Below are 288358 nucleotides of genomic sequence, written 5' to 3'. Positions count from 1 at the left end.
GTGTGACACGACTGTCATAATCCTAGACCTACCCTAGGACAGAAGAAAAATAAATGTGAACTCTTTTTACTGGTAGAGTTGAAATTTGATCAGAATGAATTAAGTCCTGTGTTTTTTTATTTATTTTTGAAGTTTATTTTTTATATTCACATCATTATTTTTAATTGCTGGTATTCACTCTTATAATTGTCATGATCACTTACTTTAAAGGTGGTGGTTCTGTCCTGTTAAGGTACATCAGTGATTCAGAATCTGTAAAAGTATAGGAAGATATTTAGGAGGTAAGACATAATAAGTGATAGAAGGCTCTATTAGTTTATGACTTTTTTGAGCTAATTTTCCCATGGAGAACAACTTCTCATTCTAATTAGTGTTTGTGAGAGAACGAGAGAGAAGACAGATTGGCAAGTGTGGATAAATCAATGTGAAAAACCAAGTTTTGTCGGCATTTTATGTAATCTGTTAACTCATAAATCTACCCAGGAACACAGGTATGGTTGCTTTGTTTTGTGTCAACACAGCACTCATGCATTTTTTTTTTAAATTTTGCTCAATATTCAAATAAAGACAACATAAAATATCCTTCTACCTAATTGGATATGACTATTCTATGTATAACCTAAGACATTGTCAACTTTTCCCAAGAAGAGCATATAAAATATACAATCCTTTCCTTATTAAGGAAAAAAAATCCTTTTTTTGTATTTTGTGTGAAATTTATTCTGTTTCTACTGATTCATACTCCTTCATTTATATCCAGTTATTTAAATACTTAGATGTGATTTTAGGTATTATTCACACCTCATGTTTGATGAGACGATGACAATGAAATAAACAATTTGTGTAATATAAATATACAAATTCTTATCATCATTAAGAATAAATGCACAAAGTATGGCAGTTTGTGTTCCTTGGGGTTGTCCACATGGTCATTACTGGTCTTTATAACTATCCTATTTTACTCCACAGTCCATACTTCCTTGGTTCACAGGTGGTCATTATTGCTGGTCAGGTGGGTGACACAAACCTTCATCTCTGAATGATCTGAGCCCTTATCAGTGTGACCTGACTTGGGATTTAGTATCTAATTGCCCTCCATCACAGGACCTGGGAGTTCCAAGAGGCACCGAGAAAATGTCCTATGTCACACTTGCTCTTCCTCTTTGTATTGTGTAGTAGCAACTGAGTTTCCCCTTCCTAGTAGGAATCAATCACTCCATGCCACAGAGTGACCCTATTTTTCACCTGTTGATTCAGCTATAGTGAGCATCCTAAAGTGGCAGCAGGGAAATCTCAACTCTCAGAAAATTGAATCATTTTGTGTCTGGGTAGAAGAATCTTTCTCTTTGTCGCTAAGAATTTTCTAAAGCAGCAGAACTGAAAAATACAGGAACAAATAATGTTGGTGGGTCATAGACACCAATCTTATAGGGACAGAACACACTATAATTTATATCCATCGAATGCTTGGGGTCTTATCTTATGAATCCTTGCTGTGAGCAAAGCAGTAGCATAAATTAGATGCAAACATGGAGCATGTACCACAACCTGGAGGACATTGCCCCAGCAATGAGAGATGTTTCCAACTAGGTGTTGCTTGAAGCAGAGTCTGAACAGGGTATTTCACAATTCTATGAGGTTCTGTGTTTCAGGAAGATGGAGGACTTATGTTAAGTATAACAAATCCCATGAACACAGGCCATATTGCAAAATTGTTTGCTGTGAATCAAGCTCCTTGATCAGGAGCAATGCTGCATGGAATACTCTTATGGTAAATAAAGCATTCTGTGAGTCCAGAGATGTTAGTTGTGGCAGCAGCACTTCAGGTGAGGAAGCAAAATTCATACCCAGAGTGAGTGTCCAGTCCAGGAAAAAAAAAGGAGGGTCCCTTTTATGTTGAATTTGGTCCAATGTCATCAATGTGCTATGGAGGGGCTGGCTGATCACTCCAGGGAATGGTGCCATGTTAGGAACTCAGGTTGGTCTTTGATATTAGCAGTAAGTATTCAGCAGTGCTTCAGACAAATTGGCCTTGGTGAGTGTAAGTCCATTTTGCTGAATCCAGGAATAATCTTTACCCCTGATGCCAATTTGTTCATGGATCTATTGGGCAGATGCCACAACTGAGTGAGGAAACAGGAGTTGATGTCCAAAGTAAAGATTAACCTTTCTTTGGATAAGAAAATTTATCCTATGGGGGTAGTAATAATGTTGTTTCTGAAAGAATTATTGGACAAGGCTCATCATCAGAGAAGTACCTGTTTATTGAGAAACAGCTTTCCACATTTATAGAGCCGGGGGCCATTCAACAGAATAGGATATTGGCACGGGGCACTTTCTGATTAGTGGGTAAGGATCATGAGGGTCAGCATGGCTCACCATTGGGCAGCTCTTCCCGCTGCTATCTTGGGGCATGAGGAAGTTAGTACCGGAAGAGAAGCATGGGTGGCGCCATATTTGGAGCCTGGGCAACTCCCAACAGTTTCCATAAGAATCTTTTTTATATATATCATCCAAAAAAGTTTGAAGTTCCAGGATATAAAAGGGGACACATGTATCAGAGGAATGAATATCTCCCCTAAGCGAAATAAAGAACTTTGGATTTTCTCCTGGAGAAAATGTTAATGTGTTGCCTTCATGATAGATGTATTGTATTTAGTTGCACATGTATCATTTTTGTATTTGGAGATTAACCTGACTGAATGAGATGAATATGTGTGTTAAAATGGCAGAAGATGGACTGTAGTGACTTTTTGATGTGTGAGGTTGGCTAGGATAAACTACATCTCACCAAATTCCCTCTAATCTATCATTTCTAGTTAAGGTGGGTATTAGAGGAGCTTCCTGGGAGATTAGAGGGCAGAAGGGAAGCAGTTATCCTATAATATTAATACGATGTTGCTGGTCTGCTGGCTCACACCTCACCTGTATGGAGCAATGGCTGGGCCTGCAGTTGCTCTACCTTCCCCAGGCTACTCCTTTAGGCTCTTGGAATTCTGGGCTAGGGGTGTGCATTTAGCTTCATTAGAAATCCGACCTAAATTTCCCATGTGCCTATATGAACATACCATATGGATTTCATCTGGATGTACATCTACAAGTAACTAATAAAAAATGCTAAATAAATAGCAGATCAGCAGAGTAGAAGGAACTAATCAGAGGAAGGGAGAAGGGGAGGAAAAAGGGAAGTATGGGGACTGAATTGAAGCCTATTTTATGCTTTTTAATCATGTTAAAAGAAATCCAAATATTGTGTAGAATTCAAAGGAGCCAATACAATAAAAAAAAAAAGAACCGCAGTGCCTAATTCCGTAGGCAAGCAGAACTGACTCTTTTTTGTTTGTTTGTGTTCTCTTGTGGGGTCACAGCTTATGCTTTTGTATTTTATCTGTCTCTTGTCTGCCTTGCTTTGTACTATCTTCCCTTTCCACTGCTTGTCCTGTAGACTTAAAGTTTCCACATCAGACTTAAACATGAATGCAGTACACCAACTCCTTAACCAGCTTCCACAAAGAAATAAGGCCAAAGTTCTGTATCGCCACCCTTAACAATTACATGTAGTAATAGAAATGTCTTAGTGGTTCAGATGCTCTTGATAGCACCTGCCTGGTCAAATAAGAAACATAATCCACCAACCATACAAACACAGACACACACTAACACAAATCACACATATGATTACACACACATATGCCTATATTTAGTAATAAGAGTCATAAATTTTGGCCATTAATAGAGTCTTGGAATTTCAAATGACCATGACTGTGATAACAAATTTTAGATTTCTCTTGCTTTGAAAAAACCAAATTTCAATAATTTCAGCTGCTGGATAATTACAAATAGAGAAAAAACTCTTCAAAAATGTTTTATTGAATCAAATTGTTATCGTCTTGTACACAGGATCCCATATTTCTGGCATCACACTTTGTCTCCACTCTTTGTTTCCCTAGAGACTGAGAAGGGAGCATGTGGCTGAGGAATCAGACGTCTCTGCCAGACTTAATCCTTGAATGGCTCTTTGATACTCTCTGACCCACCTTTTTTTTTTTCTGCCTGACCATGGTGGTCTTCCTTGTTGCACTGAGTGGCAACACCCTCACCATCCTCCTCATATGTGTGGATCACACACCCATGTACTTCCTGCTCAGCCAGCTCTCCCTCATGGACATGATGCAAGTCTGCACAACCATTCCCAAGATTGCCACCAACTACCTATCTGGCAAGAAGTTCATCTCCTTCCTTGGATATGCCACCCAGCACTTCTTCTATTTGTTTCTCAGTGGCGCTGAGTGTCTTCTGCTAGCTCTCATGTCCTATGACAGGTATGTTGCCATCTGTCATCCTCTGCATTACACTGTGCTCATGAGCAGGAAGATGGCACTGATGATGGCCCTCACGTCATGGTTGGGGCATCTCTGAATTTTCTAATTCACACTTTTATCTTGATGTACTTTCCTTTCTGTGAGATTCGGAAAATACACCACTTGTACTGTGAGTATCAAGCTGATTTGAAGTTGGTATTTGTTGACATCAGTGTCTATGAGTCCACAGTGTACATAAGCACCATCATGCTTCTTCTCCTCTCCATCATTCTCGTTTATACATCCTATGGTTTCATCCTGCACAGTGTCATTGAGATGTGTTCAGCTGGGAGTAAGAGAAATGCCTTTGCCACTTGCAGCTCCCAACTCACTGTGGTCTCTCTCTGGTTTGGCTCCTGCTTTTTCTCATACATGAGAACCAGATCTCAGTGCACTCCACTGCAAGAAAAAGTTGGTTCTGTGTTCTATAACATCATTACTCCCACACTGATTCCTCTGATTTAAACTCTCCAGAATAAAAATGCAGCTAAGGCTCTGAGGAGAGTGTTGAGAAGAGATTTTATCTCCCAATGACTATACCTGTGTTTGTCCCAAATGTAGATGTTATTCTGGGTAAATCTCTAAAAATCTTCAAGAATCCAGATACCTGATGTTCTCTGACTCCTCCAAGAATAAAGTAGTTTACATATAACTTTACTATTTTAACTTCCTTGCAGGAATTCAAGCAGCATTCTATATATGTCTACAGTCATTCAGAATATTAGAGAAATATCTTTAGAAACCCCATTAAAAGACGACATATAATGGTCAGTGACACTCTAAACATATTAAAATAAATATATAAGGAACATTTTTTATTATTTATCAACAAGATATATGTAAATCATGCCACTAGAGGGTATTTATGGAGTGTAAAATTAGATTTTTTTGCTTAACATCAGAGTCATGGGAAGTAAAGGGTATTTTGAAAGAAAGAGTAGATGATACAAAATTTATACTCATAGACCTTTATAGTTCTTGATTCAGTGTTTATGAATTTGTAAGGGAAGGAATAAAGAGGTGAGGGTATGGAGAGGGGTGGAGAGAGTCCCAAGAGAACTAGAGAGGGTGAGTCTTTATGTTTGGCAATGAGGTGGTCACCTCATTTCCATTACACAACACAGAGTACTGTGTAGAGACACTGACCAAGCCCAGAGAAGGTCTAGCATCACTAGTAACTCAAGAGCAGCATAAATTTTTCTTAAATTCAATTTTTTTATTCACAGAGCAAATAATTTTACACTCCAGAGATATCCTTTTGTTCTGTCATACATCCTTCTTTAAGAACAGAGCATAAATCTTTAGGGAGATTCAGATTCTACTTTACAGACTTTTCTCTTTTTTAAAAAGAGAGAGAGAGGGGGAGAGAGAGAGAAAGAGGGAGAGAGAGAGAGAGAGAGAGAGAGAGAGAGAGAGAGAGAGAGAGAGAATTTATAATTGTTTTTTAGTTTTCAGCAGACACAACATCTTTGTTAGTATGTGGTGCTGAGGATCGAACCCAGGCCGCACACATGCCAGGCGAGTGCACTACCACTTGAGCCATATCCCCAGCCCACAGACTTTTCTCTTGACACAATCTTTAGAACATTGGTTTTTATGGCTGAATTAATAATTCACTGCTGAATTTAAGAGGAATCTGAAAACTAGCATACTTAAAAGTAGTAAATGAATCACCAAAACAAAAAGAATAAGAAAAGATAAATTTAAGATAATGAAGCTGTATCAACACATGAAAACTACTTTTAGCCTTGTATGTCCTGAATTTCTTCCATTTATTTTATAAGCTGTGTCAAGATTGGATAGTGAAATTATATATACATCTGTCCATTCAAGAAAATCTTTCATGAGCATCTATTCACTGTCAAGCCTGGGATAAAATCATGTTGGCTTGTGTGTGTGTGTGTGTGTGTGTGTGTGTGTGTGTGTGTGTTTTAATTTGAGTTTGTAGAAAGGGAGCTGGGGATGAGGCTCAGTGGTTGAGCACTTGCCTAGCAACTGTGAGGCCCTGAGTTCCCTGGTACCACACAAAAAAAATTTAAGTAAGATGGGTGAATTTAAAAAATTTACACCAGAGTCAAACTCTCTGTAAAGCTAAATAAAGTGAATTTCATGGATGTTATTTCATGCATGGGTTACACAGGAAACCCTGAGTAGGTTTATAATTTGAAGTATATGAGTAGTCCTTCCCTTCTAAAAGAGTCCAGTCATGCCTCTTGATTGAACTAATGCAGTGTAAAGATGGAAAAGAACTTCAGGGAATATTATGCTTACCCGCTTCCAAGACTCCTCTTTGTCTTTACTTCTAAAATAAGTGCAAATGGGTAACATTTGAGTCCTACAGAGTTTTAAAGAGCACTTTTGCCCTATTCTCACCAAGGCATTTCTTTACTGTCAGGGTACCTCCATCAGAGTAATCTTCTGATTTAAGGAGAAGAAAGAGAAGAAAACTGTCAGTAGAGACTGAGAAATTCCAGCTGAGAAAGACTAGGAGCTTGCATAAAGTACCTACCCCATCCTAGTGTATTAGAGACTTATTTCTATCAGATGTAAGTTTCTTATATGTACATACATGAAGCATAGCTACATGGCTGCCCTGAATCCTCAAAGAAAATGATAACCATATCTCTCCTCTCATTTCCTATATGGAAAACTAACAGATGGGGGAGATTTTGCATATTAAATTAACAATTTCTAGAAATAAGCCATATAAGACCTTGCTTTTTATGACTCAATGACAACTTTTCATTTTTCACAGAAGAAATTCCACATTGTTCCATAAATGTAACAAATTACTATTTTTAAATTTCAAATAGTTTGCAAATATTTTCTGCATACTGAGAAACACGTGTGTGAACAAACACACACACACACACAAACACACACACACACACACACACATAAAGAGGGAGAAAAATGTTATATGTAAAATTTTAAAATTAAAAAGAGCAAAAAAATGACAGCCATGAAATATAATTTAATGACAAGTCTCTACTTAAATGTTTACTGAGAGCTTGCCATGGATGAGGTTCCGTACAAGTCACCACTGAAATTTTATGAAAGGCATAAATAAGGTGATGTAGTTAAGTGGGATGATGTACTAAGATACATAAAAAATAGGTCTCCAGGGACTGTGGTTGTGGCTCAATAGTAGAGGGCTTGCATAGCCTGTTTGAGGCTCTGGGTTCAAGTGTCAGGACCACATTTAGAAAACTAAGATTAAAAAAAAGATAAAATATAGGCCTACAAATGGGAAGCTTTAATAACAAAATATTAACTTAGATGATGAAAACAGTTTGCAGTAAACAATAACAAAATGAGTCTTACATTAGATGGGGTGGACTCCTTGGAAGACTTTGTATATTGAACTAGAATTTGAAGGATGAGAAGAAGGGGGAAAATAAGAGTCAGAAAGAGTTATTATTGAAATGTAAAAGAAGTAGTTTTTCTGTAACAGGATTCCTGGGGGTGAGTCAGGATTACCCTGGACTGTATAAATCCTTCATAATGTTAAGAAATTATTGACATCAATGATTCTCAATTTTGTCTGAGAATGATAACTGAAAAATACATGATAGGTATACAAAAACAAACTGTGTTTCTATACACTATAATAAACAGTCTAAAAGGGAAATTAAGAAATAAAGAAAATAGTTCAAATTATGATATAATTGAAAAGAACAAGTACTTAGGAATCAAATTGACAAAAGTACAAAACAGGTCTGGGGCTGTAGCTCAGTTAGTAGAGTGCTTAGGAATCAAATTGACAAAAGTGCAAAACAGGTCTGGGGCTGTAGCTCAGTTAGTAGAGTGCTAGCCTAGCATGTGTGAAATACTGGGTTTGATCCTCAGCACTACATAAAAATAAAATATATTGTTTCCATCTATTATAAAAATATTTTAAAGAACCAAAAAGTGAAAAACAGGTACAATAATAACTATAAAACACTGTTGAAATAAATTAAAGAGGATCTACATGACTATCACAAAACACGCTAGGTTCATGGATCAGAAAACTTAATATCAGCAAAATGGCAATACTCTTGAAATCAATTTGCAGGTTAGAATGACCTTTGTAAGAGAATCTTAGCTGACTTCTTTGTAGAAATTGACAAAATGATTTAAAATTTAAATTGAATTTAAAGGAACCCCAAATAGCCAAAATTTTTTGAAAAACAAGAATAAAGTGTAGTATTCACATTTCTTGATTTCAAAACTTAACACAAAGCAAAAATACATTTTTGGTGATAAAAAAATGGTAGATCTATTATAGAAAATAGTTTTGGTGGTTCTTTATTAAGTTAAACACAGAATTATTGGTCCTGGCAAATGGGTAACATATAGATAAGTGAAATATGATTTGAAGTTCAGAAAGAAACCCACCTGTCTATGACCTGTGGAATTTTGAGAAAGGTGCCATCGCCATTGAATGGGGTAGACACTCTTCAAAAAAACTGGAACAACTGAATAACTACATACAAAACAACAAAGTGTTGTCTTTATCTGACCCTGTATGTAGAACTTAACGCAAAATGGTTGAAACACCTAAGCATAAGAGTTAAATCTATGCAATTCTTGACAGAAAATTTGTACTGTGTAAGTCCATATGGCCTCAATGGACTCTGATATTTAATACTTAAAGCACAAACAATAAAAGGAAAACACATAAATCACACATCATTCAAATGTAAGTTTCCGTGACATGTTAAGTTTTTAACATTTTTATAAATAGCATCATATTACATTAATTTTCTGTCAATTGCTTTTCTTTTATGAACTTTGCAGCTTTGAGATTAATACATTTAAGATTTTGAAATCTAGTTCATTCATTTGAATGATTGAGGTATATAGTAGCTTCCATGAAAGGAATAAATTGTAAAAAAAAAAAAAACTAAAAACTTTATGCTTCAAAGGAAAATATCAAGAAAGTGAAAAGACATCTATAGAATAGGACAAACCTGTTGTAAATCATAATCTAACAAGGATTTCTGTGAAGACTATACAAAGATTCTTAAGCCTCAAAATGAAAAGACAAATGCTTTGGGTATACAATGGCAAAAGAGGTGGATAGATATTTTTTAAAAATATTTTTATTAGTTATGGATGGACCTTTATTTATTTGCTTATATGTGGTGCTAAGAATTGAAAACAGTGCCTCACACATGCCAGGCAAGTGCTCTACCACTGAGCCACAATCCCAGCCCATGGATAGATATTTCTTTAAAGTAGTGGATCTGTCTTAACTTTCCTATTTACACAGATAAATACACCACAGTGAATTTCCACATCCTGTTCATCCTCAAGACTGGGATTCTTATTAGAATAAGATGTTCTCTATTTTTTTATAAATATGTCAAAATATACTCTCCTGTCATGTACACCTAAACAGAACAAATAAAAAAGTAACTAACATTGCTCAGTACTAGTAACCAATAGGATGATACAAATGAAAACCACAGGAGATGCCATCTTACATTCACTACAATGTCTAAAATTAGAGGTGGAAACATAAAGTCTTAGAAAAGACATGAAGTAATTGGAACTCTCATACATTTTTGGTGAGAAAGTAAAATGGTACAACTATTATAGAAAATATTTTTGGTGGTTCTTTATTAAGTGAAACACAGATTTATTACATAAGCCATAAATTTCACTCCTGAGTATACACTAGAAGAAATTGAAAACTAAAGTTCACAAACAAGTTTCACAATGTTATTCATAATAGCACTATTCACAATGACCAAAAGGTGGAAATCACTCAAATGATGAATGGATAACCAAATTTAGATATATAAATACAATAAAATATTATTTGGTCATAAAATCTGATATATATGTATAATTTGAAAACAAAATGCTGAATGAAAGCCATTTACATTACAAAAGACTACATATTATATAACTCTATTTTTATAATGTTAATGATATCTTAACAAATATTTATTTAAAAGAGGAAAAGAAATGCTAGTTCACATAGAAATTATAAGAAAAGGTGGATGAAAGATATCTAAATCTCTGATGCTCTTCACTTTATTTTCACAAAGAAATCTTGTGAATTTTTGAGGGAGTCAACATTAACTGTCTCTGGCTGTAGCTGGCCCTGTTGTCATGCCCCTGCCAGCCCCTCTTTCACTCAGTGTGAATGAAGATAGTGTGACATCCTTCCTCTGTGTAACAGAATGTGCTAGTGATTATGCTTGTGCTGTAGGCCTCAAAATTTCTGAGTAGAGAAAACACAGAATATTTAAATCTTTGCCATTTTACCCTCTTTCTGCTACACAGGCAGCAAGAATAAGACCAGCACAGATCCACACACTGTCAGAACTATCTGTTGAACAATGGCTAGTTCTTGCTCCCATCACATGCCATGAGGCAGTTGTCCTTGTGCCAGGGGAGTCACAGACACTAAGGTGAATGAGACTCATCTCTCAGATCAAAGAGAGAGAGAGAGAGAGAGAGAGAGAGAGAGAGAGAGAGAGAGAGAGAGAGAGAGAGAGAGAGAGCCATAAGCGAACAAATTACAGCAGCGAGTGAAGTGTGGATTATTAAGGGGGGTTCCAAGATGGCGGGCCAGAGGGAGGCAGAATTCTGCATTGCTCAGTGACCTGGGGTTCAAGTTGTGAGAATATGGCTTCTCTGCCTGCAATATTCGCACCCCATGCAGGAAACACCTTGCCTGTCCAGGGCTTCAGGCTTCAGCATTAGAGTAGGTTTCCCAAATACTAGCCCACGAAAGACTACTGGATACCTGAGTGAGACCATCCATGGCAGTGGCAGCAGCACGCATAAAGAACTTTTGGCCACCAACTCAAGCAGAAATCACGGATGCTGCTTCCATGGAAGATACCTGGATCTTCCCATGAGTAAAAACTCAGTCTGCCACCCCTGTGTGGACCCTCATCTACCAATGTGGAAAATCCCCTGGTCACTGCTATCTTGGGACTCTGCAGCAGCTGACATAATCACCTATGCACAGTGCCTGCCAGCACCTAGGAAATTTACACAGGCTCCGAAATCAGCTGACACTGCCATCCACAGAGCTTGATGCTGAACTCATCATCCAAAACCATCGCCAGGCTTCCTCCACCACAACAACAGACACACCACTGAAAGCAGGAGCCTCTATCTTGTGTCACCTTTATCACCATCTTCCTGGTACTCAGTTTCTAACTCCCCACTCTCCACAGCAGCTGATAACTCTGCACAATGACACCTTGGTTACTTTCACCATCCTGAGGGCAGAGATACCAGCTAACAACAGAGGACCCCACCTATTGGATGAGAACTGAAGCAGGAAAGATACTGATAAACAACCAAAACAAGCCCTGTGTCTCTCTTCAATATTTCTCTCTCTCTCTCTCTCTCTCTCTCTCTCTCTCTCTCTCTCTCTCTCCCTCTCTCTCTTTCTCGCTCCTTCTCCTTTCTCCTGCAGTCACATCCCCAACATATGTGAAAACAAATACTTTGCATGAATTAGGATTTTGAGGTCTTGGACGTCTGAATAATACATTATGTTGTATATTCTTTTAATACTATTTTATTTTAAAAATTTTAAATCTATTTTCTTATTTTCCACCAGGTTCAGCTATTTTAACATTTTTTACTTTTCTTGATATATCTGTGTGGTTTTTTTATGTACTCTACTGTTTTCCCACTTAATTGTCTACCCAAAGGTACTTCCTATCATTCTCATGGTAAGAAACCATGAGTAGAACATATAAGAAATATGAGATAGCATAAAAAGACCAAATTTAAGAGATATTGGGATAGAGGAAGGAGTGGAGTTCCAAACCAAAGGTATGAGCTATCTGTTCAATGAAATAATATCAGAAAAATTTCCAAACATGAAGAATGAATTGAAAAACCAAATTCAAGAGGTTCACAGGGTTCCAAATGTACAAAATTATAACAGATCCACATGAAGACACATTATAATGAAAATGCCTAATATACAGAATAAGGAGAGAATATTAAAAGTCATGAGAGAAAGGAATCAGATTACCTATAGGTGGAAACCGATTAGAATATGTGCAGAGTTTTGAACCCAGACCCTGAAAGTTATAAGGTCCTGTAACAACATATATCAAGCTCTGAAAGGAAATGGATGCCAACCAAGAATCTTATATCCAGAAAAACTAATCTTTAGATTTGATGATGAAAGTAAAATCTCCCATGATAAACGCAAGTTAAAAGATTTTACAACTCAAAAGTCTTTACTACAGAACATCCTTGGTAAAATATTCCATGAAGATAAATTGAAAAACAACATTAAAAATCAGAAAATGGAAGTATTATACTAAAGGAAAAACTAATCAAAGGAGAAACCAAGACAAGTTAAATTCCAAAAATAAACAAAAATGGCTATTAATACAAATTATGTCTCAATAATTACCCTGAATGTTAATGGCCTAAACTCACCAATCAAAAGACATAGACTGGCAGATAGGATTTTAAAAAAAGACTCAATAATATGCTGCCTCTAAGAGATTCATCTCATTGGAAAAGCCATTCATAGACTAAAGGGGGAAAGTTGGGGAAAATCATACCACTCACATGGTCTGTGGGAGCAAGCAGAGGTTTCCATCCTCATACAAATAAAGTACACTTCAAGCCAAAGTTAATCAAAAGGGATAAAGATGGACATTACATACTTCTCAAGGGAACCATACACCAAAAACATAACAATCATAAATATACATGCCCCAAACAATTGTGCAGCTATATTCATCAAATTCTTCTCAAGTTCAAGAGTCAAATAGGCCACAACGTAATAATTTTGGCTGACTTTAACACACCTCTTTTATCACTAGATAGATTTCCAAACAAAAGATGAACAAACTCTAGAACTCAATAATACAATCAATTATTTAGACTTAACTGAGATATATAGAATATTTTAATCTTTAACAAGAGATTATACTTTCTTCTCAACAGCACATGGATCCTTCTCTAAAATAGACCATATAATATGCCACAAAGCAACTCTTAGAAAACATAAAAAGTGAAGATACTACCCTGAATTTATCAGATTATACTGGAATGAAATTAGAAATCAATGATAAAATAAGAAATAAAAATCCACTCCAACACCTGGAAACTAAACAATATGCTATTGAATGAACAATGTGATACAGAAAACATCAGGAGGAGATTTAAAAGTTTTTAGAGGTGAATGAGAACACAGATACAACATATCAAAATCTCTGGGACACTATGAAAGCAGTTCTAAGATGAAAGCTCATTGCATGGAGTTTATTCCTTAAGAAAAGAAAAAGTAAACAAATAAGTGAATTAACACAACATCTCAAAGCCCTAGAACAAGAAGAACAAATCAACACCAAAAGCACCAGAAGACAGGATATAATTAAAATCAGAGCAGAAATAAATGAAATTTAATCAAAAGAAATAATTGAAAAAATTGACAGAACAAAAAGTTTGTTCTTTGATAAAACAAATAAAATTGACAGAAAGTTAGACATTATAATGAAGACAAGGAGAGAAAAAACTCAAATCACTAACATACATTATGAAAAGGGAAATATCACAACAGACACTGCATAAATACAGAAGAAAATTAGAAATTATTTTTAAAATATATACCCTAATAAAATAGAAAATATCAAAGGCACCGATAAATTTCTAGAGTCATATAATTTGTCCAAATTGAATCAGGATGATATACAGAATTTAAACCAATTTCAAGTGATAAAATAGCAGACACCACAAAAGTCCACCAACCAAGAAAAGCCCAGGAATGGATGGATACACATCCAAGTTCTACAAGACCTTTAAAGAATATCTAATATCAATACTCTACAACTCATTTCAGGAAATAAAAAAGAAGGATCACTTCTAAACCCATTCTATGAAGCCAATATCACTCTGATTCCAAAACCAGGCAAAGACACATCAAAAAAAGAACACTTCAGACCAATATCTCTAATAAATATAGATGTAAAAATTCTCAATAAAATTCTGGCATCAAATACAAAAACATATCAAAAAGATACTGTACCACGATCAAGTGGGGTTTCTCCCAGGGATGCAAGGTTGGTTCATCATACAGAAATCAATAAATGTATTTCATCACATCAAAAGACTTAAAGATAAGAACCATATTATCATATCAACAGATGAAGAGAAAACATTTGATAAAATACTGCTCTGTGTCATGTTCAAAATTCTAGAAACAATAGGGATAACAGGAACATATCTCAATGTTGTAAAAGCTATCTATGCTAAGCCCCAGGCCAACAAGATTCTAAATAGAGAAAAATTGAAAGCATTCCCTCTAAAAACTGGAACAAGACAGGGATGCCCGATTTCACCACTTCTATTTAACATAGTTCTTGAAACACTGGCCAGAGCAATTAGACAGATGAAATAGATTACAGGATTTAATTTCATTTTGTTGCATATGAATTTACAGTTTTCCCAGCAACATCTTTTGAAGAGGCTATTTTTTCTTCAATGCATGTTTTTGGCACCTTTGTCTAATGTAAGATAATTGTAATTTTGTGGGTTAGTCTCTGTGTCATCTATTCTGTACCATTGGTCTACCAGTCTGTTTTGGTGCCAATACTGTGCTGTTTTTGTTACTATTGATCTGTAGTATAGTTTAAGGTCTGGTATAGTGATGCCACCTGCTTTACTCTTCCTGCTAAGAATTGCTTTAGCTATTCTGGGTCTCTTTCTACCATGCGGCCTGCGCAATGGTTTCATTAATGATGTTCTAGGCATAAAGTCAGTTAGAAGAGATCAAAATAAAACACATAGACTCAGTCACCTTATTTCTATTGCTAGGTCCGAGACGGCTCCCCTCTCTGGTTCCCTCCTCTAACCGCCCAGCAGGGCAGCAAGTATTACTCAGGGCTAGCAGGAGAGAGAGAGTGAACATGCCTGGGAGTAGCCTCTTATTGTTGAACAAGAGATTCAGGGGAGAATTCCATCTAATGAAGATTGGGGAGGCTGCACTCCAAGGTCAGGGTCAGTGATTGGGTCCCCGGGGTCAGTGGTCAGGCACACCCCCACATGGATGGGCTCTGTCATCAGGAAAGGGACGGGAAAGCTTTGACACAGCCAAAGCGCCTCAGACCCTTAACAGGAGCCACCCAATCACATGTCAGAAATGGCTTCCCACATCTCTTATTTTTCCAGATGAATTCCATGGTTGCCTTTTTTATTTATATGTGGAATGCCATTGGAATTTTGATTGGAATTGCAGGAAATCTGTATAGTGATTTTGGTGGTATGGTCATTTTGATAATATTAATTCTGCCTACCCAAGAGCAAGGTAGATATTTCTATCTTCTAAGGTCTTCTGTGATTTTCTTTGTTTAGGGTTCTGTAGTTTTTATTTGTGTAGATCTTTTACTTCTTTCTTTAAGTTGATTCCCAAGTATCTTATTTTTTTTAATTATTGTAAATGGGTAGTTTTCTTTCTCAGAGGATTTGTCACTGACTATAGAAATGCCTCTGATCTATGGGTGTTAATTTTATATCCTGCTAGTTTCCTGAATTCATTTACTAGTTCTAGAAGCTTTCTGGTGGAGATTTTTGGGTCTCCTAGGTATAGAATCATATCATCATCAGATACTGTTAATTAAGTCTTCTTTTCCTATATGTATCCCTTTAATTTCTTTGTCTGTCTAATTGCTCTGGCCAGTGTTTGAAGAACTATGTTGAATAGAAGTGGTGAAAGAGGACATCCCTGTCTTGTTCTAGTTTTTAGAGGGAATACCTTTAATTTTTCTTTATTTGGGATGATGTTGGCCTGAGGCTTAGCATAGATAGTCTTTATGATATTGAAATATGTTCTTGTTACCCCTAGTTTTTCTAGTGTTTTGAACATGAAGTGATGCTATATTTTGTCAAATGCTTTTTCTGCACATATTGAGATGATCATATGATTTTAATCCTTGAGTCTATTGATGTGATGATTACATTTATTTATTCCCATATGTTGAATGAAACTTGCATCCCTGGGATGAACCCCACTTTATCATGGTGCACGATCTTTTTGACATGTTTTTGTATTCAATTTGCCAGTATTTTATTGAGAAGTTTTGCATCTATGTTCATTAGAGATATTGGTGTCTTTGTCTGGTTTTGGGATCAGGGTGATATTGGCTTCAGAGAATGAGCTTGGAAGTGCTGCAAAGACAGTCTTTCTAAAGATGGCACTGGAGAAACTGGACAGACACAGGTCAACAAAATGAGACAACAAAAACAAACCTCATCTTGTTTAACAATGAATGTGACATAGATCATAGATTCAAATGCAAAACATAAAAGTACAACTTTTAGAAGAGAAACAAGAAAAACAGAAGTCAGAAGCAAAGAATTTTCAGATATTATGCCTAAATGACAAAGAAATATTAATATATTAGTCTCCTCCAAATAAAACCATATTTGCTTTTATGAAGACCCTGTTAAGAGGAAAAGACAAGATACACATAAGGACTCTAAAAGACTAGTAAGACAGAGCCTTGGGAAACACTTTGTCTGGACTAAGATGATAGTTACATGAATATATCCACAGTAGCAAATTTGCAGACATACATAGGCACACATGCATGAGGCACACACACACACAAAAAAATCTGGTGAAATCTAAATACGTTCTGTGAATTGTATCAATGACATTTTTTCATTACTATAATAAGAGGACTAGACTATATTCATAGATAAGCAATGTGCTCATAAAATGTAACTGCTACAATTCAGGAGAATAGTATATGAAACCTCCCTGTATATTTTTTAGCAATTCTCTATGAAAGTGTAATCATTTTAAGACAGAAATTTAATAAAAAATCTCATTTTAAAAAATGAATGCTTACAGCTGATTTGTGAAAACAAACCATCACTGTTTTGAACATCTCTGGATCTGCAATAACCAACACAGACTGTGGATCATCACACAACCTGTAATGGGAAAAAAGGGCTGATTAAAACTAAAAAGCCAGATTCTGCAGTTAGAGCAACCACCAGCAATCCAGAATGATGTTCCATAACCCATATCCCTAACTGTGTAATGCACAGTGACACTAGATACAAAGTCAAATTAGGGTATGATACACAGCGAGATTCTGGCCATAGAAACCACTCTGATTTTCATAAAATGAAGGTCATATAGCTGAAGTAGGAAAGAGATATTTAAAGACAAAAAATTCTTCATAAGGAGAGGCTGGTCAGATAAGTCTAAATGGTGCATATGTATTTTCTATTCCATTCGTAACAATTTTTGTATTTTAAAATATTTCATTATCAGTGGAGTTTTAAGTTTGAATTTCTCTGATTGCTAGAGATGTTGAACATTTTTTCATACATTCATTGATCATTTGTATTTGTTCTTTTGAGAAAATCTGTTGAGTTCCTTTGCCAAGTTTGGATTGAGATATTTGTGGGGTTTTTGCTGTTGTTGTTGTTTGTTTGTTTGTTTGTTTTGATGTTAAGCTTATTGAGTTCTTTGTATATCCTGGAAATTAACACCATAAATGATGCAGGTGGCAAAGATTTCTCCTCTTCTCTACATTCTTGGTTCATGTTCTTGATTGGCCTTTTGCTGTGAAAGAGTATTGGATTAGTGAAAAATTGAAGGCAAGTAATTATTAAGTCCTTACAAGGGATTCAAATACTGGGGTTGTATCAGTGGAGATTCAGCCCTGAGTGCTCTTTACCTTTGACCATATGCCCTTTATGGTCCCTGCCAGTTAGGCAGGATGCTGTGGCCCATCCTGCAGTTCCTGAGGACATGATGAGAGAATATGTAGAGGTAGGAAGAGGCAAAGCCTTTTCCCAGTTGCTTATAGCACACAAGAACTACAATTATACCTCTGGAGCTGCTTTCACCAAACAGCATTAAGGAAACAGCTGCTAAAATTAGCTGTATTCACTCTACCAGATCCTGAAATACATAAGCTCATGGGGAACACAGTGATTTAAATGTACTGGACATCCATTTTTCATAGTCATTAGAATGATGTTGGCAAAGAAATCCCTGTATATACTTCTGCTGAAAACACTTGATAATTAAAAACAAATTAACAACCCCAAGATTTTACACTTGTAGATAAAGTTAAAATAGAGGACAATTCGTTTCCCAATCTGTTTATCTCTGCCTCTCATCTTTTCTTTCAAATGCACATGATAAACCCAAAATTGATATAAAGGTGTTTGACTTTCAATCAAAGTGACTATTTTGAAAGGAGATAAAGCCATGCATAATGCATATATTATAAGGGTTTGAAGTAAGGTCTCCCGAGCATTATTAAATGTTTTGTAAGGAAGTAAATTTGGAAAAGGGAGGATTGACTGGGCACTAGATAAAAGGTGCGACCAGGAGTTTCTGGGTCTTCATAGACTGAGAAAAGTCAGGAGTGTGGCGTTCTTGGCTTTGAGTCCTGACACCAGGTGACATATGTGACCCTGGGCAGGAGTAGGAGCCTCCAAAAGCTTTATGATATTTAGTCACCAGTAATACATCTGGACTTGAATTGTCCTCATGCAGTGGGGTGCCTCATGTCAACAAGTCTATGTAAGGAAACTTTCCAGAATACTCACTCCCACATTTTCCCATATTTTCATGACTTTGGGTTCATATTTCCAAAAATCCTGGAAAGAGGTAAAAAAATTATATTGTTATTTTTAACATATTGAATTCTGATTCTAGTTCCAATCCTTTGGCATCAGACTTATTGTCTGTCCAATGCTAGCAGCTGGAGAGAAGCTCCTATTCTAAAACATCTGAAGGCAAAGGAGAGAAAATAGAGGGGATATTTAAAAAGGTAATTTAGAGTGTATCTTGAATTTTCTTGAAGTATTGCACATATTGAAAGAATATATATATATATATATATATATATATATATATAGAGAGAGAGAGAGAGAGAGAGAGAGAGAGAGGTCTTGTCATATTTCCTATGTCGCTCAGGCTGTCCATGAATTTGTTATTCTCCTGCCTCATCCTTGAGAGTAGTTGGGACTGCAGGTGTTTGCCACTGTTTGGACAGTTGTCTTTGAGTATGAATATGAAGCAACTCTGGGTTTCTGTAGCGTTATTGTGTGAGTTTTTCCTTCTGGAATCCTGCCAACATTTGAAGTTTTTCCTCCACATGAATGTGAGAAAACTAAAACTGAGGAAAAGTGAGTGAGTTTCCCAGGGATATTCACAATGACACTTCACTTTTTTTTCCATATTTTTGTCATTTATTTTATGAATCTCCTAGAATGCTGGTAAAATTAGGAAGTTAAGCACCAGTGAATTTAATTTTACAAAGTTTATGTGATTGATTTAGTTCATCTTTTCATGCTATGACCAAAAGACCTGAAAAGAACAATGTAGAGAAGGAAAAATTTATTTGGCTCACTGTTTCAGAGGTCTCATTTTGAAGATGTTTGATTCTTTTCTTCTGGTATAACTTGTGGCAGATCAACATGGCAGAAGAGTATGGTGGAAGAAAGCAGCTCAGGGCACAGCACCAGGAAGTAGACTGAGAACCCCACTTACCAAGGACAAAATATAAGCTCCAAAGGCAGAGCCTAGTGACCCACCTCCTCCAGCCACACCCTACCTGTTTACAGTTATAACAGTTAATGCACTGATCACATTAAGGCTCTCATAAGCCAATCACTTCATTTCTGAGTTTTCTTGCATTGTCTCATATATGAGCTTTTGGGGACACCCCATATTTAAAACATAACAGTTGTCCTCAAACATGTTGTCAAGTGAGAAAAATGAGTGATGAATGACAAAATGGAGTCACCTTCAAGTTTCCTATCTCAGTGTAGAAAAGAAGGGGAAATGAAACCAATAAACACAGTAGTCATCAAATTAAATACTTGCTCTAAGTTTTTGTTTTCACATTTAAAAATAAATCTTCCTATTGCTAAGTTTCAGAGGTGATATTTTCATGCTGCAAAGGGAGCCTCCAATAATGTGGATCTTAGCTCCTGTCTAGTAAGTAGTTGACTGGGGAAGTATGAAAAGGAAATGATTGCTTTTACAGAGGGAACAGCAGTATAGAATTCTCAGGTGGACATTAGGTCTAGGATTATAGAATTAGAATCTAATTTTAAAAAGTCTCAGATTTTGGGGAGAGGAAATCTGAGCATAGAGAAGTTTTTCTTCTGATCTTCTGAAATATATAGTAGATCAACAAATATATAAAAAAATGTTCAACATCTTTCATAATCAGAGAACTGCAAATCAAAACTACTCAAGATTTCATCACATGACAGTCAATATGGCAGTCATCAACAACACAGACAAAAATAAATGTTGGCAAGATTGTAGGGGAAAATGCACAGTCATACATTGCTGGTGGGACTGCAAATTGGTGCAACCAATAAAGAAAGTAGTATGGAGATTCCTTAGAAAACTTGGAATGGAACCACCACTGGACTCAGATATCCTACTCCTCAACCTCTACCCAAAACACTTAAAATTTGCATACTATAGTAATGCAGCCACATCATTGTTCATAGTAGCTCAATTCACAATAGCTAAATTTTGGAAGCAACCTAGATGCCTTTAAATAGATGAATGGATACAAACACTGTGGTATATATACAAATGAAAAATTACTTAGCCTTAAAAGAATAAAATCATGGCATTTGCAAGCAATTGAATGGAGTTAGAGAATATCATGCTAAGTAAAGTAAGCCAATGCCCCAAATCCAAAGGTTGAATGTTCTCTCTAATAAGTGGATTCTGATCCAAGACAGGGAGGGGGAGACATGGGAAAAATTGAAGAACTTTGATTGGGCAAAAGATAGGCAGGGTGGGCAGGATGTGGGAGGGCAGGAAAGATGGTAGAAAGAGATGGACATCAATACCCTAGATACCCTAGATATAACAATCACCTTGTAGTAGTTCAGAAAGTTCCAAAGGGAGGCAGAGGTGCCTGCCCAGAAATTCTCATCTTCTTAAATAGCCCATGTGAAGATGTTCTGTATCTATAAAGTGAAATAGAAACCCAGATAACCATGACTGTCATTCTATAGATAAGGGACTGGCCAATCTTTGACTCAGAAACTGGACCAGGCAGAGAGGGAGGTAACATATACATGACACAAAATAATGAAAACCCCATCAGCACATTCTCTTCTTTCCAATTCCAGTTAGACAACGCCCCCTCCCGACCCCAAAAGCACAATAATTAGCTAAAAATATTTAGTCTTCATGGCCCAAATTCTTGGGTTCGTACTTGCTAAACATTCCCATAAGTGAGGTCTCCTGAGAAATCCAGGCTGGTGTTCTGCCAGGGCATTTTATTTGCTATGTCTTTTTGGTATGTTGACCCTTCCTTAATGTAGATATTTCTAGACTAGGTAAAAAAAGGTGGGGGTTTGATGTTTTGACACTATTTTGATGGTGATATTTTGGGTAACCAAGTCCATTCAATTTTAGGTAATCCACTGAGAGAATATGGTGACATTTTTTTCCTTGCAATTTGTTCACAAATCTCTTATGCTTTTTCTTCTCTCTGCCATGTCCCTGGTTCAGCATCCAGCACTACTTTAAATCTGACTTCACATGGGCACTTGGAAGCAGTCAAAGTATTCTTATTTCTGTTGAATGAAAAATATGTCATTTAAAAAAAAATGAGACTTCCATTGGCCTAAAACGAATATGAGATCTATTGAGTGACATCCAAGTCTGTTGTCAGACAATCAGGTTGACATGAGCCATAAAGAAGGCTGATTTCCCTTACATCCTTTAAGTGCTACTTTGAGGAATGAATGACTGAAAAAATCATCTCCAGACTATTCCTCTTCTTGTTGATTGTGTTCCTTCAACTTGTGATGGCCAAATGGCAGCACAGAGCCAGACATGCTCATGTTTACCAAAGTGGTCAATCACAAAGAAATTTGTTTATTGTCTCGATACATAAACTCTTTTTGTAAGAAAATCCACAAAGGCTGGTGCCCCCTTGGGCTGAATAGTCAGCAACTCAGATGTATCATGTTCACCAGTCCCCATTCCTGAGTATTCTGGATCCTAAAACTCCTACCCTACCCCAGCATTACTCAAAGATGAGAGATCACGGGAAGAAGAAAAGGTGAAGAAGAAATTTCTGCCAGATGTTTTAATCATGAAACATCTAATTCTGTATAGATGGCCCCATAGTGGCAGAGAAGGAAAGCGTGGCAAGTATAAATGGCTCAATAGCCCTGCAATTCAATTCAGCTACATGGAAGTACCTTCCAAAGTTCAGGTACAGTCCTGTTGACACGGCAGAAAATACGCAACATAAAATAAGAATCCATGATGAGTTCCATACAGCTGCAATAAGCACTTGATGCTACTTATTTAGAGGAGAATGTTGAAGGTAATGTAGGTTTCATACACTTTTGTACAAATCATGTAACTAAATACAAGAAAATTAAGCTACATCAATTTATTAGAAAATGTCATTAGAAAGAGGATTATGTCACTATAACACCCCGAATTAATACTTTTACTTTCAGAGAATTGAAACTAGATCTACATTTTCCTTTTTCATGCTATTGTGATTCCCTACTTTTAAGAATGAATATAACCTGCATGGAATCTTTCCAACACACACATCAAAGTAACCTCTCTCCCTCAACTTCAAGATATCATGATCTCATTATTAAGCACAATTTTCTACTAGATGATATTTATTTATGTTTTCATGCTGAAGTATAGAGAAAAAACTGTAAAATCAAATTAGCTTTGGGGTGTTATTCAGGTTGCTTGCAGATTTCATATTGGAAGAAATATATCTCTTTACTTATGCTAACAATACAAAGCAAAAGAATAAGACTTCTTAAAATTTCTGTCAGGTATCCTCTGCTCTACATACTCATCATATAGAAAGAAACAGTATTTTGTATTGTAGGGTGGAAGAATTGAGTTTTAGGAGGGAGGGGAGTGCCAGGAGTGGTTCACAGAAAACAGGAAATTGTGCAGTTAGCCCCCTGGGGGAGTCTCAGGTGTAATTGGTTCATTGTATAAATAGTGCTGTGTCACGACCCCCTTGCCCACAAGGAAGACACGACTCAGGAATCTTCTTTCAGCAGTTTATTCAGGCCCTTGACATTCTTCTAATAATTCTTCTAATTCCCGGAATAATAATTGGATGCCCCTCCCAGCCTTAATAAAGCACCTCGAACCCCAATGCGAAGCTGCCACGTGGACCCTTCTCACAGGGTGCTAGAGAACGACACGCCAACTTTCTCTGATAAGGAGTTGACAATACGCCAACTCTCTCTGATATGGAGTTGTCCTTCACAGACCACAGCGGAGCCAGCGCCATCATGTAATGGCGACCACAGTCCGCAGGAACGGTTCACCACAGCTCCCCCTTTTTGTTTCACTAAGACAATACAGGCGAGAGTAGAGGTCCTATCCCACTGTGCAGAAGTGGCTGCATAGTATGGTCCAGCCCTAGGGAGCGCCTTCCCCAAATCTGACACCATATCAGCCGACGCCTTTTTTTGTGGGGCGGGGCGGAGACACGTCAAACCCGCATGCAATAGGACATGCTCCCCTTGAGGTCCCTCTTCTCAATGGATCACTCAAGTGCAGTGCCTTGCCTCGCATCCTGTATCGTGACGATGGTGAGTAAGAGGGAATAGCTGAGGTTGAACTGTGGCTGTCTAGAAGTACAACTACAAACAAGTTGGCAGCACCCTGAAAGAAAGGCACGGACTTTAAAGTGATAGATAAAGACCAGTGTGGAAACCCTTCTGCATGCAATGGCAACAAGACCTGCAGAGTGCAAGGGCGTTCCAGCACTAAAAGAAAGACAAAAGAAGGACGTGTCGTACCCAGTGCAATGTTAGAATAACTTGGGGTGCAACGACCATGTCAAAGGCACTAGTGTAGAAACCCATCTGTGTGCAATGGTAGCAAGACCGGCAGAGTGCAAGGCATTCTGACACTAAGAGAATAATGAGGAAAGACATGTCAATCCCAGTGCAATGTTATAATAACTTGGGGTGCAATGACCGTGTCAAAGATTTACTGTTTAAGATGCGCAAGCCAGACTTGAGGTGAGTTGCCAGTTTCTAAAGCAGCAAGAGCTTGTATGATCATAGCCTTATCGTGAGCACTATGAGCTTTAAGGCGACAGAGAAACCACAAACAAAGGAACATACCAAAACAACACAATGCACCAAAAATGCCTACTCCCACCCACTCCTTAAAAAAAGAAAAGGCAGAAGATATCCAATTGGTGAATTGACCCAGAGTCACGGGATCGACACGGGTACTATTCAAGACAGCTATCTGGGTTAGTTGAGACTGGATCATGTCTTCCGCTTTCATGGACCAATTCCCGGCCAGATATCCACCAATGATGTGGGAAGCATTCCTGGAATCATTAAATCTGACAGAGGTTATACATAAATGTGCACGTTGGTCAATGCAGCCTAAAAGTACTAGGTCAGCCAATTCCTCTACCTGAGCTTGAAGAAAATCTATTCTTTGGTTGGCAGCTAAAATCCCTGACAAAATATGTTGATTAATCGCATTTTGCAATTCAAGCATAGTGGACGTTTGTTGAACAACTTGATTAATAGTGGCAGCAGTTTGTACTTGACTGGCCATGGCTACTCCGGCCGTAACTGCTGCAGCAGCAGATGCCGCCACGGCTGTCACTATAGCTGCTGTGATTCCAAAATCTTTGCAGACTCTAAGTAGCTCTACAATAGGAAATTTATCTGGATCCGCAGTGACTGGGATTGGGACAAAAGTTGGAAATTTCATAATCACTGCTACAGTTCAAGAACCATTTCAACACTCAGATAAGAAACAGGTAATATTAGAACAATCCAGCATCCCCGATGAGTTGTCATTAGCTAAAAGGAACAGGAACGGGGATTGGATACAGACCATTGTTGGAGGCAATGTGGCATAATGTAACAGAGAGTTGAACAAAACAGATGTAAGCCTATTACCTCGTTCACTCTCCTTAGTAGTGCCAGAAACATTAGCCAGCCAACTTTTAGCTCCTAGTAATTGAGCCAATGTAGAAATATCGGCTGAAGCCCCCTTCTCATTGGAAATGAGCCATTGAAACCAGGACCAACCTGTTCCTGTAGAGGAGTTGGCATTGTTGTTAAAGTTGTAAACATATCTCTTCAGAGGGGGGGAAAAGGAGAAACCTTTAGCAACTTAATGTTTCTCCCAAGAATGATCCTGACAAGGCGTAAATTTTGAGGGAAAACCAAAATTAGGGGTACAGTAAGGAGAGGCCTTGAAATGAGTGGCATTGTAAGTACTATTAGAAGAAGGAGGCATTGGGATTAGTACCTCGGAGATAATAGCTAAAGTAGTTATGTTTAAAACAGAGCTAGTTGCGGGGGTCCCTGAGCCTGATTGCTTCCCTGAAACTACTTGGCTCAATACAGCACTGAGAATGCTCCCTGAGACTCGACTGGACCGCAATGGGTCCTCCCAGTTAGTCAAATTTTTGGTCTTAAAGCTAATACAATTAGTGTTCCCAAGGCTGAAACAAAAAACTCCTGTGAGATTAACTTGAGACTGATTAAAAATATTTTCCATGTCCCCTCTAGGAGAGGTACAAGGAGCAGACATCTCACATGAGGTAGAAAAAAGAGTGGGGAGGACACTAGAATTACTATGAACTGGCATTGGCATTGGCCATGCCCGTGCCACTGCCCACCACTGCATTGGTGTCATCTGTACCGTTGGCACCAGCATCAGAGCCAGAGCACTCATCAGAATGAAGCTCCTCATCATGGGACTGTTGTGGCACCTCCTGCTGCTGGTTAGTAGATCTCGAGACTCTTTTTGTCAGGCGTTCAGGGATCCACAGCGGCTACGTGCAATCCTGGGGAAAAACACATACAGATCCTCGTGCCCATGTGAGCATGGGGTCAGGGCCGTTCCATTGGCCCGTAAGAACATCCTTTCACTTAACATAGCCAGTCACAGAGGCCTGAGGGGACACATGTCTATCAGCCGCAGAGCGGCCATGAATATCCAAATTCAAAAAATTAATGGTAAAAAGAGCTAAGGACAGGCGTTCTTTAGGAGTGTGGTCAACTCCTATTCCCCCTTTTTGTTTTTCTAAGGTTTCTTTTAAGGTGCGGTGGGCACGTTCGACAATGCCTTTCCCTTGAGGATTGTAAGGCAACCCATGAGCAAGTTGTACTCCCATATTAGAACAAAAAGATGTAAACTGTCTGCCAGTATAAGCAGGTCCATTATCAGTCTTAAGGGATGCAGGTGCACCCCATGCTGCCCATGCCTCTAAGCAATGAGTAATGACATTACATGCCCTTTCTCCCGATAAAGCAGAAGCATGAATAATTCCAGAGTATGTGTCAATAGAAACATGTACATATTTGAGGTTACCAAAGTTAGGCACGTGAGTTACGTCCATTTGCCAGACAACCAATGGCTTCAATCCCCATGGGTTTACACCATAAGTAGGAGGATGAAGAAATGTGACACAATGGGGACATTGTAATACTATCTGACGAGCATCCGATTTTGAGATGGAAAAACGTCTGTGCAGTGTCATAGCATTGACATGAAAGTTGTGATGAAACAATTTAGCTTCTTCTAAAAAGGAGGCCAAGCATACCAACTGGCTTCTAGTTGCCGAGTCAGCACAGGCATTACCCTGTGATAACTGGCCAGGAAGAGAGGTGTGAGCCCGAATGTGCATTGGATAGAAAGGGGCAGTACGGCTACAGATAAGCTGTTGAAGCTGATTAAAGTAAGTAGATACATTATGGGTGTCACTAATAGCTCCTACAGCCTCCAGAATTTTGAGTGCCTGCACCACATAGATGGAGTCCGAAATGAGATTGAAAGGAAAAGAACACTGTTTAAAAACTGCAATGACAATTTGTAGTTCTACCCATTGTGGATTTCCAGGAGCAAATTGATGCTGGACAGGGGGAGAGTCATTAATCACATAAGCTCCCATTCCAGACTTAGAGCCATCAGTAAAAATGTTAACAGCCCCCGGAATTGGAGTGGGCGAAGTTACTCTAGGGAAAATGATAGGATGTTCTTTAACAAAATGGAGTAATGGATGAGAAGGGTAATGATTATCAATATCCCCTTGAAACGAGCAACATAGAATGGCCCAGTTGTCCAGAGTAGCACACAAAACATTAATTTGAGCTTTAGAATAGGGTATGATAAGAGAAGAAGGTGTTTGTCCGAAAAATTGAATGCTCTGTTGAATCCCTCTAAGTGCTAATGCTGCAACAGCATCAGGATAGTATTCTAAAGATTTTCCTGGGGATACATGTGGGTGGATCCATAGTAAAGGCCCATCTTGCCACAGTACTCCAGTAGGCTGCCACATAGTGTCAAGCACACATAACTGGAAAGGTTTATCACTCTGGAGCCTGCATAGAGTAGCATGTTGTATAGCTTCTTCTACTTTTATAAGGGCCGCTCTGGCCTCTTTAGTGAGGGTATGAGGGGAAGTAAGATCTGGATCACCCTTAAGAATAGCATACAAAGGCTGGAGCACGATATTAGGAATATGTAAATAACCTCTTATCCAATTAATATCACCCAACAGTTTTTTAAAATCATTTAGAGTTTGGAGATCTTGAGTTTTTATAGTAACCTTTTGTGGTTTTAACATGTCATATCCAATCATCGCTCCCAAATACTTAATAGAATCCCCTGTTTGAACCTTTTCAGGTGCAATATGTAATCCATATTGAGCTAACAACTTCACCAAGTCTTTATAGGCCTCATTAACTGACTGTTCTAATTTGGCTGCCAATAATACATCATCCATATAATGAATAATCTTGATGGAAGGATATTTTTGTCTGAGAGGTGCGAGTGCCTTCCCTACATACATCTGACAAATCGTAGGACTGTTAGACATTCCCTGTGGTAAAACAACCCACTCAAACCTTTGATCTGGTTCCTCATGATTACACGAGGGAAGGGTGAAGGCAAAACGCTGTGAGTCTTTAGGATGCAAAGGAATAGAAAAGAAACAGTCTTTAATGTCAATAGCAATGATATGCCAGCCCTGAGGAACAGAGGAAAGCAGTGGCATCCACCATCCTTGCTACAAAATCTGAAAAGGGTTCTGTAAGGCCTTGTGTAATTTTAGTCAGGTTACCAGACACCTCTCCTCTATTTGGAAGTGATTTCCATGCCCGAATGCGAATATTATTAATCTGGTCATATACTTTAAGAGGAAATCCTGTCTGTTGATTAGCAAATCTCCCTTGCCCCAAAAGCATGTCTTTGTCCCAATGGGGGTGTCCTGCTGCATGATTTTGGGCGGCCTGCTCTGCTGCGCCCTCTAGCACAAATGCTCTCCAGTCCAAATATTTGTCTGGGGAGACGCAAGCCCGAACGAGGCTAGCCCAATCAGAGGGAGTCATGCAGTATCTAGACAGATTCTCTACCTGAGTTAGTGTAAAAGCGGCATCGACCCCATAAGTGCGCACAGACTCCGCCAGGGTCTTTACAATTTTGAAATCCAAAAGCTCATGAAATCTTCCCCTATTATCATCCTGAAAAACTGGATAAGCAAGACCCATCTTAGCGTTAACAACCCTCCATGTTTGGGCGTGGAAACTTCGTCCCGAAACACCCCCGCCATACGGAGGCGGATCGGGAGGCTGTCCTTTTTTGAGCCCTTGCTTATCTCTGTTCCCTGTACCTAAACTCCCTAGCTGCCGAGACAGCGTCTCCAGCTCCTCCTCTTCATTATCTTCTACCTCTGACCCACTTTCGCATGGGGGCGTGCGCAGCACACTGAGATCTGGATAAAGTCTCCTCCCGTTCTCCACGCCCCGCACACTCCCCCCTTCCTGAGACACTTCACTCTCTGTTGTTTTTGATTTTTCCTCATGCAATTGTTCTAAAACTTCTTGCCCTTTAACAAGCGCTTCTTGGCATCTGCCATCTGTAAGGCAACTACGGACCATCTTCCAGAGGGGTATCACCCTGCCCTCTAACATGCCCTGCTCACAAGCAAAATCAAGGTCTTTGCCTAATTTATCCCAGTTGGGTGTAGTGAGGCTGCCCGAAAATGCAAACCATGGTGCAGCTGTATCTACCCTCTGTAAAAATCTCTCTAAGGTACTGCGTTTCACCTCCAGTCCCTTGGAACGTAAAAGGCCATCTAGGGCCAGAAGAAGTGGACTTGAAGTCACGGCACCCATGACGCAACACAAGAAAACAAAGAAATCGAAAGTGAAAGTACACAAAAACAAAACGAAAATACACAGAAAACAAAACGAAAATACAGAGTGCAATTGCTATGAGATGTAACGCCCTCTCTTTATTTACAGAGGAGTAGGTACCTTTTAACGCTCCCTCTTTATTTATAGAGGAGCCTCCGCTTTTTAACAGCAGGTCCCACCTTACTTGGGACTTACCGGTGCGCCTCCCTGACTGCTGAAAGTTCTGGTTCCTGGGTTTTTCTTTTTTTTTTTTTTCTTTTTTCTTTTCTCCCGGGTTTCAGCACCACTTGTCACGACCCCCTTGCCCGCAAGGAAGACGCGACTCAGGAATCTTATTTCAGCAGTTTATTCAGGCCCTTGACATTCTTCTAATAATTCTTCTAATTCCCGGAATAATAATTGGATGCCCCTCCCAGCCTTAATAAAGCACCTCGAACCCCAATGCGAAGCTGCCACGTGGATCCTTCTCACAGGGTGCTAGAGAACGACACACCAACTTTCTCTGATAAGGAGTTGACAATACGCCAACTCTCTCTGATATGGAGTTGTCCTTCACAGACCACAGCGGAGCCAGCGCCATCATGTAATGGCGACCACAGTCCGCAGGAACGGCTCACCACAGTGCTGGGGGCAGGAGGAGTCAGGAATCCCCACATGCATGAGAGATATTCCTTTTACATTTGTTTTGCAGAAGACAAAAAACCCAGAGGATAAAGGCAAAACCCAAGCAAACTGGTTGTCCCCGAAATTCTCAAAGCTCGAAAGGGTGAAGTTTACACTGTACATAGTAATAACTTATTCATTAGCTGTATATGTTTATTTCTGGTTCATTACACTAGGTGCAAACTCAGAGCTAATCAGATCATCCCCAGGAACAAACCTCACCACCAAGCCATCTACCCAAAAGAATATGGATTTAGAGGTGGGGAGGAGCTCAAGAAGTCTGTCCAAGATGAAGAGGAACTTCTTAAGTGTTCATAGCAATTTCAATTGCATCATTTCTTTGATCTTCCAAATATAAGGGAAACAGAAACCTGATTAGGCCTCCAACTCCAAGGTTCCAGAGGAGAAAAGGCTAGACAGCAATTAAGAGTGAAATGCAGACAGAAGTCCGATATAACCTGTGTGGACTTCTGTCTCAATTTCAGTCTTAAGTGCTGCTAGCCTCCTCTTCTCTGGAGTTGGGGGCCTAATCAGGTTGGCGCTCCTAATGGTGCTCCTTATAGATAGAGGAGCACCAGGCTGATAGATAGGAGGACTCAGGTCTCTATGGAAGAATTTGGGATCAGATCCATCACCACTTTTTTTCAACACTTCTGTCTTCTGAATTTTCCTTTTGACTCTGGGGGATGCTGTTTGGAGAAATGTGCCTGCAGAGCATCCCTTCTGTGCCAAGTGGTGCAAGGCCAGTTTATGTGCTGGAAAATGAGGTGAGACAAGAGCTACAGCCAGAAGAAAGGTCACTGTCTCCATTTCCTGAAATTGGAGGGTGAGGTGTCCTTTTTGGAGTTGGTAAAGAATCATGCACTGTCTTACATTGTCTTTTTATAATAAGAACTTCAAGAAGCTACCTTTGGTAAATGCAGTGACTCTGAGGTCCACTGTTCAGTGGGTAACTAAAAGCAGGATAAAGCTTGGTGTTCTGCCTGTATTTGGTATCATTTACTAACTTAATATTTTTGACTGCTCAGCTATGCACATAGACATGTTAATCATTTAAGTAGTGCTCATCTAAAAACTAAAAATACCACATTTATTAACCCAAATTTACCTAATATATTTGATACCCCCTTGAAAACTGAGGCAAAATTGAGGAAACATTAAATCATCAGCTTTTACAGTACCTTGTTTCAGAGACCTGGTGTGGTGCCTAGAAGTTTTCAGTCATTGCTCAATCCCTTCTAAAAATGACACAGCATTATAGACACATCACCATGAGGAGATTCTTCCCTCAACAGGAGCAATCATTTAATGGGACCTACACTGCCCCTTCTAGCATCCCAGGTCTGGTAAATGAACATACTATGCAATACGTTAAATTTACCCACTTCAAGTGATAAGGACTTCTCAGAGTGCTAGAACTGAGATAATGATCCATCAGACTACAGTTTGGCCAAGACTACTTAAAAATGCATACTTCTTCTTCTCCACTTCTCCAATTATTCTTCTATTTAAACCTTCAGGTCATGTCAGCATGCTGAATATATGCCTAAAGCATGTATCGCATTGTGGCTGGTATTAAAGTTCTTTTCTTGCTTTTCACAATTAGCATTTGGGTTTGTTTATTCAGGTGAGTGGCCAGATCTGGCTTTTGTACCTGGCCTGGAACTCCTGTAATACTTTTAGTTTATATATTGTGGGAAATCAATAAATCATTGTGTAATTGGTAATGTCATAGGTTATTTGATATCGTGAGAAACCAAAGCAAAGCCACTAGCTTAAATCTCCTTATGTGTCTCTACAACACAGCTGCTGTTGTTAAAAACAGACTTTCATCAAAACATTCTGAAATCTTTGCCCACACAGTATTGTCTGCCTAGTATGATTTTGTGCCTCATAAAACATTCCTGCTCAGCCTCCAAAACACATCTCCTACAACGCTTATTTGGTACAGTCTTTCCTTATTTATCTCAAACAGTAGGACAATTTATATTTTGCCTATAATACCCAAGACTCTGGAGGCTGAGGCAGGAGGATTGCAAGTTAAAAACCAGCCTCAGAAACTCAGGGAGGTCCTAAGAAACTTAGATCGACCTTTCCTCAAAATAAAACAAAAAGAGAAGAATAATAGAATGAATCACACATTATTACTCTATGCAAATGATTACTCAACCCTCGTATCTCTACATAGTGTACAACCAATAGATTCATTCTAATATCTTTCTTATCTCCTATCCCCTCTCCTCCCTTCACTTCCTTCTGTGTAATCCAAAGTAATTCTATTCTTCCCCAACCCCCAACCTTTATTGTGAATTAGCATCTGCATATCAGAGAAAACATTCGGCCTTTGGTTTTTCTGGGATTGGCTTAGCACAATATTTTCCAGCTCCCTTCATATACTAAAACATTTCATAATTTCATTCCTTTAGGCTGAGTAATATTCTGTTGTGTATATAGAACACATTTTATTTATCCATTCACCTGTTGAAGGGCACCAACTTTGGTTCACTGTTCATCTATAAATTTCTGCTCTAAGTACTTGGTTACACAGAAACTCAGCCCCAGATATTTTGATGATTTGAGAGAGGCACACATAAACAGGCAATTTCAGGATGCCAAATAAAGTAATCATAGTGGAATGAGAAACAGCATCCTATCAATCCTGAATGGTGGAGTTTCTTTCTTGCCATGGGATGGTCCGTCCCCTTGTTCTTCGTCAGCACATGTGACATCTCTTTGAGAAGCCTGTTCTGACATTCAGGGGCAAGTAAATTGCTCAAGGTGGAATAGTCCCCACATTTCTCCAGTTCATGCAGGAACCAAGAGATCCTATGATCAGGATGCATAAAAGGTGGAATAAACTGGTTTATGCTTTACATTCAAAACACAAAAGTCATAATATTAAATATGCAAAAAGTAAAAAGAAAGAAATGAATAAAAGAACATAGAAATATTATCTGTGTACCTCAGTTATCAAATGCCCTTTTTTAAAAGTAGGGACTACCTTCATCTTGCAAGTTTTGAGGGGCAGGTATCTAAGCTTTGTAGCTGAGAGAGGGAATGGCCAAATTGTCTGGCCTTTTTGTTTGTGTTGGTGAGGAGAGGTTCAGATCTAGGGACATTCCCTCTTGGCACTGGAAGAAGTATATACCTCACCCCAGTATCACTGAAGGGTGACTGGTCTGGCATGCCTGCTGTATTTAGGATCTGAGCCATGCATTACACATAAGCCAGGCAGAACCTTGGCCTTCACGAAGTTTAAATTTTCCTGGGGGAAAGAAACACTAAACAGCAAAAACAAAAATTCCACTCATACAGATTTTGAATTACAGATTGGGATAAATTCTGTGAAGTAAAAGAATTCTTTACTGAAATCTTTGCAGCAGGATTTGACACATTCATCCTTTTTTTTTCCTTCAAATCACTCGTTCTTTAAAAAATATAAAAACAACAGGATCAATGGGACTGGAGGCGTGGAAAGTGTGAGGCATTAAGTCTGCCTGGACCTCTTTCGTTATGTGGGAGAAGTTGACCAAAAAGGTCCAAAAGCCTTGTTATCTCAATCAGAAGACCCACTCAGCACTGCCTGCCTATCTCAGGTTTGGCATGAAACACACCCCTTCCACATTATTCTAATTATCTTGTATATTATAGTCCCCAAATTTCTCCAATTCATGCAGAAACCAAGAGATCCTATGATCAGGATGCATAAAAGATGGAATTAACTGGAACTAAAAGATGACACACCTGCCACAGATTTCCTGAGCTGTAAAATCTACAGAGGTCTGTCAATTGGGAGTGCAAAAAAAAAAAAAAAAAAAAGGAACCGCACACAGAAATCAATAACTCAGGAAAGAATAGCTAGAATTAATTTACTTATCCATATTTTTTATTTAGTCATTTAGTCATTTTAGATTTACATGACAGTAGAGTGTGTTTTGACATTACACATACATGGAGTATAACTTATTTTAATAAGAATAACATTTTTGTGGTTGTACATGATGTGGAGTTTCATTGGTCTTGTATTCATATATGAACATAGGAAGGTGACATTCAATTAATAACACTGTCTTTCCTAGTGTATGTTTTTTTTTCTGTTTGTTTGTTTTAAGAACTTCTTCTTCATTATCTGGCACAATCTATCCAACAACTTTATGAGATTTGTGTGGTTATAGTCATTATTTTATGAATGAGTAAACTAAGTCCCACAAGTTTTACTCATCCACCCATGGTTACCTAGATATTACTACTAGAGCCACTGTTCTAATTTAAATCATCTAACTCTAGAGCCCAGGGTCTTAATCTTGCAACATGGGATTATCCTCACCTACTGCAACATATGTTGAGATAAGGGACTGAAATGTGGCCCAGATCTTCTGAAAGTGTTGTACCCAGAGCTCTGTCTTCTGCAAAGGCAAAAGTTGAAGATGCCATTTTAGCTCTGTGTGGAACATCCTATCTCCCCTCCTAACTCTGGAAGAGGAAACCTTCTGAAAATTTTGAGGTTAAGAGTAAGAAGATTTCATCATGGCTGCTCACATCCTGCTCCATCCCTGAGCCTTTCTTCTTTTGAAAATAACCAATAAGGGAACAGAGTACCTCATAGTTTAGAAAGCTCATTTACATCTCTCTTAATGATAGATCCTATTTCTACTCTGTGAGACAACTAGAGTTGGTTGTTTTAATTCCCTTGTTATAGCCATGAAACCAACACTGATTAAGAAAATTGCTGAGGCAATTTAATCCTGAAGTGGGGCCCTGGAGCCAGAACTTCTCATTCCAAATTTTGCTGAAGGGGCAAGAGATTCTCTCAAAAACCTGGCTGATGTTTCAGCCTCACATGGGTTAAAATTTCTTTTCACACCTCCCAGAATTCTTTCATAATTGTTATGAAATGGTGCAGAACTGCTTGTAAAGACAAATCCACAGACAACCTTTAGTTTATTACTAAATGTGAATTCACTGAATTTCTGGAGTCAGCAGACAGTCAGAGGTAGAAAGAGTTCAGTCATTTTATAATCTGAATCATTTTGATAGTCAGGAAAGCAGGAAGTAAATGAGGACAAAGCCAATAAATCAAAGAAAAATCAGAATTCATGAAAGAGAAAATGAGTAAGGAGAAGATGAGCATCATGGGGTCATGTTGAAAAGCACTGCAAAACCTGCACACTCTCCCCTCCACATGGGACAGTGAATTTATAACTTGCTTGATGGGACTGCAGGCTGGTATTATCAGGAAATGCCCTGCTCAGCACTAGGCAGAGCCTTGTAAAATGGGCCTTTTAATATTTATTTATTGATTTTGGTACTCAGACTTTTTACTTTTTTCTTTGAATCTTGGGTCTTGCTAAGTAGGCTATGACCTCACTAAGTTGCTAAGCCTGCCGTTAGACTTGTGATCCTCCTGCCTCAGCCTCCCATGTCACTTGGTTTACAGGAGTGTACCACGATGCCCAGCTGACATTTCTTTTGTACTAAAATCCCTCCAAATGCTACTAACACCCAAAGGATAAAACCAAATTGCCTTCAGCAACACCTGATTCTTCTTTACTAAGACATGCTGGCCTCTTCAGTCTTGTCTCACTCTATACCTCCATAAGATGTTTTAAGGGATTGTTATCATTTATCACATCTCAAGCTCCCTAAATGTGACATGTTCTTGTTTTCTTTTCTCTATACAGGATAGTCTTCTCCTGGAGAGTCCCAACCTGTTTTTCATTAAGTGAATTTCTAACCAACTTTCAGAAGTCACACAGGGCATCATGTATCCCCACTAACCCCTTCCCCTGACTCACCAGAGAGGTGGTGAAGAGCTCCACTTCTGCTCTCTCATAATTCCTACAAAGAATCACCCAGTGGCTGTAAACACAGGATTCCCATTAAAATGGATGTGCATAATCATACAACATGGAATATAATTTGCTCCACTCCAGACCATAGTAATTTCTCTGTCCCTCCTATTCTCATTCCTTTTGTTACCCTTTCTCTATTCTACTAGTCTTATTTTTACTTTTGAAAATTAGTGCTTTATTTTTATAATGAGATTACAATAAATCACTGAGTCAAACTCAATATAGGAATTGGAACTTTTATTCACCACTGTCTGCACTACTTGGCCCACTCCAAGGGTTTGAACACATCATTTATAGTTAAAAACCACAAGTAAAGCATGTCCTACATTAAACATAAATGGCTGTTACTATGACACAAAACAATACACATAAATCATAAGCTCTAAAATCATAAGCAGAGGGGGAAATGAATCAAAACAAACCTAAATGAGTATAACTGAAAGAATAGTTACTAATATCTAGACAATCATTCTATGTAGTTAGGGTACATTGCCAAAAAAAATGGGAACCAAAAAGAGAATAACTTTACATTGTACAAGAAGAAAAGAAACATTTGCATTTATAAGCAGGGTGTGCTAAGCAGGATCAGGATGGCAGTGGCAGGGTTTTTTTCTGGCAAAAGAATTTCTTATATGAAATGGAGTCTCAGAGTAAAATGGTTTGTCTGGTTAAGGGACTTATATCCTGGCCCATAACTTTTCCCCCTTTTGAATGAGGTAGGGGGTTGTAATGGCATATATATATATATATATATATATATATATATATATATATATATATATATATGAATATATATCAATGAATATATATTGTGAATCATATATATATAACAATGAATATATAGTATTTTATATGCAAATGAATATATATTGTGAGTCATATATATAATTGATTCACAAAATATGTTTTTTTATTAATTCTGGACTTAGAACACAGTCTGAGTAAGAGAAAAAATATAATTAGCTTTTCTTTTTTTTTTTAGTTTTATCTTTAGAGGGTGGTTGAGGTCTCTTAGTCTGTCCAATCTTTTGCAGGAGATATTTTTTTGTCTTGACTCAGGTGAGATAAATCCACCCTGTGAGTTCATTTACCTTCATGGCCATTGGGGTAGTCAGGATGAGTGAATAAGTTCCCATCCAACTAGATGTTAATACTTTGTAAAACAATTTGACATAGACAAAGTCATAGTCTTTGTTTTACTTAATAATGAAATTAACAAGACTAAAAATATGCTTAGTTTGTGTAATAGCTATCTTGAAGTTTGGCTATCTTATACATTATATTCCTCTTTGAGATCAAAGTAATCTTTAAAAAATGTATCACTCTTCCAAACATAACTTTATTTGAACTGAAATCCAGCTCATTTTGGAGCCATTTTAACACATAGTAGGTGGAAGGCAGAGTTTTGTCTCAGGTAAGGTGGGACTTGACAAATTTTAGGTAATGAGTTTTACGTTTGAGATTGATTTTGCCTTTTTAAATGTCATTTTATAAAGTTGGCATATATTATTTCCTGAGTCTATATGAATATTAGTTAACACAATATAACATTACATTTAAAACCTGGATCAGAGAAAGGCTAAGGGGGCTGTTAACTTTCCTTTTGTGTGGGTAAGTGGCAAAATGTTTTCATGTTTTACAAGTTTACCTTAAACAGATAAGGCTCTCATTATTTTTAAAAGTGCATTGATATTTCAATTGTAATGTGAAGAGTAACACAAAATTTTATATATAACTTATTGACAACAGATTACTTTATCTGGTTGTAAAACATTTAATGACATTAATAAATATCAACCCAATTTGTTATTCCTATACATATCTGAGACTTTTGTTACAGATAATTTTAGTTTGTAGAACATCAACATGGCAAAGTGCTCTATTAAGCTTTACATTTTACTGTTTTTAACTTTTACAGTACAGTTTAGTATCCAGAGTACAGTACAAAAATCATACATCTGCATGGGTTTACAAAAATCAAAAGATATCCTTAAATTTATTATACATTTTGTAAACAGTTTAACAATCAGAAACTGCCTTGGTGAAATTAAAGAGATATAGGAGAGATCTCCTGGGACAACATGTGGAAGAAGTAGAACAGACCAACATGGCCCCACACATGAAGGAGGTGGATCAGAGAGATCTAAGCCCCAGAGCAGAGGAAGAGCAGACTGACCACAGCCAGACACACAGAGGAGGAGGAACCTGACCTCATCCCAATGTGGGTAGGAGGAGGAGACTGACCTCAGCCAGACACATGGAGGAGGAAAAGGAGATTGACCACAGCTGCGTGTATGGAAGAGGAGATCAACTATGCACATGTGGAGGAAAAGTCCAAACCACATCTACCAATGCATGGCTCTTCTGGCTTAATTCCATCTAGAGACAACATCCAGGACATGCAAGACCATCACCAAGGTTCTATCCTGGTTACACCAGGGGTATCCTTGCTAGCCTACTTTGCTTCATACCCCTTTCACTCTCCCTAGGACCTAATATCTCTATATTCTCACCTTCTACCTCACAAATCCCATATCCTAAAGCCTCCGTTTTGTTCATCATTCAAAACTGTATACCCTTATGCAACCCTACTATTTTTAATGTGGACACTAATTGAATAAATTATTTCTGTTTATTGTGACAAGACTATAATTGTCTAAGTAGGAATTACGTAGTTTAAGGCTGCATATTGTTTGCTTTTGATGCTGTAAATATTAATATACCCCTTAACGTTGAGGTATTGGTAACCTGCAGGGACATTACAAGATTATAGAGTAGAAACTGTAATACCTCAGATCTATACTGCTATAGAGGAAGACCCATAAACAACATTAAAAAAAAAACAAGGGAAGAAAGTGACCCCAAACAAACCAAGATGGTACAATAATAGAATACATTGACAGCTAAGTAGAAGAAATGTCAGAGAAGGACATCAAAACATACACAATTAAAATAATTTTCAAGGCACAGAATAATGTAACACAGAAAATACAGGAGACAATATATCACTCCAATAATGAGATAAGAGATAAAATAAAGGTAGCAAAAGATTACTTCAAGAAACACATAGAGATTCTGGGGAAAAAAACCCACAATCCTCAAAAATGAAGGAATAAATAAACCAAATTATAAGTTCATTACAAAGCATCACCAACAGAGTATACCACTTAGAAAACAGAACCTCAGGTGATGAAGACAAAATATATAATCTTGAAGATAGAGTTGACTCTGCAGAGAAGATAGTCAGAAACCATAATAGAACATCCAAGATTTATGAGATAACATGAAAAGAAAAAATTTAAGAATTATAAGAATAGATGAAGAAGCAGAGATACAAACCAAAGGAATGCAGCAATAATTTAATGATATAATATCAGAAAATTTACCAAACCTAAAGAATGGAATGGAAGATTAAATATGAGAGGCTTACATTACCCCTGATGTACAAAATTACACCAAGATACATTAGAATGAGAATGAATTACAGAGAATAAAGGTAAAATCCTAAAGGCTGTGAGAAAAAAATCAAATCACATATGGGGGAAACCAATTTTCATCTCAACTGTTTTCTCAACCTAGACCCTCAAAGGTAGGAGTTCCTGGAATAAAATATTTCAAGATGTAAAAGAAAATAGATGCCAAGCAAGAATTTTACATCTAGCAGAATTAAGTTTTAGATTTAAAGATGAAATTAAAACCTTCTATGATCACAAACAATGAAAGGATTCACAACTAGAAAGCCTGAGCTACAGAGCTTTCTCAACAAAATATTTCATGAGAATGAAGTTAAAAAAGTGGAAACCAGCAAAGGGAGAAACTACACTAAAGTAATATTCAACCAAAGGAGAAACTAAATCAAATTAAAAACCAGAAGCAAAATGACAAGGAATACAAATCATATCTCAATAATAACCTTGAATGTTAATGGCCTAAACTTATCAATCAAAAGACCTAGACTGGCAGATTGAATTAAAAAGCAAGACCCAACAATATGCTCACCTCCTCCAGGGGCATGCTTTCCTCTTACCTCATGAGCTCTCTCCTCGAGTTCTCATAGAGTTAGGAATCTTAAGACACTAGTGGTCTGCTTTGACCAACAGACTTATGTATATCCCAGGCATAGTGTGGAGTAGAAAGTGAGTAAGTGAGCAAATATCAGAAAACTTGCCTCCTGAGTTCCCACTCAGCATGGAGAGATGGAGAACTGCCACCTCTACACAAGGAGAAGGCAAGGTCAACACTTGCTCTGAGTTTCCACTTCTGAAAGTTAAGAATAACTTTTTCCATTGTTAAAATGCAAAAGTAGGTCACAGGAATGTGGATTTTGGGACACATCTACTGAAAAGTTGATTTGGGATAAATGGAGAGGAAATTATTGCTTTTTCAGAGAGAAAATGCATGGAGTCTTTCACTGGAACAAACAAAATCCTCTGAATGTGCCAGAGATTTTGGCTGTGAACCTGAGGCAAACACTAGGCTCCAAAGAAATGAGGTTAGAGCCCCACGGAAATCCTGGCTATACTCTGTGGAGCCCACACACAGTTTCTGAAACCTCAGCACTTCTTCCCAAGGAGCAGAATCTAAATGGAACTAAGTGGATCTTTGCAACCAGGAGAAGCAAAATGGAAACTTAAGCAACCCTTACCTTGCAGCAAGCCAGAATAGTTCCCCCAAACAACAGATGTTTTGGTCCCAGAATCTCCAGCTCCTTTAAAAGTCCACATGAGGAGGTCCCATAGCTATACTGTAAAAGAGAAAGCCAGAACACAGGAATTGTGAAAGTATATGGGGCTTGCCTGTCACAGACTCAGAAACCAGAGCAGTCAAGCCAGGGAGGTGACATGTAGGTGATATAATGACAGCAAAATCCCCAAAGCAATAATTGCATTAACCCACCTTCTCCCCCTCCACCTCCAGTGAGGGACCTCCTAAAACTCATAATTAACTAAAAGAACCTGAATTCTTTATGATCCCATCCTAAAATGAAGAGTTGATAAACATCCTCAAACTACAGTGTTCCTGAGAGCTTCAGACTGAAATTCTGCCAGGGCATTTGATTTGCCTATGTGGATTGGTGAAATTGATTATTCCATGAAATTATGATTCTCATTAATGGAATAATAAATGTGCTAGAAATAGAAAGACTTTTTTTCTTTTCCTTGAATGATAAGATTTTGCTTAAGTGCATCTTCTCAACATCACAAAGTCAGGAAGCACCTGTGGTAATATCGTTCTTACAATTTGTTCTGAGGGTTTTATAATTTTTCTTTTCTCTGAAGCATGCTCCTATTTTAGGATCTGGAAGTTCGATCTGTCTTCTCAGAAAGATCTGGGAGTGCTCACAGTGCTCTTATATATATATATAGAATGACAACAGGGTCCAAGGCTTCCCATGATATCAGAGAAATCTGAACCCCTTCAGAGATACCAAAATTGCTGTTGTCAGACACTCCGTATGATTTGACATTTAGGGAAGGCTGATTTTCCACATTTCACCTGAGTGGCACTGGGAACAAAAATGGGTTACTAAGGAACCAATGTTGAGGCCATTCCTCTCCTCATGAAATCTACAACCAGTGATACTTGCATGGTTAGCACAGTGCCAGCCATGCTCACACTTATAAATAGGGTCAGTTACAAAGCCATTCATTTGCTGCCTCTGTCTCATCAACTACCTCTTTATGAAACCCATTAGGGCTGATGCTTCCTAGGGCAGACCTGCCTGCAACTCATCTTTGATATGTCATGTCCTTAAACCCACAGCTGTGGGTTCTGGATCCTGCAAACCTCTTTACTCCAATGTGGCTGAGATGGGGCAAACTTAAGAAAGAAGAGAGAAAAAGGAAAGAGGCTGCCAGCAACCACTGAATCCTGTATCTGTCATTCCCAGAAGGTTGGTCCCATAGTGACAAATGGGAAGGTATAAAAAGTTCTATGTGTATGAAAGGAATATTCCCCAAGAGACCTTTCAGTTACAATAGAGGTGCCCTTTGAAGTTCAAGTTTCTTCCTGTTCATAGCAAGAGATGTACTGTGCAATATCAAAAGAGAAACTTTGATGTGTTCCAGATGGTTGAATTAACATCTTCTTCTCCAGAGATGAGCCTTTAAAGCAGACAATGTGTCAAATATTCTGTAAAAATCTAGTAACTCTTGTAAAATATCATAAAATTTATTTCAGGAAAAGACTTGTGTTTAAAGGATCCACAGGCATTCCTCAGCAAGGCCAGCTGGGCTCTGGGATTCCTCCTCTGTATTTCCAACAGCTGTCTCTGCTCTAAAAGTTCAACACTTAGAGGTAAATGGTTCTGCACATTGCATGATGTAGAAATTGAGTTCTAGGAGGGGATGGAGGTTCCAGGGGAAGATCACAGAAAAGAGGGAAGGTGGAGTGTGACCCTCCAACTAGGTAGGGGGTGCACTGTGGAGCTTTTTGTAAATGATGCTGGAGAGTAGGAGGGAGGAGAACAGGAATTCCTGATATCCACAAGACAGTCACACATATCCTCCATCAGACATAATGGAGAAGATAAAGATAATAAAACAAATCTCCAAATAACCCAGATGCCTCCAGAATTCCCAAAGTTAATAGAGAAAGGGGCGAGGTTCCTACTGCACATGGCGGTCAGTTTTTTAAATTTTTTTTATTTTGTATTATTTTCCTCCATTGTATTCTGGATCATTGGTCTGGGTCTAAAATTCAGTTAATCAGATCATCACAGGAAATAATTTTCTCAATAACCCCTGTAGACACAGGAATAGGAAGTTGGGGGAAGGGGTAGTAACTCAAGAAGATATTAAGCATCTAGTTAAGATTAATAGAAACTTATGCATTTCTAGCATTATCTGTTTTGACCTTCCAAACACTTTAAAACAATAAGGCCCTAAAAAACACCTCAATTCCAGGGTTTCAGAGGAGAAGGGCCTGGACAGCTACTCACAGACAGAGAAACACCAGGCTGATTGTGAAGAAAATCCCAATCTCCATGGAGAAGTTGGGGATCAGGTCTATCACAGCTTTCCATGGACAATTCTCTACACTGAGTTTCCTGACAGCTGAATATGAAAACCTTTAGGGCTGAAAAATGACACTCGGCAGAGATGTGATTAAGGATATATGTGACAGAGATACTTACAGACAAGGAAAAGGACAGGAAGAAAAGCTGGGAGGCAATCTCCAGGCATGGTGAGATTGATTTTTAGCCCAGGAAATTCTTACATATTCCTGACTTCTCTCCTTGACTTTAATGGACTCTGTTTCATAGAGTGAACCCTGGTTCACAGAGGTTGAAACTGAGGCTCAGTGAATGTGAATGGCTTCACAACAGCTGTGGATCACAACAAAATAGGATAGATAGAGCTAACGTGAAGGGAGTTTGAAAAGTCTTCTGCTTCTCATTTCTCAGTACTTGCCATTTCCTGACAGGGTCAACATCAGACATAGCCAGATCTATGACTCTAACAACTAATCAGTTGAGATTCCATTCCTATCCCATAGTTATTTTCTCAGCAGCTCCCCTGTGGCATTTTCAGAAGTAAGAACACCTCTCCCCCTTCTCTCTCTCTCTCTCTCTCTCTCTCTCTCTCTCTCTCTCTCTCTCTCTCTCTCTCTTTCCCTCCATCCTTACCTTCCTCCCTCAGCAGGGATAAAGAGGAGGAACGAAAATCAGGGAGATACTGAAGGTATTAATGAGTAGGACCATCCTCTGTGACTCCATCAGAGGGGTCCACAGAATGCATTGAAACAAGGTCAGAGTGTCATCTATAACCACTGGCAACTTAATCCCAATGCCTTCCTTATTTTTTTTTGGAAATAAATTTCCTGTGGAAATTCATATGTTTTCATTTTCCATTAAAGCATATAATTACAAATACTGTGCCATTACCAAGTCCAACGTGACAGTTCCTCTGCCCTTGTCATCTTAGGCCCTAACCAGAGTGCTTAGACTTCACATACAATGGAATATTACTCAGCACTAAAAAATAACAAAATCATGGCATTTGAAAGGAAATGGATGGCATTAGAGCAGATTATGCTAAGTGAAGTTAGCCAATCCCTAAAACAAATGCCAAATGTCTTCTCTGATATAAGAGGTGTGACTCAAAACAGAGCATGGAGGAAGAGCATGAGAAGAAGATCACCATCAAACAGGGATGAGAGGTGGGAGGGAATGGGAGAAAAGAGGGTAATTACATGGAAGATGGAAGGAGACCCACATTGTTATACAAAAATACATATAAGAGGATGTGAAGGAAAGGGGAAGAAGAGAAAAAATGAGTTATGGTAGAGGGGGTAGAGAGAGGTGAGGTGAGAAAAGGGGAGGAGAGGGGGGATAGAAAGTGGATAGGAAGGGCAGTAGAATACAACAGACACTATGGCAGTATGTATAAATGTGGCTGTATAACCAATGTGATCCTGCAATCTGTAAATGTGGGAATAATAAGAATTCATACCCCATTTGAATCAAATGTATGATATATGATATGTCAAGATCAATGTAATGTTTTGAGCAACAGATAAATTTCTGATGTTTTTTTAAAAAAGCAATAGCTATCATTACTTGGGAATGAAATATAGTCAGAACTATTTCCCAACTGATGCAAATGGTCTTACTCTACAGGGGATAATAATAAGAGACATGTTCTTTGTGCCATTTGATTCCCCAGAAGCAATGTTTTCTAACATAAAAAGTTTGCAAACTGACAATTTATTTGAACATATACAGGAAGCACCCAAACCACCCCTTGTCTCCCATCTACTCTTTGTTGTATTGAAGCATCTGCATGTACTTTTAGAGGTCTGCTCTAAGTGCTGAGATTAAAAAGATGACTAAGATTAGGGTGTTCTGGCCAAAAATAATGAAAAACAGATAACTACAGCAAATATTCAAGTATAATAAATGTCTTTGTCAACATTGAATATTTGAGTTTCTGTCTCAGTATTCTTCATATACTATCAATGTGGAGTCTCAAATAATATTCACAGGGCATTAGGCTCAGATCCTATCACTGGATACAGAGTATTGTAAGGATCTCCATGAATCTGATATTATACCTTACATTGTTAGCCCAAGTTTCTCCTCTTATGGGAAACCTGTACTGATTTCTATTGTTTAAGTATTTGCTCTCATTGCAGAGAGGCAGTGTTGTGCTGAAATGATTTGAGTGTTAGATTCAATTTTCACAATTTCTAATCTTGACTGTGAAAAATAGAGAGTAATTTTTTAAATGCAAACAAGATTTTTTTTTAACTCTGTTCTCAAGAGCTTACACTTCTCAGTAGGGGCACACTTGATTAGGTCTATTTGGGAAACCAGGTGGTATCTAGCTTTGATTGCTGAAGAAGGGGAACAACCAACCCTTGTAGGCCTCATGGTTGGATGTTGTAGGGAAACTGGCAGGTCCCATGGTGTTCTCTCTTGGCATTGGAGAAGGTGTTTTCCTTACCTCAGTGACACTATGAATTGGCTCGGCTGCATGCCTGCTGTGTTTGGGACATGCAACAGCACTGCATATAAACGTCAGAATTATTACTCTCATGGAGTTTAACATGTAACAGGAAAAAGATCCTAATCCTACAAGCATACAACAAATATTGAATTAGAAATAGAACTACTATATGATTCAGCATCCCACTTATGGATATTTATTTAGATAAAATATGTGTCATAAAGGCATGTGTACTCCCATGTTTATTGCAATATTATTCATGATAACCAAGAATAAAAATCAACTTTAGTTTCCATAAATTAATGAATGGATAAAAGGAAAGGTGGAATGTATACAAGAGATAACACTATTCAGCCTTACAAATGATGAATTTCTATCATTTGGGACAGCATGGATGTGACTGAATGGCATCATTTCTTTACAAAATATCCTGCCTCAATTTCCTCATTTTAGTAATAAAATACAGATTTATAGAGAAATTGGTAGTGAGGCATATGGTCATTACTGTAACTAAACTGAAAAAGTGGAAGCATTTTTAGAATTGCAGAATGCCCATAGGTTGGGAGAGTTGGGAAACAGCCAGATAAAAACATACATAGAATTTTAGAAAAAAGAGGAGGAAATAGTAACAGTATTGAAGTGAAATCATTTTAGGAATCTAGAAACATAGACACAAATCTATCACTCACACACTCGACCATGGGAATAAATCTATATTCTTCTAAGTCTAAATCTTTCAATTACATATTCTTAGAGAAAGTAAGTGAGGTGACTGAGACTAGCAGCCAGCTGGAAAATGTCACAATTCCAACAATGTCAGCAAGGATGACATGTATCCAATAGCTTTTTACAACACTATCTCACTAGCAAAATTCTGGTTGAATATTAAACAACAACCTCAGGGGACCACAAAAACCTCAGAAAATGTAGACAATAACCATTTCAGGTAAGGTAAGAATGGGAATTTGTGACACCCAGGAACATGCTGTTAGTCATTGCTTTAGAGCCTGTCACTAAAAGTCAAGATTTTATTAACAATTTGACACAGATGATATATATCAAAGTGAGTCCTGAAAGGCAGACCTCGACTGCCACCAATAATGACATGTATCTAATGTTTTTCTACCTTGTAGATATAATCCTGGTTGACTATTATCTAACAACTTAAAGTTACACATAAAACTTAGGAAGTTCATATTTTAATCACCCTAATCAGGCCCATTGAGATTGTGAAATCAGCAGACTGATTAACTGGTCACCTTACAACACACCAGTTTGGGCCCAGATTTCACTTGTCATAAAGAACAGTTGGAACTCAAATCTAATTTTCCACGGAGAATGCCCTGTAACCCTGCAGAATTATAAATGGTTCACACCCATTAAATTTTCTAGGGTGTTTAATCAATAAAACCCAATGGTGATTAATTATTTTAGCAACAACAAAGTCAGAAAGTTTCAGACACTTTACCAGAATGAGAGAAGTGCTGCATAGTCTCCTGTGACTACTATAATGAAACAGATACTATTTTTTTTGCTAAATATTAACATGAAACCATATGAAAATATCCAGAATTTTGGTAAAAGTAAGTATATAAACAACACTAAAAAATCTATAAAATAGTTATTTTTGTTGGTAGATCTTTGCTCCTTTCTGTTATAGGTTATCAAAGCTAAAGGTTAAAATGAAGATAAGTCATGTTAAGTGAAATAATCTAGTCCCAAAACATTAAACGTCAAATGTTTTCTCTACTAAGAGGAAGCTAATCCAAAGTAAGGCAAATAAGGTGGAGATTAAAAAAATACAAGAAAAAGAGAGAGGGAACAATAGACGGGAGAAGTAATTTCATCAAAAAATGGGAGTTCATAATTTGCTTGAATCAAATGTATGAAATATGACATGTCAAGAGCTTTGTAATATTTTGAACAACTAATAAAAACTAGAGGAAAGTTCAGTAGAATAGATGGAGGGGGTTGAGGAGGAAGAAGAAGGGACATAAAAAGGGAAGAAGAGTGGAATGAATCTCACTAAACATGGAATGTGCATGCATGGGTGTGGCACAATGGGTCCCAGCATCACATGTTTTCATAGGACATTAATAAAAAAAATTGTAAATGGATTTGTTATGGGATGATTTGAAAATTAAGTCAGTCTGACCCAATTTTGTTCAGACAATTCACCCTGGGTAGAATTGGCCCCCATTTCTGCATGAGCCCATTTACATAGAAGCTGAAATCGCCACCCTTGTCAACTTGCTCCCTTACAACAATGTCCATAACCGTAGAACTAATGAAAGCTTGCTTCCTGACTATGCACAAAAAGGTGCCAATTCTGAGAAATTGGTTCTTTCCACTTTGTGAAATATGTCTTATGATTGTACTTTCCTCCCCTGCCTCCCTTCTTCATGCTTTTTTGTGTTTTTAAGATGCCCCCCACCAGCATTCAATTCTTGGGCTGCAGAACTGGTGTCTTTGTGTTCCCTCCTTGGCCCTGGCCAGAATAAATTCTTTATCTTTACTTCAAAAAGACACAGAGTTTTATTTGGGATTTTGGAATAGTGCCTTAATATTTGGAAGCCCCAGAGAGATATTCTCTGGAGTCTAGGCTGTGCCTCTCAGCCACCTGAGACCCCAATGCCACAAACACAGAGAGAAGATCCTGGAACAAAATATATAAAGCTCTGAAAAAAAATGGGTGCCATTTGCAGTGAAATGGATGGCACTAGAGCAGATTATGCTAAGCGAAGTTAGCCAATTCCTAAAAATTAAATGCTGAATGTCTTCCCTGATATAAGGGAGTTGACTTAAAACAGAGTAGAAAGGAAGAGCATGAGAAGAAGATTACCACAAAACAAGGAAAAGAGGTGGGAGGGAATGGGAGGAAGATGGGGAATTGCATGGAAGATGGAAGGAGACCCTCATGATTTCACAAAATACATATACGATGGTGTGAGGTTGAAGGGAAGAAAAAAGAGAGAGATGAGTGTCAAAGTAGAATGAGAAGAGAGAGGTAATGGGAGGGGAGGGGAGGGGGGATAGGGAGGGCAGCAGAATACAACTGACACTAAGATTGCTGTATGTATACACATGGATGTATAACCAATGTGATCCTGCAATCTGTACATGTGAAAAAATGAGAATTCATACCCTATTTGAATCAAATGTATGATATGTCAAGATCAGTGTATTGGGTTGAGCAAATAATAAAAAATTACAAATAAAAATGGGTGCAAATCAAGAAGCTTCTATCCAGCAAAATTAAACTTTAGACTTGAAGATGAAATAAAAACCTTTTATGATAAACAAAAGTTAAAAGAATGTATGGCCACAAAATTGGCTTTACAAAACATCCTTGGCAAAATAGTCCATGAAGAGGAAATGAAAAACAACAATGAAAATCAATAGAGGGAGGTAGTACTCTAAAAGAAAAACTAATCAAAGAAGAAAATCAATCAAGTAAAATAACCAAAATAAACAAATATGGCTGGGAATACCATGTCTCAATAGTAACCCTGAATTTTAATGGCTTAAACTCACCAATCAAAAGACATAGGCTAGCACACTGGATTAATAAAAGAACAATATTCTGCCTCCAGGAGACTCATCTGATAGGAAAAGACATACAGAGACTGAAGGTGAAAGGTTGGGAAAAATCATACCACTCACATGGGCTGCAGAAGCAAAAAGGGGTGTCCACCCTCATATTAAATAAAGTAGACTTCAAGCCAAAATTAATCAAAAGGGATAAAGATGGACATTATCTAATGCTGAAGGAAGCATATACCATTAAGACATAACAATCATAAATATATATGCCCCAAACAATGGTGCAACTATGATCATCGAACAAACTCTTCTCAAGTTCAAATTGAACACAACATAATATTTTTGGGTGACTTTAACACACCTCTCTCACCACTAAATATATCTTCCAAACAAAAATTCATTAAGGAAACTAAAGAACTCAATAATACAATCAATAACTTACACTTAACTGACATATGTAGAATATTTCAACCTGCATCAAACAGGTACACTTTCTTCTCAGCAATACATGGATCCTTCTCCAAAATAGACCATATAATATTCCACAAAGCAACTCTTAGCAAATACAAAAAAGTAGAGAGATACAATCATGCATTTTATCAGATCATAATGGAATAAAATTAGAAATCAAAAAGAAAGTGAAAAATAAAAATTTCTCCATCACCTTGAGACTGAACAATATGCTACTGAATGAACAATGGGTTGCAGAAGACATAAAGAAGGAGATCAAAAATTCTTAGAGGTAAATGAGAAAATAGACAAAACATATCAAAATCTGGAACACTATGAAAGCAGTACTAAGAGAAAGGTTCATTGCATGGAGTTCATTCCTTAAAAGAAGAAAAAGCTAATAAATAAATGACCTCATATTACATCTCAAATCCTATAAAAAGAGGAACAAATCAGCAGCAAAAGCAGTAGAAAGCAAGAAATAATTAAAATTAGAGCTCAAACCAATGAAATCAAAACAAAAAAACAATTGAAGAAAATTGACAAAACAAAAAGTTGGTTTTTTGAAAAAATAAATAAAATTGACAGGCCCTTAGCTATGCTAATGAAGAGAAGTAGAAATAAAACTCAAATCACCAACGTACACGATGAAAAAGGCAATATCACAACAGATACTACAGAAATACAGAGAATAATTAGAAATTATTTTGAAAACTTATACTCCAATAAAATAGAAGACATTGAAGGCATCGATACATTTCTTTAAAATTTTTTTTAGTTGTGAATGGATCTTTTTATTAATTTGTATGTGGTGCTGAGAATCGAACCCTTGCTTCAGGCATGCTAGGCAAGCACTCTGCCACTGAGCTACAACCCCAATCCCGATAAATGTCTTAAGTCATACTATTTTTCCATTTGAATCAGGAAGATATACACAATTTTAAACAGACCAATATCAAATGATGAAATAGAAGACGCCATCAGAAGATTACCAACCAAGAAAAGCCCAGGACCAGATGGTTACACAGCCAAGCTCTACAAGACCTTTAAAGAAGAACTAATACCAATACTCTTCAATTTATTTCAGGGAATAGGAAAAAAGTTAAATGTTTTAGACAAAAATTTCACCTATTTTATCAGTCATCCACTTCATGCTGTGAATATAGTCTTTGGCTGCTTCGCCACTGAGGCTTATTTTAATGTGGACAGGATTTTTTTCCCTCTTCTTCCTCTCTCTCTTCATAACCTGGGGGTTGGGAGCAAGATTATCTTTTCCCATCCTAAGCTGAGTTATTCATCTGTCTTTGAGCATACACTCACCACAGGAACAAATAAGTCAGACTTTAGGACTGGAGCCATAAGAATGGTTATCTCCCAAATTAACAGGTAAATTGAACCTCTCACAGGGAACACTTGGAATGGATTATATCTTTAAAAACCATCAGTTTTTGGGTTGAGTCAGAGCACTTGCCTAGCATATATGAGGCACTGCATTCAGTTCTTGGCACCACATAAAAGTTAATAAATAAAGACATTCTGTCCATCTACCAATCCAAAAAAAAAAAAGATCAAACAAACAAACAAAAAAGGAACCCTCTGTTCTCCCTGATGGGCAGAATCACAGCCTCTGGGAAAGGAGTCTCCTGTGCTTCTCCTTCCTCAGTAGAACAATAAAACTTTCTTTTTTTCTCAAAACTCTCCTTTTTATTGAATTGACATCAGGGACAAGATTGAGCTTTCAGTAACACTATTGTTGCTTGAGGTACATTATGTGTGTGTGTGTGTGTTGGGTACAGTGATGCACATCTGTAATCCCAGGGGATCTGGAGGAGGATCATGTGTTTGAAGGTTTGAAGACAGATTCAGCAAGGCTGTGAGCAATGCAGTGAGATCCTGTCTCAAAATAAAAAAAAAATAAAGTGAGCTTGGGATGTTTAAGCAACCTTATGTTCAATTACTGCTACTAAAAATCCCCAAAATTAAGGGGTGTGTGTGTGTGTGTGTGTGTGTGTGTGTGTGTGTGTGTGTGTGTGTGTGTGTGTGTGTGTTTGTGGGCAAATATGTGTTTGTGTGCATGTGTATGATGTCCTTTACTCTGTACTCCTAATTGAGAAGCCACTTTAGAATTTTAAAGCTAGGACCTCCTTGGCAGATGTCTTATTCAAGGTCCAGTCTATTCCATTGTCTTTGTGCTTCGTCCTGTCCTCAGGAGTTCTTTGTTTCTGGCTGAACTGGAGGGCCTGGGAGTCTCATGATATGCAAGATAAAGAGAATAATGTGGAAGTGGCATTGTTTTTAAATACAAGAGAATCATAGAGGTAGAGAGAGAGGCAGGTGATCCTTAAGATCCTGTGATTTGAAGGGTATTTACTGAGCCCCTTCTACAGTCAGATGAGGAATTAGAGCTAAGCATACCCAAGTTCTCACACAATCAACCCCACAAGTTCTTTGGATTCTGCTTTCATAACTTACTAAGTAGGAGAGAGTTAAGGTTTAAAGGAAAAATCATGATATGGTTTGACTCTGGAATGTTCCCAAAGGCTCAAGGGTTAACACCTTGGTTCCCAGTGCAGCAATGTGGGGAGGTGGAGATTTTGGGGAGGTGATTTGATTATGAGCTTCCCTAATCTCATCTGTGAATGAGCCATAGATGGATTCACATTTGTATGGCATTAACAGAAGGTGGTAGAGAGGATGGAGCCTAGGGCCTAGTTGGAGTTAGGTCATCAGGTGCAGATCCTAGAAGAACTTATCAAATCCCTAGCCCCTACCTTGCCCTCCTTATGCTTTTCAATCACCATGAGGGGAGGAACTTTGCTCCATGTTGCTCTTCTGTCATGGCAATCTGCCTTACCACAGCCCAGAATCAATGGATCAAAGTGATTATGGGCTGAAATTTCTTAAACTGTGAGTCCAAATATATCTTTTCTTGTTTATTTAATATGTTTCAGTTATTTTTTCTCTTATGGTTTTAAAATTTTTATTTATGCATTATGATTAGATAGATGAGTAATTTTCATTGTGATAGATTCATATATGCACATAGCATAAACTGTCTATTTCATTCTCAGATCCCTCTCTTTGCTCCTTATTTTCCCTCCACTGATTCCACTTCTCTACTGGTCCCTTTTCTGTTTACCTGTGTTCCCTTTCTTTCATTTATATCTCTCTAGCTTCCACATATGATAAAAAACAAAGAACCCTTGACTTTCTGAATCTGGCTTATATTACTTAGTATGATATTCTCTGTTATAATTTGGGTGTGTAGTGTTCCACAAAGGTTGAGGTGTGAGACAATGCACGAAGGTATAGAGGAGAAATGATTGGGTTATATAGCATAGTCTTAACCTAATCAGTGAATTAGTCCCTGATTGAATTAACTGAATGGGAACTGTAGGCAGGTGGAGTGGGACTGGAGGAAGTGATTCATTGGAGGCATGGCTTTGGGGTATATATTTGTATCTGGCAAGTGAAGAACTCTCTCTCTCTCTCTCTCTCTCTCTCTCTCTCTCTCTCTCTCTCTCTCTCTCTCTCTTCTGATCATCATATGAGCTGCTTCCCTCTGCCATAATTTTTACACCATGATGTTCTGCCTCACCTTGAGCCCCCATGGAATGGAGCTGGCCTTCTATGAAATAAGACATCTAAAATGATGAGCCTTTAGATAAACTTTTCCTCACCATACAATTGTGCTAGCTGTGTCCTTTAGTCACAGAAGAAAAAAAGCTGACCAAATCATTCTCTGTTTCTATTAATTTTCTTGCAAATGGCATAACTCTATTTATGTTTATGGTTGAGTAAATCTCCATTGAGTACATATACAATATTTTCTTTATCCAGTTGATGGACACCTAGATTGCTTTTATAACTTAGTTATTGTGAAGTATGCTATGCTACCAAACACATGGATATGCATAGTATGTTGATTAATTCTGTTGGATAAATATGGGGGATTATATAGCTGGGTCATATATTGATTTAATTTCTCATCTCTTGTCACATCAACCACCTATGTCAAACACTGCTGGGAAGTTCAACAAATTTTCTTTTCTTTTGTAATAAAATTTGTAATTTAATATTATTTGTGTATTTACTTGATTAGCATTGCTCTCCCTTAAGGTTAAATTTCACAAAGGCAAGGATTATGACTGGCTTATAGGTAGAATTTGGCACAAGTCCTGAACGCACTACCTAGACAGTTCTGCCAATATACAGTGATACTGATGTTAGGCACACATTGGAAGAGTCCAATAATGAAAGTAACTGTCTCTTTGACCTGAAATGCTCCTCAACCTTCCCATACATTAGCCCAGAAGAGTTGGTTATTTCCTCTTCTAGCCACCAAAGCTTAGATACCACCTGATTCTCCAAATTAGCAAGATCAAGTTTAACCAACTGAGAAGAATGGGCACTTAACTAAGTTAGATAAATAATCTTGCTTGCATTTTTTCATAATTGTAATTATAAATTGTGGAATTTGAACCTTATACACAAATCATTCCAGAGCACTTCTGTGTCTCTCTACACCAAGAGAAATTTAGTCAGACAATTCCAGTCAAGATAGACTTTCCATGGGAATAACAACTTGGGCTACCATTATGAAAGAATGGAAATATCATAATGATTGGGACCCTTACATCACTAAGTTTGTGGATCACCTGTTCATTTACACTTATATCAGCCTGATGTTTTCCTGAATGTAATCTGAGATTGGACTTTTATGTGTTGCATATGAAAACAAGAAAGAAGATAAACCATTCATATTAATAAGGATTGTATGTGTCTCATACTTGCATAATTAATTTTATGTGGCTGAACCATCCTTATTTATACTATGTCCTTATTTTTTGCTATCACTATCTGCAACCAGAATAATAACTGGGATTAAACATCTGAATACTTAAATATATAGAACATATCTTTAAAGTATGTGGTGAGCGCTTAACTAAATATGTAGAGGAGATGCCAGAGTCATGAGGGCAGTCTTCTGGCACATAATGCTTTCCTGGACATGCACAGCAAAAATTTAGTATGCAAATATCTTTGTGTTTGATGATATTACCTTCTATGAAATTAAGTTCATGAGGAACATGCCTCTCTCTCTCTCTCTCTCTCTCTCTCTCTCTCTCTGTGTGTGTGTGTGTGTGTGTGTGTGTGTGTGTGATGACTTCTCCCTGTGTTATCTGACCTTGAAATCCTGGGCTCAAGTGATTCTCTAGCCTCATCCTCTTGAACAACTAGGACTACAGATATTTGCCACTCTGCCTGGCTAAAGCTTTGCTTCTCTGATTGCCCTTTGCAGAAAAAGAACTTTTGCATAGATTGGGGTCCAGCACTGGATGCATTTTTCATCTCATGGAATGTCTAACCCATCTTTGTTGGTACAAATCCCAACCAGTCCAACCAGGTTCAGAGCTATGAAAGATGGGGAAAATAATAATAGCCCTGGCTATTTCATTATAGTAGTCAAATATATGATTTGAAGGAAGATGAAGTTATATTAGTTCTATAGAGGTTTTTTTTTATGCAGAAAGTATAAAAAAGATTTTGGATTATGGTAAGATTGTTACTGACAACCTAACCCTGGTACCTACCTTGATTCTGGCTGGCTGGATTTGGCTGCCTATCCACATAATAAATAGACAAAATATGGTAAAATGAGTATTGAACTTTAAGCAGTTTGATCAGCCCAGGAGGAAGTAGTTAGATTACTTCTCCTTACCTATCTCACAGACAGAATTATAATTTACAGAAACAAAAGCCAGGTGATATACATGTGTATATTTGGTTGATCTGAAGAGGGAGCAATCTGGAAAAAAAAAGGCAGGAAATACACAGGTGCAGATTTAGTCTGTGTTGTCCTAGATGGAATGAAATCCCCATTTACATCCTCTTTGGTGCCTGTCAGGGTGGGAGGTGGAAGCCTCCCAGCTTCTACTCTCAACATAAGAAAGTCATTCCCAATTTCAGATGGAGTGCCTCTGAATTCAGTCTGTTTCAAGATTGTTAATTGTCAATAGTTATCAAATGACACTATAATCTCTCCTTGTTTGAATGCATGCCAGAGATGTAGGAAAGGTTGGTGAAGAGTGAGTATCAGTTTACACAGAGTCAGAAGAAAGAGAGAAGGAAGCACACAAGCACAGCTTGAATATCTTCTCATTCTGTTATGTTTTGACAACTTGGAGGCTTTGTTACCTAAACCTCTCTTTCTCAGCCTAGTCAGACAAAGAATTTGACTTAGACTTGAGATGATAAACTGGTATAATTTCCAAACACTCAGACATGGCATCACTCGCATCAGGAATCTGTTGAGTGTCTCAAAAGTGACAATTGTTCTTACAAGACTCCTCCTAAACCAGCTCCCAGGATCTGCTCTCCATTCACATTTACCAAAAAGCAGGGAGCCACCTGCTCAGATACCTCTTGGCCTAATGAAAAATCTGAGATCATTTTTTGGGGTTCTGGTGCTGGATGTGCTCTCTGTGGTGATATCTGCCATGAGATGGGTGAGTAGTGATTTGTGGTTCACCTGGCCGTGCAGGATACTGTTCTCCTCTTTTGTCCTTTCACACCCATTGGTCATGGACATGCATTATTTTCAGAGACAGAGGTTATTCTTTGCTCTAAAATCTGTCTAAAACTTACTGGCTACTGCAGGGATCTCTTAATGGTGGCACAGGACGTAGCTTGGATTGACATTACTCAGTGCATCCATCAGTGTCATCTTGTTCACCCCGTTTTTTAGGGGACTTCTGGCCATCTGGGTACTGGCACACAACCTGAATGTGCTGGGAAGGTGGCGGTGGCCCAAACAAGACAAATCATCTTTCTGTATTAATAAACCAGGAAGATTAAGTGGTCAGCAAAGACACACAGGCAAAGAACCTGCAGAGGCCCAGCAATCTCACCTGACTCAATAACCAAACGTCCCAGATACCAGCTCTTTGTAGAGAACTCTGCTAGGGACTAGGGGTGTAATAGTGGATAGTACAGAGACCCTGCTCCAGAAAAGTTCACATTCTGGAAAGTTAAACAAAGGTGGAATCCAACAATGTTGTACATAAAGAGGACAACAAAAAGAGAAATGTGTTCCAGGGAAAATAGAGGTTGTCCAGGGGAGGAAGTGGCTCCGTGTGAAGAGGTGGTGTTTAAAGCCTTTACCAGATGAAGTTTTTTCTGAGCTGGGTTTTGCAGGATGATTAAGAGTCTTCTGGGCTGGGGCTGTGACTCAGTGGTAGAGTGCTTGCCTAGAATGTAAGGCCCTGGGTTTGATTCTCAGCACTGCATAGAAATAAATAAGGAAAGAAAGAAAGAAGGAAAAAAAGGTTCATCAACAACTAAAAAAAATATTTTTAAAAAAGTCTTCTCTGAGCAAGAGGGCATTGTAAGCAGAGGAAAGTGCATGAGTAGTTATTTAGATATAACTTTTTGGGGGTGGAATTTAAGGGTTTTGTAATGAGAAAACCCAAGGAGACAAAAAATGATTAGAGGACATTTAATTCCAATGTTTCACTTGAGTTTCTTATAAGAAGCAATAACCTTTGGGCATAATGATAACTCATTGAATTTTTTATTAATACTTTTTACAAACCTGAGCTCAAAGATAAAAATGGGCATGTCTCATGACTCACTGCCAACTGCCAAGGTGGAGGGCGCACCTGGCTTCTGCAATAGGGGGTGGGGCACAGGTGATTTCTTCTACTGGCTGTACACCCAGCTCCACTTTCTTTCCAAGCATATAAATATGCCAGACTGACTTCATTGACTCACAGCTGCTCACAGAAGGCAAGCTTGGCACCTTCGCCAGTGAAAAGATAGCTCACATAGCTGGAAGTCAAACTCAGAGGAGAAAATTTTGGAAGGAAAGTAGTGATGGAACTGATCCCAAACTTTTCCATGGAAACCTGTGTTCTCCTGGGAATCAGCCTGGTGCTCCTCTACCTGTGAGTAACTGTCCCAGTTCCTCTCCTCTTGAAAATTCCCATTTCTGTGAGTAAGAGTTTTAGTGATATGATTTGATTTGGAGCATAAACTTCTGATTGAGTCTCAATTTGTACCCAGATTAATTAGCCGGAGTTCTGTAGAGGCAGATTACAAACAACTAGACACCTTCTGAAAAGTCATGCACCCTCTGCAAACTTTCAGAATTCTCGGGGTAAAGAGGAGTCTTCACAAGTTTCTGTGTCATTGTCTATCTTTTGTGTTCTATGTGCAGTACAAGAGATGTATAGAAGGCTTGTATCCTGTGGAACAGGTGGTTCCTGCTTCTCATCCCATGTCCCAGCACCATTTGTAAAATGTACCAAGTGCACCCCAGGTGCTACCACAGGCTCAAACTCAGTTCTTCCCTCTGTTCTCTTCCCTTTCAGAGAAACAGTCCTCCCTCTAAAAACTCAATACCTTCACCCTGAAATATGCAACTACTGCTGAATGATGAAACTATTGAGCAAAGACTTAAGAAAAATTTTGAGCTTTTATTCTTTAAGTTATCATAAGTGTCAAGATTTGTTTCTTTCTTGATTTGAAATCTAATGGCAGCTTTAAGAGACAGAAGTTAACAAGCCAATTTTGTATTTTAAACATTTTCCCATGATATTCCAGTACAGGAGCATGAATAAAATAATCTAGTAGAAGAATTCCTTTAAGTAGTGGAATTCCTGGGCTGTGGATGTGGCTCAGTGGGAGAGAGCTCATCTGGCATGTGTGAGGCACTGGGTTTGATCTTCAGCACCACATAAAAATAAATAAATAAAATAAAGGTATTGTGTCCGCCAACAACTAAAACAAATATTTAAAAAATAGTGAGATTCCTGGTTTCATGGATCAGGTAAAAAGAGCAGTTATTTCTGACTGAGAGTAGAAGACATTGCCCCAAAGAGATCTTTGACTTCTACCTTAAATCCACTTTTATGAGAGTTGGCATTCATAATGATGTGAAAATAGAAAATATAAACCTGGTGGTAACAATTGAAGTAAAGGGTGGTATTCAGGCATTTGTTGTATCTATTTTCCCTCCAGTGGCATTTTAAAATTAATAGAAATGTTTTAATTTTATTCTGTTCAATAGTGCAAGTTTTTTGAGGTATGTTCCTCACGTTCCTTCTGAAGGTCAAAATAGGACCCTAGGGTTCTGTATTTGTGAAAACCAATCTGTTTAAAAATGACCCATCTTTTTTGAACAATTGAAGGAATATTAATCTAATACATACATCCATGTTGTAGATTGCACATATCTTTAAATATACCTTCCCAGCTGGTTATTCTTATTCAACAGTTTCCCCATATGCCAAGGTTCTTAATCTCTTACAGCAGATGAGTAAAAGAGAACATGGACGAGGGATGCAATAAAAGGCATCCAGATAGGAATTATGAAAAAGTGAGAGAATATTTCTCTCTGCTGAGGGAAGAAGGTCCAGAGTGGGGACAACCCCCACTGGAGGCCACTAGAGAGGCCAACGTGATGGTATCAAGTCATCTTCCTGAACTGACACCAGTGAGTGAAATGACCTAGAAGAAATTTAGGCTGAATTGCTCAGGAATTTTTAAGTTCATGTTTGGGGACTTATATCAGATATTCACTGTAGCATTTGGGAGCCTAGTGATGGAATTAGCTGCTCTGAGCTAAGTATTGTGACTTTTGGAGTCTCTCAGGGAATGTGAGAGAGGAGATGATTAGCAGATATGATTAGGGCCATTGGAGCTTTGTTGTTATTCATGGCCTACATGTTACCTGCCTGGCTTCATGGCTCCCATTCTTGATAAGTGACTCTTGAGCCACTATATACACACAGTCACAATCCCTTGATCTGGATTTCTCTTCCACTTTATAGATATGGGACCTATTCACATGTATATTTTAAAAAGCTGGGAATTCCTGGGCCAACGCCTCTTCCTTTTTTTGGGAACTGTTCTTAATTATCGCCAGGTGAGTATCATTTGAGCTCCCTGTTTTGCCTCTTATGGTTGCAAACATCTGCTTAGTTACATAAGTAGAAATTCAGCTCCATGAGAGAAGTTTCAAGATTTCTAAGCTTCAGAAACTGTGTGAGATCCCCATCCAAAGCACAGTGAGGTTTACCCTGGGGCTCTGTTTACAACTCCTCCTGGCCTCAGGTTCCCTTCTGTTGATGAGATCAGGACTCTGGCACATCCACATTGTAAGCTGTGGACTTTATGTTCAGCAAACTGTGAGCATTCTCAGAGGATTTTTATTTTTCTCAGTGCAGGTTATAGGAAGACACACTCAAACCTCTGGGATGCTTTATTTGTACAGTTAAAATATTACAAATAAAACTTAGCATGAGGAAGATTAATTGCTTAGTTTCTATGATGAAAACTCAGAGCCAGTGTCTAACTATCTGTGTCCTATGGGCAGAGAGGTAGCAACTTCCCTTTTCCAAGTTGAGCTACAACATAGGGCAAGTTAGCTTTTTATTTGCTCACTATGTCACTTACTTACTCAACAACAGGATTGTGATAACATAAATCTTTTAGGCTAGAAGAGGTTGCTGGTGTCCTTAAGTCCCTAATTTTACTAGAATTCTAGTTAAAACCTGAGATAAATTAAAATGATCCTCAATGAGGAGGTAAAAGTTTATGCGTGGCCCTGGGAAACACTCACTTTCCTCACCCTGCGTTTCCTCATGTGCCCATGGAGGTGATAATTCAGAAGGTCCAAGTATTTATGAGACAACATAAGTAGAAGAAGAAATATTGCAGAAGAGAAGCATGTTGTATTCATAGACAAGGGAAATTGGTTGATTATGTATAATAGAGAAAATCCAAGTGACTTTACATATTTTATTTCAAACATTGCATATTTTCTCTTTTCTCCTCAGAAGCCTCTGAATAAGAGCTTCTCTCTAACCACCTGTTAGAAACAAGAAGCCTGATTTCATGAGATTTGGGTCATTTAATGCAATGTCAGTACATTTGCAACAGTAATGTAATTTCATTTTGTTCTTCTTCCTAGGGTTTGTCTAATTTTGACACAGAATGTTATAAAAAGTATGTAAAAACATGGGGGTGAGTATTCTGGAAATTTCTCTTTGGTAGACTTGTTATGATGTGGTGCCCCAAAGCATGAGGACAACCTCAGCCCCGAGCTTTTGGATGCAACCCTCTGTGCTGCAAAGTCCTTAGAGGCTTGTCCTGCCAAAGGTTCTGCATCTCACCATGAATCTGGGTCTACAGTCTGACTTAGGTTGAGAATGTTGCATGTTTTGGCTTTTCTCCTGCTTTTGATGACCCAGAGTCTCCAGCCTTAGTTTGTGTCCAATGCCTGGCTATTCCTATCTTCCAGATTTTTTTTCTTTTTGTCCCCTTTAGATGAATAAAATGTATTATTTGAGAATTATTTTTTAAAATCATTGGCTTATAAATTTATGGCATAATCTATTTTCTCCATTGATTTCCTTTTAATTTAAAGACAAATTCTCTTATTTAAATTTTAGATTTAATGTATGCTTTTGAACAAAAGGCTGGGAGGTACTGGGAAGCAGATGAGAAACCATTTCTGCTCAGATTTTTTCATTTCCTTAACTTTCTTTCTTCTTTTATATTTTCATGATTATTGTTGCTCATATGCCATTTTTAAGTTTTCAGTGTTGACTTTTCAATAAAGCATTTCTTTCTCTTCTTCATCCATTTGATGTTGAGACCAGACATAGGATATAGTTCCACTAGTGAGTTTCCTGGTGAATTGATAGGGTTTATATTGGAGGGTGCCTCAGCTAAGTATAGCAACTATTCTCTTTTAGAGCTGGTGGGGGATTGGTGGGAGCCAAAGAAGACATGTAATAATTTTGCTCTCCACTAAAAATAGTGGTAGAAGACATTGACTCTTCTTCTTTATCTTCTCTCATCAATCCCCAGAAAGCCACAGGCCTGGCCAGAGTGTTCTGCTCAGTTGACATGGCCCAAGGACACAACATGTGATCCAAGGATACAACATGCTCCACTGGGTCTCCAAATCCCCCATTTTAGCTACCACTTGAAAAACTTAATAATTGTGAGAAGTTATTCAATTGTCTGCCTTCAATTTTTTTCACAAACCTATATTTGGCTATGTAAAAAGTTATGGAGACTATGGGCTGAGGGTGCAGCTCAGTGGCAGAGCACTTGCCTAGCACGTGTGAGGCACTGGGTTTGATCCTTAGATCCATATGAAAATAAACAAATAAAGGCATTCTGTCCACCAATAATTACAATAAATAATAAATAAATAAGTTATGGAAAATAGTGTAGGCAATACTATTGTATTCACTATCTAGATTTAACAAGTGTTCCAATGCTATTTCTAATTATGATCTCTTAGGTGGTGTATTTTGTCTCTTTCTACCTACTTTATCTACATTACCCTTTATGCTATGAAGACTGCAGTGTCTTCTGAGGTCAGAATCCTCAACTAGAACTTTATGTTGCTATGTATTGTAGGGCTAGGCAGGTAGAATAGGTAACATCAGGATCAAAGTCTGGATTTCTGCTGCAAAATCTGGCCTGTTAGATTTAATAAGCCCTATTTTTCTAACACAGCATATATGATGGTTGACAGCCTGTTTTGTTTATTATGGAGCCAAGCACTATCAAAACAGTGCTCATCAAAGAATTTTATTCTGTCTTCAGTAACCGGTGGGTAAGCATTCACTTTTCAACATTTTCACATTTAATTAGTTATATTTAAGTTTTAATGTATTCTTTTCAGTTATACATGACACTAGAATGTCTTTTGACATATTATACATACAATGTACAACTTCCCAAGCCTGTGTTTGGACATAATGTGAAGTTTCTCTAGTTGTGTATTCATATACGAAGATAGGAAAGTTGTGTGTGATTCATTCTACAGTATTTTCTATTCTCATCCCCTCACCCTTCCATTTGTTCCCCTTTGACTAATTCAAAGTAACATTTATTTATTTATTAACTGAATTTTTATCCTGAGATATTTATAGGTTCAGAGGTCATTCCTTGCCAAAAAAATTATCAGGCAGTTGCATGTATAATTTATTCTGTTTTACCCAATGATAATTTTTTACATGACTATAAATTTATTAAGTTCCTATTTCTATAGTAACAGGAAATTGATACAATCTAAGTTTTTATTTTTATTTTTCCTGTTTTTTGTGCCTATATGTATGAGTGTGCAGCTCTGTGCAAATGTATCACATGCCTACATTTGTGCAGTTTTAGATTGTGTTTTTAATGTGTTTTCACCAATTCTTCATTAACCTTAGAAATGTGCCTGGTTTCTTGTGTGTTGACCACAGTGGTCAACGTTTGCACCTACAAATAGGGAAAATCCTATCTGTATGCTTTTTATTTGTTTGTTTTTCTTTTCCTCTGACATTAGCTGGGAATTCCAGTGTGAGATTGTATAAGAGCTATGAGAGTGAACATTTCTTTAGAAGGATATAGACTTTAATCTTCCAAAGTTTACCCCAATTTTAGATGAGGCTGATGTGTGTGTGTGGATTCCCATACAATCTCTATCTTCACTTTTTAAAAACTTTGGGGACTGGGTTTAGCTCAGTTGGTAGAGTGATTGCCTCAAAGACACAAAGTCTGGAGTTAAATTCTCAGCATCACAAAAAATTTTTTAAAATCTTTGATTAGTGTATGATAATTGTGGATGATAATAAGATTTGCTGCTATGTTTAATAATACATATATTTCACACTGCCCAAATCTAGCCTCTATTTACTTCCCAACATGTTCAAATCACTAATCTACACTCAGATGAATATTTTTACTTGTCTTTCTGTATGTGACTGAGCATACATTGTAGAATTATTCCTGATGCTTGGGAGAAAGCATTCAGTTTGCCACCAGTAAGTGTATGGTTAGCTGAAATGGATTTTTTGTAGAATCTCTTTGTCAAGTTGAAAAAACTTTCCTCTGTTTCTAATCTCCTAAATTTTACAGTGAATGAGTGTTGAAAGCATATATTTATTTTTGGGTGGGGTGGGACTGAAGATTGAACTCAGGGGCACTCAACCACTGAGCCACATCTTTGGTCCTATATTGCACTTTATTTAGAGACAGGGTCTCACTGAATTGCTTAGCACCTCACCATTGCCGAGGCTGGCTTTGAACTTGTGATCATCCTGTCCCAAACTCCCGAGCTGCTAGGATTACAGGCATGACCACTGTGCCTGGCTTGAAGCATACATTTTAGTACAAAAATATATTATATATGCTGGAACTAAATTTCAGGGGTTTTGCTTTGGTGGGCTAGCACCCAGGTGAAAAATAGAATTATCTTTCTTTCCCCCTCTTCCCTTGTAGAAAATATTGGAAGAAATTCCATTAATAACGTGTTTTTTTTCTGTATGTCTTTTATTTATTTGTTTTTCTTTTCTCTGACATTAGCTGAGAGTTTTATGTAGACAAAATATTTTATGTTTCAAATATTATTATTTTTAAAATTATCATATCTAAGCACCCCTTTATCAAGATGCTTATGTTGTAAATGCATGTAAAGACAGAACTGATCTTAGGTAACATATAGTTGACCAAGAACATCTGTTATCTGTCACCAACCCATTTCTCCTCTGCAATAGCCCTGGGGGTTGTACTAGGTCTTCTTAGGTCTTCTTCCTGTCTATTCCTCTGGAAAAAGCTTTCAACCAAAGGAAATTTTACATTTAAACAAGGGTTGGAATATAAAGTCCAAAAATGATGTGAGGTACCTGGGTGTCTCTTCCAAACTCTTAGGTGGTTAGGCATTTGGAATAAATACTATTGAATGTCTGACATAGTAGGCAGTGGATGTTATAGTTAAAGCTTCATCCCAGGGCTTCACAAACTGATTTCCAGACCACTCATATATAATCAAATCAAGCCTTTATTCAGGCACACTGGTGGCAGCTGACCAGAACATAAAACTGTTCCCCTGATCAGCCCCAAACAATTGCAAGGGCATTTTTTATAAGCCTGTTTAGGGCGTCTAGTCAGTGCCAGCAAGTCAGGAAACAGAAGTGGGACAGTGCAGTCAAGCAGAGGTAAGCCTAACCAATCAGAGTTAGCCCAGTCACCCCTGTTACAGAAACAGAGCCCAGTTACTCTAGTTACAGAAACAATACCCCATTAGATAGTTCTGTGTTCTTAAAGGTTTCTATAGCAAAAGGAAAAGAACATCTTGTCCCAGTCATGACTTTTCTACTTGGCATGGTTGTTTTACAGTATGAAGTCATAAAACAAAATGGAGTCACATTTGCTCCTACTATCACATTTCCCACTGGTTTTAGTAGGTTTGATGTCAATCTTGCACATCATTAGGCTTAAGTCCAGGTGTTCTTTTTCTACTATCACACACTAAACATTTTTTAAATAAAGCTTGTTTAACAAACTTTTGCAACTGTGGAGACCTCCACATTTATGTAGACAAAATATCTTTTCCTTTGACTCCAGAGTTTTGGTCTAGTGGGATTTGTGAAAAAAGCCATCACCATGTCTGGGGACGAACAGTGGAAGAGAATAAGAACACTGCTGTCTCCAACCTTCACTAGTGGAAAATTCAAGGAGGTAATAAAATAGGAAGGTTTTTCATTGGAAACTTAAAGGATTAATCTGGGTATGGGTAGAAAGTGAGAGAGATAGTAGTCCCTTTCAAACGGATAGTCCTCTGAATTTGAACTTCCTAAAAATGTTTTTTTGTCTTTATGTTTTAGAAGAGGTATAATGGGAATCATTATAAATGTCTCATATTTCTTCATTCTGGGAAAGCCATAGTGTTGGGGACTGAGTCTCCTCACTTAACTATGCATGATCTTTTGTTTTGTGCATAGATATTCCCCATCATTAACCAGTCTGGAGATGTGTTGGTGAATAACATGAGACTGGAATCAGAGAAGGGCAAGTTTATAAACTTGAAAGAGTAAGTAGCAGGGCAGTTCTGGCATTCCAAGCTCCACCAGGAGCCCTATCCAACTGCCTTCTGAATTCCAAATGTTGAGCTAGTGCAATGAGCAGACAAAAGCAAGTTTGGAGTCACAACTCCAACTGTTCATCCAAGAAGGAGCTTCTCCCAGGTGGAGACAGGGAAGCTGGGGAGAAAGGATCTCTCCTGTATCCACCAAGGTTTGTTTGGCTGCTATTTGTGACTTTGGATATACTAGAAGACAAAATACTGTCAAGGTCAAGGTCACCTTATTTGAGCCCTCTAGGAAGACTCAGTTATTCCACCCTTGTCCTGCTGAAGCTCAGTTTGAACAAAACTATCATCATTCACATTCTTTTTGTGCTACTGTAGTATGTCTGATTATGGATCTTATCCCTGTTTGGGTAAGCTTCTTGAGTTCAGAAGTGAGTCTACCTCACCTCACTGTGCCCATCACTCCTGGAACAAGGGCAGTACTAATTTGCAACTCATAAAGGCCTCATAGTAAGTGTGAAGGATCATGGAGTCATCTTAGAGTCCAGCAGATAACGGTGAGTGTGTGGCTCACTGCTTGTCTTGCCTGGGTATGTGAACTTACTCCTACTTTTTGCTGCATGTGTAGTGGAAGGATTGGGAAGAGCCACTGGTTTTAACTTTCCATGTCTTTCTCTATTCAGCATCTTTGGAGCCTATAGTATGGATGTGATCACAGCGACATCATTTGGAGTGAACATTGATTCTCTCAACAACCCACAAGATCCCTTTGTGGAGAAAGTCAAGAAGCTGTTAAAATTTCATTTCTTTGACCCTTTGCTTCTCTCAATAAGTATGTGGACTACCATGTTATTAGTTCCCTCTCTCTATTTAAATAAGATCATTATTGATACATAATTAACAATCTTTTAATTACCCCACTTAATTATACAATTAAATTGTTCAGTATGAAGATATACTCAACCATCACTAGTGACCATTTTTCAACTCAGAACCAGACTACCATTTCATTATAAACTCTGTATTCCTCAAGCCTAAGCAACCATGGATTTATTTTCTAACTATAGATTTGCTGATACTGTGAATTTTCTATTAACAAATCCTACAATATTTGTCTTTGCATGTCTGACTTCTTTCATTTATCATTGTATTTTCAAATTCTTTCATCCTGAAGCATGCGTGAGTACTTCATTTCCTTTTTAAAAAAATTATTTATTTATTTGTTCTAATGAATTATACATGACAGTAGAATGCATTCCACTACATAAAACACAAATGGAGCACAACTTTTCACTTTTTTGTACTTGTACATGAAGTAGATTCACACCATTTGTGTCATCATACATGTTCCTAGGGTAATGATGTCCATCTCATTCCACCATCACTACTACACCCATCGCCCCTCCATTTCCCTTGCCCTATCCAAAGTATCTCCATTCCTCGGATAACCCCCCCCCATTATGGATCAGCATTCACTTATGAGAGAAAACATTCGACTTTTTGTGTTTTGGGATTGGCTTACTTCACTTAGCATGATATTCTCCAACTGTATTCATTTTTGTAAAAATTCCATGAATTTATTCTCTTTTAATGCTGAATAATATTCCATTGTGTATATGTACCACACTTTCCTTATCCATTCATCTGTTGATGGAAATCTAGGTTGGTTCTACAGTTTAGCTATTGTGAATTGAGCTGATATAAACATTAATGTGGCTGCATCACTGTATTATGCTGATTATTAGTTCTTTGGGTATAAACCAAGAAGTGGGATAGCTGGGTCAAATTGTGGTTCCACTCCAACTTCTCTGAGGAATCTCTATACTGCTTTCCAAAGTGGTTGCACCAATTTGCAGTCCCACTAGCAATGTAAATGCCTTTCCACTCACATTCACACCAACATATATTTCTGCTTGTATTCTTCATAACTGCCATTCTGACTGGAGTGAGATGAAATCTTAGAGTAGTTTTGATTTGCATTTCTCTAATTACTAGAGATATTGAACTTTTTTTATACATTTGTTGATCACTTGTGTTTCTTCTTCTGAGAAATGTTTGTTCAATTTCTTAGCCCATTTTTTGATAGGGTTATTTGCTATTTTTTGTGTTAGATTTTTTGAGTTCTCTATATATCCTGGAGATTAGTGCTCTATATGATGTGCATGTTGTCAAAACTTGCTCCCATTCTTTAGGCCCTCTCTTCACCTTATTGATTGTTTCTTTTTTTTTTTTTTTTGGATAAGAAGCTTTTCAGTTTGAATCCACCCCATTTATTGTTTATTGATTTTATTTCTTGCACTTTAAGAGTCTTGTTAAGGAAGTCAGAATCTAATCTGACATAATGAAAGTTTGGGGTACTTTTTATTCTATTAGGTGCAGGGTCTCTGGCCTAATTACTAGGTCCTTGATTCACTGTGAGTTAAGTTTTGTGCATGGTGAGAGGTAGGGACTTAATTTCACATTGCTACATATGGATTTTCAGTTTTCCCAGAACCATTTGTTGAAGAGGCTTTTTTCCCCAGTTAATGTTTTTGGCACCTTTGTCTAGTATGATATAACCACATTCATGTGGGTTTGTCTCTGTGTCTTCTATTCTGTACCATTGGTCAGCAAGTCTATTTTGGTGCAGATACCATGCTGGTTTTGTTTCTATAGTTCTGCTGTATAGTTTAAGATCTGGTATAGTGATGCTTCCTGCTTCACTTTCTTTTTAAGGATTGCTAGCTATTCTGGGTCTCATATTTTTCCAAATAAATTTTATGATTGCATTTTTATTTCTATGAAGAATGTCATTGGGATTTTAATAGGGATTACATTAAATCTGTATAACACTTTTGGTAGTATGGATTTTCCAGAATTTAATTGAGACTTTTTGCATCTATGTTCATTAAAGATATTGGTCTGAAATTTTCTCTTGTTGATGTGTCTTTGGCTTGTTTTGAAATCAGAGTGATTGAATGAGTTTGGAAAAGTTTCCTCTTTTGCTATTTCATGGAATAATTTAAGGAGTATTAGTTTTTGGTCTTCTTTGAAGGTCTTGTGAGAATCTGACTGGTAGAGCTTTTCTTTGTATGTAGGCTTTTGATGGTGTCTTCTATTTCCTTGCTTGAAATTGATCTAATTAACTTGTGTATATTACCTTGATTAAGTTTGGATAGATCATGACTCTAGAAATTTGTTGATGTCTTTGATATTTTCTATTTAACTGGAGTATAAATTTTTTTAAATAGTTTTTAATTATCTTCTATATTTCAGATGTGTCCATCATGATATTTCCTTTTTATCACAGATTTTAGTAATTTTCCTCTCTTTTTATTAGTGTGGCTAAGGGTTTATGAATTTTATTTATTTTTTTAAAGAACAAACTTTGTGTTTTGTCAATTTTTTCAATTGTTTCTTTTGTTTCAGTTTCATTGATTTCAGCTCTGATTTTAATTATTTCCTGTCTTCTACTACTTTTAGTGTTGATTGTTATTTTGGGGGGGGCTTTGAGATGTAATTTTAGGTCCTTTATTTATCGCCTTTTTATTCTTTAAAGAAATGAACTCCATGCAATGAACTTTCCTCTTAGTACGACCTTCATAGTATCACAGAGATTTTAAGATGTTGTATCAGTGGTCTCGTTTACCTCTAAGAATTTTTTTATCTCCTCTCTGATGTTTTCTGCTATCCCTTGATTATTCAGTAGCATATTATTTAGTCTCCAGGTGTTGGAGTAGCTTCTGTTTTTCATTTTATCATTAATTTCTAATTTCATTCCATTATAATCTGATGGCATGCAGGGTAGTGTCTCTATTTGTATTTGCTAAGAATTGTTTTGTGGCATAATATATGGTCTATTTTAGAGAAGGATCCATGTGCTGCTGAGAAGAAAGTGTATTCACTCATTGATGTATGAAATATTCTCTATATGTCTGTTAAATCTAAGATATTGATTGTATTATTGAATTCTATAGTTTCTTTGTTTAGCTTTTGTTTGGAAGATCTACCCCGTGGTGAATGTGTTGTGTTAAAGTCACCCAGTATTATTGTATTGTGGTCTATTTTACTCTTGAATTTGAGAAGAGTTTGATGAATGTAGATGGCTATTACATTTGGCATTTTCTTGTTATCCCATAATTCATTGTTTGGGGAATAAGTATTTATAATTGTTATTTCTTGTTGATGAATGGTTTTCTTAAGCAGTATAAAATATCCTTCTTTATTCCTTATAATTAACTTTGTCTTGATGTCTACTTTATTTGATATGAGGATAAAAACCTGTGCTTGTTTACACAGTACATGTGAGTAGTATATTTATTCCCAACCTTTCACCTTCAATTTGTGGATGTCTTTTCCTATGTGATAAGTCTCTTGAAGGTAGCATATTGTTGGTTTTTTAAAAAATCCAATCTGCCAGCCTATGTCTTTTGATTGATGAGTTTAGGCCATTAACATTCAGGGTTATTATTGAAGTGTGGTTTATATTTCCAGTCATTTTGCTTTATTTTTGGTTTTTAATTTGACTTGGTTTCTTTTTTGATTGGCTTTTCCTTTAGTGTACTTCCTCTCTTTGCTGATTTTCATTGTTGTTTTTTATTTTTTCTTCATGGAATATTTTGCTAAGGATGTTCTGTAGTCCAAGCTTTCTAGTTGTAAATTCTTTTAATTTTTGTTTATTATGGAAGTTTTTCACTTCATCATGAAATCTAAAGCTTAATTTTGCTGGATATAAGATTCTTGATTGGCATCCACCTTCTTTCAGAGTTTGGTATATATTATTCCAGGACCCTCTAGCTTTGAAGGTCTGGGTTTAGAAATCTGCAGAGATCTTAATTCATTTTCTCCTATATGTAATCTGATTCCTTTCTCTTGTGGCTTTTAAATTTCTTTCTTTATTCTGTATGATAGGCATTTTAATTGTTATGTGCCTTGGTGTAGAATCTGTTGTGATTTTGTACACTTGGTGTCTTGTAAGCCTTTTGTATTTGATTTTCTAATTCATTATTTAGGTATAGGAAATTTACTAATATTATTTCATTGAATAAATTGTTGATTTCTTTGTTTTGAAACTGTATGCCTTCCTCTATCAAAATAATTCTTACATTTGGACTTTTCATAATTCATGAATGTTCTACTCATGGTTTCTTACCATCTTCACTGTGTGGTCAACTTTACTTTCAAGATTATATATTTAGTCTTCATTGTCGGAGGTCCTATCTTTCAAGTGATCTAATCTGATGGTGATGATTTCTATGGAGTTTTTAATTTGCTTTATTGTTTTTTTTATTTCAATGATTTCTTTTCCTTTTTTTGGTAGAATCTCTATCTCATTATTGAAGTAAACTTTTGCTTCCTGTATTTGGCTATGTAACTCTTTATTGAAATGACCTTTTGTTGCCTGTGTTTGCTTTCTTATATCATCCTTTAATTCACAGAACATTTTAATTACATACATCCTGAACTCTTTTTGGACATCTCTTCTGCTATGCTGGCCATTGGTTCTAGTAATGTATCTCGGTTTTTGGGGGGCACTTTTTTCCCTTGTTTTTTCATATTGTTTGCATGTCTTTCCCTTTATCAGTGCAGATCTAAGGTATTACAGTTTTTACCAATAGACTTATAGTATCCCTGCAGAATTCCATGACCTCTCCTTTAAAGAGGAGATCAATATTAACATATCCCCATGCAAACATTATGCAGGCTTAATTAAACCAAATAGCTTCTTTTGAGATGTTTACAGGTTTGTCACAATAGACAGAAATGGTGAGTTTGATTATTATTAACAATGTAAACAGTAGGTTGCAAAAAGATCTACAGTTTATAATGGTGGACAAAGAGAGAATGGGGGACTGATTTAGGATGAGATGTTAAGGAGGTAGGAAATGAGGATATAGAGTTATTAGATCTTAGGAAGCATAAAAGAGGAATCAAAAGATGTTGGCTAGTAGCAGGAGAAAAGAGACAAAGAGACTTTGAGGATATAGATAAGTGGGAAGGAGAGAAAGAGAGAGAGAGAGAAGAGAGAAGAGAGAGAATAGAGAACAACAAATAATTTTATTTGCTAATATTCTGTTGAGATTTTGCATCCATAATTATAAGATATATCAGTTTGTAGTTCTCCTGTATTATCTTTGTGTTAAGTCTTAAGATTAGGTTAACATGGGCATTTTAAGATCTTTTACAAGTGTTCACTGTATTCTATATTTATAAAATAATAGATATTTCTATGAATGTTTGTAAAGAGGTAAAGAATTGGTATTAGTTCTTTTAATGTTTGGTAGAATTGTCCTTGGAACATCTGGACCTGAGCTTCACTTTGTAGAAAAGTTCCTAATTTAGTCTCATCACAGGATGTATGTCAATATATATTTTGCATTTCTTTTTGTGTCAGTTTCTGTTGTTTGTGTCTTTTTAGGAATTTGTCTATTTCATTTATGTAATTTGTATAATTGTTGTGTAATCTGATTGTTACAATATCTTTATAATTCTTTCTATGTTTATAATGTCAGTATTTCCCAAGTTTTCATTTTGAATGCTACTAACTGTAGCCTTTCTATTTCTAGGTCAGAGTAGTATTTTGTGAATTTTGTTGGTTTTTTTTTCAAAGAATTGCATTTGTTTTAATTAATTTATTCTATTGATTTTATTTTTTATTTGATTAGTTTTCACTTTGGTCCTTAATATTTTCTCTCTTCTGTTTCCTTTAAGTTTAATTTGCTTTTTCTTTCATGATTTATTATGTAAAGTTTGATCATTCATTTGCAATCTTTGTTTTTATTTAATAGATGAGAATTTATCTCTGAGCAATGATGGCTTTTTCTCCATTCCATATTATACCTTCTTTATTTCCTTTCAATACTTTATCTATTTCACGTTATATTTCTTCTTTCATCCAGTGTTTATTTAGGTGCATATTGATCAATTTGTCCATACTTTGAGTTTTTCAATTTTCTTTCTAATAATGCCTTCTGGATTCCTTATGTGGTGATTGAGGAAAACATGCTCTGTTGGTCCATCCTGACTGCTCTTTCTTGAAGAGCATGATTAACTGCAGCTTCAGACAAAAGCCTAGTTTTATCCAAAGCCACTCTATTCCAGTACAATAAGGGGAAAGGGGTCAGGGTTTTCATCTTGCTCCTTTGGTCACTCCAAAGAGGCATAAGGGGCCACTGATCTCACTGGTATAGTGGTGATCCTATATATGACATCTTCTTCCTCATCCAGTGGCCTGGAGCCCAATCAGTTGTCCAAATAGAAATAGTTCCTCTTTAGGAACTCCTGTGATTTCCACTTTTCCAATTGGTAGAGAAAATGTAATTGCTCCAGGTAAATTTTACATTTTTCACTGAAGTGTCCTTTGTTTTTTCTTTCCCCTGCAGTAATATTTTCATTCCTTACTCCAATTTATGAGAAAATGAATATCTCTCTGTTTCCAAAGCATGTCACAAATTTTTTAAAGAAAGCTATAAAGAGAATGAAAGAATGTCACCTTCAAAAGAAACAACAGGTAAAATCTGGTTGTGGTTACAGAGGTTCATTTTTGATAATTTATTTGCCTATGGGTGTATGACTTCCATACTTCTTTGTATATTTTTAAAAGGTAGATGAAGAACTCTTGGTTGGGAGTAGTAGAGGGTTTCATTTGGGGAGAATAAAGAATTTAGCATCTAGTAATTGAAAAACAAGAATGAATTAGAGAGGGAACTGAAATAGAGTAAGATATATTCCATGCTTTTATAATTATGTCAAAATGGACTCTACTCTCATATAACTGAAAAGAACTAATAAAAAAGACTTAAATAAATAAAATTATATTTTCCAAATACTGAAAAAATAATGAATCAGAGGGAAAGCATTTACAATTAAATAATGGGCGTGGAATTTAGTTTGTCAAGGCATAAATATTGCTGATAGAAAAAGTCCCAAATGCTCTAAAAAGGAGTCCTTGTATGTTGTTGACTAGAATGCACATTAGGACAGCCTTTATGGAAAACTATGAGGAGGGCCCTCAGAAATCAAATACAGACCCACCGTATGATCTAACAGTGTCACTACTAGGTTATAACCACAGGAAATGAAATCAGTATGTCAAAGAGAGATATGCATTCCCATGTTTATTGCAACACTACGTTAAAATTGTTCTTATTAATTTTTTTAATTGTTTTTTAATTTTTTTATTGGTTGTTCCCAACATTACAAAACTCTTGACATATCGTATTTCATACATTAGATTGAAGTGGGTTATGAACTCCCAATTTTACCCCAAATGCAAATTGCACAATCACGTTGAATACACATCCACAATTTTACATAATGCCCTATTAGTAATTGTTGTATTCTGCTACATTTTCTATCCCTTACTATCCCCCCTTCCCTTCCCTCACATGTTCTCTCTCTACCCCATCTACTTTAATAATTTCTCTTTTTGTTCATTTTCCCATTCCTTTCACAACCTCTTATATGTAATTTTGTATAGCAATGAGGGTCTCCCTTCATTTCCATGCAATTTCCCTTTTCTCTCCCTTTCCCTCCCATCTCATGTCTCTATTTAATGTTAATCTTTTCTTCCTGCTCTTCCTCCTTGCTCTGTTCATAGTTGTTCTCATTATATCAAAGAAGACATTTGGTATTTGTTTTTTATGGATTGGCTAGCTTCACTAAGCATAATCTTCTCTAGTGGCATCCATTTTTCTGCAAATTCCATGATTTTCTCATTTTTTAGTGCTGCGTAATATTCCATGGTGTATAAATGCCACGTTTTTTTTATCCATTCATCTATTGAAAGGCATCTGGGTTGGTTCCACAGTCTAGCTATTGTGAGTTGTGCTGCTATGAACATAGATGTGGCAGTATCCCTGTAGCATGCTCTTTGAAGGTCTTCAGGGAATAGTTCCAGAAGGGCAATAGCAGGGTCAAATGGTGGTTCCATTCCCAGCTTTCCCAGGAATCTCCATACTGCTTTCCAAATTGGCCGCACCAATTTGCAGTCCCACCAGCAATGTACAAGTGTACCCTTTTCTCCACATCCTCGCCAGCACTTGTAGTTGTTTGACTTCATAGTGGCTGCCAATCTTACTGAAGTGAGATGGTATCTTAGGGTGGTTTTGATTTCCATTTCACTGACTGCTAGAGATGGTGAGCATTTTTTCATGTACTTGTTGATTGATTGTATATCTTGCTCTGAGAAGTATCTGTTCAGGTCCTTGGCCCATTTGTTGATTGGATTATTTGTTATTTATTGTCTAATTTTTTGAGTTCTTTGTATACTCTAGATATTAGGGCTCTATCTGAAGTGTGAGGAGTAAAAATTTGTTCCCAGGATGTAGGCTCCCTATTTACCTCTCTTATTGTTTTTCTTGCTGAGAAAAAACTTTTCAGTTTAAGTAAGTCCCATTTGTTGATTCTTGTTTTTACTCTTGTGCTATGGGTGTCCTATTAAGGAATGTGGAGCCCAACCCCACAATATGTAGATCAGAGCAAACTTTTTCTTGTATCAGATGCAGAGTCTCTGATTTGATATCAAGCTCCTTGATCCATTTTGAGTTAACTTTTGTGCATGGCGAGAGAAAGGGATTTAGTTTCATTTTGTTGCATATGGATTTCCAGTTTTCCCAACACCATTTGTTGAAGATGCTCTTCTTCCTCCATTGCATGCCTTTAGCCCCTTTATCGAATATAAGATAGTTGTAACTTTGTGGATTAGTCTCTGTGTCCTCTCTTCTATACCATTGGTCCACTAGCTTTTTTTGGTACCAGTACCATGCTGTTTTTTTCACTATTGCTCTGTAATATAGTTTGAAATCTAGTATTGCTATTCCGCCTGATTCACACTTCCTGCTTAGAATTGCTTTTGCTATTCTAGGTCTTTTATTTTTCCATATGAATTTCATGATTGCTTTATCTCTTTCTACAAGAAATGCCATTGGGATTTTTATTGGCATTGCATTAAACCTACAGAAAAGTTTTGGTAATATCGCCATTTTGATAATGTTAGTTCTGCCTATCCATGAACAGGGTATATTTTTCCATCTTCTAAGATCTTTTCTACTTCTCTCTTTAGGGTTCTGTAGTTTTCATTGTATAAATCTTTCACCTCTTTTGTTAGGTTGATTCCCAAGTATTTTTTTTTTTGAGGATATTGTGAATGGAGTGTTTTTCCTTATTTCCGTTTCAGAAGTTTTGTCGCTGATATACAGAAATGCCTTTGATTTATGAGTATTGATTTTATATCCTGCCACTTTGCTGAATTCACTTTTTAGTTCTAGTAGTTTCTTTGTAGACCCTTTTGGGTCTTCTAGGTATAGAATCATGTCATCCACAAATAGTGATAATTTAAGTTCTTCTTTTCCTATTTTTATGCCTTTAATTTCTTTCGTCTGTCTGATTGCTCTGGCCAGTGTTTTGAGAACTATGTTTAACAGAAGTGGTAAGAGAGGGCATCCCTGTCTTGTTCCAGATTTTAGAGGGAATGCCTTCAATTTTTCTCCATTCAGAATGATGCTAGCCTGAGGCTTAGCATAGATTGCTTTTACAATATTGAGGTATGTTCTTGTTATCCCTAGTTTTTCTAGAGTTTTAAAAATAAAGGGATGCTGTACTTTGTTGAATGCTTTTTCCACATCTATTGAGATGATCATATGGTTCTTATTTTTAAGTCTATTGATGTGATGAATAACATTTATTGATTTCCGTATATTGAACCAGCCTTGCATCCCAGGGATGAATCCTACTTGATCATGGTGCACAATTTTTTTGATATGTTTTTTAATCCGATTCACCAGAATTTTATTGAGGATTTTTGCATCTAGGTTCATTAGAGATATTGGTCTGTAGTTTTCTTTCATTGAGGTATCTTTGTCTGGTTTCGAAATCAGGGTCATGTTGGCCTCATAGAATGAGTTTGGAAGAGCTCCCTCTTTTTCTATTTCCTGAAATAACTTGAAAAGCATTGGTATTAATTCTTCTTTAAATGTTTTGTGAAACTCCACTGTATATCCATCTGGTCCTGGGCTTTTCTTGGTTGGTAGTCTTTTGATTGCTTCTTTAATTTCATCCACTGATATTGGTCTGTTCAAATTGTGTGTATCCTCCTGACTCAGTCTGGGCAAATCATATGCCTTAAGAAATTTATCAATGTCTTCAGTATTTTCTATTTTATTGGAATATAGGTTTTCAAAATAATTTCTAATTGTCTTCTGTATTTCTGTAGCATCTGGTGTGATATTGCCTTTTTCATCCCTTATGTTAGTAATTTGAGTTCTCTCTCTTCTTCTCTTCGTTAGCATGGCTAAAGGTCTGTCGATCTTATTTATTTTTTCGAAGAACTGAATAGATTTTGAAATCATCCACCATTAGGAAATGATAAATGCAATTAAAATGTGTCTGAACTGACATAAACTTCAAACAGCATATACATATATCAAAGTAATCAGGTACCTGTTGATATGTATATTTTAATGTTTTAATATATCAGTTGAAATAATTTTTTTAAATAGAGGGAAAATGTTTCATCATATCCCGTCTATTTAATAGGTAAAATTTCAACATAAAAGTTATTTTCCTGGTGATTTAATTTCATCAGATTTTATATAGTCAAAAATCATTGCATTTCCAAACCTTTAAAAACTCTCACTTTACATACTCTCCACAGAAGGCATCCTCAGGGTAGCTGGAACTTTCTGGCCCCTCATGGAGCAGGCATGGGGTTCTTTAGGTGAAGATTTTGTTTCATGTATGAAGCCTGACACAATAATGTGTGCATGCCAGGGAGCCAGGATGAGCCCTCCAGGGGTCAGTACAAAATTCATAGCTTTAAGCATGGTGGGAGTTTTCAAGAAACTTGCCAAAAATCTGATGATGAGCTCTAACAATTGTAGGAGATTAATCTGTGGCATCTTTGGTGAAGAATTAAGGTAGTAAAACAAAATACTGAAGTCCAGGACTTCTCTCTAAGCAAACAAATGCAACAAGAGACAAAGCCAACCACTCTCTGGCCAGGAGGCTGTGTTCAGAATCCACAGGAGCTCACAAGTAGTGAGAGCAAAGGCCAGTAGCTATTGGACACCACAGCCAGTTTTCATTCAGGGAAATATCCTACTCTTCAAAGTTTGTAGATGGATGCTTTTCTTCACTGATGACTTAGGAAACTCCAGCTGGACTTCTGTACTTAAAGAATTCATAGTATCAGAAGGGAAGATAAGTTCTGCACTCTTAATGCCCTGCTATCTTTGAAATCTCTCTGTTTCTAGCATCGGGTGGATTTTCTTCAGCTTATGATAAATTCTCAGAATTCCAAAGATGTGGAGTCTCATAAAGGTAAACAAGGTTGCTATCTCATCTACTGATGGGGAAACTCAGAGGGAAAGATTGTTCTGGAAATGTACAGAAGATTTTCCAGGAAGAAGAGTATTTCTACCTAGTTGCAGAAAGTGCATGATTGGATGTCATATACAATAGCCTGAGGAACTTTCTAGAGAAGCACACCTAGAGCCATGTTCAAATGTTGAAGCTGATAAAAACAAGTATTTCTTTCACTAGCATGGTAGTTTTATTCAACTTATTTTCTTACTATTTTTATTTTGATGCTCAATTCTCCCATATTTGTCCACTGGAATCCCTTTCATGTAGGCTCCTGAGTCCTCTATTATTCTTGTCATCTTTTTTATGATTGTTTTAAAAGTAGCTTCTGTTTATTCTGGCCATAGCAATATTGAACTGAAAACATAGAGGTTCTCCATGTAGTCTTGAATACACTGCTTCACTCCCCATATCTACCACCAGAGACTTATATTTACACAGTTCAGGAACCTGTATTGACACACTTCTAGCATTCACAGTCCACAGATTTTCTTAGGGTTTGCTCGTAGTCTTGTACATTTTATGACATGTAACCACATTATAGTAGGATATAGTGTATTCTGTGTCCTTTTCATTTATTTTGTAAGTATTTTCTTGCTTTCTGATTTAAGATATTCTAGGTTTCTGCGCTGTTTCTCATGACAGCTTTGTTTTTTGTTTTTGTTTTTGCAATTAATGAAATTTAGAAATCAAAATTTTTAATCATCTTGTGGATTTTTTCTTTTAGATACTCTCAGTAGGCAACATTATTAACATGAAATACTTCTACATGCAACAGAGGAAAGAAATATTTCTGTATCTACTCACATCCAGTGATATAAACTATTTTTCTCTCTCCTTCAATTTTTTTTTCTAATTTATTGCTTTTTTCTGTAATGCACAAATACTTCCATTGCAGTTCTAATTCATGGTACCCAGTACTATGACAATCAACTGAATAAAGTCTTGAATGTTGACCAATTAATTCTAGAGATGAGGACTGGGCTTACTACAACCTGCCAGTATACATATTTTTTAAAAGATATTTTTATTTTTTAGTTATAAATGCACACAATACTTTTATTTTATTTTTATGTGGTGCTGAGGACCAGTACCTCACGTGTGCTAGGTGAGTGTTCTACCACGAAGCCACAACCCCAGCCCCAGTGTACATATTTTTAGGTTCACATGTACATATTATCTATTTATCTATTTATCTATCTATCTATCTATCTATCTATCTATCTATCTATCTATCTATCTATCTACTTATCTATCCATCCATCCATTCATCCATCTATCCTGTATGTATCTACCCAATTCTATTCAGCTTTTTGTGATGAAGTAAACAGTCTGTAGTTTAACTCTTCAATAAAATAACCACCAAACACATGTGCCTTCTTAGCACTTGACATGTGGCTAGTGCCACTGAGGAATTGTTTAAAATTTAAACATTCACGTGTGGCTAGTAGCTACGAATGCAAAAAGCCAAGCTCCAAACCTTGACTTTTTTTGGTGCAGGGGAGAGGGTTACCAGGAATTAAACTCAGGGACACTCAACCACTGAGCCTTATCCCCAGCCCTACTTTGTAGTTTATTTAGAGACAGGGGTCTAACTGATTTGCTTAGCACCTCCCTGTTGCTGAGGTTGGCTTTGAACTCATGATCCTTTTGCCTCAGCCTCCCACTGAGATTACCGGTGTGTGCCACTGCACCTGGCCTGAACCTTGACTTTATAGTCCTATTTCATGGGGTTCATACTCACTGGGATAAAAGATTTGGTAATTAAATGTTCTCATGACAACATAGAAAACCATCATCAATAAATCTGAACTCTGTAGACCTTTCAAACACTTGTTGTGTGTATTCTTTTTTTTAATCTTGAATTGCATGATTTGCACAGAGACCATGTTTATTTCAGGGCCTAGGTATCTAAAAGTCCATGTTGATCATACTGTGTATCTTAGATAGAAATGGTATCTCTTGCAATTACCTATCTTTGGTGGTGCTGAGAATGGCATAGTTAGTAGCCAAGTCCAAGAGTGTTATAGACCTCAGGAAAACAGGAATAAAAAAAGTTTTTCTTTGTCTCCCCTATCAGAGAGACATGAAAGTGAAAACCACTCTGCGAGTGACTCTGAATTGCTTTTCCATGGTCCTACATAGTGATCTGTGGGGTTTAATGGGATTTCTATTTATCTAAACTCTGATGTTGGGATTTGCTGAATTTACCTAAATTGTGTTTTCTCTTCTATTAGCCCTGTCTGATCTGGAGTTTGTGGCCCAGTCAATTATCTTAATTTTTGCTGGCTATGAGACCACTAGCAATGCTCTTTCCTTCATTTTGTATGAACTGGCCACCCATCTCGATGTCCAGACCAAACTGCAGCAGAAGATTGATTCGACTTTGCCCAATAAGGTGAGAAGATGTTATCTGGAGAGGGAGGAGGGGAGGCTGAGCCTCAACAAGACTGCCTCCTTTTCACTTCCTAGGAGGCTTTGTCAAAAATATAGTCACTGATTCTTTCCACCACCTCTATTTTTAAAGGATTTGAAGAGACAAATGAAGGAGAAAACAGTATTTTGGGGAAAATGCTATTCCCAAAACTACAAGGAATTTTTAAAAGAGTGTAGTTTCAGTTGTATCCATTACCAGTTACCATCATTACACCCAGGAAGTGTAAGCATGTGTCACTCAAGTGTCCAGATCATTGGCTCTGCTGAGCTGTGGCATGAGCTCCTGCCTGGTTGTCTGCTGAGTGAGCCTGGGCTTGATGGGCAGGACGAAAATGCTCTGCTCCACACATCTAGTAATGTATTTGAGAGAAGCAGTTAGGGGATGAGTCAGGTTTTCTGACTCCTGAGCCAAATTCTTTACTTCTACTTTGTATCCTCTCCAATGACACACCAGGCATTAGTCACAAGTAGTACCAGCTGTCCTTACTCCTCTGCCTAAGTAGGGAGTCTATTGGATATGAAGACACCTGGTCTCTGGGGCTGGCATGGCTGGTTTGGAGTGAAGTGGGCACAAAGCCTCTTCTTCAGAGCTCACAATGAATCCCTGAAGAACAACCAGGAGACTGGTCCAGCAACAGAGGGTGGGGCTGAGAGTGGCTTCCTGCCCTCCTTAGAATGTACTCTGGAACTGAAATTGTGTGACATGGTGCCATCCAAACTTGGACTTCTTTTGGTGGTACTGGAATGGAACTTACCAGATTCTCCCAATATTTTTTCCATGATGTAGTGTTATCTTAAAGTTTCATACACACACACACACACACATACACACACACACACACACACACACACACACACACATATATATATATATATACTCAAAGCAGGATTATTCAAAAAATTTATATATAATTGGTTATTTCCTCTTTTCTATTTTCGTGAAATAGGCATGTGACTTTTCTAGAGAAAGGTAACAGTGATTTTTACATATTTTCCCTCAGTGTAATTGTCATATTCTATTAGTTACTTTTCCTTGCATGAGGAAAAGTAGTACATGATGATGCTGAGGATATTATACACTGAATTTGGGATTGTCCCAAAGGTCTCTTATGTACAAAACTACTCTGCACTTCTCAATGAGCCATGGACATGGTTGTCAAATGGACATGATTGTTATTACAGTGCTTAGTCAATTGTAAGCATTACTCTCCTTCTATATTGTGTTATTCCTGGGACTTCCTAACACTTTAATAAAACTACGTAGATTGTGTTTAAAGTTAGTTCTAAACATAAATTTCCAAAAATCTCTTTTTTTCTCTTCAGGCACCTGCTACCTATGAAACTGTGATACAGATGAAGTATCTGGACATGGTGGTGAATGAAACTCTCAGGTTGTACCCAATTGCTGGCAGACTTGAGAGGATCTGTAAGAAAGATGTTGAAATCAATGGAGTGCCCATTAGGAAGGGGACAGTGGTGATGATATCAAGCTATGTTCTTCATCGAGACCCACAGCACTGGCCAGAGCCTGAGGAGTTCCGCCTTGAAAGGTACAGGACCTCTGGGAAAGGGAACCACCCTGGGCTAGGGTTGTCCAAGCATGTCCTTGTATTTCTTATCCTAGATGACATATAGGTAGCTATGTAATTATTTTCATATATGTCTTTGTACTTTAAGCAGTTTTCCTGTTATAAATATAACACTTTCTTGCGAAATGATATGAATTTGTGACAAGGAACAAAACAAATACTATGTCTATTCACTATCCTAAATTCTTTTTTTAAAATTTTAAATTGATTTTTTAAAAAATAAATGACAACAAAATGCATTACAATTCTTAGTACACACACATAAAAACAATTTCTCATATCTCTGTTTGTATATAAAGTATGTTGACATCAATTAATGTCTTCATACCTGTACTTTGGATAATAATGTTCATCACATTCCATCATCCTTGCTAATCCCCTGCCCCTCCATTTCCTTTCCACCCCTCTGCTCTATCTAGAGTTTATCTATTCTTCCCATGCTTCCCCTCCCTACCCCACTACAAGTCAGCCTCCTTATATCAGAGAAAACATTCATCATTTGTTTTGTTTTTTGGGAACTGGCTAACTTAACTTAGCATTATCTTCTCCAACACCATCCATTTACCTGCAAATGCCATGATTTTATTCTCTTTTAATGTTGAGTAAAACTTCATTGTGTATATATGCCACATTTTTAATCCATTCATCTACTGAAGGGCATCTAGGTTGGCTCCACAGTTTAGCTATTGTGAATTGTGCTGCTATAAACACTGATGTGGCTATATCTCTGTAGCGTGCTGTTTTTAAGTCTTTTAGGTATAAACCAAGAAGAGGGATAGCTTGGTCAAATGGTGGTTCCATTCCCAGATTTCCAAGGAATTTCCATACTGCTTTCCATATTGGCTGCACCAATTTACAGTCCCACCAGCAATGTATGAGTGTACTTTTCCTCCCACATCCTTGCCAACACTTATTGTTGTTATCATAATAGCTGCCATTCTGACTGGAGTGAGATGATATCTTCGAATAGTTTTGATCTGCATTTCTCTAATTGCTAGAGATCATGAGCATTTTTTCATATATTTGTTGATTGATTGTATGTCATCTTTTTAGAAGTGTCTGTTAAGGTTATTGGCCCATTTATTGATTGAGTTATTTGTTTTTTTGGTGCTTTGCTTTTTAGTTCTTTATATACTCTAGAGATTGATGTTCTATCTAATGTGGTAGGGGTAAAAATTTGCTCCCAAGGTGTAGTCTCTTTATTCACCTCACAAAATGTTTCTTTTTCTGAGAAGAAAATTTTTAGTTTGTTAAATTCTTTAAATAACCATGAATTAATAATATGATCATGTTCTCATAAACATATTTCTATGTATAGATAGATATTTTTGCTAAACTAGATTGTATCATATTTTATTTTTGCTTGCACCTGATAATATATACATTCAACCTCTGCATGTATGATTTTTTTTGCGTGGTACCAGGAATTGAATTCATGAGTGGTCGAGCACTAAGCCACATCAGTAGCCCTATTTTGTATTTTATTATAGACAGGGTTTCACTGAGTTGTTTGGGGCCTCACTAAATTGCTGAAGCTGGCTTTTAACTTGGGATCCTGCTGTCTCCCAAGTTGCTGTGATTACAGGCATGTGCTGTGCTCAGCCTTATGTATGGTTTTTCCATCTATAATTTCAACTAACTTATAAACTTTTTTCTTGTCAGTTTCTCCTAAACAGTCTAAAACGATAAATATTTATATAGTATTTAAATATTATTACTTATTATAAGCAATCCAGAGATGATTTAAAATATATTTCAGGATGTGCATAGGCTATACATGTATTTCCCCATTATTTTTATAAGAGCCTTCAACACCCAGGATTTTGTTTATTCTGATGCTAAAATGAATTCTCCTCAGATATGGCACATTATTCTGTGTGTATGAGTGTGTGTGTGTGTATGTGTGTGTGTGTTTGTGTTTTCAAATTTTAAAGCATGTGCCATAACTGACATAACCACTATCTCATTTTATTTTATGTATTCACTCTTATACTCCTTAAATTTTATGTGTGTTTTGTTTTCTTTACTGTCTCAATTTACCATGATTTCCTTTGAAACAGCATTAATCTCATCTCAAAAAGACGGAAAGATCCTATAGGCTAAGGGGGAGAAAGGTGGAAAAACTTCTATAGGCTAAGTAATAGAAAGGTAGAAAAATTCCATAGCTTAACAATTCTCATAGCAAAGCCACAGCTGGATTTCAATGACCAGCCCAGAAATCATCTTTTACACCATTGCTTGAGAGTGTCTAAGGAACAAACTGAAATAAGTAACTGTTTAGGTTTTAATATTTTGCTTACTTCTCATCTATTGTGGGACAAGGTTCAGTAAGAATAACAAGGACAGCATCAATCCTTACGTGTACATGCCCTTTGGAAATGGACCCCGAAACTGCATCACCATGAGGTTTGCTCTCATGAACATAAAACTTGCTCTTGTCAAAGTAATGCAGAACTTCTCCTTCCAAACTTGTAAGGAAACACAGGTCAGTAGGTTTTCATATATACAATGTTTTATTTGAAGATGTTTTTCCAAACAGAGGGGGCCAAGTGACAGAAAACTATATGCTCATTCATCATTTAATTTTTAGATCTATAGTCCAGTGAGTCTCTTTTGCACGATCTTTGAGATTTAGAGTTCTACACCATGGGGGCTCTAAATCTATGGCTTTATGAAGACCAAAGTGTAAAAAACATATGGACTCAATGCAGACTAGTGTTCCATGTGTATGTGTGGACTGTGAACTTGAGCACAGTGTAAATTCAGCTCCAAGTCTCCTGGAGAGACCCTGTACACAGTCATGAGGTGTGGTTACCACAGGGTTCTGATGTTTGAGTGAAGCTCTCCTCACCAGAACTTACAGAACTTCCTTGTCTCAGGCCTTGTACAAGATAAATGTTTATGAAATAATTTTTCAGATAAATGAATAATTTTACTATCCAATTATGACACACCTTAGAGAATGAGTAGGACGAATTCAAAGAACATGATACTAAAAGTAGTTTTTTTTTGTTTGTGGAGCATTACTGGGCTTAATGTATCTTCTTGACTTTGTTGCTTTGGTTCCTGGTGTTTCATTCATTTCTTCTCTATGTGCTTGTCTATACATTACAGATTTCCCTGAAATTAGCCGATCAAGGAATACTTCAATCTGAAAAGCCAATTATTCTGAATTCTGTGTGCAGAGATTGGATAATAAGTGGAGCCTGAACTTCCCTAATGATTTGTGCATTGTTGTCCTCAGATCCTGGGACCCAGAACATCAGAGAACAAAAATGTATTTTGTGAAGAAAACTCAAAATGAAGATAGACTCTGTATTCCTCAATTGATGAATGATAAGAGATGCTGGACCTTTGCTGACCTTGCTCAGGGTCTGTGCAAAGTATTATGTATTTTCTAATGAAAAGGAGGTGCCCACTTCAGTGCCACACATGAAGACTCACCCTTTCTGGGTCTAATGGGCTCTCTCCTCTCACTGCCAGTTATTACTGGCAGCTCCTCCTGAGCTCTAATTAGAGAATCAACAATTATCACCAAATTTTTCAATAATTTTTAATAAAAATGAAGGTGGTTGTGGTGGCTTTTGTAGTGACATTGATATAAGATGTGTTCTTTTAAATATGTTATGATAAGTTTTATAATGAGAAAGTCAATAAACATATCCTTATAGAAGTTTATCTGAAGCCTCTATGCCCATTTAAGGGGATATATAGTACTCAATCAGTGAAAGTCAAAATTCAATCTTTTGATCATCACAATAAGTGAATACATGAAGCTTTTTATGAAATTCAAATTAAATAGTAAGATAGAGTTAATCCACTGTGAGTTTCCCCATTGCTGGAAAAGAATATTCATAGTGGCCTTCTGTCATTTTTGAAGCACAAAATTTATAACACTTTACTGAGGTAGTTATTACTATCTCTCTAGCTTAGATTTCTTACTTCCATCCTATCTCCCTTGTTGATTCTGGAAAGCAAGAAACATATTTGTAGTCCATCTTCAACTCCTAATTTGATCACAAGCACAATTAGCATTGAATTAGAAAGTGGTTGATAGTCAATTGTTTTTATAGCAGTGCTCCTGAGATTCAACTGGTATCAGGAGCTACACAGGATTTTTTCATCTTCTGTCCTGTACCTTCTCTTCCTTCTCTCTACATCCCCTTCCCTTCTTGAATAATTCACTCCTAATGCCATTAGGTGTGGTCCAGCATTGTGAGGGCACACTTTGCGGTGGAGAAGGAAATAATGGTGGCTTCAAGTCAAATATGAGATACAATTGGGAAGGTGCTCTCAGAAGGGACAGCCTGCCTGAGTATGAGAGCCCAAGCAACCTGAGATGGGCTCCAAGCAGAGGGATGCCCTATCATAAACACTTATTTGCGCCGGAACTCAATGTAGCGGGAACCCAAGGTAGCAGGAAGCCAAGGTAGCGGGAACTGCTTTATTGTTGAACAGTAGAGGTATATATACCTAACTGATTACACACAGCTTGACTCAATTAGCATCATCTAGATACAGCAATCCGCCAATAAGTAATCCCCACCATCTTAATGGCTTGGTGGCGTTGCCTCACAAACCACTCCTTCTGGCAAACTGCCAGGCGCCATCTTGACTTGATTGCAGCCCCCAACACTCATTGACTAAATAGGGTAAAGAACACCCAGGTAAGCTAAGGAGGGCTTGTGGGGTTAGAATAGGATAAATGGAATTTAGTTGTATAAAGAGAGATTGTTTAATAAGTAAATACATGAAGAACAATGAAATCCAATTTTCATAGGAAATGTTGGTGAAATGACTCTCTGGTTCAGGAAAGAAAATTGGCATGAGACCTGTAAAGTAGGATTGAAATGAAGTGTATCCCTGTGAATTCATGCTTTTCCAGATAGAAAAATAGAGAAACGTGTGTGTGTGTGTGTGTGTGTGTGTGTGTGTGTATGAGAGAGAGAGAGAGAGAGAGAGAGAGAGAGAGAGAGAGAGAGAGAGTTTGAATGTAGAAAACTAAATTCATACTTGTCTGCAAAAATGGGACTGGGTAACAGTGACATTTTAATAGCAAAGACCAGTGGATCAGTCTTGGTGATCAGATCCTAGAACAAAAAAAAAACATATTTCACTATAGGAAGCAGGGCTGGTTAGACAAAAAGCTGATTCAAGGTTAAAAATCAGGAAAAGCCCAAGGTGAGCCTTTACCACCCTTCTGTGCAAAATGCAAGAAAACATTAAAAAAAGGGTAGAAGAAATCCCAGGTCCACCCAGCTGACTGGCAGACCTACAACAGAACTCAGGCCTACCCCACCTCCATCTTGAGCCCCTATAAACATCAACATAACCCACCCAATGCAGTAGTCTCCACCTTGGGAGAACAATTAGGGCTTGGAGGGAGCTGCATCTCAGAATAGGCAGCCCAAAGCCACTGTTAAGACCACGTTTTAGCCCCATCTCTGAAAGTAGTTGCATCCATCTTGACACAACCCCACAGCTATCTTGAGTTATCTCCAATATTGCCACCACCACATTTAGTTGCAGTAGCATTATCATGACTCATTCGCTGGGGGCCAGAAGTCCAAAACCAAGGTGAGGTACAAGTAATCTTCAGGGAAACTATAAGATTATAGGGTAGAAACTGTAATAACTCAGATTTGCACTGCAAGAAAGGAAGACACATAGTCAACATGAAAAAACAAGGGAGAAAATTGCCCCAAACACACCAAAATACTACAATAATAGAATCCATGGACAGTGTAGTTAATGAAATGTCAGAGAAGGAATTAAGAATACACATAATTAAAATGACCTACAAAGTAAAGGATGATCTAATTGAGAAAATACAGGCAACCATTGATCACACCAACAAAGAGATAAGGGGGCTAATACAGGTAGCAAAAGAGTACTTCAAGAAAGAGGGATTCTGAAAATAAAATCAGAAATCAAGAAAACAGTCAACAAACAAACAGAAACCTAAGAGAAAGCATAAACATCAGATTAGATCACTTGGAAGACAGAATGTCAGATAATGAAGAGAAAATATACAATCTTGAAAGTAAAGTTGAGCACACAGTGAAGTGGTAGAAATCCATAAACAGAACACCCAATAATTATTGGATAACATCAAAAGATAAAATCTAAGATTTATTGGGATAGAGGAAGGCACAAAGATTCAAATCAAAGGAATGCACAATCTTTTCAATAATATCAGAAAAATTCCCAAGTATAAAGAATAAATCGGAAAATCAAATACAAGAGGTCTAGAGGAAACCAAATGTACAAAATTACAACAAATCTACACCAAGATGCATTATAATGAAAAGCTCAAGCATACAGAATAAGGAAAAAAACTTAAAAGCCACAATGAAAGGAATGATATCACATATAAGAAAAACAAATTACGATCTTTGCAGATTTTTCAATCTATACCCTGAAAGCTAGAAGATCCTGGAAAAATATATGCCAAGGTATGAAAGAAATGGATGCCAACCAAGAATCATATTCAGCAAAATTAAGCTTTAGATTTGATGATGAAATAAAAATCTTCCATGAGAAACATAAGTTAAAAGAATTTAAAACTAGAAAGAGTGCACTACAGAACATCCTTGGCAAAATAGTCCATGAGAAGGAAATGAAAAACAGCAATGAAAATCAGCAAAAGGAGTTATTACACTAAAGGAAAAATAAGCCAAAAGAGAAACCAAGTCAATTTAAATACCAAAAATATACAAAAATGACTGGGAATACAAATCATGTCTGAATAGTAACCTTCAATATTAATGTCCTGAACTCATCAATCAAAAAACATAAAGTGGCAGGTTGAATTTTAAAAAAAGACCCAACAATATGCTGCATTCAAGAGGCTCATCTCATAGGAAAAAGCATCCACAGACCAAAGGTGAAAGGTTGGGAAAAAACACACTCACATGGACTGTGGAAACTAGTAGGTGTTTCTACCCTCATATCAAATAGACTTCAAGCCAAAGTTAATCAAAAGGGATAAAAAAGAAAATTTCATACTACTTAAGGAAACCATACATCAACAAGACATAAAAATAATAAATATGTATGCCCCAAGCAGTAGAGCATCTATGCTCATCAATCAAACTCTTCTCAAATTCAAGAGTCAAATAGACCACCATACAGTAATTTGTATGACTTTAACATGCCTCATTGCCACTGGATTGACCTTCCAAACAAAAGCTAAACAAAGAAATTATAGAACTCAAAAATACAATCAATGACTTAGACTTAACAGACATATGGAGAATATTTCATCCACCAATGAGTGAATACACTTTCTTCTCAGCAGAACACAGATCCTTCTCTGAAATATTATGCCACAAAGCAACTCTTAGCAAATATAAAGTAGTAGAGCTACTACCCTGCATTCTATCTGATTATAATGAAATAAAATTAGAAATCAATGATAAGATAAAAAATATAAGATATTTCAAAACCTAGAGCGTGAATATTATGCTATTGAGTGAACAATGGGTTGTGAAAGACATCAAAGAGGAGATTAAAAATTATTAGAGGTTGTGGCTCAGTGGCAGAGTGCTTGCCTAGCATGTGTGAGTCTCTGGGCTTGATCCTTCGAAAAGCTTATGAAAATAAGTAAAATAAAGACATGATGTCCATGTCACCAAAGACTCCCCAGAGAGGATCATGCAGAGCCACAGAAATCTCACCCAATTCAACTCAGCAAACTTTTCTTGATGCCAGGAATAAAACGTTCTGCTGGATATCACAATAGTGGATAATACCCAGACTGGGCCCTTGAGACACTCAATGTCTGGTTCAGGGAAACACTGGTGGAAACAAGCAATGTGATATAAGAGTAGAGAAGACAACAATGGAAGTGTGTGCAGAGCACAGAAGTTGCTTAAGAGGAATAAGTGCTTTTGCTGGTGGTAATGTTGGTGGTTTGTTCATTTCTTAGATTGAGAGAATTTTTTTTAACTGGGAATTGAACCCAGAGGTGATTCTCCACTGAGGTGCAGCCATTATTCATTTATTTTTATTTATTTGTTTATTTATTTTGGTACTGGGGATTGAATCCAGGGGTGCTTAATCAATGAGCCATATCCCCAACACTTCACTATTTTTTCTAATTAGTTATACATGTCAGTAGAATGCATTTTGAGACATTATACAAAAATGGAGTATAACTTTCTTATTCTTCTGGTTGTACATGATGCACACATACACTAGTCATGTAACCATATATGCACATAGGGTAATGACCAGTTCTTTCTACTATCATTCATATATATATATATATATATATATATGAATGATAGTAGAAAAAAATATATATATATATATGATGCTTAGGGGTTCACTGCATTTCTGAAGCTGGTTTTGAACTCATGATCTTCCTGCCTCAGCCTATAGAGTCCTGAGGAGAACAGACAAGGAATAAGTTGTCCTTCTCTTTGAGATTAGTAAGGAAAGACTCTACCAAAATAGGTGCTATAAGAGCTGGCTTTTGGAGGCTCAGCAGGAGTCTTTTATGAGGCACAAAAATATTCTAGGAAGAGGAACCTGTGTGGGCAAAGATATATGGATGGAGCTTGTGTTTACAAAGGTCTCATGATTTGTACATACAGCAGCTATGGGACTGGGGCTGTGCTCAGAGGTAGAATGCTCATCTACCATGTGTGAGACACTGGGTTTGATCCTTAGCATCACAGGAACATAAAATAATGATATTGTGTCCACTTATAACAACAACAACAACAATAGCAAAAAGAAAAGCAGCTAGGTTCCAGGAACATATAAGGAGATTAATCCCAGTGGCTTCACTTGGATTTCTCATAATATCACATAACCATTGGCATTATTGATTACACAGTCAATTATTAATTTTACACAAAATAAGAATTGAAAAAATTATGGAGTCCCATTCCAGGTACAAAATACAGGTCTGGCCACTCACCCACCCCTCTAAATCCAAAAATTAATTGTAAAAATCAAGAAAAGAACTTTAGTCAGTGCAGCCACACCAGAAAGACAAGGAGATTCATGTTTTTAGTCATGTCTTCTTGGTGCTGGCATGACCTGAAGGTTTAAATAGAAGCAGAATTTGGACAGTGGGGAAGAGGTAAGCATTGTTAAGCAGTCTTGTCAAAACTGAGGTCTGAAGGATCACTATCTCACTTCTAGCACTGTTAGGTGGCTCCTGAGAAGTCCTTATCACTTGAAAGGAATAAATTTTATATATTATTCAGGATGTTTATCTACCAGACCTGGAATTTTAAAAGGGTCAGTGTAGGTCCCATGAGATGATTGCTCCTGATGAGGTAATAAACTCCTGTGTTTATTTGTCTATAAGGCTCTGCCTTTCCTGGAAGGTAATAAAAAATGACTGAACTTCTGGGAACCACCCTGGGGTTCGGAAACAAGATACTGTAAAAGCTGACACTTGAGGGGTTGAAGTTGTGGCTCAGTGGTAGATCACTTGACTGTCATGTGTGAGGCACTGGATTTGACCCTCAGCACTGCAGAGAAATAAATAAATTAAACAAAGGTGTTTTGTTCATCTACAACTAAAAATAATATTTTTTAAAAAGCTGATAGTTGAATGTCCCTTCAATCTGGACTCAATCTTCAAGGGGTATAAGATAGATTAGATAAATTTGTAATCTATTGCTAGTTTTTATATGAGCACTCCTTAAATTATTAACATGTCTATGTGCAGAGCTGAGCAGTCACAAATATTAAGTTAATTAAGGATACTGAATGAAGGAAGAATGCCAAGTTTTATCCTGCTCTTAGTTATTCATTGTACAGCTGCAGGCCCCAGAATCAATGTCTTTACCCAAGGCAGTATCTTTAAGTCCCTGTTTTCAAACAAAGGTCAAAGTAGAAGAGTGCATGATTCTTTGCCAACTGCAAAGAGGACACTTGACCCCTCCAATTCCAGGAGATGCAAAAGTGGCCTTTCCACTGGATTCATCCCTGGCCCCACCTCCTTTACCCAGCACAAAAACTGGCCTCAGTGAATCGTAGCTTGTCACAGAAGGGACCCTCTGCAGGCATAGTTCTTCAAAGGCAGCCCATATAATTGTAAGAAAAATACAGATTTCAAAACTGATGAAGAAAAGTGGTGAAGAACCTGACCATGAATTCTTTCATAGAGACCTGGGTCCTCCTGGCTATCAGCCTTATACTTTCTATCTGTGAGTCACTGTCCAGCATTTTGTCCTCCAGAAGCCTGGAGTTGGAGGCCTAATCAGGTTACTGTTTACCTGAACTATTGGGAAGATCAAAATAGATGATGGAATTGAAATTGCCATGAACACTTAAGAAATTTCTATTGATCTTAGGCAGACTGATTGAGCTTCTCCCTGTCCTGAAATCTATTTTACTATGGGTTTGGGGATTCATGGAGAGGTGTATTCCCAGGGATTATCTTATTGGCTCTGAGTTTACACGTAGAGTGATGAATCAGAATTCAAAAGATACAGATAATGCATAAGTTCTTTTCACATGCAGTGGAAACCTCACCCTTTCAAGCTTTGGGAATTCTGGGGAAAACCAGGTTCTTTGGTTTTTGTCTCTTCATCTTCTGGGTTTTCTGCTAAAAATATTCTGGAGGACTGTACCTGTTCATATGGTGATTCCTGTGCCCTCCTGGCTGTAGAACCATTTGTACAATGCACCATAGCCCCTCAGATTCCCAGGGAGGCTGACTGAACAATTCTCTCTTTTCTGTGAACCTCTCCTAGCACATTCTTCCCTCCAAAATCTCAATTCTCCCACCCTCAAATTCACAGAAATGTCTAAATGATGAGCATCTAGAGCAAAAATACCTGACAGAAATTTTAAGAAGTTTTATTCTTTTCTTTTTTATTATCTTTCCTCTCTCTGGGAGATTAGCATCAGTAAAGAGACTTATTTACCCTCAATATAAAATCTTCTAGCAACCTGACAAACAACCCAAACTCAATTGGGCTTTTTAAAGAATTTTCCTCTACACTCCAGGTTGAAAGAGTAAATCTATACCATCTAGAAGTGATGTAATTTAGTTTTATTTTACTGTTATATTTAAAGCTTTGTTCAATGGTTTTATAAACTAACTTTCATACCAGTCACATATAATTGAACCCAGCCTTTATTGAAGTGCACTAGTGGCCACTGACCAGAACTTAAAGCTATTCCCCCCATCAGCCCTGAACAATTTAAAGAGTGCTCCTTATAAGCCTGAAAACAACAAAAGGGATGTTTGGGGGTCTAGGCAATGCACGCAAGCCAGGTTACAGAAGCAGGAGAGTGCAGTCAAGTGACAGGAAGCCTAACCAATAACAGTGAGTCCAGTCACCCCATTTACATAAACAGAGCCCAGTTACCCTAGTTACAGAAACAATGCCCCACCAGGTAGTTCCATGTTCTTAAAGGTTTTGATAGCAAAAGGAAAAGACATATTGACCCAGTAATGACCCTTCTACTTAGCATGGTTGTTTTACAGAATTGAGTCACAAACCAAAATGGAGTCACATTTGCTTTTACTATCACATTCCCACTGGCTTTAGTAGGTTTGATGTAAAACTTGCACATCATTAGGCCTCAGTTTCTTTTTCATCCTTCTGTGTCTAAGGGACCATGCTAGGCTTGCAGAACCACAAATCGGACCTCACCTACACTCTTGTGTAATAGGCAGAGCCCTATAGTAGTCCCAATCAGGAGAAGGACTATGGGTCCAACTATGGCTGAGATGATGGTAGTCAGCCAAAGATACCATGAGAAATGGTTTTGGAACTAATTGCCTGAAGCTTCTTATGTTTTGTGTTTCTTTCTCACTAGCACCAAACTTTTTTTTTTTTATTTTCCCAGAATGGTTTGCATAAAACAACACATTTTTCCTAGGGCCATATAAAATCCTACTTGTTTTAGAAAGAGATGATCTAGACCTCATCTGTTTGTAATACTATTTCTGTCAGAGAGTCTAGTAAAAATTTTAGTTTGGAGACTGACATTTTTAGTTCTCCTAAATCTATATCTATTCTATGGTTGAGGGACTTAAAATTTTTAGAGCCTGTGATAAGAGCTGCAGTTCCCAAAGCAGCATACTGAACCAGCTATTCCCATACCAGCCAGGAGGAGAACTAAAATGGGGGCAGCCTGTCTATGTTGATAAATCAGTGGGCCCTGGCCTTTTAATAAGCCCAGGTTCTTTTCGTTTTTCTCCATCAAAATAGTAGGTTACATAAATCAGAGTTATTGACAGTTTTGAGTTTTAGGCAAGGAGTTTGTAGTGGGACTGGGAAGCATAATTTTTCGTGAACGGGGACTTGTCCCCCTTATAATTTGGGTTGTGGAAGCAAGTGTCTCTTTCTGGGAGATCACACAGGGTGATCATGGGGGTAGTTCCCCAGGTACAGCTTCCTGAGCTAGACATATTGGCGAATATCTATACTGACCATAATTTTTTTTCTAATACTAGGGACCTACTACTGCTGTAAAGTAAAAGGGCGATGACTGTTCTTACTGCTTTGAGCTGAGAGAGAGCAATGTTCAATGGGAAAGCAGTTTGGAGTCCCTTTGTAGAAACTGAGAGGGTCAAGGAATACATGGTAAAAATCTGGTTCAGGAAGAACAGATTTTAAATTCACCTGGGGGTGTGCACTTCTATGAGAGAAACAAAAGACATGAGTACTGTAAATAAGATTAATGCAAAATAGCAGTTGTAGCATCTGAAATCTTTTCATGAATATTATGAAAATGATAGAAATTATTAATTGTTTACCAGAAGGCAGAAGACCTGAGAAATTGTTCCCATAACAAGGCCTAACAAAGCCTAATAAGGTTCTTTTTTTTCTGGACATAAATCTTTAACATTGTCAGAATTATCAGAAATTTAGACACAACATTTATTTAAGTTAGATGATGTCATCTTATTTTTGTAAAATATCTTTATTGGCACGACCTCTACATTCAGTAGAGATTTCTTTGTTACTTAGGGGAAGATAATTATACTAGCAAACACTGATTAAGTCTACTTGTGTATGAGGTTAGGAAAATATGTAGGCCTTAAACTGACTTTAACTTCTGACTCTGGCAATTTTTATTATCAGGCATTCTTGCCTAAGAATTTTTATTTTGTTGCCTCCAGTCTTACTTATTTTGAGGGGTGTTAACACAAGTGTACATTTTATGTTACATTAAAATAACGTTGTTTATTTTAAATGCCCAGGAATGGCTGTTCTTTGGTTTTTAACTGTTTTTTCTAGGTGTTTAAGACCAAGCTGGTCAAACTGAGCTTTTTCCTATCTATTGGTAAGAGTCAGGTGAGTTTCCTTGGAGGACACTCTTGGGGAACTTGTGAGCAGCATTTCAGCTCTGCTAGTGCCATCTGCATTAGGATGGGTCAAGGTCTTGCTGACCATGTGGCTTCCCTTGGAAGCATCAGGCATGTCTCCCTTTTTAATGATCCTCCTTTTTTGCAGCATGTACACTCATTGGCTCTCTTTTCTTCAGTGGTCTCATTAATCTCCCTTATCAGGAGGTTATGAGGCCCAGAGTTGCAAAGCTCTTCCCTCTGTCCTGGGTTCAGGCTGACTCAGAGGGCAAGAGCCAAATATTGGTTTTCTTGTCCCCTTTATTTTAACCTTAATTTTTAAGTTTGACCTTTAAAATCCAGCAAGTCAGTTTTATCAGTCTTATACTGAGAATACTGTTTTACCTTTAATGTTTATAACTTTAGAGTTATTTTTTACATAACACAATATCTTTATTTTATTTATTTACTTATTTAATGTTGAGGATTGAACCTAGTGACTCACTCATGCAAGGCAAACACTCTACTGCTGAACCATAACTTTAGTCCCTTTTCAGTTAGTTTAATCCCTTTAAATTATTATCTGTCTACAGATGATGGATTAACATCTCAAATTAGCTTAGGTTGTGTGTTCATGAAGTTTTACTTCTATAACACATTAACAGGCATCAGTTATTGTTAGTTGCGGAGCAGGCTGAACAAATTTTAGCTTTGCTTGTTTGCCTCAAGTCTGAACACTCAACCCCACTTAAGGTTGAACACTCGACTTTCACCCATCTGGGATAATGGAAACTCACATCTGACCCCTGCCTGGTCTGCCTGAAGGCAGAAGATGACACCCCTAGAAAATACAGTGATACAATCACTGTATGCCAACAAGGCAGCTTGTAGATCCAGAGAGCTGATTAGATTTTGGCTATAAAATCTCTCTCTTGCCAGGTACCCCTATGTTGTTCTCTCTTTCTTATCTCACTTTTACTCTCTTTCATTCTCCCTCTCATTCTCTTTCTCTTTCTTTCCCTCTCTCTTACCCTTTGTTCTCTCTCTCTCTCTCTCTCTCTCTCTCTCTCTCTCTCTCTCTTTATCTCTCTCTCAAACTTTCCTTTCTCTCTCTCTCTTTCTCTTTTTTCCCCTATTAATCAGACACTGCCACAATAAAGGTCTCTTGGTTGTTCTGAGTGTCATGGTCACTTTTTTTAGTTATAATGAAAATAGAAAGTGAAATTGACAATAGTAAAAACATATCTAGCTTGTATATAATTTTGAACCTTGGCTGAGTTATATATTTTTATTTGAGATCATAGTAATATTTTTAATAAAATCAATCTTTGAATATAACTCTAAATTAACTGAAATCTGGTCTACTTTGAAGTTATTTTGACATGCTGTAAGGTGGGAGGCAGAGCCTTATCTTAAGTAAGGCAGGGCTCTTCACAAATCTTAGGTAAAGTGTTTTAGTTCTAAAGCTGATTTTTGTCTCTTTTTTTAGATATTATTTTATAAAGTTTACATATATTGCTTTCTGACTCTGTATGAATGTTAGCTAGCACAATATGACATACATCTGAAACATTAATTTAAAAAAGGCTGAGCACTCTTTCTTTTATGTGGAAATGTGGCAAAAATCTTTTATAATATTAACATTTAAACAGATTAGACTATCATTATCTCTTAAAATGCCTTTAAATTTTTATATCCCAGTGTAAAAGGTAACAGAAGGTTTGGTTACAAAACATCAAATAATATAAATAAAACCCCAATAAAATCTATTATCCTTATAAGTTTAAATTACCATTACAGACAATTTTAGTTTGGAGAATACCAACTTGACAAAATGTTCCTTTAACCTTTTACCTTAAAGACTTGCATACCTGAAGGATATGAACACATTCAATCTGTAAAGAAGAGTAATGTACCACACTTTTATCGATGTTTTTATATTAACCAAGGTTATCTTTTAAAGAAAAATCTAGACTGTGTAATGTAGAACAATACTTTAAAATAAACGTTGCTGTTTAACCAAGATTATTTGTTGTAGGGGATAAAATTTACAGACACAATGTAAAAAATATTTTTAAAAGGTTTTGTCATTTTAGCATATAAATATATCAGTACATTAGTATTTGTCTGTAGAGAAAGACGTTGAATAGTTTTAAATATTTGTGTTACATATATCACCAACTTATTAACATATAAATCTTTTAATATTTATCTTTTATTTTTAGACCTTTATATTACTTAATTAGACCCTTTTGTTGTTTACTTATATGTATTGAAATTATACTTTACTACATAAAGACTTTTTACCTGGAACAATTTTTGAAATGGTTGTAAAGCTGATTTTTGTCTCTCTCTTAAAATATTATTTTATAAAGTTTACATATATTGTTTTCTGACTCTGTATGAATGTTAGCTAGCAGAATATAATATACATATGAAACATTACCTTATTTTTAAAAACCTATTAGATTTTTACTAAATATATTTTTATATTAGAACATTTTAATAATTTTAATCCATTGATCCTTCTTTCTGTTTATACCTTGAAATAATCTTTATACATTCCTGAATTTAGGTAAATTATTCTATTTTAATAAGATGAAATATTTGTTATTTATGGTTTTTAATTGAAATGTAGTTGAAACCTCTTGACTCCTTATATGTATATACCTGTTGAGACTTTTAATTTATAGTAACCTTGTTTTTATGATAGCACAAATTTTTTAAGAGAGAGAGGAAGAGAGAGAGAGAGAGAGAGAGAGAGAGAGAGAGAGAGAGAGAGAGAATTTTTAAATATTTATTTTGAAGATTTGGTGGAGACAATATTGTTATTTTATTTTTATGTGGTGCTGAGGTTTAAACCCAGCACCCTGCTTATCCCAGGTTAGCGCGTTACCACTTAAGCCACATTCCCTGTCTGACACAAATAATTTAGTTCTTTTTATTAGATGTTTAAAACATTACAAAGCTCTTGACATATTATATTTCATACATTAGATTCAAGAGGGTTATGCACTCCTATTTTTACCCCAAATACTGATTGCAGAATCACATCGGTTACACATCCACATTTTTACATAATGCCCTATTAGTAATGGTTGTATTCTGCTACCCTTCATAACCTCTACTATCCCCCTTCCCTTCCCCTCCCATCTTCTCTCTCTACCCCATCTACTGTAATATATGTGTAGATGTAATTTATGTTTCATTTTTTTGTTGGTTGTCCATTTTTTTCTCTTTAGAAACAATTGAGGCAGAAATTAACACAGAACACAAAGGCAACAAACAGAAACAAACCAACAAACAAAAGTTCTGAAAATTGTTAAGAAAATAAGTTAAAGGGGTCCAGGTAGAGATCTCTATAGAGCTTCCTTGTCCCATGATGATGGTGAAGAGAAGGAGTCCTGATGAGAGAAGAGCAGTTGTGAGAACAAAAAAAGGACCCATGCATAACACAGGGACAGATAAATACAAGACAGGTGGCTGGCAAACAGACACTGGACAAATGACAAATAGGAAGGCAGAAGCTGGAGAAACAACAAACAGCAGAACAGATGCAGGACAAGCAACAATCGGTAAGGTCACATAGGGAGACCTCTAATGGGGCAGAGACCACGTCTCATTCTGCCCCCAGGAACATATGAGACCCCACAGTGAGGCCTCCAGTGAGACACAGACAATGTCTCCCCATGCCCCCAGATACAGATAGATGAGGTCACACAGGAAGTCCTCCAATGGGGCAGAGTCATGACTCATCCTGCCACAGGCAAAGGTAAGAGCCCACTGGGAGGTCCAGGGAGACAGTGACAACATCTCATCCTGTCCCAGGAAAGGTGTAAGCAACTGCATCCAATCTGGCCTTTTCCCCAGAGGAGTCCACTCATATTTGACAGGCCAGCACGAGGAGCATCCTAAGATGCTATAGCCCCCAGCTGTTATAGTTAAAGCTTAATCCCAGGGTTTCATAAACTGACTTCCAGACCACTCTGTATAATCAAATCAAGCCTTTATTGAAGCACACTAGTGGCCACAGAACAGAATATAAATCTGTTTCCCTGATCAGCCCTGAACAATTGCAAGGGTGCTTCTTATAACCCTGAAAACCACAAAAGGGATGTTTGGGGTGCAGCCAATGCAAGCAAGCCAGGTTACAGAAGCAGAAGAGTGCAGTCAAGCAGTAGGAAGCCTAACCAATCACAGTTGGCTCAGTTACCCCAGTTATAGAAAAAGAGCCCTGTTACCCGAGTTATAGTAACCATGCCCCACTAGGTAGTTCTATGTCCTTAATAATTTTGATAGCAAAAGGAAAAGAACATCTTGACCCAGTCATGACCCTTCTACTTGGCATGGTCTTTTTATAGAATGGAGGCACAAAACAAAATGGAGTCACATTTGCTTTTACTATCACAGTATTTAATGGCAGGATTTGTACAGAATATATGAAACCTACACTGCCTTAAACATTCTCCTCTAAAAAGCAGCAGCAAGTTCTTACTTCAACTATCTGAAACACATTATGGGTTCTTATTTTATATTGCATATTTTCTTCTCAGTTAACAGGACAGTTCTGAACTTTGGAGAGTCCCCCTCCATGTAGATGAGAGGAATTATAGAGCATACTGGGCAATTTATCCATGCCACAGTTTTCTCCTCTGCCACTATGGAGTCACTTTTGCAGAACTAGCTTTTTCATGGTTAAAATAGCTGCTAGGACTCTCTTGTACACCATTTCTTTTATTCCGTGTTTCTCTTATCTTTTGGGATAGTGGGGCAGGGATTGTATGACATAGAACACTCTGTCATGGGATTGTAAGTATGACACATCTGAGTTGCTGGCCAGCCAGGCCAAAGAAGCACCAGCCTTTGTGGGTTTTCATACAAATGGAGTTGATGCATGGGGGCAATAAACAAAATGTGCTGTGACTGGCCACCTTGATGAACATGAGCATGCCTGCCTCTGCGCTGCCATCTGAGCATCACAGTTGGAGGAACAGACTCAATGAGAGGGAGAATGGCCTGGAGATGATTCCTCAGTCATTCATTCCTCACTGTACCACTCAGAGGACATAGGGAACTCAGTCTTCCCTCTGGCTCAAGTCAACCAGATTGTCTGACAACAGACTTGGGTGACACTCAACATGGCTCACATTTGTGTGAGGTAGAGGGAAGTCTCATTGTTTCAAAATGCTACATTTGCCATTCAACAGAAAGATATTATTACTGCTTCCAAGGATTCATATGAAGTCAATTTTAAAGAAGGGCTGGATGCTGAACTAGGAGCATTGCAGAGAAAAAAGGAAAAACCTCAAAGTTTTATGACCAACTTGTAAGAAAAAAATGTCACCAGAGGCTCTCAATGGGCCCTCTGTGATTGAATAGACTGTGTTAAGCAAAATCCCTTCATCAAAGTAACTTAAAAATATCACCCCCTTTTTAGACTGGGAAATACTACATTAAGGAAGGGCCAACATACAAAAGAGACATGCAAATGAAATGCCCTGTCAGAATGCCAGGCTGGACCTTGCAGAAGCACTCAAGTCTGGGAATGTGTATTGAGTATAAACCTAAGAATTTGGGCATAAAATCTCAACTTCTCTTATCTCATCATTATGACTTTGGGCTAAGGGGAGCTCTCTAAATGGAGTTGGTAAGGAGCGAATGTGCTCACTTTCTCTCTCTGTGAGTTGGAGTTGTTATATATCACCTATATGTTACCTCCCTCATTGCTTGGTCTAGTTTCTGAGTAAGAGATTGGTCAGGCTCTTATCTATAGAATGACAATCATAGTGACCTGGCTTTGTCTCTCACTTTATACATGTGGAACCTATTTACATGTGCTGTTTGAGAAGCTGGGAAATTCTGAGACAACATCTTTGTCTTTCTTTGGAATGTTTCTGCACTACTGCAAGGTAAGTATTGTAGAGTTCCCTTTTGTCTTTGGCAAAAAGAAAATACCAGTTTAATGTCATTGGTAAAACTGCACTTCTTTTGGAGGAAGTTCCCAGCTCTCATCCTATTTGAAACAGTGTGCAAGCTCCACCCTGAGCATGGCCAGGTTTTCCCTGGGGCTCTGCTGTCAACTTTTCAAGAGCCTCAGTGGAACAGCTCAAATATCTAGTTCATCTGCATTGGATGCTCATGATGTTGTTCAGACTTGTACATATCATAAAGGAGATGTTTAATTTGCCTTTGCACAATTCCAGGATATTTATATTGTATTTAATATTTGATCAAAAATCTGTGAAAGAGAAAAAATCAAGCACATTCAAACACTCCTATTCATAACTAGATCTCATGAGTAGCTATTTTAAAAATGTTCATGTATAGATTTAAAACTACAATTTCTTGAGCAATGCAACTATTCATAGTTTGATAATTTGCCCATACATAATTTCTTAATGTCTAAATTTGTGGTTATTTCTATGGCACTACTCAAGTTTTACTACAGAAGGTACATTTAGAGGATTTGAGAGATGAAACAAAAGCATTCTGCATTTTTATTATCCTCCAAAGATAATACCCTGTCTGTAAATCTTAGAAGGAAAAAATTATGAATGAGATCAAACATTCTTATCTATGTGTTTCACATAATTAAACACAATATGAGTATTGTTTTTTCGTCAAAAGCACATTTAGTGATGTCAAATGAGCAGAAATTGGGTGATTTAAAAACTATTGAAATTTAAGTCAACTGAATGGAATTTTCCAAAAGAAATGTGAATTTGTGGCTTGCATTTTGGACTAACATGGTTAGGAATTTGACTCAGGTCCTGATTACTAGACACAAATTCATGAGCTCAAAACCAGCATCCAGAAAAAAAGGCTAAACTCTTCTCAGATTATCTCTCCCAAACACTGAGGCTTGTTTATCATATTCTAATTCTAAAATTCTGACCATCTGAGAATTCCATACTACTATTCCTGCTGAAAAGGAATTATTTTTCTATTCACATTTTTCAGTTCAACACTATACTAGGCAGGCTGTAAGATCCACATAATTGGGGGTCTCCCTGTGAAACATAAAAATATCACCCATGAAACAAAGCAACAGGAAGATTTATTTTTAAGTGTTAGAAGCAAAAACTTACAGTACTTAATTTGCTGACTCGCATGGGTAGAGTGGCATCTCCCCATCTTTTCCACATTGAGCTGGAAAACTGGAAGGTGACGCCATTTTGTCAATCCTCACTTATTATTTCTCACCCACAACATACATGAGAATCACTGTTATGATTTTGGAGTCCCTCGGAAACTCATATGTGAGGCAATGAAAGAAAGTTCAGAAATAAAGTGATTGACTGTGAAAGCCTTAATCTACTCAGTACATTATTTCTTCAGTAAGGATTAACTGGGTGCAACTGTAGGCAGGTAGGATATTGGTGGAAGAGGTGGGTCTCTGAGAGCCTGGCTTCAGGGCATACATTTTGTCCCTGGTTAGTGGAGTTTCTGTCTGCTTCCTACTGCCATCCCCTAAACTTCTTTATTCCTTTACACTCTTCTGCCATGTTATTCTGCCTCACTGCAGACCACAGAAACAGAGTAAGCCATGTATGAATTGAGACCTCTGAAACTGTGAGTCCAGTGGTTCTTGTCAGGGTCACAGTAGTGAAAAAGCCAACTAAACTAATCACATCAACATGGTTAACTAAAGAGGTGATTTGTGCCTTTAATTTCCTAATTTCCCCATGATTCTAGAAGGATTAATGAAAGAAATGAAAAAGATCTGGGGAAAAAATGATTGAAGTGTTCTTGAGAATGTCCCTGGGAAACTCACTCACTTTTTTTCAACTTTGATTTTTTCACATCCAGGTGGAGGGAATGATTCAAAGTTTGCAGGATTTAAAAAACAGTTCATGCACATGAGAAAATGATACAGAAAACTAGACTTGCTTCATATTTCTACTCAAGAACAACTAGTGAAACTGTGGCACACACCTGTAGTCCCAACCACTCTGGAGGCTGAGGCAGGAGTATTACAAATCCAGGAGTAATTCTGAGGACATTTAAAAAGATATATCTGCCATTTGTCCCAGATATCCCACTCCTGGGTCTATACCCAACATAGAGAACATGGCAAAATCTTATCTCAAAGAAAAAGAGGATAATGACTGCAATATGTACAATACTTCAAGAAAATACAAGATTGACTCTAAATTCCCTTTTCTAATCTCTCTTTTATTTTTTTTCTTTTTTGCTTTTAGATATCTTAGAATAAGATCTTCCCTCTGATCTTCCCTTTTTAGCAAGAAAATATAGAAGGTGGCATCACTGTACCAGAACTTAAACTGTACTATAGGGCAATAGTAACAAAAACAGCATGGTATTGGCACCAAGATAGACTGGTAGACCAATAATACAGAATGGAGGACACAGAGACTAACCCACATAATTGCAGTCATCTTACAATAGACAAAGGCACCAAAAACAAATATTGGAGAAAAAAAGAGACCTTTTCAACACATGGTGCTGGAGAAACTGGCAATCCGTATGCAACAAAATGAAATTAAAACACTATTTCTCATCATGCACAAAACTCAACTCAAAGTAAATCAAGAACCGAGGAATTAAATCAGAGTCACCATTCCTATTATAAGAAAAAGTAGGCCAAAATCTCCATCATGTCAGATTAGGCCCCAACTTCCTTAATAACACTTTTATAGCACAAGAATTAAAATGAAGAATCAATAATTGGGTGGATTCAAACTAAAGTTTCTTCTCAGTTAGAGAAACAATCAGTGAGATGAATAGAGAACCTACATCTGGGTAGCAACATTTTACATCTCACACATCAGATAGAGCACTAATTTTTAGGGTATATAAAGAAGGCAAAAAGCTAAACACCAAAAATACTAATATCTCAACAAATAAGTGGGCCAAGGAACTGAGGAGACACCTTTCAGAAGATGATTTATAATCAACTAACAAATATATAAAAATGTTCAATATGCATAGCAATTAGAGAAATGCAAATTAAAACTACTCTAAGATTTCATATCACTCCATTTAGAATTCAGCTATTTAAAATACAAACAACAATAAATGTTGGTTAGGATGTGGGGAAAAAGGTACACTCATACATTGCTTATAGGACTGTAAATTGGTGCAGCCAATATAAACAATAGTATGGAGATTCCTTGGAAATCTGGGTATAGAATCACCATTTGACCCAGCTATCCCACTCCTTGGTCTATACCCAAAGTACTTAAAAACAGGATACTTCAGGGAAACAGCCACATCAAAGTGTATAGCAGCACAACTCACAATAGCCAATCTTCGGAACCAACACAGACGCCTTTTAGTAGATGAATGAATTAACAAAAAATGATATATATATACACAATGGAATATTAGTCAGCAATAAAAGAGAATACAATCATGATATTTTCAGGTAAATGTATAGAGTTTGAGAAGATAATGCTCAGTAAAGTTAGACAATTCCAGAAAAACAAATGTCAAATGTTTTCTCTGATATAAAGAGGATCATTCATAATGGGGTTTGGGAGGAGCATGGGAGGATTTTTACAAACTCTAGATAGAATAAAGGGGTGCAAGTACTAAGGAGGGGGCATGGAGGAATAAAAAGATGGTGGAATGAGGATGGATATCATTACCTTAAATACATACATGAAGACCTTAAAGATGTAAATATACTTTCTATAAAAACAGAGATATGAAAAAATGTGCTTTATATGTGTACTATGAATTGTAACTCATTCTTCTGTCATATATAACAAGTTAAAATAAAAATAAATAAAACAGAGGATTTAGAGTGGGAGTAATAAACCAACTTTGTCTTGCAGTAGAGTGCACTGGGACCTGGACTTTATGTATGAGAAGATGCATGCACCAAACCAGAGAGAGACTGCAGTGAGGTGGGAGCTGCAAGTGACAAAGGAATTTGTCTTACACTGTGTAGAATGAAGCCATAGGATGTAGAAACCAGGATGATATTTTATTTATTCTAAGTCCCTGGGGAAATAAGGAGTGGAAACCAAATGTGATGCCAGAAATACGGGATAATGCGTTCATAGTGATAAGGAACTTTTGATCCAAGAAAACAAATTGTAGAAAATTTTTCTTTCTCTAATGATCTAGCAGCTAAAATTATTGAAATATACTTTTTTCAAAACAAGAGAAATCTAAAATCTTTCTTCATGATCATGATCACTCTGAAATTCCAAAATTTCTATACTTTAAAATTAAGGACCAAAATTCATGTCTCCTCTCATGAAAAAATGTGTATGTATGTGTGTATATGTATACATATTATGTGTGTTTGTGTGTGTGTGTGTGTGTGTGCGTGCGAGTCTGTATATATGGGGTTGTTATGTGTGTGAGCATGTGTGTGATTTATATGGTTTGCTGCTCATTTTATGAGTCAGAGTTTAAGAACAGGAGCTGAGCATCTAATATGTATGTGTGTGTGTGTGTGTGTGTGTGTGTGTGCGTGCGTGTGTGTGTGTGTGTAAATGAGTATGCATATGTGTGTTCTGGATTATGTTACAGAATCTTGGTCTTATACTGCTGCCCACAACCAGTGCAGGCAGCTAAACTTAAGGTCACTCGTGGGAATTTCCTGGGATACCAAATAAAACACAGACACACACACTTTACCTTTAAATCAAGCTTCAGGATGGCTCCTCTGCTCTCGGCCTCAAGCTCCCCAAATGGGAGAGTGAGGAAAGTCACCAGAGGCTGGCAAGAGAGAGAGCTAACCTGTTCAGAAGTGAGCTTTTATTGGGAGGGAGACCCTCATTCTTTAAAAAGTTTCATCCAAAAAAGGTCAAGAGGGCCAGGGTTACAGGTGAGAAATTCAACCCCTGGGGCTGTGGGAAGAAACACCCATGCATGAAGACACATTCGGCTACGTCAAAGATTCAGGCAATATCTAGGTCCCTACAAAAGTAACCGACAGAACCTCTTCCAATCACAAGAAGGAAAATGCCAGTCATTGAGCCCAACAGCCCCCCTAATATTCCCACATTTTTCTTTCAAAAAGAAGGCGATGGGTCACTTTTTTGAATCCATGAATCTTTATTTTGAAGGCTTACCATTCTACTATTACAATAGAGAATTAGTAGCAAAGAGAACAACACAAGAATATAACATGCAGAATGTTTAAGAATGTTTCCAGGGTTATTTGATCAGCTAAAAAGTAGAATCCAAAAAATCAATTTTACTTTTTTTTTTACATCTTGAATACAATGATGTAGCTCCAAAAAAATCAAGCTGTTATTATTATTTTGCCAAATACCAAAACAAATGGTTTTTAACCTTCTTCCAATCCATTGGGAAGCATTGTATTTGGCTAGCAAGACATTTAAGTCTTTCCTAGAATTTCAAAGCTGAAAGTTCATTACTAATATTAATGACAGTAGCCTCTTAAGCATTTAGCTTAGTCTCAATTCTTTCATCAATATTTATTTGATTATGAAGAGCCTTGGAAGTATTCTGAGCCAAATTATTAAGAAAATTTGCATGTTGAATATTTTGAGATATGGCCACTGAAGCTGTGACCATTGAAGCAATAAAAAAAAACCAAGGCAACAACACCCACTATTATGAGCACATTTAGATCTCACTAGATAGGCATATATTTGTTGTAAGATTTGAAAATCAGCTTCAATGTACCATGGCTCTGAAATATTAGCTGGTAATAAGACAAAAGAGGGCTGATGGAGTATTCCTTTTCCTCTATTATATCTGGTGATACAGTTAGTTAAATTACATTTACTACATGTTACAAGATATCTATAATCTTTCATTTAATTTATACATTCCAGTAATTAAGACATAAGGTAATTGAACACAGGCTCATAAGCCATAGCAAAAACTTTCCTTACAATTCTTGCCTACAAAGTCTGGTAAAGACTTGTCAGTAAAATGTAAGAATTCTGAGGCAGCAATTAAGTACCAAACATCTTTCTGAATGCCACCTTTGCTGAAAGTCAAGATGTTGCTAACAAATCCTCCAGGAATTTGGCAGTCCTCTTGCATAACTGCCTTTTGTCAATTTTAGGAGACCAGTACAAAATATACCTACTATTTTTAGGCACTTTATGTTGTAGTGTAAAAGTATTTATACAATCTATCTACTTAGGAAAAGTGCCTATTTCTATTGCAGAATGGTTAGGACAATGAAGTATTATTCATGGACGTTCTGCTGAGATGACTGGTTTGTTATGGGAAAGTCCCATAACTCATCTAATATAAGGTTTTAAATCTCCTTTAACAGTACAATTAGTTGGTCTAAGTCTCCTAATTGCTGTCTTTCCCTCAAATAACACTTTAGACAGCCAGCATGTTTATCATGGAACCAACACAACATAGCCAGAATAATTAAATCCAGTCACATCTTTGAGAGTAATATGAGTGTTTGTAAGTCCTCCCATCATATGTGAGTGATTAGTAGATACTGGGATGGATTCTCCAGTCCACACACCTGGGTGTACTAGAGGTGGATCTGGAAAATATGTACAATAAGTTTCTCTCTGATTCCCTTTTACTCAACAGCTCAATAGAGGTGTTACTGCAGCAAGCATCACCATTGGAGTTTTAGTTTTCCCTTGCTGTCAAATCATTCCTGTAGCCCATATTGTCAATTTCTTCAGGTCCTTCCATGAAATTAGCTTCCTTGTTCGGTTTCTCAGGGTCCCTATTCTCTTCTTTTGAGTTTTTAAAAAATTGTTTTTAGTTGTACAGGGACAAAATATGATATTTTCTAACTTTTGAGTGAAGGCTTCTCTGGGTCGATCTTCAGTCATTTGAATCTAGGTTCAAAGTCCTCCATGCCTGATGGTGTGTTCAGCTATCCAAAAGGACAAAAAGCACCTTCTGGAAAAATACAAGCATGACCTCTGCCCCACATAATCACTGTGTCTTGTCCTTTACATTGATCAGTCTGTAAGTCCTAAAGGGCCTGTTGCTATGGAAGACATGTGTCACTCAGTGCAGTGTGACCTTCTGAGTCATAATTTAGAAAATTTAAAACAAATAGAGCATTATTGAGGTTATGTTGGGGAGTCATAGTCCTATATCCCCCTTTCAGTTTTTGTAATTGTGTTTTAATAGATAAATGAGCTCATTCTACAATGGATGGACCTTGAGGGAATATGGAATATTCCTTATGGAATAACTGCTTTATGATCAATCCAAAACTCTTGGCAAAATTGTTGAAAAGAAGAGCTTACATAAGCCAGTGGATTATCAGTTTTAATCTGTATCATAGTGCAGTCCTAAGCAACTTAGCAAAACTCTCTTTCAAAATAAAAAATAAAAAGGACTCGGTAACAAAATCAGTAAGAAATGTTAAAAGATCCATTTTACAGGTATCTGCATGGTAGTGAGCAGGTCATTCCCTGGATAAGGCCAGCCTGCAGTCCCACCAGGCAAGTTAGAAGGTCACTGGCCCACATAGAGGGGACAGTGTGCAGGCTTTTCAGGCTTTTTCAACATAACCCCATGATGCACATTTTTGTCCTCACTGATTAATTCTCTCAGTTCTCTTTGATTTATTGGTTTTGACCTCTTTTCCTTCTTGTTTTCCTGACTATTGGAATGATTCTGATGGCAAAATGGCTAAACTCCTTTTACCTCTGACTGTCTGCTGACTCATAGAATTCAGTGAATTCATATTTAGTAATAAGTAAACAAAAGGTCGTCTGTGGATTTGTGTTTACAAGCAGTTCTGCAGCATTTTGTAACTGTGTTGGGAGTGTTCTGGGGGATGTGGAAACAAATATGTTACCTATGTGAGGTTGAAACATCAACCAGGGTTTCTAGAACGTCTCTTGAACTTTCAACGGAAAATGGAATCACAAGATTTTGCTCCAGAGCCCTACTTTTTGATGATAGCAATTAGCTATGTAACTGTATATGGTGAGTAAAAATTTCTGGGGCTAAGTTGCTCTTTCATAAAATGATAATTATAGCCATACATAACTCATAGAATTGTTGGATGGGTTGTGCCAGTTAAAGAAGGAAAAGTCCTTACAACAACAACAACAACAACAATAAAAACAACAACAACAAAATATTAGAATAGAAAGTAGAAAAATTGGACGTCACTTTCCTATGCTCATATATGAATACATGACCAGTAAAATTCCACATCATGTAAACCACAAAAATGGTATTCTAATTTGAATAAGATATATTTCACATATGTATAATGTCAAAATACAATCTTCTGTCATATATATCGAAAAAATCCCAAAGAAAACTTTAAAGAGTAAAAAAATAAACACTAGCTAGTTTTTTTTTGAGGTAAGGGGTGTGTAGGGGTGTGGTGTACCTCTCTCTCTGCACTCCCAGTTGAGAAACCTCTCTGGACTTTAGAGCTCAGACCTTCCATGGCAGGTGTATCTTCTTTGAGATCCTGCCTATTCCACCTTTGTGAATCATGATCATAGGATCTCTTGGTTCCTGACTGGACTGCAGGAACTTGTGGACTTTAATATACAAAATAAGTAGAATAATGAGGAAGTGGTGTGTTTTATATAAATCCTGAAAGAGGCAGGCAGTCCTGAGCAAGTCCTGTGATTCAGATAACAAGACCCACGGAAATCTTAAGTCAATTCTAGGCAATATCCATCACCTACATGAGGAAAGAAGTCTAGGCACACCCAACGTCTCACACTTCCCTTCTCTTTAGTTCCTTTGATTCTGTTGTTTTTATATTTATTTGAAAAAGGAGTGAGTTTAAAAAGGAAAGAATGAGTGAGTTAAATCCTGCTACAAGTTTCAGTAAAGTATTCTTTTACTTCACAGAACTCATTCAAATTTATAATTCAAAATCTGAATTTGTGGGTTTTTTTTTTGTTCTTTGTTGTTTAGTGTTTCATTCCACCAACAACGGTTAAAATTCATGAAAGCCAAGTTTCTGGATAGTTCATGTGTAATGCTTGACACAGGTCCTGAACATAGAGTGGGCATACATCTCATTCAACCTGCAGTGACTATGGGGTGAAGAACATTCCTCTTTCAGTCCAAGAGGATGTGTTCCTGAACCTGATAGTCTTCACACCACTCCAAACACAAAGCCCAAAATACTTGGCCATTCCCTCTCTGTGCCACAAAGCTTAGATACTGTCGGCCTTCCAAAGTTGGCAAGATGAAAATAGTCGTCACTTAAAAGAAAGAGCATTTGAGAGCTGAGTTTAAAAAATCATATTTCTTTTTTTTCTTTCATCCTATTCTTTATTTTTTCTTTTTGCATACTTAAGATTATTACCTGTGAATTTTGAATGTAAAACAAAAGCCAAAACCATGTGCAATTTATTTGCCAGTGAAAGTAATAACAGGCTTCTCAAAAGAGATATTATGTGGGCTGACGATGCACAAGAGAATGGACTGTTCCATCCCAAGAAAGAAGCTCCACCTTTAAAATTGATAAGAATGTTTTTTCTCATACCTCTATGATTACTTAATTTGGCATCCTACAATTGCCTGTTCATGTGTACCCTACTCAAGTCAGCATGGTATCTGGGGCTGAGTCTCTATAACCAAATACGTGAGCAGATCTTTATACTTAACCTATAAAACAAATGTAGGTGTCCTTCAAAAGATGAATATATAAAGAAAATGTGATATGTATATATGTATATATATATATATACACACACACACACACACACACACACACACACACACACACACACACACACACAATGAAACATGACTCAGCCTTAAAGAAGAATAAAATGGCATTTACTGGTAAATGGATGGAGCTGGAGAATATTATGTTAAGCAAAATAAGACAATCCCCCCAAACCAAATTTCAAATGTTTTCTCTGATATCTTGATGCTAATTCACAATAAAGTGGAGTGTAGACAAGATTAAGTAGAAGTATGTGAAGGGAATGAAGGGGGTTTATGAGTAGGAAGTATAGTAGAATGAATCTCTTGGTTTTACATGATGTAGATTTACTTGGATTGTGTAATCATATATGCACATAAAGTAATACTGTCTGATTCATTCTATTATCCTTCCCTTTTTATATTTTATTTTGAGAGAGAATCTATCTAAGTGTCATAGGGCCTCAATCAATTTATGAGACTGGTTTTAAACTTGCAATCCTCCTTCGTCAGCTTCCAGAGTCGTGGAGATCACAGCAAGGAATAAGTTGTCCTACTGCTCAAGATAAATTAGGAAAGACTATACCAAAATAGGTGCTGTGGGAGCTGGTTTTTGAAGGGTAAGTTGAAGTCTTTTGTGAGGCACAAAAACATTCTAGGTGCAGTAACCTGTATAGCCAAAGATTTATGGATGTAGCTTGTTTTGATGAAGGTCTCGTGTATTCTCATGTCAGCAGCTATGGTGCCATGAACAATTAAGAAAATTAAATGCTAATGGCTTTGCTTGAGTTCAAATATCAAATATTACATAACATTGACATTATTGATTACACAGTGATATATTAATTTTTCCACCAAAAATGAACTAAGCATATGACAGAAGTCCCAGGCCAGATACAAAATCTAGGTCTGGCCACTCACCCCCAAAATCAAACACAAAGGGTAATTGTAAAAAGCAAGTAAAGAACTTTAATCTGTGTATCCACCCCAGGAAGATATAATTTTAGGAATGTCTTTACGGTGTGGACTTGACCTGAAGGCTTTGATACAAGAATTAGAGCAGTGGGGAAGAAGTATGCATTGTTAAGCAATCCTCCCCAAACTTTAGTCTCATGGATCACTATCTCAGTTCTAGCACTGTGAGGTAGCTCCTGAGAAGTCCTAATCACTTGAAAGGGGTAAATTTTTACTTACTGCTCAGGATGTTCATCTACCAGACCTTGGATACTAGAAAGGAAATGTAGATGTCATGATATGATTTCTTTTGTTCAGGGAACACTCTCCTCATAGTGATCTGTCTACAAGGCTCTGCCATTTCTGGAAGGAATTGAAAAATGAATGAGAAATTCTAGGCATCACTCTGGGGCTCTGAAGAAAAGCTACTGTAAAAGTTGAGGATCAGGACTGGGGCTAAAGCTCAGTTGGTAGAGTGCTTGTCTTGCATGTACAAGGCCCTGGGTTCCATCCTCAGCACCAAATATACAAATGACACAAAACAAAACCCCCAAAGCTGACAATAAAATGTTCCTTCAATCTTGCCTCAATCTCCAAGGTGGTATCAGATTAGGTATATTTGGGACTAAACATTCTTATTTTGCTAATTTTTAGATAAACACTCCTTAAATGATTAACATGTTTTGTGCAAAGCTGTGTAGTCACAAATATTAGGTTAGTAAAGGATACCTAATGAAGGCAGAATACCAAGATTTATTCTTCTTTTAGTTACCCATTGGACAGGTGCTGGCCTCAAAGTTAATGAAATTACCAAAGGAAGTTGGTTTAAGTCAGTTGTTTAAAAGATCAAAGAAGGAGAGTGCATGATTCTTTGCCAACTGCAAAGAGGACACCTGACCCCTCTAATTCCAGAAGATGCATAGGTGGCCTTTCTACTGGCTGCATGCCTGGCCCCACCTCCTTCCCTAGCACATAAATTGGCCTCACTGAATTACAGCTTGACACATTTTGGCAAAAAAAGCCCACATAGCAGAAAAAAACAATTCAGAAGACAGAACTGCTGAATAAAAGTAGTGATGGACCTAATTCCCAATTCTTCCATAGAGACCTGGGTCCTCCTGGCTATCTGTCTGGTGCTCCTATATCTGTAAGTAGCTGTCCAGCCTCCCCTCCTCTGTAACCCTGGAGGTGGGGACCTAATCATGTTCCTCTTTTCTTTGTCTATTTGAAAAATCATAAGAGATGATGGAATTGAAATTTCTATAAATCCTTAAAAAGTTCCTATTGAGCATGCCTGGCCCCATCTCCTTTCCTAGCACATAAATTGGCCTCACTGAATTACAACTTGACACATTTTGGCAAAGAAAGCCCACATAGTAGAAAAAAATTCAGAAGACAGAACTGCTGAAGAAAAATGGTGAGTTTCTTTGGATAGAGCAATTGGTGTTGAGATTTGTTTTGGGGGGTTATCTAATTGGCTCTGTGTTTGCACCTAGAGGAATAAACCAGAATTCAGCATACACAGATAATTAATAACTATTATCACATGCAGTGGGAACCTCAGTCCCTTTGAAGCTTAGGGAATTCTGGGGACACCCAGTTTACTTGGATTTGGTCTCTTTATCTTCTTGGATTTCTGCCTATTGCAGAAGACATGCAAGAGGACTATCCCCTGTGCATGTGGTGACTCCTGCCCCCTCTTGCCCCCAGCACCATCTATACAACACACCAATTTCCCCACAGACTCCCTGGAAGGTTGACTGCACAATTCCCTCTTTTTCTCCTGACACTTCCTTCCATTGTAAAACTCAATTATTTCACCCTGAAATTCACAGAACTGTTTCGTTCTAAATGATAAGTGTCTAGAGCAGAGAATACCTGACAGAAATTTTAAGAAGTTTTATTCTTTCCTTTTGTATTATTTTTCTTCTCTCTGAGATATTAGCCTCATAAAGAGACTTATTTCCCCTCAATATGAAATCTTCTAGCAGCCTGAACAACATCAAAAAGCCAATTTGGCTTTACTTTTTTCCTTTACACTCCAACATAAACGCATGAATGACTATCATTTAGTAGGGAAATTGCTTTTACTAATGGGATCCTGACATCATGAAACAGAGGGAAAGAGGTTATTTTGATTGTAGGTAGGAGAGACTCCACACAGGTCACATCTGACATTTGTCTCAATTTCACTCTTAAAAATAAGGAATCAAAAATAGCATGAAAAATAAAAATATAGACCTGGCTTTTATTCTCTGAAAGAAAAGGTACTAAGTCAGGGGTATTGTGGCAACATAATCCTCTCTCTGTAGAACTTTTCTAGTGAATCAATGTAGTTTAATTTTACTGTATGTAATGACAGGATTTGTACAGAGTATGTGAAAACTATACTGTCTTAAACATTCTCCTACAAAGAAGAAGCAAGTTCTTATTTAACTGTCTGGAACACATTATGGGTTCTTATTTTATATTGCATATTGTCTTCTCTGTCACCATGACTGTAACTGAAATTTGGAAGGTCACCTTCCATGTAGCTAAAAGGAATTGCTGGGCATGTTGAGCTATTTAAACATGCCAGACTTTTCTCTTCTGTGCTACTACGGGACAATCTTTGCAAAACTGGTTGTTTCATGATTGAAGTAGCTGCCAGGAATCTCTCGTTCACCATTTTTCCTTTCATCTATTATCAATTCTGATGGGGTGAAGATTTTAGGATCCAGAACCCTCAGGCACGGGGCTGTGAACATGACACATCTGTGTTGCAGGTTGGCCAGCCCAAGGAAGCACCAGCCTTTGTGGGTTTTAATACAAGGAGAGTTGATGCATAGAGGCAATAAACAAAACTATTTTGTGATTGATTGCCTTGGTAACATGAAAACATGCCTGCCTCTGTGCTGCCATCTGAGCATCAGCAGTTGGAAGATCGCACTCAATGAGAGGAGGAATGGCCTAAAGATGATTCCTCAGTCATTTATTTCTCACAGAACCATAAGAGTATAAGGGAACTCAGCCTTCCTTCTTGCTCAAGTCACTTAGATTGTCTGAAAATGGACTTGGGTGACACTCAACATGGCTCACATTGGTATGACACAAATGGAAGTCCCAGTTTTCTTAATGTCACTTTTGTCATTCAACAGAAATAAGAATACTATGACTGCTTCCAAATATCCATGTGAAGTCAAATTTAAAGAAGGGCTGAATGCTGAACCAGAGACATGGCATAGAAAGAAGGAAAAGTATGAAAGGTTTATTTCCAAATTGCAAGAAACAATGTTACCATAGGTTCTCAATGGACACTCTGTGCTTGAATGGATTTGGTTACCCAAAATCTCATAATGAAAGTCATGTCAAAGCATTGGCCCTTTTTTTGCTAGGAATCTCTACATTAAGGAAAAGTTACCATACCAAATACACATAGCAACTGCGATGCCCTTGCAGAATGCCAGCCTGAACTTCTCAGGCACATTCAAGCCTGGGAATGTTTATTAAGAACAAACCCAATTATTGGGGCCATGAAGACTCAAGTTCTTTTACCTAATCATTGTGTCTCTTGTGGCAGGAAGTTATCTCTAAGTGGTGTTGGAAAACAGAATGTGTCAGTTGGAGTTTTTGTTGTTATGTATCACCTACATGTTACCTATCTCACTGCCTGGTCCAGTTTCTGAGTCAGAGACTGGTCAGGCCCTTATCTATAGAATGACAATGAGGATGACCTGGCTTTCTATTTCACTTTATAGATATGGAACCTATTCTCATGGGCTATTTAGGAAGCTGGGAATACCTGGGCCAACACCTCTGCCTTTATTTGGAACTCTTCTGTACTACCGCAAGGTGAGTGTGCTTGAGCTCCCTCTATTTTTTCACCTGAGTACAAATGCCAGTTTAGTGTCATCAGTAAAAATGTCCATCTTCAGGAGAAATTTAGTAGTTTTTATCCTTTGAGAAACCATGTTCAGGTTCTTCCTGGAGCATGGCCAGGTTTTCCCTGGAGCTCTGATGTCAACTCTTCAAGAGCCTCAGTGGAACAGCTCGGATCTCTGGTACATCTGCATTTGATCTTCATGATGTTGTTCAGACTTTGAATTCGTCATAAAAAAGATGTTTAACTTGCTGGGTGCACATTTCCAGGACGATTATATTGTGCTTAGTATTTGAGCAAAAAGTCTGTGAAAGCGAGCATGGTAAACACCTTCAAACACTCCTATTCTTCGCAAGATCTCATGAGTCCCTTTGTAAATAAAATATCGTCATGAGTGTCTTTGAAACTACAGTTTCTGAAGTACCCCAAGCATTCATAAGTCAATAATTTGCACATACTTAATTTTTGAATGTGCAAATACCCTGTGGTTATTTCCATGGCTTCACCCAAGTTTTACTTCCTGTGACATATTTGGAGGATTTACCAGATGAAACAACAGCATTCTGCATTTCTTCTTATCATTCAAAGATAGCACCCTAGCAGTGAGTCTTAGCAACGAATAAGTATGAATGGGATAAGGTAGCCCTTGTCTATGGATTTCACATAATTAAACACAAGATGTGTATTGGTTTTTAACAAAGGCAGTATCACATATAAAATGAGCAGTAATCACATGATTTAAAAAAATTAAAATTTAAGTTAACTGAATGGAATGTAACATGTTTCACAAGAAATGTGAATTTTCATCAAGCCTTTGTCATTAACCCATTTAGATATCTGACTCAGGGCCTGACTACTGACAGAAGTTCATGAGGTCAAAACCAGAGGCCAGAAAAAATAGGCTACACTCTGCTCAGATTATCTCTTCCTGACACTGAGGCTTATTTATCATACTCTAATTCTATAATTCTGAGCAGAATTATAGATCCCCCTGAGAATTATAGACCCCCTGACCCCCTGAGAATTCCATTCTGCTATTCCTGCTGAAAAGGCATTATTTCCTATTCATGCTTTCCAGATCAACAGTATACTAGACAGGCTGTAAGATCCACATAATTGGGGGTCTCCCTGTGCATCATAAAAACATCATCCCTGAAACATAGCAATAGGAAGATTTCTTTTTAAGTGTTAGAAGAAAAAACTTAGAGCAAGTACTGTTACCGCTGTTGACCGGTGACGAGTCCTTGCTTCCCCAATGTTGAAGAATAACACCAAAGAAGCACACCGAGGCAAGGTCAGAGTAGAAATTAGAAGTTTATTAAAGGACAGCAGAAAAGACTTCTCTCGGAGGAAGAAGGGAACCCAAGAGGTGGAATCTGTGGAAGTGCGGTTGTTTCCCCTTTTTATAGTTTTGGTGATGGAATGTAGGTTGGAAGGCCCGAGGGATGGGACACAGGTAAGCCTAATTATCACCTTTTGGGATGGGATTATAACTTCTAAGGGATGGGCTATTTCTAAATCTGTTGGGGGCTATTCATTAATACTTCTTCCAGGTGGACTTCGGCCTAGGGCCTTTTTGGGGACTTCATTAACATTCCATGAGTTGTCCTTGTTTTTCCCTGAGTAATTCCCAGCATGGCCTCCATCTTAGATTTCACTGGATATTAGAGCCAATTTACCTAACTACACTAACTACCTAACTTTAAATCTTGCTTCAGTACTTAATTTGTTGACTCTCATGGGTAGGAGTGGAATCTCTCCATCTTTTCCACTTTGAGCTGGAAAAGTGGAAGGTGACTCCATTTTGACAATCCTTACTTATTCTTTCTCACTCCACAACATGCATGAGAATCACTGTTATGATTGTGGTATCCCTCAGAAGCTCCTGTGTGAGGCAATGTAAGAAAGTTCAAAAATAAAGTGATTAAATTTTGAAAGCCTTAATCTACTCTGCACTATTTCCTCAGAAAGAATTAACTGGGAGCAACTATAAGCAGGTAGTGGGTTGCTGGAAGAGGTGGGTAACTGGGGGCCTGGCTTCAGGGCATACATTTTGTCCCTGGTTAGTAGAGTTTCTGTCTGCTTCCTGATGCCACGTCCTGAGCTGCTTTATTCCTTCACACTCTTCTGCCATGTTATCCTGCCTCACCACAGACCACAGCAACAGAGGAAGTGATGTATGAACTGATACCTCTGAAAATGTGAGCCCAGTAAATCTTAGTTTTCCACATAATTCTTGTCAGGGTCACAGTAGTGAAATAGCCAGCTAAACTACTCACATCAACATGGTCAACTAAGAGGTGACTGATGCTTGAACTTCCTCATTTCCCCAGTATTCTAGGGAGATTCATGAGAGAAATGAAAAAAGATCTGAGGAAAAATGAGTGAAGTGGCCTTGAGAATGTCCCTGGGAAACTCACTCACTTTCTCTCAGCTTTGATTTTTTCACATCCAGGTGGAGGGAATGATTCAAAGTTGGCAGGATTTCAAAACAGTCCATGCACATGAGAAAATAATACAGAAAACTAGACTTGCTTCATATTCATACTCAAGGACAACTAGTGAAACTGTGGCACACACCTGTAGTCCCAACCACTCTGGAGGCTGAGGCAGGAAAATCACAAATTCAAGGTCATTATAGGAAACATGGCAATACCTTGTCTAAAGAAAAAAAAGAGAGAATAATTTATTCAATATGTACAATACTTCAAGAAAATTCAAGATGGACTCTAAATTCCCTTTTCTAATATGCCGCAGTCTGGCTGGGCACAAATTAACCAAGCTTCCACAAAGCCTTGTAGGTTCAAACAGCAACTCTTTATTCCCGAACTCTCACCGGCACTCTACACACACTTCCCAGGAACACACTCCCTCCACAGGGCTCCACGCAGCCAACTCTCTCTGAACCCCAAGAGAACTCAACGGGAACTCCAAAGTAGCGAGTTCCAGAGGCAGCGGGATCCACCCTAATTCCAGAGCCACCCTAATCACAGAGCAGGGTCATCTTTTAACCATTCCCTCTAGCAAAATGCCAGGCATCATTCCTACTAAACTGTGGCTCTCAACACTAATATCCCATTTATTTTCTCTTCTTTGCCAGTGATGGACCATATTCCAGTCTGATTTCAAGGGATTCTAATTATTGGTTCCTGAATTAGAAGCAGGGTTCAATATTTTCAAAATAACAATATAAATTCTCTTGTTTCTCCACCCAGGGTTTTTGGCAGTATGATGTCCAATGTCATGAAAAGTATGGGAAAATGTGGGGGTGAGTATTTTGGAAACTTCTTTTGGGTAGACTTGTTGGATGAGGCACTCCAGGGCAAGAGAACAATGCCAGCCCAGAGCTATTACTGGGAACTAATTACATAAAGCTTTTAGAGGCTCCTCCTCCTGCCAAGAGTCCCATATTTCACCAGATGTCAAGGTTCATGGCAAAGAATGTCATATTTTTGACTTTTCTCAGTCTCTGATGACCCAAAAATTCTTGGCCTCACCTTCTCTCCAGTGCCCAGCCTCTACCCTCTTTTCCAATTTTTCATTAGAAGCCTTTAATACTACATAGGAGGCATTAAGTCAGACCTTCCTAAAATGTTCATCATGCATGGCTTAATCTCCTTTCAAGATTGCTACATTGAACAAAAGTGACCTTTATATAAATTTTGGGGTTATTATGTACTTTTCAAAAAAAGGCTGAGAGAGGTTAACAGATTGGAAAATGATTTGACCTCTGCTTTCTTTTATTTTAACTTTCTCTGCAAGTGTGAAGTCTTGGGGATTTCATTTGTTTTTCCCTGACAATTAGGAGTTTTCACTAGAAGTATACACAGGGATTTCTCTGCCTACCTCATTCTACTGACTTTGAAGAATGGATGGCCAGTACATTTTAAACCATTGTGTTTCCATGGGCTTATGTACTTCATAATCTGCTAGGGTGAAATCAGCTAATTTCAGTAGCCATTTTCTTAATAATGCTTGATGAAAGCAGCTCCAGAGGTATTATTGTACTTCTTGTGTTCTATAAGCAAGTGGAAGAAGGCTTTGCCTCTTCCTCCCTCTTTATCTTCTCTCATCAAGTCCTCAAAACAGCAGAGCTGGCCACATCATCCTACCTAACTGGCATGGCTCATAAAGGCCATGTTGTTGATTGGAAAGAGCACACAGAACTGAGTCCCCACTGATACAACTCCAGCCATCTCTTGTATCTTAAGCACTTGTAAGAACTTAATAATTTACTTGTCTATTTTTCTCTAATTTAATATACTTTCAAATCAGAAGAAACAATTAAAGCATAAAAAGAGAACCTTCAGAAGTGGATAAAATCTTTGCCTCCTGCATTTCATTTATGGTGTTAATATTCACACTATACAAACAACCCAATAAGCTAAACACCAAAAAATCAAATAACCCAATCAATAAATGGGCAAAATAACTGAGCAGACCCTTCTCAAAAGAATAAATACAAGTGATTAATGAATATATGAAAAACGTTTCACATATCTAGCAATTAGAGAAGTGCTGAATAAAACTGCACTGATTGTGAAATATTTTTAAATACAAAAATTATTGGAGAATGAGGTAGAAAATATGTACACACCATTTAGACATCTCCAACCAGGCTCTTCTTATAAAGAATTTTTTTCATCTTTAAATATCTCTTCCCTGCTTCATTTTATATGGTCAGAATCTTGTTGTGTGTCATCACCTAACTTGAACTTGTATCTAGTGTCACTGTGCATTCTACAGTCAGGCATATGGATTATGGAATATCAGTTTGGATTCCTGGGTGTTACTCTAACTGAAGAATATGGCTTAGTAGGTTTAATGAGCTCTTCTTTCCCAACACAGATTGTATGATGGTCAACAGCCTGTGTTGGTTATTACGGATCCAGAGATGATCAAAACAGTGCTGGTGAAAGAATGTTATTCTGTTTTTACAAATCGGCCGGTAAGTATTCATTTTTTTAAATTTCTTTTTTCTTTTTTTAATTGATTTTTTAAAAATAAATTACAGCAGAATGCATTACAATTCTTATCACACATATATAACACAATTTTTCATATCTATGGTTGTATATAAAGTATGTTGACACCAATTCATGTCTTCACACATGTACTTTGGATAATGATGTGTATCATACTCCATCATTTTTGCTAACCCCCGCCCCTTCCCTTTCCCTCCAACCCCTCTCATCTATCTAGAGTTCATCCATTCCTTGCATTCAACCCCTCCCTAACCCACTATGAATCAGCTTTCTTATATCAGAGAAAACATTCGGCATTTGTTTTTTCTGGGATTGGCTAACTTCACTTAGTATTATCTTCTCCAATGCCCTCCATTTACCTACAAACGGCATGATTGCATTCTATTTTAATGTGGAGTAAAATTTCATTGGGTATATATTCCCCCCTCCCTTTTTATCCATTCATCCACTGAAGAGCATCTAGATTGGTTCCATAGTTTTGCTATTGTGAGTTGTGCTGCTATAAAACACTGATGTGGCTGTGTCCCTGTAGTATGCTGATTTTAAGTCCTTTGGCTATAGACCAAGGGGAGGGATAGATGGGTCAAATAATGGTTCCATTTCAAGATTTCCAAGGAATCTCCATATTGGCTGCATCAATTTGCAATCCCACCAACAATGTATGAGTATGCCGTATTCTCCCCATGCTCACCAAAATTTATTGTTGTTTATTTTCATAATAATTGCCATTCTGACTGGAGTGACATGATAGTGGTTTTGATTTGCATTTCTATGATTGCTAGAGCTGATGAATAGTTTTTCATATACTTGTTCATTGAGTGTATATTATTTTCTGTGAAGTGTATGTTTAGGTCATTTTAAAAAATAAAAATATTTATTGATTAAATTTGTGTCTTGGAGTAATCACACCTTCACAGAAATTAGCTCCAAAACTGTTCAGGGAAGTTTCATATAACTTTTCTTATGTTTTTCCCAATTGAAATGCTTTGAATAGCATATTACTTATCTCTGAATGTAGTCTATTCCTCTTACTAGAGTAACCAGAAAATGACACTGATACAATCCACAGAACTTATTTAGATTTTACCAGTTTTATGTGCCCGTGTACATGTGTGCCTATGTACATTTGGGCAAAATTGCTGCTGTGGATAAATCCATATAATCATCAGCTTTCTTGGGATATAGTGATTCCCAAGGCTCCCTCTTGCTAGTCTTTTCAAGTCCTGATGGGTCACTTGTCTTTTCCTCTTAACAGGGTCTCCATAAGAGCAAGTATTGTCTTTTATGGGGGACGCTAATACATGAAAAGCTTTGCCTCTAACTTCTGTGTTGTTCTTGTTTCTCTCCTAAAAGTTATAGACTTTACAATTTACATAAAAACCTATGATCTATGTCATGCTCATGGTAAAACACGGTGAGGGTTCATTTGTTGTTGTTGTCTTGTTGTTGGCCTGTGGCTCTCCAGTTGTTTCAGTACCATCTTTAGAAAGACTGTCCTCCCTCTGATCATTCTGTTTTCACCATTGTCAAGCATCCATTTGAGCTGAGAGGGTATGTCTATTTCTCACTCTGTTTTATTTTAGTTGTGCCTGTGTTCTTCTCTCCATTGTGTTTTTTCTTGCAATGAGTCTCATTACCATTTTAAGTACCTACCTTGGGGGATGGTGACTATGTTAATAAAGCAAAGGAAAAAATATATTATCATTTTGGGGCCAGGGTTTTGTGGCTCAGTGGTAGAGTGCTTGCCTAACAAGAGTAAAGTGCTGGGTTCAGTCCCCTCAACCAAATAAAAATAAATAAATAAATAAAATAAAGATATTGTGTTCATCTACAAATATATACATATATAAACCAAAAAGTTACCATCTTAACTTTTCTATGCATGCATTTGCCCCTTAGTTCAAAAACATGTGACACCTCATCTGGGGGAGTCCCTAGTATTATTATCAGAACAGGGCAGACTAGTGGCCTCTCTCAGTGGGTTTTATTGTAATTAAATGGTCTTTGCCTCTGGATTATTTGTTTTTCTGATGACTTCATAACCTCAGAATGCTGAGCTGACTTCTAAAACTCCTGTCTCCTGGTTTGTTAAGTTAGCATTAGAGACTATCATACTGTTTAACTCCTAATTTTCTTTTATGTTTGTTAACCTGCTAAGACTGACTCAGTTTGTCTATTTCACTCCCACTTTATTTATTTATTTATTTATTTATTTATTTAGTTAGTTAGTTAGTTATTCTTTGAGAGAGAGAAATTGAGATTTTTTAAATATTTAATTTTTTTTTAGTTTTCGGCAGACACAACATCTTTGTTTGTATGTGGTGCTGAGGATTGAACCTTGGCCGCACGCATTCCAGGCGAGTGCGCTACCGCTTGAGCCACATCTCCAGCTCTCCCACTTTATTTATGTTGGTCCTTTAATTTTTCATAAAAATTCAGAATAAGCTTGTCTGCAAAAACCCACTTGGTGAGATTTTGATAAGAATTCAATTAAATCTATTGATTGATTTGGATAAAATCTGTATCTTTTCTGGGTTGAATCTTTTAATTCATGTTATGCTTCTCCATTTCTTGAGATTTTCTTTAATATCTTTGATCAACATTTTATAGTTTCCAGCATAGCATTCCTGTACTTGCATTTATTTCTGTTCCTAATGTTTTTCATTTTCTTTGGAGTGACAGTGAATAGTATTGTGTTTTTAATGTTTCTTTTTCACATTTCCCTTGTTTTTATATAGAAATGTAACTTGTTTTTGCATGTTAATACTGTATCTTACAACCTTGGTGAACCTATTTATTAGTTCTAGAAGTTTTAAAATATTCTTTGAGATTTTCCACATTGATAATTTTGTCCCCTGAAGACATGGTCACTTCAGGTTCTTTCATTTCCAATTTACATGCCTTTTTAAAAACATTGCCCATTGCTCCAGTAAGGATTTACAGTATGGTAATATTGGATAAGAATGATAAAAGTAGAAACTTTAAATTGTTACTGATCTTAGGAGAATAGATTCACCATTTCACCAGTAAATGTTATGTTAGCTGAAGGTCTTTGTTGTTGGTGTTGGGTTTTTTAGTATATAGAGTCTCTTTCAGATTGAAGAAGTTTTTTTTTCTTCCTAGTGTTTTGAGCTTTCATCATGAATGAGCACTGGATGTATACCTTTATAAACAAAACACAGTGTTGGAAGCTGAATGACAGTTTCGAGCAGGTTGGATTGACAGGCCAGTCTAAAGCTGGGAAACATAGTTATCTTTCCTTTTCTTTCTGTCCCTCCATGTGTGTGTAGTGGGGGATGATTCAAAAAAAAAGTGCTTCCATATAATTGCATTATTTTTGAAGAATTGAGAAGAAGTTCCTAATCTTTTAAATTATTAGCTACTATATTTAAGTGGCTATATCCTGGCATCCCTTGCAAGATATTCATGCTGTACATATATGGAAAAGTATAACTGGTCTGGGCAACCTAGTTTTCCAAGGTTATCTCAATGACTGTCATCAATCAGTTTTTTCCTGTGCTGCCTGTATAGGATACCCTAGGTCATAATGCTCTCTGTCCCCTGGGAGAACAGTTTACCTACCATGAGGGGCCTTTGTATTTACACAGCAGCTGTAATATAAATACTGAACATGAATCTGGTGGCTGGGTACCCCCTCTACCCTCACAAGAAAAGAGGAATTTTGGATAAAAGTTTATGGAGCATCTAGCACAGTGCCTGCCCCCTAGTAGACACTCAGTAAAAAACTGATTAAAAAAACTGATGCCTGTTTAACAAGTTCTCTACAATGTGGAGACTTCCAAAACATACCTCATACAAAATGTCTTTTTCTTTGTGAACTTCAGGTAGTTTTGCCGTTGGGATTTTTGCAAAAAGCGCTCTTTGCAGCAAGGGATGAAGAGTGGAAGAGACTTCGAGTCTTGCTGTCGCCAGTGTTCTCCAGTGGGAAACTCAAGGAGGTAATAAACTAAGAGGACTTTAGTTAGAAACTTAAATAAGGATTTGGGGATGGGACATACGTGAGAACATCATAGTTTTCCAAAGAATATTCCACTAAGTTTGAAATTCCTAATTAAAAAAAAACTAAAAGTAAATATCAGAAAGATCAATAGAGTAGAAGGAAGGGAACCGAGGCAAGGAAGAGAGGACAGAAAGAGGAATTATTGGGACTGAGTTAGGTCAAATTATTTTTCCATGCTTTTATAATTATTTCAAAAGGAAACATTGTTATGTATAAATAAAAAGAACTAATTAAAAATTTTAAATCATCTTTTGTCTTTATGTCCTAGAAGAGATATTGTTTGATTCATTATTAATATCTCATACTTTATAATCCTGGGAAAACCAGAGCCTCGGGGACTCGATTCTCCTCTAACTGTGGGTGGAGTTGTGTTTTGTGCTTAGATGCTCCCCATCATTAACAAATATGGAGATGCATTGGTGAAGTACCTGAGCCAGGAAGTGAAGAAAGGGGAGCCTGTCACTGTGAAAGAGTAAGTAGCAGGCAGCTCTGCGGTTCTTAGCTCTTTTAAGACCTTCCAGCAGCCTGCCAGGGAACTGAAATTACCACTGTTGAGCTACTCCCTTGACCAGACAAAAGTAAGTGTGTGGTGTCACAACCACAATGGGACACCCAAGGAGGAGAGGCTCCTAGGATGAGGCAGGGTGCTGGGACATCTGTGTACAAAAACAGAATTAGTTTATTTGCTTTATCGTCAATGTGGATATTATGTAAGTCAAAATACATGTTTTACAATGAAGAACATGATCACTAAGAAGTTGAGGGTAGAGTCTAGGGAATGTTGGATTGGGGGAAGTCTCTGGTACCTATTAAGCAGGGATAGAATATATAACACAGGGCTAGGGTTGTAGCTCAGTGGCAGAACACTTGCCTAGCATGTGTAAGGCACTGAGTTTGATCCTCAGCACCACATAAAAATAAACTGATACAATAAAGGCATGCTATCCTCTACAACTAAAAAAGTTATTTAAAAAATTTTAAAAAAAAGATACAATGCAAAGATATGGAACAAAAAATCTCTTTATGGTTGCACTGAGAATATCAGCAAAGTACAAAATATGAAATATTCTCACCACTTCTTCCTCCAGTCTCAACAGAGGTAAGGTCCTGAAAGGATATGGATTACAACTACCATATCATTTGTTGTATAAAATGGGTTATTTTGACCCATGAACAACCACTGATACTGTCTTGGGAAATCTGAGAGAATATGTTCCCCAAGTTGTGAGCTCATCCCAGTACATTTCGAGAAAAATTTCAATGGTTTAACTGAGGATATTCTTTCTCATTTCCTTTTTCGAGATTCTGCCCTCGGGGCCACTTTGGGTCCTGGAGTGCAGGACCTCTCAGGAGCTGTAGTAGTGGGTGCAGAGAAGGGGGGACAATGTTTCTGCCTCTCAGAACAGGGTGTTGCTTTTATGTGATGTGCTAGAGAGGAATCAGCTCTGGGCATAGACTGTGCTTAGGCAGGACCTAGGTCAAGGTCACCTATCTTGGATCCCCTACCAGGAGTCAATTATAACACCTTGGTCTTGCTGAAGCTCCATACTTAATCATCTTTTATCATCTGCGCTCCACTCACTGAGGTAATTTATCTGATTATGGGTGTCTGTCTCTCTGCCTCTGAACTCCTTGAGCTCACTACCTTAGTGTCCCTAACTCCCCTGGCACAGGGGCAGCTGCCTCATGGCATTTGATAGGAGCATGGACTAGTCATTTGATCAACAGATATTTCTGACAGTGTGTGAATGTGCTCATATCACTTCTTCCAGCATGTGTAGTAGGAGAGTAAAGCAGTGCAGATTAAAATTTTACATTTCTTTCTCTACTCAGAATTTTGGGGAGCTACAACATGGACGTGATCGTTAGCACATGTTTTGGAGTTAATGTCAATTCCCTCAACAATCCACAAGATCCATTTGTGAAAAAAGCCAAGAAGGCCCTTCGTTTAGATGTCTTCCATCCAGTTTTTCTTATAATTAGTATGTATATCACCGTTGCTTTTTTTCTTTTAAAACAAAAACTTCATTAAGATATTATTTACATACTATATGATTCCTTAAAATGTAAAGTTCAATAATTTTTAGCATGATAAATGATATGTGCAGCCCTCACCATTGTCAAAACTCAGAAAACTCATTATCTTTTAACTGTCAGCTTTCAAAATTATTTACCCTAAACAAACACTACTATATTTTCTATTTCTTTAGCTTCGCATATGATGTAGACATTATAAAAATGGTGACATGAAATATGTGGTCTTTTGTGATGCAAAGTGATATCATTTAGCATTTTGTTTCCAAGTGAAATATATATCAGTACTTCATGTTTATGGCCAAATAATATTTCATTGTATAGATATACTACAAATTAGTTATCCTTTCATCAGTTGGTAGACATTTATGTTATTTCGACTTTTTGGCTATTATGAATGGTGCCATTATGAACATTAGTGTGAAACTTGTTTGTGAACTCTACTTTTCAATTTCATCTGAGTGTATACTCAGGAGTGAAATTGCTGCCTTACAAAGTACTTCTGTCAGTGTTTTCCATGATAGCTGTACCATTTAATATTCTTACCAAAAGTGTATGAGGGTTCCAATTACTTCACTTATTTTCTAACTCTTCCTATTTCTATCTCTTATTTTAGACATTGTAGTGGATGTGAGATGGCAACTTATGTGGTTTTGATTTGCATTTTCCTTTTGGTTACTGATAACAAGCAATGTTAATCACTTTTTTATTTGTTCTTTTTAGATATGCATGATATATTTATAAAAATTTAAAGTATACCTTATTCTAATTAGGATGGCAGGCTTGTGGAGGTACATGATGTGGAGATTCACTATGAGGTGTTCATCTATGTACATAGAAAAGATAATTCAGATTCATTATTTTGAAGAATGTCTATCCATATCTTTTGCCCACAATTACCTGAAGTATTTGTCTTTTTGTTTTGAGGCTTAAGAATTTTACTGGTGTGAGTCTGTACCATGTACAACCAGAGGAAGGAAATCTTGTGCTCCATTTGTGTATAATGTGTCAAAATGCATTCTACTGTCATGTATAACTAATTGGCACAAATTAAAAATAAAAGGAAAAATAATTTCTAAATAATTTAATTGAAAAAATACTTCTTCATGTATTGCTTACACAGTTTCTTATCAGATTATGATTTGTAACAAGTTTTTCCTATTCTATAGATATCTTTTTACTTTCTTGATAGTGTCCATTGAAGCACAAAGTTTTTAGTTTTTTGAAGTTTATTCCTATCATGGGAGGTATTTCATATTCCAACCATTAAAATGAATGAGCTGGATTTCAAAATCTTCAAATGTATTAATCTCAAAGCTGTAGTGTTCACAAAAGAAAAGCAATTGACAGTAGATGCATGCAATTTGATGCCATTTATATAAATGTTAGAAACTCAACAGGTCTTGGAAACTTAACATTTAAATGATATATGATTTATGTTATTTGCTTTTATTTTTTGTGCTTCAAGTATCAAATATAATAATTGATTGAAACCATATGGACTTACATACTTTTTATTGTTTACTACTAAAAATTGTAGTTTAACTCTGATATTAAGGTTGCCCAACCATTTTAATTTAAGTTTTACTTTCAGGGCCAGGTGAGGACAACATGTTATTCTTTCGAATGTGGCTATGTAGTTGTTCCAGCACCATTTTTTGAAGAGTGTCTGCCACATTCAATGGCCAGGGCACCTTTCTCAAAATTCCATGGGCCATAGACATGTGGGTTAATTTCTGGACTCTAAATCCTGTTCCTTTCATCTATATGTTTACCCGTCTTCTAGGACCACATTTTATTTTTGCTTTGGAGTAGGTTTTGAAATCAAGAAATGTGAGTCCTACAACTTTAATCTCATTTTTCAACATCATTTTAGCTATTCTGTGTCCCTTTGAATTCTATGTGAATTTTAAATCAACTTGCCAATTCCTCAAAGAAGCCAGCTAAGATTCTGTTACAAAGTTTATTAGGATCTGCAAATCAATTTCAATACTATTGCCATTTGGACAATATTAAGTTTTCTCATCCACAAACCTGAGATGTTTTTCCTAGTCATGTAGATCCTCTTTCTTTTATTTCAACAATATTTTGTAGTTATTATTGTGCTTGTCTTGCACCTTTGTTAAATTGATTCCTATGTATTTTATTCTTTTTAATGTCATTGGATATAGAATTATTTTTAATTTTTTAGTTTTTCTTTTGGATTGCTTATCACAGTGTTGAGAAATGCAGTTTATTTTTGTGTACTGATCTTGTATCGTGAAATGCTGGTGAACTTGTTATTACTTACAGTTCTCCAAGAGAAGTGGTGAGAGAGAAATGCTTGTCATGTTCTTGATTTAGGGTGAAACTATTAAATTGTTAAGCTACAAGTTTTCATAGATATCCTTTATCAGGTTTACAAAATTTCATTCTAGTCCTAATTTGCTGAGGGTTCATTACAAAAGAATGATTTTGAGGATTATTTTTCTGGGGGGAAGGTTGGTTTTGATTTTTATCAAATGTTTTTTCTGCATCAATTGAAACAATCCTCTGTGTTGATTTTTTATTTCATGGATTTGGTGTATTACACAACTATATCCTGTGTTGTCTTTGCTTGGTGTGAGTATTAGGGTAATATTGGCCTTTTAGATTATATTCAGAAATGCTGTTTTAATTTTGGAAGTGTTTGTGAATAATTGGTATTAGTTCTTTATTTTGTAGAATCTACTATTAAAACAATCCAGATCTGGGCATGTATTTGTAAATAAATTTCTATTACTAATGCAATAATATTACATTTTACAAGTTTATTCAGGCTGTATATGTACTTCTCAATCAATTTCTGTAATTTGAGTCTTTTAGGATTTTCTGCACAAATATATGTGAACAATCAAATTGTTAGAATTCTTTCATAATTTTTCTCCAATGTTCGTAATAAATTCTCCTTTCATTTCTCTTGCTATTCTTTTCTTTTTTAATATTTATTTTATTTTTTCATTAACATGTATGAGTTATGCAAATAAATGGGGTTCCATGTGATGTCTCAATACATATACACAGCATACACAAATGAAATGGAGCCTTTCTTTATCCACATTCTGCCATAGTTCTTTCCAACCTTTAATAATCACTATTATACATTCAGGTCAAATATTTACATTCCACATATGAAAAAGAACATGTTGTACTTGTACTGATGTGTCTAGTTTAGTTTGTAAGCTGAACGTCCTCTAATTCCATCCACCTTTAGCTACAAAATACAGGATTTTATTCTTCTTTATGGATAAATGTTCCATTGGGCATATATGTATGTGTGGGTATATATGTATGTATGTGTTTTTTTATTATAATATATATTATAAATACATAAATACCTAGATTTAATGCATATCTCAGGTATTCAAAATAATATAGAAATAAATCTGGATTTACAGATATTCCAATCATTTAGATTAAAAATAGATTAATATAAAATATGTTTTATATATCTATAGAGTATTACATTTATAAATGATATATATTTTTATAATATAACAAATTTTAAAAACTTAATGACTAAACCCCCAAGTAATGCAGTTTAAAAATAGAAAAATGCTCCAAATAGTTATTTCTCAAAAAAAAATACAAATGACTTAAAAATACATGAAAAAACTATTCAATATCACTTGGTGTCAAGGAAATGCAAATCAAAATTACAATAAGACATCATCTCACCCTGGTTAGAATGACCATTATCAACAAAAGAAAGAATGAATGAAAAAATAACAAATGCTGGTTAGATGTAGAGAAAAAGTTCTCTTACATATTGTAGGTAGAAATGTACACCTTCTGAAAAAGAGTGTGAAGGACCTCAAAATAAATAAAAGTAAATATACCTTCTGATCTAGATGCACACTTCTAGTACATATTGAGAGGAAATATCATCATATGAAACTATTATCCCTTTGTATTTCTTGGTCAATCTGGCTAATGGTTAGGTGATTTTTATGATATTTTCAAAGGGGTAAGGTGATTTATAGACACCTTTTGTTTTTGTCAATTATAATTCTTTTCTATTTCATTTGTTTCAACTTGGGTTTTTATGATTTTTTTTCTTATGCTTGCCTTTTGTTAAATTTTCCCTTTTCACCATTTTATGATTTAACTTAGACTATTGACTTGAGAACTATCTTTTATAAAAACTATACATCTGTAGCTATATGTTTATGAGCGCTACTTTTGCTACTTCTCCTAAGTGTGACATAACATGTCTTCACCTTAATTCACCTAGAAACAACTTTTAGTTGCCTTTGGATACCATCTTTCATGCTTGTCAGTTGTATCTGGAAGTTTTATTGTTAATTTGCAATTTTTGTCGGAGTTTCCTGATTTTCCATCTGTTATTTATTTCTGGTTTCATTTCTTGACAGCTGAGGAACATAGGCCAAATTGTACCTATCCTGCCTACTTTTCCTTGAATGCATAATTAAACATAGCATAGACTATGAACTGGTTTACCCAGAAACCCTATTCCAATACACAAAAGGGTAAGGGGCAAGGAAATGTAATCTTCTTCCTTTTCTCAGTCCTGTGGCATTGATGGGGCCACTGATCCCCTGCTATGGTGGCTGCAACCTTATGTATGAAGTGCCCTTGCTCAGCCATGAACCAGACACCAGGTACAGGCCACAGAGGCAATGGCTTCTGGAAGAGAAAACTGATGATTTTCTCTTCTGTATTTTTTAGAAAATGATCAATGCTCCTGGGATGTTGCCTTTTCATCAAGGTTTCTCTTTATTTTTTCTTTCTAGTGATATTTCCATTCCTTAGACCAGTGTTTCAAGCATTAAGTGTCTACAGGTTTTCAAATAGTGTTATGGAATTTTTTAAAAATGCTGTAATGAGGATGAAACAAAAACGCCTAGAAAATAAAGAAAAGGTAAAACCTGGTGGTGGTGACATGACAATGTTCGCTTTCTGATCATTTATTTGCTATGTACATCTGAATTGTGCATATACAAATGTACATGTAATTTGTAAATTGTGCTGGGGATTGAATCCAAGGCTTCATATATGCTAGGCAAATACTGAATCACTGGGCTTCATTCCCCAGTCCCTCTCTGTGCATTTTTTAAAGTTGATGGAATACTTTAAGATTGGCACTGGAGAATTTTTACATTTTGGTTAGAATAAAAATCAAATTTAAAATGATTGATAATGAGAAAGATTGACAATGTTTGATACAATAATAGACATGATGTTATGTCTTGAAAGAAATATCATTCAAATAAAAACCTTATCATTTCCCTTTCAATTCAGTAAACTGTCAAATTAAAAATCCTATTTCAAAATGATTTTACTGTTAAAAAGTATTCCCCAAATCTTATACTGGTGAACAATCATTACAATTCCAAGCTCTTTACATCTTAGTTGGCACATTCTTCAAAGGAAGGTCCTATTGGGCACCTGGTGAAGTATGTGTGTGTAGAATCTGAGTCTTTTCCCGTCCACATCAGGCTGTGCTCTTCATGACCATCAACGTGATATGCTAACCAGCTTTGCTTTCTGCTTTGCCTGGAGATCAGCACAAAAATGTCTCCAGGTCAGGAGGCAGGACAGCCATCCCAAGTGTGACTGAAGATTGAATCATGTACCTAATGGATGGAGAATTTGATGATACACAAACAAATGCTACTAATCATCTTTGAAACTACCAAGTGTATTCAGTGTGGCCATTGAATAAGAATGAAGGCAAACTAAAAGAATTAAGTCCAGGACCACATTCTGGGCAAGCCGGTGTGACAGGAAAAGAAAACAAACCCAGAATTAGGGAGAGCAAAGACCACAGATATTGGACACCATAGCTGGATTTCTCTCAGGAAAATATCCTGTTTTCCATGATTATACATGCATGTTTTGTTCACTTGTGGTTTGTGCAACCCTAGCCAGACTTCTGGACTTAAAGACCCATATTCTAAGAAGGGAGGTGAAATGCTACATTCCAGATTTACTTCCTACTTTATGACTGATTTTGGTCATTTCCCATTTCCATTTCTGCTTCCAGCACCGCATTGATTTTCTCCAGTTAATGATTGATTCCCAGAATTCCCAAGACAAGGAGCCCTACCAAGGTACAAGAATGTTTCATGGTGAATTGCAGGGAAATTCAAATAAGCAAGTTATCCTGAAAATATACATGTTTTCTAGAGAAAATAGATTTCCACCAAACTGCAGGAAGATACACATTTGGACATTGCAAATGGTGCCCACAAGTACTGTCTAGAATCATACAGGTGTAACAAGGCTCAAAAATTGAAGGGAAAACTAGGAGAAAGCATTTCAGTCATGAAGTAGTCTGTTTTCTTATTACCATCAACATCAGAACAAATGCTGATTCGCAGTCTCATTCATATGCACTGAATCAGAAACTCTGCCTGGATATTTGCATTTGCACATCCGATCAGGAGGTTCACTGTCCCAGTAGTGGTGAGGGTCAATGGCAGTACTGGGTGAAAATGTGTTCACTAGCTTAATCTGATATTGAGATTAACTTTTTCCCATGTAATTCATAAGAATGTTGTAAGGGAAACCTCTTAAACTGCGTAAACATCCTATTCCTCAGCATACTTTCACCAACTAGTTTTATCATACATTGATGATTTTTGATATAAAGCATTTGAATTATGATGTTTACAAACTGCTGTTCTTTATCATTCTATCACCTACCGTACATTTAATAGTTGGTATTAGATTGTAAGAGAGTTCCATTTTTATTTATGTCAGTATGATGTTATATACTTTGAATTTATTCTCTTGCTATCATTTTTTATTTTGATGGTCAAATTCTCTTGGGCTTAAGTCTTTTAACGACTTCTCCCTTCTCCTTCTGTTCCCTCAACCTCCCCTTTTCCTCATCTTATATTTTGATTGTTAAAATTGACTATATTTTATAGCAGTTTTAGTTTCATAACAAAACTGAGAAGGCGTAGAGATTGCCCTTATCCATTTTTTTTCTCTAAATTCATATGTTTCCCCATTACAAACTTCCCTCACCAAAATGATATATTTGCCATAATCAATGAACCATCACAGATAAGTACCTTACCCCTAAGTTCAAAGGTTAACATAAGAGTTCTGGACACATTAACATAAGGGTTCTGGCACTGGACACGTGGATATGGAGCTTTTGGCATGTAGGTAATGTTACTGAAGAAGTGTACTTTCTATTGTTATTTAGATTTAATTCATTAAAATTTAAATTGAGATAGACACATATGGTTAGTGGCTACCAGATTGTACTGAACAGTTGTAACTTAAGTTTACAATCCAATTTCATCTCAGAATCATTGGGTTTATACCAGTAGTGGGGAAAACTCAATTGGAGTTTTTCCACAATAGCATCATAGAAACCTTCTGTAAGCTAGAATTCCATGTAGATGTTTCTCACACTTATTTTGCATTTTTTTTTTGTTATGAATTACATGGTTGGAAAGTATACCATGTTTCTTTCAGGTATTCGAGTATCAACAAATTATAATCATTTCTCTAATCAATGAGATGAATACTTGAATGTGACTTTTCAGGAGAAAAGTCAAGAGAAACAACACCTTTTATCACAAAGGCCATTTGATGATTATGAAGTTCAGCAAATAGAGGGGATGTGTACTAGGAAAGATGACATTCAGCCCAAGATTGATAAGCAATGTTAATTCCACTCACTGAACACCATCGTCTATGGCTTCTGCCTAATACCCTGTATCAACACATTCTTTCTTGTGTGATTTTAATACCACTCATTAGACTCTGGTTAATCACTACTCTTCAGAGATTTTTTTTCTCTGTATAGATTCTGCACACCCTGAGATCATCCAATTTTAAGACTGGTGCCCTAGGTCTTCTATTACCTGATGATTCTTAGGCTAATTTGTGAACAGAGTTGACCACATCTCATGAAAGTTCAGATTTAAATTTGGTAGCTCTAGAGCAAAGCTTGAAACTCTGTGTTTCTAATAAGCTCCTTAAAGCTGTCCATGCTGCTGGTCCATGGACCACAGTTTGTGTAGAAAAATTTCTCTGTGGCTTAGTATATTTCTGTCAATCATGGCCTTTATTTTTCCTGCAAAGATACCAGTATTGCAAATGCTTTCAAGGTTCTTCAACCTACATTCTAGTTAGAGTAAGTTTATTTTTTTCCCAGGGGAAGAGTGCTACCCACTATTTATAGCTAAACAACTTTCATGATATGCAAGGCACAGTTGAAAAATACTGTTTGTTTGACATCCATACTGTCCCTTGAAATCACCCAGTTGTGTTCGTGGTGGGGTGGTGGCAGAATGAGAAATATTATGAATTGCTCTTCCAGTTTTTCCTCATTGGATTTTGGATCATCATTCTGATTTATCTTCATGTAAACTGTAAAGTGTGCATGAACCTGCTTAGACCAAATTGTCTTTTCTCTCCTTTTAGGTCTATCTGATCTGGAGATTGCAGCCCAATCTATTATCTTTATCTTGGCTGGCTATGATACCACTAGCACCACTCTTTCATTTATTATGTATCTACTGGCCACCCACCCTGATGTCCAGAAGAAGCTTCAGCAGGAGATTGATGAGACTTTTCCCAATAAGGTGAGTGAATGGCACCTGGAGGGGAGAAGAAAGTTAAAATCTCTGGGCATCTCAGTTTGCCATTGGGCAGTTCTAAAATCATGATGGTTATTAAATGCTTTGTAAATGCTATGGTATTTTACCAATATGAGTTATTTGAGGAGCTCTGAAAACATCAGTGTACTGTGTCAACAGAGTTTTAAGTCATTTCCAAATCTTAATTTACAAAAATTTCTTTCTTCCAGGCACCTGTTACATACGATGTACTATTTGAGATGAAGTATCTGGACATGGTGGTGAATGAAACTCTCAGATTATATCCAATTATTGAGAGAACTTTGAGAGTCTGTAAAAAAGATGTTGAACTCAATGGGGTGCACATTCCCAAAGGAACTAACGTGGCTATACCAATATATAGTCTTCATCAAAACCCCACGTACTGGTCAGAACCTGAAAAGTTCTACCCTGAAAGGTACAGGGCTCCTGAAAAAAAATCCACCCTTAAGAGGCTGTTTCACACATGTTCTGAGGACTTTTAGTGCAGATGGCATACATATGATTTTAAAATTTTCTTGTTTTAAGAACATTTTAAGAAGTCTTTTACAAAGTGGTAATTGTTTTAGAAAACAAACATTAGAAAAAATAAATGACTATAGCCATTTAAGGCCCTAGAACATCAAGATAAGCCCTATCTATTATTAATGTGATTAATTCAGTATGGATATTTTTATATAAATGTGTAGTTTTAAAGGACTGAAATGCTATCACATTTCATTTGATGTTAAACTGTTTTTTATTTTATTTAACAGTAATCTATAAACCTTTCTGCCACTTGACCAGTCTCTTATTTTAGGTGCTTATCTTTTTTAATTGTTTTAGGATTTTTGTCCTGTTCACTATAGCTCCTTGAATTTTCTACCAGCTTTAGGAAGCCCTTCTATCTTCCACTTGATTAAACATTGCTTTCTGGTTCCTCCAGCACAATTGTTAAATACAAGTTAAGGCCTGAGAACCACCCCCCACCCAGATAGTTTAAGCAGCCTCACTGAAGATAAAGAGAGCTCAGATCCTCAGAGTTTTGTCTCTGGAGTGTTCTGGGCCAGCTTCTCATACTCTCCACATTTGATGACTTTTTCAAAGCCAACTAACCTGCCCCCAAGACACCTGAGATATTCATCCTTAAATATGTCTTGACCTTGGTCTTCTGAAAATTTTGATCCTTGACCTTGGTCTTCTGAAAATTTTGATCCAACCTCACAGTTTGCACTCTGGAAAGAGTTACTGTTTTCCTGTTGTTGTACTGAGGAGCAAAATAAAGAAAGTTTTCAGGGTAGTGTCTGGGGGGTCCAGTGGCATGGGATCAAGACTTCTCTTGGCCCCTAATGTTACATTTCTTGTTTAGAGTGACCTTGTCTTGTTGGTTATGAGTTCCTCAATGCCAGTTTCCTCCAATTTCAGCACTTCCAACTTTTTAACTTCACAGATACAAAATCAGAGATTACACATCTCTTTGATTCACTGAGGCATGATAAGATACTACGTGCTTAAGGTGAATCAGGGACTAGACCAGGATGAGGAAAATTACAAAGATGTGTGGTATGGAGGACTCTTGACATACACACAAGCATAATCTACAGACAGCAGTTTGGAAAACACTTTCAATGCTTCCGCATCTGCTCATCATCTGTTCAAACAATTATCAACCAACCTCATCAGACCCTCCACACACCACACACCCTCCAAGAGATTCCATGTTACTTTGAATCACAATCACCTCTAAATTTGCCAAAATGTTCTCAAATATATAAGAATACATTTAAAAACAATCACAATGTCATTATCACTTTCTCCAAATCAACACTTTATCCTTAAAGTAATAAAAAACTAGGGCTCAATTTGAATACAAACTGGGTTCAACATTCCAGATATTATTTCTAAACTTATGAGACAGACTCAGAAGACAATGATAATATTCTAGGGGGAGAGAGGCAGAAACAGAAGGAGAAGGAGAAAATAGATGAATGAGGAGGAGGTAGAGGAAGAGAGGAATTGGGAAAAAGAAGAGAGAGAGGAAGGAAGGGAGACAATAAGATACAGAAAAAAAGGAGTATAGAGAAAAGAGGTAATCATGGTGGGAGAATTTTCACTTCCTTCATCAATAAAAATATGAAATGCAGGAGTGGAAGTTATGGTAGGAACACACTTTGCTTCATTTATATGCTCATTTTCTAATTTTTTTCAGAGTGTGTATGGATCACAATCCTGAATCTAATTTTAGTACTTAAAGACATATTTTCTTTTAAATAGCATTCATCACATCTTAACAAGACAGAGAGCTCCTCTAGTGTAAGGAGAATGAAAAAGTTCTGTAGGTTTCAATTCTTATAAGCAAAGTCACAGAAGGATTTCAGTGACCATTCCACAAAAGAATCCTGTGTTTTGCTTCTTATGAATGTTTAGGAGACAACCCCAATTATGTAGGTTTCATAGATTTATGTCTCAATAACTTGGTTTCATCTACTATTGTGAAATTAGGTTCAGTAAGAAGAACAAGGAGAACATCAATCCTTACATATACATGCCCTTTGGAAATGGACCCAGAAACTGCATTGGCATGAGGTTTGCTCTCATGAGCATGAAACTTGCTCTCATCAGATTACTGCAGAACTTCTTCTTCCATCCTTGCAAGGAAACACAGGTCAGGACACTTTATGAAAAAGTAAGGTCTTGTGGGTAGTTACATTTAGTTGAGGAACCTATTTAAAGAAAAGTATCTGCTCACTCAAAGACTCTCTTTTGAGACACTTGTGCAATGTTAGGCTTCTTCAGTTTTAGAGCTCTATATCTGTGGCTTTATAAAAAACAAGAGATTAAAGATCAGGTAGCTAAGGAATCCCAGACACAAGAGGCTGAAAGTATTTTTTTACTTGTTTGTATAGCTTTATTGTCTGAAATGTACTTTTTCCGATTCTTTCTGTTGTTCGAGTTTCATTTACTACATCTAAATATACTTGCTTAATGTTTGCAGATTCCTCTGAAATTAAGCAAGAAATCATTTCTTCAACCAGAAAAACCCATTGTTCTAAAGGTTGTGTCAAGAGATGAGCCTGGAAAGTAGAGTCTAAATCTCCCTGAAAATCTCTGCTCTGTTCTTCAAAGAAGATGATTCTCAGAAGAAAAGACATATTGATTTTCTCTATAAATAAAAATTGGTCTTGAAAATAGATTTATGGGTGGATGATGCTCTTGAGTTACTAGGAGGCTGGACCTTTGCTGGGCTTGTTCATTGTCTGTGCAAAGAATTATGTGTTGTTTGATGGAAAGGAGGTGACCATCTGTGTGACAGATATGAAAACTCAGCCTCTCAGGTTTTGGAGGAATTCTATCCACCCACCTCTGCACCCTCACCTTTTCATATCTGCCCTTATAAATTCTTAAACACTGATTCAGTAACTCAAAATATCTGAGTAGAAATATTTTATCACCAACTTTTTCTTTCAAAACACGCTTTATTTCACAGGTTTCTAATATTAATCAACACATTCTAATTTTATACTCCCTAAATAGTCTTTGTTGTCATGATTTACATATGTATTTTCAATAAAAATAATGATAGAAAAGGTCTTTATATATTTATCTTAATATTTTTAGAGTATCACTTAACTTCATATGTCTACTTTAAATGGGATTGGTAAAGGTTTTTTCATAATACTCTGAAGGATTTAGACACATACACAATGCTACTTGAATTCCTGCAACTCAGTTAAAATAGTGAAGGTATACATAAGCCACTTTATTCTTTGGATAGTCAAATTACATCATGGATCTGGATTCTTGAAAATTCTTAGAGGTTTACCCATAATAACACTCTATACTTGGGCCGAATACAGGTGTAGTCATTGGGTGATAATACCTCTCCTCAACACTCTCCTCAGAGCCTTAGCTACATCCTTACTCCAGAGAGTATAAATCAGAGGATTCAGTGTGGGAGTAATGATGCTATAGAACACAGAACCAACTTTGTCTTGCAGTGGAGTGCGCTGGGACCTGGGCCTCATGTACGAGAAGATGCAGGCACCAAACCAGAGAAAGACCACAATGAAGTGGGAGCTACAAGTGGCAAAAGCATTTCTTTTACTCCCAGCTGAATGCATCTCAGTGACACTGTGCAGGATGAAGCCATAGGATGTATAAACCAGAATGATGGGGAGGAGGAGAGGCACGATGCTACAGATATACACTGTGGTCTCATAGACGGTGACATCACCACATACCAACTTCACAACAGCTGGATACTCACAGGAGAAGTGGTACATTTTCCGAGATCCACAGAAGGGAAAGTGCATCCAGATGACTGTGTGAATTAGGGAGTTCAGAGATGCCCCCAACCATGAGGTGAGGGCCATCATCAGTGCCACCTTTCTGCTCATGAGCACAGTGTAACGCAGAGGATGACAGATGGCAACATACCTGTCATCGAACATGAGAGCTAGCAGAAGACACTCAGCACCACCCAGAGACAAATAGAGGAAGTGCTGGGTGGCACATCCCAGGAAGAAGATGGACTTGCTGCCAGACAGGTAGTTGGTAGCCATCTTGGGGATGGTTGTGCAGATGTGCATCAGGTCTATGAAGGAGAGCTGGCTGAGCAGGAAGTACATGGGGGTGTGAAGCCCACGATCCACACAGATGAGGAGGATGGTGAGAGTGTTGCCACTCAGTGCAACAAAGTAGACCACCATGGTCCAGGCAGAAAAGGAAAAGGTGCGTTGGGGAGTCATGGAAGAGCCCTTCAAGGATAAAGTCTGCCAGAGACGTCTGATTCCACAGCCACATGGTCCCTTCAAAGTCCTTGGGGAAACAGGGAGTGGAGACAAAGTGTGATGCCAGAAATATGGGATCCTGTGTACAGGGTGATAAGCTCTCTTGATCCAAAAAAAATATTTGTGAAGAGTTTTTTCTCTATTTGTAAGTATCCAGAAACTGAAATTATTAAAATTCATTTTTCTTCAAAGCAAGACAAACCTAAAATTTGTCATCATGATCATGGTCATTTGAAATTCCAAGACTCTATTAAGGGCCAGAATTTATGACTCTTTTTACTAAATATAGGCCTATGTGTGTGTAATCATGTGTATGATTTGTGTGAGTGTGTGTCTGTGTTTTTATGGTTGTCGGATTATGTTTCCTGTTTTACCAGGCAGGTTCTAATAAGAGCAGCTGAACCACTAAGATGTTGTTAGTTATGCATGTAATTGTTAATGGTTGTGTTACAGAACTTTGGCCTTATTTCTTTGTGGAAGCTGGTTAAGGAGTTGGTATACTGCTGTCATGTTTAAGTCTGATGTGGAAATTTAAACTCTACAGGACAAGCAGTAGAAAGGGAAGACAGTACAAAGCAGGGCAGACAAAGACAGACAAAATCCTAAAGCATGAGCTGTGACCCCACAAGAGAAAACAAAAAGAGTCAGTCTCTTTGTCTATAGAATTAGGCACTAAGGTTCTTCTTTTTGTATTGGCTCTTTTGAATTCTACAAAATATTAGGGATTCTTTTGACATAATTAAAAAGCATAAAATAGTCCTCAATTCAGTCTCCATACTTCCCGTTTCCCTCTCCTCCTCCCTTCCTCTGATTCCTTCCCTCTGCTCTTCTGATATGCTATTTATTTATGTTTTTTTTATTAGTTACTTGTGGCTATACATAAAGATGAGATCCATATGGTATGATCATACAGGCACATTGGAAATTTAGGTCAGATTTCTAATGAAGCTGAATGCACACCCCTAGCCCAGAATTCCAAGAGCTTAAGGGAGAATCCTGGGGAAGATAGAGTAACTGCAGGCCCAGCCACTGCTCCCTACCAGTGAGGTGTGAGCCAGCAGACCAGCAAAAATGTATTAGTACTACAGGATGGCTGCTTCCCTTCTGCCCTCTAATCTCCCAGGTAGCTCCTCTTGAGACCCACCTTAAACAGAAACGATGGATTAGAGGGAATTTGGTGAGATGTAGTTCATCCTAGAAAACATCACACATCACAAAGTCACTGCAGTCCATCTTCTGTCTTTTTGGTACACATGCACACCTCCATAAGTCAGGTTAACCTTCAAATACAAAAATGATACCTGTGTAACTAAATACAATACATGCAGCATGAAGGCAAACACCTTAACCCTTTCTCCAGAAGAAAACCCAAAGTTCTTTACGTTGCCTACGGGAGACATTCATTCCTCTGATACATGTGTTCCCTTTAATATCCTGGAAGTTCACGATTTTCTGGATAATATATATGAAAAAAATATTCTTATGAAAACCACCCATGGGATAGAGATTCTTATTCCAAAAAGGGTTAACCAGTAGTTTGGATATCAGCCCCTGTTTCCTCACTCAGTCCTGGCATCTGCCCAATATATCCATGAACAAACTGGACATGGCATCTGGGGTAAAGTTTATCCCTGGATTCATCATGATAAACTTACACTCACCAAGGCAAATCTGTCTGAAGCCACTGCTGAATACCCATGGCTAACAGCAAAGACAATCGTGAGTTCCCAACATCGCACCATTCCCTGGGGTGATCAGCCAGCCACTGCATAGCACATTGATGACATTGGACCACATTCAGCATGAAAGGGACACTCCTCCTTTGTTTTTCTGGACTGGACACTCACTCTTGGTATGGATTTTGCTTCCTCTCCTGAAATGCTGCTGCCAGAACTACCATCTCTGGACTCACAGAATGCTTTATTCACCATAAGGGTAATCCATGCAGCATTGCTTCTGAACAAGGAGCTCCATTCACAGCAAACAAGTGTGTAATGTGGCCTGTGTTCATGGGATTTGTTATAATTAACATAGGTCCTCCATCTTCCTGAAACACAGAACCTGATAGAATGGTAAAATACCCTTGAAAGACTCTGCCTCAAGTAACACCTAGATGACAACACCTCTCATTGCTGGAGCAATGTCCTCCAGGATGTGATACATGCTCGACGTCTGCATCTAATTTATGGTACTTCTTCTACCATAGCAAGAATTCATAGGATCAGACCCCCAAGAATTCAGTGGATAGAAATGAGAGTGTGTTCTCTCCCTATAAGATTGATGTCTATGAAACACTAACATTTCTGTTGTGCTGCTTTAGAAAACTCTTAGCCACAAAGGGAGAGATTCTTCCACACAGACACAAAGTGATTTTATTTTCTTATGGAAACAAGAAAGAAATACTCATTACTACCACCCACTGGATAGAGATTCTTATGCAAAAAAGGGTTAACCTAAACTTTGGATATCAGCCCCTGTTTCCTCACTCAGTCCTGGCATCTGCCCAATAGATCCGTGAACAAACAGGACATGGCATCAAGGGTAAAGTTTATCCCTGAGAGTTGAGGTAGCTACTTTAGGATTCTCATTATAGCTGAATCAACAGGTGAAGAAGAAGGTCACTCTGTGGCATGGAGTGATTAATTCTGACTAGGAAGGGAAACTGAGTTGCTACAACACAACACAGAGAGAAAGAGCAAGTGTGACATAGGACATTTTCTCAGTAACTATTTAAACTCCCAGGTCCTGTGATGGAGGACAATAGGAAACTAAAGCCCAAGTCAGGTCACACTGATAAGGGCTCAGATACTTCAGAGAAGAAGGTTTGGGTCACCCACCTGACCAGGAACAATGATAAGCTCTGAACCAAGGCAGTATGGACTGTGGAGTGAAAAAGGATAAAGACCAATAATGACCATGTTGACAACTCTCAGGAACACACACTGCCATTCTTTTGCATTTCTTCTTAATGCTGATAAGAATCTGTATATTTATATTACACAAATTAAGTGTTTATTTCATTGTCATTCTCCTATCAAACATGAGGTGTGGATAATACCTATAATCATATCTCAGTATTTAAATAACTGGATATAAATGAAAAAGTATGAATCAGTAGAAACAATATATTTCACACAAAATGCCAAAAAAAGGATTTTTCTCCCTTAATGAGGAAAGGGTTGCTTATTTCATATAATCTACTTGAGAAAAGATGATGATCTCTTAGGTTATACATAGAATAGTCATATCAGAGTAGGTAGAAGCAGCAAAACACAGGATTCTTTTGTGGAATGATCACTGAAATCCTGCTGTGACTTTGCTTATAAGAATTGAAACCTACAGAACTTTTTCATTCTACTTACACTAGAGGAGCTCTCTCTCTTGTTAAGATGTGATGAATGCTATTTAAAAGAAAATATGACTTTAAGTAATGAGATTATATTCAGGATTGTGATCCACACACACTCTGAAAAAAATTAGAAAATGAGCATATAAATGAAGAAAAGTGTGTTCCTGCCTTAACCCCCACTCCTGCATTTCATATTTTTATTGATGAAGGAGGAGAAAATGCTCCCACTATAATTACCTCTCTTCTCTATACTCCTTTTTTCCTGGATCTTCTTGTCTCCCTTCCTTCGTCTCTCCCTTCTTTTTCCCAATTCCTCTCTCCCTCTACCTCCTCCTCATTCGTCTTTTTTCTCCTTCTCCTTCTGTCTCTGCCTCTCTACCCATAGAATATTATCATTGTCTTCTGAGTCTGTCTCATCAGGTTACAAATAATTCCTGGAATGTTGAACCCAGGTTTTATTCAAATTGAGCCCTGGTTATTTTATTACTTTAAGGAGAAATGTTGATTTGGAGAAAGTGATAATGACATTGTGATTGTTTTTAAGTGTATTTTTATATATTTGAGAACATTTTGGCAAATTTAGAGGTGATTGTGATTCAAAGTAACATGGAATCTCTTGGAGGGTGTGTGGTGTGTGGAGGGTCTGATGAGGTTGGTTGATAATTGTTTGAGCAGATGATGAGCAGATGAGGAAGCATTGAAAGCGTTTTCCAAACTGCTGTCTGTAGATTATGCTTGTGTGTATGTCAAGAGCCCTCCATACCACACATCTTTGTAATTTTCCTCATCCTGGTCTAGTCCCTGATGCACCTTAAGCACGTAGTATCTTATCATGCCTCAGTGAATCAAAGAGATGTGTAATCTCTGATTTTGTATCTGTAAAGTTCAAAAGTTGGAAGTGCTGAAATTGGAGGAAACTGGCATTGAGGAACTCATAACCAACAAGACAAGGTCACTCTAATCAAGAAGTGTAAAGTTAGGAGCCAAGAGAAGTCTTGATCCCATGCCACCTGACGACCCAGAAACTACCATGAAAACTTTCTCTATTTTGCTCCTCAGTACAACAACAGGAAAACAGTAACTCTTTCCAGAGTGCAATCTGTGAGTTTGGATCAAAATTTTCAGAAGACCAAGGTCAAGACATATTTAAGGATGAATATCTCAGGTGTCTTGGGGGCAGGTTACTTGGCTTTGAAAGAGTCATCAACTGTGGAGAGTATGAGAAGCTGGCCCAGAACACTCCAGAGAGAAGACTCAGTGGATCTGAGCTCTCTCCATCCTCAGTGAGGCTGCTTAAACCATCTGGATAGGGGAGGGTTCTCAGGCCTTAACTTGTATTTAACAATTGTGCTGGAGGAACCAGGAAGCAATGTTTAATCAAGTGGAAGATAGAAGGGCTTCCTAAAGCTGGTAGAAAATTCAAGGAGCTAACGTAAACAGGAAAAAACCCTAAAACGATTAAAAAAGATAAGCACTTAAAATAAGAGAGTGGTCAAGTGGCAGAAAGGTTTATAGATTACTGATAAATAAAATAAAAAACAGTTCAAAATCAAATGAAATGTGATAGCATTTCAGTCCTTAAAAACTACACATTTAAATAAAAAAGTCCATACTGACATTTATCACATTAATGATAGATAGGGCTTATCTTGATGTTCTGGGGCCTTAAATGGCTATAGTCATTTATTTTTTCTAATGTTTGTTTTCTAAAACAATTACCACTTTGTAAAAAACTTCTTAAAATTTTCTTACAACAAGAAAACTTTAAAATCACATGTATGCCATCTGCACTAAAAGACCTCAGAATATGTGTGAAACAGCATATTATGGGTTGATTTCCTTTCTCAGGAGCCCTGTACCTTTCAGGGTAGAACTTTTCAGGTTCTGGCCAGTACGTGGAGTTTTGATGAAGACTATATATTGGTATAGCCACGTTAGTTCCTTTGGGAATGTGCACCCCATTGAGTTCAACATCTTTTTTACAGACTCTCAAAATTATCTCAATAATTGGATATAATCTGAGAGTTTCATTCACCACCATGTCCAGATACTTCATCTCAAATAGTACATCGTATGTAACAGGTGCCTGGAAGAAAGAAATTTTTGTAAATTAAGATTTGGAAATGACTTAAAACTCTGTTGACACAGTACACTGATGTTTTCAGAGCTCCTCAAATAACTCATATTGGTAAAATACCATAGCATTTACAAAGCATTTAATAACCATCATGATTTTAGAACTGCCCAATGGCAAACTGATATGCCCAGAGATTTTAACTCTCTTCTCCCCTCCAGGTGCCATTCACTCACCTTATTGGGAAAAGTCTCATCAATCTCCTGCTGAAGCTTCTTCTGGACATCAGGGTGGGTGGCCAGTAGATACATAATAAATGAAAGAGTGGTGCTAGTGGTTTCATAGCCAGCCAAGATAAAGATAATAGACTGGGCTGCAATCTCCAGATCAGATAGACCTAAAAGGAGAGGAAAGACAATTTGGTCTAAGCAGGTTCATGCACACTTTACAGTTTACATGAAGATAAATCAGAATAATGATCCAAAATCCCATGAGGAAAAACTGAAAGAGCAATTCATAATGTTCCTCATTCTGCCACCACCCCACCACGAACACAACTGGGTGATTTCAAGGGACAGTATGGATGTCAAACAAACAGTATTTTTCAACTGTGCCTTGCATATCATGAAAGTTGTTTAGCTATAAATAGTGGGTAGCACTATTCCCCTGGGGAAAAAAAATAAACTTACTCTATCTAGAATGTAGGTTGAAGAACTTTAAAAGCATTTGCAATACTGGCATCTTTGCAGGAAAAATAAAGGCCATGATTGACAGAACTATACTAAGCCACAGAGAAATTTTTCTGCACAAACTGTGGTCCATGGACCAGCAGCATGGACATCTTCAAGGAGCTTATTAGAAACACAGAGTCTCAAGCTTCGCTCTAGAGCTACAAAATTTAAATCTGAACTTTCATGAGATGTGGTCAACTCTGTTCACAAATTAGCCTAAGAATCATCAGGTAATAGAAGTCCTGGGGCACCAGTCTTAAAATTTGATGACCTCAGGGTGTGTAGAAACTATACAGAGAAAAAAAAACTCAGAAGAGTAGTGATTAACCAGAGTCTAATGAGTGGTATTAAAATCACACAAGAAAGAATATGTTGATACAGGGTATTAGGCAGAAGCCATAGGACGATGAGGTTAAGTGAGTGGAATTAACATTGCTTATCAATCTTGAGCTGAATGTCATCTTTCCTAGTACACATCCCCTCTATTTGCTGAACTTCATAATCATCAAACGGCCTTTGTGATAGAAGGTGTTGTTTCTCTTGACTTTTCTCCTGAAAAGTCACATTCAAGTATTCATCTCATTGATTAGAGAAATGATTAGAATTTGTTGATACTCGAATACCTGAAATAAACATGGAATACATTCCAACCATGTAATTCATAACAAAAAATAATGCAAAATAAGTGTGAGAAACATCTACATGGAATTCTAGCTTACAGAAGCTTTCTATGATGCTATTGTGGGAAATCTCAAATCGAGTTTTCCCCACTACTGGTATAAACCCAATGATACTGAAATGAAATTGGATTATAAACTTAAGTTACAACTGTTCAGTACAATCTGGTAGCCACTAACCATATGTGTCTATCTAAATTTAAATTTTAATGAATTAAATCTAAATAACAATAGAAAGTACACTTCTTCAGTAACATTACCTACATGCCAAAAGCTCCATAGCCACGTGTCCAGTGCAAGAACCCTTAAGTTAATGTGTCCAAAACCCTTATGTTAACCTATGAACTTAGGGGTAGGGTGACTTATCTGTGATGGTTCATTGATTATGGAAAATATATCATTTTGGTGAAGGATATTTGTAATTAGGAAAACATATGAATTTAGAGAAAAAAATGGATAAGGGCAATCTCTACACCTTCTTCTCAGTTTTGTTATGAAACTAAAACTGCTATAAAATATAGTCAATTTTAACAATCAAAATATAAGATGAGGAAGAGGGAAGGGAGAAGGAACAGAAGGAGAAGAGAGAAGTTGTTAAAAGACTTAAGCCCAAGAGAATTTGACCATAAAAATAAAAAATGATAGCAAGAGAATAAATCCATAGTATATAACATCATACTGACATAAATAAGAATGGAACTCTCTTACAATCTAATACCAACTCATAAATGTAGGTAGATGATAGAATGATAAAAATAGCAGTTTGTAAACATCATAATTCAAATGCTTTATATCAAAAATCATTCATGTATGATAAAACTAGTTGGTGAAAGTATGCTGAGGAATAGGAAGTTTACACAGTATAAGAGGTTTCCCCCACAACATTCTTATGAATTACATGGGAAAAAGTTAATCTTAATATCAGGTGAAGCTAGTGAACACATTTTCACCCAGTACTGCCATTGACCCTCACCACTACTGGGACAGTGAACCTCCTGATTGTATGTACAAATGCAAATATCCAGGCAGAGGTTCTGATTCAGTGCATCTAAATGAAGCTTCGAATCAGCATTTGTTCTGATGTCAATGGAAAAAAGACAACAGGCTAACTTCATGACTGAAATGCTTTCTCCTAGTTTCCCTTCAATTTTTGAGCCTTGTTATACCTGTATGATTCTAGACAGTACATGTGGGCACCATTTGCAAAATCAAAATGTGTATCTTCCTGCAATTTGGTGAAAATTTATTTTCTCTAGAAAACATGTATATTTTCAGGATAACTTGCTTATTTGAATTTCCCTGTCAATGGACCATGAAACATTCTTGGTTACCTTGGTAGGGCTCCTTGTCTTGGGAATTCTGGGAATTAATCATTAACTGGAGAAAATCAATGCAGTTCTGGAAGCAGAAATGAAAATGGAAATGACAAAATCAGTCATAAAGTCAGAAGTACATCTGGAATGTAGCATTTCACCTCCCTTCTTAGAATGTGGGTCCTTTAAGTCCAGAAGTCTGGCTAGAGTTGCACAAACCACCAGTGAACAAAACATGCATGTATAAACCATGGAAAACAAGATATTTTTCTGAGAGAAATCCAGCTATGGTGTCCAATATCTGTGGTCTTTGCTCTCCCTAATGCTGGGTTTGTCTCCTTTTCCTGTTACACCTGCTTGCCCAGAAAGTGGTCCTGGACTTAAATTCTTTTAGTTTGCCTTCATTCTTATTCAATGGCCACACTGAATACACTTGGTAGTTTCAAAGATGATTAGTAGCTTTTGTTTGTGTATCATCAAATTCTCCACCCATTAGGCACATGATTCAATCTTCAGTCACACTTGGGTATGTCTGTCCTGCCTCCCTGACCTGGAGACATTCTTGTGCTGACCTCCAGGCAAAGCAGAAAGCAAAGCTGGTTAGCATATCACGTTGATGGTCATGAAGAGCACAGCCTGATTGTGGACAGGAAAAGAGTCAGATTTAACATACACATACTTCACCAGGTACCCAATAGGACCTTCCTTTGAAGAATGTGCCAACTAAGATGTAAAGGGCTTGGAATTGTAACGATTGTTCACCAGTTTAAGATTTGGGGAATACTTTTTAACAGTAAAATCATTTTGAAATAGGATTTTTATTTTGACAGTTTACTGAATGGGAGGGAAATGATAAGGTTTTTATTTGAATGATATTTTTTCAAGATATAACATCATGTCTATTATTGTATCAAACATTGTCAATCTTACTCATTATCAGTTTGCCTTTTTAAAATTTGCTCCTCATTCTAACCAAAATGTAAAAATTCTCCAGTGCAAATCTTAAAGTATTCCATCAACTTTAAAAAATGCACAGAGAGGGACTAAGGAATGAAGCTCAGTGATTCAGTATTTGCCTAGCATATATGGGGCCTTGAATTCAATCCCCAGCACCACTTACAAAATTACATGTACATTTGTATATGCACAATTCAGATGTACACAGCAAATAAATGATCAGAAAGCGAACATTGTCATGTCACCACCACCAGGTTTTACCTTTTCTTTATTTTCTAGGCGTTTTTGTTTCATCCTTATTACAGCATTTTTTTTAAAAATCCAGAACAATTTTTGAAAACCTGTAGACACTTTATGCTTGAAACACTGGTCTAAAGAATGGAAATATCACTAGAAAGAAAGTGAAAGAAAAAATAAAGAGAAACCTTGGTGAAAAGGCAACATCCCAGGAGCATTGATCATTTTCTAAAAAATACAGAAGAGAAAAATCATCAGTTTTCTCCACCAGAAGCTATTTCCTCTGTGGCCAGTACCTGGTGTCTGGTTCATGGCTGAGCAAGGGCACTTCATACATGGGGTTGCAGCCACCATAGCAGGGGATCAGTGGCCCCTTCAATGCCACAGGACTGAGCAAAGGAAGAGGATTACATTCCCTGGCCCCTTACCCTTTTGTATATTGGAATAGGGTCTCTGGGTAAACCAGTTCATAATCTGTGCTATATTTAATTATGCATTCTAGGAAAAGTTGGCATGATAGGTACAATTTGGCCTATGTTCCTCAGCTGTCAAGAAATGAAACCAGAAATCAATAACAGATGGAAAATCAGGAAACTCATACCAAAGTGGAAATTAACCATAAAACTTCCAGATACAGCTGTCAAGCATCAATGATGGTATCTTGAGGCAACTAGAAGTTGTTTTTTGGTTAATTAAGGTGAAGACATGTTATATCACACTTAGGAGAAGTTGCAAAAGCAGTGCTCATAAACATATAGCTACAGATGTATAAATTTTATTAAAAAATAAAATTAAATCATAAAATGGTGAAAGGGGGAAATTAAACAAAAAGCAAGCATAAGGAAGAAAATCATAAAAACCCAAGTTGAAACAAATGAAATAGAAAAGAAATAAAATTGATGAAAACAAAACGTGTCTATAAGTCACCTTACTGCTTTGAAAATATCATAAAAATCGCCAAACCATTAGCCAGATTGACCAAGAAATACAAAGAGATAACAGTTTCATATGATGATATTTCCTCTCAGTATGTACTAGAAGTGGGCATCTGGATCAGAATGTATATCTGGTGAAGGTGATCCCCCACTCACTGTCTTGACAGGGTCACAGTGAGAAAAAGTTTTGGCAAAGCCGCTCTCCCACTTCCTTGACAGGGTCACAGTGAGGATGAATGCTGGCAAAGCCATGCTGGTTGGTGGGTAACCAAAACCATGAGACCTTTTTTATGTAATTGGGACTTTGCATTATCATGCTTATGTTTCTCACAGGAGGTATGAGTATGTTAAATGCCAAACAAATTAAATTTCAGATGGCTAGAACAGAACAGGTAGTTCATGCCTTGGAAGCTGTTCTGCTACCCACCCCTCAGCATATCAAGGACAAAGTAGAAGGCTATTCTTCTATCTTAGTACATTGTGGACAAACCTAATATCAGACAACAATCATCCTCTGAAAAACAAACTCTTTGAGAACTAGTGCACATTAACTGAAAAACAAACACTTTGAGAACTAGTGTACCTTGACTGAGTTACAAATTCTTTGAGAACTAGTGTACCTTGACTGAGAAACAAAGAAACTCTTTGAGAAAGCAGCTCAACCAGTTTTATGAGAATAAATTTAGGAATCAATTAAAATAGCTTTATAAGACACAGTTTTAGAATAATGTTATAAATATTATTTTATTTAGATTTTTAAGTTTAGAAATTCTTAAGTCTTTAGTTGTATAGGTTTCTGATATGCTTTAAGGATGACTCATAAACTTTAAGATATTTTAAATATAAGATTTAAAGGGACTTTTTTAGATGGGAATTTTAGATTAAAAATAAAGTACAAGTGTACTTTAGGGTAATGATTAGTTAGGAGAATTAGAGTCTGGTTAGGTAGTTTGGCATTAGTTAATAAAAAAATAAAATATCTTGGTAAAAATAGTAAATCTTGGGAAAATCTGAAGGAAGTAAATTGGTGACATGTTTTATTTATCATTCTGTACTTTGATGATTGTATGGCTGGGGGTCATATCCTGGAAGAATGTAGATCAGTGTGCTCTCAATCATGGTTAAGAAAATGTCATGTCTTGGAAAAGTTTTAAATTATATAATCAATGACGTATTGTGAATCTATAATGATGAGAAAAATTGTAATAAAAAGGGGACCCAAAAAAAGCAGCTTTAGCTCTCTCTCTCTCTCTCTCTCTGAAGATTGCTCAAACGGAACGACTCCTGTCTCATCATTTCGCCGACACCACTCCTCCTTCAGGACTCCCTGGACCCCGCCGGGGCTGGTCCCCGGCATATATGTATTTTTGTTTATTTTGGTTATCTTCACATTTTTTTCCAGAATAGTGTACATTTCCACCTACAATATATAAGAGAACTGTTTCTCCTAATCTGGCCAGCATTTGTTATTTTTTCATTCATTCTTTCTTTTTTTGATAATGGTCATTCTAACCAGGGTGAGATGATGTCTTATTGTAGTTTTGATTTGCATTTCTATGACACCAAATTATTTTGAATAGTTTTTCATGTATTTTTATGTCATTTGTGTTTTTTCTTTTGAGAAATAACTATTTAGAGTGTTTGCCTATTTTTAAACTGAATTACTTGGAGATTTTGATTGTTAGGTTTTTAAAAATTAGTTATATTATGTATTATTTATAAATGAAATACTCAATAGATATATAAAACCTATTTTATATTAATCTATTTTATCTATATGATTGGAACATCTGTACATCCATATTTATTCCTATATTATTCTGAAAATCTGAGATGTGAATTAAATCTAGGACTCCATTAATGAATGGATAAAGAAAGTGATATATAATATGTATATAAATATATATATATACATATATATTTATTATATATTATAATATAAATTTATGTATTTATAATATAATAAAATATATATACACACATATACATATGTGCCCAATAGATCATTCATTCATAAAGAAGAATAAAATCTTGTATTTTGTTGCAAAAAGTAGATAGAATTAGAGAACATTCAGCTTATGAACTAAACTAGATACATCAATACAAGTACCACATGTTCTTTCTCATATGTGAAAGGTAAAATATTTGACCTGAATATATAATAGTGATTATTATAGGTTGGGAAGGTTTATGGCAGAAGGTATATAAAGAAAGTCTGTATTTCATTTGTGTATGCTGTGTATATGTGTTGAGACATCATATGAAACCCCATTTATTTCCATAACACATACATGTTAATTAAAAAATAAAATAAATATTAAGAAAGAAATGAATAAAATTAATAGCATGAGAAATAAAAGGAGAAATTATTACTAACAGTGGAGAAGGATTATGAGAGAATTCTTACAATTTGGTTGTTCACATATTTTAATGCACAAAATCCTTAAAGACATAAGCTATAGAAATTGATTGAGAATTAAATATGCAACCTGAATAAACTTGAAAAATGTAACATGATTGTGTTAGTAGTAGAAATTATTCATAGTAGATTCTATGAAATAAAGAACTAATATCAATTATTCACAAACACTTCCAAAATTAAAAGAGCATTTCTAAAATGAAATAAATATATTTTAGAATAAAATATATTCTAAAAGGCCAGTATTACCCTAATACTAAAACCAAGCAAAGACAACACAGGAAGAGGTTGTGTAATACACCAAATCCATAAAATAAAAAGTCAACATAAGAGGATTATTTCAATTGATGCAGAAAAAAAACATTTGATAAAAACCAAATCCAACCCTTCCCCTGGAAAAATAATCCTCAAAACCATTCTTTCGTGATAAAACACTCAGCACATTGGACTAAGATAAAATTTTGTAAACCTGATAAAAGATATTTATGAAAACTTATAGCTTAATAATTTAATATTTTCACCCCAAATCAAGAACGTGACAAGAATCCCTCTCTCATCACTTCTCTGGGAGTACTGTAAGTAATAACAAGTTCACCAGCATTTCATGATGTACAATCAGTAAACTAAAATAAACTGTATTTCTATACACTGTAACAAACAACCCAAAAGAAAAACTAAGAATTGAAAAAATAATTTTTATAATGTCATTAAAAAGAATAAAATACTTAGGAATCAATTTAACAAAAGTGCAAAACAAGCACACTAATAACTACAAAATACTCTTGAAATACAAGAAAGAGGATCTACATGACTAGAAAAAAACATCTCAGGTTTTTGGATCAGAAAACTTAATATTGTCCAAATGGCAATAGTATTGAAATTGATTTGCAGATCCTAATGAATTTGAAACAGAATCTTAGCTGGCTTCTTTGAGGAATTGGCAAGTTTATTTAAAATTCACATAGAATTCAAAGGGACACAGAATAGCTAAAATGATGTTGAAAGATGAGATTAAAGTTGTAGGACTCACATTTCTTGATTTCAAAACCTACTCCAAAGCAAAAATAAAATGTGGTCCTGGAAGATGGGTAAACATATATATAAATGGAATAGGATTTAGAGTCCAGAAATTAACCCACATGTCTATGGCTCATGGAAGTTTGAGAAAGATGCCATGGCCATTGAATGTGGCAGACACTCTTCAAAAAATGGTGCTGGGACAACTACATAGACATATGCAAAAGAATAACATGTTGTCCTCACCTGTCCCTGAATGTAAACTTAAATTAAAATGGTTGGGAAACCTTAATATCAGAGCTAAACTACAATTTTTAGTAGTAGACCATAAAAAGTGTCTAAGTCCATATGGTCTCAATCGATTCTTAGATTTGATACTTAGACAAATAATAAAAGGAAATGACATAAATCACACATCATTTGAATGTAAGTTTCCAAAACCTGTTGAGTTTTTAACGTTTATATAAATGGCATCAAATTTCATGCATCTACTGTAAATTGCTCTCTTTTGAGATCACTACAGCTTTGAGATTAATACATTTAAGATTTAAAAATTCTGCTCATTCATTCATGACAGGAATAAACTGCAAAAAAACTAAAAACTTTGTGCTTCAAAGGACACTATAAAAAAAGTAAAAAGATATCTATAGAACAGGACAAACATGTTACAAATCATAATCTGGTAAGAGACTGTGTAAAGAATATATGAAGAAGTATTTTTTTTCAATTGAATTATTTAAAAATTATTTTTTATTTTATTTTTAATTTGTTACAATTATTTATACATGACAGTAGAATGCATTTTGACACATTGTACACAAATGAAGCACACGATTTTTTTTTCCTCTGGTACATGGTACTGACTCACACCAGTAAAATTCTTAAGCCTCAAAACAAAAAACAAATGCTTCAGGTAATTGTGGGCAAAAGATATTGATAGACATTCTTTAAAATAGTGAATCTGACTTATCTTTTATATGTATAGATGAATACATCATAGTAAATCTCCACATCATATACCTCCACAAGCCTGGCATCCTAATTAGAATAAGGTATACTTTATGCTTTTATAAATACGTCATTCATATCTAATAAGAACAAATAAAAAAGTGATTAACATTGCTTGTTATCAGAAAACAAAAGGAAAATGCAAATCAAAACCACAAAAGATGCCATCTCAAATCCACTATAATGTCTAAAATAAGAGATGGAAACAGGAAGTTTTAGAAAATAAGTGAAGTAATTGAAACACTCATACATTTTTGGTAACATTATTAAATGGTACAGCTATTATAAAAAACACTGACAGAAGTACTTTGTAAGGCAGCAATTTCACACCTGAGTATACACTCAGATGAAATTGAAAATTAGAGTTCACAAACAAGTTTCATACTAATGTTCATAACATCATCATTCACAATCGCCAAAAGGTGTAAATAATACATATGTCCATCAACTGATGAAAGGATAACTAAATTGTGTTATGTCTATACAATGTAATATTATTTGGCCATAAACATGAAGTATTGATATATATTTCACTTGAAAACAAAATACTAAGTGATACATTTTGAATCACAAAATACCACATATTACATGTCTCCATTTTTTATAATGTATACATTATATGCAAAGCTACAGAAACAGAAAATAGAGTGATTTTGTTTCAGGTAAGTAATTTTGGAAGCTGACAGTTAAAAGATAATGAGTTTTCTGAGTTTTGACAATGGTGAGGGCTGCATGTATCATTTAACATGCTAAAAATATGAAATTTTAAATTTTAAGGAATCATATAGTATGTAAAAAATATCTTAATGAAGTTGTTATTTTAAAAGTAAAAAGAAATGGTAGTCCACATACTAATTATAATAAAAAATGGATGGAAGACATCTGAATCAAAGATGCTCTTGGCTTTTTTTTTACAAATGGATTGTTGAGAGAATTGACATTAACTCAAAAGGATGTGCTAATGATCACATCCATGCTGTAGCTCCCGAATATTCTGAGTAGAGAAAGAAATGTAAACTTTTAATCTGTATTGTTTTACTCTCCTTCTACACATGCTGGAAGAAGTGATATGAGCACATTCACACACTGTCAGATATAACTGTTGATTCAATGACTAGTTCATGCTCCTATCAAATGCCATGAGGCATCTGCCCCTGTGCCAAAGGAGTTAGGGACACTAGGGTGCACTCAGTGAGCTCAAAGAGTTCAGTAACAGAGAGACAGACACCCATAATCAGACAAATTACATCAGTGAGTGGAGTGTAGATGATAAAAAATGATTAAGTATGGAGCTTCAGCAGGACCAGGGTGTTATAATTGACTCCTGCTAGGGGATCCAAGATAGGTGACCTTGACCTAGGTCCTGCCTAAGCACAGTCTGTGCCCAGAGCTGATTTCTCTCTAGCACATCACATAAAAGCAACACACTGTTCTGAGAGGCAGAAACATTGTCCCCCCTTCTCTACAGCTCCTGAGAGGTCCTGCACTCCAGGACCCAAGGTGGCCCCAATGGCAGAATCTCGCAAAAGGGAATGAGTAAGAATATCCTTACTTAAAACATTGAAAATCTCCTCAAAATGTACTTGGATGAGCTTACAACTTGGTGAACATATTCTCTCAGATTTTCCAAGACAGTATCAGAGGTTGTGCATGGGTCAAAATTACCCATTTTATACAACAAATGACATGGTAGTTGTAATCCGTATCCTTTCGGGACCTTATCTCTGTTGAGATTGGAAGAAGAAGTTGTAGGAATATTTCATATTTTGCATTTTGCTTTTTTTTGTTTGTTTGTTTTTTAAAGTTTTTTTTTATTGGTTGTTCAAAACATTACAAAGCTATTGACATATCATGTTTCATACATTAGATTCAAGTTGGTTATGAACTCCCATTTTTACCCCAAATACAGATTGCAGAATCACATCTGTTACATATCCACATTTTTGCATTTTGCTGATAATATCAGTGCAACCATGAAGAGATTTGTTGTTGCATAACCTGCATTGTATCTTTCTATTCCTCCTCAATAGGTATCAGAAACTTCCCCCCAACCAACATTCCCTAGGCTCTACCCTCAACTTCTGAGTGATCACATTCTTTATTGTAAGACATGTGTTTTGACTTACAGAATATCCACATTGATGATGAAGCAGATAAACTAATTCTGTTTTCTGTACACAGATGTCCCAGCTATCCTGCCTTCTCCTGGGAGCCTCTCTTTCTTGGTTGGCCCATTGTGGTTGTGACACCACACACTTGCTTTTGTCTGGTCAGGGAGTAGCTCAACAGTGGTAATTTCAGCTCCCTGGCAGGCTGCTGGAAGGTCTTAAAACAGCTCAGAACCCCAGAGCTGTTTGCTACTTACTCTTTCACAGTGACAGGGTCACCTTTCTTCACTTCTTGGCTCAGGTACTTCACCAATGCGTCTTCATATTGGTTAATGATGGCGATCATCTAAGCACAAACACAACTCCACCCACAGTTAGAGGAGAATCGGGTCCCCGAGGCTCTGGTTTTCCCGGGATTATAAAGTAAGAAACATTTATAATGAATCAAATAATATCTCTTCTAAGATATAAAGACAAATGTCATTTGAAATTTTTTATTAGTTCTTTTTATTTATCTATAACAATAAGTTTTATTTTGACATAATTATAAAATCATGGAAAATAATTTTGCACTTCTCTAGTTGCTTTACATGTTGAACATTTTTTCATATATTCATTGATCATTTGTATTTCTTTTTTTGAGAAGGGTCTGCTCAGTTCTTTTGCCCATTTATTGATTTGGTTATTTGATTTTTTTGGTGTTAAGCCCATTGAGTTCTTTGTATATTGTGAATATTAACACCATAAATGAAGCCCAGGGGGCAAAGATTTTATCCACTTCTGAAAGTTCTCTCTTCATGCTCTCAATTGTTTCTTCTGATGTGAAAGAATATTAGATTAGAGAAAAATAGACAACAATTAAATTATTGTTGTCTATTAAATTAAATTATTAAGTTCTTACGAGTGCTTAAGATGCAAGAGACAGTATCAGTGGGGACTCAGCCCTGTGTGCTCTTTCCAATCAACAACATGGCCTTTATGGGCCACACCAGTTAGGCAGAATAATTTGGTCAGCTCTGCAGTTTTGAGGACTTAATGAGAGAAGATGAAGAGGGAGGAAGAGGCAAAGCCTTCTCTCACTTGTTTATAGCACACAAGAACTACAATAATACCTCTGGAGCTGCTTTCACCAACCATTATTAAGAAAATGGCTGCTGAAATTAGCTGACTTCACCCTAGAAGATTATGAGGTACACAAGGTCATGGGAACACAGTGGTTTAAAATATACTGGAAGTCCATTTTTCAAAGTCAGTAGAATCAGGTAGGCAGAGAAATCCCTGTGTACACTACTATTGAAAACTCCTAATTGACAGGAAAAAACAAATGAAATCCCCAAGACTTTACACTTGCAGAGAAAGTTAAAATAAAAGAAAGCAGAGGTCAAATCATTTCCCAATCTGTTCATCTCTGTCTCCTCTTTTCTTTCAAATGTACATAATAACCCCCAAATGTATATAAAGGTCACTTTTACTAAAGTGACAATCTTGAAACGAGATTAAGCCATGCATTGTGCACATTTTAGGAATGTCTGACTTAATGCCTCCTATGCAGTGTTAAAGGCTCCTAATAAAGAAAAAAAATTGAAAAGGGGGTAGAGGCTGGGCACTGGAGAGAAGGTGAGTCCAAGAGTGTTTGTGTCATCGGAGACTGAGAAAAGTCAGAAGTATGACATTCTTGGCCATGAACCTTGACACCTTGTGAAATATGGGACTCTTGGCAGGAGGAGGAGCCTCTAAAAGCTTCATGATAATTAATTCCCAGTAATAGCTCTGGGCTGGCATTGTCCTCTTGCCCTGGAGTGCCTAATCCAACAAGTCGACCAAAGGGAAGTTTCAAAAATAATCACCCCCACATTTTCCCATATTTTCATTACATTGGGGGTCATTTTGCCAAAAACCCTGGGAGGAGAAACAAGAGAATTTATATTGTTATTTTGAAAATATTGATCCCTGCTTCTAATTGAGGAACAAATGCTCTGGCAGAATGCCAATCTTTAACATCTATATGGAATTCTCAGGTAGTCATTAGGTCTCAGAATTGTAGAAATAGAATCTAATTAAGTAGCCTCAGGGGCTGGGTATGTGGCTCTAGCAGTAATGTGCTCACCTGGCATGCATGGGGCACTGGGTTTGATCCTCAGCACCACATAAAAATAAAATAAAAAGATGTTGTGTCCACCAAAAAATAAAAAATATAAAAATAAATATTAAAAAATTCTCTCTCTCTCTCTCTCTCTCTCTCTCTCTCTCTCTCTCTCTCTCTCTTTCTCTCTCTCTTTAAAAAAAAGAAGCCTCAGACTTTGGGAAAGATAATCTAAGCAGAAAGCAGCATATCCTCTTACCATCTGGATTAGAGCTCATGGATTTCTATTTAGTATTCAGTCCCTGAGGCAAATACCTAACCAGGTTAATCACAAATGCAAGCCACAAATTCACATTTCTTTTGGAACACTCCATTCAATTGACTTAAATTTTAATAATTTTTTAAATCATCCAATTACTCTTCATTTTACATCACTAAATTTGACCTTGTGGAAAAACAATACTCACCTTGTGGTTAATTATGTGAAGTCCATAGATAAGAGCTGTCTTATCTCTTTTGTATTTTCTCCCTTCTAAGACTTACAGACAGGGTGTTATCTTTGAAGGATAATTTAAAAATGCAGAATGCTTTTGTTTTGTCTCTCAAATCCTCTATATGTACCTTTAGTAGTAAAACTTGGGCAGTGCCATGGAAATGACCATAGATTTAGACATTAAGAAATTATCTATGTGCAAATTATCAAACTATGAATACTTGCATTGTTCAAGAAATTGTAGTTTAAAATGTATCCATGATCACTTTTTTAAATAAAGCTACTCATGAGATCGAGTTATGAATAGGAATGTTTGAATGTGCTTGACATCTTCTCTTTCACAGATTTTTGCTCAAATGTGCAAAGGCAAATTAAACATCTCTTTATGATATGTACAAGTCTGAACAACATCATGAGCATCAAATGCAGGTGAATTAGGGATCTGAGTATTTCCACTGAGGCTCTTGAAGAGTTGACAACAGAGCCCCAAGGAAAACCTGGCCATGCTCAGGGTGGAGCTTGCATACTGTTTCAAAAAGGATGAGAGTCGGGAACTTTCTACCAAAGAAGTGCATTTTTATCAATGACATTAAACTGGCATTTTCTTTGCCAAAGAATAGGAAGAAACTCAACCATACTCACCTTACAAAAGCATTCCAACAAAATGCAGAGGTGTTGGCACAGGAATTCCCAGCTTCTCACATAGCACATGTGGATAGGTTCTATATCTATAAAATGAGAGAGAAAGCCAGGACACCATGATTGTCATTCTATAAATAAGGGCCTGACAAGTCTATGACTCAGAAACTGGACCAAACAATGAGGGAGGTAACATGTAGGTGATATATAACAACAAAAATTCCAACAGCACATTCGCTCCTTCCCAACTCCATTTAGAGAGACCCCAGTCACACCAAAGGCACAATGATGAGCTAAGATAAGTTGAGACTTCATGCCCCAATTCTTGGGTTCATACTCGATACACATTCCCAGACTTGAGTGCTCCTGCAAGGTCCAGCCTGGCATTCTGCCAGAGCATTTCATTTGCATGTCTCTTTGGTATGTTGACCCTTTCCTTAATGTAGTATTTTCAGTCTAAAAAGGGTATGTGTGATATTTTTTTCTTTTCTTTGTTTTTTTTTCATTTTTTTATTAGTTGTTCAAAACATTACAAAGTTCTTGACATATCATATTTCATACATTTTATTCAAGCAGATTATGAACTCCCATTTTTACCCTAGATACATATTGCAGATTCACATCAGTTACACATCCACTTTTCTACCTACTGCCATACTAGTGTATGTTGTATTCTGCTGACTTTACTATCCTCTACTATTCCTCCTCCCCTCTCCTTCCCTCCCCTCCCCTCCCCTCCCTTTCCTTCTTCTCTCCCTACCCCATCTACTGTAATTCATTTCTCTCTCTTGTTTTTTCCACTTTCCCCCCTCACTTCCTCTGATATCTAATTTTGTATAACAATGAGGGTCTCCTTCCTTTACCATGCAATTTCCCTTCTCTCTCTCTTTCCCTCCCGACACTCATGTCTGTTTAGTGGTGATCTTCTTCTCATGCTCTTCCTCTCTATTCTGCTCTTGGTTGCTCTTCTTATATCAAAAAAGACATTTGGCATTTATTTTTAAGGGATTGGCTAGCTTCTCTTAGCATAATCTGCTCTAGTACCATCCATTTCCCTGCAAATTTTATGATTTTGTCATTTTTTTAGTGCAGATTAATACTCCGTTGTGTATAAATGCCACATATTTTTATCCATTAATCTATTGAAGGGCATCTAGGTTGGTTCCACAGTCTAGCTATTGTGAATTGTGCTGCTATGAACATTGTAGTAGCAGTGTCCCTATAGTATGCTCTTTTAAGGTCTTTAGGGAACAGTCCAAGAAAGGGAATAGCTGGGTCAAATGGTGGTTCCATTCTCAGCTTTCCAAGGAATCTCCATACTGCTTTCCAAATTGGCCGCACAAATTTGTAGTCCCACCAGCAATGTACAATGTACACTTTTTCCCCACATCCTCACCAGCACTTGTTGTTGTTTGACTTCATAATGGCTGCCAATCTTACTGGAGTGAGATGGTATCTTAGGGTGGTTTTGATTTGCATTTCTCTGACGCTAGAGATGGTGAGCATGTTTTCATGTACTTGTTGATAGATTGTATGGCCTCCTCTGAGACGTGTCTGTTCAGGTCCTTGGCCCATTTGTTGATTGGGTTATTTGTTATCTTATTGTTCAATTTTTTTTATTATTGTTTAATTTTTGAGTTCTTTGTATACTCTGGATATTAGGGCTCTATCTGAAGTGTGAGGAGTAAAAATTTGTTCCCAGGATGTAGGCTTCCTATTTACCTCTCTTATTGTTTCTTTTGCTGAGAAAAAACTTTTTAGTTTAAGTAAGTCCCATTTGTTGATTCTTGTTATTAACTCTTCTGCTATGGGTGTCCTATTAAGGAATTTGGAGCCTGACCCCACAATATGTAGATCGGAGCCAACTTTTTCTTTTATCAGACACAGAGTCTCTGATTTGATATCAAACTTCCTGATACATTTTGAGTTAACTTTTGTGCATCATGAGAGAAGGGGATTCAGTTTCATTTTGTTGCATATGGATTTCCAGTTTTCCAAGCACCATTTGTTAAGATGCTCTTCTTCCTCCATTGCATGCCTTTAGCCCCTTTATTAAATATAAGATAGTTGTAACTTTGTGGATTAGTCTCTGTGTCCTCTATTCTGTACCATTGGTCCACCCGCCTGTTTTGGTACCACTACCATGCTGTTTTTGTTACTATTGCTCTGTAGCATAGTTTGAAATCCGGTATTGCTGTGCAGCCTGATTCACACTTCCTGCTTAGAGTTGCTTTTGATATTCTGGGTCTTTTATTTTTCCATATGAATTTCATGATTGCTTTATCTATTTCTACAAGAAATGCCATTGGGATTTTGATTGGGATTGCATTAAATCTATAGTGAACTTTTGGTAATATTGCAATTTTGATGATGTTAGTTCTGCCTATCTATCAACAGGGTATATTTTTCCATATTCTAAGATCTTCTTCTATTTCTCTCTTTAGGGTTCTGGAATTTTCATTGTTTAAGTCTTTCACTTCTTTTGTTAGGTTGATTCCAAGTATTTTATTGTTTTCAAGGATATTGTGAATGGGATGTTTCTTTTTCATTTCTGTTTCACAAGTTTTGTCGATGATATATGTTGAGAGCCACAGCCAAAGGGGCCCCAGAAAACTTCCAGCTGCCAGCAAACTTCCAGCTGCCAGCTGATGATTGGCTCACAGCGGCCCCAGCAACATCTAGCTGATTGGCTCCTCTGCGGTGATGTTCATAGGGCTGTTTCCCTGCCCTTCAGACTGCCAGCTGATGATTGGCTCACAGCGGCCCCAGAAACATCTAGCTGATTGGCTCCTCTGCAGAGCTGCCCACTGGGGGACTTCTTTGGCTCCGCCCACGCAACCCAGCCAATCGGCCTCAAGAGCAGGAGGATTGTGGGAGGTGGAGAGGCTGGTGTGGGGGTGAGAGGCTTGTGGGAAGCCGGTGGTGGCAGTTGGGCTCTGAGGGTTTTTTCCAAAGGAGCTGTTTTGTTTGGCATTTGTAGTTCTAAAAATAAAGTTAGTTTCTTTTGACAAGTGGCTCCTGAATTGTGCCCAGCCAGACTGCGGCAGATATATAGAAATGCCTTTGATTTATGCGTGTTGATTTAATATCCTGCCACTTTGCTGAATTCATTTATTAGTTCTAATAGTTTCTTTGTAGACCCTTTTGGGTCTTCTAGGTATAGAATCATGTCATCTTAAAATAGTGATAATTTAAGTTCTTCTTTTCCTATTTTTATGCCTTTCATTTCTTTCATCTGTCTAATTGCTCTGGCCAGTGTTTCGAGAACTATATTGAATAGAAGTGATGACAGAGGGCATCCCTGTCTTGTTCCAGATTTTAGAGGGCATGCCTTCAATTTTTCTCCATTCAGAATGATGCTATCCTGAGGCTTAGCATAGATAGCTTTTACAATGTTGAGGTAAGTTCCTGTTATCCCTAGTTTTTCTAATGTTTTGAACATAAAGGGATGCTGTACTTTGTTGAATGTTTTTTCTGCATCTATCGAGATGATCATATGGTCTTATCTTTGAGTCTATTGATGTGGTGAATAACATTTACTGATTTCCGTATATTGAACCATCCTTGCCTCCAAGGGATGAATCCTAGTTGATCATGGTGCACAATTTTTTTGATGTGTTTTTGTATCCAATTCACCAGAATTTTATTGAGGATTTTTGCATCTAGGTTCATTAGAGATATTGATCTGTAGTTTTCTTTCTTTGAGGCATCTTTGTCTGGTTTAGGAATCAGGGTGATGTTGGCCTCATAGAATGAATTAGGAAGAGCTCCCTCTTTTTTTATTTCCTGAAATAACTTGAAAAGTATTGGTATAAATTCTTCTTTAAAGGTTTGTAAAACTCCACTGTATACCCATCCAGTCCTGGCTTTTCTTAGTTGGTAGTCTTTTGATAGCTTCTTCAATTTCATCCATTGATATTGGTCTGTTCAAATTGTGTGTATCCTCCTGACTCAGTCTGGGCAAATCATATGACTTAAGAAATTTATCGATGTCTTCACTATCTTCTTTTTTATTGAAATATAGGTTTTCAAAATGATTTCTAATTGTCTTCTATATTTCTGTAGCATCTGTTGTGATATTGCCTTTTTCATGCCGTATGTTAGTAATTTGAGTTCTCTCTCTTCTTCTCTTCGTTAGCATGGCTAAGGGTCTGTCGATCTTATTTATTTTTTTGAAGAACCAACTTTTAGTTTTGTCAGTTTTTTCAATAGTTTCTTTTGTTTCAATTTCTTTGTTTTCTGCTCTGATTTTAATTATTTCTTGCCTTCTGCTAAATTTGCTGTTGTTTTGCTCTTCGTTTTCTAGGGCTTTGAGATGAAGTGTGAGCTCATTTATTTGTTGTTTTTTTCTTTTTTTGAGGAATGACCTCCAGGTGACGAATTTCCCTTAAAACTGCTTTCATTGTGTCCCATAGATTCCAATATGTTGTGTCTGTATTTTCATTTATTTCTAAGAATTTTTTTATGTTCTCCTTTATGTCTTCTGTAACTCATTGATCATTCAGTAACATATTGTTCATTTTCCATGTGATGTAGAATTTTTCCTTCCTTCTTTTATCATTGATTTCCAGTTTTATTCCATTATGATCAGATAAAATGCATGGTATTATCTCTACCCCTTTATATTTACGGAGGGTTGCCCTATGGTATAATATATGGTCTATTTTTGAGAAGGATCTATGTGCTGCTGAGAAAAAAGTATATTCACTTGATGATGGTTGATATATTCTATATATGTCAGTTAAGTCTAGGTTTTTGATTGTGATATTGAGTTCTATAGTTTCTTTATTCAACTTTTGTTTGGAAGATCTGTCCAATGGTGAGAGAGGTGTGTTGTCGTCACCCATAATTTTCATGTTGTGATCTATTTGATTCTTGAACTTGAGGAAAGTTGTTTTATGAACATCGCAGCACCTTTATTTGGTGCATAAATATTGATAATTGTTATGTCTTGTAGGTGAATGGTTCCTTTTAACAGTATATAATCTCCTTCCTTATCCCTTTGATTAACTTAGTCTTGAAGTCGATTTTATTCGATATGAGGATGGCCACCTCTGCTGGCTTACAAGCACCGTGTGCGTGGTATATTTTTTCCCATCCTTTCACCTTCAGCCTGTGTATGTCTTTTTCAAACAGATGTGTCTCCTGGAGGCAGCATATTGTTGGATTTGTTTTTTTTAATCCATGATACCAGCCTATGAGGCTCTATTGGAGAGTTTAAGCCATTAACATTTAGAGTTACTATTGATATATGCTTTGTACTTCCATCCATGTTTGATTATTTATCTTTTTTAAAAAATTTAGTTTGTTTCTCCATGATTAGCTTTCCCCCCACCCTCTGTCTTTACTGAGGTCCTTCCCACTGTTGGTTTTGTTTATTGTTTTTCATTTCTTTCTCATGTAGTGTTTTGCTCAAGATGCTTTGCAGTGCTTGTTTTCTGGCTGCAAATTCTTTTAACTTTTGTTTATCATGAAAGATTTTTATTTTATTGTCATACCTGAAGCTTAATATTGCTTGATACAGAATTCTTGGTTGGCATCCATTGGCTTTTAGTGTTTGAAATAAGTTGTTCCAGGATCTTCTTGCTTTCAGCATCTGTGATGAAAAATGCGTTGTTAACCTTATTAGTCTAACCCTGAATGTAATCTGCCTCCTTTCTCTTGTAGCTTTTAATATTTTCTCTTTGTTCTGTATATTGGATATCTTCATAACAATGTGTCTTGGCGTTGGTCTACTCTGATTTTGTATGTTCGGTGTCCTGTATGCATCAACAATTTGTATATTCGTTTTCTTTATTATTTCTGGAAAGTTTTCTATAATTATTTCATTCAGCGAGTTTCTCACTCCCTTGGTTTGAACCTCTATACCTTCCTCTATCCTGATGACTCTTAAGTTTGTTATTTTATGTTATCCCATATCTCTTGGATGTTTTTCTCGTGATTTTTTTACCGGCCTTTCTGAGTTGGCTAGTCTCTTTTCAAGATGATACATTTTTTCTTCATTATCTGATGTTCTGCTTTCTATTTGCTCCACTCTGTTAGTGATACTCTCATTTGAGTTTTTATTTTGGTTTATACTTTCCTTCATTTCTAGAATTATTGTTTTATTTTTTTATAATCTCTATCTCCTGATAAAGATGCTTATTTCTTTTTTATCTGTTTATGTAATTCATTTTCAATGTGTTCTTTCACTGTTTGAATTTGCTGTCTCATATCCTCTTTCAGATTCCATTCCATCTGTCTAAGGTATTATTTGATTTCTTTATTTGGCCATTTTTCTGATGCCTCTAGGTCCTCCTGAATATTTAGGCTATCCTGCATTGTGTGTACTCCTTTTCTTTTTTCTTTTTCATGCTGCTCATGTTACTTCTTGTTCTGTTTGACTGCTGAGTTACTGTTTACTCCTATAAATTTATTTGATGCTTGGGAGGAAATGTATTAGAAGGGAAGGAAAGAAGTCACTAAAGAGAATGAGAGTAAGCAGGTAGAATTCAAGGAAGGGTGAATAAGGAAGTTGAAAAGAAATGAAAAGACAAAAGAAAAAAATAGAAAAGAAAATAAGAAAAAAATTTAAAAAGATAATTTAAAATTTTAAAAAAATTAAAAAAATGAAAATGAAAAATAAACTCAAATAAAAAAATTTTAATAAATGCAATCTTATATTTTTATTAACTTCTCTTTTAGTAGGTGGAGCTGTGCCCACCACGCCAAGTTTTTCCTCTCAATAGGCGGGAACCAATCACTGTGCAGAACCTCTTCTTCCCAGACTGGGCAGGTCTCCAATCCTGAGTGCCAAGGGCCTTCTCTTGTGTCTAGTCACTTCCCCACTTTTCCTCAAGCGAGGCCCCACTCACCGGTGACGCTTACCACAATACTGGCTGCACGCCAGGTCTGCTGTTCCCAGGAGTCCTATTTTCTTGAAAGACTGGGCACACTCTTTCTATTTGCCATTCCCTCAGACCCTAAGTTTGTGGAGCTTGGGGCTGAGAACCCTCAGAAAATTTTACTTGCCCTCCAGTAGCCATGCCCCCCTGGTAGCTGGTGCAAGAGCCCTCAGTTGTCAGCACTGGTGGGAACAGTAGCCAAGGGTTTCGCGCCTCGGGTCCCTCGCCACTCCTGATTCCCTCCGTCTGACGATTGTGCTCACAGGAGAGCTGGGAGGGGCCCTTAAGGTTTCCCTGCTGTGTGGAGAAGAAGGGCTAGGGGGTTACACACCTGTCGCCGACAGTTTCAATGAAGTGATCTCTTCCGCAGCATTCCGGTGATGTCAGTTCTCTGCCATGGTGGTATCCCATGCAAATGGCTACAGTTTGTTTTCTTTGCCAGGTGACCAATGCAAGTGTGGGTCTTGACTTGCTCTCGCAAGCCCTGTCTCAATCCTGTGGCCACTGCCTATGAAGGCTCGGTTGGTGTTAACCTCCACAGGTTCCAAAGGGCCGACCAGTTATTTCAGCGAGATCGTTTAGTGCTGAGTCACAGTTGTTTGCCTGGGAGATGCAGGCGAACGGAAGCTTGAATTCCATAGGACAATATTTTAAAATAACAGTTGTTGTTTAGCCATAAATGTACAAACCTTAATTTCTCTAAGATTACTTGTTCTAGAGGATTAAACCTTAATAGACATAATGTAATTAATATTTTTAGAAGTTTTTATCAATTTAACATATAAATAGATCAGTACATTATTATTTGTCATTAGGGAACAACCTTGAATAGTTTTGACTATTTGTGTTACATATGTAACCAACTTAGTTACATATAAACTTTTTAATATTTTTCTTTAATTTATAGACCTTTATATTACTTAATTAGACCCTTTTGTTTACTTAAATGTATTGTAATTATACTTTACCACATAAAGACTTTTTACCTGGAAATGTTTTTTATTAAATATATTATTATATTTAGAACTTTTTAATAATTTTTAGCCCATTGATTTTTTTTGTTTGTAACTTGAAATAACCCTTATAAATTTTTGAATTTAGATAAATTAATTACTTTTAATAAGATGAAATACTTGTTACTTACAGTACTATAATTGAAATACAGTTGAAACATCTTGATTCTTTGAATGCAGAATTATACCTGTTGGGACATTGTAACTCATAGTTACCTTGTTTTTATAATAACACAAAATAGTTTCAAATTTCTTTTTTACTTTACCAATTTATGAAAACACCAACATTGCTTAAATATTTTACCTTATGGAATTTAAGGAGTTAAGAGTACTTGATATTATATTTAACAGTTAGCATTCTAACTTTGTACCAATTAGATGTCTCTAACAAACACATCCATGATTAATTTTATATACGTTTAGATGAAATTTACATATCTTTTTTTAAAAAAACAAGGTATCTGACAAGTGCATTGAATAGTATTAGTAATTAATTTTCATTTTTTTCTCTGTCGAATAAAAATCCTAGAGACAATGGATATCAGACACTTTATAGACATTTACATTTTAACAGCTGTTTAACCATCTAAAAACAAAAATGTGCATTAGTAACTTTGAAGACATTTGTACATTTATTTATTTTTTCCAATTTAAATTGAACCTTTTAAATTATATAAACCAAAAGTATTTGGATTCATTTTTTAAAAATTTTAATTTATGAGCTCATATGTCAAGTTTTTGTACCAAGTATATGTAGACATGGAAATACATGTAGACAGACAGTACACCAGTGCACCTACACAAAACAAAAACAAAAACTTTGTAGCTTATTTTTAATAAACCTATTAGATTGAGAGTTAACTCTTGTAAATTGGCCTTAGAATAAAGCAGAGTTTAATCAGAAAAACATTAACCTAAGCATATTTGATCAAAATTATGAATTTAACAAATACAGAATTTTAAAAGTTTTCTAACCTTTTCCTGAGGTGGTTCTGTTCATGAAAACTGAAAAGAGTTGAAGGAACATAGACCAATGAAGGGGGCTTATTTTTTTTTTTTGGAGGACCTTCCCAAAGATGCATCTCCATTGATCTCCTTGGGAGAGTCCCCCAGGTTTGGGTCTCATTTTAAACTGATTTTTTTGGTTTCTTGGATAGTGGCCACCAACTTTTAGCCTGACATTGAAAAATATTTAGACAATTTTTTAAGAGTTGGAAGTTATTCATGCTTGCAAATACTGAGAGACAAAAGCCAAATTTCTAGACAAAATAATGCTTTTTATTACATAATTTAGGAATAATAGTTTTATAAAGCACTTTAGTTTTAATGTGTCCTCTATAAGAACTGACATGATTTACTCAGTTGGCCACCTGGCCTAGTTCCTAAATGAAGACAATCTCTAAATTTTTTTTTTTACCTTAGCTTTTACTTTTGACAATTCTTTTAGTCCTGTTGGCAGCACTTTACATTTTAATACAAGCTGTAGTGAGCACAGATAAATCATTTTAATCATTTTATTCCCATTAGAAACCACCTGAGGTAGAAATTAACACAGGACACAAAGGGAGCAAACAAAAACCAACCAACAGATAAAGTCCTAAAAAATGTTAAGAACACAAGTTAAAGGGGTCCAGGTAGAGATCTCTGTAGTGCTTCTTTGTCTCTGATATCGGTGGAGCGAAGGAGTCCTGTTGAAAGAAGAGCGGTTACGAGAACAAGAAAAGGGCCCATGCACAACACTCAGATAGACAAACAGGACAAACTGCCAGTGAACAGACACGGGACAAATGACAAACAGCAAGAAGACGCTGGAGAAATGACGAACAGCCAAACAGACACAGGACAGCAACAATAGCTGAGGTCACCCAGAGAGACCTCTAATGGGGCAGAGACCATGCAAACAGAACAAATGGCCAGTGAACTGACAATGGACAAATGACCAACAGCAGAAGACACTGGAGAAATGACAAACAGCAGAACAGACACAGGACAAGCAACAATCTCTGAGGTCACACAGGGAGACCTCTAATGGGGCAGAGACCATGTTTCATCCTGCCCCCAGACAGATGAGGCCCTGCAGGGAGGCCTCCAGTGGGACAGAGACTATGTCTCCTCCTGCACCCAGACAGATGAGACCTCCCAGGGAGACCTCCAGTGGGCCCCAGATACAGACAGATTAGGTCACACAGGAAGACCTCCAGGGAGACAGTGATAACATCTCGTCCTGTCCCAGGGAAGGTGTAAGCAGCTGCATCCAATATGACCTTTTCCCTCAGAGAAGAGTGGACTCACCAGAACTTACAGCCAGCAGGAGGCTTTTCAGAGCATCCTAGGATGGATTGGAGTGAGGCTGTGGAGTGTCTCTCAGGAGCTCCCCTCTACTCTGCTGCTGAGGTCTAATGGCACATCGTTGGATGCAAATTAACCGTGACGGTCAGGAAGAAATAAATCCAGGGCGAACCCCCAAATGTTATACTTAAAGCTTCATCCCAGGGTTTCATAAACTGACTTCCAGACCACTCACATATAATTGAATCAAGCCTTTATTGAGGCACACTAGTGGTGGCTGACCAGAACATAAAGCTGTTCCCCTAATCAGCCCCAAACAATTGCAAGGGCACTCCTTATAAGTCTGAAAACTGCAAAAGGGATGTTCAGGGAGTATAGCCAATGCAAGCAAGCCAGGTTACAGAAGCAGGATAGTGCAGTCACGCAGAGGGAAGCCTAACCAATCACAGTTAGCCCAGTCACCCCAGTTACAGAAACAGAGCCCTGTTACCCTAGTTACAGAAACAATACCCCATTAGGTGGTTCCATGTTCTTAAAAGTTTCTATAGCAAAAGGAAAAGAACATCTTGCCCCAGTCATGACTCTTCTACTTGGCATGGTTGTTTTACAAGATGAAGTCGTAAATCAAAATGGAGTCACATTTGCTCCTATTATCACATTCCCCACTGGTTTTAGTAGGTTTTATGTCAATCTTGCACATCATTTGGCTTAAGTCCAGGTGTTTTCTTTCTACTATCACACACTAAACATTTTTTTTAAATAAATAGAACTTGTTTAACAAACTTTTGCAACTGTAGAGACCTCCACATTTATGTAGACAAAATCTCTTTTTCTTTGGACTTAGAATTTTGTTCCAGTGGGATTAATGAAAAAAAGCCATCACTGTATCTGAGGATGAAGAATAGAAGAGAATAAGAACACTGCTGTCTCCAATCTTCACCAGTGGAAAACTCAAGGAGGTAATAAAATAGGAAGGCTTTTCATAGGAAACTTAAAGGCTTAATCTGGGTATGGGTAGAAAGTGAGAGAGATAGTAGTCCCTTTCAAACGGATAGTCCTCTGAATTTGAACTTCCTAAAAATATTCTTCTGTCATTATGTTTTAGAAGAGATATAGTGAGATTCATTATAAATGCCTCATACTTCTTCATCCTGGGAAAGCTATAGCGTCGGGGACTGAGTCTCCTTACTTAACTATGGGTGATCTTGTGTTTTGTGTGTAGATGTTCCCCATCATTAACCAGTATGGAGATGTGTTGGTGAAAAACATAAGACTGTAATCAGAGAAGGGAAAGTTTATCAATTTGAAAGAGGAAGTAAAAGGGCAGCTCTGGCATTCCAAGCTCCAGCAGGAGCCCCTCCAACTGCCTGCCACAGAACTGAATTTCAAATGTTGAGCTAGTGCAATGAGCAGACAAAGCAAGAGTTTGGAGTCACAACTCCAACTGTTCATCCAAGAAGATGCTGCTCCCAGAAGGAGACAGGGCAGCTGAGGGAGAAAGGATCTCTCCTGTATTTGCCAAGGTTTGTTTGGCTGCAAATATTTGTGACTTTGGATATACTAGAAGACAAGGTCAAGATCACCTTTCGTGAGTCCTCTAGGAAGACTTAGTTATTCCTCCCTTGTCCTGATGAAGCTCAGTTTGTATACAACTATCATTATTCACATTCTATTTGTGCTACTGTAGTGTGTCTGATTATGGATCTTATTCCAGTGTGGGTAAGCTTCTTGAGTTCAGAGGTGAGTCTAACTCACCTCACTGTACCCATCACTCCTGGAACAAGGGCAATACCTAATTTGAAATTCATAAAGGCCTCATAGTATGTGTGAAGGGATCATGGAGTCATCTGATAGTTTAGCAGATAACTGTGAGTGTGTGGCTCTCTGCTTGTCTTGCCTGGGTATGTGAACTTACTCCTAATTCTTGCTGCATGTGTAGTGGAAAGATTGGGAAGAGGCACTGGTTTTATCTTTTCATATTATATCTTTCTCTATTCAGCATTTTTGGGGCCTACAGCTTGAATGTGAGCACTGCTACATCATTTGGAGTGAACATCGATTCCCTCAACAACCCACAAGATCCCTTTGTAAAGAAAGTCAAGAAGCTCTTAAAATTTAATTTCTTTGACCCTTTGCTTCTCAATAAGTATGTGGAATACCATGTTATTTGTTCCCTTTCTTTACTTAAATAAGATCATAATTGATACATAATTAATAATCTTTTAATTACCCCACTTAATTATACAATTAAATTGTTTTTAGTACAAAGATATACTCATTCATCACTAGTGACCATTTGTCAACTCAGAAGCAGGCTACCATTTCATTATCAAATCTCTATTCCCTAAGCCTAAGCAACCATGGATCTATTTTCTGACTAAAGATTTGCTGATACTGTTAATTTAATTTTCTTTTTTTTCAAGAGATAGAGATAGATAGATAGAGAGAGAGAGAGAGAGAGAGAGAGAGAGAGAGAGAGAGAGAGAGGAGAGAGAGAGAGAATTTTTAAATATTTATGTTTTAATTTTCAGTGGACAACATCTTTATTTTATGTGGTACTGAGGATCAAATCCAGCACCCTGTGCATGCCAGGTGAGCACATTACCGCTTGAGCCACATCCCCAGCCCCTGTGAATTTTGTATTAATGAATCCTACAATATGTGGCTTTGTATGTCTGACTTCTTTCATTTATCATTGTACTTTCAAATTCTTCCATCCTGAAGCATGTGTGAGTACTTTATTTAAAAAAATATTTATTTATTTGTTCTAATGAATTATAGATGACAGCAGAATGCATTCCACTACATAAAACACAAAGGGAGCACAACTTTTCACTTCTGTACTTGTAGATGAAGTAGATTCACACCATTTGTGTCATCATACATGTTCCTAGGGTAATGATGTCAATCTTATTTCACCATCAATCCTACACCCATCTCCCCTCCATTTCCCTTGCCCTATCCAAAGTTCCTTCATTCCTCAGATGACCCCCCACCCACCCTGACTGGTTGAGCTCTTCTTTGTATGTAGGCTTTTGATGGTGTCTTCTATTTACTTGCTTGAAATTGATTTGTTTAACTTGTGTATATTAGCTTGATTCGATTGGGATAGATCATGTCTCTAGAAATTTGTCGATGTCTTTGTTATTTTCTATTTAATTGGAGTATAAATTTTTAAATAGTTTTTAATTACCTTCTGTATTTCAGATGTATCCATCATGATATTTTCTTTTTATCACATATTTTAGTAATATAAGTTTTCTCTCTCTGTATTAGTGTGGCTAAGGGTTTATGAATTTTATTTATGTTTTCAAAAAACAAACTTTTTGTTTTGCCAATTTTTTCAATTGTTTCTGTTGTTTCAGTTTCATTGATTTCAGCTCTGATTTTAATTATTCCCCGTCTTCTACTACTTTTGGTGTTGATTGTTCTCTTTTGGGGGGCTTTGAGATGCAATTTTAGGTCCTTAATTTATTGACTTTTTCTTCTTTAAAAAAATGAACTCCATGTAATTAACTTTCCTCTTAGTACCATCTTTATAGTATTCCAGAGATTTCAATATGTTGTATCATTGGTCTCATTTACGTCTAAAAATTTTTTAATCTCATCTCTGATGATTTCTGCTATCTCCTGCTCATTAAGTAGCATATTATTTAGTCTCCATGTGTTGGAGTAGCTTCTGTTTTTCATTTTATCAATAATCTCTAATTTCATTCCATTATAATCTTATGGCATTCAGGGTAGTATCTCTATTTGTACTTGCTAAGAGTTGCTTTGTGACATAATATATGGCCTATTTTAGAGAAGGATCCATGTGCTGCTGAGAAGAAAGTGTATTCACTCACTGATGGTGAAATATTTTCTGTGTGTCTGTTTTTTTTTATTTTATTCTTGTAATTTTGTATGTCTGTTAAGTCTAAGTTATTGATTGTATTATTTATTTTTATAGTTTCTTTATTTAGCTTTTTTTTGGAAGGTCTATCTAGTGGTGAATGTGTTGTGTTAAAGTCACCCAGTATTATTGTATTGTGGTCTATTTTACTCTTGAAATTAAGAAGAGTTTGAAGAATGTAGATGGCCATTACATTTGTCCTTTTCTTGTTAGCCCATAATTCATTGTTTGGTGCTTAAGTATTTACAATTGTTATTTCTTGTTTATTTCATTCAATCTTGTTGATAAATGGTTTCTTTAAGCAGTATAAAATGTCCTTCTTTATTCCTTATGATTAACATTGTCTTGATGTCTACTTTATTTGATATGAGGATGGAAACCTGTGCTTATTTACACAGTCAATGTGAGTAGTATATTTATTCCCAACCTTTCACCTTCAGTTTGTGGTTGTCTTTTCCTATGAGATAAGTCTCTTGAAGCCAGCATATTGTTGGTTTTGTAAAAAATCCAATCTGCCAGTCTATGTCTTTTGATTGATGAGTTTAGGCCATTAACATTCAGGGTTATTATTGAAACATGGTTCATATTTCCAGTCATTTTGCTTAATTTTGGTTTTTAACTTGACTTGGTTTCTCCTTTGATTGTCTTTTCCTTTAGTGTACTTCCTCCCTTTGCTGATTTTCATGGTTGTTTTTCATTTTTGCTTTATGAAATATTTTGCTAAGGATGTATTTTGTAGTCCAGGCTTTCTAGTTTTAAATTCTTTCAATTTTTGTTTATTATGGAAGGTTTTCACTTTATCATGAAATCTAAAGCTTAATTTTGCTGGATGTAAGATTCTTCATTGGCATCCATTTTCTTTCAGAGTTTGGTATATATTGTTCCTGGACCCTCTAGCTTTGAAGGTCTGGGTTTAGAAATCTGCAGATATTCTAATTGATTTCCTCCTATATGTAACCTGATTCCTTTCTCTTGTGGCTTTTAAATTTCTTTCCTTATTCTGTATGTTAGGCATTTTCATTGTTATGTGCCTTGCTGTAGAATCTGTCATGATTTTGAACACTTGATGTCCTGTAAGCCTTTTGTATTTGATTGTCCAATTCATTATTCAGGTTTGGAAAAGTTACTGATATTATTTTATTGAATAAACTGTTCATTCCTTTGTTTTGGAACTCTATGCCTTCTTCTATCTCAATAATTTTTACATTTGGCCTTTTCATAATTCATGAATGTTCTGCTCATGGTTTCTTACAATCTTCACTGTGTGGTCAACTTTACTTTCAAAATTATATATTTTGTCTTTATTGTCTGAGGTCCTATCTTTAAAGTGATCTAGTCTGTTGGTGATGATTTCTATGGAGTTTTTAATTTGCTTTATTGTTTCCTTCATTTCAATGATTTCTTTTCCTTTTTTTAGAATCTCTATTGCTTTATGAAGTAATCTTTTGTTTCCTGTATTTGGCTGTGTAGCTCTTTATTGAAATGACCTTTTGTTGCCTGTGTTTGCTTTCTTATATCATCCTTTAATTCACAGAACATTTTAATTACATACTTCCTGAACTTCTCTTGGACATATCTTCTGCTATGCTGGCCATTGGTTCTAGTAATGTATCTTGGTTTCTTTGGGGCACTTTCTTCCCTTGTTTTTTCACATTGTTTTTGTGTCTTTTCCTTTAGCAGTGTATATCTAAGGTATTACAGTTTATATGAATAGACTTATAGTGTCCCTGCAGAATTCCATGACCTCTCCTTTAAGGAGGAGATCAATATTAACATATCCCAATGCAAAATAAAATTCAGGCTTAATTAAACCAAAGAGCTTCTATTGAGATGTTTACAGTTTTGTCACAACAGACAGAAATGGTGAGTTTGATTATTATTAACAATGTAAACAGTAGGTTGCAAAAGGACCTATAGTTAATAATGGTGGGCAAAGAGAGAATGGGGGGGTGGGTTTAGGATGAGATGTTAAGGAAGTAGGAGGTGAGGATATAGAGTTATTAGATCTTAGGAAGCATAAAAGAGGAATCAAAAGATGTTAGCTAGTAGCAGGAGAAAAGAGAGAAAGAGACTGGGGAGATAGATAAGTGGGGAGAGAGAGAGAGAGAGAGAGAGAGAGAGAGAGAAGAATAACAAATTATTTTGTTGAGTTTTTGCATCCATAATTATAAGATATATTAGTTTGTAGTTCTTCTGTGTTATCTTTGTGTTAAGTCTTAGGATTAGGTTAACACGGGCATTTTAGGATCTTTTACAAGTGTTCACTATATTCTATACTTAGAAAATACTAGGTATTTCTATGAATGTTTGTAAAGAGGTAAAGAATTGGTATTAGTTCTTTTAATGTTTGGTAGAATTGTCCTTGGAACATCTGGACCTGAGCTTCACTTTGTAGAAAAGTTTCTAATTTCTAATTTAGTCTCATCACAGGATGTATGTCAATATATATTTTGTATTACTTTATGAGTTAGTTTCTGTTGTTTGTGTCTTTTTAGAAATTTTTCTATTTCATTTATGTAATTTGTATAATTGTTATAATAATCTGATTGTTACAAAATCTTTATAATTCTTTCTATGTTTATAATGTCAGTATTTCCCCAGTTTTCATTTTGAATGCTACTAACTGTAGCCTTTCTATTTCTGGGTCAGTGTAGCTATTATTTTGTGAATTTTTTTTTTAAAGAATTGCATTTCTTTTTTTGTTGTTTTTTATTTTATTTATTTATTTTTATTGGTTGTTCAAAACATTACAGAATCCATTACATATCATCTTTTATACATTTGATTCAAGTGGGTTGTGAACACCCATTTTTACCCCAAATACAAGTTGCAGAATCACATCGGTTACATATCCACATTTTTCCATAATGCCCTATTAGTGACTGTTGTATTCTTTTTTTCATGATTTATTATGTAAAGTTTGATCATTCATTTGTGATATTTGTTTTTATTTAATAGATAAGAATTTCCCTCTGAGCAATGATGGCTTTTTCTCCATTTTATAAGTTTCATATATTATGCCTCCTTTTTTCCTTTCAATACTTTATCTATTTCACTCTATTTCTTCTTTCATTCAGTGTTTATTCAGGAATATATTGATCAATTTGCTCATACTATGAGTTTCCCAATTTTCTTTCTAATAATGCCTTCTGGATTCCTCCTGTGGTGCTCAAGGAACACATATTCTGTTGGTCCCATCCTGACTGCTCTTTCTTGAAGAGCATGATTAACTGGAGCCTCAGACTAAAGCCTAGGTTTATCCAAAGACACTCTATTACAGTACATGAAGGGGAAAGTGGTCAGAGTTTTCATCTTGCTCCTTTGGTCACTCCACAGAGGCAGAAGGGGCCACTGATCTCACTGGTTTGGTGGTGGCCATATATATGACATCCTCTTGCTCCACCAGTGGCCTGGAGCCCAATCAGTGGTCCTATCACGAACAGTTTCTCTTTAGGAACCCTTGTGACTTCCACTTTTCTGATAGGTAGAAAAGATGTAATTGCTCCAGGTAAACTTTACATTTTTCTCTGAAGTGTTCTTTGTTTTTTCTTTCCCCTAGAGTAATATTTCCATTCCTTACTCAAATTTATGAGGCAATGAATATCTCTCTGTTTCCAAAAATATCACAATTTTTTTAAAGAAAGCTATAAAGAGAATTAAAGAAAGTCGCCTTCAAGAGAAACAACAGGTAAAATCCGGTGGTGGTTACAGAGGAGGTTCATTTTTGATAATTTATAAGCCTGTGGGTGTAAGACTTCCATACTTCTTTGTATATTTTTAAAAGGTAGATGAAGAACTCTTGGTTGAGAATAGTAGAGGGTTCTCATTTGGGAAGAATAAAGAATTTAGTATCTGGTAATTGAGATACAAGAATGAATCAGGGAGGGAACTAAATTAGAGTAAGATGTATTCCATGCTTTTATAATTATGTCAAAATAGACTCTACTCTCATATAACTAAAAAGAACTAATAAAAAAGACTTAAATAAAGAAAATTATATATTCCAAATACTGAAAAAATAATGAATCAGAGAGAAAGCACTTAAAATTAAATAATGGGCATGGAATTTAGTTTGTCAAGGCATAAATATTGCTGATAGAAAAAGCCCAAAATCTCTAAAAAAAAAAAAAAAAAAAAAAAAAGGAGTCCTTATACATTGTTGGCTAGAATGCAAATTAGGGTAGCCTTTATGGAAAACTGTAAGGAGAACCCTCAGAAATCAAATGCAGACCCACTGTATAATCCAGCAATCTCACTACTAGGTGTATAACCACGGGAAATGAAATCAGTATGTCAAAGAGACATCTGCACTCCCATGTTTATTGCAGCACTATGTTAAAATTGTTCTTATTAATTGAGCCTAATAGATTTTGAAAACATCCACCAGCAGGAAATGATAAATGCAATTAAAGATGTTTCTAAACTGACATAAACATCAAATAGCATATACATATATCAAAATAATCAGGTACCTTGTTAATATGTGTATAGCTTAATGTTCTTATATATCATTTGAAATTATTTTTTTAAATAGAGGAAAAATGTTTTATCATATCCCTTCTCTTCAATAGATAAAATTTCAACATAAACATTATTTTCCTGGTGCTATAATTTCATCAAATTTTATATGGTCAAGAATCATAGCATTTCCAAACCTCTCACTTTACAAAGTCTCCACAGAAGGCATCCTCAGGGTAGCTGGCACTGTCTGGACCCTCATAGAGCAGGCATGGGGTTTTTTAGGTGAAGGTTTTGCCTCATGTACAAAGACCAGCACAAGGATGTGTGCAGGCCAGGGAGCCAGGATGGGCCCTCCAGGTGTCAGTACAAAGTTCATACCTTCAAGCATGGTAGGATCTTCCAAGATGCTTGCCCAAAATCTGATGATGAGCTCTAAAAATATCAGGAGATTAATCTATGGCATCTTTGATGAAGAATTAAGGTAGTAAAACAAAATATTGAAGTCCAGGACTTCTCCCTAAGCAAACAAATGTAACAGGAGACAAAGCCAGCCACTCTCTGGCCAGGAGGCTATGTTCAGAATCTACAGGAGCTCACAAGTAGGGAGAGCAAAGGCCAGTAGCTATTGGACACCACAGCCAGTTTTCACTCAGGGAAACATCCTACTCTTCAGTTTGTATATGGATGTTTTTCTTCACTGATGACTTAGGAAACTCCAGCTGGACTTCTGTACTTAAAGAAGTCATGGTCTCAGAAGGGAAGATTACTTCTGCACTATTAATTTATTTCTGACTTCATAATTGATCTTTTATCTTTGAAATCTCTATGTTTCTAGCATCGGGTGGATTTTCTTCAGCTTATAATAAATTCGCAGAATTCCAAAGATGTGGAGTCTCATAAAGGTAAACAAGGTTGCTACCTCATCTACTGATGGAAAAACTCAGAGGGAAGAATTGTTCTGGAAATGTGCAGGAGATTTTCCAGGAAGAAAAGCGTTTCTACCTAGTTGCAGAAAGTGCATGCTTGGATATCATATACAGTAGCCTGAGGAACTTTCTAGAGAAGCACACCTAGAGCCATGTTCAAATGTTGAAGCTGATATAAACTATTTCTTTCACTAGCATGGTAATTTTTATTCAACTTATTTTCTTACTATTTTTATTTTGATGCTCAATTCCCCCATATTTGTCCATTGGAATTCCTTTCATGTAGGCTCCTGAGTCCTCTATTATTCTTGTCATCTTTTTAATGGTTGTTTTAAAGGTAGCTTCTGTTTATTTTATCCATAGCAATATTGAACTGAAAACATAGAGGTTTTCCATGTAGTCAGGAATACACTGCTTCACTCCTAATATCCACCACCAGAGAGTTATATTTATCACAGTCCAGGAACCTATATTGAGACACGTCTACCATTCACAGTTCATAGATTTCCTTAGGGTTTGCTCTTGGTCTTGTACATTCTATGACATGTATCCACATTATAGTAGCATACAGTGTATTCTATGCCCTTATCATTTATTTTCTAAGTATTTTCTTCCTTTCTGATTTAAGATATTCTAGGTTTCTGCTCTGTTTCTCGTAACAGCTTTGTTTTTTGTTTTTGTTTTCACAATTAATGGAATTTAGAAATCAAAATTTGTCATCATCTTGTGGATTTTTGCTTTTAGATACTCTCAGTAGAAAACATTATTAACATGAAATACTTCTACATGCAACAGAGGAAAGAAATATTTCTGTATCTACTCATATCCAGTGATATAAACTATTTTTCTCTCTCATTCAAAATTTTTTTTCTAATTTATTGCTTATTTCTGTAATACTCAAATACTCCCATTGCAGTTCTGTTTTTTTCTTGTCTTTCTTTTTTTAAATTCATTTTTATTTATTTATTTTTCTTTTTTATATTGTTGGTTGTTCAAAACATTACATAGTTCTTGACATATCATATTTCACACTTTGATTCAAGTGGGTTATGAACTCAAATTTTTACCTTATATACAGATTGCAGAATCACACCAGTTACATTTCCATTGATTTAAATATTGCCATACTCATGTCTGTTGTATTCTGCTGCCTTCCTATCCTCTACTATCCCTCCTCCCATCCCCTCCCCTCCCCACTTCTCTCTCTACCCCACTTCTCTCATTCCTCTCCCTTGTATTATTTATCCCTTTCCCCTCACTTCCTCTTGTATATAATTTTGTAAACCCCTTTGGGTCTCCTTCCATTTCCATGCAATTTCCCTTCTCTCTCCCTTTCCCTCCCACCTCTAATCCCTGTTTAATGCTAGTCTTCTTTTCATGCTCTTCTTCCCTACTCTGTTCTTACTTACTCTCCTTATATCAAAGAAGACATTTGGCATTTGTTTTTTAGGGATTGGCTAGCTTCACTTAGCATAATCTGCTCTAATGCCTTCCATTTCCCTCCAAATTCTATGATTTTGTTATTTTTTAATGCAGAGTAATACTCCATTGTGTATAAATGCCACATTTTTTTATCCATTCATCTATTGAAGGGCATCTAGGTTGTTTCCACAGTCTTGCTATTGTGAATTGTGCTGCTATGAACATTGATGTAGCTGTGTCCCTGTAGCATGCTCTTTTTTAGGTCTCTAGGGAAAAGACCCAGAAGGGGAATAGCTGGGTCAAATGGTGGTTCCATCCCCAGCTTTCCAAGAAATCTCCATACTGCTTTCCAAATTGGCTGCACTAATTTGCAGTCCCACCAAAAATATACAAGTGTACCCTTTTCCCCACATCTTCACCAGTACTTGTTGTTTGACTTCATAATGCCTGCCAATCTTACTGGAGTGAGATTGTATCTTAGGGTGATTTTGATTTGCATTTCTCTGACTGCTAGAGATAGTGAGCATTTTTTCATGTACTTGTTGATTGATTGTATGTCCTCCTCTGAGAAGTGTTTGTTCAGGTCCTTGGCCCATTTGTTGATTGGGTTATTTGTTGTCTTATTGTCTAATTTTTTGAATTCTTTGTGTACTCTGGATATTAGGGCTCTATCTGAAGTGTGAAGAGTAAATATTTGTTCACAGGATGTATGCTCCCTATTTACCTCTCTCATTGTTTCTTTTGCTGAGAAAAAAAACTTTTTATTTTGAGTAAGTCCCATTTGTTGATTCTAGATATTAATGCTTGTGCTATGGGTATCCTATTGAGGAATTCGGAGCCCGACCCCACCGTATGTAGGTCATAGCAAACTTTTTCTTCTATCAGATGCCGTGTCTCTGATTTGATATCAAGTTCCTTGATCCATTTTGAGTTAACTTTTGTGCATGGCGAGATAAAAAGATTCAGTTTCATTTTGTTCCATATGCATTTCCAGTTTTCCCAGCACCATTTGTTGAAGATGCTATCCTTCCTCCATTGCATGATTTTAGCCCCTTTATCAAATATAAGAAAGTTGTAGTTTTGTGGGTTGGTTTCTGTGTCCTCTATTCTGTACCATTGGTCCACCCGCCTGTTTTGGTACCAGTACCATGCTGTTTTTGTCACTATTGCTCTTTAATATAGTTTGAAATCTGGTATAGTTTGAATCTATACCGCCTGATTCACACTTCCTGCTTACCTATCTTTGGTGGTGCTGAGAATGGCACAGTTAGTAGCCAAGTCCAAGAGTGGTATAGACCTCAGAAAAACTGGATTAAAAAAAGTTTTCCTTTGTCTCCCATATCAGATAGACAAGGAAATGAAAAACCACTCTGAGAATGCCTCTGAATTGCTTTTCCATGGTCCTGCCTAGTGATCTGTGGGTTTTAATGGGATTTCTCTTCATCTAAACTTCTGATGTTGTGATTTGCTGGATTTACCTAAGTTGTGTTTTCTCTTCCATTAGCCCTGTCTGATCTGGAGCTTGTGGCTCAATCAATTATCTTCATTTTTGCTGGCTATGAGACCATTAGCAGTGCTTGTTCCTTTATTTTCTATGAACTGGCCAACCATCCTGATGCACAGACCAAACTGCAGCCGGAGATTGATGTGGCTTTGCCCAATAAGGTTAGAAGATGGTACCTGGAGAGGGAGGAGAGAGGTGGAGATTCAACAAGACTCCCTCCTCGTCACTTTCTAGGAGGCTTTGGCCAAAATATATACACTGATTCTTTTCACCAGCTCTATTTGGAAAGGATCTAAAGAGACAAATGAGGGAGAAAACAGTATTTTGGGGAAAATTCTATTCCCAAAACTACAAGAAATTTTTAAAAGAGTGTAGTTTCAGTTGTATCCATTACCAGTTACTCTGATGACACCTAGGAAGTGTAAGCATGTGTCACTCAAGTGTCCAGATCATTGGCTCTGCTGATCTGTGGCATGAGCTCCTGCCTGGCTGTCTGCTGAGTGAGCCTAGTCTTGGTGGGCAGGCCAGCTCTGCTCTGCTCCACACAACTTCACACTCTAGTCATGTATTAGAGAGAAGCATCCAGGGGATGAGTCAGGTTTTCGGACTCCTGAGACAAACTCTTTACTTCTACCTTGTATCCTCTCCAATGTCATACCAGGCATTAGCCACATGTTGTGCCTGCTGTCCTCTGCTTAAACAGGAAGTCTATTGAGTCTATTGAATATGAAGACACCTGGTCTCTGGGGCTGACATGGCTGGTTTGGCAGTGAAGTGGGCACAAAGCCTCTTCTTCAGAGCTCACAATAAAGCCCTGAAGAACAACCAGGAGACTGGTCCAGCAACAAGGGGTGGGGGTGAGAGTGACTTTCTATCCTCCTTAGAGTGTCCTATGAAACTGAAATTGTTTGACATGGTGCCATCGAATCTTAGCCTTCTTTTGGTGGTACTGGGATGGAAGTTACCAGTTTCTCCCAACATTTTTTAAATGATGTAGTGTTATCTCTAAGTTATATATATATTCAAAGCAGAATTATTCAAGAAAAAACTGATATATAATGGGTTATTTCCTCTTTTCTATTTCCTTTAAATAGGCATGTGACTTTTTTAGAGAAAGGTAACAGTGACTTTCACATATTTTGCCTGAGTGTAATTGTCATATTCTATTAGTTACTTTTCCTCACATGAGGAAAAATTGTACATGATGATGCTGAGGATATTATACACTGAATTTGGGATTGTTCCATAGGCCTCTTATGTTCATAACTACTCTGCACTTCTCAATGAGCCATGGACATGATTGTCAAATGGACATTATTGTTATTACAATGCTTAGTCAATTGTAATCAATACTCTTCTTCACCATTCTGTTATTCTTCGGACCTCCTAACACTTTAATATAACTATGTAGATTGAGTTTACAGTTAGTTCCAAACATGAATTTTCAAAAATCTCTTTTTTTTCTCTTCAGGCATCTGCTACCTATGATACCGTGTTACAGATGGAGTACTTGGACATGGTGGTGAATGAAACTCTCAGGTTGTACCCAATTGCTGGCAGACTTGAGAGGGTCTGTAAGAAAGATGTTGAATCAATGGAGTGTCCATTAGGAAGGGGACAGTGGTGATGATATCAAGCTTTGTTCTTCATCGAAACCCACAGCACTGGCCAGAGCCTGAGGAGTTCTGCCCTGAAAGGTACAGGGCCTCTGGGAAAGGGAACCACCCTGGGCTAGGGTTGTCCAAGCATGTCTTTGTATTTCTTATCATAGATGACAAATAAGTAGCTATGTAATTATTTTCATATATTTCTTTGTATTTTAAGCAGTTTTATTGTTATAAATATAACACTTTCTTGCAAAATGATATGAATTTGTGTCAAGGAACAAAATGAATGCTATGTCCATTCACTATCCTAAATTCTTTAAAAAAAATTTAAATTGCGTTTTAAAAAATAAATGACAATGAAATGCATTAAAATTCTTAGTACACATATGTAACACAATTTCTTATATCTCTGTTTGTATATAAAGTAATTTGCACCAATTTATGTTTTCATATCTGTACTGTAGATAATGATGTCCATCACATTTCACCATCCTTGCTAATCCCCTGCCTCCTCCCTTCCCCTTCCACCCCTCTGCCCTATCTAGAGTTTGTTTATTCCTCCCATGCTACCCCTCCCTACCCCACTATGAGTCAGCCTCCTTATATCAGAGAAAACATTCAGCATTTGTTTTTTTGGAGTTAGCTAAGTTCACTTAGCATTATCTTCTCCAGCACCATCCATTTACCTGAAAATGCCTTGATTTTATTCTCTTTTAATACTGAGTAAAATTCCATTGTGTATATATGCCACATTTTTTAATCCATTCATCTACTGAAGGGCATCCAGGTTGGCTCCACAATTTATCTATTGTGAATTGTGCTGCTATAAACATTGATGTGGCTGTGTCCCTGTAGCATGTTTATACCTTTTAGGTATAAACCAAGGAGAGGGATATCTTGGTCAAATAGTGATTCCATTCCCAGATTTACAAGGAATCTCCATTCTGCTTTCCATATTGGATGCACCAATTTACAGTCCCACCAGCAATGTATGAGTGTACTTTTTCACCTACATCCTTGCCAACACTTATAATGGCATCATAATAGTTGCCATTCTGACTGGAGTGAGATGATATCTTAGAGTAGTTTTGATTTGCATTTCTCTAATTGCTAGAGATGATGAGCATTTTTTCATATATTTGTTGATTGATTGTATATCCTCTTCTGAGAAGTGTCTGTTAAGGTTCTTGGCCCATTTATTGATTGGATTATTTGGGTTTTTTTGGTGCTTCACTTTTGAGTTCTTTATATACCCTAGAGATTGATGTTCTATCTAATGTGTGAGGGGTAAAAATTTGCTCCCAAGGTGTAGTCTCTTTATTCACCTCACAAATTGTTTCTTTTGCTGAGAAGAAACTTTTTAGCTTGTTAAATTCTTTAAATAATCATGAATTAATAATATGATCATGTTCTCATAAACATATTTCTAGGCATATGTAGATATTTTTGCTAAACTAGATTGTATCATATTTGATTTTTGCTAGCACCTGATAATATATACATTGAACCTCTGCATGTATGATTTTTTTTTGCAAGGTACCAGGAGTTGAACTCGTGGGTGGTCCACCACTGAGCCACATCTGTAGCCCTATTTTGTATTTTATTACAGGCAGGGTTTCGCTGAGATGTTTAGGACCTCACTAAATTGGTGAAGCTGGCTTTTAACTTGGGATCCTGCTGTCTCCACCTCTCAAGATGCTGGGATTACAGGTGTGTGCCATGCTCAGCGTGTATGTATGGTTTTTGCATCTATACTTTCAACTAACTTATAAATGTTTTTTCTTGTCAGTTTTCTCTAAACAGTGTAATACAATAAGTATTTATGTAGCATTTAAATATTATTAGTTATTATAAGCAATCCAGAGATGATTTAAAATATATTTCAGGATATGCATAGGTTATACAAGTATGTTCCCATTATTTTTATAAGAGACTTGATCACCCAGGATTTTTGTTTATTCCTATGCTAAAACTAATTATCCTCAGATATGGCACCATGACTCTGTTTGTGTATATGCATGTGCGTGCATGTGTGTGTGTGTGTCTGTGTGTGTGTGTGTCTGTGTTTATGTGTTTTCAAATTTTATATCATGTGCCATAACTGACATAATCACTATCTCATTTCATTGTATGTATTCACTCTCATACTTTTTATATTTTATGTGTGTTTTGTTTTCTTTAATGTCTCAATTTACCATGATTTCCTTTGAAACAGCATTTATCTCATCTCAAAAAGACTGAAAGGTCCTGTAGGCTAAGGAGAAGAAATGTGGAAAACTATATAGGCTAAGGAAGAGAAAGGTAGAAAAACTCCATAGCTTAATAATTCTCAGAGCAAAACCACAGCTGTATTTCAATGACAAGCCCATGAAATCATTTTTTACACTATTGTTTGGGGGTGTCTAAGGCACAAACTGAAACAAGTAACTGTTGTGGTTTTAATATTTCTTTGACTTCTCATCTATTGTGGAACCAGGTTCAGTAAGAATAACAAGGACAGCATCAATCCTTACATTCACATGCCCTTTGGAAATGGACCCCGAAACTGCATTAACATGAGGTTTGCTCTCATGAATATAAAACTTACTCTTGTCAAAGTAATGCAGACCTTTTTCTTCCAAACTTGTAAGGAAACACAGGTCAGTACCTTTTCATATACATAATGTTTTATTTGAAGATGTTTTTCAAAATAGAGGGGCTGAGTCACAGAAAAATATATGTTCATTCATTATTTAATTCTTAGATCTATAGTTCAGTGAGTTTCTTTTACACCATCTTTGAGATTTAGAGTTCTTCACCATGGGGGCTCCAAATCTATGGCTTTATGAAGACCAAAGTGTAAAAAACATATGGGCTCAATGAAGATTAGTGTGACATGTGTATGTATGAACTGTGAACTTAAGCACAGTGTAGATTCAGCTCCATGTCTCCTGGAGAGACCCTGTGCATAGTCATGAGGTGTGGTGACCACAGGGTTCTGATTTTTGAGGAAAGTTCTCCTCACCAGAACTTACAAAACCTGCCTATCTCAGGCCTTGTACAGTATAAATGTTTATGAAATAATTTTTCAGATAAATGAATAATTTTACTATCCAATCATGACACACCTTAGAGAATGATTAGGACAAATTCAAAGTACATGATACTAAAAATAGTTTTTTTGTTTCTGGAGCATCACTGGGCTTAATGTATCTTCTCTACTTTGCTGCTTCGGTTCCTGGTGTTTCATTCATTGCTTCTCCATGTGCTTGTCTATACATTACAGATTCCCCTGAAATTAACTAATCAAGGACTTCTTCAAACTGAAAAGTCCATTATTTTAAAGGCTGTGTGCAGAGATGGGTCAATAAGTGGAGCCTGAACTTTCCTAAGGATTTTTGCATTGTTGTCCTCAGAGCCTGGGACCCAGAACATCAGAGAACAAAAATTTATTTTGTGAAGAAAACTCAAAATAAAGATAAACTCTATATTCCTCAATTGATAAATGATAAGAGATGCTGGACCTTTGCTGAGCTTGCTAGGGTCTGTGCAAAGTATTATGTATTTTCTGATGGAAAGGAGGTACTCACTTCAGTTCTGGATGTGAAGACTCACCCTTTCTGGGTATAATGGGCTCTCTCCTCTCACTGCCAGTTAGTCCTGGCAGCTCCTCCTGAGCTCTAATTAGAGAATCAACAATTATCACCAAATATTTCAATAATTTTTAATTAGAATGAGGGTGGTTGTGGTGGCTTTTGTAGTGACATTGATATATGATGTGTTCTTTGAAATATGTTGGGATAAATTTTATAATGAGAAAGTCAATAAACATATCCTTATAGATGTTTATCTGAAGCATTTATGTTTATTTAAGGGGATATATAGTACTGAATCAGTGAGAATAAAAATTCAGTCTTGTGATCACCACAATCAGTGAATACATGGAGCTTTTTCAGAAATTCAAATTAAATAGTAAGATAGAGTTAATCCACTGTGAATTTACCCATTGCTTGAAAAGAATATTCATAGTGGCCTTGTGTCATTTTTGAAGCACAAAATTTGTAACACTCTACTGAGGTAGGTATTACTATATCTCTAGCTTAGCTTTCATACTCCAATCCTATCTCTATTGTTGATTCTGGAAAGCAAGAAACAAATTTGTAGTCCATCTGCAACTCCTAAGTTTATAACAAGCAGAAGGATCATTGAATTAGAAAGTGGTTGATAGTCAATTGTTTCTATAGCACTGCTCCTCAGATTCAACTGGTATCAGGAGCTACACAAGATTTTTCCATCTTATGTCCTGTCCCTTCTCTTCCTTCCCTTTACTTCCCCATACCTTCTTGAATAATTCACTCCTAATGCCATTAGATGTGGTCCAGCAATGTGAGGGCACACTTTGTGATAGAGGAGTGAATAATGGTGGCTTCAAGTTAGATATGAGATACAATTGGGAAGGTATCCTCAGAAGGGACAGCCTGGCCTTTGTATGGAAGCCCAAGGAACCTAAGATGGGCTCCACAGAGAGAGGTAGCCTATCATAAACACTCATTTACAAAACAGGGTAAAAAACACCTAGGTGAGCTAAGGAGGGTGTGTGGTTTTAGAATAGGATGAATAAAATTTAGTTGTATAAAAGAGAGATTGTTTAAATAAGTAAATACATTAAGGACAATAAAATCCAGTTTTTCATAGGAAATTTTGGTGAAGTGACTCTATGATTCAGTAAAGAAAATTGGGATGCGGCCTGTTAAGTAGGACTGAAATGGATGAATCACTGTGAATTTATGCTTTTCCAGATATAAAAATAGAGGAAACAAGTGTGTGTGTGTTTTTGAGTGTTCGAATGTAGAAAATTAAATTCATACTTGTCTGCACTAATGGGACTGGGTAACAGTGACATTTTAATAGCAAGACCAGTGGATCAATCTTGGTGATCAGATCATGGAACTAAAATACCATATTTCACTATAGGAAACAGGGCTGGTTACACAAAAGGCTGATTCCAGGTTAAAATTTGTGAAAGTCCAAGGTGAGTCTTTTTGTGCTAAATGCAAGAAAACATTCAAAAAAGGGTGGAAGAAATCCCAGGTCCACCCAGCCAACTGGCAGACCTACAACAGAACTCAGGCCTAACCCCACCTCCATATTGGGCCTCTATAAGTATCACCATAACCTTCCTTATGCAGTAGTCTCCACCTTGGGAAAACAGGTAGGGCGTGGAGGCAGCTGCATCTCAGAACAGACAGCTCAAAGCCACTGTAAGGCCCACTTTTTAGCCCCATCTCTGAAAGTAGTTGCATCCATCTTAAGACAACCCCACAGCTATCTTGAATTATCTCCACTATTGCCACCATCATATTTAGTTACAGTAGCATTATCACGGGACATTGACTGGGGGCCAGAAGTCCAAAACCGAGGTGAGGTACAAGTAATCTTCAGGAAAACTATAAGTTTATAGGGTAGAAACTGTAATAACACAGATTTGCACTGCAAAAAAGGAAGACATATACATAACATGGAAAAAAAAGAGAAAATTGTCCCCAAAACACAAAGATACTATAATAATAGAATCCATGGACAGTACAGTTGATGAAATGTCAGAAAAGGAATTAAGAATATACAAAATTAAAATGACCTATAAAGTAAAGAATGACCTAACTGAGAAAATACAGGCAACCATTGATCACACCAACAAAGAGATAAGGGGGCAAATATCGGTAGCAATAGAGGACTTCAAGAAAGAGAGATTCTGAAAATAAAATCAGAAATCAAGGAAACAATCAACAAACAAGCAAAAACTTAACAGAAAGCATAAACAACAGATTAGATCACTTGGAAGAGAGAATGTTAGATAATGAAGAAAAAAATATACAAGCTTGAAAGTAAACCTGAGCACAGCGAAAAAGTTAAGAAAAGATAAACAGAACACCCAATAATTATGGGATAATATCAAAAGACCAAATCTAAGATTTATTGAGATAGAGGAAGGGAAAAAGATTCAAACCAAAGGAATGCACAATCTCTTCAATGAAATAATATTTAAAAATTTCTTAAGTATGAAGAATAAATTGGAAAACCAAATACAAGAGGCCTATAGGAAACCAAAATTACAACAAATCTACACCAAGATGCATTATAATGAAAAGGTCTTGCATACAGAGTAAGGATAAAAATTTATAAGCCACAGATAAAGGAATGAGATCACATATAGGGAAAACAAACTAGGATCTCTGCAGATTTTTCAATCCAGACCCTGAAAGCTAGAAGATTCTGCAAAAATATATACCAAGCTATAAAGGAAAATGGATGCCAACCAATAATCATATTCAGCAAAATTAAGCTTTAGATTTGATGACGAAATAAAAATCTTCCATGACAAATGTAAGTTTAAAGAATTTACAACTAGAAAGACTGCACTACAGAACCTCTTTGCAAAATAGTCCATGAGAATAAAATAAAAAACAGCAATGAAAATCAGCAAAGGGAGTTATTACACTAAAGGAAAAATAAGCCAAAAGAGAAACCAAGTCAATTTAAATACCAAAAATAAACATAATGACTATTTATGTTTATTTTTGGTATTTTAAAATACAAATCATGTCTAAATAGTAACCCTCAATATTAATGCCCTTAACTCACCAATCAAAAGACATAGAGTAGCAGGTGGAATTTTTTTTAAAAAGACCCAACAATATGATGCATTCAAAAGGCTCATCTCATACGAAAAATCATCCACAGACCAAAGGTGAAAGATTGGGAAAAAGCACATGCACGTGGACTGTGTAAACAAGTAGGGGTTTCCACCCTCATATGAAATAGACTTCAAGCCAAAGTTAATCAAAAGGGATAAAGAAGAACATTGCATACTACTTAAGGAAACCATACATCAACAAGACATAAAAATTATAAATATGTATGCCCCAAGCAGTAGAGCATCTATGCTCACCAATCAAACTCTTCTCAAATTCCAGAGTCAAGTAGACCACAATACAGTAATTCTGCATGACTTTAATATGCCTCTTTCACCACTGGATAGATCTTCCAAACAAAAGTTAACAAAGAAATCATAGAACTCAATAATACAATCAATAACTTAGACTTAACAGACATATAGAGAAATATCATTCACCAATGAGTGAATACACTTTCTTCTCAGCAGCACATAGATCCTTCTCTGAAATAGATCATATATTATGCCACAAAGCAACTCTTAGCAAATACAAATAAGTAGAGACACTACCCTACATTCTATCTGATTATAATGAAATAAAATTAGAAATCAATAACAAAATAAAAAATAGAAGATACTCCAAAACTTAGAGAGTAAATATTATGCTATTGAATGAACAATGGGTTGTGAAAGACATCAAAGAGGAGATTAAAAATTATTAGAGGTTGTGGCTCAGTGACCCAATGCTTGCCTAGCATGTGTGAGTCTCTGGGCTTGATCCTTAGAACTGCTTATGAAAATAAGTAAAATAAAGACATAATGTCCATGTACAACTACACACAAAATCTAAAATAATTTTAAAAATTCTTGGAGGTAAATGAGAACACTGACACAAATATTGAAATCTCTGGGACACTATGAAGGCCATACTAAGAGGAAAGTTCATTGCATGGAGTTCATTCCTTAAAAGAATAAAAAGTCTACAAATAAATGTCCTAAAATTACATCTGAAAGCCCCCCAAACGAACAACAAATCAAGACCAAAAGCAGTAGAAGACAGGAAATAATTAAAATCAGATATGAAATCACTGAAACTGAAACAAAAAAAACAATTGAAAAAAATTGACAAAATGAAAAGTTAGTTCTTTGAAAAAAATAAATAAAATCAATAAACCGTTAGCCATGCTTACAAGGAAGAGAGAGTAAACTCAAATTACTAATATCTGTGATGGAAAAGGTAATATCATGATGAACACGACAGAAATACAGAAGATAATTAGAAACTATTTTGAAAATTTGTACTCCAGTAAAATAGAAAATATCGAAGATATAGACAAATTTCTAGGGTCATATGATTTGCTCAAAGTGAATCAGGATAATATTCACAAGTTACATAGATAAATTTTAAGAAATGAAATAGAAGATGGCATCAGAATCCTCCCAAACAAGAAAAGCCCAGGACCAGACAGATACATAGCTGAGTTCTAAAAGACCTTCAAAGAACTAATACAAATGCTCCTCAAACTATTTCATGAAAGAGAAAAAGAGAGAGCACTTGAAAACTAATTCTATCATGCCAATATTACCCTGATTCCAAAATCAGACAAAGACAGATCAAAGAAAGAAAGCCTCAGATCACTATCTCTAATTAACATAGATGCAAAAATTCTCAATCAAATTCTAGCCAATAAAATACAAAAACATATTAGAAAGATAGTGAACTACAATCAAATAGGGTTCATCCCAGGGATGTAAGGTTGGTTCAACATAAATATAAATGTAATTCATCACATCAGTACAATTCATTCATTATAAAATGTAATTCATTACATTAATAGACTTAAAGATCAGAATCATATGATCATCTCAATAGATGCAGGAAAGACAAAATAAAGCACTCCTTTATGTTCAAAACACTAGAAAAACTAGGGATAACAGGAACATTTTCAATACTGTAAAAGTTATCTATGCTAAGCCACAGGCTAACATCATTCTAAATGGAGAAAAATTAAAAGCATTCCCTCTAAAAACTGGAATAAGAGAGTGATGCCTTCTTTTGCCACTTCTATTTAACATAGTTCTTGAAAATATAGCCAGAGCAATTAGAAAGATTAAAGAAATTAAATGGATATGGATTAGAAAATAAGAAGTCAAACTCTCACTGTTTTCCAACAGCATGATTGTATGCATAGAAGATCCAAAAAATTCCACCAGAAAAATTCTAGAACTAATAAATGAATTCAGCAACGTAGCAGGATGTAAAATCAACACCCATAAACCAAAGGCCTTTCTTTACATTAGTGTCAAATCCTCTGAAAGAGAAACTAGGAAAATCATCCTCTTTACAATAGCCTCAAAGTAAATAAATAAATAAAATATTTGGGAATCAACTTAATGAAAGAAGTAAAAGACCTCTAATATAAAACTACAGAACACTAAAGAAAGAAATTGAAAAAGCCTCAGAAGATGGAAGATCCTCCCATGCTCCTGGAGAGACAGAATTAATATTTTCAAAATGATGATACTGCCAAAAGCACTATACAGATTTCATGCAATCCCAATCAAAATCCCAAAGACATTCCTCATAGAAATAGAAAAAGCAATCATGAAACTCATCTGGCAAAATAAGAGACCCAGAATACATAAAGCAAACTACCAAGAAGAGTGAAGCTGGTGGCATCATTATACCAGAATTTAAACTAAACTACAAAGCAATAGTAACAAAAACAGCATGGTATTGGCACCAATGGTACAGAATAGAGGACACAGAGACAATCCTACATAAATACAGTTATATCATACTAGACAAAGGAGCCAAAAACTTATAATGGAGAAAATGGAGCCTTTTCAAAAAATGAGGCTAGGGAAACTGGAAATCCACATGCAAAAAATGAAATTAAACCCCAATTTCTCACCATGCACAAAACTCAACTCAAAGTGGATCAAGGACCTAGAAATTAAACCAGAGACACTGAATTAAAGCAGAGACACTGAACCTAATAGACAAAAAAGTAGGTCCAAATCTTCATCATGTTGGATCAGGCCCTGAATTCCTTAATAAGACCTTTATAGTGCAAGAATAAAAATCAAAAATCAATAAATGGGATGAATTCAAACTGAAAAGCTTCTTATCAATGAGGTGAATAGAGAGCCTATAGAATAGGAGCAAATTTTTAACCATATACACATTGATAGAGCATTAATATCTAGGATGTATAAAGAACTAAAAAAAAATTTAACACCAAATAACACATAATCCAATCAATGAATGGTCCAATGCATTGGTTAATACCTGGTACATATTACATTTCGTCTTAAGCACAGATTATCCTATTGATATTGATGTCAGTTTTTTTACTGATTCTATTTGTGTGTTATATATAATATTGGGGTTTGTTTTGATGTAATCATACAAGCATAAAATATAATTTGCTTCACTTTGGTCCCCAGTGCATCCACTTTTTCTCCTCTCCTCCTTTCCCCTGTTCCACTTCATTTAATCTATTGGTGTTCTATTTATTTATAGCTTTTAAATTAGTGTTTGTAGATGTACATAAAGGTGAAATTCAATGTATGTAATACATTCATTTATGGACATACAATAATTTGGTAAATTTAATTTTATTTTTTCTCTCTTTTTCCCATTGCTCCTTCCTTCCTCTCAATCCCCTTTTTCTGCCCCCCTGACCTCCCTTTCACTTTCATGGGATTTCACTCCCCATTTTATTTCTTAGTTTGGTATAGCTGCTGTGTATGACAGAAAACATTCAACACTTGACTGTCTGAATCTGGCTTATTCCACTTATTCTGATGTTATGTGGTTCCATACTTTTCCTATTAGATGACATAATTTCATTATTCTTTATGGCTGAGTAAAACTCCATTATGTCCATTTTAACATATGTGAGCTGTTGCTCATGTAAGCAGAGCAGGTGGAAAGTCAAATTAGATTTAGTCATAACATCATCTCAGAAAAACACATGTTTTTATAACATAGAAACATATAGTTTCCATAGGAATGTGTCTCCAAAAAAAAAATAAAAATGATTAGAGTTTGGGTGGACTAATTAAATTGTTTATAGTTATGAAATGATATTTCAAACTTTCCTTGATGAATGAATGTTGTTTCACATGCATTCAAACCTTATCATATTTTGCCAGTGAGAAGTCCACATTTTCAGGCTAGTGTCAGTAATCCCTGGGGATTTACAGACCAGAAAGATGGGAAGAGTTGCCTGGGGTAGTTACAAGTTTATACAGAAGGTTGACACTGAGAACAGATAAAAATAGAATGACCTCCTTGTGCTGCTTAAATTCCTACTTTTTTCTGTTGATTTTTAAGAACTTTGAAGATTTATCACCTAATCCTTAATTCCTCAGACCAAGTAGACACAGAATATTAGATAATGTTCCAATTAGATAGATAGTCCATCATATGGTGAAATTAGATAAAAAACTGGTGTTATTTCCATACAATCAGGGGATGTCTTTCATCACTAAAGTGATGGGGGCTTACAGGTAGTAATGACACCTGTTACAGAGCTGTTCCTCTCTTAGCTTCCCAGAATTGATGCCCACCCATTTAATTAACCCTCTATTCACCAAAAATCAGGAGGCCATATATTCTGACTTATGATCCCAAAGGAAAAGTTCAAATCATATTTTGGTGTTCCTAGACCTTGTATCCGCTCTGGCATTGCACCAAGGGGGTTGGAGGTCTATGTGTCCATGCAGGCCGCTGTTTTCTTTTTCTTTTCTTTCACATCCATTGGTTTGGGACATGCAGAATTTCCGGAAAGCATGAACCTCTCTTTTGTCAAGAATTTGGGTAACTTGCTGTGTACTGCAATATTCCCTCAGGAACTGCACAGCAACATAAATACACACTGGTGAGACCATCAGCTCCATCTTCTCTATGTCACATCTCTCCTTGAGAGGCCATCTTCCCAACAGAATTAGTACAGATCAGACTGAAAGTACAGTTAAGGTGACTGACACAGAGACAACTTTTCTTGGTATATTAACAAGGCAGGAAGATTAAGTGGTCACCAAAGACTCCCCAGAAAGGATCATGCACAACCACAACAATCTCACTCAGTTCAACTCAGCCAACTTTTCTTGATGCCAGGAGTAAAACCTTCTGCTGGATATCAGGCTAAAATAGTGGATGATACCCAGACTGGGCCCTTGAGAAGCTCAATGTCTGGTTCAGGGAAACACTGGTGGAAACAAGCAATGTGATATAAGAGTAGAGAAGAAAACAATGGAAGTGTGTGCAGAGCACAGAAGTTGCTTCAGAGGAATAAGTGCTGTTGCTGGTGGTGATGGTGGTGGTTTGTTCATTTCTTGATTTGTGAAATTTGTTTTGTTTTGTTTTGAACTGGGAATTAAACCAGACGTGATTCTCCACTGAGGTGCAGCCTTTATTCATTTATTTTTATTTATTTGTTTATTTATTTTGGTTCTGGGGATTGAATCCAGGGGTGCTTAGTCACTGAGCCATATCCCCAACACTTCACTATTTGTTCTAATTTGTTGTACATGACAGTAGAATGCATTTTGACACATTATATAAAAATGGAGTATAAATTCTTATTCTTCTGGTTGTATGTGATGCAGATATACACCAGTCATGTAACCATATATGCACATAGGGTAATGACCAGTTTTTTCTGCTGTTATATATATGATGCTGAGGGGTTCACTGCATTTCTGAAGCAGGTTTTGAACTCATAATCTTCCCGCCTCAGACTATAGAGTCCAAAGGAGAAGAGACGAGGAATAAGTTGTCCTACTCTTTGAGATTAGTAAGGAAAGACTACCAAAATAGGTGCTAAAAGAGCTGGCTTTTGGAGGCTCAGCAGGAGTCTTTTCTGAGGCACAAAATTATTCTAGGCAGAGAAACCTGTGTGGGCAAAGATATATGGATGGAGCTTGTGTTCACAAAGGTCTCAAGATTTGTACATACAGCAGCTATGGGACTGGGTTTTCTCAGAGGTAGAATGCTCATCTACCATGTGTGAGACACTGGGTTTGATCCTCAGCATCACAGGAAAATAAGAATAATGATATTGTGTCCACTTATAACACTAACAACAACAACAACAAAATCAGCAAAAAGAAAAGCAGCTAGGTTCCAAGAACACATAAGGAGATTAGTCCCAGTAGCTTCAGTTGAGTTTGTCATAATATCACATAACCTTTGGCATTATTGACTACACAGTGATTTATTGATTTTCCACAAAATAATAATGTAAAGAATTATGGGAGTCCCATGCCAGGTACAAAATCCTGGTCTGGCCACTCACCCCCCCAAAAAAAAATCCAAAAAGAAATTGCAAAAATCAAAAAAAGAACTTTAGTCAGTGCAGCCACACCAGAAAGACAAGGTGATCCATGTTTTTAGTCATGTCTTCTGGGTGCTGGCATGACCTGAAGGTTTAAATAGAAGCAGAATTGGGACAGTGGGGAAGAAGTATGCATTGTGAAGCAGTCTTGTCCAAACTGAGGTCTGAGGGATCACTATCTCACTTCTAGCACTCTTAGGTGGCTCCTGAGAAGTTCTTACCACTTGAAAGGAATAAATTTTATTTACTGTTCAGGATATTTATCTACCAGACCTGGAATCCTAAAAAAACAGTGTATGTCCCATGAGATGATTTCTCCTGTTCAGGAAATAAACTCCTGTGTATATCTGTCTACAAGCTCTGCCTTTCCTGGAAGGAAATAAACAATGACTGAAGATTTCTGAGAAGCACCCTTGGATTCTGAAAAAAGATACTGTAAAAGCTGACACTTGATGGGCTGGGGTTGTGGCTCAGTTGTAGATCACTTGACTGTCATGTGTGAGGCACTGGCTTTGACCCTCAGCATTGCATAAAATTAAATGAATTAAACAAAGGTGTTTTGTTCATCTACAACTAAAAAGAATATTTTTTTTAAAAGCTGATAGTTGAATGTTTCTTCAATTTTGCCTTAATATTCAAGGGGGATAAGACAGATTAGATAAATTGGTAATCTATTGCTAGTTTTTATATGAGCATTCCTTAAATTATTAACATGTCTATGTGCACAGCTGAGCAGTCACAAATATTAAGTTAGTAAAGGATCCTGAATTAAGGCAGAATGCCAAGCTTTATCCTGCTTTTAGTTACTCATTGTACAGCGGCAGGCCCCAGAGTCAATGTCTTTACCCAAGGCAGTATCTGTAAGTCCCTGTTTTCAAGCAAAGGTCAAAGAAGGAGAGTGCATGATTCTTTGCCAGCTGCAAAGAGGACACTTGACCCCTCCAATTCTAGGAGATGCAAAGGTGGCCTTTCCACTGGATTCATCCCTGGCCCCACCTCCTTCCCCAGCACAAAAACTAGCCTCACTGAATCATAGCTTGTCACAGAAGGGACACTCTGCAGGCACAGTTCTGCAAAGGGCAGCCCATCTTGCTGAAAGAAAGATACAGAATTCAAAACTTATGAGGAAAAGTGGTGAAGAACCTATCCCTGAATTCTTTCATAGACACCTGGGTGCTCCTCGCTATCAGCCTTATGCTTTTCTGTCTGTGAGTCACTGTCAAGCCTTTTCTCCTCCAGAAGCCTGGAGTTGGTGGCCTAATCAGGTTCCTGTTTTCCTTAACTATTCAGAAGATCGAAATAGATGATGGAATTGAAATTGTTATACACACTTAAGAATTTTCTATTGATATTAGGCAGACTGCTTGAGCTTCTCCCTGCACTGAAATCTATATTCCTATGGGTTTGGGGATTCATGTTGATGTGTATTCCCAGTAATAATCTGATTGGCTCTGAGTTTACACATAGAGTGATGAACCAGAATTCAACAGATACAGCTAATGCATAAGTTCTTATCACATGTAGTGGGAACGTCACCCTTTCAAGCTTTGGGAATTCTGGGGAAAATTAGTCTCTTCATCTTCTGAGTTATCTGCTAAAAGTATTCTGGAGGACTGTACCTGTTCATATGGTGATTCCTGTGCCCTCCTGGCTGTAGAACCATTTGTACAATGCACCATAGCCCCTCAGACTCCCTGGGAGGCTGACTGAACAATTCCCTCTTTTCTGTGAACCTCTCCTAGCACATCCTTCCTTCAAAAAACTCAATTCTCCCACCCTGAAATTCACAGAAATGTCTAAATGATGAGCATCTAGAGCAAAAATACCTGACAGAAATTTTAAGAAGTTTTATTCTTTTCTTTTGTATTATCTTTCCTTTCTCTGGGAGATTAGCATCAGTAAAGAGACTTATTTACCCCCAGTATAAAATCTATCTACTAGCAACCTGACAAACACCCCAAACCCAATTGGGCTTTTCTTTATTATTTCCCTCCACACTCCAGCATGAAAGAATGAATCCATACAATCTAGAAGTGATGTAATTTAGTTTTATTGTACTGTTATAGTTAAAGCTTTGTCCCAGGGTTTTATAAACTAACTTCCATTCTGGTCACATATAATTAAATCAAGCGTTTATTGCAGTGCACTAGTGGCCACTGACTAGAACTTAAAGCTGCCCCCCCACCCGTCAGCCCTGAACAATTTCAAGGGTGCTCCTTAGAAGCCTGAAAACCACAAAAGGGATGTTTGGGGGTCTCGCCAATGTAAGGAAGCCAGGTTATAGAAGCAGGAGAGTGAAGTCAAGCGATTGGAAGCCTAACCAATAACAGTGAGTCCAGTCACCCCAGTTACAGAAACAGAGCTCTGTTACCCTAGTTAGAGAAACATTGCCCCACTAGGTAGTTCCATGTTCTTAAGGTTTTGATAGTAAAAGTAAAAGAACATCTTGACCCAATCATGACCCTTCTACTTTGCATGGCTGTTTTACAGAATGGAGTCACAAAACAAAATGGAGTCACATTTCTTTTACTATCACATTCCCACTGGTTTTAGTAGGTTTGTTGTCAATCTTGCACATCATTAGGCTTCAGTTTCTTTTTCATCCTTCTGTGTCTAAGGGACCATACTAGGCTGGCAAGACCATAAGTCGGACCTCACCTACACTCTTGTGTAATAGGCAGAGCCCTATAGTAGTCCCAATCAGGAGAAAGACTTAAGGGCCCAACTATGGCTGAGATGATTGTAGTCAGCCAAGGAGACCAGGAGCAATAGTTTTAGAACTAATTGCCTGAAGCTTCTTATGGTTTGTGTTTCTTTCTCACTAGCACCAAATTGTTTTTTTTTTTTTCCCAGAATGGTTTGCTTAAAAACAACACATTTTTCCTAGGGCCATACAAAATCCTACTTGTTTTAGAAAGAGATGATCTAGACCCCATCTGTTTGTAATACTATTTCTGTCAGAGAGTCTAGTAAAAATTCTAGTTTGGAGACTGATATTTTTAGTTCTCCAAAATCTATATATATTCTATGGCTGAGGGACTTAAAATTTTTAGAGCCTGTGATAAGAGCTGCAGTTCCCAAAGCAGTATACTGATCCAGCTATTCCCATACCAGCCAGGAGGGGAACTAAAATGGGGTCAGCCTGTCTATGTTGATAAATCAGAGGGCCCTGGTCTTTTAATAAGCCCAGGTACTTTTCCCATTTCTCCATCAAAATAGTAGGTTACATAGATAAGAGTTATTGACAGTTTTGAGATTTAGGCAAGGAGTTTAAAGTGGGACCTGGAAGCACAATTTTTGGTAAATGGGGAGTTGTCCCACTTATAATTTGGATTGTGAAAGCAAGTGTCTCTTTCTGGAAGATCACCCAGGGTGATCTTGGGGGTAATTCCCCAGGTACATCTTCCTGAGCTAGACATATTGGCGAATATCTATACTGACCATAATTTTTTCTATAATATTAGGGACCTACTACTGCTGTAAAGTAAAAGGGAGATGACTGTTCTTACTGCTTCGAGCTGAGAGGGAGCGATGTGCAGTGGGCAAGCAGTTTGGAGTCCCTTTGTAGAAACTGAGAGGGTCAAGGAGTCCATGGTAAAAATTTGATTCAGGAAGAATAGATTGTAAATTCATCTGGGGGTGTGCACTTCTATGAGAGAAACAAAATGACATGAGTACTGAAATAAGATTAATGCAAAGTAGTAGTTGTAGCATCTGAAATCTTTTCATGAATATTATGAAAATGATAGAAATTAATAATTGTTTACCAGGAGGCAAAAGACCTGAGAAATTGTTCCCATAACAAGGCCTAACAAAGCCTAATAAGGCCCTTTTTTAGGGAAATAAATCTTTAACATTGTCAGAATTATCAGGAATGTAGACACAACATTTAGGTAAGTTAGATAATGTCATCTTATTTTTGTAAAATATCTTTATTGGCATGACCTCTACATTCAGTAGAGATTTCTTTGTTACATAGGGGAAGATAGTTATACTAACAAACACTGATTAAGTCTATTTGTGTATGAGGTTAGGAAAATATGTAGGCCTTAAACTGACTAAAAACTTCTGACTCGCAATTTTTATTATCAGGCATTCTTGCCCAAGAATTTTTCTTTTGTTGTCTCCAGTCTTACTTACTGGAGGGTGTTAACACAAGTGTACACTTTATGTTACATTAAAATAAGTGTTGTTTATTTTAAATGCCAAGAAATGGCTATGCTTTGGTTTTTAACTGTTTTTGCTAGGTGATTAAGACCAAGCTGGTCAAACTGACCTTTTTTCTATCTATTGGAAAGAGTCAGCTGAGTTTCCTTGGAGGACACTCTTGGGGAACTTGTGAGCAGTATTTCAGCTCTGCTAGTGCCATCTACATTAGGATGGGTCAAGGTCTTGCTGACCATGTGGCTTCCCTTGGAAGCATCAGGCATGTCTCCTCTTTTTAATGAACCTTCTCTTTTGAAGCATGTATACTCATTGGCTTTCTGTTCTCCAGTAGTCTCATTAATCTCCCTTATCAGGAGGTTATGTGGCCCAGAGTTGCAAAGCTCTTCCTCCTGTTCTGGGTTCAGGCTGACACAGAGGGCAAGAGCCAAATATTGGTTTTCTTGTCCCCTTTATTTTAATCTTAATTTTTAAATTTGATCCTAAGCATCTAGCAAGTCAGTTATATCAGTGTTAAACTGAGAATACTCTGTTTTAACCTTAATGTTTATAACTTTAGAGTTAATTTTTTTACATAACACTATATCTTTATTTTTTATTAACTTATTTAATGTTGAGGATTGAACCCATTGACTCACTCATGCAAGGCAAACACTGCACTGCTGAGCTATAACTTTAGCCCCTTTTCAGTTAGTTTAACCTCTTTTAATTATTATCTGTCTACAGATGATGGCTTAGTATCTCAAATTAACTTAGGTTGTGTGTTAATGAAGTTTTACTTCTATAACACATTAACAGGCTCAGTTATTGTTAGTTGTGGAGCAGGCTGAACAAATGTCAGCTTCTTTTGTTTGCCTCAAGTCTGAACACATTCAATCTGTAAAGAAGAGTAATGTACCACACTTGTATTGATGTTTTTATATTAACCAAGGTTAGCTTTTAAAGAAAAATCTAGACTGTGTAATGTAGAAAAATACTTTAAAATAAACGTTGCTGTTTAACTAAGATTATTTGTTGTAGGGGATAAAATTCACAGACACAATGTAATTAATATTTTTAGAAGGTTTTGTCATTTTAGTATATAAATATATCAGTACATTAATATTTGTCTGTAGGGAAAGAGCTTGAATAGTTTTAACTATTTGTGTTACACATATAACCAACTTATTTACATATAAACCTTTTAATATTTATCTTTTATTTTTAGACCTTTATATTACTTAATTAGACCCTTTTGTTGTTTACTTAGATGTATTAAAATTATACTTTACCACATAAAGACTTTTTACCTGGAACCTATTTTTAAATGGTTTTAAAGCTGATTTTTGTCTCTCTTTTAAAATATTATTTTATAAAGTTTACATATATTATTTCCTGACTCTGTATGAATGTTAGCTAGCACAATATGACATACATCTGAAACATTAGCTTATTTTTTAAAACCTATTAGATTTTTACTAAATATATTTTTATATTAGAACATTTTAATAATTTTTAATCCATTGATCTTTCTTTCTGTTTATACCTTGAAATAACCCTTATACATTCCTGAATTAGATAAATTAATCTATTTTAATAAGATGAAATATTTGTTATTTATGGTCTTTAATTGAAATGTAGTTGAAACGTCTTGACTCCTTGTATATAGAACTATACTTGTTGGGACTTTTAATTTGTAGTAACCTTGTTTTTATGATAACACAAAATATTTTTGGAGAAAGAGAGAGAGAGAGAGAGAGAGAGAGAGAGAGAGAGAGAGAGAGAAAGAGAGAGAGTTTTTAAATATTTATTTTGAGGATTTTGGTGGAGGCAATATTGTTATTTTATTTTTATGTAGTGCTGAGGATCGAACCCAGCGCCCTGCATATTCCAGGCGAGTGCGTTACTACTTGAGCCACATCCTCTGTCCCACACAAATAATTTTTTAAAAAATTAATTTACCAACTTATGAAAACACAAACATTGTTTAGGTATTTTGCCTTATGGAATTTAAGGTGTTAAAAGTACTTGATACTATATTTAACAGTTAGAATTTTAACTTTGTTAAACAATTAGATGTCTATACCAAACACATCCATGATTAATTTTATATATGTTTAGGTGTAATTTATGTTTCATTTTTAAAAAACAAGGTATCAAACAGGTGCATTCAATAGTGTTAGTAATCGTTTTTTCCTGTTGAAGAAAAGTCCTAGAGAGAATGGATATCAGACACTTTATAAATATTAACATTTTAACAGCTGTTTAACCATCTAGAAAAAAACTGTCATTAGTAACTTTAAAGACATTTGTATTTTTATTTATTTTACCAATTTAAATTGAACCTTTTAAATCATAATAATGAAAGGTATTTGGATCTATTTTTTAAATTTTAATTTATGAGCTCAGATGTCAATTTTTTTGTACCAAATATATGTAGACATGGCAATACATGTAGATGGACAGTACACGGGTGCACCCACACAAAGCAAACAGGCAAACAAAAGCCTTGTAACTTATTTTTTAAAACCTATTAGATTGAGAGTTAACCCTTGTAAATTGGCCTTAGAATAAAGCAGAGTGTAATCAGAAAAACATATTAATCTAGGCATATTGGATCAAAGTTATCAATTTGGCAAATATAGAATTTTAAAAGTTTTTTTGACCTTTTCCTTGAGGAGGTCCTGTTCATCAAAGTTAAAAAGAGTTAAGGGAATATAGACAAATGAAAGGGTCTTATTTTTTTTCCTGAAGGAACTTCCCAAAGATGCAGCTCCACTGGTCTCCTAGGGAGAGTCCCTAGGTTGGGGACTCATTCTAAACTGTTTTTTTCTCATTTCCTGGATTGTGGCGACCAAATTTTAACCTGACATAGAAAAATCTTTGGACCACTTTTTTAATAGTTGGGAGTTATTCATGCTTGCAAATACTGAGAGACAAAATCCAAACTTCCTAGACAAAATTATGCTTTTTGTTATACAATTTAGTAATAATAATTTTATAAAACACTTTAGTTTTAATCTGTTCTCTATAAGAACTGACACGATTTACCCAGTTGGCACCTGGCCTAGTTACTAAGTGAAGGCAATCTCCAGATTGCTTTTTTTTTTTTTTTTTACCTTTAGCTTTTACTATTGACAATTCCTGTTGGAAGCACTTTATATTTTAATGAAAGCTGTAGTGAGCACAGTTAAAACCATTTTAATCATTTCTTTTCTCATTAGAAACAAATTGAAGTAGAAATTAACACAGAACACTAAGGCAATAAACAAAAACAAACCAACAAACAAAAGTTCTGAAAATTGTTAAGAAAATAAGTTAAAGGGGTCCAGGTAGAGATCTCTATAGAGCTTCCTTGTCCCATGATGATGGTGAAGAGAAGGAGTTCTGATGAGAGAAGAGCAGTTGTGAGAACTAAAAAAGGGCCCATGCACAACACAGGAACAGATAAACACAAGACAGATGTCCGGCAAACAGACACTGGACAAATAACAAATAGAAAGGCAGAAGCTGGAGAAACGATAAACAGCAGAACAGATGCAGGACAAGCAACAATCGGTAAGGTCACACAGGGAGACCTCAAATGGGGCACAGACCACGTCTCATTCTGCCCCCAGGTACAAGATGAGGGCCCACAGGGAGGCCTCCAGGGGGACAGAGACAATGTCTCCTCATGCCCCAAGATACAGACAGGTGAGGTCACACAGGGAGTCCTCCAATGGGGCAGAGTCATGACTCATCCTGCCCCAGGCAAAGGTAAGAGCCCACTGGGAGGTCTCCAGGGAGACAGTGGCAATATCTCCTCCTGTCCCAGGAAAGGTGTAAGCAACTTCGCCCAATCTGGCCTTTTCCCCAGAGGAGTCCACTCACCATATCTGAGAGGCCAGCCGGAGGAGCATCCTAGGATGCTATAGCCCCCCAGATGTTATAGTTAAAGCTTCACCCCAGGGTTTCACAAATTGACTTCCAGACCACTCTTGTATAATCGAATCAAGCCTTTTTTGCAGCACACTAGTGGCCACTTAACAGAATATAAAGCTGTTCCCCTGATCAGTCCTGAACAATTGCAAGGGTGCTACTTATAACCCTGAAAACCACAAAAGGGATGTTTGGGGGTCCAGCCAATGCAAGCAAGCCAGGTTTCAGAAGCGGAAGAGTGCAGTCAAGTGGCAGGAAGCCTAACCAATCACAGTTGGCTCAGTCACCCCAGTTACAGAAACAGAGCCCTGTTACCCTAGTTATAGAAACCATGCCCCATTAGGTAGTTCCATGTCCTTAAAGGTTTTGATAAAAAAAGGAAAAGAACATCTTGACCCAGTCATGACCCTTCTACTTGGCATGGTCGTTTTATAGAATGGATACACAAAACAAAATGGAGTCACATTTAATTTTACTATCACAGTATTAAATGGCAGGATTTGTAAGAATATAAGAAACCTACACTGCCTTAAACATTCTCCTCTAAAAAGCAGCAGCAAGTTCTTATTGCAACTGTCTGGAACACATTATGGGTTCTTATTTTATATTGCATATTTTTTTCTCATTCAAAAAGACAGTTCCTGAACTTTGGAGGGTCCCCCTCCATGTAGATGAGAGGAATTACAGAGCATGCTGGGCCATTTATCCATGCCACAGTTTTCTCCTTTGCCACTATGGGGCCACTTTTGCAGAAATAGCTGTTTAATGGTTAAAATAGCTGCTAGGAGTCTCTTGTACACTATTTCTTTTTCTCCATGTTTCCCTCATTTTGGGGATGGTGGAGCATGGGTTGTATGACATAGAACACTCTGGCATGGGGCTGTGAGTATGACACATCTGAGTTGCTGCCAGCCAGGCTAAAGGAGCACCAGCCTTTGTGGGTTTTCATACAAAGGAAGTTGATGCATGGGGGCAATAAACAAAGTGTGCTGTGACTGGCCACCTTGATGAACATGAGCATGCCTGGCTTTGGGCTACTATCTGAGCATCACAGTTGGAGAAACAGAATCAATGAGAGAGAATGGCCTGGAGATGATTCCTCAGTCATTCATTCCTCGCTGTAGCACTCAGAGGACATAAGGAACTCGGTCTTCCCTTTGAATCAAGGCAACCAGATTGTCTGACAACAGACTTGGGTGACACTCAACATGGCTCACATTTGTGTGAGGTAGAGGGAAGTCTCATTGTTTCAAAATGGTATATTTGCCATTCAACAGAAGGATATTATTACTGCTTCCAAGGATCCATATAAAGTCAATTTTCAAGAAGGGCTGGATGCTGTACTGGGAGCATTGCAGAGAAAAAATGAAAAACCCCAAAGTTTTATGACCAAGTTGTAAGAAAAAAATGTCACCAGAGGCTCTCAATGGGCCCTCTGTGATTGAATAGACTGTGTTAAGCAAAATCTCTTCATCAAAGTAACTTCAAAATATCACCCCCCTTTTTAGACTGGGAAATACTACATTAAGGAAGGGCCAACATACCAAAGAGACATGCAAATGAAATGCCCTGGCAGAATGCCAGGCTGGACCTTGCAGGAGCACTCAAGTCTGGGAATGTGTATTGAGTATAAACCTAATAATTGAGGAATAAAATCTCAACTTCTCTTAACTCATCATTATGACTTTGGTGTAAGGGAGTGCTTTCTAAATGAAGTTGGGAAAGATCGAATGTGCCCACTTTCTCACACTGTGAGTTGGAGTTGTTATATATCACCTACATGTTACCTATCTCATTGCCTGGTCCAGTTTCTGAGTCAAAGACTGGTCAGGCTCTTATCTATAGAATGACAATCATACTCACCTGGCTTTGTCTCTCAATTTATATATTTGAAACCTATTCATATGTGCTGTTTGAGAAGTTGGGAATTTCTGAGCCAACACCTTTGTCTTTCTTTGGAATGTTTCTGTACTACTGCAAGGTGAGTATGGTTGAGTTCCCTCTTTTTTCTTTGGCAAAAAGAAAGTACCAGTTTAATGTCATTGGTAAAACTGCACTTCTTTTGGAGGAAGTTCCCAGCTCTCATCCTTTTTGAAACAGTGTGCAAGCTCCACGCTGAGCATGGCCAGATTTTCCCTGGGGCTCTGCTGTTAAATTTTCAAGAGCCTCAGTGGAACAGCTCAGATCTCTAGTTCATCTGCATTGGATGCTCATGATGTTGTTCAGACTTGTACATATCATAAAGGGGATGTTTAATTTGCCTTTGCACATTTCCAGGAAATTTATATTGTATTTAATATTTGATCAAAAATCTGTGAAATAGAAGACATCAAGCACATTCAAACACTCGTATTCATAACTAGATTTCATGAGTAGCTATTTAAAAATGTTCATGGATAGATTTGAGACTAAAATTTCTTGAGCAATGCAAGTATTCATAGTTTGATAATTTACACATACATAATTTCTTAATGTCTAAATTTGTGGTTATTTCTATGGCACTACTCAAGTTTTACTACTGAAGGTACATTTAGAGGAATTGAGAGATGAAACAAAAGCATTCTGAATTTTTTATTATTCTCCAAAGATAATACCCTGTCTATAAATCTTAGAAGGAAAAAATTATGAATGAGATCAGACAGTTTTTATCTATGGACTTCACATAATTAAACATAAGATGAGTATTGTTTTTTCAACAAAGGCACATTTAGTGATGTCAAATGAAAAAAATTATAAATGAGATCAGACAGTTTTTATCTATGGACTTCACATAATTAAACATAAGACGAGTATTGTTTTTCAACAAAGGCACATTTAGTGATTTCAAATGAGCAGAAATTGGGTGATTTAAATATTATTAAAATTTAAGTCAACTGAATGGAATATTCCAAAAGAAATGTGAAATTGTGGCTTGCATTTGGGACTAACCTGGTTAGGTATTTGACTCAAATCTTGATTACTGGACAGAAATTCATGAGCTCAAAATTAGAGGCCAGAAAAAAGGCTACACTCTGCTCAGATTATCTCTCCCAAACACTGAGGCTTATTTATCATATTCTAATTCTAAAATTCTGAGATCTAATGACCATCTGAGAATTTCATAATTTAGCTATTTCTGCTAAAAAGGCATTATTTTCCTATTCACGTTTTTCTGTTCAACAGTATACTAGACAGGCTGTAAGATCCACATAATTGGGGGTCTCCCTGTGCATCATAAAATATCACCCCTGAAACATAGCAACAAGAAGATTTATTTTTAAGTGTTAGAAGCAAAAACTTAGAGAACTTAATTTGCTGACTCCCATGGGTAGAGTGGCATCTCCCCATCTTTTCCACATTGAGCTGGAAAACTGGAAGGTGACCCCATTTTGTCAATCCATACTTATTCTTTCTCACTTTACAACATACATGAGAATCACTGTTATGGCATTGGTGTCCCTCAGAAGCTCATGTGTGAGGCAATTGAAGAAAGTTCAGAAATAAAGTGATTGAATTCTGAAAGCCTTAATCTACTCATTACAGAATTTCCTCAGTAAGGATTAACTGGGTGCAACTGTAGGCAGGTAGGATATTGGTGGAAGAGGTGGGTCTCTGAGGGCCTGGCTTCAAGGCATACATTTTGTCCCTGGTTAGTGGAGTTTCTGTCTGCTTTCTAGTGCCATGTCCTAAACTTTTTTATTCCTTTACACTCTTCTGCCATGTTATTCTGCCTCACTGCAGACCACAGCAACATAGTAAGCCGTGTATGAATTGAGACCTCTGAAACTGTGAGTCCAGTGGTTCTTGTCAGGGTCACAGTAATGAAGAAGCCAATTAAACTAATCACATCAACATGGTTAACTAAAGAGGTGATTTGTGCCTTTAATTTCCTAATTTCCCCATGATTCTAGAAGGATTAATGAAAGAAATGAAAAAGATCTGGGGAAAAAATGAGTGAAGTGTCCTTGAGAATGTCCCTGGGAAACTCACTCACTTTCTCTCAGCTTTGATTTTTTCACATCCAGGTGGAAGGAATGATTCAAAGTTGGAAGGATTTCAAAAACAGTTCATGCACATGAGAAAATGATACAGAAAACTAGATTTGCTTCATATTCCTACTCAAGGACAACAAGCAAAACTGTGGCACATACCTATAGTCCCAACCACTCTGGAGGCTGAGGCAGGAGAATTGCAAATCCAGGAGTAATCTGAGGACCTTTAAGAAGATATATCTGCCATTTGTCCCAGATATCCCACTTCTCGGACTATACCCAACATAGAGAACATCGCAAAATCTTATCTCAAAGAAAAAAGAGAATAATTACTTCAATATGTACAATACTTCAAGAAAATTCAAGATTGACTCTAAATTCCCTTTTCTAATATCTCTTTTCTTTTTTTCTTTTATGCTTTTAGATGTCTTAGTATAAGATCTTCTCTCTAATATTCCCTTTTTAGCAAGAAAGTATAGAAGGTGGCATCACCATATTAGAACTTAAACCATACTACAGAGCAATAGTAACAAAAACAGCATGGTATTGGCACCAAGATAGACTGCTAGAACAATAGTACAGAATAGAGGACACAGAGACTAACCCACATAATTGCAGTCATCTTACATTAGACAAAGGTACCCAAATAAAACAAAAAGCACCTTCTGGCAAAATACAAGCATGACCTATGGCCCACATAATCACTGTGTCTTGTCCTTTCCATTGATCAGTCTGTAAGTCCTAAAGGGCCTGTTGCTGTGGAAGAGATGTGTCACTCAGTGCAATGTGACCTTCTGAGTCATAATTTAGAAAATTTAAAACAAATACAGCATTATTGAGGTTTTTTTGGGGAGTCATAGTCTTATATCCCCCTTTTAATTTTTGTAATTGTAGCTTAATAGATAAACGAGCTCATTCTACAATGGCTTGACCTTGAGGGAATATGGAATATTCCTTATGAAATAACTGTTTTATGGTAAATCCAAAATTCTTGGTGAAATTGTTGAAAAGAAAAGCTTACATAAGCCAGTGGATTATCAGTTTTAATCTGTATCATAGTGAGGTTCTAAGCAACTTAGGAAGACTCTGTTTCAAAATCAAAAGGACTGGGTAACAAAATCAGTAAGAAATGTTAACAGATGCATTTTACAGAGATCTCCATAATGGTGAGCAGGTCATTCCCTGAATAAGGCCAGCCTGCAGTCCCACCAGGCAAGTTAGAAAGTCACTGGCCCACATAGAGGGGCAGTGTGCAGGCTTTTCAGGCTTTTTCAACATAACCCCATGATGCACATTTTGTCCTCACTGATTAATTCTCTCAGTTATCTTTGATTTATTGGTTTTGACCTCTTTTCCTTCTTGTTTTCCTGACTATTGGAATGATTCTGATTGCAAAATGGCTGAACTCCTTTTACCTATGACTGTCTGCTGACTCATAGAATTCAGTGAATTCACATTTAGTAATAAATAAACAAAAGGTCGTCTGTAGATTTGTGTTTACAAGCAGTTCTGCAACATTTTGTAACTGTGTTGGGAGTGTTCTGGAAGATGTGGAAAGAAATATGTAACACATGTGAGGTTGAAACATCAACCAGGTTTTTTAGAAGGTCTTTTGAACTTTCAATGGAAAATGGAATTACAAGATTTTGCTCCAGGGCCCCACTTTTTGATGGTAGTAATTAGCTATGTAACTGTATGTGATGAATTAAATTTCTGGGGCTTAGTTGCTCTTTCATAAAATGATAATTATAGCCATACATATCTCATAGAATTGTTGGATGGGTTGTGCCAGTTAATGAAGGAGAAGTCCTTACAACAACAACAAAACAACAACAAAAAGATATTAGAAAAGAAAGTAGAAGTAATTGTATGTCACTTTCCTATGTTCATATATGCATACATGACCAGAAAAAATCCACATGATGTACAACCACAAAAATGGTATTTTAATTTGAATAAGATATACTCCACGTATGTATAATGTCAAAATACAATCTTCTTTCATATATATCAAAAAACCCCAAATAAAAATTTAAAGAGTTAAAAAATAAACACTAGCTAGTTTTTCTTGAGGTAAGGGGTGTGTGGAGGTGTGGTGTACCTCTCTCTCTGCACTCCCAGTTGAGAAAACTCTCTAGACTTTAGGACTCAGAGCTTCCATGGCAGCTGTGTCTTCTTTAAGATCCTGCCTATTCTACCTTTGTGCATCATGATCATAGGATCTCTTGGTTCCTGACTGGACTGCAGGAAATTATGGACTTTAATATACAAGATAAGTAGAATAATGAAGAAGTGGTGTGTTTTATATCAATCCTGAGAGAGGCAGGCGGTCCTGAGCAAGTCCTGTGATTCAGATAACAAGACCCGCGGACATCTTAGGTCAATTCTAGCCAATATCCATCACCTACATGAGGAAAGAAGTCTAGTTACACCCAATGGCTCACACTTCCCTTCTCTTTAGTTTTGTTGATTATGCTGTTTTTATATTTTTTGAAAAATGAGTAAGTTTGAAAAAGGAAAAAATGAGTGAGTCAAATCCTGCTACAAGTTTCAGTAAAGTATTCTTTAACTTCACAGAACTCATCCAAATTTGTAATTCAAAATCTATATGTGTGGGGTTTTTTTCATCTTGCTGTTTAGTGTTTAATTCCCCCAACAATGGTTAAAATTCATGAAAGCCATGTTTCTGGATAGTTCATGTGTAATGCTTGACACAGGTCCTGAACACAGTGGGCATACATCACATTCAACCTGCAGTGACTATGGGTTGAGGAACATTTTTCCTTCAGTCCAAGAGGATGTGTTCCTGGACCTGACAGTCTTCACACCACTCAAAACACAAGGCCGAGAATACTTGGCTATTCCCTCTCCCCACCACAAAGCTTAGATACTTCTGCCTCTCAAAGTTAGCAAGATGAAAATAGTACCTACTTAAAAGAAAGAGCATTTGAGAGCTGAGTTTAAAAAATCATCTTACTTTTTTTCTTTCATTCCATTCTATTTTTTTGCATACTTAAGATTATGACCTGTGAGTTTTGAATGTAAAACAAAAGCCAAACCCATGTGCAATTTATTTGTCAGTGGAAGTGATAACAGGCTTCTCAAAACAGATATTATGTGGACTTACGATGCACAAGAGAATGGACTGTCCCATGCCAAGAAAGAAGCTCCACCTTTAAAATTGATAAGAATGTTTTTTTCTCATACCTCTATGATTACTTTATTTGGCATCCTACAATTGCCTGTTCATGTGTGCCCCTCTCAAATCAGCATGGTATCTGGGGCTGAGTCTGTATATAACCAAATACGTGAGCAGATCTTCATACTTAACCTATGGAACAAATGTAGGTGTCCTTCAAAAGATGAATATATAAAGAAAATGTGATACACACACACACACACAATGAAATATGACTCAACCTTAAAAAAGAATAAAATGGCATTTACTGGTAAATGGATGGAGCTGGAGAATATTATGTTAAACAAAATAAGTCAATCCCCCCAAACCAAATTTCAAATGTTTTCTCTGATATCTTAATGCTAATTCACAATAAAGTGGGGTGTAGACATGATTAAGTAGAAATATGTGAAGGGATTGAAGGGGGTTTATGAGTAGGAAGTATAGTAAAATGAATCTCTTGGTTGTACATGATGTAGATTTACCTGGATTGTGTAACCATATATGCACATAAAGTAATACTGTATTATTCATTCTATTATTCTTCCCTTTTTATATTTTATTTTGAGAGAGGGTCTATCTAAGTGTCATAGGGCCTCAATCAATTTATGAGACTGGTTTTAAACTTGCAATCCTCCTTCGTCAGCTTTCAGAGTCTTGGAGATCAGAGCAAGGAATAAGTTTTCCTACTGCTCAAGATAAATTAGGAAAGACTATACCAAAATAGGTGCTGTGGGAGCTGGTTTTTGAAGGGTAAGCTGAAGTCTTTTGTGAGGCACAAAAACATTCTAGGTGCAGTAACCTGTATAGCCAAAGATTTATGGATGTAGCTTGTTTTGATGAAGGTCTCATGTATTCTCATGTCAGCAGCTATGGTGCTATGAAAAATTAAGAAAATTAAATGCTAATGGTTTTGCTTGAGTTCAAATATCAAATATTACATAACATTGACATTATTGATTACACAGTGATATATTTATTTTTTCACCAAACATAAACTAAGCATACTACAGAAGTTTCAGGCCAGATACAAAATCTAGGTCTGGCCACTCACCCCCAAAATCAAACGCAAAGGGTAAATGTAAAAAGCAAGTAAAGAAATATAATCTGTGTATCCACCCCAGGAAGATATATTTTTAGGCATGTCTTCAAGGTGTGGAGTTGACCTGAAGGCTTTTATATAAGAATTAGAGCAGTGGGGAAGAAGTATGCATTGTTAAGCAATCTTGCCCAAACTGTAGTCTCATGGATCACTATCTCAGTTCTAGCACTGTGAGGTAGCTCCTGAGAAGTCCTAATCACTTGAAAGGGGTAAATTTTACTTACTGCTCAGGATGTTTATCTACCAGATATTGGATACTAGAAAGGCAATGTAGATGTCATGATATGATTCCTTTTGTTGAGGGAACATTCTCTTCATAGTGATCTGTCTACAAGACTCTGCCATTCCTGAAAGGAATTGAAAAATGAATGAGAAATTCTAGGTACCACTCTGGTGCTCTGAAGAAAAGCTGCTTTAAAAGCTGAGGATCAGGGCTGGGGTTACAGCTCAGTTGGTAGAGTGCTTGTCTTGCATGCACAAGGCCCTGGGTTCCATCCTCAGCACCAAACAAACAAAACAAAACAAAACAAAACCCCCAAAGCTGACAATCAAATGTCCCTTCAATCTTGCCTCAATCTCCAAGATGGTATCAGATTAGGTATATTTGGGACTAAACATTCTTATTTTGCTAGTTTTTAGATAAACACTCCTTAAATGATTAACATGTCTTGTGCAAAGCTGCGTAGTCACAAATATTAGGTTAGTAAAGGATACCTAATGAAGGCAGAATACCAAGATTTATTCTTCTTTTAGTTACCCATTGGACAGCTGTTGGCCTCAAAGTTAGTGAAATTACCAAAGGAAGTTTGTTTAAGTCAATAGTTTAAAAGATCAAAGAGGAGAGTGCATGATTCTTTGTCAACTGCAAAGAGAACACCTGACCTCTCCAATTCCAGGAGATGCATAGGTGGCCTTTCCACTGGCCCCACCTCCTTTACTAGCACATAAATTGGCCTCACTGAATTACAGCTTGACACATTTTGGCAAAAAAAGCCCAAATAGCAAAAAAAAAAAAAAAAAAAAAAAAAAAAAAAACAATTAAGAAGACAGAACTGCTGAAGAAAAGTGGTGATGGATCTGATCTCCAATTCTTCCATAGAGACCTGGGTCCTCCTGGCTATCTTCCTGGTGCTCCTATATCTGTGAGTAGCTGTCCAGTCTCCTCTCCACTGTTACCCTGGAGGTGGGGACCTAATCATGTTCCTCTTTTCTTTGTCTATTTGAAAGATGAAAAGAGATCATGGAATTGAAATTTCTATAAACACTTAAAAAGTTTCTATTGAGCATGCCTGGCCCCATCTCCTTTCCTAACACATAAATTGGCCTCACTGAATTACAAATTGACATATTTTTGGCAAAAAAGCCCACATAGTAGAAAAAAAATTCAGAAGACAGAACTGCTGAACAAATGGTGAGTTCTTGTGGATAGGGAAATTGGTGTTGAGATTTGTTTCTGGGGGTTATCTGATTGGCTCTGTGTTTCACCTAGAGGAATAAACCAGAATTCAGCATATACAGATAATTAATAACTATTATCACATGCAGTGGGAACCTCACTCCCTTTCAAACTTAGGGAATTCTGGGGAAAACCAGTTTACTTGGGTTTTGTCTCTTTATCTTCTTGGATTTCTGCCTATTGCAGAAGACATGCAAGAGGACTATCCCCTGTGCATGTGGTGACTCCTGACCCCTCTTGCCCCCAGCACCCTCTATATAACACACCAATTTCCCCTCAGACTCCCTGGAAGGTTGACTGCACAATTCCCTCTTTTTCTCCTGGCACTTTCCTCTCTTGTAAAACTCAATTATTTCACCCTGAAATTCACAGAACTGTTTTCTTGTAAATGATAAGTGTCTAGAGCAGAGAATACCTGACAGAAATTTTAATAAGTTTTATTCTTTCCTTTTGTATTATTTTTGCTCTCTCTGAGATATTAGCATCAGTAAAGAGACTTATTATCCCTCAATATGAAACAGTCTAGCAGCGTGAACAACATCACAAAGCCAAATTGGCTTTACTTCTTTTCCTTTACACTCCAACATAAACGCATGAATGAATATCATCTAGTAGGGAAATTGCTTTTACTAATGGGATCCTGACATCATGAAACAGAGGGAAAGAGGTTATTTTGATTGTGGGTAGGAGAGATTCCACACAGGTCACATCTGACATTTGTCTCAATTTCACTCTTAAAAATAAGGAATCAAAATAGCATGGAAAATGAAAATATAGATCTGTCTTTTATTGTCTGAAAGAAAAGGTACTACTAATTCAGGGTGTTGTGGCAACATAATCCTCTCTCTGCAGACATTCTCTAGTGAATCAATGTAGTTTAATTTTACTGTATGTAATGACAGGATTTGTACAGAGTATGTGAAAACTATACTGCCTTAAAAATTCTCCTCCAAAGAAGCAGCAAGTTCTTATTCAACTGTCTGGAACACATTATGGATTCTTATTTTATGTTGCATATTGTCTGCTCTGTCATCAGGACTGTAACTAAAATTTGGAAGGTCACCTTCTATGTAGTTAAAAGGAATTGCTGGGCATGTTGAGCTATTTAAACATGCCAGACTTTTCTCTTCTGTGCTACTATGGGGCAATCTTTGCAAGACTGGTTGTTTCGTGATTGAAGTAGCTGCCAGGAATCTCTTGTTCACCATTTTTCCTTTACCTAGTCTTTCATCTATTATCAATGCTGATAGGGGTGAAGATTTTAGGATCCAGAACCCTCAGGCATGGGGATGTGAACATGACACATCTGTGTTGCAGGTTGGCTAGCCCAAGGAAGCACCAGCCTTTGTGGGTTTTCATACAAGGAGAGTTGATGTAGAGAGGCAATACAAAAATTTATTTTATGATTGACTGCCTTGGTAAACATGAGCATGCCTAAATCTATGCTGCCATCTGAGCATCACCAGTTGGAGGATCAGACTCAATGAGAGGAGGAATGGCCTGGAGATGATTCCTCAGTCATTTATTCCTCACAGTAGCACTAAGAGTCTAAGGAAACTCAGCCTTCCTTCTTGCTCAAGTCACTTAGATTGTCTGACAATGGACTTGGGTGACACTCAACTTAGCTCACGTTGGTATAAAGCCAATGGAAGTCCCAGTTTTCTTAAATGTCACATTTGTCATTCAACAGAAATAAGAATACTATGACTGCTTCCAAATATCCATGTGAAGTCAAATTTAAAGAAGGGCTGAATGCTGAACCAGAGACATGGCATAGAAAGAAGGAAAAGTATGAAAGGTTTATGACCAAATTGCAAAAAATAATGTTACCATAGGTTCTCAGTGGACACTGTGTGCTTGAATGGATTTGGTTACTCAAAATCTCATAATGAAAGGCATGTCAAAGCATTGGCCCTTTTTTACTAGGAATCTCTACGTTAAGGAAAGGTTAACATACCAAATACACATAGCAACTGTGATGCCCTGGCAGAATGCCAGCCTGACCTTCTCAGGCGCAGTCAAGGCTGGGAATGTTTATTAAGAACAAACCCAGTTATTGGGGCAATGAAGACTCAAGTTCTTTTACCAAATCATTGTGCCTCTTGTGGCAGGAAGTTATCTCTAAGTGGTGTTGGAAAACAGAATGTGCCAGTTGGAGTTTTTGTTGTTATGTATCACTGACATGTTACCTATCTCACTGCCTGGTCCAGTTTCTAAGTCAGAGACTGGTCAGGACCTTATCTATAGAATGACAATCAGGGTGACCCGGCTTTCTATTTCACTTTATATATATGGAACCTACTCTCATGGGCTATTTAAGAAGCTGGGAATACCTGGGCCAACACCTTTGCCTTTATTTGGAACTCTTCTGTACTACCGCAAGGTGAGTGTGCTTGAGCTCCCTCTATTTTATCTCCTGAGTACAAATGCCAGTTTAGTGTCATCAATAAAAATGTTTATCTTCAAGAGAAATTTAGTAGTTTTTATCCTTTAAGAAACAATGTTCAGGCCCCTCCTGGAGCATGGGCAGGTTTTCCCTGGAGCTCTGATGTCAACTCTTCAAGAGCCTCAGTGGAACAGCTTGGATCTCTCGTACATCTGCATTTGATCTTCATGATGTTGTTCAGACTTTGAATTTTTCATAAAAATGATTTTTAACTTGCTCGGTGCACATTTCCACGACGATTATATTGTGCTTAGTATTTGAGCAAAAAATCTGTGAAAGAGGGCATGGTAAACACCTTCAAACATTCCTATTCTTTGCAAGGTCTCATGAGTCCCTTTGTAAATTAAAAATGAAACTACAATTTCTGAAGTACCCCAAGCATTCATAAGTTGACAATTTGCACATACTTAATTTTTTAATATGTAAATACCCTGTGGTTATTTCCATGGCTTCACCCAAGTTTTACTTCCTGTGACATATTTGGAGAATTTAACAGATGAAACGACAGCATTCTGCATTTCTTCTTATCATTCAAAGATAGCACCCTAGCAGTGAGTCTTAGCAACAAATAAGTATGAATGAGATAAGTTAGCCCTTGTATATGGATTTCACATAATTAAACACAAGATGTGTATTGTTTTTTAACAAAGGCAGTATCACATATGAAATGAACAGTAATCACATGATTTAAAAAAAATTTAAATTTTTAAACTAAATACAAGGTAACATGTTCCACAAGAAATGTGAATTTTCATCAAGCCTTTGTCATTAACCCGTTTAGATATCTGACTCGGGGCCTGACTCTTGACAGAAATTTATGAGCTCAAAACCAGAGGCCAGAAAAAAATGCTACACTCTGCTCAGATTATCTCTTCCAAACACTGAGGCTTGTTTATCATACTCTAATTCTATAATTCTGAGCATAATTATAGACCCCCCTGAGAATTATAGGCCCCCTGACACCCTGAGAATTCCATTCTGCTATTCCTGCTGAAAAGGCATTATTTTCTATTTACGCTTTCCAGATAAACAGTATACTAGACAGGCTGTAAGATCCACATAATTGGGGATCTCCCTGTGCATCATGAAAACATCATCCCTGAAATATAGCAATAGGAAGATTTCTTTTTAAGTGTTAGAAAAAAAACTTAGAGCAAGTACTTAATTTGTTGACTCCCATGGGTAGGAGTTGCATCTCTCCATCTTTTCCACTTTGATCTGGAAAAACAGAAGATGACTCCATTTTGGCAATCCTTACTTGTTCTTTCTCACTCCACAACATGCATGAGAATCACTGTTATGGTCTTGGTATCCCTCAGAAGCTCATCTATGAGGCAATGTAAGAAAGTTCAGAAATAAAGTGATTGAATCGTGAAATCCTTAATCTACTCTATACTATTTCCTCAGTAAGGATTAATTGGGGGCAACTGTAAGCAGGTAGGGTATTGTTGGAAGAGGTGGGTCACTGGGGGCCTGGCTTCAGGGCATACATTTTGTCCCTGGTTAGTGGAGTTTCTGTCTGATTCCTAATGCCACATCCTGAGCTGCTTTATTCCTTCACACTCTTCTTCAATGCTATTCTGCCTCACCACAGACCACAGCAACACAGGAAGCGATATATGAACTGAGACCTCTGAAAATGTGAGCCCAGTAAATCTTAGTTTTCTACATGGTTCTTGTCAGAGTCACAGTAGTGAAATAGTCAGCTAAACTACTCACATCAACATGGTCAACTTAGAGGTGACTGGTGCCTTGAACTTCCTCATTTCCCCAGTATTCTACGGAGATTCATGAGAGAAATGAAAAAAGATCTGGGGATGAATGAGTGAAGTGGCCTTGAGAATATCCCTGGGAAACTCACTCACTTTTTCTCAGCTTTGATTTTTTCACATCCAGGTGGAGGGAATGACTCAAATTTGGCAGGATTTCAAAACAGTCCATGCACATGAGAAAATGATACAGAAAACTAGACTTGCTTCATATTCATACTCAAGGACAATTAGTGAAACTATATCACACACCTGTAGTCCCAACCACTCTGGAGGCTGAGGTAAGAGAATCACAAATTCAAGGTTCATAGGAAACATGGCAATACCTTGTCTAAAAAAAAAAGAGGATAATTTCTTCAATATGTACAATACTTCAAGAAAATTCAAGATGGACTCTAAATTCCCTTTTCTAATATGCTGCAGTCTGGCTGGGCACAAATTAACCAAGCCGCCACAAAGCCTTGTAGGTTCAAACAGCAACTCTTTATTCTGGAACTCTCACCAGCACTCTACATACACTTCCCAGGAACACACTCCCTCCACAGGGCTCCACGCAGTCAATTCTCTCTGAATCCCAAGAGAACTCAACGGGAACTCAAAAGTAGCGAGCACCAGAGGCAGCAGGATCCGCTCTAATCCCAGAGCCACCCTAATCTCAGAGCAGGGTCATCTTTTAACCATTTCCTTCAGCAAAATGCCAGGCATCATTCCGACTAAACTGTGGCTCTCAACACTAATATCCCATTTATTTTCTCTTCTTTGCCTTTGGATGACTTAGAATAAGAGCTTCCCTCTAACTGCCAGTTATAGACCATATTCCAGTCTGATTTCAAGGGATTCTAATTATTGGTTCCTGAATTAAAAGCAGGGTTCAATATTTTCAAAATAACAATATAAATTCTCTTGTTTCTCCACCCAGAGTTTTTGGCAGTATGATGTCCAATGTCATAAAAAGTATGGGAAAATGTGGGGGTGAGTGCCACGTCCGGCTAACGGGAACCGAGTCCGGCGAGAGACATTGAGGTTAAAAAATAAAAAAATCACAGGACACCAAGGTTCTTCATCCAGGAGGAGGCATGTGTGCGCTTTATTGCCAAATTTGTTCTCCTTAAATATCTTTTGTAACAGGGGAAATGACTCAAAGGCGAGGAGAAAAGAGTAATAACTGTGTCCTTGGGTTATCGTCATGTCCCCTTTCAGGAGGCTCGAACAGGTCAAGCTGTTCCGAGAGACACATATGCTCGAGGTAGATAAACTGGAAACTGCAAGCCTGTATCACGGCCTTGTGAGCTGGCCACCTGCGTCACGGCCTTGTGAGCTGGCCACATTGACATGCAGAACAAGGAATTGGGGGCTGGGCCCCGGGGGACAGGGAAGGCCTGCTACCAGCAGGTGAGTATTTTGGAAACTTCCCTTGAGTAGACTTATTAAATGAGGCACTCCAGGGCAAGAGGACAATGCCAGCCCAGAGCTATTACTGGGAATTGATTACATAAAGCTTTTAGAGGCTCCTCCTCCTGTCAAGAGTCCCATATTTCACCAGATGTCATGGTTCATGGACAAGAATGTCATACTTTTGACTTTTCTCAGTCTCTGATGACCCAAAAACTCTTGGCCTCACCTTCTCTCTAGTGCCCAGCCTCAACCCCTTTTCCATTTTTTTCTTCATTAGGAGCCTTTAATACTGCATAGGAGACATTAAGTCAGACCTTCCTAAAATGTTCACCATGCATGGCTTAATCTACTTTCAAGATTGTCACATTGAATAAAAGTGACCTTTATATAAATTTTGGGGTTATTATGTACATTTGAAAGAAAAGAGGAGACAGAGATGAACAGATTGGGAAATGATTTGACCTCTGCTTTCTTTTGTTTTAACTTTCTCTGCAAGTGTGAAGTCTTGGAGATTTCATTTGTTTTTCCCTGACAATTAGGAGTTTTCACTAGAAGTATACACAGGGATTTCTCTGCCTACCTCATTCTACTGACTTTCAAGAATAGACTTCCAGTACATTTTAAACCACTGTGTTTCCATGGGCTTATGTACTTCATAATCTGCTAGGGTGAAAACAGCTAATTTCAGTAGCCATTTTCTTAATAATTCTTGATGAAAGCAGCTCCAGAGGTATTATTGTAGTTATTGTGTTCTATAAGCAAGTGGAAGAAGGCTTTGCCTCTTCCTCCCTCTTCATCGTCTCTCATCAAGTCCTCAAAACAGCAGAGCTGGCCACATCATCCTACCTAACTGGCATGGCTCATAAAGGCCATGTTGTTGATTGGAAAGAGCACACAGGGCTGAGTCCCCACTGATACAACCTTAGCCATCTCTTGTATCTTAAGCACTTGTAAGAACTTAATAATTTACTTGTCTATTTTTCTCTAATTTAATATACTTTCACATCAGAAGAAACAATTAAAGCATAAAAAGAGAAACTTCAGAAGTGGATAAAATCTTTGCCCCCTGAACTTCATTTATGGTGTTAATATTCACAATATTAATAAGCTTAACACCAACAAAACAAATAACCCAATCAATAAATGGGCAAAATGACTGAGCAGACCCTTCTCAAAAGAAGAAATACAAATTACCAATGAATATATGAAAAAATGTTTAACATATCTCCCAATTAGAGAAGTGCAGATTAAAACTGCACTGATTATAAAATATTTTTAAATACAAAATTATTAGAGAATGAGGTAGAAAACATGTACGCACCATTTAGACATCTCTGACCAGGCTCTTCTTATAAAGAGTTTCTTTATCTTTAAATATCCCTTCCCTGCTTCAGGTACATGACCTTCATTTTATATGTCCAGAATGTTCTTGTGTGTCATTACCTAACTTGAACTTGTATCTAGTGTCACTGTGCATTCTACAGTCAGGCATACGGATTATGGAATATCAGTTTGGATTCCTGGGTGTTGCTCTAACTGAAGAATATGTCTTAGTAGGTTTAATGAGCTCTTCTGTCCCAACACAGATTGTATGATGGTCAACAGCCTGTGTTGGTTATTACGGATCCAGAGATGATCAAAACAGTGCTGGTGAAAGAATGTTATTCTGTTTTTACAAATAGGGCAGTAAGCATTAATTTTTTTAAATTTCTTTTTTTAATTGATTTTTTAAAAATAAATTACAGCAGAATGCATTACAATTCTTATCACACATATATAACACAATTTTTCATATCTATGGTTGTATATAAAGTATGTTGACACCAATTCATGTCTTCACACATGTACTTTGGATAATGATGTGTATCACATTCCATCATTTTTGCTAACCCCCGCCCCTTCCCTTTCTCTCTAATCCCTCTGCCCTATCTAGAGTTTATACATTCCTCCCATTCAACCCCTCCCTAACCCATCATGAATCAGCTTTCTTATATCAGAGAAAACATTTGGCATTTGTTTTTTTGTGGATGGGCTAACTTCACTTAGCATTATCTTTTCCAATGCCATCCATTTATCTACAAACACCATGATTGCATTCTCTTTTATTGTGGAGTAAAATTTCATTGGGAATATATCCCCCCCCTTTTTATCCATTCATCCACTGAAGAGCATCTAGGTTGGTTCCACAGTTTTGCTATAGTGAATTGCGCTGCTATAAAACACTGATGAGGCTGTGTCCCTGTAGTATGCTGATTTTAAGTCCTTTGGGTATAAACCAAAGGCAGGGATAGCTGGGTCAAATAATGGTTCCATTTCAAGATTTCCAAGGAATCTCCATACTGCATTACATATTGGCTGCATCAATTTGCAATCCTACCAACAAAGTATGAGTATGCTGCTTTCTCCCTATGCTAGCCAATATTTATTGTTGTTTATCTTCATAATAATTGCCATTCTGACTGGAGTGACATGATAGTGGTTTTGATTTGCATTTCTCTGATTGCTAAAGATGATGAATAGCTTTTAATATATTTGTTGATTGAGCTTATATCATTTTCTGTGAAGTGTATGCTAAGGTTATTTTTAAAAATACAAATATTTATTGATTAAATTTGTGTCTTGGAGTAATCACAGCTTCACAGAAATTAGCTCCAAAACTGTTCAAGGAAGTTTCATAAAACTTTTCTTCTGTTTTTCCCAATTGACATGCTTTGAATATCATATTACTTATCTCTGAATGTAGTCTATTCCTGTTATTAGAGTAACCAGAAATTGACATTGATATAATCCGCAGAACTTATTTAGATTTCACCAGTTTTATGTGCCCGTGTACATAAGAGCCTATGTACATTTGGGCAAAATTGCTGCTGTGGATAAATCCATATAATCATCAGCTTTTTTGGGATATAGTGATCCCCAAGGCTCCCTCTTGCTAGTCTTTTCAAGTCCTGATGGGTCACTTGTCTTTTTCTCTTAACAGCGTCTCCATAAGAGCAAGTATTCTCTTTTATGGGGGACGCTAATACATGAAAAGATTTGCCTCTAACTTTTATGTTGTTCTTGTTTCTCTCCTAAAAGTTATAGACTTTACAATTTACATAAAAACCTATGATCTATGTAATGCTAATTTTAAAACATGGTGAGGGTTCATTTGTTGTTGTTGTCTTGTTTTGTTGGTCTGTGGCTGTCCAGTTGTTTCAGTACCATCTTTAGAAAGACTGTTCTCCCTCTGATCATTCTGTTTACACCATTGCAAAGCATTCATTTGGGCTGAGAGGGTGTGTCTATTTTTCACTCTGTTTTATTTTAGTTGTGCCTGTGCTCTTCTCTCCATTGTGTTTTTTCTTGCAATGAGTTTCATTACCACTTTAAGTACCAACCTTGGGGGATGGTGACTATATTAATAAAGCAAAGGAAAAAATATGTTATCATCTTGGGGCCAGGGTTGTGTGGTTCAGTGGTACAGTGCTTGCCTAACATGTGTAAAGGGCTGGGTTCAGTCCCCTGCACCACATAAAAAAAATAAAATAAAAATATTGTGTCCATCTACAAGTATATATATATATATATATATATATATATATATATATATATATATATATATATATATAGACAAAGAAGTTACCATCTTAACTTTTCTATGCATGCATTTGCCCCTTAGCTCAAAAAGATGTGACACCTCATCTGGGGGAGTCCCTAGTATTATTATCAGAACAGGGAAGACTAGTGGCCTCTCTCAGTGGGTTTTATTGTAATGAACTGGTCTTTGCTTCTGGCTTGTTGGTTTTTCTGATGAATTCATAGCCTCAGAATGCTGAGCTGACTTCTCAAACTCCTGTCTCCTGGTGTGTTAAGTTAGCATTAGAGACTATCATACTGTTTAACTCCTTATTTTCTGTTATGTTTGTATGTGGTGCTGAGGATCAAATCTGGGCTGCATGCATGTCAGGCAAGCGCGCTACCGCTTGAGCCACATCCCCAGGCCTCCCACTTTATTTATGTTGGTTTTTTAATTTTTCATACAAATTCAGAATAAGTTTGTCTGCAAAAACCCACTTGGTGAGATTTTGATAAGAATTCAATCAAATCTATAGATTACTTTGGAGAAAATCTGTATCTTTTCTGGGTTGAATCTTTCAATACATGTTATGCTTCTCCATTTCTTGAGATTTTCTTTAATATCTTTGATCAACATTTTATACTTTTCTGCATAGCAATCCTGTACTTGTGTTTATATCTGTTCCTAATGTGTTTCATTTTCTTTGGAGTGACAGTGAATAGTATTGTGTTTTTAATGTTTTTTTTTTTTTACATTTCCCTTGTTTTTATATAGCTTGTTTTTGCATGTTAATACTGTATCTTACAACCTTGGTGAACCTATTTATTAGTTCTAGAAGTTTTAAAATATTCTTTGAGATTTTTCACATTGATAATTTTGTCCCCTGAAGACAGGGTCACTTCAGGTTCTTTCATTTGCAATTTTTATGCCTTTTTAAAAACATTGTCCCATTGCTCCAGTACAAATTTAGAGTATAGTAATATTGGATAAGAATGATAAAAGTAGAAAACTATACATTCTTCCTGAACTTAGGAGAATAGATTCACCATTTCACCAGTAAATGTTATGTTACCTTAAGGTTTTGTTGTTGGTTTTGGGTTTTTTAGTATATAGAGTCTGTTTCAGATTGAAGAAGTTTTTTTTTCTTCCTAGTGTTTTGAGCTTTCATCATGAATGAGAACTGGATGTGTACCTTTATAAATAAAACACAGTGTTGGAAGCTGAATGACAGCTTCCAGCAGGTTGGATTGACAGGCCAGTCTCAAGCTGGGAAACATAATTATCTTTCCTTTTCCTTCTGTCCCTCCATGTTTGTGTAGTGGGAGATGATTCAACAAAAGTGCTTCCATATAATTGCATAATTTTTTCAGAATTCAGAAGAAGTTCCTAATATTTTAAGTTATTAGATACTATATTTAAGTGGCTATATCCTGGCATCCCTTGCAAGACATTTATGCTGTACATATATGGAAAAGCATAACTGGTCTAGGCAACCTAGTTTTCCAAGGTTATCTGGATGACTGTCATCAATCAGTTTTTTCCTGTGCTGCCTGTATAGGATGCCCTAGGTCATAATGCTCTCTGTACCCTGGAAGAACAGTTTACCTACCATGAGGGGTCTTTGTATTTACACAGCAGCTGTAATATAAATACTGAACATGCATCTGGTGGCTGGGTACCCCCTCTACCCTCACAAGAGAAGAGGAATTTGGGATAAAAGTTTATGGAGCATCTAACACAGGGAGAGCCCCCTAGTAGACACTCAGTAAATAACTGATTAAAAAAACTGATGCCTGTTTAACAAGTTCTCTACAATGTGGAGACTTCCAAAACATACCTCATACAAAATGTCTTTTTTTGTGTGAACTTCAGGTAGTTTTGCCATTGGGATTTATGCAAAAAGCTCTATTTGCAGCAAGGGATGAAGAGTGGAAGAGATTTCGAGTCTTGCTGTCGCCAGTGTTCTCCAGTGGGAAACTCAAGGAGGTAATAAACTAAGAGGACTTTAGTTAAAAACTTAAATAAGGATTTGGGGATAGGACATGTGTGAGAACATCATCGTTTTCCAAAGAATATTTCACTAAGTTTGAAATTTCTAATTAAAAAAAACTAAAAGTAAATATCAGAAAGATCAATACAGTAGAAGGAAGGGAACAGAGGGAAGAAAGAGAGGAGAGAAAGGGGAAGTATTGGGACTGAGTTAGAACAAATTATTTTTCCATGCTTTTATAATTATGTCAAAATGAAACTTATTCTTATGGATAAATAAAAAGAACTAATTAAAAATTTCAAATGACCTATTGTCTTTATATCTAGAAGAGATATTATTTTATTATAAATATCTCATACTTTATAATCCTGGGAAAACCAGAGCCTCGGGGACTCGATTCTCCTCTAACTGTGGGTGAAGTTGTGTTTTGTGCTTAGAAGATCCCCATCATTAACCAATATGGAGAAGCATTGGTGAAGTACCTGAGCCAGGAAGTGAAGAAAGGCAAGCCTGTCACTGTGAAAGAGTAAGTAGCAGGCAGCTCTGTGGTTCTGAGCTGTTTTAAGACCTTCCAGCACCCTGCCAGGGAACTGAAATTACCACTGTTGAGCTACCCCCTGACCAGACAAAAGTAAGTGTGTGCTGTCACAACCACAATGGGCCACACAAGGAGGAGAGGCTCCTAGGATGAGGCAGGGTGCTGGGACATCTGTGTACAAAAACAGAATTAGTTTATCTGCTTGATCGTCAATGTGGATATTATGTAAGTCAAAACACATATTTTACAATGAAGAACATAATCACTCAGAAGTTGAGGGTAGAGCCTAGGGAATGTTGGATGGGGGGAAGTTTCTTGTACCTATTGAGCAGGGATAGAAAGATATAACACAGAGCTAGGGATGTAGCTCAGTGGCAGAACACTTGCCTAGCATGTGTAAGGCACTGAGTTTGATCCTCATCATCACATAAAAATAAACTGATAAAATAAAGGCATGCTGTCCTCTACAACTAAAAAAAAATATTTAAAAAAAATTAAAAAAGAAAAATACCATGCAGGCCATGGAACAACAAATCTCTTCATGGTTGCACTGAGAATATCAGCAAAATACAAAATATGAAATATTCTCACCACTTGTTCCTCCAGTCTCAACAGAGATAAGGTCCTGAAAGGATATGGATTACAACTACCATATCATTTGTTATATAAAATGGGTTATTTTGACCCATAAACAACCACTGATACTTGGTGAAGGTGATCCCCCACTCACTGCTTGACAGGGTCACAGTGAGAAAAAGTGTTGGAAAAGCCGCTCTCCCACTGTCTTGACAGGGTCACAGTGAGGATGAATGCTGGCAAAGCCATGCTGGTTGGTGGGTAACCGAAACCATGAGACCCTTTTTTTTATGTAATTGGGACTTTGCATTTTCATGCATATGCTTCTCACAGGAGGCATGAGTATGTTAAATGCCAAACAAATTAAATCTTAGATGGCTAGAACATAAAAGGTAGTTCATGCCTTGGAGGGTGTCCTACTACCCAACATATCAAGGACAATGTAGAAGGCTATTCTTCTATCTTAGTACATTGTGGACAAACCTAATAACAGACAACAATCATCTTCTGAAAGGTCATGAGAACTAGTGCTCCTTGACTGAGAAACAAAGAAACTCTTTGAGAAAGCAGCTCAAACAGTTTTATGAGAATAAATTTAGGAATTAATTAAAATAGATTTATAAGACACAGTTTTAGAATAATGTTAGAAATATTATTTTATTTAGATTCTTAAGTTTAGAAATTCTTAAGTCTTTAGTTGTATAGGTTTTTGATATGTTTTAAGGATAATTCATAAACTTTAGGATATTTTAAATATAATATTTAAAGGGACATTTTTAGATGGGCATTTTAGATTAAAAATAAAGTACAAGTGTACTTTAGGTTAATGATTGGTTAGGAGACTTAGAGTCTGGTTACGTAGTTTGACATTAGTTAATAAGAAAATAACATATCTTGGGAAAAATAGTAAATCTTGGGAAAATCTGCAAAAGTAAATTAGTGACATATTTTATTAATGATTCTGTACTTTTAATAATTATATAACTGAAGGTCATATCCTGGAAAAATGTAAATTAATGTACCCTCAATCATGGTTAAGGAAATGTCATGTCTTGGCAAAGTTTTAAATTATATAATTAATGACGTATTGTGAATCTATAATGATGAGAAAAATTGTAATAAAAGGGGACGCAGAGAAAGCTGATTTAGCTCTCTCTCTAGATATTGCTCGAGGGAAGGACTCCTGTCTCATCTTATCGCGGACGCAACTCATCCTTCAGGACTCCCTGGACCCCGCTAGGGCAGGACCCCGGCAGATACTGTCTTGGGAAATCTGAGAGAATATGTTCCCCACGTTGTGAGATCATCCAAGTACATTTTGAGAAAATTTTCAATGTTTTAACTGAGGATATTCTTACTCATTTCCTTTTGTGAGATTCTGCCCTTGGGGCCACTTTGGGTCCTGAAGTTCAGGACCTCTCAGGAGCTGTAGCAGTGGGTGCAGAGAAGGGGGGGCAATGTTTCTGCCTCTCAGAACAGGGTGTTGCTTTTATGTGATGTGCTAGAGAGGAATCAGCTCTGGGCACAGACTGTGCTGAGGCAGGACCTAGGTCAAGGTCACCTATATTGGATCTCCTACCAGGAGTCAATTATAACACCTTGGTTTTGCTGAAGCTCCATACTTAATCATCTTTTATCTTCTGCGCTCCACTCACTGAGGTAATTTATCTGATTATGGGTGTCTGTCTCTGTGACTGAACTCCTTGAGCTCACTACCCTAGTATCCCTAACTCCCCTGGCACAGGGGCAGCTGCCTCACGGCATTTGATAGGAGCATGGACTAGTCATTTGATCAACAGATATTTCTGACGGTTTGTGAATGTGCTCATATCACTTCTTCCAGCATGTGTAGTAGGAGAGTAAAGCAGTACAGATTGAAATTTTACATTTCTTTTTCTACTCAGAATTTTGGGGAGCTACAGCATGGACGTGATCGTTAGCACATCTTTTGGAGTTAATGTCAATTCCCTCAACTATGCACAAGATCCATTTGTGAAAAAAGCCAAGAAAGCCATTGGTTCAGATGTCTTCCATCAAATTTTTCTTATAATTAGTATGTGGATCACCGTTTCTTTTTTTTTCTTTTAAAATAACAACTTCATTAAGATATTATTTACATACTATATGATTCCTTACAATGTAAAACTCCATAATTTTTAGGATGATAAATGATATGTGCAGCCCTCACCATTGTCAAAACTCAGAAAACTCATTATCTTTTAACTGTCAGCTTTCAAAATGGTTTATGCTAAACAAACACTACTGTATTTTCTATTTCTTTAGCCTTGCATATGATGCATACATTATAAAAATGGGGACATACAATATGTGGTCTTTTGTGATGTAAGGTGATATCATTTAGTATTTTGTTTCCAAGTAAAATATATATCAGTATTTCATGTTTATGGCCAAATAATATACCATTGTATAGATATACTACAATTTAGTTATACTTTCATCAGTTCATAGACATTTATGTTATTTCCACCTTTTGGCTATTATGAATGGTGCCATTATGAACATTAGTGTGAAACTTGTTTGTGAACTCTAGTTTTCAATTTCATCTGAGTATATACTCAGGAGTGAAATTGCTGCCTTACAAAGTACTTCTGTCAGTGTTTTCCATAATAGCTGTACCATTTAATATTCTTACCAAAAGTGTATGAGGGTTCCAATTACTTCACTTATTTTCTAACACTTCCTGTTTCCATCTCTTATTTTAGACATTGTAGTGGATGTGAGATGTCAACTTATGTGGATTTGATTTGTATTTTCCTGTTGGTTACTGATAACAAGCAATGTTAATCACTTTTTTATTTGTTCTTTTCAGATATACATCACATATTTATAAAAACATAAAGTATACCTTATTCTAATTAGGATGGCAGGCTTGTGGAGGTACATGATGTGGAGATTCACTATGAGGTGTTCATCTATGTACATAGGAAAGATAATTCAGATTCATTATTTTAAAGAATGTCTATCCATATCTTTCCCCACAATTACCTGAAGTATTTGTATTTTTGTTTTGAGGCTTAAGAATTTTACTGGTGTGATTCTGTACCATGTACAACCAGAGGAAGGAAATCTTGTGCTCCATTTGTGTACAATGTGTCAAAATACATTCTACTGTCATGTATAACTAATTGGAACAAATTAAAAATAAAAGAAAAAATAATTTCTAAATAATTTATTTGAAAAAATACTTCTTCATATATTCCTTACACAGTTTCTTATCAGATTATGATTTGAAACAAGCTTTTCCTATTCTATAAATATCTATTTACTTTCTTGATAGTGTCCTTTAAAGCACAAAGTTTTTAGTTTTTTGCAGTTTATTCCTATCATGGAAGGTATTCCATATCCCAACCATTAAAATGAATGAGCTGGATTTCAAAATCTTAAAATGTATTAATATTAAAGCTGTAGTGTTCACAAAAGAAAAGCAATTGATAGTAGATGCATGCAATTTGATGTCATTTATATAAATGTTAGAAACTGAACAGGTCTTGAAAACTTAATATTTAAATCATTTTCTTTTATTGTTTGTGCTCCAAGTATCAAATATAAGAATTGATTGAAACCATATTGACTTACATACTTTTTATTGTTTACTACTAAAAATTGTAGTTTAGCTCTGATATTAAGGTAGCCCAATGATTTTAATTTAAGTTTAACATTCAGGGCCAGGTGAGGACAACATGTTATTCTTTTGCATGTGGCTATGTAGTTGTTCCAGCACCATTTTTTGAAGAGTGTCTGCCCTGTTCAATGGCCAGGGCACCTTTCTCAAAATTCCATGGTCCATAGACATGTGGGTTTATTTCTGGACTCTAAATCCTATTCCATTTATCTATATGTTTACCCATCTTGTAGGACCACATTTTATTTTTGCTTTGGAGTGGGTTTTTAAATCAAGAAATGTGAGTCCTACAACTTCAATCTCATTTTCAACATTATTTTAGCTATTCCTTTGAATTCTATGTGAATTTTAAATCAACTTGCCAATTCCTCAAAGGAGCCAGCTAAGATTCTGTTACAAAGTACATTAGAATCTGCAAATCAATTTCAGTACTATTGCCATTTAAACAATATTAAGTTTTCTGATCCACAAACCTGAGATGTTTTTCCTAGTCATGTAGATCCTCTTTCTTTTATTTCAACAATATTTTGTAGTTATTATTGTGCTTGTCTTGCACCTTTGTTAAATTGATTCCTATGTATTTTATTCTTCTTAATGTCATTGAATATAGAATTATTTTTTAATTTCTTAGTTTTTCTTTTGGGTTGCTTATCACAGTGTAGAGAAATGCAGTTTATTTTTGTGTACTGATCTTGTATCATAAAATGCTGGTGAACTTTTTATTACTTACAGTATCCCAAGAGAAGTGGTGAGAGAGGGATGCTTGTCATGTTCTTGATTTGGGGTAAAACTATTACATTATTAAGCTACAAATTTTCATAGATATCATTTATCAGATTTACAAAATTTCATCCTAGTCCTAATTTGCTGAGGGTTTTATCACAAAAGAATGATTTTGAGAATTATTTTTCCACGGGGAATGTTGGTTTTGATTTTATCAAATGTTTTTTTCTGCATCAATTGAAATAATCCTCTGTGTTGACTTTTTTATTTCATGGATTTGGTGTATTACACAACCATTTCCTGTGTTGTCTTTGCTTGGTATTAGTATTAGGGTAATACTGGTCTTTTAGAGTATATTCAGAAATGCTCTTTTAATTTTGGAAGTGTTTTTGAAAAATTGGTATTAGTTCTGTATTTTGTAGAATCTACTATTAAAACAATCAAGATCTGGGCTTGTATTTGTGAATAATTTTCTATTACTAATGCAATCATGTTACATTTTACAAGTTTATTCATGTTGTATATTTACTTCTCAATCAATTTCTGTAGTTTGTGTCTTTTAGGATTTTCTGCACAAATATATGTGAACAATCAAATTGTTAGAATTCTTTCATAATCCTTCTCCAATGGTAGTAATAAATTCTTTTTTCATTTCTCTTGCTATTCATTTCTTTTTTAATATTTATTTTATTTTTTCATTAACATGTATGAGTTATGCAAATAAATGGAGTTCCATGTGATGTCTCAACACATATACACAGCATACACAAATGAAATAGAGCCTTTCTTTATCCACCTTCTGCCATAGCCCTTTCCAACCTTTAATAATCACTATTATACATTCAGGTCAAATATTTTTACCTTCCACATATGAGAAAAAACATGTGGTACTTGTACTGATGTGTCTAGTTTAGTTCATAAGCTGAATGTCCTCTAATTCCATCCACTTTTAGCTACAAAATACAGAATTTCATTCTTCTTTATGGATGAATGTTCCATTGGGCATATATGTATGTGTGGGTATATATATTTTTTATTTTAATATATATTATAAATACATAAATTTTATATTATAATATATAATAAATAAATATATATATATCACTTTCTTTATCCATGCATTGATGGATACCTAGATTTAATGCACATATCAGGTATTCAGAATAATATAGAAATAAATCTGGATGTACAGATGTTCCAATCATATAGAAAAAATATATTAATATAAAATATGTTTTATATATCTATAAAGTATTACATATATAAATGATATATATTTTCATAATATAACAAATTTTTAAAAACATAATGGCCAAATACCCAAGTAATCCAGTTTAAATATAGAAAAATTCTCCAAATAGTTATTTCTCAAAAAAAATGACTTAAAAATACATGAAAAAACTATTCAATATCACTTGGTGTAAGGGAAATGCAAATAAAAACTACAATAAGGCATCATCTCACCCTGGTTAGAATGACCATTATCAAAAAAAGAAAGAATGAATGAAAAAATAACAAATGCTAGTTAGATGTGGAGAAAAAATTCTCTTACATACTGTAGGTAGAAATGTACACAATTCTGGAAAAGAGTGTGAAGGACTCCAAAATAAATAAAAGTAGATATACCTTCTGATCCAGATGCCCATTTCTAGTACATATTGAAGGAAATATCATATGAAACTGTTATGCCTTTGTATTTCTTGGTCAATCTGGCTAATGGTTTGGTGATTTTTATGACATTTTCAAAGGGGTAAGGTGACATATACACACCTTTTGTTTTTGTCGATTTTATTTCTTTTCTATTTCATTTGTTTCAACTTGAGTTTTATGATTTTCTTTCTTATGCTTCCCTTTTGTTTAATTTCCTCTTTTCACCATTTTATGATTTAACTTAGACTATTGACTTGAGAACTATCTTTTATAAAACCTATACATCTGTAGCTATATGTTTATGAGCACTGCTTTTGCTACTTCTCCTAAGTGTGATATAACATGTCATCACCTTAATTCACCTAAAAAACAACTTCTAGTTGCTTTTGGATTCCATCTTTCATGCTTGACAGTTGTGTCTGGAAGTTTTATAGTTAATTTGTATTTTTGTCTGAGTTTCCTGATTTTCCATCTGTTATTGATTTCTGGTTTCAGTTCTTGACAGCTGAGAAACATAGGTCAACTTGTACCTATCCTGCCTACTTTTCCTTGAATGCATAATTAATTATAGCACAGAGTATAAACTGTTTTACCCAGAGACCCTATTCCAATACACAAAAGGGTAAGGAGCCAGGGAATTTAATCCTCTTCCTTTTATCAGTCCAGTGGCATTGATGGGGCCACTGATCTCCTGCTATGGTGGCTGCAACCCCATGTATGAAATGCCCTTGCTCAGCCATGAACCAGACACCAGGTACTGGCCACAGAGGCAATGGCTTCTGCTGGAGGAAACTGATGATTTTTCTCTTCTGTATTTTTTATAAAATAATCAATGCTCCTGGGATGTTGCCTTTTCATCAAGGTTTCTCTTTATTTTTTCTTTCACTTTTTTTCTAGTGATATTTCCATTCCTTAGACCAGTGTTTCAAGCATTAAATGTCTACAGGTTTTCAAAAAGTGCTCTGGATTTTTTTAAAAATTCTGTAATGAAGGTGAAACAAAAACCCCTAGAAAATAAAGAAAAGGTAAAACCTGGTGGTGGTGACATGACAATGTTCGCTTTTTGATCATTTATTTGCTGTGTACATCTGACTTGTGCATATACAAATGTACATGTAATTTTGTAAGTGGTGCTGGGGATTGAATCCAAGGTCTCATGTATGCTAGGCAAATACTGAATCACTGAGCTTCATTCCCCAGTCCCTCTCTGTACATTTTTTAAAGTTGATGGAATACTTTAAAATTTGCACTGGAGAATTTTTACATTTTGGTTAGAATGAAGATCAAATTTAAAAAAGTCAAACTGATAATGAGTAAGATTGAAAATTTTTGATACAATAATAGACATGATGTTATGTCTTGAAAAAAATATCATTCAAATAAAAACCTTATCATTTCCCTCTCATTCAGTAAACTGTCAAAATAAAAATCGTATTTCAAAATAATTTTACTGTTAAAAGTATTCCCCAAATCTTAAACTGATGAACAATCATTACAATTCCAAGCCCCCTTTATATCTTAATTGGCACATTCTTCAAAGGAAGGTCCTATTGGGCACCTGGTGAAGTATGTGTATGTTAAATCTGAGTCTTTTCCTGTCCACAATCAGGCCGTGCTCTTCAGTTACCATCAAGGTAATATGATAACCCAGGTTTGCCTTCTGCTTTGCCTGGAGGTCAGCACAAGAATGTCTCCAGGTCAGGGAGGCAGGACAGACATCCCCAAGTGTGACTGAAGATTGAATCATGTACCTAATGGGTGGAGGATTTGATGATACACAAACAAAAGCTAGTAATCATCTTTGAAACTACCAAGTGTATTCAGTGTGGTCATTGAATAAGAATTAAGGAAAAATAAAAGAATTGAAGTCCAAGACCACTTCCTGGTCAAGCAAGTATGACAGGAAAGGGAGACAAACTCAGCATTATGGGGAGCAAAGACCAACAGATATTGGACACCATAGCTGGATTTCTCTCAGGAAAATATCCTGTTTTCCATGGTTTGTACATGCATATTTTTTTCACTTGTGGGTTGTGTAACCCTAGCCAGACTTCTGGACTTAAAGGACCCATATTCTAAGAAGGGAGGTGAAATGCTAAATTCAAGATGTACTTCTGACTTTATGACTGATTTTGTCATTCCCATTTCCATTTCTAATTCCAGAACCGCATTGATTTTCTCCAGTTAATGATTGATTCCCAGAATTCCCAAGACAAGGAGCCCTACCAAGGTAACCAAGAATGTTTCATGGTCCATTGACACGGAAATTCAAATAAGCAAATTATCCTGAAAATATACACATTTTCTAGAGAAAATAGATTTCCACCAAATTGCAGGAAGATACACATTTGGATATTGCAAATGGTGCCCACATGTACTGTCTAGAATCATACAGATGTAACAAGGCTCAAAAATTGAAGGGAAACTAGGAAAAAGCATTTCAGTCATGAAGTTAGTCTGTTGTCTTTTTACCATCAACATCAGAACAAATGATGATTTGAAGCCTCATTCAGATACACTGAATCAGAACCTCTGCCTGGATATTTGCATTTGTACATCCAATCAGGAGGTTCACTGTTCCAGTAGTGGTGAGGGTCAATGGCAGTACTGGGTGAAAATGTGTTTACTAGCTTCATCTGATATTAAGATTAACTTTTCCCATGTAATTCATAAGAATGTTGTGGGGGAAACCTCCGATACTGTGTAAATATCCTATTCCTCAGCATACTTTCACCAACTAGTTTTATCATACATGAATGATTTTTGATATAAAGCATTTGAATTATGATGTTTACAAACTGCTGTCTTTATCATTCTATTGTCTACTGTACATTTATGAGTTGGTATTAGATTGTCAGAGAGTTCCATTCTTATTTATGTCAGTATGATGTTATATACTATGAATTTATTCTCTTGCTATCATTTTTTATTTTGATGGTCAAATTCTCTTGGGCTTAAGTCTTTTAACAACTTATCCCTTCTCTTTCTGTTCCTCGTCCCTCTTCTCTTCCTCATCTTATATTTTGATTGATAAAATTGACTATATTTTATAGCAGTTTAGGTTCATAACAAAACTGAGAAGAAGGCATAGAAATTTCCCATATCCATTTTTTTCTCGAAATTCATCTGTTTCCCCCATTACAAAGGTCCCTCACCAAAATGCTATATTTGCCACAATCAATGAACCATCACAGATAAGTCACCTTACCCCTAAGTTCATAGGTGAACATAAGAGTTCTTGAGTTTGTACATTCTATCAGTTTTGATTCCTATATAATGATATATATCCACATTGTAGAAACATACACAGTATTGCATATGTTTTCTCAGATTGTTTTGGAGGAACATTCTTGCTTTCTGGTGCAAGAAACTCTAGGTTCCTTGTCTATATCCTTTGATCAGGCCTGGAATCACCCATTTTTTCTAGAAGCCCTGGCTTTTTTAAGTGAGAGATGGTATTAGAAACCAAAATCTGGAAGTGTAATGTGACCATTACTACTGTAGTTTCTTTGAGATCGTTTCTCTGAACAGAGATATGAAAATAAAATATATTAGTGCAGACTGAGCAATATAAATATTTCTATGTGAGTCCATATACATGGTTGAAACAGTAATCCTCTCCCTGATTCCACTACAACTTTCTGTGTTGAATGAAGTACTAAATATAGTATTGTTCATACAGTAAGCACTGTATACGTGGCTATGTAGCTTTTGGCATGTAGGTAATGTTACTGAAGAAGTGTACTTTCTATTGTTATTTAGATTTAATTCATTAAAATTTAAATTTAGATAGACACATATGGTTAGTGGCTACCACTAACTTAAGTGTAACTTAAGTTTATACTCCAATTTCATTTTAGTATCATTGGGTTTATGCCAGTAGTGGGGAAAATTCGGTTTGAGTTTTCCCACAATAGCATCATAGAAAGCTTCTGTAAGCTAGAATTCCATGTAGATCTTTTTCACACTCATTTTGTATTTTTGTATTATTTTTTGTTATGAATTACATCGTTGGAATGTATACCATATTTCGTTCAGGTATTTGAGTATCAACAAATCCTAATCATTTCTCCAATCAATGAGATGAATACTTGAATGTGACATTTTAGGAGAAAAGTCAAGAGAAACAACATCTTCTATCACAAAGGCTGTTTGATGATTATGAAGTTCAGCAAATAGAGGGGATGTGTACTAAGAAAGATGACATTCAGCCCAAGATTGATAAGCAATGTTAATTTCACTCACTGAACCCCATCATCCTATGGCTTCTGCCTAATGCCCTGTATCAACACATTCTTTCTTGTGTGATTTTAATACCACTCATTAGGCTCTGGTTAATCACTACTCTTCTGGGTTATTTTTCTCTGTATAGTTTCTGCACACCCTGAGATCATCCAATTTGAAAACTGGTGCCCCAGGTCTTCTATTACCTGATGATTCTTAGGCTAGTTTGTGAACAGAGTTGACTACATCTCATGGAAGTTCAGATTTCAGTTTAGTAGCTTGAAACTCTGTGTTTCTAATAAGCTCCTTGAAGCTTTTGATGCTGCTGGTCCATGGACCACAGTTTGTGTAGAAAAATTTCTCTGTGGCTCAGTATAGTTCTGTCAATTATGGCCTTTATTTTCCCTGCAAAGATGCCAGTATTGCAAATGCTTTCAAGGTTCTTCAAACTACATTCTAGATAGAGTAAGTTTATTTTTTTCCCAGGGGAAGAGTGCTACCCACTATTTATAGCTAAATAACGTTCATGATATGCAAGGCACAGTTGAAAAATACTGTTTGTTTGACATCCATACTGTCTCTTGAAATCACCCAGTTGTGTTCGTGGTGGGGGGTGGCAGAATGAGGAATATTATGAATTGCTCTTCCAGTTTTTCCTCATTGGATTTTGGATCATCATTCTGATTTATGTTCATGTGAACTGTAAAGTGTGCATGTACATGCTTAGACTAAATTGTCTTTCCTCTCCTTTTAGGTCTATCTGATCTGGAGATTGCAGCCCAGTCTATTATCTTTAATTTGGCTGAGTATGACACCACTAGCAACACTCTTTCATTTATTATGTATCTACTGGCCACCCACCCTGATGTCCAGAAGAAGCTTCAGCAGGAGATTGATGAGACTTTGCCAAATAAGGTGAGTGAATGGCACCTGGAGGGGAGAGGAGAGTTAAAATCTCTGGGCATCTCAGTGTGTTATTGGGCAGTTCTAAAATTATGATGGTTATTAAATACTTTGCAAATGCTATGGTATTTTACCAATATGAGTTATTTGAGGAGCTCTGAAAACATCAGTGTACTGTGTCAACAAAGTTTTAAGTTATTTCCAAATCTTAATTTACAAAAAATTTCTTTCTTGTCAGGCACCTGTTACATATGATGTACTATTTGAGATAAAGTATCTGGACATGGTGGTGAATGAAACTCTCAGATTGTATCCAATTATTGAGAGAATTGTGAGAGTCTGTAAAAAAAGATGTTGAACTCAATGGGGTGCGCATTCCCAAAGGAACAATCGTGGCTATACCAACATATAGTCTTCATCAAAACTCCACGTACTGGCCAGAACCTGAAAAGTTCTACCCTGAAAGGTACAGGGCTCCTGAGAAAAAAATCCACCCTTAAGAGGCTGTTTCACACATGTTCTGAGGACTTTTAGTGCAGATGGCATACATGTGATTTTAAAATTTTCTTGTTTTAAGAACATTTTAAGAAGTCTTTTACAAAGTGGTAATTGTTTTAGAAGACAAACATTAGAAAAAATAAATGACTATAGCCATTTAAGGCCCTAGAACATCAAGATAAGCCCTATCTATTATTAATGTGATTAATTCAGTATGGAAATTTTTATATAAATGTGTAGTTTTTAAGGACTGAAATGCTATCACATTTCATTTGATGTTAAACTGTTTTTTATTTTATTTAACAGTAATCTATAAACCTTTCTGCCACTTGACCAGTCTCTTATTTTAGATGCTTATCTTTTTTAATCATTTTAGGATTTTTGTCCTGTTCACTATAGCTCCTTGAATTTTCTACCAGCTTTAGGAAGCACTGCTATCTTCCACTTGATTAAACATTGCTTCCTGGTTCCTCCAGCACAATTGTTAAATACAAGTTAAGGCCTAAGAACCACCCCCCACCCAGATAGTTTAAGCAGCCTCACTGAGGATGGAGAGAGCTCAGATCCTCAGAGTTTTGTCTCTGGAGTGTTCTGGGCCAGCTCTTCATACTATCCACATTTGATGACTTTTTCAAAGCCAAGTAACCTGCCCCCAAGACACCTGAGATATTCATCCTTAAATATGTCTTGACCTTGGTCTTCTGAAAATTTTGATCCTTGACCTTGGTCTTCTGAAAATTTTGATCCAACCTCACAGTTTGCACTCTGGAAAGAGTTACTGTTTTCCTGTAGTTGAACTGAGGAGCAAAATAAAGAAAGTTTTCAGGGTAGTGTCTGGGGGGTCCAGTGGCATGGGATCAAGACTACTCTTGGCCCCTAATGTTACACTTCTTGATTAGAGTGACCTTGTCTTGTTGGTTATGAGTTCCTCAATGCCAGTTTCCTCCAATTTCAGCACTTCCAACTTTTGAACTTCACAGATACAAAATCAGAGATTACACATCTCTTTGATTCACTGAGGCATGATAAGATACTACATGCTTAAAGTGCATCAGGGACTAGACCAGGATGAGGAAAATTACAAATATGTGTGGTATAGAGGACTCTTGACATACACACAAGCATAATCTACAGACAGTAGTTTGGAAAACGCTTTCCATGCTTCCGCATCTGCTCATCATCTGCTCAAACAATTATCAACCAACCTCATCAGACCCTCCACACACCACAAACCCTCCAATAGATTCCATATTACTTTGATTCATAATCACCTATAAATTTGCCAAAATGTTCTCAAATATATAAGAATACATTAAAAAAAATCACAATGTCATTATCACTTTCTCCAAATCAACACTTTCTCCTTAAAGTAATCAAAAAACTAGGGCTCAATTTAAATACAAACTGGGTTCAACATTCCAGATATTATTTCTAACCTTATGAGACAGACTCAGAAGACAATGATAATATTCTATGGAGAGAGAGGCAGAAACAGAAGGAGAAGGAGAAAATAGATGAATGAGGAGGAGGTAGAGGAAGAGAGGAATTGTGTAAAAGAAGGGAGAGAGGAAGGAAGGGAGACAATAAGATCCAGATAAAAAGGAGTATAGAGAAGAGAGGTAATCATGGTGGGAGAATTTTCTCCTCCTTCATCAATAAAAATATGAAATGCAGGAGTGGAAGTTATGGTAGGAACACACTTTGCTTCATTTATATGCTCATTTTCTAATTTTTTAAAGAGTGTGTATGGATCACAATCCTGAATATAATTTCAGTACTTAAAGACATATTTTCTTTTAAATAGCATTCATCACATCTTAACAAGACAGAGAGCTCCTCTAGTGTAAGGAGAATGAAAGTTCTGTAGGTTTCAATTCTTATAAGAAAAGTCACAGAAGGATTTCAGTGACCATTCCACAAAAGAATCCTGTGCTTTGCTGCTTATGAATGTTTAGGAGACAACCCCAATTATGTAGGTTTCATAGATTTATGTCTCAATAACTTATTTTCATCTACTATTGTGAAATTAGGTTCAGTAAGAAGAACAAGGAGAACATCAATCCTTACATATACAAGCCCTTTGGAAATGGATCCAGAAACTGCATTGGCATGAGGTTTGCTCTCATGAGCATGAAACTTGCTCTCATCAGATTACTGCAGAACTTCTTCTTCCATCCTTGCAAGGAAACACAGGTCAGGACACTTTATGAAAAAGTAAGGTCTTGTGGGTAGTTACATTTAGTTGAGGAACCTATTTAAAGAAAAGTATCTGCTCACTCAAAGACTCTCTTTTGAGACACTTGTGCAATGTTAGGCTTCTTCAGTTTTAGAGCTCTATATCTGTGGCTTTATAAAAAACAAGAGATTAAAGATCAGGTAGCTAAGGAATCCCAGACACAAGAGGCTGAAAGTATTTTTTACTTGTTTGTATAGCTTTATTGTCTGAAATGTACTTTTTCTGATTCTTTCTGTTTTTCGAGTTTCATTTACTACATCTAAATATACTTGCTTAATGTTTGCAGATTCCTCTGAAATTAAGCAAGAAACCATTTCTTCAACCAGAAAAACCCATTGTTCTAAAGGTTGTGTCAAGAGATGAGCCTGGAAAGTAGAGTCTAAATCTCCCTGAAAATCTCTGCTATGTTCTTCAAAGAAGATGTATCTCAGAAGAAAAGACATATTGATTTTCTCTATAAATAAAAAATTGGTCTTGAAAATAGATTTATGGGTGGATGATGCTCTTGAGTTACTAGGAGGCTGGACCTTTTCTGGGCTTGTTCATTGTCTGTGCAAAGAATTATGTGTTGTTTGATGGAAAGGAGGTGACCATCTGTGTGACAGATATGAAAACTCAGCCTCTCTGGTTTTGGAGGAATTCTATCCACCCACCTCTGCACCCTCACCTCTTCATATCTGCCCTTATAAATTCTTAAACACTGATTCAGTAACTCAAAATATCTGAGTAGAAATATTTTATCATCAACTTTTTCTTTCAAAACACGCTTTATTTCACAGGTTTCTAATATTAATCAACACATTCTAATTTTATACTCCCTAAATAGTCTTTGTTGTCATGATTTACATATGTATTTTCCATAAAAATAATGATAGAAAAGGTCTTTATATATTTATCTTAATATTTTTAGAGTATCACTTAACTTCATATGTCTACTTTAAATGGGATTGGTAAAGGTTTTTCCATAATACTCTGAAGGATTTAGACACATATACAATGCTACTTGAATTTCTGCAACTCAGTTAAAATAGTGAAGGTATACATAAACCACTTTAGTCTTTGGATAGTCAAAGTACATCATGGATCTGGAATCTTGAAAATTCTTAGAATTTTACCCATAATAACGCTCTATACTTGGGCCAAATACACGTGTAGTCATTGGGTTATAATACCTCTCCTCAACACTCTCCTCGGAGCCTTAGCTACATCCTTATTCCGGAGAGTATAAATCAGAGGATTCAGTGTGGGAGTAATGATGCTATAGAACACAGAACCAACTTTGTCTTGCAGTGGAGTGCGCTGGGACCTGGGCCTCATGTACGAGAAGATGCAGGCACCAAACCAGAGAAAGACCACAATGAAGTGGGAGCTACAAGTGGCAAAAGCATTTCTTTTACTCCCAGCTGAACGCATCTCAGTGACACTGTGCAGGATGAAGCCATAGGATGTAGAAACCAGAATGATGGGGAGGAGGAGAAGCACGATGCTACAGATATACACTGTGGTCTCATAGACGGTGACATCACCACGTACCAACTTCACAACAGCTGGATACTCACAGGAGAAGTGGTACATTTTTTGAGATCCACAGAAGGGAAAGTGCATCAAGATGACTGTGTGAATTAGGGAGTTCAGAGATGCCCCCAACCATGAGGTGAGGGCCATCATCAGTGCCACCTTTCTGCTCATGAGCACAGTGTAACGCAGAGGATGACAGATGGCAAAATACCTGTCATAGGACATGAGAGCTAGCAGAAGACACTCAGCACCACCCAGAGACAAATAGAGAAAGTGCTGGGTGGCACATCCCAGGAAGAAGATGGACTTGCTGCCAGACAGGTAGTTGGTAGCCATCTTGGGGATGGTTGTGCAGATGTGCATCAGGTCTATGAAGGAGAGCTGGCTGAGCAGGAAGTACATGGGGGTGTGAAGTCCACGATCCACACAGGAGAGGAGGATGGTGAGAGTGTTGCCACTCAGTGCAACAAAGTAGACCACCATGGTCCAGGCAGAAAAGGAAAAGGTGCGTCAGGGAGTCATGGAAGAGCCCTTCAAGGATGAAGTCTGCCAGAGACGTCTGATTCCTCAGCCACATGATCCCTTCAAAGTCCTTGGGGAAACAGGGAGTGGAGACAAAGTGTGATGCCAGAAATATGGGATCCTGTGTACAGGGTGGTAAGCTCTCTTGATCCAAGAAAATATTTGTGAAGAGTTTTTTCTCTATTTGTAAGTATCCAGAAACTGAAATTATTGAAATTCATTTTTTTTCAAAGCAAGACAAACCTAAAATTTGTCATCACGATCATGGTCATTTGAAATTCCAAGACTCTATTAAGGGCCAGAATTTATGACTCTTTTTACTAAATATAGGCCTATGTGTGTGTAATCATGTGTATGATTTGTGTGAGTGTGTTTCTGTGTTTTTACGGTTGTTGGATTATGTTTCCTGTTTTACCAGGCAGGTTCTAATAAGAGCAGCTTAACCACTAAGATGTTGTTAGTTATGCATGTAAATGTTAATGGTTGTGTTACAGAACTTTGGCCTTATTTCTTTGTGGAAGCTGGTTAAGGAGTTGGTATACTGCTGTCATGTTTAAGTCTGATGTGGAAATTTAAAGTCTACAGGACAAGCAGTAGAAAAGGAAGACAGTACAAAGCAGGGCAGACAAAAGAAAGACAAAACCCCAAAGCATGAGCTGTGACCCCACAAGAGAAAACAAAAAAAGTCAGTCTGTTTGTCTATAGAATTAGGCACTAAGGTTCTTCTTTTTGTATTGGCTCTTTTGAGTTCTACCAAATATTAGGAATTCTTTTGACATAATTAAAAAGCATAAAATAGGCCTCAATTCAGTCTCCATACTTCCCATTTCCCCTCTCCTCCTCTCTTCCTCTGATTCCTTCCCTCTGCTCTGCTGATATGCTATTTATTTATGGTTTTTTTATTAGTTACTTGTGGCTATACATAAAGATGAGATCCATATGGTATGTTCATACAGGCACATTGGAAATTTAGGTCAGATTTCTAATGAAGCTGAATGCACACCCCTAGCCCAGAATTCCAAGAGCCTAAGGGAGAATCATGGGGAAGATTAAGTAACTGCAGGCCCAGCCACTGCTCCTTACCAGTGAGGTGTGAGCCAGCAGACCAGCAAAAATGTATTAGTACTACAGGATGGCTGCTTCCCTTCTGCTCTCTAATCTCCCAGGAAGCTCCTCTTGAGACCCACCTTAAACAGAAACGATGGATTAGAGGGAATTTGGTGAGATGTAGTTCATCCTGGAAAACATCACACATCACAAAGTCACTGCAGTCCATCTTCTGTCTTTTTGGTACACATGCACACCTCCATAAGTCAGGTTAACCTTCAAATACAAAAATGATACCTGTGTAACTAAATACAATACATGCAGCATGAAGGCAAACACCTTAACCCTTTCTCCAGAAGAAAACCCAAAGTTCTTTACGTTGCCTACAGGAGACATTCATTCCTCTGATACATGTGTTCCCTTTATTATCCTGGAAGTACAAAATTTTCTGGATAATATATATGAAAAAAATATTCTTATGAAAACCACCCATGGGATAGAGATTCTTATTCCAAAAAGGGTTAACCAGTAGTTTGGATATCAGCCCCTGTTTCCTCACTCAGTCCTGGCATCTGCCCAATATATCCATGAACAAACTGGACATGGCATCTGGGGTAAAGTTTATCCCTGGATTCATCATGATAAACTTACACTCACCAAGGCAAATCTGTCTGAAGCCACTGCTGAATACCCATGGCTAACAGCAAAGACAATCGTGAGTTCCCAACATCACACCATTCCCTGGGATAATCAGCCAGCCACTGCATAGCACATTGATGACATTGGACCACATTCAGCATGAAAGGGACACTCCTTTTTTTTCTGGACTGGACACTCACTCTTGGTATGGATTTTGCTTCCTCTCATGAAGTGCTGCTGCCAGAACTACCATCTCTGGACTCACAGAATGCTTTATTCACCATAAGGGTATTCCATGCAGCATTGCTTCTGAACAAGGAGCTCCATTCACAGCAAACAAGTGTGTAATGTGGCCTGTGTTCATGGGATTTGTTACAATTAACATAGGTCCTCCATCTTCCTGAAACACAGAACCTGATAGAATGGTAAAATACCCTTGGAAGACTCTGCCTCAAGTAACACCTAGATGACAACACCTCTCATTGCTGGAGCAATGTCCTCCAGGATGTGATACATGCTTGATGTCTGCATCTAATTTATGGTATTGCTTCTCCCACAGCGAGAATTCATAGGATCAGACCCCCAAGAATTCAGTGGATAGAAATGAGAGTGTGTTCTCTCCCTATAAGATTGATTGATTCTGGGTCTCATTTCTCCAAATGAATTTTATGATTGATTTTTCTAGAATGTCATTGGGAATTGCATTAAATCTGTATGACAGTTTTGGTAGTATGGCTATCTTGACAATATTAATGCTGCCTATCCAAAAGCATGGCAGATCTTTCCATCTTCTAAGGTCTTCTTCAATTTCTTTCTTTATACACTAATATTCTTTGTATGTTTGTATAAGCCCTCCTCCTTTATTCTTCAAGATTTTCTTGCCTATTCTTGGCTTGTTGAATTTCCATATAAATTTTAGAATCAACTTGTTGTGTTCTAGTGTGAGGGGGGGATTTACTGGGAATTTATTGGAATTGTATTGAATCTTTAGAACAATTTGGAAATAAGTGATATTTTTAGTTTAATATATACCACCAAGTAGATCTTCTTTACCCTGGGATGTTTGAAGTTCTTAATAGAGAAGTCTTATACTTTTTTCTGTTGGCTTTATCTCTAGGAGTATGGTATATTTACAATTATATGATCAAACATTTGTCTTCTTGGTTATTTGCGGCAAACCCAAGGCCAACATCTTACTGAACACAGAAAAACTGAAAGCATTTTCCTCTAAAATTAGGAGCCAGACAACAATGCCCACTCTTATCACCCTATTCAACATAGTCCTTGAAACACAGACAGAACAATTAGGCAAGAGAAGGAAAATAAAGGGATACATATAGTAAAAGAAGAGGCCAAATTATCAGTTTGCTGATAACATGATCTTATATTTAGAAGACCCAAAAAACTCCATCAGAAGACTTCTAGAGTTAAAAAAAGATACAGTAAAGAAGCAAGATACAAGATTAACTTTCCCATATACTCCATTAGTGATAATGAATCTGCTGAAAAAAAAATTAGAGAAATTATCTCATTCACAATAAGCTCAAAAATACAATAAATTGCTTGTGAATTAATCTAATGAAGGAGGTGAAGGACCTCTACAATGAAAACTATAGAATACTGAAGGCATAGAAGAAGACCATAGAAGATAGAAAGACCACCTGTATTATTGGATAAGCAGAATTAATATTGTCAAAATTGCTACACTACCAAAAGTGCTATACAGATTCAATGCACTTCCTGTTAAAATCCCAATGACTTTCTTCATGGAAATAGAAAAAAAAAAACAGTCCTAAAATTCATTTGAAAAAATAAGAGACCTAGAATAACCAAAGCAATCCTGAAAAAAGAAGAGCAATGCTGGAGGCATCTTAATAGCAGATCTCAAATTATATTACAGAGTTATAGGAAAAAAACAGCATGGCATTGACACTAAAATAGACCCAAAGACCAATGGACTAGAAGACACAGACACAAACCACATACAAACGGTCATTTTTTATTTTTCATTTTTGTATCAGGGATTGAACCCAAGGGTCTTTAACTACTAACCAAATTCCCAGCCTTTTTATTTTTTATTTTGAGACAGGGTCTTGATAGGTTGTTTACAGCTTCACTAAATTGCTGAGACTGGCTTTGAACTTGTGATCCTCCTGCCTCAACCTCCCAAGATGCTGGAATTATAGGCATGCACCACCATGCCTGGTTATACAGTTATCTCATACTACATAAAGGTGCCAAAAACATATTGGTTAAAAGATAGCCTTTTAAAACCAATGACGCTGGTATAACTGGATATTCCGTGTGCAGAGAAATGAAAATTGACCCCTATTTCTCACACCACACAAAAGACAAATCAAGCTGATCACAAACTTAGGAATTAGACCAGAATATGTGCAATTGCTAGGAAAAAATGTAGGCCCAACACTCCAACATATTGGCACAGGTATTGATTTCTTTAACAAGTCTCCTAAAGTGTAATAAATAAAATCACAAATTAAAAAGTGGGATGGCATCAAATTAACAAGCTTCTCCACAGCAAAGGAAACAGTGAAGAATGTGAAGAGAGAGTCTACAAAATAAGAGAAGATCTTTCCAGCCATTCCCTGGACAGAGGATTAATATCCAGTAAGAAAAAAGAAATTTAAAATCTTGACACACATACATATACACACACACACACAAAAATAGCCCAATCAATAAATTGGCAAAAGAACTAAAAAACAGACTCTTCTCAAAAGAAGAAATATAAAAATACAAATGGCCCACAAATATATGAAAAATGTTTAACATCTCTATCAATCAGAGAAATGCAAATTAAAACTACATTGAAATTTCATCTCACTCCAGTCAGAATTGCAATTAAAAAAAATACAAATAAGAACTGTTGGTGAGGATGTAGGAGGAAAGGTATACACCAATATTGTTGGTGAGACTACAAATTAGTACAACCACTCTGGAAAGCAGTATGGAGATCCCTCAAAATACTAGGAATGGAACCAATATATAACCCAGCTATCTCACTCCTCAGTATATCCAAAAGATCTAAAATCTGCATGCTATAGAGATGCAGCCACATCTGTGTTTATAGCAGCACAATTCACAGTAGCCAAGATATGGAACCAACCTAGATGCCCATCAACAGATGAATGGATAAAGAAAATGTGGTTTATATACATATGAGAGTATTACTCAGCCATAAAGAAGAATGGAATTGTGGCCTTTGCCAATAAATAGATGGAACTTGAGACTAATGTACTAAGTGAAATAAGCCAGACCCAGAAAGTCAAAGGCTGAATATTTTCTCTGACATGCAAAAGCTAGTCAAAAATAAGGGAAAAAATAGAAAAGAAAAGGGGAAGGATTTCATCAAAATAGGATAAAGATCAGGAAGGGGATTGAGGAAGAAGCAGGAGGGATGGGATAAGTGAAGAACAGTGGAATGAACAACGTTCGTAGGTCTATATATGAATATACCTCAGTGACTCTCACCATTACATATATTCATAAGGCACTAATTGAAAAGAAAAAATACAAGTAAACAGCAGAAAGATCAGTAGAGAAGAAGGAAGGGAATGGGAGAAGGGAGGATGGAAGGGAAAAGGGGAAATACTAGGGACTGACTTCAAGCAAATTATATTTCAGACTTTTATAGTTACATCAAAATGGATCCTAATGTAATGCATAACTAAAAAGAATTGATAAAATTGAATAAAAATTTCTCCATGTGTTTAGAGCTGCTATAGCTGATTTTTAAAAATTAAACCTGCATTTGATAGGCAACTTTAATAAATTTCATCATTAATTTTAATAGATTATCTACAAAGTATTTTAGACTTTCTACAAAGCATATGCAAATAGTAACACTGAAAAGCTTCTAATTTTAACATAGTTTTAGACTTACAGGAAAGCTACAAGAACAATGGAGCCTGTAGATTCTTTAAGTACCTTTCCCAAATGTTAACATTTCAATATAGTTGCTTTCATGTCTCTTTCAATATATAAAACTACTTTCTATTTCCTGGACCACTTGTGAATAAAGTGCAGACATGAGAATAAGTAATATTCACTCCTACATATTTCATTGTACATTTCTTAAAAACAAGGCAGTATAAGAATCAAAATCAGGGAATGAACATTCCCACAATACTATCAGCTAATCAAAGTACAAATTTGCCAGTTGTTCCACTATTCCTATCACAAATTGCATTAATCAGATATAGGTCTCTAATCAGAATCAGGTTTCCCACCTTTACTTATCACTCATGCTCTGCATTTTGAAGTATACAAGCCAGGAAAGATGCTACTCAGTAAATATTTTGAGGCTAAGTAAATATCCTAAAACTTATTATACTTTTATCCCACTAATTATAGCATTTATTGATGATTCTTGTCTAAATGACCTAGTATATGTACCGGAGATTTTTGAAATCTATTCTCTCTTCTGAGCTCATGCAATGCAATTCTACTGTGAGCAAAAGGTTTTCTTCATTTATTCATTAGTATTTAATTTTTTTTATAATTACATGGGCTTGTGGTTTCTTATTTTACTCAATGTTATGACCTATTACTATTGTCAACTTATATGCTCAAAATGTCCTCAGATTTGGCCAATGGGAGCCACTTCAAGGTGATAAGTTCATTTCGATGTGCCCCACCATTCTCTGAGCACTTTCTTACTTTTTGGCATAAGATGCCATAAGGCTCATCTCATTCATTCCCAGCCATACTCCTGGAGTCCATTAATTTTCAAAAAATTCTAGTTCGTTTTTGGTGGAGAATGATATTAAGAAATCAAGATCTGGGTGCCAAGGGTACTCACCAGTACTCAGGTGATACTGCTGCCAGGACCTCTCAGTAGACATATCCAGGAGTTCATAAAACTCAATTCCAATTCAACACCACAGAGTTTGTTTTAGCCTTCCTCCTTTGCACATTCTGACCTTGTTATCCATAACATGTGTAGTTATTTTTCAATTTTTCAATCCTATTGCAAAAGTTATTCCAGGCACCTTCTGTTGGGATGATTACATTCTAGGAAATCCTTCAAGGAGGGTTTATGGCTACAAAATTCCATGAGTTTTAACATATTTAAAATGATTTTCTTATAACCGTTATAACTAAAGGATAACTATTTTTATTTTTTACAGTGCTGGAGATCAAACCCAGGGCCTTTCACATACTGGGTAAGTGTTCTACCACTTTTCTTTTCCTTTCACTTTTTTTAAAAAATATATTTTTTAGATGTTGATGGACCTTTATTTTATTCATTTATTTACATGTAGCACTGAGAATTGAATCCAGTGCCTCACACATGCTAGCCAAGTGCTCCACCACTGAGCCACAACTCCAGCCCCTTTTCCTTTTAAAGTAAGAAAATACCAAGGCTTTATATATAAATCCTTGGTTATATATATATATATATATATATATATATATATATATATATATATATATATATATATAATCTTCTTATTTTATTCTCTTTCATTGCTGAGTAATATTCTATTGTGCATATACGCTACATCATCTAGGTTGGTTCCACAGTTTAAGCATGTGTGTGTGTGTGTGTGTGTGTGTGTGTGTGTGTGTGTGTGTGTCAGGAATAAAATAAGAAGATAGTACTAAGTGAAGTTAGCCAATCCCAAAAAAACAAATGCTGAATATTTTCTCTGATATAAGGAGGCTGACTAATAGTGGGGTAAGGAAAGGGAGCATGAGAGGAATAGACAAACTCAAGATAGGGCAGAGGGGTGGGAGGGGAAGGGAGGGGGCATGGGGTTAGAAATGATGGTGGAGTGTGATGATCATTATTAACCAAAGTACATGTATGAAGACACAAATTGGCGTGAATCTACTTTGTATACAGCCGATATATGAAAGATTGTGCTCTATATGTGGTAGTAAGAATTGTAATGCATTCACTGTCATATATAAATAAAAAAATAATTTTAAAAATAGCTCTACTTGTTAGGTAAGTGGAAACATTTTACACAGTTCTCATGAGTAAATAAGATTTATCTGCTTTTGAGGGGTATTTCTAATCTAAAAGAAAGCCCCTCTTGTTTTATTGGGTGGAAACTGTTTCTTTTTTTTTTAAACTAGTTTGCTTTTTTGTAGCAATTTTGAATTTATAGAAAATTGAGCCGAAAATAGAGTTCCCCTGTACATGTTCTTGCCCACAAGCAGTTTTTCGTATAAAATGGTGCCCTCCACCAACTTCATTGATATATCTAATTAATTAATGATTGCTTACAGTATTCTCTTATGACCTTTATATGTCTATAAAATGGTTAGTATTATTATTTTTGTATTGTCTCTCTGATTTTTTCTTTCCTCCTTCTAGCTTTGAGTTCAATCTTCTTTTTTCTAATTCCTTACAGTTGAGTTATTGGCCTGAGATCCTTTTTAATTTATAGCCATAAATTTCCTGCTGAGTCCTTCTGACTTTGCTACACCTCCTCCTAAGTTCTATTACATTTTCACTTTCATTCATCTTAAGTATTTAACATTCATCTTTAAAAGTATTTTCTTTGTAATTCGCGTGTGCTGTGTAATTGCTACATGGAGCATGTTAGAACATGTTAGAATTAATGAATCCATACTGATACATTATCATGGAGTCCACAGTTGACCTTAGGGACTCAGCTTCATGTTGTGAAGTTCCATGAGTTTTAACAAATGACAGACATGAGTCCACCCACACAGTATCATACAGAGTAGATCCACTGTCTTAAAAACTCCCTGTGCTCCACCTCACCATCCCACTTCCTCCCCTCTCCCCTCACTCCTGGCAACCCCTGATTTCTGTCTTTGTAGTTTTGCCTTCTCCACAATGTCTTGCATTTGGAATCACAGTCTGTAGCAGTTTCAGACTGGCTTCCTTCCCTTAGGAAACCTTAGGTCAAAGGTTCCTCCATGTCTTTTTGTAGCTTGATAACATTTCTTTTTACCACTGAATAAGACTGGATGGTATGGGCATATCCATTTGTTTATCCATTCACCTTCTGAAGGACATCTTTGTTGCTTCCAAGTTTGGACGATTATAAATTTACTGTGAACACTTCTGAGTAGATGCACTGAATGTAGGTGTATGTGTACTATAAACATTTTTGTGAACATTTGTTGTTGTTGTTTTAATTCAGTTGGGTAAATGCCAAGAAAGGAGAGCAATTGCTGGATTGTGTAGTAATGCTGTATTTACTTTTGTAAGAAAACTGCTTTCCAACGTAGCTTGTCACTGTGTACTTCTGTCAGCAATGAATAAGAGTTCCTGTTGCTCCCAATTATCACCAGCATTTGCTGTTTTCAGTGTATTGGGTTTTAACCATTCTAATAGATATTTAATGGGATCTCATTGTTGTTTTAATTTGCAATTCTCTAATGATAGAAATGTTGAGCATCCTCTCATATGTTTATTTATTATTTATCATCTGTAGTTTTGTGTCTATTTAGATCTTTTACCCATTTTTAATTAAAATTTTTGTTTCTTTCATGGCTTGTGCCTTTGGTGTTGTATCTAAAGGGCCATTACAAAACCCAAAGTATCCTATAAACTTGGTATAATTGCTTATTAGATTCAGCAGATTTTGTTTGGGGGTACTGGGAGTTGAACCCATCGGCATTCTACCACTGAACTATATCCTCAGCCTTTTATTTATTTATTTATTTATTTATTTATTTATTTATTTATTTAATACTTTGAGACAGGTTCTCAATAAATTGGTAAGGATGGGCTTAAACCTCCTGCCTCAGCCTCCTGGTTCACTGGGATTATAGGTGTGTCCCATGGTGCCCTATCAGCATGTATTTTTCTGTTGATTATTTGTGATTTTCTACCCAATGATGTCACCTATAAAACATTTTACTTCTTCCTTTCAAAGCTGTATATTTTAATTTTCTTTTTCTTGCCTTTTTGCATTAGTTATATATAAAGCAAAAACTATTCTAAGCCAGGTATGGTGGTGCACACTTGTAATCCCAGTGACTTAGTAGTTTGAAACCAGAGGATTGCAAACTCAAGGCTAGCTTTAGCAACTTAGTGAGACCCTGTCTCAAAATAAAAAATAAAAAGGCTGTAGTTCAGTGGTTCAGCACCCCTCGCAACTACCAATAACAAACATAAAAAAAATAATAATAATTTTAAGGTTGGTGTTGTTTTTTAAATGATTAGAAGAATGCATTCAAGTTTTGAGCCTAGAGTTTTCTTTATGGAAAAGCATTTAGTTAAAATGACAATTTAATATTAGGTAATTCAAATTTTATTTCTTAATGTTTTTTTAAAATAAGTGTTTTTCAAAAAATTTAATCAGTTTATCTTGATTGTCAGATTTGTTGGTGTAACCTGATCATCCACCTGTTATCTTTTAAAAATCAGTAAGTTCTGTAATGTATTTTCTTTATTCCTGATATTATTAATTTGTATTTTCTTTTTGACTTCATAAATCTGGTTTGGATTTTATCAGTTTTATAATCTTTTTAGATAATCAATTTTTGGCTTTGTGGATTCTCTACTACATACTTATACACTATTTCATTGATTTCTTCTTATTAATGTACTTTCTTTCTCATAAGAAAATATAAAGGTTTAATTGCTAGATTTTCTTTTACTTTCCTCAAAGTTTAAACTGATAATTTGAGGCATTTCTTTTTGCACATTATACATTCTGAAAGCTGCTTTCTACAAGATTTTAGAAATTTTTCTGTGACATAGCATAAAAGTCATCATTTTAACTGTTTTAAGGTGTCCAGTTCAGTGGAATTAAGTACATTCAATGTTGCAAAACCATCACCACCATCTAGTTAAAACATTTTCTTCATTTCAAATTGAAATTGTGTCCATCAAGCAGTTTTTCCCTTTTCCCTTCTCCTCTCTGTCTCTGCCAACCAGGAAGCTCTTCTGTCTATGGATGAGCCTATCTAGATATGTCACACAAATGGAATTATAAAACAAATGTCTTTTGTGCCAGTTCTCAAGGTTCATCTACATTGCAGCATGTATCTTGTTTCCTGCAATTCTACAGTGAGTTTTGAAATGGAAATTTGTGAAAGACCTCCAACTTTCTTCTTTTTAAAGTTGAATTTAGCTATTGGGATGCCATTCAATTCCACTTAAATTTTAGAATTAGCTTTTCTGCAAAAAAAAATGGCCATTGGGATTTTGATAGGAATTGCATTGATTCTGCAGATCACTTGGGTCATCTTATGGACCAAATGTGCCCTCTCCCCAGTCCTATGTTGAAATGCTAACCCCTACTGCCATGGTACGGGGCGGGGGGTGCTTCAAGAGGTAATCAGGTCATGAGGGTAGAGTCCTCATGAATGGGACTAGTGACCTTATAAAGAGACATGCACTTACTTTCTCTGTTCTTCACCATATGAGAATATACAATGATTGCTCTGCACACCAGAAAGTGGGGCCTCATGACATTGCATCTATTAGTATCTTTGTCTTGAACTTCCAAGCATTCAGAAGTGTGAAAAATGTTGCTTGAACCACCTAGGATTCAGTAGCCCAAACTGACTAAGACAGTGAGTACTGCCATCTTAACAATATTGAGCTTTTCAATTCCTAAACATGGGGTAGCTTTCAATTTATATTACATTGATTTTCACTTTAATCCAATCTGAATTCCTGGAACAAATCCTACTTGGTCATTGTGTTAGTCAGATTTTCATTGCTCTGACAAAATAGAACTTGGGGGAAGAGTGTCACTTTGGCTCAGTTTCAGATGTTTTAGTCCATGGTCAGCTAGCTACATTGTTCTGGGCCTGTGGTGAGGTAGAGTTTCATGGCAGAAAGGTATGACACAGCAAAGCTGCTCACCTCATGGCAGCTGGGAAACACAGAGGGAGGAAGAGGCCCTGGACAAGATACAGCCCTCAAGGGCACACTGCCAAGGACCCACTCCCTCCAACTAGGTCCCACCACTGTCCAATAACCCATTCAGCTATGGATTTATGGATTAACCTATAAAAAAGGTCAGGATTCTCCCGATCCAATTACTTCCCCAAAGTCCCACATCTGCACTGGGGACAGTCTTCAACCCATGAGCCTTTGGGGGGCAATTCAGATGCAAGCCCTGACAGCCATGGTATCTATTCCTTTACCTTACAGAGTTCTGCAGCCACAGTCATCATTGATATTGGTCTATAGTTTTCTTCTAAAGTTTTTTTTTTGGTTTTGGTATAAGGCTAATACTCTCCTAAAAGAATGAGTAAGGAAATGATCTTCTACTTTTTTGGCAAGGTTTGGAAAACATTTAATAGAGTTTGCTCGTGAAGCCAGTAGGTCCCAGAATCTTATTCTGAAAGTTTTTTTAAAAAATATTATTTATTTTTAAAATTATTATTTAAACTATTGACTGTTACAATCTCTTTTTTGTTATGCCACATTATAATTTTTTTTCTTCTTAGATTTTGGTAGTTTTTTTTTCTAGGAATTTGACAACTTCATTGATATATCTAATTAATAACTGTTTACAGTATTTTTTTATGATTTTTATGTCTATAAAATGGTTAGTATTGCCTCAATTTCATTTCTAATCTCATCAATTAGAGTCTTTTCTTCTTTTCTATTGGTTTGTCTAATTGAGTCTGCCAATTTTATTGATTTTTTTTCAAAGAATGAACGTTTTGTTTCCATACATACATCTTATTATTTTTGTATTGTCTCTCTGATTTTTTCTTTCCTCCTAGCTTTGGATTTAATCTTCTTTTTTCTAATTCCTTAAAGTTGAGTTATTGGCCTGAGATCCTTTTTAAACACAGGAATTTACAGACATAAATTTCCTGCTGAGTCCTTCTGACTTTGCTACATCTCCTTCTAAGTTCTATTACATTTTCACTTTCATTCATCTTAAGTATTTAAAATTCATCTTTAAAAGTATTTTCTTTGTGATTCTTTGACCCCACTGGTGGTTTAAGCATGTGCTGTGTAATTGCTAGTGATCATCAGAGATCTCCTTCAATGCCGACACTCAGGCTGATTTTTTTCTTGACTGTTCCCTCACTGCTATACATTCTTGATCAATCTCCAGAGTTCCTGCAGTCACATTATGCTTTCTACAATTCCTTAGTTAATTGGCTAATTTTGTAGAGGAACGGGTGGTCCATTGAAGCTCCCTGTACACCATTTTTCTCTGACATCTCTCAGTATTCTATTTTTAATCTAAGAAAGGAGGTGAAAAGTTTATCTACCTATTTTGTCTACATAAAAGTTAGGGGAGAAAAAGTAAGTCATACACAAGGATAAAAGCAACCTTTCTTATAAATATATTTTATTTTGTAGATTATGGATCTACATATTATAAATAATTATAAAAAATAAAATATTAAACAAGCAATACACAGGAGCTCTGGTTATAGTTCAGTGGTAGAATGCTTGCCTAGCACGTGAGGAGGTGCTGGGTTTGATCCTCAGCACCACATAAACAAATAAAATACATGTAATGCAACTATTAAAAAAAACTTACAACTATTTAAAAAAAAAAAAGCAATACCCAAAGCAACTGTTCCCAGAGACAAAGTTGCCCAAGTCTAACTTTATGCTGAGAAGTTGAGATTTGGGTTCAGATATCCTAGAATGCTACAATCTTATTATTATGCTAAGAGAAGCAGAACATAAAATATCTAGCAAATCAAACATTATTCCCTTCTACTAACACCTTTCTCAAGGAGAAAAAATAGTTTTGCCATCTGTACTCCACGTTCTGTCTAATAGTGAATAAACCAAGGCTACTTTTTGGAGTAATGATGAGGGAGAAATGTGCCTGTTAGAACAAGGCTATATGTTAGTTCACATTTTCCTTTCAAAATTAAGTTTCAATACAAAAACTTACTTTTGCAAATCATACACACTATGGGTGCTCTACCACTGAGGTACATCCCAAGCTCCTTTAATTTTTGAGACGGTGTCTTATAATCCTTCTGTCTTAGCTTCCTGAGCAGCTGGGATTATAGGTGTGCGCCATTTTGCCCAGCTCCCTGCATGTACTTGAGTAAAAGTGTCCACTAGAACTGAATCCCTCAACTCCTACATTCTATTACCACCACCATTTATCCACTAATATCTGAGTCCCACATCTCATTTTCAACACTTATTGACCATTCTGTTCCTTTTAAACTGTATCTCGAATCCAACTCTCATTTTATATTACTGACCTACTGCCTCAGTCTCATTGTGTATTTAACTGTACTATCCAATGAAAAACCTTGCCATTTCTGGCCTCCATTCTTAGCTTTTTCTAAATCCATTTTCCATTATGACTTCACAAATCTTTTACTAAAATAAATTGAGTGAGGACACTATTTTGTTTATATCCATTATTTGTTTCCCATCATCTACAGCAGTGATTTTTCAATATATTCCTAGAAGATTCAAGATCAACAGAATTGCCTCAGTTTCTAGGGATAAAGGCAGAGCCTCAATGTATGAGATTACCTTGTTGACCCAGTTCTTCAACCTTCAATTGGCTTCTTAATTTCTTTAAATATTTGTGCAAGTCTCTTTGTAAAAAACATTTCCCAAACTCTTTGTGTGTTGCTCCTAGATTTCTATTCAGACTTAATTTACTAAATGAAACATTTCTAATTCAGTACATTGGATTCAGAAATGCTTGTGAATATGAATGAATGTGAAAATATGTAGGTATATGTACATGGAAGAACCCTAATTCACCCACCTATAGAAAATATACATGAAATTGCTATGAACCAATCTATATTCATTTAGAAAGCTTAGCATTAAATCTTAACATATAGGTATATATTCACAAAATATAAAGTTATATATAACATACATATATTTATATGTAAGATCATAGGTATCAAGGAATTGAGAATCCCTGAAGTTTCTTTTTTTGACCACACCTTTATTCTTTTTTGATAATATCCTGTTATCCACACAGAATAAGAAAACACAAAGAGGAGAAATTGTTGCAATTTTATTTCATATTTTAAAATTATTTGTCTCATATGCTTCAGTCATAAAGTGAACATAAATAAAGATACATATAGGTGCTTTAAACACTGACAAAATCTATAACAATATATATTTTCAAATCAAATTTCCTATTTTTACAATACAACGAAAAACTAAGTTCATAAAAAGATTACATACAAAAATATAATAGTATATTAGTTCATTCTCTGAATATATGGCTCTGAAGGTAGGTTAAAATATTCACTTCACTTGAAAAAAATCCAGACACTATACTGCATGTAGATTTAAGTTAAGTATAGTCTTCCTTCCGTTAACAGTTTATTCAGTGTGAATCACAGAAGATCCATGAAGGGTCATCACTTAAGAAACTCTCCTTAGGATCACAATCAAAATTGAAAGCCTGGTTGAGAAGCATGGAAATGCCGGCTCTTGATACAATGAGGAGACATGAGTATTTGGAACTCTGGTACCACTCTGGCTCTTAACTAAACTCCTCAGTAACCTCAGGGCAAGTAGTACTTCCCTCTGATAAGAGAGAAGTCCTTACTGCTGAGGACACTGGGTCTCCGGAGTGGATTTGGAGGACACGTATACAATAGGGTGTGATTTCTTACAAGGTTCTTTTTCCAATTTGCTTGCAGGTTCTTTACTTTCATTAACGTCTGTTTGAAGCATTGACTCAGCGGCTAACCTACAGGCATTAAAGCATCCACTCTAAATTCAAATGTAGTTAAGGAAAAAAAATAGAGAAACAAACCCGTAATATATTGAGTCTCTAAGGAGGAATGGTGCTATTTTTTTTAATAAGAAAAATATTAGTCGACTCCAGTACCATTAAAATACTAAATGACTCTTGAAATGAATTATTCTTATCAATAGACTTGATTTTTAAATGTCTAGTAAATATGTTAAGGTTGATAAAAAAGGCCTGTTAAGGCCTAGATTAAAGAATTAAATCTGATGAGATATCTATCATGATAAGTACACATAACACAAAAATTGAAATGCTGGAGCAGTATTTTAAAGATAACATGACACACAAGAGGCCCATGCACAAGATGAAAACACCATGGGATCCTGGCTGCACAGATGTCTGTCTCAGACAATGAAAACACACTCAAACTGAGTTTCAACTAGGAGAATAGTTAAAGGAAAATATAAACAGTGGGGAGATAATAAAATAGGCCTGCGAACACTTTAAAGAAGCGCATCAATTAAATTTATAAAGCATGCAACAGTGAAGTTTCAAATAAAAGCCACTTGTTATAAAATCATCTTCAGATTGTGTATCTAAGTTAAGCATGCAAGACACAAGGTTGGAAATGTCTGCAGTGAGCAGATGGACTCACACACATGCAAAAAAAATAAATAAATAAAAATAAAGTGTTTTGTGGTATTTTATTTGTTTTTGTTTAACTAGCAAGGCAAATAGTTTCCAATATGCAATTTGAGTCAAACAATTTAATTAGATACATTGAAGCAATATTTTTTTCAAGCACAAAAAAGCAGAAGAAGAAATGAAGGCCACATAGCTGGCAAGATATGCACTGATCGGTTCTGGAAATCCACCTCTGGAAGACCATACAGGCCACACACACACCCACACCGTGAGCCACGCAAACCCGCACTGGCCATATGCACACTCCCACAGTGAGCAACACACACACATGCACGGCCTGCAGAACAGTTAGCACTATGGGTACTGTCAGGTAGCATCCATTTTTCATTTCCTCAAGAATATCAAGCTCTTATTTTATGTGACTTACAACATTATAAAAAAACTCAAGGAAGGAAATAATTAATTAGTTTTCCTTACAATAACAACAGCATCTTGAGTTTTATCATTGTTGAGTACATTTAGAAGCACTGAAAATTTAAAGAAAAATCAGATAAAACATACAAGGAAGTTCTTTTACATATGATGGACTGTTTTACTTTTTCGATCAAATGCACACAGAAAATGCCTGACTCTGTTCCCTTCTTTCTAATAACAAAGTAGCCCTAGTAGCACCTTAAAAACCTCACTTCATTGGAGACAACCCAACCTGGCTACTTTCACAGAAACAAGTTTGAATTTTACATGTCTAAAAATATTTATTTTTAATATACCTGCCATTGCATTACACAACCTTCATCTTGATTTCCCCTCCATTTCCCTCACTCACTTCTGTTTATCCTACCCAGATCCTGCTGTGCATGCCCAGTACTCCAGCTGCAGCCAGTTACATCCTCTTCCCTCTGTTCACTTGCTCTTACCTTCTCACTTCTATTTCTTTTAAAGGACAAGGCCCTTCAACTGGTCCTTCAGATACACATATCTGACACTTTCTCTTTTAAGTCACAAATTCAATTATGCAGAAATTGGAGGCTTTGATGTTTTAGAAAAAATGGAAACAAATTACCTTGGATATTTAAAAATGTCAAAATAATTAAAAGTAATGTCTGAAGGACTGGTATAAACATCATCAAAAGCCATAGAAAACTTCACCTACATTTTCTTAACTAAACTGTCTTCAGACTACTGTAAAACCTTTGAGAAGGTAAGTTGATTGTTCCTTCATGGCTACTCCTTTACCAGGAGAAAAGTAATAGCACATTTATTCAAACCAACAAGAGAGATGTGTGACTTTCTAATGACTCCCTTCTTCAGGAGTCCTTTCCCCTTGCAATCATTTTTGTCTTTCTCAAAGTTTTAGAGAAGTTGAAGGCAGGCAGATGAAACTAGGGGATTAGACTGCATGCAATATTGAGAAGACAGATAAAGAGACAAAGAGCATAGCTCATGCAGCGAGAAGGGAGAGAAAGGGAGGGCTGCTGGCTGACATGAAAAGAGGACACTGACCTGAGAGAGCCAGGCATGTTCTCACTTTTTTCACTTAAGGCTTGAGCAAGCGTCACACATTTCTTCTCCTTCTTTGGCTGCTGCACATCCACGGGCAGATTTTTGTGAGGAGAGAGAGGGGCAGTGGGAGTGTTTGCAGATACTGACTTTTCTAACTGCAAGTCACCTTCTGAAGGGTTAGGACAGGACTGTGTCTCCTTGTGAGGTGGGAATCTAGAAGTTCCTTCCCAGGCAGCACCACTGGCACATTCGTCTTCAGCAGGGGTCAAATCCAGAGGTAGCACCTCCCACCTCTTTTTGAGTATAGGAACTTTGATTTTCTCTGAGAATGAAAACCATTAGAAAAATCCAGTCAATAAACAAAAGACAGACCAAGGGAGAGCGGTTATACATAAAGTCTTTTCCTTTTTTCTATTCTTTCAAAATCCACTCATCACCTCACTGAAATCTATTTCTTTTTCTTTCTTTTTCATAGACTGCATTAATAAAAGCTTTTATAGATTATTTTGAGCATAAATTTTTCCTTGGGAACTCAATACAGGAATTCTAGGAATGAATAAAATGTTCTTTTGTGGTATTTTGATAAAAAATTCTAAGGGGAGATGGTTCCTAAGGGTGACCTTGGTGCCATGGAGATAAAGATGCAGTGGCAAACAGTCAGGGAGTTTAGGGTCAAGTCTGGCACTTAGCAGCTGGATGACCTTAGGAAAGTATTTAATCATCCTACATTTTAAGGTTTCTAAATCTGCAAAATGCGGATTAAAAATACTTACTTTGCTTTGTCTGTTACAAGGATTAAATGAAAAGAACAGGTCAAACTCTAAATATTGGATATCCCTTGCTGCTCCTCTGAAACCCAGATCATCTGGATTTACTAACCATCCTCCTGTCCCTTTGCTGTGTTCAGTTCAGCACACTACCCCTGAAATTCCTAATGGGTAATTTTTACTCACAGGAGCTTACTAGGATCAGGGAAGAGAAAAAGGACAAAAGAAAGAGAAGTCTTTTAAAACAATATAAAAAACTTCTCATTGTTTACATTTTCCCCACTATTGACCACAATGAACAGAGTTCAGCCTGTCAACAGGGCGGGGGCAGAAACCCGTTGAGAATCCTTAACCTAAAACATGTTGACAATACCTTTTGGGGAGGGGAGGGAGTTAGGACCATCACATTCATGGACTTCTTTACATTTGCCCTTTTATTTTAAAATTTATACATAGTAAAGTTCATTTTTTGTAGTATACAAGAGGCAGAGGGTGTATTGGGCTATTTTTTCTCAGTGATGTGACTTGCTCTAATAACTGTTCAAACATTTTTCCTTAAAGGCTAGAACTGTAAGAGAAGAGGTCGGGTAGAAATCTCCAGTGATAAATCCCCTACAGAACGACCAAGCTAAATAACTATATGCCACAAAAATACATTCACAAGAACTAAGAAAACTAGAAAAGGTAAGTTAGACTGTGAATCCCACAAGGGGAAAGGTTCCCTGTTACTGCAACACTTTGTTCCCAAGCTTTCATGGTACCACCTGCAGAAAGCCCCCAGAACTCAGTGTATATACTAAAAAAAGTAAGCAAAAAAAAAGATATTTGACTTCCTCACCACCAGAGTCCCTCTGTGGGAGTCTCACTGCATGGGCTCACAGCAAGCACTGAGAATACTCCATGGGATGCTCCTGAGACCAGCTAGAAGGAAGGAGAAGTAGGGCTCGAACTAGCACACAGAACTTGGCACTGGCCCTCCATCCCTGCCAGAGGAGACATGCTAGCAGACAGAATGTTTAGAAATGTTTACTGCTGGAGGAGGGGTTCATAGATCCTCTGGACTCAAGAGCCTGACTGGCTCTCCCACATGCCTTGAGTGTACTCCATGAATCTCCCATGGGTCCATCCAGGTTGGAAACTGCACTAGCAGCAGAGTTGTCAAAAAACCTGCATCTAACCTGAGCTCAGGGTGCCCTCTAATGCTGAAATGGAATACCATAGGCAGTCTGCTAAAAATGTCTAAACAAGCCTACTGGAGTAGAATAGTCACAAACAAGTCCAGATTGGAAAAAAAAAAAGAAAGAGATACCTAATTCATCAATGAAGAGACAAAGATATATGTTACAATAACTAAGAAGAGCCAAGGAAAGATGTCTTTATCAAATAGACAAAACATATTGCCAAAGATAAACCCAAAAGACATTCATATGCATGATTTGGCAGACAAAGAATTTAAAATATCTGGTTTAAAAAAAACTCAAGAAACTTCAAGAAAACAGAGGACCAATTAAGAAAAATTTATAAGGAGACATTTAACAGATTGAAATAATTTTAAAAAATCAAATTCTGGAGCTGATAAATAAATGAAATAAAAAAGCCACTGGTGGGCATTAATAGCAGAACTGACCAAGAAGAGGAAAGAATTGGTGAGCTTGATAACAGGCTATTTGAAAACAGAGGAGAAAAAAGAATGAAAAAGAATGAAGAAAATTCATGAGATCTCTGGGACACCATTAAAACAGCAAATCTATGTCATTGGTGTCCAAGAGGATCTAGAGAATGACAAAAGGTTAGAATTAAGTTTATCCAAAAATATAACAGAAAACTTTCCAAATCTAAGATACAAACACCCAATTACAGGATAATCAAAGGTTGCCAATCAGATTCAACCCAAATAACTCTCAAAGGTCAAAGACAAAGAGGACTATGAAAGCAGCAAGAGGAAAGAAAGAAGAAAGTGACACAGAAGGGAATTCTAATATGACTGGTGGACTTCTCAGCAAAAACCCAAAGGACATAAGGGAATGAGATGATATCCAAACTGCTGAAGGAAAAACATCTGCCAACCAAGAATAATGTACCCACCAAAGCTTCTTCAGAAGTAAAGGGAAGACAGACCTTCCCAGACAAAACCTGAATGCACTCATGGCAACAGACTATCTTACAAGAAAGGCTGAAGGGAGTTCTTCAAATGCAAAGAGAAAAAAAACGATGAAAATGTCTAATATGAAAACATCTGAAGGTATAAAAACCCACAGGTAAAAGTGAGCATTCAGATACATCCAAAATAACACGGGAATTAGGGGATGTAAACCATCTATATCCTTAGTAAGAAGCCTAAAGGACAAAACTAATACAAATACAGTAATCTGCTAAGGGATATGTAATATAAAAAGATGTAAATTTTAACATCAAAAACTCAAAATATGGGAGAGAAATGGAGTTGAAGAGTAGAAGGCTTTTTTTTCTTTTTTGTTTTGAAATTAAGTTGTTGCAGCTCAAAATAACCTGTTGTAATTATAAGATGTTCTGTGAAAGCCTCATGGTAACCACAGAGCAAAAACCTTAAATAGATACACTGAAAATAAAAACCATGGGATCAAAACATGCTGATAGGAAAAAAAAAATCACTTAACAAAGGAAGACAGGAAGATAAGAACAAAGATGTACAAAACAACCAGAAAACAAGTAATTACATGACAGTACCCAAATCTGACTCTGCTGCCTACAAGACACTCACTTGTAAGGAATAGATAGATTGTGAACAAATGGAAAAAGATATTCCATTGAAATGGAAACCAAAAGAGAGTAGGAGTTGTTATACTTAAATAAAATATGCTTCAAGTCAAAAACTAAGGAGACAAGGCCATTACAGAACAAAAAAAGAGTATACAACAATTGTAAATATGTCTAAATACATAAAGCAAGCATTATTAAATGTAGATCGATAGGCAGCAATTTTTTTGTGGTGATAAGGTACTTTAACAGCCCACTTCTAGCAATGGAAGAGCATCTAGCCAGAAAACTAGCAGAGAAACATCAGATTTTAAACTGTACTCTAGACCAAATGGAGCTAACAGAAGTTACAGACCTTTCCATGCACCAGCTGCAGCACATTCCTCTCAACTGCACATGAAATGTTCTCAAGGGTATCATGTCAGGCCACAAAAGAGAACATCAGAAACTGTACAAAGATGTAAAAATTAAACATACTTAGAAGCAACCAATAAGTCAATGAGGAAATTAAAAGATAAATTTAAATATTTCTTTTCACAAGTAAAAATGAAAATATACCAAATATGCCAAAACTTTATGCTTTCAGCAAAAGCAATTCTAAGAAGGAAGTTTATAGCAATAAACTCCTACTTCAAAAAAAGAAGGAAGAGAACAGCTTAGTGGTGGAGTGCTTGCCTAGCACGTAAGATGCACTGGGTTCAATCCTCAGCCCTGCATATAAACAAAATAAAGGTTCAAAAAAATTTAAAATTTTTTTAAAAAAAGAAGAAAGATCTCAATGTCTCATCTCAATAAACTAGAAAAAAATAAGAAAAAAAATAAGACCAAAATTAGTAGAAGGAAGAAATGGTAAGGATCAGAGCACAAATAACCAAAATAGAGGAAAAAAGAAAATAAAAGATAAATGAATAATTGGTTTTTGAAAAGATAAACAAAATGAATAAATCTTTAGCCAGACCAAAAAAAAAAAAAAAAAAAAAAAAAAACTCAAATAAATTTTAAAAAATCAGAGGTGAAAAGGGAAACCTTAACTGACCTCACAGAAACAAAGAATTTTAAGAACTAGTAAATACAAACAAATTGGAAAACCTGAAAATAAAAAATTCTGGAAAGCAGAAGGCAACAGCATATCAAAATAATTAAATATCACGATCAAATGGAATTCACCCTAGGATCAAAGAATGGCTTAAAATACAAATCAACAAGCTGATATATCACATTTCAGACAAAAGGGCAAACACCATAGGACCATTTCAATAGAAAAAAAATTGATAAAACTTAACATCCTTTTTTGATAAAAACTCTAAATAAATTAGGCATAGAAGAAACACATCTCAGTATATTAAAGGCCATAGATGATAAACCCACAGATATCATACTCAACAGGGTCAAAATCAAAGTGTTTCCTTTAGGATCTGGAACAAGACAAGGATGCCACCAACATTCACTGTTATGACTCAACACAGAACTTGAAGTCCTAGCCAGAGAAATTAGATAAAAGGAAGAAATAATAGGCAGCCGAATTGTAAAGGAAACCGTCCCTGTTTTCAGATAATACAATCTTTTACAGAAAATTCTGAATACTCTACTTAAAAACTATTAGAACTAATAAATACAGTAAAGATATAAGATACTAAAGCCAATATATAAAAGTCAGTAGTGTTTCCATTCAAAAATAGCAAATTATCTGAAAAAGAAATAAGGAAAGTAATCCCATTTATAAAAGCTATGGTTTTAAAAAAAAGTGAAATAAAATACCTAGGAAAAAATTTAATCAAGGAGATGAATGAGCTCTATAGTGAAAACCATATAACACTGGTGAAAATTGAAAAGACAGAAAAACATGGCAAGATATCTCATATTCATGAACTAGAAGAATTAATATTGTTAAAATATTCATTCTACCCAAAGCAATCTACAAATTCAATGCAATCCTCATCAAAATTCCATAATTTTCTTTACAGAATAAGAAAAAAATAATCCTAACCTGTCTTAAACAATAAAATTTCAAATAGTCAAAGAGCAGAAAGAACAAAACTGGAACAATCCTAGTACCTGACTTCAAAATATACTACAGTGCTAAACTGACCAAAATAGCATGATACGGGCACAAAAACAGTGAAGAGAGCAATGGAGCTCAGAACACATACTGGGGAAAGGACAGTCCTTTAATAAATGGTCCTGAGAAAACTGGATCTCCACATGTAGAACCATGAATACTCATTATTTCTTCATTGAGAACATTCTCAACTTCTACAAAATCAACCTTTTTTAAATTTCACAGATGAATAGGATCATGTAGTGTTTGTCTTTTTGTGCCAGACTTCTCTCTTATCATATACAAAAATCAACTAAAAACTATAAAATTACTTGAAGAAAACATAGGGAAATGCTACATGACCTCGGTCTGGGCAAATGTTTTTTAGACAATCCCTTAAAAGCAAGAGAAACAAAAGCAAAAACAAGCAAACCAGATAATATCAAACTAAAAGTTTCTATAGCAAGGAAAACAATCAACAAAGTGAAGAAAAACTACAGAATAGAAGAAACTGCTTGCAAATTATACAGCTGACAAAGCATTACTATGTAGTATCTATAAGGAACTAAAAGAACTCAATAGCAAAAACCCTTAATATAATCTGATTTTAAATATGGGCAAAAGACCTGAACAGACATTTTTCTAAAGAATACAGAGGTTTACGAAAAAATTCTCAACACCACTAAATCACTAAACATCAGGAAAAATGCAAATTAAAAACACAATGAGAAACTATTTCACCCAAGTTAGAATAACTATTATCTAAAAAAAAAAAAAAAAGAAATTCTGGTGAGGATATGGAGAAAGGAGAACTCTCATATACTGTGAGTGGATCTATAAATTAGTAGTCATTATGGAAAATAGTATGGAAGTTTCTCAAAAATTAAAAATAGAATTAACATGTGACCCAGCAATCCCAATACCAAGTGTTTGTGTGTGTGTGTGTGTTTTTCCAGATATCTGAATTCCCATAAATGGAGAAAGAAAATGTGATATGTATAAGTAATGGAATACTATGCATTCATAAAAAAGGTATGAAATCCTGTCATTTGTGACAACTTGAATGACCTAAGGATCTTGTGTTAAATGAAATAAGTCAGGCACAAAAAGGAAAACACTACACATTCCTATTCATCTGTGGAATCCAAACCAGGTTGATTTTGTAGAAGTTGAGTGTTCTCAATGAAGAATGAATATTTAAGGTGATCACATGCTAATTACCTTCATTTAATCATTACACAATGTATATATAAATAGAAACATAATAAATGTCCAATTATTATATGTCAATAAAAAATATAGAATTCCCAATATTTAGTTGGAACATGGCCCCTGAGAATCAAGATTGAATTTTCTCAATCTTGCCTTGCTGTGACAGCAAGGCCACATAAATCAACTCTGCTCAATGGGATACTGGCAGACAAACACAAAAGGAGTCTGAATCCTGCAATGCCTCCTAGACTTTCATCGGCGGAAGAATAATCACAAGCACTTAAACCTAAACTGTGTTTAGATCTTCTATAAATAATCTGAATTAGGATAACTTCCAACATTAGCTGCTTATTTAACTTTTTGGTATGACAATATGCTACGATTTAAAGTGGATAAGCCTCAAGTGACAGTATGATGAAACCTAGACATCCAAAATAGCCACATATCACATTCATTCATACCTAGTTCCCTTTGAATTTTTCAGTTGTAAATTTCCCTTATTAACTACAGATTGATAACCACAAAATTGGTTTGTAATGAGATTTGCTAAAAGCTATAGTTTGAAAAAAAATGTTGATACACTTTCTCAGTGCTACTTAGGACTTAAAAGAAAAAAACATACGAAACTTGCATACCTTCAGGTTCATACTTCAGCTTTAATTCATCTAGCTTAGCTCTCAGTTTCATATTTTCACTTTCTGCAAGCTGAAGGCATCTTTCATTTGCAAAAAGTTTTTGCTCGATATCCAGGGTTCCGCTGGCTCTCAAACAATGCTTTCCTCCGCTGTATGGACAATTCACTTTTGCTGCTTTCATTTTCTTTGCTACAGTAACAGAAAAGAAGAACCAAGGAATGTTAATATATAATTTTGTGAATAACTTAGTGGGATGAATCTCTAATTTTATATTTGAACACTTGGTTAAAAATATATTTCTTTGGGATTTCTAGTAACAAAGAAACAACAAATAATTAAAGTTTAACAATAGCATTCCCCGCTGCCAAAATTCATACATTATTCCAAGGTGATTCATGCATAAATTCCCTTTAAGTTATGAGATACTTATTCTTGAGAAATTTGGATTATAAGAATATTTTCTACATGAAAGTCCTTTTTACTTACCAATCTAAAAAGCTAAACACAAATTATTTACTGAAAGTATTCTTCAGTAATTAGTAATTATTAAATCTTGCATAAAACTCATGTATTACACAAAGACATGTTATTGACTTTCTTTTCTATGGAAATTTCTTTTGGCAATTTGAACTTAAAAATTTGTTATTATTTGAATACCATCTATTAAAATAAATAAAAAGTCTTTAACTTCCATCTGCCAACCCAGACACCTACTTTAAGTTCTCAAGCTTTAGCTGAAGTAAATCTGTATAATAGGTGTTATCTTCCAGAGCACCAGAGTTGCCTGAAGGTTTTAAATCCATACTTTCATATAAATTCTAAAGAAAGAAAAAATTCTTATTACTTACATAACAAATTAGGTTACTGTATGCTTATTAACAGTGGCAGCAGCCACATGTTAATCTCTCATCCTTTGACAAATACTCTTCAAAGATCCACCCACTTACCTGAGTGCAGTAGGTACAAGAACCACCAGTCCTTCCTCAGGTAAGAAAAGTGGCTCAAGGTACTACCGGCAAGTAAATCAAGAGCTAGATTCTGAATCCAGATCTAACTCGCACTCATATCTCTGAGTCCCAACTATACCTGTCTTAGGATTTCACTCTCCTGGCTTTTAGAATGAGAGAAGCAAATGCTTTTGGGGTTGAATTCTGGTATGACAAAGCTATACAATGGAAAAATACGAAAAAAGAGAGGAGATTCTTGAGGTTATTTTTGGTATCCATGCTTTAAATATTCTGATTTACTCTTTGAATATTTTCTTTACTGGAAAAAAAAGCAGATGTTTAAAAACTTGCAAAGAATTTCAGAGATTGCACTTTTTAAAATCCTCCTAATTTAAGGTCACAATTTTCAAAGCACAAAGCCTCAGGGATAGACTACATATACCTGCCAAGTGACACACTGCAAATTTAGCTAAAAGTATAATACTTTTAATAGTTTTTAGAAGAAACAGAGATAAAGTCATATAAACAAATTTTTCTTCAAAAATGTCAAAATAAAGAAAGAGAAACTGTTCCAGATTAAGGAAGATTGAAGAGACTTCATGGTAAAACATGCAACCTTGGATTAGGCCCTAGAATTGAAAACACTAGATTTTTTTTTTCTTTTAATATTTGCTAAGGGTATGTTTTCATCAGCTATTTTTTTTTTTTTTTTGTCTCGGTGACCAAAAGATCTAACAAGAACAATGTAAGGAGAAGTTTACTTGGGGTTCATGGTTTCAGGTCTCAATCCACAGATGGCCAACTCTATTGCTCTGGGCCCAAGGTGAGGTAGAATATCATAGTGAAAGGGGGAGGGGAGGAAAGTAGCTTAGAGGGGGGAGGAAATAGCTTAGAAAATGGTAATCAGGAAGCAGAGAGAGAGAGAGCTCTCTGCTCACCAGGGACAAAATTCCAGTCACTCCTCCAGTAACTTAACTCCTCTAGTCACACTCTACCTGCCTAAAGTTACTACTCAGTTAATCCATTTAAGTGGATCAATCCACAGATCAGGTTAAAGCTCTCATAATCCAAACATTTCTCCTCTAAAAATTCTTGCACTAACACAATAGCTTTTGAAGGACAGCAGAAGTCAAATCACATAGGGATGTATAAACCCTCAGACTGTCTTTTGTAAATACAATTGAAAGCCTTATGCAGATTGAGAAAGGAAATGACATGATCTCTTGTGCTTTTCCATGAGAAAGAATGATTCTACATTGAGAAAGAATGATCTGAATGGCAATGATGGAGCAGGCAATCTGGTTAGAAGGCTGGGAGAAAGAAGACAGTGGCCTAGATAGATGTTTTATAAATCATGTCCCTAAGAATTTGTGGACTAAATGTGAGACTTCTAGATCTTTGGGTCAAGCAACTGAATGTCATTCAATTTACTAAATAAATAAACTAAAGACAGAGAATGTTTGATTAGTAGACAGGGAATTAAATATTCTGTTTGTTTATATCAAGTTTGAGATACTCTTAAGTGGGCAATTGAATACATTAATTAAGAGTTCAAGGGAGGACTATTGCTCCTCCCTTGAACTCTTAATTAATTGTTAATTAAACAGTTTAGGTCACTAAACTACTGGGGGCATTTAAATGATATTCAAAGCTCCAAAATAAGTGAGGTCACCTATGAAGAGTGTGGACAAACAAAACTTAGTGATAAATATGGTAGGTAAATTGTGGTAGAAAGAGTAAACATAATTGAAACTCAGAAGACACTGCTTTGGAAAGAATATCAGGAATTCATTAACTTATTCACCTTTAATGAAAATGGCATAGATAGGAAATTAGATCTTCAGAAAATAAAATAATTACTGCTAGACAAAATAAACCTTCAATAGCTAAGCACACCCTCACAAACAGAGGAATCCATAGTCTTACCTCAGTCATGGTCATCATTTCATTACGACATTTATCTAATTGATTTTGCAATTCACTTTGGCTCTCCAATAGTTGTAAACCATACTGTGCAGCTTTTAGTCGCTCTTTTTCATCCTCTTTGAGCTTGCTTCGAAGATCTGCAATATCTGCCTCCATGTTCTTTTCCTGTTTTTAGACTATTATAAATAGAAGAAATACAATTTTTTGAGCTTAAACAAAAAAGCCCCCTACAATAAAACCAATAATAAAGGAACCATGTATCCCCAGTGCTACTATCATATAGAAACATAATATTGAGATTTTATTCCTGACTTGTAAGGAGTCAAATTTGCATTCTTGTTCTAAGAGCAAAAATTGTTCTGATAATTTTTTTACTTGAGTTGAGACCAAACCAAAAAGAACAGAAAAAAAGAATACACTCAATTGTGCTCCTAAGAAACTCAACATTAGGAAACTATTCAATTTTTCAATTGTTATATGTTAAATGTCCATAATTACTAAGGTAGAATTAGTCTCATAATTGTGTTACTGTCAAAATAATCAAAGTAAAAAGAGAGCAATGACAGAAACCAAGAAACTTTATGGTATACATGCATGACTGCTACTTAAGAGTATAAAAAGACAGTTTTAAATCAGACTCACAAGATAAAGTAAAGAATATCCTGTCTTATTTTTTTATAGTAGTACTACTTTGCTTAATGTATTTGTTTCATTGGAAACAGATTCACAGTATTTTTCTAATTACTCTTAACAGAGTATGTAAAATAGAAACTATGTTCAGAGCAATTTCCAGGCTAAGCCTTACAAGTTTATACATAGGATAACTGTACTTTAACTTAACCTCATTTATCGTCCCTTCCTCTTTGGCCTTAGTCCCTTTAAGCCAAACTGAAACTGGACTTTGCTTTCATAGAGCATCAGATGATTCCCTATGTCTTAATTTTATAGAATCATGCATTTAACAAACATTTACTGAATGCCCCATTAGCTAGGCTTCATTCTGGGCACTTCAGATCATTATGACGCAAAACTGGCAAAGTTACTCATTCATTAAACTTACATTCCAAGAGGGGAAAATAATAAGTAACAGCATAAAAATTAAATACATTAGAAAATAGAATTGGAAGAAAAACAAAAGCTCAAAAGAGATAGGTGGTGTAAATAGGAGGCAAAAGATGGGAAATAGGTATGCATCATTGTGTGGAAGAAATGTTCCAGGCAGATGGGAAACCCTAATATGGAAAAAGAGTCCAAGATATGAGCTAGAATTTATGTCACAGATAATAAAGGAGCCGGCAGATCAGTCCATTATAAAGAGTTTGGCTTCTAGCTTGTGTAAAATGGGAAGTCACTTCAAAGTCTGAAGTAGACAATTTGGTAAAATTTAAGAGAATCATTTCACTGCTGTGTTGAATAGTTAGGATGAAACAAAATTGGAAGCAGAGAGACCATCTGAGATAATGCCTCATGCTAGGTGGTGGCATAGTAGGTAGGAAATGCCCAGATTCTACCTATATTTTAAAGGTAAAGCCAACATGATTTTCTTATATATGGAATATAGCAAAATAAAAAATGCCTTTAAAAAGTAAAAGTACCTTCAAGGCTATGCCCTGAGCAACTAGCAGAATGGAGTTGCCCTCATTTGAGATATTGATGTAAAGTTTTGGGGGGGCCAGGGGGACCAGGATTTCAAGTTTTGCATGAAAAATGTCAAGCAGGCAGCTGAATGAATATATATGTAGGAGAGGGGTATAGGCTAGAGATATAAATTTGGAAGTTATCAGCACAAGTCCTTCAGATTGAGTATCAACAGAGGATGAACATAACAAAGAGAAGAGGACGAAGGACTGAACCCTACTAGAAGGTGAGGAAAAAGATGTAAAGTATATTCAGGAGTTAACAGTGAGGTAAGGAGGAAATCAAGAGCATGTGCTGTCTTAGAAGCCAATAAACAAAGTGTATTAAGGAGGTAGGAGAGCTCATATCAAACGCTGCTGCTAAGTCAAATTGGCCACTGGATTTTGAATTTATGGAGGTCACTGGTGACCCCAAGAGAATTTTGGTGGGAAGATGGGGTAAAAGCCCACTTGAAATGAATATGATAGAGAATGGTAGGAGATGAAAAAGTGACAGAAAATACAGTTTTGCTTCAAAAAGCAAATAGGATAGTAGCTGGAATGGAAGTAGAGACAAATTTACTTACTATTTTAAAGATACAAAACAATATGTGTGTATACCCTAGGATAAATTCATGACAGAAGATGACATAGGAGATACTGGAGAACTGCCAGAGTGATGTCCTTGACTAGAGGATGAGGTCTAATGTACTGAGAATGTAGCATGGATATCTTCTCTGAAATGAAAACAAAGCATACAATATAGATACTGATTAACTAGGGAGATATAGTAGGGAGTATATTGAAGTAAACCTAGTTGGTTTTTTGTTCATTTATGTTTTGGTAGCAGGGTATTGGGGATTGAACCCAGGGCCTGCCTGACCCATGCTAGGCAAGTGCTATACCACTGAGCTACATCCCCAACCCTAGTGTGACCTTTTAAATGCCTCACTTATCACTGAATTAGAAAACAAAGTTCTTAACTGAGAATCAGTAGGTAGGAGATATAGGGTTTTATAATAGGGTAAAATAGATACCATAAACTAACCAGTGCAGACTACTTTAAAATGCAAGACCTTTTCAAAACCTATATACAGTGAAGCTAGCCAGCTAACTGTTGCTTTATTAACAATAACTTATATTTTTTGGGGATTTACCACCTGCTAAAAGAAGTGCTTCAAATACATCATTTCATTTAATGCTCTTCATGAGCCCATGTTAAGCCATTATTATTATCTCCATCTATCAAAATAAAAATGAGGTTAACCTCAAGGCCTCCAATTAAGGAATACACAAGGAAGCCAAAACATTAGTTCTCATTCATTCAAAAAATTTGCTGGAATTTTATTACATGTCAGACAATGCGCTTAGTGTTGAGGATAAAATAATGATCCAAACACTAGAAAATATTTTGTCTTCTTGAATTTTATAGTACATTAGTAGAAAGGCATCAAATCAAATAACTAAACTATAATGTTACAAGTGTGATAAGTGCAAAAGGGAGAGCTGTAACTAAGGTGGTATCTAAGCCTATAACAAGAGGGAACAGTTCCCTGATTACGTGACTTTTCAGCTGAGCTCTAATGAGTGAAAAAAGAATTAATCTATCAACCTGCAAAGAGTTAACCTATCCTTTAGCCATGGATGAACTAAAACTAATATGTGCCATAAATTTTGCTTGGTATCTATGTACATTTTCTTAGCAATGTTCTCAAAGATCTCATAGTGTAGAAGAACTTACATTTTAAACATACAATCTTAATGTGGCACAGAAAGGTTAAGTAACTTGCTCAGGGTTATCAGTCACTCAGGACCTAAATGAGATGGGAACCAGAGTCCATTTCCAAAGCCTGGTGCTCACATTTCTGTCTGGCCTCTCAAAACAGCATACAAGCCATGCGCAGTGGCTCACGCCTATAATCCCAGTGACTTGGGAGGCTGAGTCAGGAGGATCCCAAGTTCAAAGCCAGCCTTAGAAACGGCGAGTCCCTAAGCAATTCAGTGAGATCCTATCTCTAAATAAAATACAAAACAGGGCTGAGGATGTGGCTTAGTGGTTGAGGGCCCCAGAGTTCTATCTCCGGTACACCGCTCCACCCGCCCCCCCCCAAAAAAAAAAAAAACAGCATACAAAAAACATTGGAACACAGGAAGCTCTAGAAGTCAAAGCTGCCTGGGCCCTTCCACCTCCATCCCTTACTAGTGGCACGAATTCGGACAAGTAACTTAACGCCTTGTTTCATCATCTTCAATACAAGGAGGGTAATGACCATCTTACAGGCTTATTGAGAACATTAAACATGATAATGGATGGAATACAAATAGGGCAGGGAGACACGCATGATTTAAAAGTTTCGAGTAACGTTTTAAAAAAGTAAACAAAGGACAAAATTCATCTTGACGTTTTACTTGACCCAATGCATCCAAAATATCATTTCAACTCGTAATCATAATAATTGCCAGAGATACAGCTCTTGTGGGATACTACCTTTAAAATCCAGTGTATAATTTACATTTAATTCGGGTTGCCACAGTGGCTAGGGGGCCATCGTACTGGACAACGCACCTCCAGGGGCCATCAGTCTGAGGCTCCCAGCAGCCGCCTGGCCTTCCATATTTAGCCAGAGTTCCCCAGAGAAGCGAGAACGTCCAACCGAAGACTGGGGCCCGACTGGAAGCCAGCTTATAAGAATTTAGGGTTCTGGCATCGAAGGCGTTTGGCCAAAGCCTCCGCCAAGACCCAGGCCCCAGGCTTCCTCAAGCCCTGCTCCCCACCGCCTACTGCTCCTCTCCACTCTCACTAGTCTTTACCTCTGTCGTCCTCACTCCTTCCCCCAGCTGCTGGCAAGAGCTGAGAGGTCTGGGCGTCCAGATCCGTGATGCTAACCTCAGCCTGCCAGAGAGTTGCCCTCCCATTCATTTACCTAGTAGTCCTGTAAGCGCCAGGGCTTTTTGAACACAGTTCCCGCGAGAACTCTCACTTCTCACAAAACGTTCCTCTAACAGCGCGAGAAAAGCCAACGCCTAGGAGCGTTTGGCAGAAGCGCCCCGCCCACCCCCCCCTGCAACGACTGCACAGGTGCGAGTGGCGAACCCTGGGCTGGCGCAGGCGCAGACCTGTCCTCTTGGCGTGTCAGTTTTACCTCAGGTGGTTTTCCAGGCTTTCGTCTAGGTGTTTGCTTAAAATTGCTATGTTTGTGGGGCTTGTGGTTTTATGACAGGGCCTTCTGGAGGGACAGTGTCGGTTGGCAGGGATAGGTGGGACTGACCTTGGGGGCCGTTGTCAGCGTTGTCCACCCACCAACGGACTGCGCGCGTGCCCTCGGAGGACCTTCCCGCAGAATCTCTTGTGGACTTTTCATAGTGGAGGGCCTTCATCCCAATACTTTTTGGAGACTTTCTTATTTTTATTCTGATAACTCGTGACATGCCCTATCAGAGCCCAAGTGAGAAATACTTAAGACACTTAAATCAGAGTCATTCGAGCAGAGAGAAACCAAAGCACATTATACCTCAGATATAGGGCCGGAGAAATATATAATGCGGGAATCCCATTATATACACAGATGGACACAGATGCCTGCATTGAGTCAGAGCCCCAGAACACGAACGGGCTGCAGTAATTCTTCAGAGAAGCAAAATTAATAGGCGATGCCTCTCTGTATCTCCCAATATATAAAACATTATATATTACAGTAGAAAGAGAGATTTATAAGATTCATTTAAGAAATTTGTAAGACATGTAAATATAGACAGCTATAGAGATAGATATAGATGAGATATATAAAGAAATTTATTTTGAGGAATTGGTTCATGCAACTGTGGGGGCTGGCAAGTCTGAAATATGCAGGGGAGCTCAGCAGGTTGGAAACTCAGACAGGAGTGGATGTTAGAGTCTTGAGTGTGAAATTTGTAGGGCAAGCTGGCAGGCTGGAAGCTCAGGTACTATTTCTGTCATATCACAGAATTCCTTTTCTAAGAGGCCTCAGTTTGGGCTCTTGAGGCCTTCAACTGATTGAATGAGGCCCACCCTCTCCAAAACGGTTAATCTTGACTAAGCTCCCAGTGATGTTATGTATTTATTCCATCTCCAACTACCTTCATAGCTACATCTAGACTAATGGTGCATAAAACAACTAGGCACGGTATCTTAACAAAGTTGACACATGAAATTTAATCGTTTCAACTACCTGGACCGCTCTCTCCTTCCTCCTTTTGGTCTCCTGCTAGAGCCTCCTATTATTCAACAGGAATATCACCCATCAGTCAAGGGTTAAGAAAATCCCCCAATATAATCCAGAAAGGCTAGGATTTTTAGGACATACAGACTCATCCCTTCCTCTCTGCTACCACTGATTCCATCCACCCATACACAGGGAGGAAAATTTTTTTGAAAATAGTGTTTGCTATTGATAGCACTTTACATCATTTTTTTCTCGTAGTTTTATATTCCAAATTTTTAAATTTTGTTTCGTTTTGTTTTCAACATCAGGCCCTGTTAAAGCTCTATGGTAGTTACAAATACATAGCTTAAATGGGTGAAATTAGATAATTTACTAGAGTTAAAAAGCCAGAGAGTGGTAGATGGTAAGATTTGTTCCCAGGTCTTCAAGCATTCATTTCCTTGGTGTGTCATCTCCTTCCTATCAAAGAATCATGCACATGATTCTAGGGTATCAACAGAATGAATTGGACTTAGCGACCCTGAGCACATTTGGAATCAGCACATTAGGAATCAGCAGGAATGGGAAATTGCCTCAGAATCCAAAGCTTTAATTCTCTATTTCAACAATGTCTGTTATTAATGAGTAATAAAACATGAAGTAGGTGTTGACACCTGGATTTCATTTGTACAACCTATTATGTTTCTTCACAATGAAGTGGTATATCAGTATGTGTTCACTGATAGGAAATGAGGATTTTTTTTTGAAGAAGGTGTTCTCTTGATTAGTATGATTATCTGCCACTCTTATCTTAGCTATTTCAGACTTAGCTTGCTTTATTTTTTTTCCAGATCATTCCTAAGTCTGGTGCTAAACAGTGGTATATATATATATATTTTTTTTTTAACAGAAAGTAACACTTCAAATCCAAACTCTGTTACTTGTCTGAATACAGATGCCTACTGTTCCAAGGCTTTATATTTCTCTGCTCCTTTGTTTTATTTTGAAAGATATGCTATGTTGACTTTATTTCTGTTTGAAAATCCATTAGCTTATCAACTTCATTTTATGGTAATGGAGAATGGCATTTGATACTTTCTAATTTCTTACTTTCTTCATACAGTGAGCACAGGATGAGCTAAGTGTTTTGCATAGCAATTTCTAGAGTATAAATCAGTTTTATCTCAAACACCTTTAGATCAGGGGTCACCACAGTTATTCTATAAAGAAGGTAAGAGTAAACATTTTAGGTTTTGAAGGCTTTGTGATCTCTTTCACAACGATTATACTCTGTCACTGTAGCAGTCACGGAGCAATAGAAAACAGAGAGGAAAATGTTCATGGCTTCTTCAAAAAAAAACTTTATTTAGAAACACTAATTTAAATTTCATATAATTATCCCTTTTAAAAAATTTTAAAAATCATATAAAAAGTAGAAACTATTGCTCTTTCATAATTGCTCTTTCTATTAATTTTGGGTGGACTTGACCCCTCACTGTTTTGTTGACTCATGCTTTTGAAAAATCCCAAAGCACTCCTCTAACAGAGATGCATAGCACATCTATCTCACAATTTCTGAATGCAAACATTAGAGAGGTATAACTACTGTGCAGTTTTCTACGGGGTATTTTCTGAGCTTCCTCAGTCTTCCCAGATGACTGAGAGCACTAAGTATCTCGCTCTCCTTTACATATTCCTTGTGGTTTCATTGTGGATCTGGGTAAGTAACTTAGAAGACTGATGAGAGCTTGTGAGCAGAGCTTTTCATCTGCTGTGTGGAATACCCTGAAGTTGGCTTCCACCTCCTACTTACTCTTGAAGAGTTTGAAATCTGGAGACTTCTTGGTCACAACCTTTATTTCTTAAGAAATACAAAAGTTCAACATGAACAGCTATAAGGAAGTTATAAACTTTTTTTCGAGGATTTCCAAATAGAAAACCCTAAAGCAGTGGTTCTCAACTTTAGCAACATGATAGTATCACCCAGAGAGACTTTAAAATTCCTAACATTGAAACTGCAAGCCAAGATGATTAAATCGAAATCTTTGAAGGTAGGTTTCAAGCATCAGTAATTTTTAAGAGACCAAAGGACAATTGTATATATAAGCTTAGTTGAGAATTCTTTTCTAAAACAAGGGTGCTGTGTTTGAAAGGACAGACTTGTAGCTACCAACACACACAGTGTAGGAGGTATAACAAGTTGCATACATGTGTGAATACACACACACACACACACACACACACACACACAAAGAAAAACTCAAAAGACCCAAGGATTTTCATGTTTTATAATGCAGAACAATTTCTCTTGATTTTCCAGTCTTTTATTTAAAAGTTAACATCTTTAGAAATTATTTACATGGCCACTATCATCTCCCCCAGAAATAATTCCCAAATATACATTTCTGAATCCAGAGAATAAGAAAACATATTATGTTATGTTTATTATCTATCAACTAATGCAAGCAAAGGAAAACCTGGCTTTTGATTTCTTCATGACTCCGTATTAGAACATTTTGAAAGTGACAATGTGTTAGTAAAATTGATATTTATTGACATAAATTGAAAAGTCATCTAATGTCATGGTTTGGGGGTCGCAAAATGGATTGTATTAGTTTGGTTTTTGTTGCCATAGAAAAATACCAAGGCTAGGTAAATTATATAGGAAAAATGTTTAGTTATCTTATAATTTTAGATGCTGTAAGTCTTAGTCTGGGAGGTCCCATCTGTCCAGCCATTAGTGAAGGCCTCTAATTATAACACCACATCTCAGATGGCATCAGGTGGGAACCCATGTACGTGGGGATGAGTCACATGGACTTAAGAAGGCAGGACAGAAAGCAGGAGAGTGTGGAGGGATCAGGCCTACTGTTTTTATGATCTAATTTTGTTTATACCATCTGGAATTCTAAAATAACAGCTCATTTATGCACATATATACACTCTTACCAAAGCTCTGCACCAATTTGTACTGATTTGTCTGTAGACTCTAACTCCCATCTAACTGAATGAAAGATTATAGGTTGAAGTTGATCATGACAATGGATTTTTCTGTATTTGGGAAAGTCAGAATATCTTATCTATTCTGATCAACTAACTTCAGCCTTAATATAGAAATGTGATGATATACCTGAAGAACAGTTTAGAGAAAAAAATGTTTTTTTCTCATTAAAAATGAATTCTATTGATTTTATAGATTTCTAAAAATCATTTTTGTTATTCATACTCCATGAATATAATGATATCATTTTAATGGTAAATATAATAATAAAATGAAGATAATCATCTCTTTCTTGTAATACCAATCTCTAAGTTATTGGACATCATATACAAAGCATTTGGGGTTTTTATCTGTAATTATCAATACTGTAAAAGTAGGGGCAAATATTATAAAAAAAAGCCAAAATATCTATTTATTCAATTGTGCAAAAATTAATTGCATCAGTGTTTATCTATGAATCTGTAGTGCTTCCCTAGTGATAGTCCACAAGGCACAATCAGCAATGGCATTTGCTCTGAAGGTTGTTGATCTGACTACTTAATTTTGATCTTCCACTCATAAATGGAATAAATTTTGATGAATTACCTAATCTATTTCTCTCTTGTTTTTTTTCCCCTCTGAACATGTGCATCATTACTTGTCACATAAATTCATTATGGGACTCATAGCAATATCCCATGTAAATCTCTTTGAACACTCTTTGGCCATCCACCATAAGCACTCAATACATTTGAGCTATTATTTTGACTTGCTTCTGAGATTTTTTTTAATAAATTAATAGAGAAAATTCAATGAAACTAAAGGGCAGTTCTTTGGACATATGAATAACATGGGAAAACAATGGATAAATAAAAAAATACATAAAGAATACAAAATTTAGCATTACACAGACATGCAAAAGAGTCAACAATATTAGTTTCCTAAACACTAGCAAGACAATGAGGATATATTATCAAGAACTATATTTCATACATTTCATAATTTAGATGTAACAGACCCATTATTTGATGGATTGAAACTATTGACACTCTTTCAAGACATAATATATAAAATGACTAGTACTACACCTAGTAAAAGTAATTGAATTATTAGCTAAAATGTTGCCAAAAATGAAAATATGAAGCACATATATTTTAATGGTGAATTTTATCAAGCAAACATTTAGGAAAAACCATTCCTAATTCTACGTAAAAATTTTCAGGTATTTTAAGAGAAATAAACATTTTCCAACTCACTTCATAGGACAATCAACATCCTAATGATAAAGCCAGATAAAGATATTATAAGAAAATTGCAGGTTAACATCTCTCATGAATATAAAAGCAAAATATCCTTAACAAAGTATTAGAAAATTGATTTCAGAAATGTATAAAATAAGATTTTATGTTATGCTCCTCTAGAATTCATTCCCAGAAGTAACACTGTTTCTACAAAAAGAAATCAACTAGTGTACTTTATCATGTTAGATTTTCAAAAGTATATTGGAAACTATAGCAAATAACAAAGAAAAAAGGGGCATACATTGAGAAGAAAGAAATTAAACAACTCTTAATTTACAAATAATATAATTACCTATGTAAAAAGTTCTGCAGTAGAAAACAAAAAGCTAAAGTGATTATATACATGTATAGTTTATAGTACATGTGATTATATAATAATTGTTTAGAAGTTATTATAACAAGGTTGCAGAATATTTGGTAAATAGGAAAAATCAGTTGTTTTCACATATTACAAATGAAAAAACGGGATATGATATTAAATACAAAATATCATATATCTCAATACCTCCAAAAATGAAATACTGCCATATCTATAAAAAATATGTACAAGCTCTATATGAGGAAAACTACAAAACTCCAATGAAAGAAATCAAGAAGAATTAAATAAGTGAAAAGATAACAATTGGGTATATACATGCATAAAGATAGCAGAGAAGTTATATACGTCACAAAATTAACTCTAAATGGATCATAAACCTAAATGTATACTGAAAAATTATATATTGCAAAAAAATAACATTGGAAGGAAATCTAGATGAACTTGGTTTGGCTATGACTTTTAAACTTCTAAAATCAAATGTGTGATCCATGAAAGAAAAAAATTAATTATCTGGACTTTATTAAAATTAAAATCTGTGAAATAAAATGTCAAGAAAATTCAAAGATATATCACAAAGTGGGAGAAAATATATGACAAGGCTTATCTGATGTATGACTGTTATCCAAAATATACCAAGAACTCTTACATCTTAACTATAAACAACACAACCAATTTTAAAAATAACACAAAGACTTTAACAGATAGCTCACCAAAGATGACATAAATATGTCAAATAAAGAATATGAAAAGATGCTCCATATTATATGTGATCAAGGAAATGCAAATTAAATCAATAATGATAAACCACTATATATGTATTAGAATTAACAGTATACATATTTTTGACAATACTAATTGCCAGAAACTAATAATTTTTAACACTTGGATGTCATTAACATGTCCTTTAGGGAGTGAATGGATAAACTGGTATGTCCACAAAAGGCAATATTATCTAAGAAGAAATGAGATACCAAGCCATGGAGAAAAGGAGGAAAATTAAATGCATATTGCTAGGTGAAAAGAACCAGTCAGAAAAGTGACAGATTCTGTGATTTAAACTAGATTATATTCTGGAAAAGGCAAAACTATGGAGACTGTGAAACTATCAGTGGTTTCCAGGAATTAGTGGGGATAGAGATCTGAATGGGTGGAGTGTAGAGTATTTTTAAAACAGTGAAGCTATTCCACGATAAAATAATGGATACATGTCATTATAAATATGACCGAACACAATACCAAGATTGAACCTGAATAAAAACTAAGAAGTTTGTGTGATTTTGATGTAGTTTCAGAAAATGTCATAAATTCAGCAAATCAGTCTTATGGGAGATGTTGAGAACTAAAGAGGATGGACATGCATGAGAGCAAGAGGTATACAGGACAACTCTGTGCCTTCAGCTCAATATTACCTTGAGCCAAAACTAATCAACATATAAACATTTTTTTATTGAAAGTATTCATTTCTAGTATCATGTATTTGACTTCAAGGACCATGATGCAGATAAATTCTAATGCCCCTTCCTTAAAATTCACTCTTACTACTACATTATTTAGACTCCTAATTAATTTGTAAACTTAACTCACTTGATCTCAATAATAATTTTCTGATCACTTTTCATAAATGACATTAGGGAGGATTCTAGGCAAAGGAGCTGGTAGTCAGGGAAAGGTACAGAACTCAAGTGAGGCAAGAGAGGCAGATTTAATAAGAAAGAGAAGAAGGCAAAGTAGCATTGAAGAGCTCAAAGCATGTGGGTATTCACTAAGAAGCAAGGAAGAATTTGCTAATGATGGTGTTGAGAGAGAGTGCCTCAGTGTCCCTTGTATGTACATGCACCTTATAAAATGTTTTGTTCCAGACTATCATATCAAAGCTGTTGTTTAGCAAATGAGGTTGGAAGATTGAGACAGTATTCCCACCCTCCATGTGGGAAAGTACAATGCTTTCTAGAAAAATAAAGATAAGACTTTTTCTGGGACCCAGTTTGGACAAGATTGCTACTATGCTAGTTATGTGAAGAATAAGAGTTTCCCATGTCTGAGGTTCCTCAATTGAGACTAAGCCCCACTGTGTGCAGAATATTCTCCTGCACTGTTCTGATTCTCATCTGTGGAATGAATGCATACAGTGAGCTTTTGGTGTTAGCAGTAATGTTCCATATCTCTGTGCTAAGAGTCTGCTGTGTGCTGCTACCATCTATGAACCAGCTAGCAGGCTGACTTCCAAGTAGGGTGAAGTATCAGAACCTTGACCAATGCAGATCTTGACAAATAAATGTTATCATTTAGATACCATGCTAAGGACACTACATCTACTTAATTCAATCTAATCTTCACAGTTGCCCAGTGGATTATATTTTACCTAATTTATAGAAGAGGACATTGGAAATTAGAGTGCTTAACTAACCTCAGGGTCAAACTTCAAAGCAGCAGCCGTATCACTGACATAAAGATATTCATATCAACCATAGCACCTGAGTTTAGCTACTAATGGACTCCCTGGATAGTTGTATTTTAAAGGAAGCATTATAATGATCATAATTCTTAGAAATGAAACCTGATCTGGTATATGAGATAAATGCAAAATGACGGAAAATTAGGCCTGATGCAAATTTAATATCTTATTGGAAGAAGTAATACCTTAAATTGTAGAATTTTAATAAAAAAGTCCTTTTGACTAACCTAGTTAAGTAATTATATCCATATCTTCTATTTATATGAAGAGACTGTAATATCAGAAGGTCATAATAATCTGTCCAAAATGTAAAACATTTTTGTCTCAAATAATTGTGTTCCTTCATTTTGTCATGCTTCAATGTGGTCAAAATCTGTAAGGGAATTATCTGATAGAGGATTGGCTGACATTTAAAGCTTTTTAAAGGTATACATGGATATACCTGTTATATTTTCAAAATGTGAAGCAGTAATGACATACCAGAATTTAACATAAATTGGAAATTCTTTTTAATAAAATGATATTTTTCCATGATATGCTTGAATATTTTAAAGAATAAGAATCTGAAATTATGTATGAATGTATGATAAAATATTTACTTCTGAAGAAAATTAAGTGCCTAATTATTTAACATATAGGTTTGGATTTTCTAGTAGGTACAGCTTGTTCTATAAGTATAACACTAATTTTATTGATACAGTACTCTACAGTATCTAGTATATGAGATAAATGCAAAATGATGTGATATAAGAGACACTATTGTTCTCAATCAGTAGGAGAAGACAAGGGACCAATTTCTTCAAATACAGAAGGACTATGTTATTTCATCTAACATTAAATTCTTAGGCATACTATTGTCCAATCCTATGATCAAAATAAAGAATTTTCTTATATTCAAAGTCTGCCAACACTCCACCATCTACATCTACCTATAAAGACAATAACAAAATATATATGGCCAAACAAAGCTAAAAGAAATGTCATAAAAAAGTAAAGATAATGAATCAGTAAAAATGTAGGTACAGTGCAAGAGTGGAATATATGAGAGTTACAGATGTAGGTTTATTTCAGGTTTAGAAAACATCTGCACCGGATCACAAGGAGAAGAAAGTATAGACAAAGTGCCCTGTGGAGAGCACTGATATGCCCACTTACCCAATCTTCCTAATACTGATTATTCATGGCACAAGGGGTAGCTTGAGTCTCTTATCCACTGGGGTTACCATTCTCCCAAGCTCTCATGGGGGAAAGGGGTCCAGGAGAATCCTGAGCACATGGTGGATCTGTGGCACAACTGGGAAAGGGGGCTTAGGAGCTGCCCAGCCCTCTCCCTTGAGAAGACTTTTAGCAAACTTAGCACTGTTACCTTGGAGGAAGACATTCCCTGTATTACTGTGAATGGAAATGAATCTTGGAGAAGCAAGTGACTTTCACTACAAGGTAATTAAATATGTCCCACTCAAGGATGGAGGGAAAAATTATCACAGGAAGGTTTACTTGAAAACATAGATTGAAGAGTCAAAAACACTATGGAGAATTTCTTCCCTACACAGCATGGGGGATGTGAGCAGCATTTTGGAATAATTTATGAGACTAACGGATTTGGGAAAAAAATCCTTCAGTATATAAGCCACATACCAATAAACTAATGGTGTATGGTTCTTTCAAAACAAAAACACAAGGAACAAAAGAGAGCTATTTAGAAACTCTGTGGAGAGAATTAAGAAACCCAAGAAACAAAAACACATGGCCTAGAAATGAATTCAGGATAAAATAAATGCAAATAAAGTCAAATCAGAAAAAAATTTCTCAAATACAAGATTAAAATTTTACACAACTTTAAGCAACTCATGATGGTAAAAAGAGGATCTCTTTGATCTTGATATTGTCATTTTATTGGTACATCACTTGGAACTAGATATTGGTGATGGACATAGATCCATGGCATAGTATATCACATTGCAATAAAATTATTTACAGACATAAGAAACTCTACACTTTTTTCTAATCAATAAAGTGGGGTTTTAGGGGCTGGTGCAGGTTACAGTTGATCTCATTGAACTACTTAGTGTTTTACCATATACACAAATTATTATTGAAATATAGAAACTCAAATTCAAAATCTTTGGGAGACATTTTAAAATTCTCTTATTGTGATTCAGAAATATATTTCTCTGTGGCTGTTTTCTCAGGTTATTAATAAATATTCATTGGTGACTTATTTTTCTTTAGTTGAATTCTGTTATTACTGTTGAAAAAATTCCTTTATGGTGATACAACTCTCAAATTTTCAGTAAAAACTTTCATTACAAAAAAGAAAGAGTAACTAGAGATCTCACTTTCAGAAAAATCCAACATAAAACCGCATAAATTGTCTTCTTAAGAAAATCTGACATAAATTTCGATCAAGAAGGGTGCTTAAATACCACATTTTGGTGAGGATACAAAAGAAGAAAAAGACGTGATAAAAAGGAAACTGAGAAAATAAAACTGTTTCATATCCAAATTCAGAATACATAATAATGTGGAAATTCTCATCATCAAGTCATTTTTGTTTAGGGATATATATTATACTTTCATTATGAGCAATGTCTTGGGGAAATAATGTATTGAATCATTGAACAGATTTGTGATTTTTGGTAATATCATCTCAAATGATTTTATGTTTTCCTGATTTTAGTGATTCTGTAAAACTAATAAAAACAGTGGTAATTTTGCCAAAAATAAATGAAAATTGGCATTAATGTAATTTAGAAGAAAATATGTGAGAGATTAATTAGTAACACATTAAGTAAGTTGTCCACCACTACCATAATGATCTTCGTGAATCACCCTGGAAACATGAAAAATCCCGCAGGGGAAGATACAAACAAGACATTAAGAAAAGAAAGCTAAATGTTGCATCCTTCCTTGTTGGCATCTCAGAAACTTTATTATGTAATATTTTATGAAAATTTGGCTCCAGAAAATATACACTCTCAGGAGTTGGCCAAGATTGTAGTTGACATAAGCTACTAAATCTTAGACTTTCAACAAGTAACACAACATGATTAACATTGCTTTTTTAAAAATATATATATGCATAACTATTTGCTTGCACTCAATTTACTCTTAAAAGCTGATATCATTCTTTATATATCTCTGCTTGGTTACTAATGTAATATATACTATAAATTATTTTACACATGTCATCAATGCCATATATTTTTAGTGAAAAAGCATAAATGATCTAATAGAATAGAAACTCTGAAGAGCTAGCTTGATAATATAGTTAGGGTAAGCCAGGATAGGTTGAAATTCTCTCCCTAACACTTTTTAACTGTGTTACTTTTGCTTGGTTAAATAACTTCTCTGTATGTTAACCTAATTATTTCTAAAATGACTATATAAGCAGCATACACTTCATAGGATTTTCTGAGGATTAAATGAAATAATACATGTAAAGTAACTAAAGGAGTGTCAAGCTTATATCAATGAGGGTTAAATGGCATAAGTCCAGTTCTTTTTTTTTTAGTCCAGTTTTTCAAATTACTAAAAAGTTAAGTTCAACCTATTTAAGGGATTTAAACAGTTTTTATAAAAGTCACAAGTCTGGCCTGAAATCAGTCTTTTTGAAGTTAGAAAAAATATACAGAGGGTAGGCTAGGAAAAGTTAGAAAGATAGCCTGGTAACTATTTCAAATTAAAGGAAAGTCCTTTAATTATTTGAGTTTTAATTTCCTCAAATGTCAACTGCTCTACAGAAAATAGTCTTCACTTTCTCATACTTGACATCTACATTTTGTTCACTCAACCCCACCACAGTGGTGGAAATGAATTATATGTTGGGGATAGGAGACAAACTGTAGTGGGAGACAGAACGTTTATTGCATCTTATATAATATGCCAAGTAATTTATTTACATTATTTCATTTAACTCACACTAGATGCTCTTTCTACGGTTGTAACTGACATTTTAAATGCAAATACTTGTGGTCATTTCTCAGGCTTTATATTACTGAACATTGCTTCTGTATTAAGGAGTTTTGTTTCTCATTTGAATTCCATCAATTCCTCCATAGGTTCTCCTTCCTCTTCAATGTATGTGCCTGTGTTATAGTTTGGATGTGAGGTTGTCTCACTAGAACTCCTGTGTTAAAGCAGGAATGTTTGAAGTAATCAGAATATGAAAGCTGTAACTGAATTAATGAATTAATCCATTTCATAAATCAATAAATCTGCAAGTACTACTTCACTGAGTACTAACTGTATGCAGATGAGTGTGGCTGGAGGATATGGGTCATTGGGGTCCATGTAATTTGGCCCCCTGGCTCCCTCCTCTTCTGTATCTGTTGACTATTACTACTCTGCCATGCCCTATAGCCATGATGTTCTGCCTCATCTCTTTCCCAGAGCATCAGAGCCACCAGTCCATGAACTGAACCTCTGAAATGGTGAGCTCAAAATAAACTTTTCCTTTCCACATTGTTATTCTCAAGTACTTTGGTAACAGCAATGGAAAACTGGAAAACTCACCTAGTTCTTCTCACTTGTGCACATCATTCGATTTTATCCACTGTAGTGGTTTGATTATTAACTGGGTCTATTCCAACCCAGATCTCTAACCTTAGATATGTAAACATGATGGTGTCTAAACATGGCAGTCCATAGACACCTTAAACACATGGTGTCCAATACCAAACTTAACATCCTTCCTATCTCATATGGACATTGTACCAATTTTTTTATCAGTTTTATCAGCACAGTCTTTTCAAGAGTTACCATTAATTTGCCTCTTCTTTCCTATATTTGATCAAACAACAAGTCCTAACCATTTAGCTCCCTACACATTTTTTAGTCCCTCATCTATCTGTTTCCTATCCCCAATCTCTTAGTCACCATCATTCCAGCTGCAGTTATTACTGACCTCATAACTGCTCATGTTTCTTCACCATTGAACCATCATATTTAACTACCACATGTCTCAAACTTTTCAA

At 36.4% G+C, this 288358-nt stretch overlaps 4 protein-coding genes and 5 pseudogenes across 9 annotated transcripts; 4 read left to right on the top strand and 5 right to left on the bottom strand.

Moving 5' to 3' along the window:
* The first annotated feature begins 64944 nt into the window (after positions 1–64944).
* Positions 64945–85405, top strand: LOC144374812 (cytochrome P450 3A9-like). Its single transcript, XM_078037576.1, has 7 exons — positions 64945–65019; positions 65283–65371; positions 66052–66200; positions 79945–80105; positions 81467–81693; positions 84055–84217; positions 84847–85405. Exons 1-7 carry the CDS (start codon positions 64945–64947, stop codon positions 84940–84942), a joined length of 960 nt encoding a protein of 319 aa, XP_077893702.1. The 3' UTR covers positions 84943–85405.
* Positions 85406–112517: 27112 nt separating this feature from the next.
* Positions 112518–138224, top strand: LOC144374815 (cytochrome P450 3A9-like). 3 transcript variants are annotated; one of them, XM_078037579.1, is made up of 14 exons: positions 112530–112679; positions 112849–112949; positions 115270–115363; positions 118607–118659; positions 120240–120339; positions 124222–124335; positions 124781–124869; positions 126231–126379; positions 131204–131331; positions 132457–132523; positions 134859–135019; positions 135244–135470; positions 137534–137696; positions 138027–138224. In XM_078037579.1, the coding sequence occupies exons 4-14, from the start codon at positions 118652–118654 to the stop codon at positions 138114–138116; spliced, it is 1296 nt and encodes a 431-aa protein (XP_077893705.1). In that variant the 5' UTR covers positions 112530–112679; positions 112849–112949; positions 115270–115363; positions 118607–118651; the 3' UTR covers positions 138117–138224. The 3 variants fall into 3 exon arrangements, with proteins under 3 accessions (XP_077893704.1, XP_077893705.1, XP_077893706.1); XM_078037578.1 differs by lacking the exon at positions 112849–112949 and having other exon boundaries at positions 112518–112679; XM_078037580.1 differs by lacking the exons at positions 112530–112679; positions 112849–112949; positions 115270–115363; positions 118607–118659; positions 120240–120339 and adding an exon at positions 123500–123588.
* A 250-nt stretch (positions 138225–138474) lies between these two features.
* Positions 138475–140016, bottom strand: LOC144374816 (olfactory receptor 2AE1-like; annotated as a pseudogene).
* A 1559-nt stretch (positions 140017–141575) lies between these two features.
* Positions 141576–148119, bottom strand: LOC144374811 (cytochrome P450 3A41-like). Its single transcript, XM_078037575.1, has 4 exons — positions 147984–148119; positions 145481–145641; positions 144970–145256; positions 141576–141822 (listed from the first exon to the last, which is right to left on the bottom strand). Exons 1-4 carry the CDS (start codon positions 148024–148026, stop codon positions 141576–141578), a joined length of 738 nt encoding a protein of 245 aa, XP_077893701.1. The 5' UTR covers positions 148027–148119.
* A 19075-nt stretch (positions 148120–167194) lies between these two features.
* Positions 167195–187681, top strand: LOC144374810 (cytochrome P450 3A9-like; annotated as a pseudogene).
* Positions 187682–214226: 26545 nt separating this feature from the next.
* Positions 214227–241495, top strand: LOC144374817 (cytochrome P450 3A9-like; annotated as a pseudogene). The gene is made up of 13 exons (XR_013434096.1): positions 214227–214311; positions 216915–217009; positions 219761–219813; positions 221823–221922; positions 225668–225781; positions 226223–226311; positions 228804–228952; positions 233813–233940; positions 235079–235145; positions 237894–238054; positions 238281–238508; positions 240571–240733; positions 241063–241495. The product of XR_013434096.1 is annotated as a cytochrome P450 3A9-like (transcript).
* Positions 241496–241931: 436 nt separating this feature from the next.
* On the bottom strand, positions 241932–242871 carry LOC101975850 (olfactory receptor 2AE1-like; annotated as a pseudogene).
* Positions 242872–257750: 14879 nt separating this feature from the next.
* On the bottom strand, positions 257751–267727 carry LOC144374809 (protein Spindly-like; annotated as a pseudogene).
* On the bottom strand, positions 267677–275110 carry LOC144374819 (protein Spindly-like). 3 transcript variants are annotated; one of them, XM_078037584.1, is made up of 4 exons: positions 274976–275110; positions 270549–270724; positions 268390–268493; positions 267677–267864 (listed from the first exon to the last, which is right to left on the bottom strand). In XM_078037584.1, the coding sequence occupies exons 2-4, from the start codon at positions 270702–270704 to the stop codon at positions 267759–267761; spliced, it is 366 nt and encodes a 121-aa protein (XP_077893710.1). In that variant the 5' UTR covers positions 270705–270724; positions 274976–275110; the 3' UTR covers positions 267677–267758. The 3 variants fall into 3 exon arrangements, with proteins under 3 accessions (XP_077893710.1, XP_077893712.1, XP_077893711.1); XM_078037586.1 differs by lacking the exon at positions 274976–275110 and adding an exon at positions 274731–274827; XM_078037585.1 differs by lacking the exon at positions 274976–275110 and adding an exon at positions 274653–274802.
* Between the last annotated feature and the right edge of the window lie 13248 nt (positions 275111–288358).

Source organism: Ictidomys tridecemlineatus, unplaced genomic scaffold (genome assembly GCF_052094955.1).
Source record: "Ictidomys tridecemlineatus isolate mIctTri1 unplaced genomic scaffold, mIctTri1.hap1 Scaffold_89, whole genome shotgun sequence".
Classification (NCBI taxonomy): Eukaryota; Metazoa; Chordata; class Mammalia; order Rodentia; family Sciuridae; genus Ictidomys; species Ictidomys tridecemlineatus.
The sequence above is the reverse complement of the archived record's forward strand: the minus strand, read 5'-3'. Positions and strand labels throughout refer to the sequence as shown.

Coding starts and splice junctions, on each gene's coding strand:
- LOC144374812 (XM_078037576.1), top strand. CDS start 64,945: ATGTCTGGGGACGAACAGTGGAAGAGAATAAGAACACTGCTGTCTCCA. Junction 66,201..79,944: donor CCCTTTGCTTCTCTCAATAA/GTATGTGGACTA, acceptor CTCTTCTATTAG/CCCTGTCTGATCTGGAGTTT. Junction 84,218..84,846: donor AAACTTGTAAGGAAACACAG/GTCAGTAGGTTT, acceptor TATACATTACAG/ATTTCCCTGAAATTAGCCGA.
- LOC144374815 (XM_078037578.1), top strand. CDS start 112,609: ATGGACCTAATTCCCAATTCTTCCATAGAGACCTGGGTCCTCCTGGCT. Junction 124,870..126,230: donor GAGCCTGTCACTGTGAAAGA/GTAAGTAGCAGG, acceptor TTCTCTACTCAG/AATTTTGGGGAGCTACAACA. Junction 135,020..135,243: donor ATGAGACTTTTCCCAATAAG/GTGAGTGAATGG, acceptor TCTTTCTTCCAG/GCACCTGTTACATACGATGT.
- LOC144374811 (XM_078037575.1), bottom strand. CDS start 148,026: ATGATTAATTCCCAGAATTCCCAAGACAAGGAGCCCTACCAAG. Junction 145,642..147,983: donor AGACAAGGAGCCCTACCAAG/GTAACCAAGAAT, acceptor CTCTCCTTTTAG/GTCTATCTGATCTGGAGATT. Junction 145,257..145,480: donor ATGAGACTTTTCCCAATAAG/GTGAGTGAATGG, acceptor TCTTTCTTCCAG/GCACCTGTTACATACGATGT.
- LOC144374819 (XM_078037584.1), bottom strand. CDS start 270,704: ATGGAGGCAGATATTGCAGATCTTCGAAGCAAGCTCAAAGAGGATGAA. Junction 268,494..270,548: donor AAATGATGACCATGACTGAG/GTAAGACTATGG, acceptor TTCTTTCTTTAG/AATTTATATGAAAGTATGGA. Junction 267,865..268,389: donor CTAAAGCTTGAGAACTTAAA/GTAGGTGTCTGG, acceptor CTGTTACTGTAG/CAAAGAAAATGAAAGCAGCA.